The 288358-nt window shown below is 37.6% G+C and overlaps 2 long non-coding RNA genes across 2 annotated transcripts; one reads left to right on the forward strand and one right to left on the reverse strand.

Annotated features, from left to right (window-relative positions):
• Positions 1–493: 493 nt before the first annotated feature.
• LOC109549362 (uncharacterized) lies at positions 494–30781 on the forward strand. The gene is made up of 3 exons (XR_002175652.3): positions 494–1158; positions 3746–3864; positions 30336–30781. It is a non-coding gene; the product is annotated as an uncharacterized lncRNA (long non-coding RNA).
• Positions 30782–96180: 65399 nt separating this feature from the next.
• LOC141279071 (uncharacterized) lies at positions 96181–229220 on the reverse strand. The gene is made up of 3 exons (XR_012332823.1): positions 229112–229220; positions 166651–166731; positions 96181–96286 (listed from the first exon to the last, which is right to left on the reverse strand). It is a non-coding gene; the product is annotated as an uncharacterized lncRNA (long non-coding RNA).
• Positions 229221–288358: the final 59138 nt, after the last annotated feature.

A 288358-nucleotide genomic window follows, 5' to 3' on the forward strand; every position in this document is an offset into this window, starting at 1 on the left:
CAGCCCCATCCTATAAACCCTCTTCTTAAAACATTTCTCTTCAAGTGTTATGACCTCACTGTAGCCTCTAAGTCCTTTCATATGTCTCCCTCAAATTCCCCTTTCCAACTTCCCTATTCTGGTAAATGACAGAACTATTTTCCCTAGTGACCAGTATCAAAATCATAGTCATGTTTTACTTCTTCTTCTACTTTGCCCTTAATGTCCAAGCATCCCTCTTTATATTTTCCAAACACCTCCCACAGCTATACCTTTCTTTGCAGTCTTATAAAGTGTCACCTGTTGCCTCAATTTGTTCGGTCTTCAAAATTGTTTTTTCAACTTCCAGTTCTCCCCTCTTCTGGTTTATCCCACTCACAGCAGGAAAATTACTCTCGCTAAAACACAACTTCTGTCTGTCCCTCTGTTGCTTAAGAACATTCTGTGGCTTGCCACTGCCCTCGGAATAAACATAAAATTCGGAGCAAAACTATAACATCATCTATGATGCCGCTTCTCTTCACCTCGTCAATTATATACTTCACTCCCACTCTGTAAAATGCCTTCATGTCCTCAAAGGCAATTTCATTCATTCACTAAAAAATGCTTGCAATTCTGCTAGGTGCTGGGGATGCATCAATGAAAACGAAAGCCCCAGTCCTGGAGCACACATCACTGGAGTCTAGAGGGACATGCGCACAAGAAAACAAGTTTCACTCTGGGAAGTACAATATACTATTGGATAAGAGAGGCGCATAATATCCAGGCGTGGATTATCAAGAGAAGGCTTCTCAAAGGAAGTGACATTTACACTGTGGCTTGAAGGCAAAGCAGCAATTACCCAGGTAGAGAGTGGACAAGCAGTGCCCCAAGAAGAAGGCAAAGACTGTGTGAAGGTCCAGAGGTGAGACTGAGCATGGTCTGTTCAAGTAACTGAAAGAAACTCTGCTCTGTTGGAATTTAATATAGTGGTGCCTAAGAAAGAAGAGAACAAATTTGGAAAGCCAAGACAAAACATGTAGACTACATTCTAAGAAAAATGTGGAGCTACTGGACATTTTTAAAGAAGGAAAATATAATGAGAAGATTTATCCAAGAAATTACACTCTGGCTGAAGGTGCAGAATGGGCCAAGAAGGGATGCAGAGGACCAGGGAAAAAGCCACTTCTAGACCTAAATGTAAGTTTATGGTAGCCTAGACTTGAGTAGTGGGAGTGAGGATAGATGTAAACCACTGAAATTAGAAAGTGCTTGAGATAAAAATGATAGGGGTTCTCATTAGCTGTGAAAATGGTAAGTCAAGTTGAAAACCAGATTTCTTTTTTGGGCAATTGCAAGAATGACGGTCTCATTTACTAAAATAGGAAACATAAATGGAATGGATTTGAGATTAGAGAGGCTGGTTTAATTTTTGACAAGTTGATCTGGAGGTGTCTATGAGACTTCTAAGTGAAGCAGCACTATAGACAGACAAGGAAGTGGGCATGAAGCTCAGGAGAAAGGGCTGGGGCCAAAATATAGTCTTAGGAATTGTGAAGGTGGTGGTGAAAGCAACAGGAATAGATGAGGCCACCCAAGGGCACTGAGAGGAAAAGCAGCCTTTGAAGAGCCATAGCCCTGAAGAGCACCAGCATTTTAAAAAGGCATAGAAGGGCTTCCCTAGTGGCGCAGTGGTTGAGAGTCCGCCTGCCGATGCAGGGGACACGGGTTCGTGCCCCGGTCCGGGAAGATCCCACATGCCGCGGAGTGGCTGCGCCCGGGAGCCATGGCCGCTGAGCCTGCACGTCCCGAGCCTGTGCTCTGCAATGGGAGAGGCCACAACAGTGAGAGGCCCGCATACCGCAAAAAAAATAAATAAGTAAAAAAATAAAAATAAATAAAAAGGCATAGAAGGTGCAAAAGAAGTTGAGGAAGAAGACAAACAGATTGCAGTGGCATCAAAGGGCCACAAAAAGGAGAGCTTTCAGAAGAGGCCAACATTTTTCAGTGCCATTAAGAGCCTAAGATAAAGCTGCAAAGCTGCACAGTAGGTTTGGCACTGAGGTTGTGCTGGCTGTCACCTCTGTGTCCCCAGCCTTCTTCATCTTGCTCCATGCCCAGGAGTTTGCCCAGTGTGGATGGCCCCCGTTAACTCTATCCTATCTTCTGTTGGAGTTAGACCAATGGTGGGCACTGGTAGAAGATAAGAAGGAGGGAAGAAGGGAGGAGAGGATATTTTCCCCTCGGCTTCTTCTTTGTGGATTTGCTTCCTTGACCTAAGGTCACAGTTCCTGTCAGGTAGTTCTCTGCTCACCCCTCTTGGGGTAGGTTGGGAAAGAGCTTCCTGCATTTATTAGCTCTGGAGTATCAGGCTATCCCTTGAGGGTTCACTGTACTCTACCAATGGATTTTTATTGTCTTTTTAAAATAATTAATTAATTTATTTATTTATTTGTGGCTGTACTGGGTCTTCCTTGCTGCATGAAGGCTTTTCTCTAGTTGTGGCAAGAGGAGGCTACTCTTCGTTGCAGTGTGTGGGCTTCTCATCGCGGTGGCTTTTCTTGTCGTGGAGCATGGGCTCTAGGCCCGTGGGCTCAGTAGTTGTGGCTCGCAGGCTTCAGGAGCTGTGGCACGCGAGCTCTAGAGCGCAGGCTCAGTAGTTGTGGCGCACGGGCTTAGTTGCCCCACGGCATGTAGGATCTTCCCAGACCAGGGCTCGAACCCATGTCCCCTGCATTGGCAGGCGGATTCTTAACCACTGAGCCACCAGGGAAGTCTCTGTCTTTTTTTTTTTTAAATTACATTCTCTTCAAACTATCCCAGCTTGAATGTCCCACCTCTTTTCTTTCGGAAACTTGATTGACACAATGGTCATTTGAGACTTTGCTGGGAGGCCTTTCTGGGGTGTGGTGGAGGCAGAGGCCAAATTACAGATGGATCAGAGTGTAAGTGGGAGGCGAGGAAAAGGAAATGGTAAGGAGAGCAGTTTTTCTAAAAGATTGGCTATTAAAGGGTTCAGATAGAAGGGATAGGGACCATAGAGAAACATCCAGAGAGGTTTTATGGATTTTTTCTTGATGTGATCACCAAATTATTTGTGAGAATAAGTCAGTATAGGAAGAGACGTTGAGGATACAGTGAAAGAAAGAAGCACTGGAGCATGGTCCCCTAAGAAGTAATATGACCCCCACCAATAGAAGGGTGAATCTGAGGCAGAAGGGAGGGAGGCACATATGGCTGGCACACAGGGGAGTCTGTACTATGAATGGGAGACTGAGGCTATTCTACCTTGATGGCTTCTCTTTTCCTTGTGAAGTTGAAAGTAAGGTACCTGATGAAAGTGAGAGTGATGAGGTTGCAGACTTTAAAAGAAAAGAGAAGTTCTAAGTATTTTGAAAAAATAGGATTATCAGAACTCTTTGAGAAGTCAGTTGAGTCTGAAAATCATGCATTTAGGCTCGCACCAATGTGTAAGTTTGTTTGAAATTTCCCCGGAGGCACTGAGCAGTGTGGGTTCTTTCAGAAAAGGTGAAGAATTAGACTGGGCCAAGGCTGGGTTTTTCCACATACTTAAACTGAAGGACAATCGGAGAAGAGGGTAGAGGGATTAGGAAGCAAGCATTTGAAATAATGGAGCATAGAATTTAATTTGGATAGAGAAGGTAGTGAAAGAGAGAAGGGTCTAGTCAAGAGACTAGATGTCCCAGAGAGACTGAAGACAGACATGGTGGGGCTAATAGAGTGGGACTGGTGATCAGAGAGCTGATGCTTGAACTTAATATTTCAGTAGAGCCCTTCTGAATACGGACAAGGTCCTGGATAATGGCTGATGTGGAGAAAATATAAAGGTCCTTGGACATTAGCCTTGATGGGTGATCCATGGGATAGATGGTTGCCATTCCTCAGGTAATGTCTTCTTTGCATAACCTGACTTTCTTTTTCAAGCATATTATTTATAATTAATGCCTCATATGCCATTTATCAAATTGCTGTAAATCACAAATATACATAGTAATATTTAAATGTGAGAGGGTTATTCTTCACAATTCCAGTTTTGAGTCATTTAAATCCTTTACTTAAACATATTAACTTCAAAAATATCTTTTTAAAAAGAGAAAACAGGTGGGTTTCTTAAAACAGGCTGCCCAGAAAAGTTCCTCATTTGGTTTTCTAATTACAAAAGCACAGAAGGAAGGTTTGGTTTGAAGTTTTAATTTATCAGAGCTATGCCGGATTAGTTTTTCTACATGCAATCCAGTATTTGACAGTTGTTAAATATTTGCTTTAACCATGAATTTATTTTGAGTACAACACAATTGCACCTACTATCTCTGCATGACTCTTTTAGGAATTGCCATACACTCATAATATTTAACTAGAACAATGAATGATTTAAAAATAGAAAATGCACAAATTACTGTACTCCCTTGGAAACACATAAGCTCTGACAGAAAGTGGAATAAAGTGGTTGTACAAAGAGCTTCAACATAATTTTTTTCAAAAAACCTTTTCTTTTTGTTAGCTTGAAATATATTTAGCTCTTCAGTGGGATCTCTTTGGAATACACACTCAAAATCCAATACTGTGCATCAAGCCTATGATAGTGGGCCTTAACTTTTTTCCCTTTGAAATAGTAAGTTATTATATAATAATGATAATAAAGATTCACATCTTTGAAATTCATAGACATGTGCACATATTTATGTATATGGACCTGTGTATAAGTTTGTCTATATACATATGTGTGTGTCTATCTTTCAATTTAGCTTTAGATCTAGATATATATCTAGATATAGATATATACTTATTATATACTTATTCTGATCTTGGTATAAGAAGGTGACACTATTACATTGGATAAAAAGTTGTGATGGTCATTTTAAACTGGAAGCATCCTCTTACTCAGTTTATTATGTGACCAAAGAGTAACTTAGGTGATGGAATAAGGATACAGTGGGTTTCTGGCTGGAAATAAAGATACAGTGTGTCTTGGTGCCAAGAAAACAGATATGTTCAATTGAACAAACATGAACTTGGTCTCATTAACTTCATGATATAAATCACTGTGACAACCATTCAGTCATTCATGAAACATTTATTGGAGGTCCACTCTGTGTTAATCCCTGAAGATAAAGTAAGTAAGATATGGGATTTGCCTAATACGGATTGGGTTTGTAACTGATTGATTTTATTTAATGTCTTGTGTTTTATTTGTGGAAAAGATATATATTCATCCTGGAAATGTTTTTTATAAACCAATGTATGCCAAGAATTTTTTAAAATTTTAGTAGTTTTTAGTTATAAATTACACTGATTCTCATACATCACTCCTATTTACTTTATGAAAACTATGTCTTTCTATGTTGTCCTTTCTATGACCCACAGCATATTTTGTTGATTATTTATATTTTCTTCAAAGTCTTACAGATTATTATTGTATTTCATAGCATTTCTTTTGATCCTAGGAAAAAAATATTTGTAATTACCAACAAATACTAAGATTTAAATGTAAAAACTCTCCATGTCTATGTATATAAGCTGAATTTTAGAAGAATTAGAAGAAAAATGTGGATATTCCAACTATGGGGTTTTGCTTTGATTCATAAATTGTTTTCCCCTCAACCATTACAAACTACAGATGCTACAGATGTGACCAAACACTGAGCGTTAAGCAACTAAAACTGTTCAAGCATGATTCCTGCTTTGTTACCTTTCAAAACCTGTAACAATCCTCTACTCATCAATAATCTTCTGCAATGACAGATTTTCTGACCATTTCCAGGTGCATTTGAGGAGCCAGAATATAATATTTCTATATTAATGACAATGATTAAAGCACTAACTTAAATTATAATTTGTTTAGGAAATATTTGAAATATGTAAAGACTACCAATAATCTTATTTATTATGCTAGCTAGTTAAATACCTCATTTTTTAATTGCTAATCACATTGATTTTAAATACCAAAGATTTGGTCATTCATTTACATATTCATTAAAAACATTTTACAACATCCTCAAAAATTAAGTAATATCCCTACTACTTCAATGCTAGCCACTGAGTGTACAGTGGTAAGTAAATAGAGTCCAGACACTCACGGAGCTTCTAGTCTGAGGCTGTATTATTCAGCCTTGGGTGCTTGTTAGAAGTACAGATGTCTGGGCCTTTGTTCAGAAGATATGGGATTTGGACTAGGAAACTGCATTTTTTAAAAAATCATCCCAGGAGATTTTGAAGCACATTCTCAAGTCTCCTTTTGATGGCTAGTCTTTGAGAGTAGATCTTTTGAAATGTTTATCAGATCATCATTCTTCTACTTAAAACCATCCAACAGCTGCCTGTTGAGTTTAAAAATTTCCAAACTGCTTAGCACAGCCCCTGCCTTCTTCTTTAACCTCCTTTGGCCAAGCTTTTCCTAATTGGTGAAACCGATTTTACTGGCTTGCTCTGTTCCTGAAAGCCAGCAACCTCATACTGTGCTCAGGGCCTCTGCCTTTACTATTCCCTCTGCTTGGAATCCACTTCCTCTATATTTTCTCATCATTCAGACCTTGACTCAAACACCACCTCCTCATTGGCTTTTCTAGTCCACTCTTATCCTGGGATTCTCTACCAAATGCTTCCTGCAATTGCCTGATACGACACATCTGAGCAACGGGTAAAATAATGGATTTATAGGACTCACTCCACATGTCATCAATCTCCAAGCCTGGCAAGGCACGTAGGTGAGTCTTATTATCAGGCAAATCTGGAAAACTGCACTATCAAATGTTCTAATTATCATTTTCACAGACGCTATCACTGTCAGAAAGGAGCTTTGTCTGAGTGAGAGCAGGAACTTTAGGTTATTCCATTCTCTGCTCCCAGGACTTGTACATGGTCTGGGCACCTTGTAGAAATGGCTTAATAACTGTTTCTTGACTGAATGGATGAAACACAGGTCTAGGGGAATCTCCCCATCTGGTGTTTACATGGAAATAATCGGCACTATTTTTAGGGTTTAGCTATTGTTGTTAAAGATGGAGTTTAATTTTTAAAGGTTGATGTCAAGTGATTTCAACCTTCCTTGAGCCACAAAAGTATCTGTAGTTTGACACCAAAATAAAAATCTGAAATTTTTATTGTTCTTCCAATGGCTATGCTGATCCTCGAGTGACCTCCAAGGAAACTCAGTCTTAGATTTGATGGTTGTTCAAAACGAAGTGATCACTGACATCCAACTGAAGTGTCAGAATACCTAAGTAGTTATATTTTTAGGCTGAATTATAGAGGTTAAAAAAATGAGAAATATATGATAGCTAGAATACAGTTAGTTGCAAAGAAAAAGAAATCTACGCATACAGATACTGGTTTAGAAGATTTCCATAACAGGATGTTTTTGTCTACTATAGCCAAGTAACCCCTTTAAACCTTTCATCTGGTTGTTTATGACTCATACCCATAAGGCCCCAAAGACCAGCTCCTCTCAGACAAAGAAGATTATCAGTGGAACAGACAAGTTTTTCTCAGTGTGAACTTGCACTGCATATGCGCCCTTCATTGTTGTAACAACATGAGCACACCTGAGAGAGGGAGAGGGGAACAGGCAACTATTTGTGATAGTTGGTGCACCCGAACTACAGTGCAAAACACATGTTGTTTTGCTCGCTATCTTGGTCAAATATTTGATATCCTTAATGAACACTCAGAAGAATCTCTCAACTCCCAAAGGGACTATAACTTCTGAATTCCCTCTGGTTAATCATATTGAAGAAGTTCAATAATTATTTGTTAGTTAATGAAACAGTCTTAACTGATTGAACAAAGTGTTTTCTTTAAGTTAAGTAAAAAACATTTTTCTACTATCTTTACTCCCTAGCTTAATATTACTAATAAGCATAAGATGACACTTGATAATGCTTTCAAATCTCCTATAGAACCTGATTAAGGCAAAAGAAGTAAACAAACAAACAAAAGCAAAACTAAACACAAACACACACAAAGAATTCAAACAGCTCAGCTATTTTGTTAAAATTCATGATTTTCAGTTTGTTTTCTCTCTTTTCTCAGAAGAGATGTTGATGTTAGTTTGAAAGATATTACTTACTCATCAAAATTGTGGCCCAATATAACATCCCTATTAAGTTGAATCTTAAAGCCCTCCTAGACACTTCGGATCTAGCTTCTTTTTAGAAGTCTCTATAGCGATTTGAGGCTTATTTGTTAAATGTGAGAGAGGAAACAGTAACATAAATTAATAAACAGACACACAAAATATTAGTATATGATTTCAAAAGATTACACTGAAAATAATCTTGGCCCTACACAGATTTAGTAGCACCTATCGATTAGGGAGGAACACGGTGAATGACTAAAAGGTCTGAGAAGGTAGATTTTGGAGTCAGAAAGTTTTCTGTTTTATCACTCACTACTGATTTTCTGCCGTCATCTTGGGAAGAAGCTTAGTTTTCTTAAGCCTCAGTTTCCTAATCTGTAAAATGGGGATACGACTTAATTCCTGAGGATTTTCTGAAAATTTAATTAGATAGTGTTTATTAAACTGCTCAGGAGGGGCCTGGTATAGAAAAGGGCTCAGGAAATTGGTGCCATTATTTAAATTAGTTTAAAATTCTATGAATTCTCCACCTTCATTTTGGGAAGGCAGTATATATTCCATATCACGTAAGTTGAATATAAACACACATGCATACTAGCTTTATATATTACAGTTATAATGTATGTATACCTATATATGAAGTTTGTATAAAAATGAGTGTGTCTGTAGCCCTAGACAGCTCTGTATATGTGTGTATTTTGGAAAAGTAGATAGTTGCATCAAGTTCATTAAAATTGAAATTCATTTTAGGGCTAAGAATTAACATTTTATTTTCTCTCTAAAATGTCACACAACTTTGGATAATTTTCTACAATTACTTATAATGTGATAAAATGTTATTTACTGATATTATTATGCCTCAATTTACATTACATATATTAAAATTGAAATTCATTTTAGGGCTAAGAATTAACATTTTATTTTCTCTCGAAAATGTCACACCACTTTGGATAATTTTCTACAGTTACTTATAATGTGATAAAATGTTATTTATCTATATTATTATGCCTCAATTTACATTACATATATTATTTTGTATATATAAAAAACATTTTAAAATAAGAAGAATATAATAGACTAATAAAATAAGATTATTTAACTTGTATAAATACGTTGAAACTTACAGCATAGTACGACAAGGGTTAGATTGATAACAGAATATGATCTATCATGAGGTGCTCTGTTTAAAAAAGCAAAACCAAACAAAAAATAATTTAGGAGAAAGTGATGAAGTAGTTGTTAGATTTTTAATCAACTATTTTTTTTTAATCAGCCTTTGCTTCTGAGGCTTCTACTTGTTAATGATTATAGTTCCAACTATGTTAGCTTATGGACATTCACAGTACTAGAATCTGCATATCACTGTGGGAAGGGAGTGGAAGTTACATTTTCCTAGTCTTCACTATTTCAGTCAATCAATCAACATTTATTAAATATTCATCCACAAATATACCAACTATATGCCAAGTACTGCTCTAGCCAACCATGAAAAGATAGAAAAGGTCCTTACTCTTGTTAAATGTATATTCTAGTCAAAGGAGATGGGCACTGTAGAAGTAAGGAAATAAACTAGGTGAAAAATCCAATAGTGATGTTGAATGAATGAATGAATTCTGTTGCTCTACTCATAATGTGGGTGATCTATATTCCTCTAGGTGGCCACTTAAATGTTCTCTCTCAGTTACTAAGAATCTAGAAGCTCAACTCCTCTTAGGATCACTTTTCCCCTATGCATAGCCCTCTCTGGTAGGATTTAAAAGGGCTCTTGGCTGGGGCTTTCTCTTGTGCCCATCATCTGGTCAAGAGGTAGCACTCGTGTGTCCTTTGTCAGGGTAAATTCTGGGAGTCTAGGCTGTTTTCAACTCCGCGTCTTCTTCCTGCTTGTCTCAGAGCATCCAGTCTTCTTCCTTCAGACATTTCTGGGTGTGAGTCTGTATGCCACAGTTTAAGGGGACATAGGTCAAGATCACTGAGTAGTCTTACCAAAGTCTCTGCAGCAGGCACAAAAGAGGGGGATATATCCCCCTTTCCTCTTTACTGTAGAGATTTTTGGGGAGCAGCACACCAGCAATTCTCTCTGAAAAAATAATTTTTAATCTTCAATATCTCTTTTGCCTCTTCCAAACAATTTTATAGACTGTAAGTTGGTGGTTAACCAAGAGTTGCAAGACCAAGCTATCAACTCCCTTGAAAAGTCCTGTGTAGGAAGCCTAGCACCTCACTTCAGAATACTGAAGTATTCTTCACCTCTCCTTTTTGAACTCTGCTAAAACTTAGGTAAAGAGTCCCAGTTTAAGGTCTTGTAACTATAATGAGTGCACTGCACTACTTACAGTTAATAAAGTTAACTTTATTATTATTTTAGTTAAAATTTCAAATTATATTTATTATTATGTTAGTTAAAATAAAGTTATGTGACAGAATCAGTGGACAGCTCCTTCAGAGTGGATGGTTCAGGAAGGCTTCTGACAGAAAAGGATGAGCCATGAAAATATCAGGGAAGAGATAGCATTTTGAACAGAGAAAAGAGCTGGTGAGGAAGATCCTAAGGGAGGAAAAAATGGCTTGAGAATGATTACAGAACAGACAGCCGGCGAGCACGGGTGGAGCGTGTGGGTGAGGGGGAGAGATAAAGTCAGAGAAGTGGTCAGGGGCCAGGACTTTCGTGCTCCGTAAACCAGAGAAAGAAGGTTTTTTCGTTGATGGATTGGAAGGGGGAGGAAAAGAGGAATCAAAGCTAACTCCTCAATCACCAAGTGAGTCCAGGCTAGTCATAGAAACAAAGGAAAAGTAGAAAAGCGAGGTCCTGCCCTTTTATGAGAAGGAGTCATGTGGCTTGACATCAGGCCAAGACTTTTCAGTTCATGCTAGTAAACTTTTGCACAACATATGGCTACCGGATTATCAGGTTCAAATGTTCCCTTTTTTTTTTTAAACTCACCTCTTTTTTTTAAAATAGGAGATGGAGCAATCTGCTCTCTTTTTATTTTAATTAGTTTATTTATTTTTGGCTGCATTGGGTCTTCGTTGCTGCGTGTGGGCTTTCTCTAGTTGTGGCGAGCGGGGGCTACTCTTTGTTGCGGTGCGTGGACTTCTCATTGCGGTGGCTTCTCTTGTTGTGGAGCACCGGCTCTAGGCATGTGGGCTTCAGCAGTTGTGGCACATGGGCTTAGTTGCTCCGCGGCATGTGGGATCCTCCTGGACCAGGGCTCGAACCCGTGTCCCCTGCCTTGGCAGGCGGATTCCTAACCACTGTGCCACCAAGGAAGTCCCAAATGTTGACTTTTTGAAAATTAAACATATTATTCAGTCATTTAAAGGGTCTAAATTCATGCCATTTCCTGGGCTCCTTCCTTTGCCACCATAACAGCTGTTCTGGTTAAGAGTCTGCCTTATTACCTGCTTGAATTTCAGCCCTTGATTCAGAATGTAAGGGGTTACAGAGTCCTCTGTGCTTTAAAATGACCTAAAATTGTGTAACAGTCAACAAATGACTCAGAGGAAAGTAAGGAATTTCACTCTAGACTCTCAAGAGTTGGGAGCTCAGATGCGGGCTGTGAGCATTCTCGGAGGAGCTATGCTTTCTCCAAAGCTGCACCTCTTGACAAGAAATGTCAGTAAGAGGATTATGAATGTCTATCTATATTCAGTAATGTGAGCTGAAGGCAAGGTTATGGAGGAAAGCCATGGAGATAAAGGAATTGAGTTAAATTTGCACTAAGAAATGAAAGTGTGACGAGTAAAGAAGTCATAAGATTTCATGAGTTCAAGAGAGAATCTTTATTTTCTCCTAGTTTGCCAGAAAGTGGCCAAAGGAGGAATCTGGGAAGTTCATGGGACCTGGAGAAGAGATGGAAAGCAGAAATATTAGATGCTGAAACACTCTTTTGGGGCAGGGTGGTTAACAGCATGGGCTCTAGAGCTAAATCGCCTGGGTTAAGCCTATTTTCTCTCTGAGAAGTTGTGTGCCCAGCAAGTCATTCATCTCTCTGTGCCTCAATTTCTTAACCTATGAACGGGAATGATAATGCTCTGGATTTCCTAGCGTTGTAAGCATTCAATGAGTGCGTACGTATGGAGCATTTAGCACATGGCCCGCACTGCGGGAACAGGATTAAACACAGGTAATCAGGGACTCTTGGGATCATACCGAGGGGGTTTCCCCAAGTAAACCTGCAAAAACGAGACTAGTGGACAGGATCCAGTTCCGTTTTCTTTGACAGGTGTTATCAGTATAGGCAATCTATACAGGTGACCTGTGTAGGTGATCTATATAGAACTAGCGTTTCTGAGATGGAATGCAATCAGAAGCGAGGCTCACACATGGTAATGGATGATAAAATGAAAGGCTCAAATAGGATTATGTTAACCTAGGAGCACAGGGACACACAGAAAAGAGAAGGAACTGCAAAGCGAGATGGTCTTAGATAGCCTGGTGAAAGCAAGCAGGAGAGGAGCCACAGGCTGAAAGAAGAGTCAGATGGGCAGGTTCAGGGTAAGGAGAAGAGAAAGGGTGTGAAATCATTCAAAATGCAGATGCTAAGGCAGTGACCATACTAAATAAGTAAATAGATAAGTGGGTAGATGGCTAGATAAAAGATCTAATTCTTTTAGGAGCTGCTGCTAAGTGAAATGAATCAGTTTTGGCTACAGATGTAAACACGGGAGGAAAAGAGAAACGATGTGTTGAAACTGACAGATTGCTCACTTCAAAAAGATGAACTGTGTTATAGTGTCACCCACTGAGAGAGAAACCAGACCCTGGGGAAGTCAGTTCTATCTGTTCTCAAAGAATTCATTGGGATCTGAAGGGTTAATGTGGGAAAGGGTGTTATTAGTGACAGGAGGCTTCAGTACTCTTCCTAATAGCCGAGGCACAGACCAAACACGCTGCTCCAAGCATAAGGCTAAGATGGTAAATTTGAAAGAAATAGCTGAGTTGTGTCTGCCACATCTTTGTGGGCTCCGTTTAAACTGATTCAAGTGAGAAATCCTGGCTGATCAGCTTTCACAGCTGCTTTGCTATGGGGAGCAGCTGCTGTAAATGCCACGTGAAATACTCACATGGGATGCCAACAGGCAGAGTGTGATTCAGGGCAGGGTACAGACTCAGGGGGCAGAAACTGGTAAGCACAGTGGGAAATGGTATTTCATGCTTCTGAATGGATACCTTTCTTAATTTATTTTAATTTTGTTATTTTTTAAATTGAGGTAGAAGTGATATATATTAGTTTCAGGGGTACAACATGATGATTCGATATTTATAGATATTAAAATAAGTCTAGTTACCACTGTCACTATATAGCTACAGAATTGTTTTTCTTCTGATGAGAACTTTTTTTTTTTTTTTTTTTTTTGCGGTACGCAGGCCTCTCACTGTTGTGGCCTCTCCCGTTGCGGAGCACAGGCTCTGGACGCACAGGCTCAGCGGCCATGGCTCACGGGCCCAGCTGCTCCGCGGCATGTGGGATCTTCCCAGACCGGGGCACGAACCCGTATCCCCTGCATCGGCAGGTGGACTCTCAACCATTGCGCCACCAGGGAAGCCCTGATGAGAACTTTTAAGACCTACTCTCTTAGCACCTTTCAAATATGCACTACAGTATTATTACCTATAGTCACCATGCTGCACATTACATCATCAGGACATTGATTTTATACCTGGAAGTTTGTGCCTTTCGACTCCCTTCTCCCATTTTGACCACCTGTACCCACCCCCTACCTCTGGCAGCCACCTATCTGTTCTCACCTATCTATGAGCTTGGTTTTGTTTGTTTGTTGTTTGTTTGTTTTTAAGATTCCATATATAAGAGAGATCATACAGTATTTGTCTTTCTCTCTATGGCTTGTTTCACTTAGCATAATACCCTCAAGGTTGAATGGGTACCTTTTTTAAAAGTCAAGAGTAGAGAAGCAGAGGTGATGGAATTATTCTGTCAGGCACTTTGTCAACAAGTAACAAGACATATCAGGCTTGCCTGACTCTCTGCTTGCTTCCACTGGGCATGAGTTTTCAGGATTATTTAAGTTCTAGTATGTAGTCGGGTATAGGTAAAGCAATGTCATGAATACAACTACATTTAGCAAAATAGGATTCGCAATGCAACCAAGGACAAGAGAGAACTATAGGAAGGAGCCAGAGAAAGGTTGGCCACTGTTGAAATTATCACTGTGAGGCTCTCAGTTGTTATCAAGATGGCTGATAATTTCAAGATCTCTGGATTCCCCACCCAGGCACTTGAAGCCAGAACTGGGTTTAGGAGTGGAGAGGAATTTAAAAGAAAAGGGGGAACTGGGTGATAGTGGAACTGGAACTAACTACTGTGAGTCTAGGGAGGCGGAATATTCAATAAGGACAGGAAGAGAGATAAGGGAAGATCAAAACATCATATCTAAGCTGCAGGTGGAGAGAAAAATCTAGGATCAGAAGTGATGGATCTATCATTGGGAGGAAGAGCATAGGCAGCAGGATGGGAGAGCTGGTGAGGGATGGCCTGACGGATTAGGGAGCCTAGTAACGTCTTCAGGGCCAAGGGAAGGTGGAGAGAGGGTTCTGGAACAGCTGTAGCTAAACCCATGGCTGAAGAAAGTTCATTATGGGTATATCACGGTTTGGGATTTGTCTTGAGAAAAGTCAGACCAGAAAGACAGTCAGGAAAGAGCCATCAATAATTCCTAAGACAGCAAGATCAAGAGGCAAAGATAAGATGAAAAATCAACAAGCCAGCTCATTTTTAAAAGAATTATATCCTGGGATTTAAATTTATGCTTACTGAACTACAAAGAATTTAAAAAGTTAGCAAAGCTTTCAAAACTTCTAGTGGGTGTAATCTAGATTTTCTTTACCTCCCCATAAACAATTATATAAGGGGTAATTTAAAATACACATTCAGAGCAGACTTGAATATTAATGTATTATAGGAAACAATTTGGCGAGCGGGAAACAGACTTTCTCTTTATTGGAGCATCTTTAGCTTTATGAAACATTCTAATTTCTTTTTAAAAGACTCTGGAGGAAATACAGGCTACTTTGCAAACTGAGTCAAGATAATCTGAGTCTGAAAAGTATGAGGAAAGGGGTAGACATGGAGTGTGTACCCTAGAGGACCATAACCCCAGGCTTGTCCAGGTTTCCAAGTTCAGTTCAAACAGGTCCTGGGCAGCCTGAGGCCAGATCTGCCTGCCAGGGGAAGGAAAGAAAAGTGAAATGGAACATAGGAAAGTTAAAATTACATTATAAACGGATCAGAAAATCCTCCTGTTTTGCTTAGAATGTAATATCAAATCCTGATGCAATATCAAGGACTCTGTCTCCTAAGCATTAAGAACCATTTCTGAGGGCTTCCCTGGTGGCGCAGTGGTTGAGAGTCTGCCTGCCGATGCAGGGGACGCTGGTTCGTGCCCCGGTCCGGGAAGATCCCACATGCCGCGGAGCAGCTGGGCCCGTGAGCCACGGCCGCTGAGCCTGTGCGTCCGGAGCCTGTGCTCCGCAACGGGAGAGGCCACAACAGTGAGAGGCATGCGTACTGCAAAAAAAAAAAAGAACCATTTCTGAGCAATCCCATCCCATCAGGCATAGCACAAAACCTGACATGGAATTCAGTCCCTACCCTCTGATTTTGTGATCTACATAATAAATCCCTGAGTCCTCAAATCAAAATCTGTAACATGATTCATGAATACTAAATTTTAAGACACTGGCAAATATTACTTTCTACAGTATCAGAAATCTGTAGAACATTTTTAAGACCCCTGTGAAATGTATTATCTTGGTCATCTGGAAAAACAAGATGCTCCGACAATAAGAACCACATACTGTTTACTCAAAATATCATTCTGACCCAGGTTAAGAAGACTTTCCATAAAAATTCAGTGTCAAACTGGCAAAAAAACCAAAGGATAACCAAAGCTCAGTTGTATGTTAAAGACACTGAATTATTGACTTCCTGAAGGGATTTTTCATAGAGAAGACTTACAGATGACTGGAGAATTCTTGTTCACGTTAATTGAAAGGGTGCATAGATGTTTTCTTCAAGCAAGCACAACACCCAAACTCATTTAACAACAGGGGAGCATGTTATTTTCTCTAAAAGTGCCAGAATGTAAGCTTAGTTACTAGAGAGAGGAGACTGCATAAAGGATTGTTAAAGATGCAGAAAACATTTTGGGAAGACTGCTCAAAATGAACACTGTGAATCAGAACTGTTACATTTCAGATGCTTTCTTCTCACTATCATTCACTATATCGTTCCTTTATACCAACTTTTGTTGATAATTATATCAACTTTCACTGAGTTTTGTTGATACTAGTATTTCATAATGTCTACCGGTTTATTTTTATCGTTTTTCCCAACACTCCCATGTACACAATGTGGGTATCTTCCATTCTGGAAAGAATTACCTAAAACAGTGCTTCTCAAACTATCTACACTGAAGGACCAGCTTTTTTTTTTTCTTTTGCGGTACACGGGCCTCCCACTGCCGCGGCCCCTCCTGCTGCGGAGCACAGCCTCCGGACGCACAGGCTCAGAAGCCACGGCTCACAGGCCCAGCGCTCTGCGGCATGTGGGATCCTCCCGGACCGGGGCACGAACCCGTGTCCCCTGCATTGGCAGGCGGACTCCCAACCACTGCGCCACCAGGGAAGCCCATGGACCAGCTTTTTTGATGTTTTGTTTTCGTTCTCAATCTATTGTGAATCCTATCACACAACAACGGAAATGAATTACTGGCAAAATGAAATTAATACAACAAAAGTGTAGAGACATAAGTCACATTTTTATTATTAAATTACTTAGTTATATTGTTGTGTCAAGTTGCTTCAAAGGTTTTTAAATGCTGACTCCAAATGTTTCCATTTATCTCATTATACACCAGTAACAGTTCTTGGATTGGCAGTGGTCCATGGTTCACAACTTGAGTAGCACTGACCTGGAGGGTTCAGATTAACCAAAACTATCATGGTCACCCATAGTCCCGAGAGACATCGAATTATAGAGATCCTACTCTATATAGTATACAGAAATAAACAATGGCTTTTATTTATCGAGCATGCTTTTACTTCCCAAAGTGTTTACATGTTCACACTCCCATTTATCTTCAGGCAGACCACGTGACAGGTAGGTGAAAGTTCATTACTTTATCAGCAAGAGACGAACATATCTTCATCATGGAAATGCACACACTTAGGTGCACATGTTTTAGCCTACTATTTTCTAGTACTACACTATAAAAATCTGGATAGAACACACCCTACTCAAACCACACAGGTCCCTGCGTTACTTATCTTTTCACAAAACATTTACTGAGTGCTCAAATGCGCCATGCACTGTGCTTGGCCTCATGTGAGTAATCTGAGAGGCGAATAAGATGTTTCTTACACTCCAAGAGGGCAGATGATACAGTCAGTTTAGTGCAAGGCATAATGTGACAGAGGTAATATAAGTACTAAACCAAGTGCCCTAAGAGTGGAGAGGAAGGAGAGGTCAGTTTTGCCTGGAGAAAGTAGCATTGGGGTTTGGTCTTGATGTAGTTGTGGGAATTGCTGAAATGGATTTTTGACGAGGAGGTAGCATAACACGAACAAAGTGATAGAATTATGAAAAGACATGGAGAATCTAGAAGCCTGTTCTTCCTAGCTTCGACTTTGGTTATGTGAGGATGGCCTTTGGGGAATAAAGCTGGGAAAGAAGGTATATGCTAAATCATGGGAAAGTGAGTCTGGATCCCTTTTCCTTCCCACAAGTATGAGGGCACTGCTGAGTGGAGCCTCTCAGCTCTCAACCCTACTCACTTTGACTTAAGCCTTAATCACCGTCCCCAGAAGGCAAGCTTAACCATACAAAAGTTAGCAAAGGATAGATATTAGAGAAGATATGATGGGGAAATTTAAAAAGAGAATTACATCACACAATACACAACAAAACTTAACAGAAGTCCTGATTAAACATTTACATCCTTTTCAATGACTCACCAAGTTTCTTACTGGCTACCAAGACAGTTTATCTCTCTTTTAACTTCTCCTTCTCTCTCTCAGACCAATTAAAAGTCTCTCTTCTTATGTAATCTTGTATTACCATAGTCCTCATCCCATTCCATAAACGAGGGACTATCATTAATATCATCTCCCTTAGAATCTATACAGGGAAAATATAAATAACATTCAGATCTCTTTCTTTTTCTCTAACTTGATTGGAGACACACAGATATTTATTAGATGGTGGTTGGCACTGAAATCGTCATGTGGTATAAGGGCTGGGGGACCAGTGGCAAGAAGAGGAAGCTGCTTCAGAGTGAAGAAGCAGAGAGAAAAACAAGGATGACAGAAAACACAAGGTGCTTGAGACAGACAGAAAGAATAACCCCTGAACATGACCTTCAGATCCACTTTTAGCTCCAGATCTACTTGGACTCTTTTCCTTAGATACATATACAGTGGTCCTTTATAGCCTTACAGAACATCTCTTTTAATTGAATTTAGCTCAGTGAGTTTTTTATTATGAAGATGCACCACACTTCCTACTTGATTGTAAAGGAAGAGAAAAATAATTGCATCAATCACCTTTAAAAAATGTCCAAGTCACACATAGTATAAAAGAGACCGAGGGCTTCCCTGGTAGCGCACAGTGGTGGAGAGTCCGCCTGCCCATGCAGGGGACACGGGTTCGTGCCCCGGTCCGGGAAGATCCCACATGCCGCGGAGCGGCTGGGCCCGTGAGTCATGGCCGCTGAGCCTGCGCGTCTGGAGCCTGTGCTCGGCAACGGGAGAGGCCACAGCAGTGAGAGGCCCACGTACCGGGGGAAAAAAGAAAAGAAAAAAAGAGACCGGGTATTAACTGTGTTAAGCATACTCTAGGCTGATCTTTCTCTCCCTTGTTTTAATGAAGCAGAGGCTGGGCAAATACAGGTTTTTGTTTGTTTGTTTGTTTTTTGGCCACGCCATGCAGCATGCAGAATCTTAGTTCCCTGGACCAGGGATTGAACCCGCACCTCCTGCAGTGGAAGTGTGGAGTCTTAACCACCGGACCAACAGGGGAGTCCCACAAATATAGTTTTAAGTTGCAAATTTTAGAAGTTATATTTTCTAATAAGAGGAAACTGATGAAGGAAGAGGAAATACTCTGGGAATAATGGCATCGGCATGGTGGAGACACGTACTGCTTTCAAGCTCCCCACAATTCCCTCATTTTATGACACAGAATGGTGAAGAAAACCTAATTAAAAATGTAATAGTTATATTAATTCAGACGTGAATTTAGAACTAAAGTAAAAGGGATTATTTTCTTCTCAAATGAAGTAAAAATGTAAACCTGACAGGTATATGATAAAATCACAGAATCTCAACCCTGCAAATGGTCGTAGGCTTTTCAGGCTGAAGTATGGGAGATGCTCTGTGTACTCGGGATAGAGATTCTTCCCATCAGCCATACTATAACATCATCTGTATTGTCACCTTTGGCCATGAAGGACAGCAATAAATATAGTGCTCTCAGGAAAGCTTAGTCAGGGTTCATGGACATACCGTCAAGAGAAGAGGTAAAGTCACTAGCATGGGACAGAACAGGCTCTAGGTTTCATAACACTGTATTTTATGATAAAAAGGGTTGGTAGCTAATAAAATTCAGTGATTATGACATTATTTCCCCAACCATACTTAAGGTAATACCAAGGTTACCCAAAGCAGATATTTTAATGAATTCTTAAAGACCAGAAGGCATTTTTAGATTTCCCAGCTGTAAGAGTTCTAAAATATAACGGTTAACATTCAACTCAACAGAACAGTAAAGCAAAAACGTTTATTGCTGGTGACATTCCAGGGAACACTTAAAATTGCTTTATGGCCTTTGGTAATGAGAGTGGACAGCAGTGTAACAATACATAATACGGTGAGTTTAGTTTTATGTCCTGAGAACAATCTGCTTTACCCTTACTGTTCAATTCTTTAAACTGTTCCTGATTTAAGTAATTTCAAAAAATAGCTGGCCAAGTGACAGTTCTAACCACTGCAGCAAATGGACTACGTGGTAGTGTTGAAGTCTACCCCTGAGCACTATTATCTTAGACTTCTAGGGAATTTAGCGTAAGTGAAGGTGTCTAATGAAACAAAATAGGCTATTGTGGAAATGAAGGAGTGTAACTTGCAAGGCTAGGGCAAAAGTCATTAAGGCTTCACTTTAACCTTTGATTATTCATTCTGAGGGGAGTCAACTGCCATGCCATGAAAAGCAGCCCTGTGGAGAGTCCCCTGTGCTGAATAACTGAGGCCTCCTGCTAACAGCCAGCAAGGAACTGGGTCCTCTTGCCTACAGCCCAGTGAATGCCCCAACACCTTGACCATCACCTCATAAGGCACCTGGGGCCAGAACCACCTCATATAAGCCATTCTTGAATTGCTGACCCACAGAAACTGTGTGAGACAATACATGCTTATTGCTGTTTTAAGATGCTAAATTTGGGGGCACTTTGTTATGCAGCATTAGATAACTAACAAGATAAAGAATACCATGATCAAGCCATCCTTAATAGGGAATCCCATTTACCATTGCTCAGATATAGCTATGTTTTCTCTTCTCTTGTCTGAAACTTCTGTTACATGGAACTGAACTGAAATCTAACAAAACGTATACCTCTTGCTTCTGCTTTTTACTGAGCCCAACCATGGTACCTCCTATCTGACAAAGTGTTTACTATCACTTACTCCAGACAATGAAAGAGTTATAGGCTTTTAACAAAAGCAGACTCTGTAGCCAAGAGAAATAGTACCTTCCAACGGCAGGCTGGTATGAGAAGATGTGATGTGAAGTTCTGAATTCCATATGTTAAATGAACTACTGTTTCTCCTGTTCCCCTTCCGTTTCTAAAAGGGTCTCAAAGCAGCTGCCACCTCTAAGCTCTACCTTCATGTGAGATTTTATAGTTTTCCTGGGCCCCTAATTGAGTCCATGGTAAATTCATAGTTATTGTTATAGTTGTTATTTAATGCTTTTTTTAAAATAACAACTTCAAAAATACAGTTTAGGTATTCTTCTTTTTAATTAACTTTCTCCTCATGTCAGTAGAAGCAGGTTGCATTAAAAAGTGCCTTGAAACATTAATCCAGCTTCTTACCTTCACTCAGAGGATTTGTTGGGAAGATTTCCAAGACGCTGCTATTCTCTCAGATTAGGGCACAAAGGGCTAGTGGAAAGATCATGGAGATGGGAGGGAGAATTCAGTTCATTTTCTATATTTACTCACATATTCTCACTTTTTAATTTCTCAATTATTTTCTCATCACCCACGGAAGTTTCTTATTAGGTCTTGGGTACTCATGTTGAAAATTAATTTGGTTTCCACTGTGTTCTGCTATGTCAGCATTTCCATAATTACACCCCACCATTGGCTGTCTCCCAGATGATTGCTAAAATTATATGTCATGGGATTTAACCACAGACCAGATCACAGTGTTTTTTAATCTTCACTAGAATTCCTTCCAAATAACTAAAGAGCTAATCATCCTAACTCTTTAATTAATTTATTTATTTTTGGTCCCTAGTCTGGGCCTTTTTAAGTACTTCTCTTGAACACAAGTTCCTTTATCTTTTCAATTTTCAAGCTGCTTTTGGTTCATCATTTTGGGGAAAAGGAAGAGGGCTTGTGTTTCTCCATAACCCCAACAGAAGAGGATCCACGAGCCAGTTTCACTAATAATTTGCAGGATGTTCTGATGCACAGAGACATTATTTACCATATAATAAACTCATTGAATACCTACTTTTGTGCCTACCTAAATCTCACACTATCACTTCTTGATTCTAGCTCAGGAACCATGTTTTTTAGTACCCACATCACAAACAATCCAGATGAAAGCAAATACTGCTAGTGATATAAACTAAATTTACCAGGAAGGCTAACTTCTAGTTCTGGTTCTAAATTTCTAACCATGACATGGGTGAGTCTCATCACACTTCAGGTGCCAGCCATGCCATTTGTAAGACAGGAAGGTTGGAATAAATGACCAAAGGTCACTTCCAGTTCTACAGGCCTAGAGCCTCTGTAACACTGACGGCAGCTCAAGATGCCCACACTTAACTGTGGGCACATGTTCCCCCAGCCACTTGGTCTTGGTGTTCATGCTCTCTGGGCCAGCAGTTCTGCCTATACCTTTTCTTTGCTCTGTCCCTGCAAACCATATATATATATTTTTGGGGGGGTGGGGGTTGGTTTGGATTTGGTTTTGGATTCCCCATCTTTATTTCTCCCTCTAAAGTCTCAATGAGGGAAAGGCAACATGATAGAGATTTGCTGCCTCTTGATGTGAATTATGCTCTTCTAGATTCTTTAGCAAATAGACCTGAAAAAGGCCTTGTCACCCAGTTATTCTTTATGTGCATATCAGCTCTTTCTGGAATGTTCTCTTTTCATTATTTGGTTGTTTATTGATTTTAGGTCTCCCCCACCAGGATGTACTCTCCGTAAAAATAGCCATCCGTGTGCCCTATTCCCTGCTTCAGCCCCAGCACCTAGGCCATTGTCAGACAAAACAATAATTGTGGTTGTTTGTATCAACCTATATACTCAATATGCTAAATTAATCAATTGAACCAGAATCCCTTCCAAGGAAATCTGGCTTTTGAGGGAAGTATGCCCCCAAAGACATCAGAACTATTTAGAAATAGCAGTGGTTCAGAAAACACTTAATGTAGTCACGTTAAGTAGTCCCCAGTGTGATATGAGGCAGAAAATCGAAAAGAAAGAAAACATTCCTAGACAGAGGAGTGTCTAGTAAACCTTCTCTAAATAGTTTGCAGCTGTGTGGCATGTGGTTTGACTGGATAAACAAACTTAACAAGCACATTTGGGTTGGAGAATCCTGACTATAACTGTACTTTACATCTCTTTCTGTGGTCAGACACAAGGTAAAAATCGTAGGGGTGCTATTCTGCATAACTGTGTCATCTTAGGTTACGGAAATCCCGCATTAATTTGAGTTCTATAAATACAGAATTTACGAATCTAAAGCTGACTTCGTTTTTTAAGTAGGTGCTGTTTCTGAGAAGAAATATTAAATGAAAGGGAGGGCATATAAATGAAATTTTGAAAACTTAAAATTCATGACTTAAGGACTTGTTCTGCTTTGTCATTTGGTTTAAAAGAAAGAATGAACTCTTCCAAGTTCAGTAATAAATTGTGTATTTGCCTGGTGTTTTGAAACCTCACTGCTTATTTATTAATTAAAAAGTCCCTTGAGACCGTTATGCAAGGGGATACAAATGTAAAAGATTAAAAGGATTGATAAAAGCTCAATTATTTGTATTCCTTTTATATAAACCTAAAATTTAAAGATATGACTCACCGAAAAATTATGTCATAGAATTTTGTTTTTCCATAAAAAGAAAAATAATTATTCTGAAGTGTCTAATTTACAAAACTGCTATGTCAAAGTGAGGATGTTTTGAGGTTCGTTATCTCATAATAAGCAAATATAAGTCACAAATTATGACAATGCTATCAGTACAGTGGCACTATTAGTGTTTCTATTTCTGTAACTAAAATTTTAGTTCAGAAATTATTACAAGCAGAAGTTTAGGAATATATTTTAATGTTTCTTCTAGTACTTTATAAAAAAAAGTTTATAGATATTTGATTGAATGGATTTGGCAGTCAACATGCTTTTTTGATGAATGTGAGAGGAATTTGGAGTTGAATTAATGTGATCTGAAAATCTAAGTAATGTTAATGAAAGTCAGTGACAGAAAGTAACATTTAATTTCCACATAATACTTTAAATACATAAGATAACCTCAAATTCCTCTGTGACACAAGACATATTTCATTTACCACAAAAACTTAATTTTTTAACTTAGAGATTTTTCATACACTAGTGCATAAAATTGTAAAAGCAACAGAAAAAAGAGAAGGAAAAAGTAAGCCATAGTGAAACTATGAGGAGAGAATCACTGTTAATATTTTAGAGTATTTTATTTGTGCTGTTTCTTTATTTTTAAAAACAAAATTAAGATTCTATAGAATGCACATATTTTTATATGCTAGCTTTGAGAAGAAAACTTAAAATTTATTTTTTCCTAATTATAAAAGTCATATGTTTGTTGTAGTAAATTTTAAACATAAAAAAAATTAAAAGAAAAAATAAGAACTACCCAGAATCTCATTCCTTAGAGAACACTAGTCGGACCAAAATACACATTGGGATTTAATAATTGATACAAATGGCAATGCAATCAGTAGGTAAAAGAAGAACTACTTAATAAATAATGTTGAATAAACCAAAAGAAATATATGGGATTCATACCTCACCATGTACACCAAGATAAATTTCGGTTAAATGAAAGATATAAATGTAAAAAAAAGTCATAGAATAAAAATGGGAAAATTCCTTTAAAATCTTAGGGAAGGAAAGACTTAAACTATGACTCATAATCGAGCTATAAAATATGTATATTGCATATATATTAAAACACATGCATGTTAAAACCTAAATATCTAAAACTTAGGAAAAGTCAAAAGAAAAATGGCAAACCAGAAAACATTTGCAACTCATATCACAGACAAAAAACTAATCTCCCTAATATATACAGAGCTGCTAGAAATTAAAAATAGACAAAGGGGGGCTTCCCTGGTGGCCCAGTGGTTGAGAGTCCGCCTGCCGATGCAGGGAACACGGGTTCGTGGCCCGGTCCGGCAAGATCCCACATGCCGCGGAGCGGCTGGGCCCGTGAGCCATGGCCACTGAGCCTGCGCATCCGGAGCCTGTGCTCCGCAACGGGAGAGGGCACAACAGTGAGAGGCCCACATACCGAAAAAAAAAAAAATAGACAAAGGGTATGAACAATCAGTCCATGTAAAGGGAAAAAATGGTTCTTAACACACATGAAAAAGTACTCCAATTCACTTATAATAAGATAAATTCAAACTACACTGAGGTATCATTTTTTACCTAGAAAACTGATAAAAATCCAAATATGATAATACACTGCATTAATGATACTTTGGGGAAATGAATACTCCCATACATTAAAGATAGAAGTAAAAAATTGTACAAATACTATGTGGTACAATTTGATAGTGAATATCAAAACCACAAATGCATATACTTTTGGACCCAGTAATACCAAATCTGGAAATTTATCCTACAAATAGAGTTCTGTCATTCTTTGAAATAGAAAAATATTGAAAATAATATCAATGTCCATCAATGGCAGACTGGTTTAATAAGTTATGGTGTATCCATAAAATGGAATACTATGGAGCTATATATTAAAAAAAAAGCCATACAAAAGAATGAAAAATATCTCTGTGAAAAGAAATGAGTGAAAAATCATAATTAAAGATCTCTCAGGACAAATTTTAAGTAAAGAAAAGCAGACCATAGAAACTGAAGTTTGTGGTGAAACTTGGGTAGAAAGATTTGTAAGTGATTTTATATCCTATGCTTTTCATTCTTGAGCTATTAATTTTCAGCAATCTCTAGCTTGGTTGGAATACCATTTCTAGGATTTTTTTTTTTACAGGTATGTGGGCAATACATTCTGTAAAACTTTGATTAAGGTTCACACATCTGTGAATGTAGTTCTGTTGTCCTCATACATGAAAGACAATTTGGCTGTGTATAAATATTTGGGATTACAATTTCCTCCTCAAATCTGTAGATGTTTCATTTTCTCATTTTCTTCTGACATACACTGTAGAGGAGAAATCTGAGGACTGCTTCATTTTTAGTACATTGTAGGTCTCTTGTTTTTTAAATTTCTGGGCTTTCTTTTTACTTTTATGACTAAAATTTGTGTCACACTTAGTCCAGGTGTGAATCTCTTTTTTCAGTGATTTTGCCTAGAATGTGGTGACCCCTTTTGACCAGCACCGTCAGGTCATTTTTCTTTTTCCTCTAAAGTAAGTTTTTAAGTTACATCTTTAGATGTTCCTTTTCTAACATTTCATGTTTTCTCCTAAGGAACACATGATTCTATGGTTAAATCTTTATTTGTTTCATGTATATCTCACCTCCTTCCTCACATTTTTTGATCTCCACATCAGGAATTCAATTTTGAGAGTGTCATCAATCTTGCTCTTTACCACATTCTAATGTGGATGTAATTTTGCTATTATACCTTAAGATTTCTTGCAAGGTATGTGTGTACTACTCACTGTAAAATAATAATAATCTAATAATTAGGAATAGCAAGAACAATAGGAAGAGGAAGGTCGTAGAATACAAATAGATGTCATTTATAAGAAATTACTTAAGATGAGGTGAGCGAGTAATAAACCCTTTAAATATTATTTCATTTAGAACTCAACATGAACCCCTTGAGAAGATATGAAAGCCACAGTTCTACAGAAAAGGGCACTGGGACAACATAAATTTATTTGTTTAAGATCATATGACTAGCAGATGGAAGAGCTGGATTAAAAACAGATCTGATGACTCTAGAGCTGGGCCATTTCTTGCCCTAAGGAGTCTTCTGGGGTCACTTTTAGCAAATCCTTCCTATGTAATCGTCTAGCAATTCTCTCCTCATGTAAACCTTCCTGAGTGCCCGACACAGTGTTGGCATAGTGTGCATCAAACAGATGAGCAAAGAATCATTATGTTACTCAAAGCACATTCTGGCACAGGGTAGGTCAGGCAAGAAACCAATCTAGTAGGCATGGGTAGATACTACCTTGGGTTGTACATAATGACTCTAGGATATTGAAAGAGGAATCCAAATGAAAAAAAAAATACTGTCTGTGTGATGCAACAGACAGGAAACACTTACTGGTGGAGTCATACAGGAGCATATTTACATCTTCCCAGGTCTGGTTAAAGTCCCACCTTCTCAGTGAAGCCTTTCCTGCTAGACCAAATCATCATTTTCTTCTCTGCTTTCAATTATATTTACTTTCTGTTAATGTCTCTTTTTCACATCCTGTCATAACATAATCTTGTTAAAATTTTTCAAGTGTTTATAAATTGTCTGCTGAGTAAGCCAAGCTTCTTGAGGGACAGGCATTCTGTCTCATCTTTCTTTTTATCATCCTGCTATTGCTTGGTACTTGGCTTATGCAAAGTCACCCAAAAGAAGTTTAAGTTGGACTGAAGTGATATAAGAGTAGGAAGTGATCATAATAGCTTTGTAAGGATGATCACTGTAGGGTTCACAAGCTACACTTTCTCCTTTTGTGAATACGGCTGAAGAACCAAAGTTGGAACTTTCATCAATCAAGGTCCAGGGAGGAAACAGAAGGCTCTCTCAAAGAGATGATTAGAGAGATTTTAGTGAAGAGAGTATTTTCAGAAGTGTGGCAGGGTTAAGGACCAACAAAGAATGGTAAAGTACTCCAAGGGCAGCAACCTTGGAATGCCATTATCACCTCAAAGCCTGAAGGGGCCAAAGCATGGTGGTAATACTGAGTCTGATGAGAACTAAGTCGTGGGAAATGGACCAACTACAAGTAAAGGAACATGTTCACAACCAAAACACATTCTAGCTCTTTCCCTATGGCTCTCTCTTTGGCTTTCTATTTCCTTCCCCTCCTCCCTTCCCCTTCTCTTCTGCTCTCTGATACCTACCTGGTCCCTCCCATTGGATGAACCCAAGAGAAATTAAAAAGGTGAGGGAGTTAAGATGATGCAGTCGGTAGAAGTCAGCCTACTGGAGGCTAGATCACCATGGAAAAGAGCAGAGAATACACCTGAAGGACAAATGGAGGATAAACAGCACAAGACTCCTTCTTGTTTTCTGTAGATATTACTATTTATAAAACTTGTTGCTGTATATGACTATTTTTACTAAATAATAAAAGGATGGTCACCAGATGCAAAATTATTATCTATCACCAAATAATAATGTATACAATTCATTCATCATTTGTTTCATGTGTGTTTTTTTAATTTTCCTCAAAATCATCTTATATTGTTCCACTGATTTTATATTCTTATTAGAGTTGCTATATTTTAAATTATTCATCTAATGATAGTGAAAATGGAACTTACTCTTGTTTTAACGTATGATTTTCAATGTTAACCTTTACTTCCTATTGAAGTCTATAATTCTTCACTTGGTATGTTCTTCAGGATTATTTTGACCTTCACTTTTTCAAACTACATATTTACTTTAATTATTTAAAGCATATAAGAGGATACAAGTATTTAAAAAATATTCTTTATGAGAAATGCAGAAGTGTATTAGTACATTCCTTGCTTATGGGCAAACTTATTACCACTGTTTAGTCCTCAGAAACTAGCAAGAAACCACAATGGCCTGAAAGGCTGAAGACACCAACTCCCCTTCTATTAACACAAAAATAAACTCCTAACATACTCTGCAGGACCAAGGGTCCTTGACTCACCTTTTTAGCACCCCATGTTCACCTGCTAAATGAGGCACAAATTTTGACACTCCAGATTCAGTGTAGATTTAACTTGTCCCCCTAAAGTCACATTTCCTATTTTAATGGATATGTTAGAAGAATTCAACCATTTCTACGCTGATATAATGACTGACGATTGGCTACCACAACCCTAAATCTGCCTTTCACATTACCTGAGTAGCTGGTATAATGCTATTTATTGGGATGGAGAAGACCTGGAAGATCTACAGAGAAGAAGAAAATTTAAGGGTTTAGTTCTGACTTGTTGAAACAAAGGGGCCTGTTCAACTTCCTAGGGAGTAACTGGCTTTGGCATTCACAGAAGAGGCCTGGACTGGAGATATGAAAAGGGAAGCTGTCATCATAGAAAGTGCTTAAAGCCATGAGCCTGAATAGTATCACCAGGGAGGAAGCAGAGTTAGAGACCTAGTATTTTAACAGCTTTTCATGGATTACATTAGATAAAGGGAGCTTTCCAGATATTAAAATGTATTTTTTAAACTGTAATGATTAAAGCAACGTGATATTAAATTACAATAGAGATCAATAATAAAAAGTCCAGAGACTCAAGCATATATGGGAGTTAATACATGACAAATGTAACATTTCCATATGTAGAACAGGCACAGATTATTCAACAGAACATAATCAGCATTGGATTTCTTCTCTATTTTTCTTTGGATATTACTATTTTTAAAAATGTGTTGCTATTTTGATGATTTCAACAAACAAAAATGAATAGCTAAAAACCTGGAAAAATGTTAGATCCTGTCATTAATCTATATGGAATTTATTTTGTTGTAACTTACAAACAAATACAAGTAAAAAAGTTGTTTTTGTAATTCTGGGGTAAGGAAGGTATACCTAAGCATGGCATATAAGATAGAAATATATTTAAAAGTTTACAAAGAATGAATAATGCAATAAAGCAATAAAAAAAAATGACACACTAGAAAAAATGTTTTCAACGAAACTGACAAAGAATTATTTTCTCAATATAGTATATGAAGATTTTTTTTTCTTATTAGTCATCTATTTTATACACATCAGTGTATACATGTCAATCCGAATCTCCCAATTCATGAAGATGTTTTATAAGTCACTATTAAACAACTAAATACATCCATAGAAACATAAAGGTTATGTCAAACAACAACAAAAAAAAAATCATGAAAAATATGAATGGTAAATAACTTGTAAAACAATGTTTGGGATATTTAATCATAAAAACAAACTAAAATGATAGTGAAATACTATTTTTCATATTATTGGATAGGCAAAGATACTACTCAAAATATATATCAAAAGTCCTAATACTGGCTAGGGCAGATACTGTTTTCCAAAGAGAGCAGTAGCAATATATAATCTATGTCACGTTTTTCTTATAAATGCAACATCAACTCTCCTCCATTGAGCAGTGGGGTCTATGTCCCCTCCCCTTGAACCTCAGTGACCTTTTCTTTATTTTAAAATTAATTAATTTATTTTTGGCTGCATTGGGTCTTCGTTGCTGTGCAAGGGCTTTCTCTAGTTGTGGCGAGCAAGGGCTACTTTTCATTGTGGTGCACGGGCTTCTCATTGTGGTGGCTTCTCTTGCTGCAGAGCACCAGCTCTAGGCACATGGGCTTCAGTAGTTGCAGCACGCAGGCTCAGTAGCTGTGGCTTGCGGGCTCTAGAGCGCAGGCTCAGTAGTTGTGGCACACAGGCTTAGTTGCTCCACAGCATGTGGGATCTTCCCGGACCAGGGATCGACCCCACATCCCCTGCATTGGCAGGCAGATTCTTAACCACTGCACCACCAGGGAAGTCCCAATCTCAGTGACCTTTGTAACTGCTTCAACTAACAGAATGTGGTGAAGTGATACTGTGTGACTTCCAAGGCATAAAATACAATATGGTTTTACCTAGTGTTCTCTCTCTCTTTCTCTAGATGATTTCTCCTGAAACCCAGCCACCACCATGTGAAGAAGGTAGGCACTCAGCCAGTGCTTAACATCAACCACCAGACACATAGAAATATGAGTGAATGACCAAATCTTCATATGACCGTAGCCCCTACACTTCTAGTCTTCCAGCTGAGATCCAGATATCGCAAAGTACAGCCAAGCCAACCCTAGTGTGTCTGAATTTCTCACCAATGGAAACCATAGGTAATAATAAATGATTATTGTTATTCAAGCCACTAAGTTTGGGGGGTGAGTTTATAAATGCAATAAAGGTAAGTAATACACTGGCTTTCAGCACCATATGTCAAGTCTGAATACAGGGCATAACTGTTGACTAATTTATCTTGAGGAAGCACTCAGACAAGTGCACAAGTATTTACATACAGCAAAGTTGATTATAGCTTCCAATTTTTCACTCCTATAAGCAAGATAATGTCAAACAATTTGGAATTGCTTAAATAAATTGTAATATATCCATAAAATGGAATGCTATTCAACCATTCAAAATATGTGGTAAATCTGTATTTGACATAGGAGTTCTTCAATTGATATTATTAGGAAAAAATCAGATTTCAAAATATTGTACGTATAGAAACTCATTCTTTGGGGAATTTTTTCTCTTTATTTAGGTACAGAAAGTCTTTAAAGATATGCATCAAAATTATAATGGCAGGGCTTCCCTGGTGGCGCAGTGGTTGAGAGTCCACCTGCAGATGCAGGGGACACGGGTTTGTGCCCCGGTCTGGGAAGATTCCACATGCCGCGGAGCAGCTGGGCCCGTGAGCCATGGCCGCTGAGCCTGTGCGTCCGGAGCCTATGCTCTGCAACGGGAGAGGGCACAGCAGTGAGAGGCCCGCGTACAGCAAAAAAAAAAAAAAAATTATAATGGCAGATATCCTTTATATCAAGTAAAACAAGCTATTTCTATTTTAGAAATTATAAAGAGAAAACCTCAAAGCATTTAAGACATTTTTCTCAATTAATGCTCACAGGTGATGTGGGATAGGCGTTACTAGTGCTTTTTTTTAAAGACACGAGCTGCACATGTCATATTTTGAAAACCTGTAAAATGCTGTCCTTGTCCTTCCACTCCTCCTTCATCTCCTTTCCTATTCCTGATCAAACCGCCAAGTGCGTCTCTTGCTCTTAACGTCTAGCAAGATGGGAAAAATAATTTACTTGAGTGAATGTGCACAGATACTACCCTGCAAATAAATGTCATTGTTTTATGTTATTGTTTACACATTGGAAAGATCCTGGAAAGTATTATTATGTCTATTTCTATAAATGGGGAAAATGTCTCAGAAACTCTAACTGGCTTGTCCGTTATCAGTCAGAAATGATTTGAAAAGAAACTAGATATGCCAGCTCCAAATTTATGACCTTTGCACTGTACTAGGAAGCACTGCAAAGTGTTTCACATTTCTACTCTACTAATACTAGGTATCATGCAAAGAGAACCACACAGTCATATTGCCCTAGACATTATAGTCCATGTAAATTAATACTCATTTACTTTAAGCAGACCTATGAAGGTAAAAAATAAAATTACATGTTGAATTTCACAAATAGATTATTATTGAAATGATAGAGTAAAAAAAAAAAGAAGCTAAAAGTTAAAGTGTTAGTTTTAAATCTGTTTTAATTAGGTACCAAGTGAATTCATTTACTTCAAAGACTATACCTATACCGTTTATTGAATACATTCTACCTATTTTCCACAGTCTAAAAAATTCACCAGATGGAGATTATTCCAAACCTTAATAATGCAGGAAGGGTCCAAGGCATAATTGTGAATTCAGTAAAATTTATCTTCATAACTCATTCATATTTCCTTTATCCTTCAGATTTCATTATCTAGAAATAAGGACATGTGTCTGTTTTCCCCATGGGAAGCTCTGCCGTAAAACTACTGTTAAAGTATATTGTCTGGCAATTCTATATCACTGGCCCAGAAGTAAATAAAATTTTTTGACAATTTCAGTTTTAAATTAGTTATCCTGTCTTATAATGTTTGATTTTTAATCACATTGTTTCAGGATGCAGCATGCAAATAAGCCAGTGAGACTTTTATAAATATCCTGGTAATATTTTGCAAAATATTTTCTACCTTTAACATAACTTACATAGAAGTGTGCCATTGATTAGGGAAATGTCAAAGAAATTATCAGCTATAGCTCACATTCTATATTGAGGAGGAAATCGAAGCTCAGAATACCGTTACCCAAGGGTCAAAAGCTAAATAAAGAGTATTAGAGCCAGAATTAGAAATCCAGTTTCCTAGATCGTAGTCTACTTCCTTCTCTCCATGGCTCCATTTCTACTCTATGGCAACACCACACCTGCCTAGTTGTATCAAAGAAAACTAGTGACTACTTTAGTCTTCCGGGATAGGTTGTCTGTTGTCTGTGGGATATTCATAACACTGTGGTTGTTGCTGGATTCTGTCAAATTAACAAGACGGTTCTCAATGTGTGCTAAGGATGTGCCTCATGCTATAGGCTGCATCCAAAGCCATTGTTTAATTGAGTGGTCATGGCAACCTTCCTAAATCATGGCAACCTTCCTAAATCATGGCAACCTTCCTAAATCATGGCAAATTATTAAGCAGCATGTGGTACAAGTGGGACCAGGAAGGCTCAGGTGTAATAAATGACTGTCCTTTAGAGAGTCATTTCTTCATAATAGGGAAGTAATCCATTAGGGAAATAAAAGAAACTTTGTAGCAATGAAGCATATTGAAAAACCTTTTATTCATAAAATCCTTTGCTTCTTGTCTGAATTAAAGCAGGAACCAAAGATTCATTTCCCTGAAACTTATCAAAACCATGCAAATTCACTTAAAATAGAATTATTCTTTGTCTTATTATTTATATTGTGGCATAAAAATAGCAACTACTTTCCACAAAGAATTTTAACTTTCCATCTGAAGTGTATTTATTCAATTCAGATTTTTATGCTTAAATACAAAAAAAACCAAGCAAAGCTAAAAAACTCAAAGGAAAACTTAAAAAGTATGATATTATTAGTGTTTAGAGAAGTGTGATATAAAGCAAAATGTTGAAAACCCAGGTAATTCATAAAACAGAAGAATTTAAGCAATAAATGTGTTATCAGGAATAAGTCTATAGTTACTGCACCAAAGGTAATAAGCCAAGGACAAGAATATCAAGAATGTAAGTCTACCCTGCGCTATCATTTTTCTTAAAACCCACGTACATCTTGTCTGTCATCTATCATCAGTTTGCATATACCATTTTTAAGCATGTTTTTTTCTTTTTTGCTACATATTAATTTTTTTAAACTTTTGTGGGTAATTATAAATGGATATACCAAAATTCAAGCTGCATTTTTATTCTTCTATTATTTTAGCATTTTTAAATATTAGTGAATAAACTTCATACAAAAGCATTTCTGTCAACATTTGTTGGGTAAACAGTGGTTTGAGGATACAGCACAATTTAATGGGAATCTCAAAATGAATAATAATTTAAATCTCTAAAAGAAAAAGAAAGAAAAAAGTTTATATATTACATGCCCACATTAAAAAAAAAAAGTCTAACATCTGGGAGTCACGATTAGGCATTCAATTAAGGCAAATGAATGTCAAGAATTTCACATGGATTCCATTAATCAGATTTGCTATTACATCATTTGGAGTCCTTTATTTCTCCACTTCATAAATAATATCTCTTCAAGGACCTGCCTGTGGGTGAAAATAGGACATAGGATTTATATTACTCTGAAGAAACAGATGCAGAAGGGGTATATGCCTGCAAGGCTCTCTGCTCATCACTCATACTTAATGCATTGGGCTACGAGAAAGTAGGTTGATTTGAAATGTAAAAGGCTCATGTTTCTTCTTTAAATATGGACTTTTTCTTTAAAAAAATCTTTTGGAGTTAAAAAAAAATTATCGGCTTCCCTGGTGGCACAGTGGTTAAGAATCCGTCTGCCAATGCAGGGGACACAGGTTCGAGCCCTGGTCCAGGAAGATCCCACATGCTGCAGAGCAACTAAGCCCGTGAGCCACAACTACTGAGCCTGCGCTCTAGAGCCCATGCTCTGCAATAAGAGAAGCCACCGCAATGAGAAGCCCACGCACCGCAACGAAGAGTAGCCCCGGCTCACCGCAACTAGAGAAAGCCTGCACACAGCCACGAAGACCCGATGCAGCCAAAAATAAATAAATAAAATTAATAAATTTATTTTAAAAAATTTGATTATGCCACAAGTCTTGGAAAGATTTCTGAAAACCAGACAACTTAGATTAGTAACTTAATGTAAAACTGTGAAATATAAAAGGAAATAACATACTTCTTCTACAAGTGTAGAATAAGTGCGTGTACTTAACTCACTAATAAGGAAACCAGGAAGATGATAACACTGGTTCAAAGAGTATTTGAGGACATGAGTATCTATAGGAAATGAGGAAAGAAAACCAGAATAAGATTGCTGAGTCAGCTACAAAACAACGTAATATTCTATAGTCAGTAAAACCATAACATTTGTGGTTAACTCTTCTACGAGGAAGAATTCATTTGTATCTCTACCAAATAAAAATCTATAATTAACATGAAACACAGAGTCTGGGCCTTAATCAGCAGTTAATAGTCACATAAACAAAGCTCCATTCCCCTAGATGAACAGTGCTCCAGTATAACATTGAAAGAAGTTGTACTTTGTCTTATTCCTAAATTTTGGATAATTTTTCTTAACACAGTATTTAGAATGATGGTATTATGTCTGACAGATCATGTTTATCAAAGGAAGTAGACCTACAGTTCACTGCTTGAGTTATGAATAGTAACCACTGAGCCATTAATTTGTGTTTTAAGAAAAGAAAGCTATAAAACCACTCTAGGGCAAATCAACCAAAGACATCCTACTTTCCAGTTTGAAGTAAAACTATGTTTAAAGGTTCTGAATCATGAAAACTCTTAAATTATGTTCAGAAAACAGTGAGAGATTCAATGTGACTAGAGTTTAGAAAGTGCTTGTCTGATCCTAGGAAGTTGGGCTAGAACTGCAAAGGCCTTGCAGGTCAGAATAAGGAACGTAGACTCTTTTCTGAAGGTAATAGGGAGACTTTGGGTGTTTGCAAAGCAGGAGTGATATCATCAGACTAGTTTTAAGGAAGGTTCTGATAATTTCTTCTCACATACAACATATTTTATTGCCCTTTTAAAATGTATTTTCTTTCTAGCTTATCTGCAGTGTTAATAACATGGTTTTAGTTGTATACAATGTTGATGTGTGGAGGAGTGGGAGAGGGTAAAATAGGATCGCTGCTCATAGGCTAACTAGAGACTTGATATGGGTGAAGAGGAAGTTAAAAATGTTCCTTCCCTGTCAGTGTGAACGTGACAGTGTGAGTCATCCTTTACCGTTAACTTTGACTATAATCATTGGCAGTGGGGGGCAGGTGGTGAGAAATTTTTTTTTATTAATATCTAATTTACATATGATAGAATTTACCATTTTAAAATGTACCAGTTATATTTTTCAAATGTTAACAAGACTGTGTACCCACTGTCACTATCTAATCCCCAAATATTTTCATCAGTCCCCTAAGAAATTCCAAAGCCAACAGTAGTTCCCATTTTTCCCTCTAGCCCTTGGCAACTAATTAATTTTCTGTATCTAGAGATTTGTCTATTCTAAATATTTCATATAAATCAATTCATATAACATGTGGCCTTTTGTGTCTGGTTTCTTTCCCTTAGCACAATGCTTTCAAGGTTCATCCTTGTTGTAGCATGACTCAGTATGTCGTTCATTTTTATGGCTGAAAAATATTCCATTGTGTAGACATATCACATTTTGTTTATGAAATCATCAGTGATGAATATTTGGGTTATTTCTACTATCTTACTGTTATAAAATAAAGTTGCTATGAACGTTTGTGTACAGGTTTTTCTGTAGATATATATTTTCATTCTCTTGGGCATATCCCTAGGAATGGAAACGTTGGGTCAAATGGTAACCCTATGTTTAACTTAACTGCCTAACTGTTCTCCAAAGTGGCTGCATCATTTTACATTCGGACCAGCGATGTATGAGTGTTCTAATTGCTCCACATCCTTTTGTTCAATTTTTGATTACTGCCATGCTGTTCGGTGTTAAGGGTTATCTTATTTTAGTTTTGATTTAGATTTCCCTGATGCCAAATGACACTGGACATCTTTTCATGTGCTTCTTGGCCATGTATATCTTCTTTGGAGAAATGTCTGTAAAAATCCTTTCTCCTTTTTTTTTTTTTTTTTTGTGGTACGCGGGCCTCTCACTGTTGTGGCCTCTCCCGTTGCAGAGCACAGGCTCCGGATGCACAGGCTCAGCAGCCATGGCTCACGGGTCCAGCCGCTCCGCGGCATGTGGGATCCTCTCAGACCGGAGCACGAACCCGTGTCCCCTGCATCAGCAGGCGGACTCTCAACCACTGCGCCACCAGGGAAGCCCCCCTTTCTCCTTTGTTCGTTTTTAAAAAATATTTGAGTAGTAACAGTTTTATATTCTGAATTCTAGACTCTTATCAGATAGATGATTTGCAAATTTTCTCCCATTCTGTGTGTTGCCTTTTTAAAAGTCATATATATGACTTTTTAAAGAGGAGTTTTAAGTTCACAGCAAAACTGAAAGGAAGGTAGAGATTTTTCCCATATGCTCCCTGCCCTCACACATGCATAGACTCCCCCTACTATTAACATCCCCCACCAGAGTTACAAGTAATGAACCTCACTGACACATCATAATCACCCGAGGCCTATAGTTATGGTTATTATGGTTCACTCCTGGTGTTGTATATTCTATGGGTTTGGGGCAGGTATAATGCCATGCATCAACTATTATAACATCATGCAGAAATGTTTCACTGTCCTAAGAATCCTCTATGCTCTGCTTATCCCTCCCTCTCCCCAGTCCACTGCAACTGCTACTCTTTTTCCAGTCTCCATAGTTTTACCTTTTCCAGAATGTCATATAGTTGGACTCATACAATATGTATGATTAACTTCTTTTCAGTTTGACTTCTTGCACTTAGCAATACTCATTTGAGGTTCCTCCATGTCTTTTCATGGCTTGATGGTACATTTCTTTTTAGTGTTGAATAATATTCTATTGCCTGATGTACCACAGTTTATTTATCCATTCACCTACTGAAGGACATCTTGGTTGCTTCTAGGTTATGACAATCATGGATAAAGCTGATATAAACATTTGTAGGCAGCCTTTTGTGTGGGCATAAAGTTTACAACTCCTTTGGGTAAATACCAAGGAGCATAATTGCTGGATTATATGAGAGTATGTTTAGTTGTGTTTTTTAAATTTTTATTTTATATTGGAGCATACTTGATTAACAATGTTGTGTTAGTTTCAGGTGTACAGCAAAGTGATTCAGTTATAAATACACATGTATCTATTCCTTTTCAAATTCTTTCCCCATTTAAGTTATTACAGAATACTGAGCAGCATTCCCTGTGTTATATATAGGTCCTTGTTGGTTATCTTTTTTTTTTTTTTTTTTTTTTTTGGCGGTATGCGGGCCTCTCACTGTTGTGGCCTCTCCCGTTGCGGAGCACAGGCTCCGGACGCACAGGCTCAGCGACCATGGCTCACGGGCCCAGCCGCTCCGCGGCATGTGGGATCTTCCCGGACCGGGGCACGAACCCGCGTCCCCTGCATCGGCAGGCGGACTCTCAACCGCTGCGCCACCAGGAAAGCCCTCTCACTGTTGTTTTAATTTGCATTGCCCTGATGCTATATAATGTGGAGCATCTTTTCATATGCTTATTTGCTATCTTTATATCTTCTCTGGTGAGGTGTCTGTTAAGGTCTTGGTCTCATTTTTTAATTGGATTGCTTGTTTTCTTATTATTGAATCATAAGAGTTCCTTGTATATTTTGAATAACAGACATTTATCAAATATTTTACCTTTTGCAAATAGTTTCTCCCAGTCTGTGGTTTTGCCTTCTTATTCTCTTAACCCTGTCTTTCACAGACCAGAAAATTTTAACTTTAAGGAAGTTCAGCTTATCAATTATTTTTTCACAGTTTGTGCCTTTGGTGTTATATTTAAAAAGTCATTACCACATCCAGTGTCTGTGTTGTCTTTTCAATTTCTTGATAGTGTCCTTTGAAGTAGAAACATTTTCGATGTTGAATTTCAATTTATCTATGTATTCTGTAGTTGCTTATTGTTTAGGTGCCATATCTAAGAAAATATTAGCTTATCCAACATCATGAAGTATACACCTATGTTTTCTTTTAAGAGTCTGATAGTTCTGGCATTTATATTTAGGTTTATGACTTATTTTGACTTACTTTTTGTATATGATATGAAGAAGGAATCCAATTATTTTGCTACTGGATATCTAGTTGTTCAGCACACTTTGTTAAAAAGACTATTCTGCATTGAATTGTCGTGGTATCCTCCTCAAAAATTAACTGACCATAAATATATGCTTTATTTCTGGACTTTCAATTCTATCCCATTGACCTATATCTATACCTTTATCTATAAACTCATTCCAGTACCACACAGTGTAGATTAATTTCATTTTATACTAAATTTTAGAATGGGGAACATGTGAGCCTTCCCTTTTTGTTGTTCTTTTAAAAAATTGTTTCAACTATTCTCCATCCCTTGTACTTTGATATGAATTTTAGTACTAAATATCTTGCCAAGTTCTGCAAAAAAGACAGCTGGGATTCTAACAGGGTTTGCATTAAATCTGCAGCTCAATTTGGGGAGTATTCCAATCCATGAACATGTGAAATCTTTCCATTGAAAGTCTTCTTTAATTTCACTTAACGATGGTCTTGCACTTCTTTTTTTTTTTTTTTTTTTTTTTTTTTTTTTTTTGCAGTACACAGGCCTCTCACTGCTGTGGTCTCTCCTGTTGCGGAGCACAGGCTCCGGACGTGCAGGTTCAGCAGCCATGGCTCACGGGCTTAGCTGCACCGCGGCATGTGGGACCTTCCCAGACCGGGGCACGAACCCGTGTCCCCTGCATCATCAGGTGGACTCTCAACCACTGCGCCACCAGGGAAGCCCTGCACTTCTTCTTTAGTTACATTTATTTCTAAGTATTTTATTTTTGATGCTATTGTAAAGGAATTGTTTTTTTTCAATTTCATTTTCAGATTGTTTACTGTAAGCATAGAGACATATAATTAATTTTTATGTATTGATTTTGTATCCTGCAAGCTTGCTGAACTTGTTTATTAAGTTTAATAGTTTTTTTTTAGTGGACTTCTTGGTATTTTATATGTACAAGATCATATTATCTGAAATGAGAGAGTTTTGCTTTTTCCTTTCCAATCTGGATGGGTTTTATTTTTTTTTAAAAATATATTTGACCTCAGAGTGGGAGAATATATTTGCAAATGAATCAACGGACAAAGGATTAATCTCCAAAATATATAAACAGCTCATGCAGCTCAATATTAAAAAAACAAACAACCCATTCCAAAAATGGGCAGAAGACCTAAATAGACATTTCTCCAAAGAAGACATGCAGATTGCCAACAAACATATGAAAGGATGCTCAACATCACTAATTATTAGAGAAATGCAAATCAAAACTACAATGAGGTATCACCTCATATGCCCAGTCAGAATGGGCATCATCAGAAAATCTACAAACAACAAATGCTGGAGAGGGTGTGGAGTAAAGGGAACCCTCTTGCACTGTTGGTGGGAATGTAAATTGATACAGCCACTATGGAGGACAGTATGGAGGTTCCTTAAAAAACTAAAAATAGAATTACCATATGACCCAGCAATCCCACTACCGGGCATATACCCAGAGGAAACCATAATTTAAAAAGACACATGCACCCCAATGTTCATTGCAGCACTATTTACAATAGCCAGGACATGGAATCAACCTAAATGTCCATCGACAGTTGAATGGATAACGAAGATGTGGTACATATATACAATGGAATATTACTCAGCCATAAAAAGGAATGAAATTGAGTCATTCGTAGAGACGTGGATGGATCTAGAGACTGTCATACAGAGTGAAGTAAGTCAGAAAGAGAAAAACAAGTATCGTATATTAACACATATATGTGGAACCTAGAAAAATGGTACAGATGAAGCAGTTTGCGAGGCAGAAATAGAGACACAGATGTAGAGAACGAACATATGGATGCCAAGGGGGAAAGCGCAGGGTGGGGGGGGGAGGATGAAATGGGAGATTGGGATTGACATATATACACTAATATGTATAAAATGGATAACTAATAAGAACCTGCTGTATAAAAAAATAAAATATTCAAAATATATATATATATTTGATATCTTTTACTTGTTTGTATTAAGTTATTAAGTACAATATTACATTAGTTTTAGGTGTACGACATAGTGATTTAACATTACTATACATTATAAAATAATCACCACAATAAGTCCAGTTACCATCCATTGCCATACAAAGTTGTTACAATATTATTGACTATATTCTCTATGTATACATTATATCCCTATGACTTACTTATTTTATAGCTGGAAGCTTGTACCTCTTAATTCCCTTCATTTATTTAGTCTGTCCCCACACCGCCCTCCCCTCTGGCAACCATCAGTTTGTTCTCTATCTATAAGTCTATGTGTCTGTTTCTGTTTTGTTTTTTAGATTCCACATATGAATAAAATCATATGGTATTTGTCTTTCTCTGTCTGACTTATTTCACTTAGCATAAAGAATGTTTTTTATTTCTCATTCTTGCCTAATTGCCCTGGCTAGAACCTCCAGTACAATGTTGAAGAGAAGTGGTAAGAACATACATCCTTATCTTGTTTCTGATCTTAGTAGGAAAGTTTTCAGTCTTTCACCATTAAGTATGATGTTAGTTGTGGGTTTTTTTGTATACAGGATTCCCTGCTATCCAAAAGTAGAGCATTCCTATGAAACCTTTTGTAAGCTCAAATGGTGTAAAATAAAGAAGCAATTAGCAAAGGATACATCTTGCTAAGGGATGCACAAAGTAACCTGAGATAAAGCATGGATCTGGAAAAATCCTCTTCATATTTCTTTTGGTTAGTGAAAACAGTTACTAATGTAGGTCCTTAGTAAAAGTGAAGTGTTATAAAGCAAATTTTTGAAAAGTGGGGGACACCTGTGTGTGCTTTATCAGGCTGAAGAAGTCCTATGTTTAGTTTGTTTGGTATTTTTATCAGTAAAGGATACTGAATTTTGTCAATGACTTTTCTGTGTCTACTGAGATGATCACATGGTTTTGCCTTTTATTCTATTTATATGGTACATTACATTGATCGATTTTCATGTGTTAAACTGACCTTACATTCTGGGATAAATTCTACTTTGACATGATGTTTAATACTCTTTCTATGTTACTGGATTCAGTTTGATAGTATTTTGTTAATGATTTTTGGGATCTATATTTATAAAGAATATTGGCTTGTAGTTATTTTGTGTTATCTTTGTCTAATTTTGGTATAATAGCAGTTATTGGTCTCATACAATGAGTTTTGATGTATTCTTTCATCTTTATTTTTTTGGAAGAACTTGCAATGTATTGGTGTTAATTCTTCTTTAATAGTTTGGTAGCTTTCATCAGTGAGGTAATCTGGTCTTAGGCTTTTCTTTGTGAGATGTTTTTTATTACTAATTCAATATCTTCACTTGTTACAGATATATTTACACTTTCTATATCTTTTCCCTAAGTACAGTGGAGAATACCAATATAGAGATAGACATTATTTAAAAAGTATATATATATATATACACACACACACACACACGTGCACACACACACACACACACACACACACAGAGGCATCAAAACGCACAATAACTAAATGGAAAATTCACTAAAAGGGCTCAATAACAGGTTTGAGCAGGCAGAAGAATAAGTAAACTTGAAGATAGGTCAATTGAAATTAACCAGTCTGAAGAAAAGAAAAACAAATAAAAACGAACATAATCCCAAAGACCTGTAAAATATCATCAAGCATATTAAATAACATATGCCTAGACAAAGTTCCAGCAGAAGAGGAGAGAAAGAGGCAAAAAGAATATTTGAAGAGCTAATGATGGGAAATGTACCCAAATCTAATGAAAAACATTAATCTATACATCCCAGGAGCTCAACAAACCCCAAGTAGGATAAAATCAAGGACAACCACACCTCAACACATCACATTTTTGGAAAGACAAAAACAAATAGGGATTCTTTAAGACAGCAAGAGAGATGCAACTCCTCTCAGACAAGGAATCCTCAATATGATTAACAGCTGATTTCTATCAGAAAGCATGAAAGCCAGAAAGCTGAGGGATGACATATTCAAAATGCTGAAAGCAAAAGAATGCCAGCAAAGAATCCTCTATCCAGTAAAACTACCCTTCAAAACAAGACATCATTCCCATACCTTCCTTTTGTTCTTTAAACTTGGTTTATTTTTCTTCTTTGAATATATTTAAAATAGATGATTTGAAGTCTTTGTTTAATCTGTCCAATATCTGAGCTTCCTAAGGGACATTTTCTATTGATTGCTTTTTTTCATGTTATAGGCCAAATTTCTTATTTCTTTGCATGTTTAATAAATTCATGTTGAAAAATTGACATTTTTAAATAATGTAATGTGGGAACTATGGAAATCAGAATCTCCCCCTCCCCAGGGTTTGTTGCTACTGCTGTTTGTTGTTGTTTGGTGACTTTTCTGCACTAATTCCATAAAGTCTGTATTCTTTGTCATTTCTGGCCATTGAAATCTCTGCTCAGTTAGGTTTGTTGTCAGCTTATAATTAGGAAGAGATTTCCTCCAATGCCTAGAACCAATGAGTCTCCTTATCTTTGACAAAGGGCTCTGAGTGCATGTTAGGATATGCCTCCATCATTGTGCCAGGCAGTTAGTTGAGAACACTGCCTTAGCCTTCCCTTCCAGCTTGTGCAGAACCTCAACACCAGCCAAGGGTGAGAACCTAAGGCCTTTGGAGGGCTTTCCTGAGAAGACACACAGCCCTGGACAGCTTTCTAGATTACCAGGAATATCTCAGAGTTTACCAAAGCCCTTATGGACACCTTATTTCCCAAGTTTTCCTTTTAAGCTTTTTGATTAGTCTGTTGTTTGCTCCAAAAGCTATCCATGACTCAGGCAGCTACAATGTTAACAATTTTCTGTAATTGTTTTCTACAAAAGCCCCAAAGAAAAGACTTTTCACACTGAAGGAGCTCTGAGTACGGTCAAATAAAGACAACCTTGCAAGTAGAGTGTTCTAGAGAACCATTAGATAAGTCAAATAATGCCGGTTCTCTGGGAACAGAACTTTTAAGGAGTTCCAACTATATTCTGCTCCTTCCAATGGCTGCCAGACTGCTGGTTTTCACTATGATTATGTGCTGTTAGTTTTCAAGGCTACCACTGAGCTGGGAAGTGCAGATGAGAAGAGGGCAAGTTAAAATGCCACAAACCTTACTGTTCTTAGCATGGCTCAACTATCTTTCTCAACTGAACAGTTTCTGAATTGCTGAACTTCTTTGGTTAATTTTCAAAATTTCAAGAAATTGATTCTGACCATTTTTGCCAGTTTTCTCATTGCTTTTTATGAAGGAGAGAATTTTCAGAAGTTCTCACTCTGGCACTTTTGCTTATGTCACCTGATGAGAGCTTTTTAAGAGAAGAACAAAAAGAGAAAAGGGATAAAGAAGAGTACAGGAAAAGGAAAATATAAGGAAGACAAAACTGGAAACTTCCAAGCAGCTTGAAGTTGCATGAATGTCACTTCTCTGTACACAAAATTATAATTGCTTCTTAATACCAATCTTACTTGCAGAATTTCAAGGCCTGAATATTTCCGCCCTATGTAAAGCTTGCAACTTTTCCGTGCCCTGTTTCTCAAAGTGTAGCCACTGTTCCAGTTAGGCAACCCTCCTGTCCACATCTCTACCACCCTGATCCTTCCTCCTACTCACACCCACCCACGCTGCAGCTTACTGCGTCAGTCTCAGGCTCTGGCTGGAGACTGCTGTGCTGGGGCCATCTCTGCTCTCAAGCAGGAGGAAAATATGGGCCTAAGTCAGCAGTCCCCAACCTTTTTGGCACCAGGGACCAGTTTCATGGAAGACAATTTTTCCATGGACTGGGGCTGGGGGATGGTTCAGGCGGTAATGCGAGTGATGGGGAGCAATGGGGAGCGGCAGATGAAGCTTTGCTCGCCCACCACCCACTCACCTCCTGCTGTGCAGCCTGGTTCCTAACAGGCTGTGGACTGGTACTGGTCCACGGCCCGGGGATTGGGGACCCCTGACCTAAGGGATTATCTGTGAAAGAGCCAAAGCAGAGACAGATTACTGTCCTGCCCACATCTGGGTTGCTGATTTCCAGCCCAAAGATTTTTTTTTCCCTATAGGAAAAATCTGTTTTGTTCCCTATAGGGACAGAAAAAAAGTTTTTCCCAGTTCGTTCAGACTACATGGAGAACAGAGTGACCATTAGCATCAGTCAGAAAGAACAAGTAGACCAAAGCTAATCTAGCCCCGGTGTCATACTGCTCACTGAAGCCAGTGACAAGAGAAAGTTGTGACCAGTGATATCACTATGTGTTGGGTCCTCTCTCTAACGGAAAGATGCCTTGGCTGGAAGATTTTAGACCCTGTACATAGGAACAAGAAACAGATGAGAGCACATATTTAAGAAGTGAAAGAAAGTATAGGTTTGAAGAGAAAGGAGCAAAGTTAAATGTGGTTCAGTAGTTTTTGTATCATTGTTGAGTCTGAGCCTGGTGCCAAATGCAAACCAAAAGACCTCTCTTAGTTGTCTGGTTCATACGGTAATTAGTTATAGTTTTATTCAAATTGATAGTTTTGCAAAACAGGATACATTAACCCAAATCACTTGGGCTAATCTGGGTTGTTTCCAAAGTCCACAGTTAAAAAGAAATTATCCCCTTTATAATAAAACAGAGATACCAAAACCTAATGCCTTCAAATGATCAATGGCTACCATTTTGCTACCCAATCAACAATTTTCATTGCACTGGGCTTACCTGGGAACTGTCTATCCACATTCTATCAAATTGATCCTCAATCTTATTAATCATTTAGATATTAGAGAAACCACATTTAAATGGTCTTTGTAGCAGGGATTTTTCCTACTTCTTTTGAAAGGTGGATAAATATTCAACTGATATCTAATAGGAAGTTCTTCTGATTTCACTGCAGAAAAAAGACATTTATATGTGCACAATTTCAAATTATGGTAGAAAATGTTAATCACTCATTTAGTACTTTAACTCAAAGATTATATAAATAACGTTCTCTTTAAAAAAGACTAAAAATGATAGCTAGTGGGAAGCAGCCGCATAGCACAGGGAGATCAGCTCAGTGCTTTGTGACCACGTAGAGGGGTGGGATAGGGAAGGTGGGAGGGAGGGAGATGCAAGAGGGAAGAGATATGGGGACATATGTATATGTATAACCGATTCATTTTGTTATAAAGCAGAAACAACACACCATTGTAAAGCAATTATACTCCAATAAAGATGTTAAAAAAAAAACCCAAAATAAATGGAAACAAATTTCTGATTTTAAACTTTTATGGAAAATATACTTTTAAAGAAGTGTGAAAATTTGAATACTTCATTATCAATGAAAATGAACTACATTTTCATAAACTCATGATAAAATGTTTATTAAGGAGCTAAAATCTAGCAATTTCTAAAATAATAGGATAAAGATTTATCTGAAGAAGTCCATGTGTTTTGATGTGGTATTAGATCTTATTTTCCATATACTAGGCAAAATATTCATAAATGCATTTTTATCTTTTCACTTGAAAAATTAAAAATTGTTGGAGGCAATATGTTAATTTAATTGCATTTTTTCTTGTTTCTGACTAATCTTGCATATTCGAAAAGGAAAACAGTTGGGATTACTCTTTATGCTAAATTGATAATAACTTTAAATAAATCACTGGTATTATTTGAACACGGATTTCAATCTCTTGATTGAAAAAGACATTAAAACAGATCTTTGGTCATCTAATGACAGGAAACCAATTATCATAGTGGGTCAGAGTATGGTTTTCATTTAGAAAATACTCTGAACACAGTAAATTAGGAAACACTTTTGAGGAAGCATCTTGGAGGTATCAATAATTATTTTCAACTATCATAAATTGTAAGAGCCACTCCTGAATGCAAATCTGGCCACTTTCCATGAATTTGGTGCAGTTGTTCAAAATTTTTCCAGGACTGAAATAGTCAGTGTCTCTCTTGACTCCTGAAAAAATTCACAAACAGCTGGAAACTAGGTTGGAATGAGACACTAGCAATTAAACAATTAAGATTTTAAAACAAATGCTTTTGTGTAGAAAACATTATTTTTCTACATAATTAATAGCTCTAATGTTATCTGCTACATATTCAAAGTGAGCAGAAAGGCAAATGTTTCCTCAGAGAGCACCCAGCCCAAATACCAGTAGACTGACTGTATAACATCCTCAGAGGCAGTACCAAGCTGAGTGCACAAGTGCCCACAGAGCTCACCAAAAGGACAGATATTGCTACTAGAGTGTTCCAAGGCTTCGCATCTGGGTCTTGGCAAGCCCCAGAGATAGCCTTGGGTCTTGTGCCTATTGCTAAAATAAAACAGGAAAGAAAGTTCCACAGTACACAGTCTAAATGATGCTGAAAAGATATATAGGAATGAAAAGTAATTCAAAGTTTAACAGTAGCTTTTAGTAAATAATTGGCTTTTCTATACCAATTAAATATACTGGGAGAATGTCAAAATAGTTTCAAGCCTTGGGATAATTTTTCGTTGACTTTAAGCATGTTCTAAGTTAATTGTACCAATCAATTATATTATTTTCCAGTAACTGAGGGTACACATATATCTTTAGTGTGAATAATAAGAGAAGGAGGGCAGCCATAGTCTTATTCTCAGATTTCAGGTAGTTTTAGAGTGCTGTGAACTATTCTTCATCCCATTTCTATGAAATTTAAGGTTTGACATGTAGAAGTCATAATACAGCTGTTGGAATATAAAAACGAATTGTTTTAGGTATCTGATTCTGTAAAGGTACTGTTTTTCTTGGCGTTATAAATTGTAGATTTATAGATAGATTCTGAGAAGTAGCATGGTAATAATAAGAACTTTGAAAGCTCATAGCTTTAACTCAGTAATTCCACTTCTTAGAAATCTGTCCAAAGACACTAATTAGATATGGACAAAGATGTATTTGTAAGGATGTTCACTGTGAAGGTAAATAGCTAAATAATAATACAAATATCCAATCACTGGGGATGTTACACCCAATAGAGTATTCTGCAGCATTAAAATCATTTTTAAAACTGTTTAACTGGCATAGAAAAATGCTCATGATATATTAAAGGCAGAAGACAAAACTATATAAACAACAGAACCCCAACTTGAAAAAAAAATCAGGTGTATACTGACTCAGGACTAGAACAAATATATAAAAGTATTGGCGTTGTTATGTCTGGATAGTGAATTATGGGTATTTTACATTTCCTTCTTCATTAATCAGCATTGTTAATATATTTTTTTAAAGATCATACAATGAACATTTTAAAATAGGCAAATAGGAATTAAAAGAAAGTGCGTTATTACTGTATTAGCAAAATGTATATGGTTTGAAAAGGCTGAAAATCAACCAAAACTTCTTTAAACATGAAACACTGTAAGCTCTCTAGAGGCTCTTGGGAATGTCACCCAAGCGTTAGGATTTCTTTTTCTTTACTGGGGATATGGCAACAAATTCAAAAAGGAATCTTGATACTATTGCTCTGGTACAAAACTTCAAAACAGGAAACAATTTTATGGTGAAAAGTGACCTCATGATAAAATCAGTTTATTTCAATTTATTCCAAATGTTAAAACACTTGCAGTTTACTTTCCAAGATATATACCTTGACCCATTTCTCCTATACTTAACACTGAAAATTAGTCACAGCATTCTTATTGGGCATCTGTTTTTTAGCTAGAGATCTTCAGTAATCTTTATTTTGCATTAGCAATTTATTTACCTCTAGTGCCTCTTAAGAATATTTATCATTATATCAAAGAATTAGATTATATATATATTTCCAAACATATCTGAAATTTGAATACTCTAAGTATTTAATACCAATACCTACATGTTTTCATACAAATTTCATGTTTAATCACAAACATAAAGCTCTTCTGCTTCTAATACCCTCCTGGCAGCTGGCTTAGTATTTCACTTACTCGGGGTTTAATTTTCACTAAACAGATTTTTTTAAAATTCCAAACAAAATCATTGTAATCAGATGCTCATTTAGCAATGTGTCTGAGAGGTGGAGCTGACTTTCAACAATGGCATCAAGAGAACATTGCATTAAATCAGGTTCTCTCTCGTTCTGAGGATGGCAGTGCAAGCTCAGCTGGGCCCCATGGTCCTCAGCCCAGCCCTCGGCAGAAGCAGTGAATTCAGCCATAACTACAGCAGAGTCTGATCATTCTCCTGATGAAATTACACTGATCTAATTTGCACGCTGTGAAGACATTTGGCACTGGCTGGATCTGAGCCTTGACATCTTCATTGGAACTAAAAGTACGCTAAGAACTGACATTACATTTCACGTTCTCTTCTGCCAGGTTGCGGCATTTCGTCCTCTTTAAAGGCATTATTTCAAGAACATTTAATTTGGCTTTGACATGCCTGCCATTTTGCTGGGTGGAACATACTGCGCCAGAAAAGCTCAGCTGCAATAAAGTTTGGCACCAATAGCCCACCATATACCTGCACCATCCTGTGCAATTTAATTGGCATTCAGTGGGTTGATAAATGGATTGGCTTAATGAGACAATATACTTGACATATGCAGGACTCCCCTGAGGAATGGGATTCATTTTTTTCACCTCACACATCAACATGTTACAGATACCAACACAGTCACCTCTAGCAGTTGTGCTATAGCCAATGGATGACATTCACTGGGCTGACCAATAGCACTGTCATCTTTCAACCATCTCATTCCTTTCTCCCTCAGCACCAAGCAAAGTATGGCTTTTAAATTTTATTGCCTTTCCAAGAACATGGTATATCTCTCCATCTATCATCTTTAATTTCTTTCATCAGTGTCTTATAATTTTCTGCATACAGGTCTTTTATCTCCTTAGGTACGTTTATTCCTAGATATTTTATTCTTTTTGTTGCAATGGTAAATGGGAGTGTTTTCTTAATTTCACTTTCAGATTTTTCATCATTAGTGTATAAGAATGCCAGATATTTCTGTGCATTAATTTTGTATCCTGCTACTTTATCAAATTCATTGATTAGCTCTAGTAGTTTTCTGGTAGCATCTTTAGGATTCTCTATGTATAGTATCATGTCATCTGCAAACAGTGACAGCTTTACTTCTTCTTTTCCGATTTGGATTCCTTTTATTTCTTTTTCTTCTCTGATTGCTGTGGCTAAAACTTCCAAAACTATGTTGAATAAGAGTGGTGAGAGTGGGCAACCTTGTCTTCTTTCTGATCTTAGTGGAAATGGTTTCAGTTTTTCACCACTGAGGATGATGGTGGCTGTGGATTTGTCATATATGGACTTTATTATGTTGAGGAAAGTTCCCTCTATGCTTACTTCCTGCAGGTTTTTATCATAAATGGGTGTTGAATTTTGTCAAAAGCTTTATCTGCATCTATTGAGATGATCATATGGTTTTTATCCTGCAATTTGTTAATATGGTGTATCACATTGATTGATTTGCATATATTGAAGAATTCTTGCATTCCTGGAATAAACCCCACTTGATCATGTTGTATGATCCTTTTAATGTGCTGTTGGATTCTGTTTGCTAGTATTTTGTTGAGGATTTTTGCATCTATGTTCATCAGTGATATTGGATTGGAAGAATCAACATTGTGAAAATGACTCTACTACCCAAAGCAATCTACAGATTCAATGCAATCCCTATCAAACTACCACTGGCATTGTCCACAGAATTAGAACAAAAAATTTCACAATTTGTATGGAAACACAAAAGACCCCGAATAGCCAAAGCAATCTTGAGAAAGAAAAATGGAGCTGGAGGAATCAGGCTCCCTGACTTCAGACTATACTACAAAGCTACAGTAATCAAGACAGTATGGTACTGACACAAAAACAGAAATATAGATCAATGGAACAGGAGAGAAAGCCCAGAGATAAACCCACGCACATATGGTCATCTTATCTTTGATAAAGGAGGCAAGAATATACAGTGGAGAAAAGACAGCCTATTCAATAAGTAGTGCTGGGAAAACTGGACAGCTACATGTAAAAGTATGAAATTAGAACACTCGCTAACGCCATACACAAAAATAAACTCAAAATGGATTAAAGACCTAAATGTAAGGCCAGATACTATCAAATTCTTAGAGGAAAACATAGGCAGAACACTCAATGACATAAATCACAGCAAGATCCTTTTTGACCCACCTCCTAGAGAAATGGAAATAAAAACAAAAATAAACAAATGGGACCTAATGAAACTTAAAAGCTTTTGCAGAGCAAAGGAAACCATAAACAAGACCAAAAGACAACCCTCAGAATGGGAGAAAATATTTGCAAATGAATCAACAAAGGATTGATCTCCAGAATTTACAAGCAGCTCATGCAGCTCAATAACAAAAAACAAACAACCCAATCCAAAAATGGGCAGAAGACCTAAATAGACATTTCTCCAAAGAAGATATACAGACTGCCAACAAACACATAAAAGAATACTCAACATCATTAATCATTAGATAAATGCAAGTCAAAACTACAATGAGATATCATCTCACATGGGTCAGAACGACCATCATCAAAAAATCTAGAAACAATAAATGCTGGAGAGGGTGTGGAGAAAAGGGAACACTCTTGCACTGTTGGTGGGAATGTAAATTGATACAGCCATTATGGAGAACAGTATGGAGGTTCCTTAAAAAACTACAAATAGAACTACCATAAGACCCAGCATCCCACTACTGGGCATATACCCTGAGAAAACCATAATTCAAAAAGAGTCATGTACCAAAATGTTCATTGCAGCTCTACTGACAATAGCCAGGACATGGAAGCAACCTAAGTGTCCACCAACAGATGAATGGATAAAGAAGATGTGGCACATATATACAATGGAATATTACTCAGCCATAAAAAGAAACGAAATTGAGTTATTTGTAGTGAGGTGGATGGATCTAGAGACTGTCATACAGAATGAAGTAAGCCAGAAAGAGAAAAACAAATACCATATGCTAACACATATATCTGGAATCTAAGAAAAAAAAAAAAAGGTCATGAAGAACCTAGGGGTAAGACAGGAATAAAGACACAGACCTACTAGAGCATGGACTTGAGGATACGGGGAGGGGGAAGGGTAAGCTGTGACAAAGTGAGAGAGTGGCATGGACATATATACACTACCAAATGTAAAATAGATAGCTAGTGGGAAGCAGCCACATAGCACAGGGAGATCAGCTCGGTGGTTTGTGACCACCTAGAGGGGTGGGATAGGCAGGATGGGAGGGAGGGAGACGCAAGAGGGAAGAGATATGGGAACATATGTATATGTATAGCTGATTCACTTTGTTATAAAGCAGAAACTAACACACAATTGTATAGCAATTATACTCCAATAAAGATGTTAAAAAAATTTTTATTGCCTTTTGTATTGTCCCAGACACAAAGGAAGAAGACAGCCCCCATGCTTTATTTATATAAATCTCTATTTTCCAGGAGATCACGCAGCCTTGTGGTCTAAACAGGTTGGTTTTACCTGCTATAAAACCATGACAGTACTATAAAATACAAGTAATAATGAATTCTAGGTATAACTACTGACGTAGTCAACCATGTACAGGAGCAAGTAGGTGCCATGCTGTCTTCAGAAATGCTGGTTTCAAGAATGAATTAATTACAACAACAAAGAGACACCATTTTTCACTATTCAGATTAGCAAGGATTAAAAAGAACCATAATGCTGAGTGTTGGCAGGGGAGCAAGGAAACAAGGGCCTCATGCTCTGCTGGTGGGATTCTAAATTAATACAACTTTTCTGGAAGGCAAACGGCAATATGTATCAAAAGCCTTAAAAATGGGCATAGCCTCTGCTAAGCATGTCTACTTCTGAAGATGTATCCCAAGGAAATAAAGATATACCTAAGATGGATATTCAATAATGATCATCACAGTGATTATAATAAGAAATAATTTAAAACAATCCAGGTATCTAAAGAAAAGGAGATTGCCTAAATGAAATACGTGATGCCTATGTGCTACAACACTATATAGACATTAAAATGATGTAGTAGAAATATTTGTCCTGAAAAAATGTTCTTGGTGTCTTTTATGCCAGAAAAGTACTAGCTGCATAATTACTCATCTTTCTGTGAAAAATTTATATTAAAGATATGTATAGTCACACTCAAAAAAGCAAAGGATAAATAGCAAAATAGTAATAATGCTTGCCTCTGGAGGTGGGATCAATTAAAGTTTCTTTTTAATTTTTTCTTGATGCTTATCCTTATTTTTAAAGAACTGATTTAGTTAAAGGATTTAATTCAGATGGCATTCTAAACTTGTCAAGGAATTGCATTCTGACAACAATTTTTTTTTTTTTTTTGCGGTACGCGGGCCTCTCACTGTTGTGGCCTCTCCCATGGCACAGCACAGGCTCGGGACACGGGCCTCTCACTGTTGTGGCCTCTCTCATTGCAGAGCACAGGCTTGGGACGCGCAGGCTCAGTGGCCATGGCTCACGGGCCCAGCTGCTCCCCAGCATGTGGGATCTTCCCGGACCGGGGCACGAACCCGTGTCCCCTGCATCGGCAGGCGGACTCTCAACCACTGCGCCACCAGGGAAGCCCAACAATATGATTTTTAGAGATTCTTTTACTGTGTCATAAGTCAAACCATGCCCATGTAATTCAATTCTTCTTACGGTCCTAGGTCATTTAAGAAGTTAGTTGCATGGCTGTCCAGAAAGATAATTCATCTTAGACAAATGAAGTTTCTTTCTACCTCCAGCTTCCTGGAATTTCTCAGTTCACTAGTAACAGCTTAGTAGTAGAAAGCAGCAAATTTTTAGAACACAATTGACATTCAAAAGAGTTCTGGAGTTTACATCTAGTCACAGTCCTCATTAAATGAAAACTGCTAAGTCTATTCTGGTTTTGTATTTTTTTTTACAATGCCAAAGATTTGTAAAAAGATAGAAAATATAAGGATGCAGACATGAAAAGCTTATTTATTTAGATTTGCTAAAGACCCATGGGAACCATATTGTGCCTGGCAATAGGAAAGATAGGGTACCTGCCTTCAAGTCTGCCCAGGCAAATAGAAAAGGAAAGATAATTGGGATGAAATGAAAGTGCTGTAAAAAGGAGATCAGCTTAGGGGAGCAAAGTGTTCCATGAAGACCAATTAGAGGGCTCGGTCAGCATTCGACCCAGGCGGGATGAGGTGCCGTATGAAAGATGTCCAGGGCAGCTGCACCGCTCACAGCTTAGCTGTCCTCTGTGCCTTGACACTACCTGCCTCTGGCTTCCTTCCTGCCTTAGAGGTGGGGAGCCCACCCACGAGCCACTGCTCATTTCAGCTGGGGGCCAGTTTGCCAGTATGATGCTCTCCATTCTGCTCCAAAGGAAGTTCCAACATGCAAATAAGCCCAAGGAAATGAAAAAATGAAACGGTGTGTGACAGTTTCTAATTACTGCATAAAAACAACATATGGAAACTTCATTGTCTATTTCATCTCCCAACATGTACCGTCAAGTCAGACTTCCTTTACTCTATCACTCCCTCGAGCATTTGGACCTGATTTACTTCAATAAGAAGGTTAACAAAAAACACTTTCTGATGGGATAATACTGTTTTTTTTTTTTAATTTTAAACACCTTGATCATTGGGAGGTTTTCATAACCTTGCTCTATTTTCCATTAGAGTTTTCTCATTGTATTCTAGTTAGTTAATTCTCTTCCCTAGGGTTGTTCAAAACCTGGATTGAAGTTGTCCATTCTTCAGAAGTTTAAATTAACTATCCCTAAGTACCTTTTATCTACACTTGAATGGGTCCCTAATCACTTATTAGAGAAGACAGGAGGACGAATTCAGTACCTGCTGGAATATTCTAAAGGCATATGAATGGAGGTCAAAAAAGAAAAGTAAAGCAATGCTTGGTGACCTCAAAAGCAACAGGAAGGCAAATAAAAAATCAAAAGTTAGTGGGTTCAAGAGACCTGGAGTCTGGCCCCGGCTTTGCCACCACTATACCTGTGTGATCCTAAGCAAATTCTTCACTTCCCTTATCTCCTGCTTTAAAATAGGACTTAGGCTATAAGATTTCTCAGATTCCTTTCCTCCTTCCTGCATTCTCAGACTATACGGACTGATTTAAATACTATCTCTTTTCTATATGGGACAAGATACTGTTCACCAAAGGTTGCCTGCATTTCAGTGCTAACCTTAGGGTAAAGTTTAAAAGTTGAGGCAAGTCCTGGGCAGCAAGGCGTACATCAAGTGCCCATTTGCTGAAAGCAAAACCTTCCAGTTTCTCCTCTCATCCCCCCTGGCCACAGAAGCAGAGTCAGTTAATGAATCAGAAAAAAAGCTGGTTACCAGATGTCCTGGCTTATTAACACGCACATCACATTCTGTAATGGCATTCACGGAGCAAGCTGTGTGGAACCGAGAGATGGCAAAGGAAAAGTTCTCCTCTCGGATGAGCTTCAAAATGTGGGTGTGCTTTGGTGAATTTCAGGAATGGTGGCTGCACAAGTTCGTTTAAGCCCTTGTCAGGCATTCTATCTAGTGGGAGCTTGCCTGTGTTACAAAGAACCCTTTCTCCAAGGTCATAGGATATCATGCCCTTCTCAGTCCCTCCTCTTTCCTCTAATCTGTGCAGAATTGCTGACATGAACTCTTATATGCAGAAAAACAATAATAATAAACTTAGCAGCAATGCAAAGGAATAGCCAATTCTGTTTGATTGGTTTTCACCACAGCTAATTTTAAAGCCACCCATTATTCAGCTCTACAGTCTAATTTTATGTTAATATCCTGAAAGTTGTCAAATCTTGGCAAAACCTATGCATAAATTACACAGAAAGTAGCTCACAGGAGGGGGAAAAGTAATGACTGTCATGGTTAGCCAAACCCATTAATAGTCTGACAAGCAATAACCCAGGAGCTCTGGTCAACTGCTGCAGACATCTGTGAAACTTTTGCAATTAGTATCATTTTTTCCTTTTTTTTTTTTTTTTTTGCTGTTGTTGGAAGAGGTATCAGCTGCGAAATAGCATGCAACTGACTGATCATTATTAGGTCTGCCGGTAAGGATTGGGTTTATCATCTCTCTTGGTTGACCACTGCCCTGATTTTTATAAAAAGCAACTTCGTTTTTTAAAGTAATGCCATGTTTCTCAGCACTGAGATTAGTATTTAGAAGATGGATACCAATGGTGTGTGGCTACTCAAAAAATAAAAAAATAAGATGCTTCAATCTCTAATTCATTACTAATTTTTCTCCCTGTGAGGCTGGGAAGAAATACAGATGGAGAGACTAAAATCTCTCTTCAAAGCTGCACCTTGGGGCTTCCCCGGTGGCGCAGTGGTTGAGAGTCTGCCGGCCGATGCAGGGGACACGGGTTCATGCCCCGGTCTGGGAGGATCCCACGTGCCGCGGAGCGGCTGGGCCCGTGAGCCATGGCCGCGGAGCCTGTGCTCCGCAACGGGAGAGGCCACAACAGTGAGAGGCCCGCGTACCACAAAAAAAAAGAAAGAAAGGTGCACCTTGGGTCCTAGGCTTGCTGGTAGATCACCTTATTGTGCCTTCTCCTACCTTCTACCAGGCCGTGTGTGTGTGTGTGTGTGTGTGTGTGTGTGTGTGTGTGTGTGTGTGATATACACACATACATAATCTATTGCTCATTTTCCTAAAGAATAGTGCTGGGAGAATTAGCTGAGTTTCCCAGTATGCCTATAAAGGCTACTCAGTTTTTCCCCACAGCTGCTATAGCTGATGCATCTAGTATAGTGCCTGGCACTGAGTGGATACTCAAATATGTTTGTTGAATGAGTGGATGGGTGGATGGGTGGATGGACGAATGTTAGCAGGGTATGATCCCATTTAAGACCCTGCTATTGTAGCTCCATGTGATGATTTCATGCAGAACTTCCTTGCTGCTAAAATTCATTGCCCATGTATAGGGTTTTCTCAGAGAATGCTGACAGACAGCTTGCTCTTCTTAAAGCTTATAGCAGTCTGAAATGCCTGCCTTACAGAATCATTTGGTAAACAAACTTTCCAAGCTCCTACTTTGCACCAGCTCCTGTGCCTGGAAGTAGGGATCAGAAGATGAATAAAACACAGTTTTCGCCGTTATAGAGCTCTCAAAATACTCAGAGGCAGCCATGTAGAAAGGTGATTCCAACAAAACATGGCACATACTATAATGCAGGTTTCAACAGACTTCACGGACCAGCATGCTCTACCTGGTATTTCAGGGAAAAGCACAGTGGTAGAGACACCTGGACTGGGTGGTAGTAAAAAATGGCATGGCAGAGAAAATGAGGAAGGGCTTTCAAGGTTCAAGGTCTGCATGTGTGGAGATACAGAACAGTAAAAGGCACAGAATTTTAGAGAATAGTGAGATGGTCAGTGGCTAGAAGCAGAGGGCATGGGACGATGTGGCAGGGGATGAGGCTGGAAAGATGAGCTGAGGGAGGATAAGAAGTAGCATTGGTGCCTTACTAGTGACTGCGGAGTTCACCGTGCAGGCAACTGGGGACAAACGGAAGCCTTAACCAGAGAAACAACTCTGTAGGTATTGTCTACAGTGGCCAGAAGGAGTGGGGGAGGAAAGTGGGAGAGGAAGAAGAGAGGGAGTGCGGGGTAATTATAGAAAAGCATTTCAGGATATACTCAGGATATATGCCCAGGAGTGGGATTGCTGGATCATATATCCAGAGAAAACCATAATTCAAACGGATACATGCACACCAATGCATGCATGGACATATACACACTACTATTCATGGAATAGATAACTAATAAGAACCTAATGTATAGCACAGGGAACTCTACTCAGTATTCTGTAATGGCCTATATGGGAATAGAATCTAAAAAAGAGTGCATACATGTGTGTGTATAACTGACTCACTTTGCTGTACCGCAGAAACTAACACAACATTGTAAATCAACTATATGCCAATAAAAATTTTTTTAAAAAAGTCATTTCAGGAGCCTCATAAAGAGACAACCAGAAAGAAGAAGAAGCAGCAGATTTTAAGACATCTCTGCAGCAGAACTGTCAAGACTGGGTGACTGATTGCATGTGGGGTAAAACAGATATGATAGAGGATGACTCCCAGCTTTGTGTAAATGGTAAAGCCTTTAATTAAGACAGGGACACAGAAAACAGCTGGCTGGGGTAGGTGTAGGAGTGAAGGGATTGCAAGGACATAGGGAAAGACAACATGTAAATTTTCCAGAGACGAGTCTTTGGAAAATAACGAGTAGCTCTACGCCAAACCATTTCCAACTACCCCTGATAAAGCCAATGAATCAAAAGAGAACAAAACCCGAATCTAACAGATGTTTATCAAAGGCACACACAACTGGAAAGATCTTCCTTTTAAGAAACCATCAGGGTGAAAAACAACTAAAATATACAAATAATAAATGAGTGCTTTGAACTTAAAGAAAAAGAGCTCATTAACAGGAAATTATTTACAACCTATGCGTTCCGAGGTTTCTGAACTGATGGCTGGACAAAATGCTCAACCTGACCTATTTCTTCTTCCTTCTCTAAATACTATAGTAACATCTACCAAATGAAAATGATTTTCATAAAATACAAAACCTCCCAGACAGTCACAGGCTTCAATTTGGCAACACATGTGGATTTCTCTCCAGCCTTGTCAGACAGAACATATTCTGGACAAATCAAGAAAGAAGGACATCCCGGAGCAATCGCAGAAATGAACGCCAGTTGTCTGAAAAAGAAGTTTGCCGTCATCTTGGGACACATCATTTCTAGAAACAATGACCCATTTGGCAGCTTCACACATGTTCCCATCTCTGAAAGCTTTCCAACTTTCCAGGCCCTACTTTCGTTAGGTCTGGGATTTTCTTGAGTATAAATCTTTGGTGAAGCAAGTGCAGAATCTTAATTCCATTCAGTATTACTCATTCCATTCACCCTTTTTTTCTTCCTTGTGTTACCGACCCTTGTTTCACTGCTTCAGAGACCTTGTCTGGGCACCTCATATCAAATGACAGCACTGTGGAATGTCTAATTATGTCACTGTTGAATTTATACAGCTGTCCTAGATGGTCTGTTAAACAGTGCTGGTCCTGTGACTTTTGAAAACAGCCTTTGTTACAGGGAGGATATGCCTTTCCTTGTAAGAGAAAGTTTCATTTTGGACCAGTCAACATCTGAAAGGCCCTGAGTTAGTACTATTCAAAATAACAAGCTCTACTTGTTCAGTTTCCATTGAATTTCTATTGATTACTTAGATTATAAAGGGTACGGAGGTATGTGTCCCTGAAATCAGAAAATACTCCACCTGTCTTCAAGCATCTGACAATATCACACTTCACTGAATTTTCAGACTTTAAAGGGTTCTCTTACAATACAGTGGGGTTTTCCAGAATATGTGAACTCTAGGTCAAAAGAAATTTCCTGGATAATTTCTAACCTATAGACCTAGGTTAAGAGAGATTCTGGGGAGCTAAGTGTTTTCCCTTTTGAAAGGGAGGTCAGACTAAGTTTCAGGGAAAGGATGTAGGGTCACAGAAGGAAGAATGGTGATCCAGTCAAAGGAGAGCCCTTTGTTGGGGAAGCACAAGGTGGTGGAGCCTCTGGAAGCAAAGAGACCCTGTCTTCAGTGAAGGCCTTTGACTTCTGAACTCATGATCTCCTTTATGAGATTTTCTTCAATGTCAATTGCTCTTTTGTTCATGTTTGCTTCTTAACCTGATTTCCATTGCAGGGCGACAGTTTTTCCCCCTCCCCATCTTTTGGATCTTCAGATACAAATAGTCAAAGTAATTCCTTCAAGTTCTTTGTAGAAGTAGGCTGTTTTATTTTTTCATTTCATTCAGAGTCACAGTTTGAGTTCTAATTGTGTTGCTATGAAATGAATGCATTGTTTTCCAACATTATTATAACCAGAACTAAGAATGTGCACATTGTTCTTCATCTCATAAACCACTTTCACAACACATCTCATCTATTAATGAAGAATCCTTGAATAACTACTTTGACACCACCAGAAGTAACAAATTTTAAAAACTGAATCACCCTTTCTCAAAAGATAGTTTGTAGATATGTACATAGGACAAATAAAAATAATAAAATGTTAAAAGTCCTTCCTGATAATTAAATTTTAAAATTTACCCCTTTTTCCTGGTCCCAAACATCCTTCAGGAAAAGGGTAGAATTGAAGTCTGTTTTCAGATTATATGTTTGAATCTAAATGAAGCAACATTTTGGTTGTTTATTTAGCTAAGAAGAATTAAGCTAAATTTTCAGCACTTATGAGTATTTAGGAAAAAATGATTGTTGGTATTTTGCAACTACATCAGTTAATGTATATTCTTAACTCTGTGGATACTTTCAATAAGCTGATGACATAATTGTGTGAGTAAATATATTCTTTTTAAACATTATTGCATTTCAAATAAAAAGTACACAGAATGTACTACATTTGAGTGACTATCACTTTTTCTCTATAGGATGAATAGGCTAATTTATAACTTGCTAAGAGTCAATGAGGCCAAATGCTCTGGAAAAACACCCATCATGAAATGGCTGAAGAGTACAAAGGGGTCATTGATTTATAAAGTGTACAATCTTTCGGTTCTCTGCTTTATATTATGGTCATTCCTCTATAACACTTTTATCCCTAGATCAATTAAGTCAGTAAAAGTGGTGGCATGTAAAGAAAGCCTAGGCTCACATTTGGGCCTAGGATCAGTTCTTGAGTAGTTCAAGGTTATGCATTTATGATTAGATAGAACTTCTGACCCCTCCCACTGACCCTGAAGAAGGACTGGAGACTGTGAGATACCATCCAATATCCATTCTCTCCTTCCGGGAATACATTTTTACTTGGGGTAGAAATGCAAGCAACCTAAAGATGACACTTTTCTTCCTCCCTTGCAGTTAGGTGGCCAAATGACCATGAGATAAGAGAGAGTTCTGGGTAGTTGCTTAAAGGGAATTTAACATGGACGTTTAACTTTTTGTCCTTTCTTCCTGATGTCTGGACTGCAGATGTGACGAAAGGAGCTCTGGTTGCCATCTGGAATTACGAGGTAAACTTGAGGATGGAATGGGAGTCAAAAAATGAAAGGATCATGGATTCCTGACAACAGTGTTGCTGTTACACGGCCTGGGCTGCTTAACTCCAGACTTCTTTCTATATGAGAAAGAAATCAACTCTTGTCAAAGTATTACTGCAGGTTCTCTATTACATGGATTCAATCCAAGGTGATAGGAGGATAAGTATTATTTCAATTTTGCGATTACTGGGAAGGGCTGGATGACCTTCAGTTTCTCATTATATACAGAATTACATATGACAGGACATGATAATAATAATGACATTATTCCTATTTAATAAAATCTCTGTTCCAGTCACTGTTCAAAGTACTTTTTACAGTTCTTTTACAGATTATATATATATATATATATATAGAGAGAGAGAGAGAGAGAGAGAGAGAGAGAGAGAGAGAGAGAGAGAGAGAGAGTATAGGTACAAGATATCTTGTACCCCTGAAGAGTAGGTGTTATTATTATCTCTGCTTCATGAATAAGGAAACTGAAGAGGTTAGGGAGCCACTTTTAAATGGTACAGCTAGGAACTGAGCCCTGGACCGGTCTATGGTCTTAATCATGAAGTTATACTGCCTCCCAGTGAAGTAGCTAGCCATCTCCTGAGCATGTTTCTCTTCTGAAAACAGTATATTTTCATCTTTTCTTTCTTCACCATTGATACCCCTTTGATATGAGGTGGAAACTCCACACCATAGAGCATGTATGTAATGACTCCTAATCCTGTCTTAACAGACTTAGTCACAGAGCCCTAGAGGGCTACCAGCTTAGCAAAATGGCTCTGAGACTCAACACTGCCAGCCTTAGTTGGGGGGAAGGGGAGGGAGTAAAGGCCAAATGGGTAGTGCTTAGGGACATAAAGCATCCTATCACCGTGGAAAACCAACCAGTAACTAAGCATTTGTCTCCTAAAGTTCTATTTACAGTCTGCTTGAGTAAGGCGGTAATAGCACATCAGATACTAAAGCAACCCTGAAAGGCTGTACGAAGATCCTTGAAACATACAATCTCTTTTGAGCTATTATGTCTTCTAACTGTAAAGTATAAGAAGGTATGCTCTGATTCTTTTGTTTAAAATAAAAGAATTAATAATGCCATAGAAAACAATAGTTTCTCTTCTACTGTTGCTTTACGTTTTGTTATTGTTACTGCTATTCATTTGGCATGGAACATCATCAAAAAAGACACAGAATAACAGACCACTAAAACTGGATCCGTCCTTTGTATCAGTCAGAATATTGTAGGCTAGATACAGAAAAAAAGAAGAAGAAAAAGGAAAAGATTAGCAAATCTCAGAAGCCCCAGGTAGTTGGTGATAAGAACTGCTGATGAAAACAATCAGGCACTACACGTTAGTCAACAATTTTTAAAAATGAACTCGCACCTAGTAACAGTCAAGTCTAAACCTCCTTTGGCCTCATATGCCGATAGAGTTAAACCAGAGAAAATGCTTATGTTCCATGAAGCTCTCAGATAGCGACTTAAAAATGCCTGCTGACAGCAGCCTGGTTTAACTCCAAGAGACTAACCATCTCTGGCAACTGGATTTCAAAAGGGAGAAGGACATGAGAAGGAAGTCCTTCAGAATAGATTATGGCTGACATCCTTGCCCAGGAAAAGGAAGGCCACTGCCTCATTGTTTTTGGGCATGTGGAGAGCACAGCATCAACAACATCCCAAGTATGCGGGGACTGCTTTACAAGGATCTGAGAAACAAAAACAGAGAAAAAAGAATTCTAAAGCCTGACTAAAGCTTGAAAGGCAAAAGTAGACAAATACATGAGTCGTGAGCTGTTTCCTGCCACCTTCTACATATACTGTACTATAAATGGTACAAGAACAGTACTTTCCATCATAACACTTTGATCAACAATGCTTTCTTTTCTCTCTCTCAGTAATTCTTTGTATGATATCTTATCATAATGCGTAGTATCCAAATATTTCAAAATATCCAGGTGCCTGAAGGAAGATTTCATTCCATAATCTACCGTATATAAAGTCATATAATTCCTTCCAGGATCAAATATAAACAAACATAATTGCTACTTTAATGGCTATATCCAATGCAATTACTACACTGCCATAATTTTTTAAATTATTTTTGTTCTGGGCTTCCCTGGTGGCACAGTGGTTGAGAGTCCGCCTGCCGATGCAGGGGACACGGGTTCGTGCCCCGGTCCGGGAAGATCCCACGTGCCGCGGAGCGGCTGGGCCCGTGAGCCATGGCCGCTGAGCCTGCGCGTCCGGAGCCTGTGCTCCGCAACGGGAGAGGCCACAACAGTGAGAGGCCCATGTACCACAAAAAATATATATATATATATTTTTGTTCCTTTTATACTTTTAAATGTGGTGCATTTCAGAGACAGCTAGAAGTCATTTTTAGCTAGTTAGCTGTTCTGGGCAGATATAATGGCCCTGATGTTCAAGGTCTTGTAGCTGATATGAGTATATTTGTATTCAACATTAAGACCATTACTATCTGGCTGAGTTACTCATTCGTACTTTCAAGATGCCACAATACAGGCGTGCTTGTCTATTCCTCTTAAAGGCACAGGGGTAGAGCCAGGTTGGGATGATGGTATGAAGGTGGAGGGAGCAGACAGAGTTGAATTTTCTGTATCTCTGTAAACTTCTAAAAGGTTTTCAACCTCTGGGGCCAGTTACTAGGGATCAATGCCATTATTAGAAACTACCACGGACAGCATAGAGTTTTACCTGTAGTTCTTTGTTTATACTTCATTTGTTCAAAGTATCATTTTCCTAGGCTTGTTTTCTTATATCCTTTTAGAAGTTCTGATTATTTCCAACCCAAGAGAAAACTTATTCATGGAGTGGTGGTGAACAGTACCCTTTTGTGATTCCATATTGCTTCAGTTAGAGTTTTCACTAATGACAGCAACAAGGGAATTTTATGGAAGGATGTGGAGGAGCTCATGGAATTTGAGAGGTAACTAGTCAACCAGGTTTGAAACAAGCAGGTCCTGGTCCAGCTGCCACAAAAGGACATTTCTTCTGTGCCTGCAACACTGACCAAAATTCACAGTCCCAGGAGAGAGAGTTTTGTTTTTTGGGTTTTTTTTTTTTGTGGTACGTGGGCCTCTCACTGTTGTGGCCTCTCCCGTTGCGGAGCACAGCCTCCGGACGTGCAGGCTCAGCGGCCATGGCTCACGGGCCCAGCCGCTCCGCGGCATGTGGGATCTTCCCGGACCGGGGCACGAACCCGCGTCCCCTGCATTGGCAGGCGGACTCCCAACCACTGCACCACCAGGGAAGCCCGAGAGAGTTTAATTGACCAAATTCAGTTCGAGGCCTAATGGAATCAAGTGAAAGGAACAGAGGGGAAGGACTGCACTCAATGGGGAAATGACAATTCCCCGAAGGAAAGAATGATAAGAATAGAGAATGGACGCTCGCTGGCCAAGAAGCAATAAACGTCCACCTCCCTATTTTTGCTTTTGTGGGATAGATGACGAGACTTGCTGACTGTCAGCAGGAGTACACCACTGAAGAAAAAAAGATGTATTGAAAGACTGAAGCTGAAAAACGTGGGTATTCTCATGCTAAAAACAAATAAAAGAAAATAAACTATCAGTAAATAAAAACAAAACAAAACCAAAGCCTGCCTCTGAGGTGGAGTTAGGCTGTTCAATGGCAGTATCATGAACATTCTTTTCACCATTGTTTTTACCATGAGATTCTGGAACAAAACTTGGCAAGGGATGCCAGGTGGTTCTAAAGGTACTATCAGTCTGCTTGTCCAGTAGGGTTACTGTCTTTTGCCGTTTCATCCACTGTTACTTATTTACTTCTATCTCCAAGGCATGAGGATATAGTTTGGAAGCTTCGGTAGACTTCAGTTAAGCGAGAGATAGACAAGACTGCATTTGGAAGACCTCTTTTAGCTGCAGAAAGTTGGTGCAGTTGGGGCATGGAGTAATTCCTAAGGGATTCATGGTTTCAAACTGAGATGTGACCAGAGAAGGTAGAAGCACAAGTAAAGATCAAATAATTAGGGAAAACATATCATAGAATCATAAAATGTTATTGTCATCACAGACTCACACTGATTTGGAATGCCAAATACTTTGCTTATAAACTCACCTGATCTCACCCTATACTCAGGATACACATCACCCAACACTCAAGACACTCTGCTACTGGTCAGCTGCAGAGAAAATTACCTGTTGGCTTTGTCTCTTCCAAACCCATCTACTATAACAGTGTTCTCATTATCTTTCGAAAATTTCAAACTGGATCCCTAAGGCTCCTAACAGTCTTGCTCCAAAAACATTTAATCCCCAACCCATACTCTCTCCTTCAAGCCACAGTGACCTTCTTATCATTTTCTCAAGCACATAGCCATCTTTCACTATTTCATGACTTTATATATGTGGTTTCCCTTTTCTCAAATACACTGACCTTCTACCACACTGATGAACTTCCTTCTATCCTTCAAAACATTTCATCCCTTTTTTATCTTTGACACCTTCCTGAAATCCACCAAAATGAGTAATTCTTACCTTCTGTATTCCTGTAACACTTTGCATTTCTCTCTTTTGTAAGATAACTTTCATTGGCTTTTAGTGTTTATACGCCTAGGTCCCTCAGGCTTCATGCCACCTGAAGGTAGACATACATCTTATTCTTTTTTTGATTTGTCCTAACTTAAGAACAGTTTGGTCCATTGAAGATGCTCAACAAATGATTACTGATTGGCTAAATGAATGCCAGCTGAATTTCAGGGTCTCCTGCCATAATCCCTGAGAAAGGAGGGATCTTTTGACTCAATGTTATATTTTCCTTGCTACTAAAAGGTGTGTGTTTTGAGTTTTGTGTATATAATGTATGGCTTACCTTCACTTGAAATATTAAAATGAAATTTCTAGTTTTCCTTGTTTCACCTTGCTTTAGCCTGATTTGTGTATTGGTCTTTATAAATGTAAATTAAAGTCTTATGCTATTTAGGGAAGCTGAGATTAATCAAAACCCCTGTGCTTTAAAAAGAATATCCATATTTATTATTTGAATTATATATAATTCTGTTTATTTAACAACATTTTTCTGGATACAGTTTTGAATCTCATTGACTAGATGTCCATTTTCAACCCCGTCTCATCATATAGTATTCACAGGAGTGTTTTGTTTAAAAATGCACAAAGGTATCTTATTAAATAATGTCACAAACATGAAGTTCATTGTTATGCAAATGCCATCCTCGGAACAGATTTGTTAATTGCAACTCATTTGCATAATTAATGAACTCCCAAATGAATTATGCCTTTGCAGATTTGTGCAGCATTGTTTTAAAATAAATTATAAAATACATGTCAAAGGAAGAGTGCTTTCTGGGTTCCCATAGCATTGTTTGAAAATTAATTACCAAATGCTTGTCAAATTAAAATGAGTTTGTAGTTTTTACAATGTTATTTTAAAATTAATCACAAAATAAAATGTCACTGCATTAAAGTAAACAACTTATTATCTTCTCCAAAAAGAACTACAGAAAATAGCATTTTAACTTCAATTATATTGTTTGGTATAGTGATTCTAGTGTTTTATTCATTTCATCTTTACACTGTGACTTAAAGTTGGTAGTTGTTAGCATGTTAACGTTTTGGTAAATTGAGATTTTTTTAAATTTTATTATGTAGCTTATTTTATATGGTTGATGATTAATGCATTGTGTATGAACCCAGTATGGGTTTATTCATGATAAATTGGACTTAAAGAACATTTAAGGCCACTTAAATCTGTTTTATAAACAGTATTCTTAAGGTTTATTTTATGGGAATTTTGACAGCTGTCAGTAATAATGATTGAAAGCATATAGCTTGGATGTTTTCCTACCTATTCAACAAACAGGGTGGCATCATTCCTTTCCTTGGTGCAGTAAAGGCTTTGGGCTTCCCACACTACTTTCTTCACTCTATGGCAGTTCTCTGTTCTTGTACAGAGACCATAGCTACTCCCAGTCCTGGACTCTCCAGTCCACAGGCAACCTCCATCCACCAGGAAATTAGATGGGAAACACCAGTATATCTGAACAATGATTTGGCCAAAATGCCTTTTGAAACAATAGATTTGGTAAAGAGTTTTTAGGAATTAAGGTCACCAAACAAATAGATTTTCAAAACACTAAAATACAACTATAATAATCCTTGCCTAGAGGTATGAGAACATCTAACAATAAAACACTTACTTAAGTTTGTTTTAATAACAGTATCTCTTCTTTGCTCATCTCTCCTTCTCCCGATCCTCCAAACCAAACCTGTGGTTTATATTCCACTTTGTCATTTCTTGACCATAGAATGTAAATCCATGGGGAAAAGCCTTTGCTTGACATGACCGCAACTATGCAAATTGATACCAACGAGACAATAATTCTTAAGTGAAAAGATAAAACATTTTGCTTCTGGTTTTTATTCTTTATATAGCTGCCCTTCTAAACCCCATGAGCTACTCTATGTTGCCCTTTCTATAAACCGATAAACATAGCAACCCTTTTTAAGAGACAATATTCCTTCTACTTCATACCTGGTGTGTGAATAAGAACTCAAGCGGCTCATGCAGATATATGAATTTGACTTCTTGCCATTTCCTCTTCAATTCTGGCACAGACATTACTCAAACACTTAAAACATTTTTTTTCCAATCAAATCAAATGTAACTACTATTGTCTAAGCTATGATGCACATTTCTTTGTTTAAATACCTTGGGATACTTTAACTTGACATCCTTTTCTGAAATTCTTTATCACTATGCTCATAACTACAAGACAATAAAACGTCCAATGGAGACAAACTATCTCATGACTAAAATTTTTAGTGGGCTAATAACCACATGCTGAAATCATAAGTTAATTTGTATAGATGCAGTCTCTTTCATTACGATCATCCTTTACTGTGAGAGAGCTCCCACTGCATTAAAGCAGACGTGCTCTAAGGGAAAGAATTTTATCTACAGTTTTTTAATGAACTGTAGTCTGCGAAGCAGTTGCAGACATGCCAGTCTTTGGAAAAATTTTCATTTTGATGAGAACAAGAGGAAACAAAGACAATTTTTGTTGATTGAATGTCAACCCTTTGGGAAGCGTTGTAAGGATTACAGTCTACTCGTGATATAAACTTCATGGCTGCTCTTTTTTTAGACTGGATTCATTTTGTTATACAAATTTCAGAAACATGGGTAAGATTGCTATCCTATGACTTATCAGAATCCAAAGTTTCTTTATTAAAACTATGGCTTTTTAACTGAGGTTTGATGTCAATTTATACAGAATGTCATGTATATTAGAGAGGAAAATAGAGGGTATTTTTTTTTAAGTTCTCTCGGAGGCCCTTTCAGGTCCTTAAAAATGGGACTCTATTGTTTTTTTGGGAGGCTTTGCCAAGCTGCTTGTTGTCCGGATTCGTAGGTTTAGAAAGTACAATTCGTAAACCTTGATTCGTAGACTTACTGCATATTCAGGCATATAATTTGAGATCTTTCTTCTCTAGAGTTCAAGTTGAAATTCATTGTTGATCTATGTCGACTGTGGCATGATAGAACACTATTTTGCAGTTATTTTTAATTAGATTTAAAATACTAATCCATTTGAATTTCTGTATGGAAAGTACTCGGAGGAGGTGGGAACTTAGTGAGGCATACAGTAACAGCATTTTAATTAATTTTATAGAGAAGTCACTTTAACTTGAAGGGCAGAGAAGGTCTGTCTCTAACGTCCCCCTTTGTGATCTAGAGGAGAGAATTCACAAGGGCTACAACTCACAGAGAAAACGGAAATCCCTTTATGGTCTGGCTCCTCTTCCTAACCCCAAACGGATAAAGGGCTTGTTTTCTCCTGGGTTTGAAAAGCAAGTCAACTTGTGACTCTCCTTTGGATCACGGACTTCTGCTAGTAGGGCTACCACTCTGTACAGAGTTTTGGTGAAGAGAATGTAAAGCAGTTAAAGAAATATCGGTAGTTGGTCCCCTGTCATTCAATTTCAGGTTTCCTTCTGAAGAGAGGTCTCTTAAAGAATTTGTCAAGGCTTCTCTGCTAAGATTATTAGATGGCTAATATTAAGGAAAAAGAGTGACTTTTACCTCAATGGCATTTTAGAAATTGATTAGTTAGAATCCTATTTTGTCAATATTGTTGCCTTCTTAAATCACCAAGGAGCATCGAGAACTACCAATGTGACTGTGTATAAACTATGAAGATGGGACTTATGAATTTGGCAGTGAAGTTGATCCATATAATCTGAGTCTTAAAGGCTTTTTTAGCTTCTTCAATTTGGTTCTGTCAACTAAAATGGCAGGGAGTAGAAGAAGCAGATGCCAGATCATTTCTCCCTTAGAGAAACAGATGACTTGCCCCAAATCTACACACTTGTACTTGAACCTTTCTTGATTGGTGGTCTCACAATTTCAAAATGGTTCATTATCAAGTTGTGACTATCTGAGAGACAACCTAGATGGTTCTCTAGTCCCTTATACTTTATGAATCTTAATGCATTCCATTCAGTTCAACTGCAGTTCATCAACAGTGGAGCCCCTACTCTGGGCCAAGTACTGTGCCAAGCACTGAGGTACCCATATGAATAACACATAGTTGCTGTCCTCAAGGAGCCAACAGTCTGTGAGGGAGACAGACAACTGAAATGGGCAATTATCGTTTGATACAGAAAGTTCATTAGTGGCATTGTGTGGAAAGCCTGCTAGCACAGCCTGAAGAGAAGCGGATCAGAGAAGAGAATGCTTCCAATGGTTCCAGAATCATTGGCACTTCCCCTGCTTAATCTTTAGAAGTCATCTGACCCATCTGATCCTATATGAAAGGGTAATAGCAGAAAGCTGATGTAGAATTGGTGATTGCCCTGTGCAATAGCCCAGCACCTTGCATCACAGGTAAATACGGAACCAGAATTATAGACTGTTACACTGTTCATTAAAGACAAACTCAGCCAAAATTCTCCACTAATCAAACTCTTAGGTGATCCTACGTGCCCTATACTTAGAGAGCCTCAAATAATTCTGAATGGCAGTTTTATGGAGATTTCCTACAGATTACATCACTGACTTTTTACTGTTTGATCATCATTTCTACTGCTCCCCTCATTAAATGCCAAAATTTTTTCTCCTTTCACAAAATCAAGTCAGTGCAGAGTTATATATACTATTAGCTTTCAACTGAATGTCCATGAGCAGGAAAACATAAAAGCCATGTCATAAGGCAATGAAGAGCTAAAATCTTTCTCCTTTAGTTCTTAAGAGTAAATACTAAGTGCTTTACAAAATAACTCTGTTTGGTAATTATAAATATGCCCATTTTAGAGAGGAAGAATCTGGTCTCAGAAAGGTAAACCTTGACCAAAGTCATCAGCAGGTCATACAACAGTGCTCTAGTTCTTTATCGATGCTTTTAACGACTGTGCTAGGTAGGTTATACAAAATAGCCATACCAAACTTGTAAAACTACTATGTTGGTATATGCTTCCCAGAGTCCTTCTTAGCCTTATCATTTTTTAGGATTTAAATAATAGTAGAATGACATGTCAAAATACTAAAGAAACTGAAATCCCTATAGTAACACAGTGTGACCTGACATAGACCTCTGACAGAATTTCACCGAAGGTGCTAGCTATCAATTATCACTCACTTCTACCCTCAGTGTGGAACAATAGCAATAAAATTGAAATCTCCAGCATTGGCACACTTTCCAGTGATTGGGCAACATCTCTCCGTATGGTTTTCTTTGTGAGCCCAAGTCATGGCCCCAAAGGACAGCATGAGTGTTGATTCATTCATGTATTTAGCAAATACCAGGGTTGGCCAAAAAGTTCGTTTGGGTTTTTCCATAAGATGTTACAGAAAAACCCGAACGAACTTTTGCCAACCCAACACTCATTCAGGAACTACTGGGCATGTGATTGCACCAATGAACAGATGGTCTGCCTTCATGAGCCTACAGTCTAGTAGAGAAGACAGATATGAATAACAAGTATATAAACAACAGTGTTTCAATGGCAAAGTACATACAACTGTGGTTGGTCTGAGCTTCTCTGGAAAAGTAACATAAAAGTAGAGATTTCAGGAATGAGTGGGAGTTAGGTAGTTGAAGATGGGGATAGGAAAAGGTAGAAACTCTGTTGAGAAAACTGGACATTTGAAGACTCCAAGGAGAGAAAAATGATGATATAACTAGATGTAACTTAGTCTAGAATAAGTCTGGGATGGCTGGAACTAAGACATCCAACTAAGAAAGACTGGAGAGATAAAAAATAATAATGATAATAGCTGATATTCATCTGGAACTATTATGCATTATTTTTAGTATATTACAATGTACAATCTCATATAATATGCATAAAAACCCTAAGAGGGAGATATTATTATTATTATCCCAATTTTACAGATGCAATAACTTGGTCATGGTTAAACAGTAGGTAAGGGAGTAAGTGGTAGAACTTTGAACCTCAGGGTTTTGATTCCAGAGCTCACAGCCTTAACCAGTAATCTCTGCCACCTTTGGACTATGATGAACCTTTTAGGGCATAAGAATTTTGGTCTTTATCTTATAGGCCAGGATTCTCAATGTATGCTCCCTATCCCAGACCCAGCAATCTGTGGCTCCACAAGCCATCCAGGTGATTCTAATGATCAGTAAAGTTTGAGAACCTCTGATATGGGCAGTGAGAACTCCTGCAACATTTTTAAGCAGAGAAGTGACTTAGATGATGTTCCCTGAGAGTTGATCATTCTTATCCACATAACCAAAGGGGAAATCAAACGGTTGGGTCTAATAGTACTCTCTTCAGAGGGAAGGAAGACTCAAGCTTTCTCATTTTCCTCTCTGCACCTGCAAAGTTACATGTCTACTCCCCCTTACTCACAGAGAATGAAGTTAAAAACAAATGCTACTAAAAGTGGCAAGACTAATGGAGCCTTCTTTGAGGGAACCTTAACCTGACTGCTGAATTGAGAAAGATAAAAATATCCTTTGTGATCTTATTGCAAGAAAAATGTCACTCATCAGACAGATGTGACTTAGATAAATTTTAATCTATTAGAATTGCTTAGTTTTATGAGCAAAAGGAGTGCACATATAACAGTTATAGATATTTCTCATTCCCTTTGACCAAACACTTTTTTCACAAGTAATAGCTGCAATAATAATAATTATATATTTTTCCAAAATACATTTCATAGTATTATGAGTTACATAAAATTTTCATTCCTCTAGAAAGGGGTCAAATCATAATATGAATAAAAAATCCAATATACTAGCAGAGGGGGGAAGGAAGGAGGGACCTTGCAAGGGAAGGACTCCAACAACAAAAAGAGAAACACAGATCAATGTTCTAAGCTCTGCCTTCATGTGACTAAACACCACTGCATTTGGCTACAAGTACTCAAACCACTATAACTTAACCAATACCTTCATGTTTAGGTGAATTATCATATGATTACTAATGATAAGTGAACGGAGATAAATTTATCCACCTTAATTCAAGGAGACTATATTGGAAATTATCACATGATTAAGGAAAATTCCGAATGAGGAGGCAGGTTATGTATTCAGGACAACCAGAGAAAAATCACTTGGCTTTGGGGAAAGAGCACAATTGATCTCCATCATTAATGACAGCATCTCCAAGTAGAGGCCAGTCTGACCCGGCACATGCCTCCCAAGGAGGAAGCATGCCAAAGAAGAAGTGAAATGAGGATCACAGAGAACATGCCTACAGAAACAGTCCAGATAACCTGCCTGCTGCTGCACAGGCAGGCTGGAAGGGCACATGGCTTCCTCCTTCTCACAGCTAGGAAATCAACTGGTAGGATCTGCTGCCAAAAGACTCAACCTTTAACTCAAGAGTTATTAGAGGGCTTCCCTGGTGGCGCAGTGGTTGGGAGTCCACCTGCCGATGCAGGGGACGCGGGTTCGTGCCCCAGTCTGGGAAGATTCCACATGCCACGGAGCGGCTGGGCCCGTGAGCCATGGCCGCTGAGCCTGCGTGTCCGGAGCCTGTGCTCTGCAACGGGAGAGGCCACAACAGTGAGAGGCCCGCGTACACCCCCCCCCCCAAAAAAAAAGAGTTATTAGAAATAAACTTTCAACAAATATTTATTGAGTACCTACTATATGCCAAAGAATATTCTAGATGATTAGGATAACTCAGGAACAAAATAGAAGCAACAGATGGGAAGCACTGTTCTGGGCCTGACACTAACTACTACATATATTGATGGAATAAATATCAAATGACAATAAGTGCTAAAATGTGTAAAATGTGGATCCCTACTCCGGAGGAGTTTACCATCTTGAATGAGTGGGGGCTGATAAACATAAAAATGGTGACCTACCATGTGAGGTAGCACTCAACGTGTAACAGAATGCCTGACACAGTGATTCAAACATTTGGATGTTGAATACATGGGTTTGTGTCACAGAAGAGACCACTTTGAACTTGGGGTTCATGGAAAGTTTCATAAGGAGCTAAGTCTTCAGTGGGCATCACCACCAAGTTGAGAAAAGCAGAGAAGGGGATTTGGGAAAGAAAGGGAAGGATGGACGCTCTCTGTATAAAATCTTTTCTTGAAAATCATTTACTATCTACATTTATCAATCGAGCATCTGTTGTGTGCTGGGTGTTTTAATACACCCTATGGAGTGTACAAAGAGAAATTTCACCTCAAAAGTTTATGGACTAGTAGGAAAGTTTTAAAAACTTGCATTAGTCACTAAAATACAAAGTAGAACATTTTAAGAGTCATAAATAAGAGAGGTGCTGATAAAGCTCTAAAGGAGAGAGACATTCTTACAGCTGGTTATCAGAGGAGGCCTCACAGAACAGCTGACATTCAATGGGGCCTTCAAGACATGAATACATGAATGAAAAAGTAACTTAACAGCAGAATCAGAAAGAAGCCTGATGAACAAGTGGGAGGGTGCTTTCAAAGGTTACTGCAATAGTCAAGGTAGGGTAGTCTAGGTAAAGATCCCAATATTGATTGATTTTAAAATTATACTTGGCCACGTCTGCTTTCTTGTTCTTCTACCATCTCCTATAAATTATTTTGTTATCATGTTTGAATCACCAAATCATGATACAACATGAAATTTTCTTTATTATTTAACATTTAGCATTTATATCCTATTAGGAGTTTTCTTATTTTAATTTTTGAATCTTTTGATATATTTGAGTCTACCTTCTATCACCAGATTTGATTATTGGTTTCACTAGTGTTTAATATTACTTTTATTATTACAACATGATTTTTTTTTTTCTTTTGCGGTACGCGGGCCTCTCACTGCTGTGGCCTCTCCCGTTGCAGAGCACAGGCTCCAGACGCGCAGGCTCAGCGGCCATGGCTCACGGGCCCAGCCGCTCCACGGCATGTGGGATCTTCCCGGAACCGGGGCACGAACCCGTGTCCCCTGCATCGGCAGGCGGACTCTCAACCACTGCGCCACCAGGGAAGCCCTTACAACATGATTTTTAGTGTACATTTCCTTGGTGGTCAATGCTCATTTTTGTTTGTTTTCACCCTGTTTGCTAAAGTCCCCGCATCAACTGCCACTCTGCACCCCTTCCCAGCCTTAGTACATAACATATATATTTCTTTTTTTTTTTTTTCAGGTAAGAGGTGGATTTATTTAGAGAGAAACACACTTTTCTTGTCGACAAATGTGTAGCAGATAGAATAAGGTCTTATTTGACCTCTAATAAACTTCGGTACAACACAAGTATTATACTTGACATTGATGACTCTAACATGTCTATATTAATCAAACCAACAAGCTAAAGCCACCTTCTGCACCAGATACCAGTTTAGTACTGAATATTTTCCAGATGACATGAACCTGAAATTCATTCTGGCCAGATTGTTTTCTATTTCTGAGTATTTATATAAGCACTTTTTTTTTTTAAGCCAATTAAGTAGAGCTCTTTTACAAATTCATTTTTGGCAATACCATACACCTACAACACACATATAGATACATATGAACACACAAACAAACACTGAGGCCTCATAGTTCCCATTCCAGAATTTCAGCCCTGAGTCAGGTACAACATAAACGCCATCATTTACGAGGGGTTGGATTCAAATTGGGCTTCTAACAGATGGAACATATCAAGGTCACCTACCTAGCTGGCTAAACCCTTTTTACTACTGTTTACAGAAAAGACACTTAAGATTTATATTTATCCTTCACAAGTTCTAAATTTCTTTACCCTCTTTTTTAAAATTTGCATTTAAAAAGAGGGCAGAGATAAGGGTTCCTGAGAAGACCATATAGGACATTTGTAACCCAAAGTTACAAGCAAGTTCCTCCTAGGATGACTTTGTTTCCCCTTTGTTTAGTACTTACAAGCCTCTTAAGATAAATAGGGAAGGTTTTGGGGGTGATAAAAGGATTGGTGGGTTTTGGATTATTTTTGGAGTGACACCTCTGGTCCTGTAAAGACTACATTTGTAAAACAAGGACAGTTTTGTTTTCTTTTTCAAAGAATTGAGTGGTTACCTCAATGATACTGAAGGACTGACATACCCATTCATATGTTGGAAAGTCTTACTTTTCTTCTTTTAGCTTAGGGGAGAAGGCATCTTCCAAAATTTTTATCAGGCTCTGACTATCAGCTATGGTCAGTTTAGTCAGACCAGTGGCCTCCTGTTTTGGTAATCTACTTACAAACATTTTTGAGGATCTTCCCTAGGTTTAAGAAATTTGTACCTTATATTTAGACACTATATAACCCTTTTTACTTAACAATCACAGGCTGGATATCTTTGGCCAAGCCCGGAACCTCAATATTCCACATTCCAGGGTCTACTAAACTTCTATTTTAGCTTCAGTTTATCTTTTCCTTTTTGCTAGAACCATTTGGTGATGAGGGTGGTTCCCTTACCCCTCGAGAAACAGAGTGGTGCCTAACTTAGTTAACAAATCTCTTCCCAGTAAAAGGATGGGACAGTCAGGCAGAAAAAGAAAGGAATGTAAAAACAGCTGGCCACTGATCTTGCACAAAAGGGGTTCCAGGAAAGTGTGCCCTTGTCTCTTCCCTGACAACCGCATTACGTATTCCTTATGATTGTTAAGGTTTCCAATCTTTTGGGTTAAGACTGAGAAGACTGCACCAGTGTCTATAAGAAATTCTATCAAGTGGCCCGCCACATCAATGAACACCCGAGGCTCGACATTAGTTATGTAGATGGTATCTTTAGGTAGAACCACCTTTGGCCTTGGGCCCCTTCAGTCTTCTGATTGCAAAACCATCAATGGCCGAGGGGCCCCCATCATTCTCCAGCATCTGGGGCATGCGCCCTTTCAATGCCCTGGCTGTTTGCAAAGGGCACATCAATCACAATCCTCCCTCCAGTGCCCCTTTTGTCCACACAGGGCCTTGTATGGGTACCCGTGGGCCTTGTGGTCTGCCAGGGCCAGATTGGCCCAGAAAAGCTGGCTTCCCCTTTGGTGGTCTCTGAGCAGTCAAAGCCACTGCAATCATTTGAGTCTTTTGCATGTTTCTCTGGGTGTGTTCAGACTTTTTGGCCATATTCCTATTCCTGAAAACCAAATAAGCCAATTGGAACAAATCATTCCTTGGAGTCTGAGGACCGCTTTCTCAATTTTGTGCCTGTTGTCTGGGCAGACTGGGCTATGAAATCCATAGCCAGAAGAGCCTGTAACTCGGGGGAGGAGGGATCCACGTTCATTCGGGATCCGTGGCCCCGTAGGGTGGATCAGTTAAAATGTCCTCTGTGTCCTCCTAGAGTTATCCCTCCTAGCTACGCACGCCTTAAATTCCTTTTGGTTTCCATTGCCTAGATACAAGGCCATGAAAATTTGAACATGGGGTATTTCACCCCATTTTAAATTTCCTAACTCATATTGTGGACAAACCTGATTACATAACCTACTAAGTTTTTTCCTTTATATTCCTGTTGTCCAAATCTTTCCCAATCTTGGAGTACATGGCCGAGAGGGGTATTGCTTGGGATTGATGCAGCCTAATCCATTTCATACAAACCTGAGGTGACATCTCTAAATCCTGAGCTATCCAAAATTCCACTTTTAAGTCAAAATCCAACGCGCAATTTGGTCAAGATTTGCACTTACAATTTTAGATGTTATCCCTTCCAAGGTAGTCTCCCAACCAGGTGTTAGTGCCCCAAAAGTCACAAAGAAACAGAAGATATCCCTAATGGTGTTGATGATGAGTGGGAGTTGGTCTAGCTATAAGTTGGGAATAAAGGGTCAGCATTTGAAAGGGTCAGCATTTGTAAGGGTCAGAGGGAGGGGAGTAAAGCAATAAAAAGTACACCTTGGTGGTCACACAGGTTTTCTGGGGTTAACAGAAGAAAGAAAGAAATAGAGCAGGAATGAACAAGAATGCAAGAATGTAGGAGAAAAACCCCAGAATCAGTAAGAGTATAGAGATTAACAATTCTGTCCTGGACCTGCTGTTGGATGTGTGTAAGTATATGGGGTTGACCCACTGGTCAAAAAATGAGCAGACATCAGCAGTGTCCTCCCCAGTATGCCTGGCTCGTGGCGTGCCAGGGGCCTCTTTAGAACCAAGACCTAACTCTCAACATTTTCTTACCTTATCACTGTCCCTTCGTGGTTGCCAGCTGAAACCGTGCACCTCAGACTGGGACTTGAACCCACGTGTCAGGACTCGAACCCAGACAAAACCCAGATTGGGACTTCAACCCATGCAGCCAGGACTCAAACCCTGCCAAAACCCACAGTTTTCCAACTGAGATCACACACCTGGTTTCAGGACTTAATGAAGCTCAGGTTGTTGATGTCTCTTCACAGAAAGAATTCAGTAAGAGACAAAGTGATAGGTAAGAAGTGGATTTATTTAGAAAGAAACACACTCCACAGACAGAGTGTGGACCATCTCAGAAGGTGAGAAAGGCCTAACATATATATTTCTAATGATTTATTTTATAGCTGTACTGTATGTGGCAAATTACTGTGTTGATATCAGAATTGAAAAACACTGAAATATGAAACTCTGCTAGAACTGTATTTCAACCATCCCGTGTTCTGTCTCTGACAGCAAAAGTGAAGGCAAGTATATGAAGTGCCTGATTTCTCTCTCTGAGGTCAACTTTAGGAGGTTAAGGAAGTATCTGAAATAGTATAGTTTTTCACAATACATTTTCTCTATGAAGGAGTCTGAGTATGTGCTACATGAATAGTGGCGTGAGGCTGACCCCGGCCATGTGTGAAGGCAGCGATTATTTGGCAGTGCACTAAAACCTTCACTAGTGTGAGAATAAATGATGTCCCCATCTGTATATGTCCACAGTGGCAGGACGTCTGACACTCAGAGCCAAAGGGGGAGGGATTGAGTCTGGACTGAGCAGAGGTTTGGAGGAGGGGAGAGCAGCTTATTACCGGGGTCCCCTTCTGCCTCCTTATAGGGGCCCCACTATGCACAACAGCCCTAGGAAACCCAAGAGAAGAATGAGCGGAGGAAACAGGGTTCTCCACTCCTTTCTATCCATCTACTCTGTGCCAGGAACATAGTATAAGTTTAACTTCTGCCATGAACCTTGACTGCTTGAAGTTTATTATATAGTGGCAGTGACAAACATGAAATGAATCATTATATGATTTATTACATCACTGCCACTGTGACGAAAGCTACAAGGTGAGGGTGCAGAGTGCTTTCAGGGAGGATGACCAGAGCAATGTGCTGTAGCAACACCCATCACCAGAAAAGAAGAAAATAGAGCCAATTTTGTTTAAAGCATAACAATTGCTATCAGAATAAATCATAAAATTCTATTTTCTCAGAGCAACAGTGGTATAGGTGATATCACAACAATGGCAAGGAATTTAGAAAACTTTGGCTACATGATAAATCATACACTGAACTAGGCATAAAATTTTTTTATTGTAAAGATGACAAGGAATCCCTGGAATCTCCCCCCACTAACCACCATCTTTTAATAATATACATTATTCCTCACAAAAAGAAGGAAATCGCATTTGCGCTTGTATGCACCTGTGTGGCTAGTCAATTATTCACAAAGCATCATGGATCTGATACATAGTTTCTCTGCCTAATTCTGTTAGACAGTCAATTTGTAATGCTAAACAAAATGTGCACAGGAACCTTAAATATGGCATCACAGATATTCTCTGAGCATCCATTTATTTGTTTACTGAGGGATATTTAGAAAAATCAGATGTGGACACACATCCTCTTAGTACATGTTCATCTGTCATCTGGAATTGCCAATAAATATATTGTTTAAAGAGCAGTGGTTAAGAATAGAGACCCTGATAATGAAAGAATCTAGCAGTAGATCATGTAAATGATTACAGAGCTGTACAAAGATGACTACCAGACCAGCCACAAAAAGTATAACAGGAACAACTCTTGATTATTTGTTAATCCTTTAGGCAAGTGGTTCTCAAAATTTAGGGGGCATAAGAATTGCTGGATGAACCTATTAAAATACAGATCAGAGACTCTGATTAGAGATTCTAACCATGTAATACAGGGGGAAACTCCAGAATCTGCTTCTTTAACAAGCATCCCAGATAACCCAAATGCTACTCTTAGACAGTATTTTGACAAACAAAATTTTGAACACTCTTCAAGTTATCATCATCAAGGATCCTCCCCCTCTCTTGACTCCAGCTGTCCTGGACTACCTTTGGTTCCTAGAACAAACTCTGATCTGTCTCTCCCAGGACTTTTATATAAACAGTCCCCTTTCTAGGAATGATTTTCCCATACTTCTTGGGCCAACTCCAACTTCTTCTTCAAGTGTAAACTGCATCTCCCCAGGGGAATCCCCTGTCTCTGCAGACTAGGTTAGCAACTCTGGCCATACACTCCAATGTGCCCTTTACCTCTCCTTTTCAAACATGTACTACTCCTGTTCAGTGTCTGTCTCTTCCCACTTGCCCCCAACTCCAAATCATGAGCTCCATGGAAGAAGACATCATGTTTGCCTCGGTCACCATTACATACCCAACACTTCTTACAGTGCTGGGCAGAGTCGCCACTCAGCATGATTTAATAAATGAAAAAATGGATGAATGTTAGTATGCAAATCTCCTCATGAGAGGCAATACTACCTGCAATTCCTCATTTATCTGTCATTTAGATCCATTTTTAAGAATAGGGTTTAGGGCTTCCCTGGTGACGCAGTGGTTGAGAGTCCGCCTGCCGATGCAGGGGACACGGGTTCGTGCCCTGTCCGGGAAGATCCCACATGCCACGGAGTGGCTGGGCCCGTGAGCCATGGCCGCTGAGCCTGCACGTCCGGAGCCTGTGCTCTGCAACGGGAGAGGCCACAACAGTGAGAGGCCCGTGTACCGCAAAAAAAAAAAAAAAAAAAAAAAAAAAAAAAAAAAAAAGAATAGGGTTTAACAGGGAAGAAGATAAGGATATTTATTTGGGGGAAGAAACGGGAGAATGTGAGGTTAAAAATAGCCCATGCTTCAACTTGCTCTATAACTGGCTTGAGATAAAATGCTACAGCCCATGTTGACCTGGGGAATAAAAAATGCTTCATGCACTGCTCATTTATGATCTGCAGATCATACATTGACGGCTACTTATCCTTATCAGCACAAGTTCTTACTGTTAAGAGTTATTAAACACCAACCATGTCAAGGGATTGGGAGAGGCTCATGGAAATTATCCCTGAAGATCTTGGGAGAAAAAAATGTGATGGTTAATTACAGATTATTAGATTTTGATACATTCAATTATGGCATGATCTCTCAGAATAACAACAAAAAAAATTGAGAAAAATTATTTTCAATTGATCTTTATTCATGAAGTCAACCAATGTACATTAAATAAGCCCCTACTGAGTGCTAGACAAAATGAATAAAACAAAGGCCCTGTACCCAAAAGGTTTTTAATCTGGTTGGTGATTGTATCAGGTTTTTTCTAAAAACACCTGGGCAACAAACAATGACAGATCTCAATATTACACAACAATAAACATCTGTTCTGTATCTGCAAGGTTCAGTTTATCTACACTGGGTTCACTCATGCATCTGAATGTAACCTGGGGGTGAGCTAAACCAGGCTGGTTTTAGCTGGGTCAACTTGGTTCTGCTTCATATGGCTTTCACCCTCATTCTGGGACCAGCCACCTAGTCTGGGCCTGAGATTTCATGGTTCATAAACCTAGTCTTAAAAGTGCTTCTTCAAGTCTCTGCTTGCATCACATTTACTGATACCCTATTGGCCTAAGCTAGTCACATGCCTGAACTTAGAATCAAGAGGCAGTGAAAATACTTTACTTCTTGATAGGAAAACTTCAAAACCACATAGCATAGGGTGTGGATACAAGGAGGGGAGGAAGAATCAGGGTAAGTAATGCAATCTATTATAGTAATATAAAAAAGGAAACAGAAGATTAGGATCCAGTAACAAACTTTGAGGAGTGCCAGGATCGAGCAAATCAAATTTATTCCTTTGTTTTTGCACTCTGTTTTTAGTACAACTCTGGTGACTTATTTTAAAACCTCAGCAGCAAGTCAATATGTTTGCTTAAGCTTTTCTAGTTAGTCAAATTTAAGATTTATCTGAAGGATCAAGAGCTCTCCATAAGCCCTTGTATCTAAAGTTTGCCCAACATTAGAAAAACATCAAGTAGCAAGAGTTTTAATACCATGGTATAATTGCTACGGAATAAAAGTGCCTTAACGCTATTTGAAAGCTACTAGGTATTAGGATACCACAAGGAGGATGCTCTGAATTGTGTTTCCATTCTTTATTAAGATGCTTTGGGTAATTAGCAAACTTATTTTAAAACCTCAGCAGCAAGTCAATATGTTTGCTTAAGCTTTTCTAGTTAGTCAAATTTAAGATTTATCTGAAGGATCAAGAGCTCTCCATAAGCCCTTGTATCTAAAGTTTGCCCAACATTAGAAAAACATCAAGTAGCAAGAGTTTTAATACCATGGTATAATTGCTACGGAATAAAAGTGCCTTAACGCTATTTGAAAGCTACTAGGTATTAGGATACCACAAGGAGGATGCTCTGAATTGTGTTTCCATTCTTTATTAAGATGCTTTGGGTAATTTGGAATTCATCCTAATTAAAAGCCCAAATGAAAAAGCAGCATTAGTGGTGAGTAGAATATTAAAAGAGTCAAACTTCTCTAGGGTGGATATGTTTGTGCAAGTCAGTGCAATTTAAATCAAATCTATAGAATCCATGTGGAGTAAAGCAGAATAAATAGAGAGGAAATTTGTGGGAGGAGGAGCCAACAACACAAACAGACATCTAGCCAGAAGGGAAATTCATTTCCAGTTTTCCAAAAACTCTAAAAATCAAACTAAGTTCTGTATATATTATCATGAAATCTGCTTTGGCATCTTAAAAAATAAAAAAGCAAATACATGTTTTGAAAAAGTCATTATTCATTTTTTTGTTACTTAGTATCTTATACTTCTGATAAAGATGGATGCTACAAAGTGGAAAGTGTAACTTAATAAGATATTACAATACTAAAACTATGGATACCCCCTTCTATAGGGAAGGCTGTGAAAGCATATCTGATATAACTTACCATGAGTATTCAAGAGACGGGACCCCACCACATCACCTGGATCTAATTTGTTACTATGCTTCCAGCACCATTTGCTTCAGTGTCCACTGGTCATACAGCAATGATTTGGCATGCCCAAACAGAGTCACACTGAATCTAGATAATGATAACTGGTCTGGGACGTTCAAAATTAGTTACTTATAATGTCTATGAGAGAGTCAAACATGACAGTTCTGGTCTATGCCTACTATAGAAGCAAATAGTTGTTGGCTCGGGATAATAGAAGTGTAGATATTAAGACCTTATAAGCTCCTACAAAACAGGGAAGATTCTGGTGTAGTGGGAAGAGCTATGACCTGCAAAAAATGAACCTCTTAGGCAGAAATACTGATCTCTAGCATTACCTCATACCGTATGCAAAACACCTAAAATTATAAAACTTCTAGGAGAAAGTGCAAGAGAAAATCTTTGTGACCTCTGGTTAATCAAAGATTTCTTAGATAGGACAGTAATAAACTGGACTTCACCAAAATTAAAAACTACTCTTCAAAAGACACCATTAGGAAGACAAGCCAATGTCTGTTAGCAAAACACACACCTCTTAAAGTAAATGATTCAGCATATATAAAGAATTCTTACAACTCAATAAAAAGAGAAATACCACATTCTTTAAAAAAAATTACAAAAGATTTGAACAGATACTTTATAAAAGAAGAAATGCAGGTGGCAAAATAAGCACATGTAAAATTTCTCAACATCATTAGTTACTAGCTAAAAGCAGAATATACTTTTATGTTACTGTACATCTACTATATTAGCTAACATTTAAAAAAACTGAAAACGCCAAGTGTTGGCAAGGAGGCAGCACAACTAAAACACTCATACACTGCTAGTGGGACTGCAAGATGGTACAATAACTTTGGAAAACAGTTCAGCAGTTTCCTGTAGAAGTCAACATATACCTAACAAATGATGCAGAAATTTCACTTCTAGATGTTTACTCAAAAGAAAAAAAATCTGTCTATACAAAGACCTGTATAAGAATGCTACAGAATCTTTTTTTAATAATAGGCAAAAACTAGAAATAACCCACATGTCTATTAATTGGTAAAGAGATAAACAAATTGTGGTATATCTATAAAAGGTAATAATATTCAGCACCAACACAAACTACCTCTATCTGCACCAATACAAAAGACTAGATACTTTAGTATTTCATTTATATAAGAATCTTAAAAAGGCAAACTATAGAGAAAAAGAAGAGATCAGATATTGTCACTGATTGGGAGGGTTGAGGGGATTAACTACAAAGGGCCATGAGAAAACATTTTGGGAACATGGAAGTCTTCTGTATCTCGATTGTGGTGGTGTTTACACAACTATTTACATTTACCAAAACTTATCAAACTGTAGAACTAAACATGAGAATTTGACTCTACATAAATTATATCTCAATAAATCTGGCCTTTAAAAAAAGGAAGAAACAAACAAACAATAGTAGCTTAAACCAGGGTCATAAGAGAGGAAATGAAGAGGAGAGGAAGGGTGGATGGGAGGCTGACCGAAATGGTGATACAGGTAAAAGGATACAAACTCAATTATACAATGAAAAAGGCCTGAGGATCTAATGTGTACAACTTAAACGTTCACACCAAAAAGAGGAGGGTAAATATGTGAGGTGATAAATGTGGTTAATTAACTAAATGGGAGGAATCTTTTCACAATGTGTACGTATATCAAATCATCATGATGTACAGTTTAAATATCTTCCCATTTGCCAACTATACCCCAATAAAGCTGGGAAAAGAGTAACTGAAATTAAATAAGATAATATTTGTAAAGAATTTAACACAGTACCTGACAGACAGTATGGACTTAATAAATGTCAGCGCTCATCATTTTTAGCTTGCCTAGGTTAAAGTCTGTGTAGCAAACAAAGTCAAGTATGAATAATACCAAAGAACTATCTACAAATAGTGTTAGGGAAGCTTAGTTTTATCTCCAGACATTAGCATAGTTTTTGCTTTCTTTTTAACAAAGCTTTGTAGAAGAACATATAAAATGTCTATGGTTAATTAACTCCTCCAGTACATCTTCACTGAGTGCCAGACACCATGCTACACCATAATCTAATGGTAAATAAGATACCATTTCCACTCTCAACAATTAACTTGTAACATAGCAAGTAAGACTTATAAGTAAACACGCAATGACAATAAAGGGGAACCTGCTATAATACAACAACTGACCCCTCCCACTAGAGACTTACGAATAGAAGTCAAGAAAAAATTTATTATGGAAATTCTAAGTAAACTGAGGTAGGAAATTATGTAAACCTGGTAGGACTTATGAATACAGTGCAAAGGACAGGTAATAGTAGGTTGTGGGAAGATGGGAGGGAAGAACATTTTATGCAAAAGGCAGAGTTTGCTTGAAAACCCAGACACAAACGTTGCCACAGTGCATTCCCGGTATTACTACAGTTGAGGAAGGAAGATGTGTGCTGGAGCACACAGAACTGCAAGGTGAGGGTGGAGAGGAAAACAGGGTCCAGGTTAGGTTGGGCTCGGCAAAGCATCCTAAGGATTTTGAACTTTATCCTTAAGATTATGGGAAACCATTGAAGTATTTCAAACTAGGAATGATCCATTCTGATTTGTGCTTCAGAAAATTACACTGGCTTCAATTTGGAGGACTGAAGAAAGTGGGGATCAAAATAATGGAAAGACCTATTAGAGGCAGTGCAGTGGGAATGGAGAAAAGTGAAGGATTCAACAAACTCTTGTAAAAGTATAAAATTCGGCGACGGATTGGGCATCAAGGCTGAAAGAGTGGTAATAATCAAGAATGATGCCCACATTTCCTACTTAGGCAACTTGGAGGATGACGATGCCAATTATTAGAGCTAGGAAATACTGGAGAGGGAGCATGATGAAAGGGAAGATGAATATATATAATAATATATATGGTCATAATATAAAAATGCTAGTTGTATGATATATGCAGCTCTTTAAAAAAATAGTTATTAAATCCTGAACTGTAATTCTTATAACGTTAAAAACCTTTAAACTTTTTACTTTATGGATTATTTTCTTCCTAAGTCTATTGGCACATATTTATTGTCAGAAATGGACACTAAGAACACTGGCAGCAAAAACTGCTTATTGCAAAAATGATGGTTAATGACTCATAATTTTCCTTTTTCCTTTTTCCTTTTTGTGCTCAAGAAAGAAATCAGCCACATATCTGAGTATTAGGTGAAATTAAGTTTTACTTCTTGTAAATTGCCCTCTTTCTTCTTTACTCAGCTTTACCCATGACTTTTGTTTCCTTTCTACATAGCTATGCAATTATCTGTTTATATTCATATCGATTGTTTTCTGTCACCTAGTATCATGTCCTTCTACCTTGAGGATAGAGATGATGCTTAGTTATTTCAAAGGACCCAAGTGCCTTAGAAAATTTTATGAATTATTTGAGTATTTAATCAATATTTGCTAAATGACCAGGGTCCAAATCCTTCAGTCTGAGCGACTAAGGAATCCGAACTTGCTCATCTAATAATCTGACTTCAGAAGTCATTCCATTTTCTTTATACTTTGTTAAATCCTTTAGCACCAATCTATATTATTAGAACAGAGGATGAAGTCTTATTCTAAAAAATCAATCTTTATTTGATCTGTCTGCCCTCGTCCCCTTTATTTTCTTTCTAATTATTTAACCTTAGTCCTTTTAAAACTTTATGAGGAAAGATGATTTATCCTTCAAGATGCTTAGTCACGCAGACGTTAGAACACTTAAGCTATAGTTGTCCAGGGTGTAAATAAATGGGTGCCTTTTTTGAGTGATGAGACCACAACCTATCTTCCCACTTGCAAAAGCACCACCAAACACATAAACCATAAAAACCAAAATATATGACTTTCCTCAACCGTCACATCTCAGTTGTAAAAAGTTAATATGCTCAGGTGAAGCCACAATATGGTGTTACCAGAACAGTACAAGAATGCTGTAATCAGAACTTGAATTATTTTGGCTTTGGTGATAAATGTGACTTGTGGCATGGTTCAAACTGCTTCATTTTAAATTCACTACACCTGCACACTTTGCTGGTACCTAAAAGATTCTTGTTTTTTCTTTTTCTTTTCTTTTATTAAATTTATGCTGTCTGATTTAGAAAGTGGTGTTTTGTGATCGGGTTCAGTAAAAGATTTAGTCTATTCATACACACGCTATCTGAAAAAAAATCCATATCCTCTATCTTAGATGAAAGACATAAAAAGCAAAAGGAAGGACACTGAAACTGAGTGTTCGTTCACCTTGAGTCACTTCTGAATGTGGTCCAGCACAGGAAATGGCTGCAGAAGCATCAAGAACATCAGTGTTATCTGAGCAAGTCTTACCTGGCAGCATGGCAGAGTTCTTGACTCATGGAGGAATTCGGAGGAATTCATGGAGGAATTACGGAGTTTGGGGAAAAAAAGGAAATACATTCTAGAACTTCTACTTATCAGTATTTGTCTTAGAGCAGTAAGGTAGTCTAGTAATTAAGAACTAATGGGTAAAATATGTTCAAAAATGTCAATGAACACCTGCTTGTTTGGAAGCATCTCTTTTCAATATCATATACTTTTATAACTTATATGCCTCTGAATCAAAAACCATCAAGCATCACTTGACTATATTATAACAATTATGAACATGGTCAATTGGTATATGTGCTTCTCCCCTAGAGTATGTATGTGCATAAACAGGACCCGTCAGCAAAGTTTAGTTCATGCCTTGAATCTCAAATAATTCAAAACTTGGTCCTATTCCAAGGTCTACAGATCTTCTTTGGTAAAAACTGAGTTGCCTCCAAACATTTCATATATTGGACGTCTTTATAAAATGGGACGTGTCCATTAATACATTTTCTATATTTGAGAAATTGTATATTTTAAACATGTGATTTAAAAGAGCTGGCCAAAAACTGACTCAGAAATAAATTCCTTGCCTTTCAGATTTAACAGATGCAGGAGGCCTATGAAGTGGACCAAGGAGGGACAAAGAACTAGCTCATGGGTGGGAACTGCCTATGAGTAAGAAGGGCATGAGAGACATGTTCCTTTGTGAAATAAATTAGGTGTTTACCTACCTCTCATTTGGCTCTCTATGAAATAGAGAACCTGCATCAATTACTTTCCCATATCATCCATTATCCTCTGATAAAAATAATTCAGGTTTCTGAAAATATAAAGTTCTGAAATGGTTCCGTGCCCAGGAAAATGAACTCTTTAGTACTGAAGTGAGCATGGAATAGATAGAAACACTTCTTTCTTGATGATTATAGGGACTGTGGGCTGATTGACAGTGTACCATGTGGAATAAAAGAATTCTGTGATTGTGATATCTACATATGCTAAACAGCTAATGCAAAAAGAATGAACTTTTGGATAAGTTGTTATAAGAGTAAACAAGATGATGTGTGTGTGGAAAAAGAAAAGAGTAAACGATGAGAAAGAGCAAAAAGAAGGAGAAAATAAAAATCACAAATTAGAGCAGCTGTGCAATCTGAGGGACTCGGGAACTACTTTGGGTCAACACCAATTCAACATCTCTTTAAGGTACAAAGAGCCTCTACTGTGAATGTGACTATGTGCTGACACAGAAGCCTATCCGATAGCCTATGTATAAGTGATAGCGAAGACAAAACAATTAAGACAAACATTTCAGCACACAAAGGGTTATAAAGCACCAGATCTCATAAAGCTTAGCCACTTATTCTCAAGAATTCTGGATAGTCTGCATTTAACTGTATTCTTACTTGAACTGGGTTCAAACATTTTATATATTTGAAACTCTTTGTTCAATTAAAATCATATGCAAAACATAATACCTGAAACAAGTATAAATGAAACTTCTTAGTTTAGGGGTGAGAGGTAAGATTGGTGGCCTGAAGTCCTACCTACTAACAGCCTTTTACTCCTGCCTTGCCTGGGTGCTGGCTCCCCAGGGAAGTTCTGTGGAACCTCTATGGTTCTGAGGATCCACATGACTGAAACATTTAAAAAGAAAAGCATTTTGGTCATACAGATTGGAGATATTTTCTGTTCACATTAGACCTACTGTTTGTCAGCTCCCAGATCCCTGACAAAAAGACAAGATTTGACAAACATCAATATCTAGTTAACATGGCAGATTCAACAAATCTGTTTATCACTGCTCTGTGCCTTAACACTGCTAAAGTAATGGTAAATCAAAACAAATTGTAAGAAGATAGAAAGTTGAAATCTGTAGGCCCTACGAAAGTGAACTGATTTGTGCCACAAAACCCCAGAAAGACTAGAGAATTGGAGACACCAGGTTCTGAAGATGGGAGTCAAAAGAGGGGCTATAGACAAGAGGGTTATTTGAGCTAAGCAATTACCCCTCAATTATCTTTCCAGGAAATAAAAGGTTTAATCTCTAGTGAGGCCTCAGACTCAAAGATATCTTCTTGTAAAAGAAAGGCTCTTAGCCCTCTTTCTCTATTTAGCTACCAGAACACTGGAAATGGGTGACTCCACACAGGTCAGAGGCAACAGGAAATGCTAAGATGATGGCTCTGCACCGCTCCTGGAGGGCAGCCAGTCTAGAACAAAACAGAGAACAGAGGGCTACCAGAAAGGCTTCTCCAGGAAGGACACTTCCTTACTAGCTTTACAGTACCTTAAAGAATTGTGTATAAGTGTTAGTACGATAATAATAAACTGTATTAAAAATAAAGAATACTCAGTGCTTGATTACCATTCAACTGGAGAGCAACAAACATAACTTTGGAAAAATAGATCTCTAAAAATCATTTCTTCTTGTTCTGTGCAACAATAGTTACCTTCTCAATTGTGTCCTGTCTAGATTAATAAAAAATCATTCTGTGTTTTTAATGACTACTTTGGGAAGAGAGAAGTGATATGAAATCTTACAAGGAAAGTTAGGACTAGCAATAGACACCGCTATTGTTATGGATAATTCACCCACAGATAATGCAGATGGTCTTCACCATTCAAATAGAATTCCTCCTTTGATCATGTATTGTCCAAATCGAATTTCTGTACACATTACACCCTTTTAGAGTATAATGTAAAAAAAAAGGAAAAAGAAGAAAGACAAATCATTTTCCTTCATACCCTGTACAAATGGAATTTGCCCTCTTTAAAGTCTAGAGTGGTTACTTACTTTCCGGCAAAACCATCTGTAAAGATTTCCAACTGGAAATGTATTTTGCATGATAACAGGTTGAAGTCATGAATCACTTGGTAACTCATTAGAGTGACTAGCATCAAAGGATCCCTTAGGAGTTTGGGGGAAAGGTAGTTAAGCAATTAATGAAGTTATTTAAAATCCTGCTATGGTTGAGCCTGTTTTGAGGACTGCTGGGGATTAATATTTATTTAATAGATTGTCTGTTTCCATGCCAAAAAAAGAAATGTGACAGAAGTCACCCTAGTCTAAATGTAAAAAAGGTAGCCCATTTGAAGCATATTTTATGGTGGTAGTTGACACCATTATAGTCTGTACCATTATATCACCATACAAAAGTCATCATTCTCAAGCTGAAATTAACATTGCTGTTGTTTTCGATTAGAAGAATTGGCTCTAAATCCAGCAATTCTCTGCAGTGATTTATATTTTAGTAGCTGCCATTTTGCACCAGGAGGGAACATGTCAGAGTATAACCGCTCTCTGATGAGGCATAAGCTATTAAAATTGATATGAGATGGCAGAATGGGAGAATAGCAATGCAGGGGTAAAGTTTTCACGTGAGAACAGTCTGTTATGACTTCATTCCCGAGACTCTCCGCTAATCTTTATGTTTGATTCAGAACCTAGTTCTTTTCATGGAAATGTACAGGATGAGAACCATTTCTTGCATAAAGTACTGAAAATGTATTAGGTGCCAGAAAGATTGTAAGAATATATGATGGCTGAGTTGATTGACAGAATGAAAGCTCCCAAAGACATTTTAGGAATTTCCTTAATTGTATCAAGATTTACTTTCATACGTGATAGCCCCACTTTATCACTAATCTGTTTTAAAGAGTAGTTAGTGATTTCACCCTGAGGTCCAGGACTATGAACTCAGAAAAACTCATAATCTTTGACCATATTATTTAACTTTTAAACTACCTTTATCCCTGAAAACAATCAGAGGCCTCTGAAATCTCTATTTTGGATCTATTTTGCTCACCCTTGAAGCACTTCAAAATAGGGCCACCTTTAGGAGATGATATTGTATGAGTTTAAATTTTGGAGGGCAAGGGCTGCTTCCTCTTCATTTTCATATCCGTGGCACAATACCAGACACCTAAATTCATGAATAAAGTCCCATAAGTGTTAAAGTCTAAGGTAACATTATTAGTAGTATACACAAACATTAAATACCAATAAATAAAGCCTTTGGGGGTTGATTCCTATCTCTGGGTCTTGAAGAAAATGTCTTGTAGGGCTGGGACACTCCCCATACCCTACTTCCAGGATGCCTTTTTACTCCAAGTGTTCATGTTTGCTTTCAAGGACTGGTTATTCTCTTGTCTAGTCTCTAAGAGATGGAGTTGCTGCCAAAGGTTGGTAACTGTTTGTATTATACTACCTCCGGTCTGCACATCCCTTTGTCCCATGCAAAACAAATAAAAAATAAAATCAACATAAAATCATCACCTGCTAACTTTGCAGCAATGGCATGGTGGTAGCCATGGTGAGGTGGAATGGTAAGTTTGGAGATGGGAGAGTAGAGTGCTTGTCTCACCAAAGGCATTAGTCAAGTGATTGAGAAGGTAGTGAGACATAGAAACAAAACTTTTGGCAACAGCATCTAAGCATCAGGAAACCAGCTCCAATGCCTACATCATAATAAGGTCAGGATCTTGAAGTGCATAGTTAACCCCTGTGAAATGTCATACATAATAAGTAAGGCAAGTTAGAAAAATAAAGCATGTGAACAAGGGGTCTTAGTTATTATGACTTAATCACAAGAAAGCATTTCAGGCCATAGCATCAATTTACAGCTCGGCATCTAGGAATAATCCAATGCCCAAATGCCAAAATAATGTCACCTGTTAATAAGTTAGCAAACCTATTAGGTTCATCCCATGGCAATCATTTTTCTCACATGTAACATTAAAAACACTGTTTTTACCCCGTTCAAGTAAGAATACAGAAGATGTGGGTGAACCTGTGTATACTATCCCCTTTACCCTACTTCTCATCATCTCATTCCCAATCACCCATTTAAAAATAGATAAACCAAGAACCTCCTGTCATTGTCCTTGGAAGGTACAGTTATTTTGTGCCTGAGTAAAGGCCACTGTATAAAATAATAATAGTATTACTGTATCCAAGAGAGAAGTTCTGAGAGGGATTTTCCCATGCAACAATTCAGAGACCCTCTTCGTCTGTCTGGAGGCTTCGTACTTCTCATCGGTGACTCTACCAATCAAAATAGGACACATTTGGACCTTTCTCCCAGATATTTGAATGTCCAGGTCTCTCACAGGTACATTTTCCTCTTCTCTATGGTTATTCCTCCCCTGATCATAACAGCAACCAGCTATATAACTTAGTCTATTTTGAATACCACCTAGTATGCTTTCCCCATTCTCATTCTCCATATCTAGTCTCCCCGTACAATGCTAGTGTTTCTATAGAAACATCATTTAAGCTTGGAATTTTATCTTTTTGACTCCTTTCTCTTGTCTGACATTTCTAATCACAGTTTCTAAACTATTCACAAGCTTCCATTATCTCTTTCCTTCTGTGATTATAATACTCTTCTAAAGGGCATCCTGGATTCTAGTCCTTCTTCTGCTCCCAACCATCTGTATGTACTCTCAGTATAATCTTTTCAAAATTAATCTCCTGGTTATTTTCCTCTCTGCACACCACAGCAGACAAAACGCATGACGCTGCTTGTCACACCAGTCACACAGAAGGATTGCATTTCCAAGCCACTAGATTGGAACCACATGGCTGTATTCTGGCTCATAGAAACATGAATTGACACAATGCATCACATCTGGTGATGACACATGAGAGCCACTTTCACCTCTCCCACCTCTCTCTTTCCCTTCCTTGATGATCTGGGAAGCCATCAGAGGGCAGCAGCATCAGATTGAGGGAGCCTGGATACCCAGCTGATTGGAGAGAAGAAAGACATGACCACCCCACGGCAGACTTTTCACAAGCAAGAAATAAATGTTCTTATACTAAGTCACTGACTTTTCAGGATTTGCCCGTTGCACAACTTGAGTTATTTACTTAATATTCTCTGAAACCTTCATTTTATTTCCAGAAAACAACCTGTTACTTAGACAATCAAGGTTCTTCTTGATCTGCTTCTAACCAAGCCAAGTGTGGATGAGATGCCAGACCCTGAGTTTAACATTTTACATATAACCTCTCATTCACCTTTATAACAACCTAATGAGGGAAACTGAGGTTCCAAGAGGTTAAATAATTTACACCAGCTCACACAGCTAACAAAGTGGGTGGGACTAACACCAAAGCCCACGCTCTTTTGACTACACCTAATTTTTCTATCTCTTTGGCCAGTTGCTCTGCTGGAGATGTTTCAGAAACATGCTCTGTCGTCCAATACACTTGAGACTGCCTCACATCATACCTTCCTTTAGCTGTGGGTCTAGTTAGAAATAGGGCCTCGGTTGCCTGGGAGTGATTACAAGCACTGAAGAAGTTCTTTCCGATTAGAGGGGCAGCTATTGAGCTGCGCTCATTAAAGAACTGTAGTGCACCACGTAAAGGGAGCCAGGTTTCGTGCCACAGTTTCTGGGGTCACAGCAGGTCTATCAGCAACAAATCTTACTGCTCTGTGAAAGGACGTTATAAACCAAGACACGTGAAGGAGCCTTGAGAAGTTACGCAGCCCTGTGCAAATGTGCAGTGGGTTGTAGATTTACTTTCTCCCTAAGTCTGGGAGTGACATCACCTGGCCACCGAGGCAACAAACATTAGGAGCCTTCCATCCTGACTATCAAACTCATCTCATAATGTTTCCATTAATAGCTGGCAAAGCTCCGCTGAGAGCTGTAATAATCCCAGGGAGCTGTGTGAGCCGTTCTGAAGAACAAGTGTTGGTACAGAAACAAAGCAGAATTGAGAGCTCATCAACAGTCGTGGGCAGACCTAGCTTCTAGGGCAGAAGTGGGCTTCAAGTGCAAAGACTTATATCAGGTTAAAACATCCTATTTTATTTAAACAGAAAGTCTCTGTTGGTAGCCACACAACTTGGACCAGATAGAAGACTTTCTGTGTGTTACTCAGCGTAAGGACATGCAAAAGTTTCCCAATACGATATTCTTATAACTTGGAAAAATTAGCAACTCCTACCATGCAACCCTTGGATCATGTGCTAATGAAGAAGATGCTCTAATAATTAGGCTTAAAGCCCACTGAATGTAACACCTTCCAATTAGCACTCCCCAGCATGAATACTGCCATTATCATTAAACAACAAAGACAAAAATGGGTATCAATCCACATAATATAAAATAATTGATGAAGTTGGAGGGCGTGATTATTTGTGATTACTTTACAGTCATGCACAGAAAGTAGGAGAACCACAGCTAGTGGTTAATCTCTGGCTACCTCTTTGAAGATAATGAAATTGGCTTCCTACTGATGATTATTCATTAACAATTAATTCTTTCTCAGTGATCTGCCTCATTTTCAGCTTCTCACTACAAACATGCAATGGAATAATTACAAGTGGAAATGAAAAAGCAATTAGTGGCAGATAATGCCAACATCTGATTAAAAAACAGTAGAACAGATTAGCAGTTCTATAACTGCAAGTCTGCTGCCTTCAGTAGGGAGGTGTACGTCACCCAGCTATACTGCACTTCAAGCTGTGCTTTCTCTTTTATTGCTTCCCCTCCATCATGGTCTGCCACATTACACGCTCCCTTTTATTCTAGGGGGCATTGGCTTGTTGTAAATACTTTCTACAGACTAAGTAGTATTTGAGATGATTTGTGATCCTCCATGCTGAAATTCTAAAAGGCACTGTCTCATAATATGATGCTAAAACCTGTATTTATATACCTTTCTTTGGGGATCACAGAAAATACCACCATACATTTCTTTACTTTTGTTTCAGCTTAACCCCTGTTTAGTTAAGTGTCTTCAGAAGAAGAGTATCACTAAATCAAAAACAAGCACCTTCTTTAAGCAGTTTGGCTCTTTTCCTACCTGCATCCATGGTTGCCTTGGTCTTATAGGTTGGTTTCTCGCCTTGCAATAATGTGGGACACAAACTGACAGTGGATTTTTACTTAACATTTACTAAGGGTTAAGATCTGGCTGCTGTATAAATAATCCTTCAATAAAAGGCTTATAATTTCACTGTTCTCAGCGTTCCAGCTGGTGTGTCAGCACTTCATATGATGCAGAACTACGCAGGGAGTGTCAAAACCATCAATTCAGGAGGCAAATAAAAGCAATTCTCTTTTAAATAACTTGGCATATGTGTTAATATGAAGGTCTGGTAAGATCTTGTCATTGAATCTGACATGGTAGGAGTGTAGACCAGAGCTGCTTTAGGAAATCAGCTTTTGGAAAAAACTACGTACTTAACTATAAAATTATTCGGTTTTTATTATTTTACCAGATCCACAAAGATCAAAATAATAAAGAAAGAAGGCATAAAATGGAAATAAAGCAAATTCTGATGAGCTGATATTTAGCTGATATGTACCAGTAATGGTGTTCCTTAGGACCAGTTAAATATCTGTTAAGACTGGTCATTTCTTGTTCAGTATGGCTATGGAAGATTTTGGATATCACCCTATAATATAATAAAATGTTATTAAGCATCTTTTATGTACCTTGAACTGTGTAGGTACATTGATATTAGACATAGTATCCTAGCCTTCCACCAGCTCAAAATCTAGTGGGAGAGAAAGACATGTAAATAAGTGGAATAAAATGTGATGATTGCTACATCTGGGGCATTTACAGGGTATGAAAGGGAGTCTGACAAGGTACAAGCAGGAGCAATAGTGACTAGAAAGACTTTGGAAGCAGATAACGCTTGAATTGAATCTTGGAAGGTGTTGTTCTTGCAGGGAACAACAGAGCAAAGGGCATTACAGGAAGTGGGGAATATATGAATCAAGGCACAGAGGTAGGACACAGGCTGGCATGTTTGCAGAATGCTGGTGATTAAGTACAGCCAGCCAGCAGGGGGTCAGGATGGGACCTGCAAAGAGAGAAGCTGGAAAGATAGGTAGCCCCCTCACGGAAGGCTTATATGCTGTGCTAATGATTTCAACTTTAGGAATGGAAAACCCCTCTGTTTCCTCAGGCAGGTATTTATTAAGATAAAATTTTTATGTCTCTACAGAATTCAAAAGTCACACACATACGTGATGGAAAGTTCTCTATAAAGCCTGAGTATCTTGACTTGAAACATGGTTGTGTATTTCTTAGAGTAGTAACATAAGTTGATTCATAAAGACAATGCACCTTGGAGCTATCTCTTTAGTATCTTTATTCTGGAAAACTAAAATTCTGTCATATCAATGGGAAACTCTCTGAAAAGTAGGAATAGAACTATTATGCCTTTTATAAATTAATCACATACCTTGATTTTGTAAAATGCAAAGTCTAACAAGGTCTCACTAGCTATGTGATCTTAGTGAAAATTATTTAATGTCTGCATGCCTCAGTTTTCTCACAAGTGGGTTGTATCTATTAAGGAGCTTAACTAGAGAACAGGATTGATTAATAAACCAGAAACCTTCATCTGCTTATGAAGTCTCTCCAAGATTCATATGCCACAAACCTTCCATTAGGAAGCGTGGTTAAATATAGCAAAGATAGAACCAAATAAAATGAAACATCAGTGATCTTCTTAAGAGAAGATGGATTGCAGGTGAAAGGAAAGAAATACATTTTTGTAAACTCTACTAGGTGCTCACTTACATACCTTGACTTGGAGGGGTGAGAGATGAGGTGAGGGCAGGCCATGGGAGAGACAGGGACCAACAACCTTGAAGAACTTTTCTCTCTGATGTGGATCAACAGCACTGTTAAACTCCCCATCGGAGCTGGAAGAAGAGAAACGCATAACCTTATCAAACTCCAAGTCGGGGGTGTCACGATTTTTCCGGACGTAGATTCTCAGTACTGGGAAGGGTCCAGTTGATATTAGGAACCTCCTTATGAATCGTAAAGTAGCCCCTTATCTGGAGTAGTAAGGCGGGCTCTGAAAGAAATGTTGACCAAACCCTACTTAAAGGTATGCATTCTTTGTCACAAACCAATACTAATCAGAGGTGGTGCGCGTGCACGCGCACACGCGCACACACACACACACACACACACACAAAAGAAGCCCAATTCTTTTAAAATCAATTTTCTTTGCTCAGTGCTTGCACCTCTTCTCATCTTTAATTTACACTGATCCCTCAAGTGGTTTTAAAGCTCATCTCTATGCTGATTTCCAAATTTATAACTACAGTTCTGACCAAATGTGAACTTGATTTGTGGATGCCCCTGACCACTCAAGCAGCTTTATGTGATGACTAATGAGCATCTCAGAGCATTAGGTTTTAAACTTGACTCGATTCCAGTTCCTCCTCACATCTGTCCTTCTCCCTAAGTTTTCTTCATCAGAGAATGACAACGAAAACCCAGGGCTTGTCCTGGACTCTTCTCTTTATCTTATACTCTAAATCTAATCCATCAACAAATATTGTTTACTTTACCTTGAAAGAGCATAAGAATCTGACGACATCTAATCTCTTCCATTGCTACCACCACTTACAGGCCTCTGGCTATCATCCAAACCTCTGCAATAGGCTTCTACCTGGTCTTCCTGTTCCACTCTTGCCTACCCTCTCCATTGGCAAAGGAATCCTTTAAAACACAAATCTTAATACTTCCCTATTCAAAATCTCACAAGGCTTTGCATCTCAACGTAAAATCCAAATGTCATGACCACCAAGCCTAGTTGTGATTGGGCCCCAGGCTACGTTTCCAGTCTCATTCCCTACCACTCTTCCCATCACTCATTCTCTTGGCTCTCTCAGGGCTCTCTTTGTTGAGGGGATGAGAGACTAAGTTGGTTCAGGGAAGACAATCAAGAATTCCGTTGCAGACACATTGATTTTAATGTACTTGTGACATGTCCTAGGGACGTCAAGAAGGCAGTTTCAATGTGGATCTGGAGTCCCAGCAGGAAGGTCTGAGACTAGAGATATATATATTTGCAAGTCATCTGCACATAGCGTCATTTGAAACTCTTGGCATGGATGTCCCAGAGAGAGGAGATAAGGGATCTAGAACCACAGTATATCAAAGTCTGGTAAAGAAATATGACATTATAAAAGAGAATGATAAGCAGCCTCCAAGAGGGAAGGGGAAAATTGGGAGAGTGATTTGGTAGAAGCCCAGGAGGTGAGAAATGCCGTCAGCTGGTATCAACAATTCTCTTTCAGAAAGTTAAGATAGCGAGGAGGAGATGACGCAGTTGCGGGAGAGAGATGTGGGGTCATGGAAAAAATGTTATTTTTATGGGTGAGATTTGAACATACTTAGAAGTTGATAAGAATTATACATTTGAAGGGAAAGTGATAATAAGTAAACATTTTTTTAAAGAGGGAGGGAAATAAATAACATCATTAGTTTGAGAAGGTGGGATGCCTTGGAATCAGAAACACAGCTGACAGCTTAGAAAATAAACATTTAAGGAGTTTTTCAAAAAATATTTGATGGTGGATGTCTAAATACAAATATTATACCTTAAAATTACAAGAGAAAAAATAAACGAAAGAAATCTCAGGTAATACAGTTAAAGGAAAATAAAACAAACAAAAAACACTGAGAAGCAAATAAAATTAAAAGACAAAAGTACAGAGAGAGAGATAAGGAGTAGGAGAGAGGGTCATTCTAAAAAAAAGACAATAAAAATTATATATAAAATAGATAACTAATAAGGACCTACTGTATAGCACAGGGAACTCTACTCAGTACTCTATAATGGCATGTATGGGAAAAGAATCTAAAAAAGAGTGGATATATGTATTTGTATAACAGATTCACTTTGCTATATACCTGAAACTAACACAACATTGTAAGTCAATTATACTCCAATAAAAATTTTAAAATAAAATAAAACAAAACAAACCACTACCACACACACAAAAAAGAATAGGATAAATCCATTACTGAAACAGATTTCCAAATATTTGGTCAAAAAATGAAAATCTATATGCTACATACAAAAGATCTATAAGTGACACACATAATAAAACAAAAGAAAGAGTGAATGAAAGGAAAATGTTGGAACATATTTATTATTTATTTATTCATTTAGCAGTTTAACTTGTTTTAAAGATGGCTACAGTCTAAGATGAAAGTATAATTGTTATAACCTTAAATGCTGAATAATTTAGTATCAAAGTATTTTTGAAGCAAAACTAAAAAAGAGAAAAAACAGAAAAGTGATGAGAAACTTTAGCTCTCATTTTTAAAGAAGAGCAGATAAAACTGAATAAGGATGTAAAGGACATGAATAATACCATTACTGAAGTTTATTTAACAGTTATACCATGAGTTCTATACCCTATAAAAAGGGATTCACCATTTCTCAAGTGTCTGGAAAATTTACCACAAAATGGTCATATGTAATAACCCCCTAAAAACCAATACAAATATCCTAAAATAGACATAATATAAGCCATTTTCATAGATCACAGTACAATAAAATTCCATAAGTAACTTTAACTCAACAAACTTTTGGAAGGAGCCATTTGCAGAATGTGTTTTAATAGAATATGTCAAGGATAATGAAAACTGTGGTGCTTACCCACTCACCAGTCATTCTCCCTGGACAAGTATTTATGGAGGTATTTATCAAGCAAATATTAATAATTTTCAGAATATTTTCAGTGACTACTTTCAATGACTTTTTTACAAGGTTATTCAGACTAATATAATAATCTAGCTTACTCCAATCAGGGTATTTGTCCCACAGATTCAAATCTGCAAATATCACATTCATTTTTGATTTCATGTGGAATAATAATAGAAGTTTGTTTACCTTGAAAGAATAAATTTAGTCTATTTAAAGGAGAGAAGACATATCACTGACATGCTGATTTGCAAAGCCAATCTAAATTATGTATATGTTCCTACTCATTGTGTAGATATTATCACCAAAGACATGAAGTTTTTCTCCAAATTACCACAGAAAACAGCAATTGTTTGTAATCAATGCTGATACTTTCTCAAAGCTGAGAAAAAGTAGAGCATTCCATTTGCCTGTCCTTAATGTAACTGACAATCATTATAGCTTCATGAGGTCCTCTCCCTTAAATTTTTAAAAACACCTCTGGAGAGCTTCTAGGATGCACGACGTAGTGAGTAGATCTTATTTCCAGAACAACAGCTTGAACACATGGAACAAGTTGTTCTTTTTGGATACTACTGCCTTAGCACGATCTGTGCATAACCCAATACATCAGTTGCATGTTATTGTTTACCTTGAAGTTATCAATAATTTTAAAGTTTCTTCCGAGTTGTAAGAGTTAATAAAGATTGGCCAAACAACATTTCTCCTTGGGGTCCTTTATCCAAATCATATCTCAAAAACACCAGAAGATCAGCTGACCGGCTAATATCAGGGAATTCATCTTAGAGTCTCCAGGGAGTATTATGGACGTTTTTGTAATCAGGATAATAAATGCAGCCCCATATTTGGACTGTTATCTGTCGTTGTTTGATATATTATTATATTTGACAGAGTTGCTCCACCAGATTTTTTTTCCCTTGCCTTGTCCCAGAGAGCATCACTTGCACTGTTTGGAAGCCAAACAGTAACGGATGTCTCATCAATAACTTGGGCAACTCTAACTCTGGCAACTCAACCTAACATTGTAAACAAGACTTCCGCAACTTCTGCAATTTCATCTCCTACCACCCTGTGCTGATGTTCCTGTTACTCGTATGTCTTCAACACTTCCCACAGTAGTCCCTGTACATTTCAAAACTGACGTTTGAGACAGAATGCTTTCTTGCCAGAACTTTGAATGTCCCCAAACATGCTATATCTAATGGAAGAATTTACATTCATTTTCAGTCCACTAAAATCCAAATATCAAATAATTTTCACTATATTTGCATGATATATTTTGTTTTCTTTACAGCTAGTGTTTTTTACAACAGTAACAGGTGGTTTCAGGTGGTTTATCAATTTGACCTTCCTACTATTCTGAAAGCATATGACTGATGTCACTGCAAACACCACCGCACCTCTATTTCCATCAGCATCTTCAAGCAATATGCTTTAAAAGACGTATTTATAAAGCCCTGGATCGTGATAGGTTCAAGAAAAAGGAAATCAAAGAGTGCACAGTCCCAAATGCAGTTTATAATTGATATTTTACAATTCAAAACGATATGTAGGTGCATCAAATGAAAGAACACCATAATTACACAAAAATTCAGTATATGAGAATCCATTTTAGTGACCAAACAAGTTGTATCATGCTAACATCCTAGTAGTTTAACCTCAAAGGGTCTTATTAGGTATGCCTGAGCACCATCACAAGATTCATGTGGCCTATGTAGGTTGCCCCCTGTGCTAACTACGTTAGCCTCACCCCATGTAAAAATACATGCAATCACTGATTTGATTAAAAGTTAAAATTTTAGAATACACATTTAAATAACTACATAAACCATCTTAAATCCCATGGTATGCATATCATACATTTTGAAATACTGTATGTTTAAAAGTATAGATGCTAAAGTCTGATCTTCTGTGATTAAATTTCAGCTCTAACTAGTATGTCATACTAGTAAACTGCAGGAGGACTTCGTGGAGGCACAGTGGTTAAGAATCCGCCTTCCAGTGCAGGGGACACGGGTTCAACCCCTGGTCCAGGAAGATCCCACATGCCGCGGAGCAACTAAGCCCGTGCACCACAACTACTGAGCCTGCGCTCTGGAGCCAGCGAGCCACAACTACTGAGCCCACACGACATAACTACTGAAGCCCGTGTGCCTAGAGCCTGCACTCTGCAACAAGAGAAGCCACCGCAATGAGAAGCCCATGCACTGCAACGAAGAGCAGCCCCCGCTCGCCACAACTAGAGAAAGCCCACACACAGCAACGAAGACTCAATGCAGCCAAAAAAATAAAATAAAATAAAAATAAGTAAACTGCAGGACTTGGAGCAAGCTATTGATACATAACTTTTCTAATCTTCAGTTCTTTGACCAATAAAAGGAACAATAATAGTATCCTTTTATCATTGAGTTATTGTGAAGGTTAAATGAAATTATCCATGTGTAGTGTCTGGAAGATACTAAATTTTTAATAAATCTTGACTACACGATGATACAAGAACTAGGTTCGTATAGGCTTTTTTGTTGTTGTTGTTAACTAAGAATATTAGGATTTGTATTTGTATATATTTGTATATATTAACTGTAGTCCCTAGGTGATTAAGCAGCAATCACTGCAGAGAACAAAAAACAAGTTAGCCCAGCTGTACTAAAGCGACTTTCAGCTGGAAGAGTTAATGACTAAAGCTGGACTTTCTATGTATTGTCAAAGGTTGTGCACAGTTGCATTTGCATAAATAGTTACACAATTTCTCATGGTCATGCAACCAATAATATTGACAGTTAATATTAAATTGAATACTGGATATACGAGCTGTTTTATAGCTATCACCTAAATGATTTCTTACAACGTCTCTGGGACACCGTGTATCATTACTTTTCTTACTTCAAAAACGAGGAATCTGAGGTGCTGAGAAGTTATATAATTTGCCCATAACCATAGAGCTAGTAACTGGCAGAACCATGATTCAGATAGAGTTCATTCATAATCCCAGGAAATGAGTTTGTGACTTTTGTATTTTGTTGCCACTTAACAGAAACTAAGTCCAGAATTCAGTTGCATAACAATATTTCCTAGGGATAATCTAGTAGACTCACATTTCCAGAATATTGGGAACTTTTGAAAAATTAAATAGCCCACAATTAATAGAGATGAATTTTAGAATAATTGCTTTAAAGTTAATAAATGTATGAATTTTTCTCTGTTGGAAGTTTTATTCACTTTTAAGCACAGCTGTTAAATATATTAATGACATATGAGAGAGAGGCTAGAATAATTCTCAGCAATCATTAGGATCATTTTGCTAAGCATTTTGTACTCTGGGTAGAAGTTCTCTCTGCTACAATTACAAGGTTTCTGAAATAGTAAGAGTGCAAAATTCAGAGTGATTAAATCACAACTTTACTCCACCATTAAGAAATTTTATCATAATGGGGTTATACTGTACCTTGAAATATTCCATCATAAATTTTTGATTTTTCTTTCATTTAAAAATGCATGTGGGACTTCCCTGGTGGTCCAGTGGTAAAGAATCTGCCTTCCAATGTAGGGGACACAGGTTCGATCCCTGGTCGGGGACCTGAGATCCCACATACCACAGGGCAACTAAGCTTGCGCGCCACAACTACTGAGCTCGTGCACCTCAACTAGAGAGCCTGCGTGCTGCAAACTACAGAACCCATGTGCTCTGGAACCCACGCACCACAACTACAGAGCCCACGCACCCTGGAGCCTGTGCCACAACTACAGAGAAGCCTGCGTGCCGCAATGAAGAGCCCACGCGCTGCAACAAAAGATCCCGCATGCCTCAACAAAGATCCCATGTACCTCAAGTAAGACCCGATGCAGCCAAAAATAAATTTTTAAAAATAAATAAATAATAAATAAATCTTTAAAAAAATGCATGTGTTAGTTATTTACTGGACACTGGGGAGATGCAGTGAACAAGGTAGATAGACAGATGCCTGCTCTCAAGAAACTTATATTCTAGCTGTCAATACAGTCATCTGATAAAAGAATTTCAGTAATTTGGAAAAAAGTAATCATACTGAAGGTAACTTTCTAACAGCTTAAATGTTAATAAAATTTTGAGTCTTATGGTTCAGTTTCTAGTATCTTACAAACAGAAAACAATTATGTAGCTAATACCAAAGAGGTCAGAAAAAAAAATCCAAGATCTTAAGAGTAATTACTTTCTCCCTGAAAATAGGTAGATAATTTTATAAGTCACAATTTAATTTTCCTTCAATTTCCTTTCTCAATCATCAGTGTTTTATCACTACCGCCCAACAGGCAATGGAAGTCAAAATATGGAGCAGAATATTGTGGCAGAAAAGGCAATCAACTAATTATGAAAATTATATAAAAATTGAGAGACTGAATGGAATACAATGATGTATGATAAGAATCATCTTTTAGTGGTGCTTTATAAAACTAGGGCTTATCCAGAAGGGTACAAAAAATTCTATTAGTAAGTTTACCACAGCCTGTTTATATGACACTGGGAATATCTGGGGCCAGGAAAATCTATTTTGTATTTTGTAAAGACGTAATTGTTGAGCCAGTACTGTTGGCCACATTTAGTTTTCATGGTCATAATACAAAAAGATTTGCAACTTTTATTTGCCCTATTACTGTTTGGAGGACAAACAGTAATATGGATAAGCCCTCTTTATTCTACCAATGATTAAACAAATTTAACTAAGCAAGACTCAAAAAATTTTCTAAATATTTCTTTAACGGAAAATTTCCTGTGCCTTCTTATTTGACATTGTTCAAAAAAATAAAAATCCCTACCTAGTTAAGAAAACGCAAAGGTTACCTTCTAAAACATTATTGGAAAAAAATTAAGTTCCTTGTATACCTATTAGGCGCCGAGGGTTAAAGCCATCATTCCCACCTTGGATTCGTATTAGAATGCAAAGCTTAAAAAAAAAAAAAAAAAAAAAAGGGATACTGGCACCCCAGCCCAGAACAAATAATACAGAGCCTCTTAGTAGGGCCCAGGTGTATTTTAAAGTTTCTCAGGTGATTCTAATGTACATCAAGTGTTGATAACCACCATGCTAGAGAAATAATCCTGAAGGGGAAGGAAGTAAAGTACAATGAAACTTGAACGTATTGTATTAGATCTTTGGTATATAATAGAGATATAATTTGAATAATTTAAAATTTTCTAATAGCTACATTATAAAAAGTTTTAAAAAATGGTGAAATTTAACAATATATTTTATTTAACCCAAATATTATTAATATATTATTTATCAAAATATTATTTCATCATGTAATCAATAAAGTTATTAATAAGATAGCTTACATTCCTTTTTGTACTAAATCTTCAAAATCTGCTGAGTATTTTATATTTACAGTATATTTCAATTTGGAATAGCCATATATTAGGTGCTCAAGAGCTACAAGTGGCTAAGGGCTACCATACTGAGTAATGCAGCTCACACATTGCAGTGTATGATGTATAAAACCCTCACTGTCATTGAAAATATTTACTTTTAATATATTATATATTATTATGTACATTAACAAACAATATAATACTTATCAAAGCATATTTTTAAAGAATTATTTTCTTTAGATAAATTAGGGATGTAGATTCCCTCCCTCTCTCCCTTCTTTCCTTCCTTTCCTTCTTTCTAAATACATATTTCTCTTACAAATGAGTGCACACTGTATATACTTTTATAATTGTTTATATAGTGTAACAGTATAAGATTGGCTGGATTTGTATACTAGTCTCACTACATTCTATCTTGGTCACTAAAGGAAACCTTTCTATATCCCAGTTTGGTTTTTTCAATCTGTAAAATGAGATTAGTAATAGTATATATGTCATAAGGAGAGTAAAAAGATTAAATGAATTCATTCAGTTAATTCTTCAATAAATGATGCGTTGTTATTACTTTAATGGCTTCATAATTTTATTATTATTGCTTTATGTATTATTTTAATACTTCTATGTTATTCCACACTATGGATGTAGCAAAACTTAGCTACCAGTTTTAAAGACACTCGAGTTTTGTTTTGTTTTTTTTTTTCAGTACGCGGACCTCTCACTGTTGTGGCCTCTCCCGTTGCAGAGCACAGGCTCTGGACACGCAGGCTCAGCGGCAATGGCTCACGGGCCCAGCCGCTCTGCGGCATGTGGGATCTTCCCGGACCGGGGCACGAACCCATGTCCCCAGCATCGGCAGGCGGACTCTCAACCACTGCACCACCAGGGAAGCCCGACACTCGGGTTTTTAATCATCAGTATTATAAAAATGCTCCAGTGTACATAACATTGTACATGTAGCATTTTAGCCATGAACCTGTACCTGTAGAGGATAAATAGCTAGAAATGGAATTTGTAGAGCAAATTTTACATGCTTTTAACATTCTCATGTATGTTGCCAAATTGCCCCTCACAGAGGCTCTACCAATTTACTACCTAATAACAATATGCAACAACGTCCATTTTTCCTCTCATAGGATGTTAAGAATTTAAGGTATTTTTTAAATGACATCTGAAATGCATTCTGATTTAAGATATATTTCTGTGCTTGACTGAAGAAAGCATATTTAACTGATTTGAATGAAAGGAGGTCACCAAATAGTTTATTTTAGAAATTTTAAAATGTAGATCTTAGAACTCTTAAAGAATTAAGAAGAGATGTAATATAGGAGAAAAATAAGAAAAGATATCATCACTTAATTTCTCCCATATTTCTTCTATCTGGAGAGTACTAATATTTCAATGTCTCACAATAATTAACAAGTTAATCTCACAAATTTATCACTTTTAAAAGTTTAATTATGTCTATAGATCATTTTGGATCACTTTACATTCAATTAGGAAATAAAGTGGTGGATGTGTGGTATTATAATTTAATTTATACATTATGGTTTTATAACTAACTCATATTATTAAAATAACTTGTCTCAAGATTGGACTTTCTGATTACTGATCTGCAAATTTTTACAGACTATGATTATAGAGGACTAATGAGGAAGCTCCTGGGAACCCCTTTTTCCTTATTCTGGTTAGATCTGTAACCCCTGGGTCCTGCAGGGCATGAGTTGTGCCAAAGGAGTGTGCTGTTTAGGGCTCCCCTCTTATTAGCAAAAACAAGAGAAAATAGGATGTCCCAGAAATTTTCTGGCAAGGCCATAGCATACAGTTAAGCAAACTGAATAAATCTGACAATATTATACCTAGGAAGGCAAATTAAAAAAAAATTATGCTCTAGATAGATTGGAAATATATATATTTTTAAATTTTCCCCACTTGTGGCCACTGAAGCTTTGAACACTTGCTTCCTCTCCTGGCTCTGTTACTCTCAGTAAAGAAAGAGGTTCCTGCTGAAGACAGTGAGAGGTTAAGTGCCCAGAAATATTGCACCAAATCACACTACTGTAAAGGGAGAGAGTCATCTGCAACAACATGGACGAACTTTGAGGGCATTATGCTAAGTGAAATAAGTCAGACAAAGACAAATACTGTATGGTCTCTCCTACATGTGGAATTAAACACAACAACAACAACAACAACAAAAAACCTCACAGAAACAGAGTTTGGCCTTGTGGTTACCAGAGGCATAGGGTGGGGCAAAGGGGAACTGGAGGAAGGTGGTCAAAAGGCACAAACTCCCAGGTACAAGATAAAGAAGTCCTAGGGATGTAAGGTACAACACGATGACTGTGGCTCACCCTGCTGTCTGACATACAGGAAAGTTGTTAAGAGAGTAATCCTGAGAGTTCTCATCATAAGGAGAATTTTTTTCCCCTTTTCTTCTTTCTTTTCTTTTTATTTTATCTATATGGAAAAATGGATGTTAGCTGAACCTATTGTGGTAATTATTTTTACAATGTATGTATTGAATACATCAAACCATCATGCTGTATGCCTTAAACTTATATAGTGATGTATATCAATTATTTCTCAATAAAACTGGGCAGAGGAGGGAGAAAATCAACTATAAAATAGCTTCACTTAGGAAGCAACTGTTCAGAAGAGATTTCCTCCTGGATGTTTTCCAAATACTGTCTTTAATGGAAAAATAAAGAGGCAAAAAGTTCAACACTGTGACTGAAAGCCTTCTTTCAGAATCCTCCTTTATTTATGATTAATATTAGCCATATGAGTTCTTATGAGTTCTTCCTGAATAAGAGTATTAGGTACATAAAGAGGTAGATATCCATTTTTAAATACATATAAATATGGAACAGGTATGTGGGGAAGGGAGAGAGTGCTTAAAAATAAAAGAGATACTATAGGGAAACAATACCTGAAGGGAAGGAAGAGAGAACAGATGACCCTGAAAAACGAAGCATGTTGTTGGTAACAGCTACAAGTCTATAGAGTCTCTAATAATGGATAACGACAAACTACCCACGTCATACGGCTTCCAGGGAGGCATAATCTGTGTGTTCATCTCCACAGTGATATCACTGAACAATATTCTCACTTTTCCTTAATCTCCTCCTCATTGCTTAAGTTGAAGTAAAATGGGGAAAATCTCAATAGACAAACTGTAAAAGGGATACATGTGACAGAGAAGATGTATCACGACAAACTCCATTCAAAAGAATTAAATATCTATTAGACTAGGTATTTTTATATTTTACATTTTAGTCTTAATTGTATCCATATTCTCTAATCCTATATTCATTTCTATAAGTAAAGAATGGGAAAATATACTCTTGCTATGTTCCAAAATTTGATAAAATATTAGTTATGCATTCTTTTCTTTGTCATATTATATACACAGTATGTAAACTTTATTGCCTCTTATAACAAAAGAAAAATCATTATTCTTTAATTTGCCTTTACTCTTAGGTTCTGTGATAGCGGAGTACCACACCTAAAATGACTTTCCACTAGGTAAAATTGTAGCTAAGCTCAAAAATTCTATATGAGAAAATTAACCTGGCACAAAAAAGTTTTGTATCTGTCTACCTATGTGAAACTAAATACCTAAATCAGGAAACACGGAGAATGTGTTTTATAGTTGGTGTAAATCAAAAGCATGCTCAACGCTGAACAAAACAAATCCCCGAACTGTGCTATTTTAGGAAATTTTTCTATAAGCAAATACCTCATCTATGCATTGATATTGCATTTCTACACTGTGCTGTCAAATACCAATTCTCATAACTGACATCACTAAAGTGTTCTGTCTCTCATGTGTAAGTTCACTGGTCCTTTATCACAATCAGACATCTCTATGCTGTCTTATAATCAGCAAAAGAAAAGTCAATGAAGCCAAAGAGAGTTTTTTTTTTTAAGTGAAAGTTGCTTCTGTGCATTAAAATTCAGGAGATTCCAAAGCACATTAGAAAGGAGAAAAGTATAGAAGAATCTGAACACTGATAGCAAAGAACTTGCCCTCCTACTAGACAAAATAATGTTGAGGTAGTTATTTTGTATTTAATTTGACTGTAATCGTCAGTTCAAATAGAGAAACTTAACCACTCTGGTAATACTTTCAATAAGGTAAAGAAAAAACAAATATTGAAAATCACAGTGTGAGAAAGAACCCAAAACATGCATTCGTGTGTTTGCATCTCTGAATTTTCAGCAGTTAAGTACCGATTTCAAAGGTTGTGGCACAGAGCATGGAGCAGGTGTAATGCTGATGACATCTGCCATCTCCTTTTTCAGAGCCTGCTGGTGGTATCACTTTTGTCTTCGCATATTCCATACTCAATTTCCTCATTTATAAAGAGAGGGTATTTGATTGGGTAGTTTCTAGAATCTTCTCCAGCTCTCATGTTCTTAACTCTACACAACAACCTTTTGGAGGCAGCGTCAGTGTGGGAGGAGAGTTCAGTAGAGGGAAGTACACCTCTGCTGACCATTTACTTACATTAGCTCATTCTATCCCCCAAACCACACTTCCACAATACAATCCTTCTCTTTCTGCCAGATAAAGAGTTGGTGCTGAGAAGCTGAGCAGCTGTCATCACACAGCTAAAGGGAACAGGAAAGTTGAAAGTCAAATCAGTGATCTACGGCCCTAAGCCCTAGCTCTTTCCACATCAGCATGCTGCTTAACATTTTATTTGACTTTGCCCCAAACTGTCTGGGAAGACCTGATTTGAACAATCTTTAGATTAACAGAAACTCCTTTTCAAAATTCTAATGTTCTCCTTCTGTTGCTGTTGAGCCTTCCATCTGATGTTTTGCTCTTCTGAGACCAGTGTTTATGTAAACCATTGACTGTGTACGTTTTCTCAAAGACAAAGTGCTCTGTGAGAAGAGCTGAAAATATTACTTTAAGAAAGCTATAGTTTTCTTAAAGCAGGTGAATAAATATGTTTATACCTGCTTTTGTTTTTTATTCACTATTACATAAAAACCATACTCTGAGGTTCCTGCAAATTAGAGTGAATTTTGCAAGCCTGTATGATTAAGGTTAAGCTAGCTTCTGTCTAGCAAAGAGAAAAGACACAGCAAGAAGCACCTATTATAGCTGCAGTTCTCCTCCCTGACTGTGCACTGTGATGGAGCTGAACATCGCGGTGCACCCAGCTCTCCTGCCAAGTATTTGTCATAGAATTAATATAGATTGGAAAAATAAAAACCAGTCAGCCCTCAGGCACCATGTTAGACGCTAGTGTAAACTAAACAGACGTGAAGCTGTCTTCAAAGAGCTTAGACTATAAAGCTTGATCATTCAGTAGAGTTTCCACTAGCCTCATGTGGCCATTTAATTATAAATTAATTAAAAGTAAACAGAATTTTAAAATAAGCCCCATGGTTGCACTAGCCATATTTCAAGGGTCCAGTAGCCACCTTATTGGACAGTCCAGATTTTAGACCATTTCTACCAATACCGAAAGATATGCTGAACAGTCCTAGTGTAGAGTGAAATCGACATCTAGGAGCATGGAATGGAATCAAGGTACATCTGCCAGGACAGCAACTCCAAGCAGTGCCGTAGAAATGGCAGATTTTCAGGTTGGGCAGGAGACTTGGAAATAGATGTAAATATACAGATATGCACATACACGCTGAAGTTCTATTTGTACCTGGGTCTTTTTCTATAATATAGAAATATTTCTACAATATCCAGTCATTCCACTGGCCCATCTCTTTATTATATGCCAGTACCACACTTTTCAATTACAGACAACTTATAGTAAGTTTTAACATCTGTTAGAGCTAGTCCCCATTTATATTTTTCTCTTTGTCTATTTCTTTGTCTTTGTGCTTATTTCTTTATTTCTTTTTTTAATTGAAATTTGATTGACATAAAACATTGTATTAGTTTTAGGTGTATAACATAATGATTTGACATATGTATACACTGCAAAACAATTACCGCAATAAGTTTAGTTAACATCCATCACCACACTCAGTTACATATTTTTTCTTGTGATGAGAACTTTCAAGATCTACTCTCTTAGCAACTTTCAAATATGCAGTACAGTATTAGTTAGCACAGTTAACAACTATAGTCACAATGTTGTACATTACATTGCCAGGATTTATTTACCTTATAAATGGAAGTTTGTACCTTTTGATCCCCTTCACCCATTTCACCCACTTCTGGCAATCACCAATCTGTTCTCTGGATCTATGAGTTCAGTGTTTTTCAGATTCCATATACAAGTGAGATCATATGGTATTTGTCACTCTCTGTTTGACTTATTTCACACAGCATAATGCTCTCAAGGTCCATCTATGTTTTATATATATAACATATATATAGATATACATACATACACTTTATCCATTCATCTGTTTATGACACTGGTTGTTTCCATGTCTTGGCTGTTGTAAATAATATTGCAGCGAACCTGGGGATGTAGACATCTTTTTAAGATGGTGATTTTGTTTCTTTGGGATAAATGCTCAGAAGTGGGAAAGCTGGATCATATGGTAGTTCTATTTTTAATTTTTTGAGGAACTTCCATACTGTTTTCGTAGTGGCTACACCAATTTACATTCCCACCAACAGTTCACAAGGGTCCCTTTTTCTCCACACCCTCATCATCACTTATTTCTTTTCTTTTTGATAATAGCCATTCTGACAGGTGTGAAGTGATAGCTCATTATGGTTTTAATTTGCATTTCATCTAATGACTAATGATATTGAGCACCTTTTTGTGTTCCTGTTGGCCATTTGTATGTCTTCTTTGGGAAAATGTCTATCCAGATCTGCCCATTTTTTAAACAGATTGTTTGTTTTTTGCTATGTTAATGAGTTCTTTATATATTTCGAGTTAATGAAGTTCTTTATATATTTTGGATATTAACCCCTTATCAGAAACATGATTTGCAAATATTTTTTCCCACTCAGTATGTTGCCTTTTCATTCTGTTGATCGTTTCCTTTGGTATGCAGAAGGCTTTTAGTTTGATGTAGTCCCACTTGTTTATTTTTGCTTTTGTTGCCTTTTGGTGTCAAATCCAAAAAATCATTGCCAAGACTCATGTAAGGAGCTTACCCACTATGTTTTCTTCTAGGAGTTTTACGGTTTCAGGTCTTATGTTCAAATTTTTAATCGAGTTGGAGTTGATTTTTGTGTATGGTGTAAGAAAATAGTCCATTTCATTTTTTTGCATATGGCTGTCCATATAGCTTTTCTCCTTACTGTTTTCTTTGCTATTCCTGTACATTTATTTTCATGCATGAACTTCAATAACTACTTACCTAGCTTTATAAAAATGTTTGTTGATACTTTTATCATACCTTTCATATTTATGTATTTTAAAAATATTTTCCATATTTTAACCTAAATTCTCTTTCAGAGTATCTTCAGTTATAATAACACAGGTTGTATTTTATTTAAAAAGTATAATTTTTGTAATAAATAACAAATCAATAAAACCTACTCATATTATTATGAAATAGTTATTTCAACTTCAAAATTATATAAATAGCATGTAATAAGCCTACTGTGTGTTAAGAACATTACATGCATTCTTACTTGATAAGATTCTCACACATATAAAATACAAATTATTACCTAGTTTACAGATGAGAAGTCTGAGGCATATAGAGATTATGCAACTTTTCCAGGATTTTAAACTAGGTCTACTTAAAATCAAAGCCTGCACTGAAAATATGAAATATTGTTTCCTTTAAAAACTAACATTTAGTTAGTCATAGTTTAACATTTAAACTAACTCTAACATTTGTCAGAGTCTAAGTCATATGTAATTCCAAAAAGTGAATGCATTTGGTTTCACTAGTGTTATATCAAGCTGACTAGAGATACAGGGATGATTTTTCTGAAAGTGATTTTAAAAGGTCAGTAACCACTGGAATGAATATGATAGTCCAAAGTAAGATAATATCACACATAAACTCAAGAGAGTTGGGTTCCAGCCTGGTCACTGTTATTGCTTAACCAGGCACATTTTCTTGAGACAGCCCCTTTTTGTAACTCTCCTTCTTCTACTGGACAATGGGATACCATATTCATCTCTCAGAGTCCTTGTGGCAATAAAATGAGCAAACATGAAAATAATACTTGGAAATAATAGAAATTTTTAGGCCAATGATATCTAGAAGCCATTTCAAAAGTTGATGTGGAAAACTAATACAATAGCTTCAGATAAAAAGACAATTTAACCATAGGTCAACTCCTCTCTCCAGAGGACTCTGCCTCATGTAATACATTTTGTTCTTTTTATACCAAAGGGGTGCCTAGATGATCATTTAATATGTTTCTAAGCAATCACATTTCTTTAATTTAGAAATAGCAATACTACTATGTACTTCCACGTAGACATTATTCATCAGAAAGTATAACAATTTTAATTACTTTTACGTAGAAAAAGTCTACTAAAAGAATATAGAAGGTCAAATTCTTGCAAAATGTACGTGGCTTTCATTTTCAATATTTCAATACTTCCTATTTTCATTTAGCTTTTTCTCACGAGACTTATGTACTTCTGCTTCTAATATGAACATTTGAAACACTAAGTAAACTTTCAAGAGGATCATTTCTTATTTTGCCCAAACTGCCATATACAGCTCTAGTTTCATTTCTGAGTTGATATAATCAGCTCTGAGGGGGAATTCATACTGAGTAGCTGGGGGAAGGATATTTACTTTCTTCCATAAAATAGAGGTTTTCTGATCCACCATTTATTTTATTTGGAGATTCTCTGAATGATTAATTTCTCTAGATATGCAGCCTTACAAACTCAAGAAGCATGTGACTTGCTTTTGTTCCCTTTCGGCCCCTTCCATCTTCCTGCCCGGCCATGACATTGCCATTTTCCCAGTACCTTAATTCACTTGATTCAGGTCTTCCTTTCACTATGTCCTTTCCATCTCCGTGGTCCTTATGAGAGAATAACATCCATTTTATAGATGAGAAATAGAAGGCATATAGAGTCTATGCAACCTGCCCAGGAGATTTAAGTTGGGTCTAAAGTCAAAGCCCATGGATATGAGAAAGCCACATATCTGTCACTTCCATCTCATCCAGGTCACCCCAGTTTAGGATGTCACTACCTTAAAATTAACCTAGTCTAGCCTCAGTGTAGCTCACTTCTGAGCCACTGCTCATCTTTTCATGGCCCTATACACAAATGCCCTCATGCTATCATTCCTCTCCCCTCAGGCCTGACTAAAATATTTTTCTTTGTCTCTCCGACCATTTATACCAGGGATTCCCACCTTGACTGAATATTAGAATCACCTCAGTAGCTTTTTTTTTAACAAATGTATTTATTTTATTTATTTATTTTTGGCTGCATTGGGTCTTTGTTGCTGTGCGTGTGCTTTCTCTAGTTGCGGCGAGTGAAGGCTACTCTTCGTTGCAGTGTGAGGGCTTCACAGGCTTCTCTTGTTGCGGAGCACGGGTTCTAGGCGTGCAGGCTTCATTAGTTGTGGCATGCGGGCTCTAGAGCTCAGGCTCAGTAGTTGCGGTGCATGGGCTTAGTTGCTCCACGGTACGTGGGATCTTCCCGGACCAGGGCTTGAATCCGTGTCCCCTGCATTGGCAGGCGGATTCTTAGCCACTGCGCCACCAGGGAAACCCTGTCCTCAGTAGCTTTTAAACCACATATATGTCCGGGCTTTACTTCATACCAGTCAAATAAGATTTTCTTGGGGTGGATACGGGCATTCACTATTTCAGTGTGCAACTAGGGTTGAAAAGAATGTGTGCAAGCTTAAAACTACATATTCTTTAAATACCAGCCTGAGTCCTACTTCCTGAACTATACCAACCCATTAGGCTCTTATGAGTGCCTGAATACCTACTCATAGTTCCTTATATTTCGATTATCATTTAGAATTATTTCAGATTTGAGTGAGTTCTTGAGTACTTACCGAGTGCCTATTACTTGCAAAACCTTATCTTAGGTCTGTCTGTCATACCTGCGATATTCTCTCTTCAACTAACTGAAACAACCTTGAAGACATAAGTTGTATCATATTTTTCCTCTAACCAAAGCAGATCTAATACAGTTATAAATGTGTATTAGATCTCAATAAATACTTCTGATGAATACCTCCAGTTTTATATTTTATTCTCTTAACCACCCAGCTTTTCAGTACATATTTCTTAAACTACTAAATACGTGGAAGATACTTTGATAGATTTTTTTAGTTTTAAAGAATAATCTTCACCTTGACTGACTGACTGACTTCTTTTGTGGCTTTCTGTCTTAATGTTTTGAAGTGATTTTTTCTCTTTTCTATATTGGACAATGCACCCTGATACCTTAAATTTATTAGACACTTCTTATACGTCAGACATTCTTCTGAGTTATTTGCACTTATTAATTATTCAATATCCCAGCCTCATGAGATAGCACCTTCACAAGGAGTACCTTCTGAGTGGAGAAATGACTTTGCCAAGGTTACCTAGACCGTAAGAGACAGAGCTGGGACTCTAGCTCAGACAGCCTGGCCTCAGAGCCCACGACTGTGCCCTTAGCAAAGAGACAGTTTTCCAAGAGAGAGTTTTCAAGTAGATGTCTCTTCAGTTCAGGGAACATAGCCACAGTTTCCTTAGATTTATTGGATTATGTGTGCTTACTGACTTACGGGAAGAATTCTAAAATAATTATAAAGCAAAAACTGCCATTACTGGTACTCAAATTGATTCTCACTCAAACGTCATCTATATCATTATAACATTTTGCAGAAAAAAAGTTCTAAGAAGTTCAACAGCCAATAGGAATAGCTTAATTGTTTTAAAGTCTTGTCACATTATATAATTAAATAATATCTTGAATCTCTACAACTGCCCCCAGATGAAGTTTGCATTTTTTAGTGACTGGGAACAAACTTCACATTTCATGATTTTGCTGAAGAGGAAAGAAGCAAAGGTTTCAGTTACTAAATAAACAATCTATTAATGTACATCCTGTCTAAAGAAGCAGAGAATATGAAACCAGAGGATTCTCAAGACTGAAGAAAGGGCAGAAGACTCACAGCTACTTAGAAGAACGTTTGTTCTTCTAGACATTTTTCTATCACCTCCTCTGTATCATTTTTCTCCCTCCCATTTCCCCCTCTTTTCCTTAATTCAGTACCTTTTCTAGTTCTTTCTTCTATGTTTCATTTCTGAATCTCTTTGTAGCTATGAACAAAATTCTCTTAAACATGTACCTTAAGTAAAGACATTACAGAAATTCCTCAAAATAATAAATGTTCTTTTCCTTTCCTCATTTATCTGCCTTTCTTTATCCATCGCATTCTGCCCACCTACTCTCTGTTGTCCATCTTTGCTCCTTGGTAAAGTCTCCATATCTCACTTTCCACGTATATGAAATCACAAAGCAACTCCTTGCAATGAAAAACAATTCTTTATTAGAAACACCTAACTTAGGAGTTAGGAATTAGGTGCGTCTTCCTTGGTGAGAGGTTAATCCTCTTGAAAGCCCAGTATTTTTTACTTAATAAGTTCATTATCAAGCTTCTCACCATATTTAAGCACAAATTAAGAGGAGGTAGTTTTTAAAGTCTGATATTTAGGCAGAATTGAGAATTGAATCAACAGTGAAAGGGAAGAAGACAAGTAATATGAAAACTCTCAGACATGCTTATAAACTATGCATCAAACAGACAGGAACATTTTGACTGAACTGTCTGTAAGGGACTAGGCGTGTCTTCTGGGTCTAATCAATCCTACCCAGAAAATACTAAAGAACTTAATATTGGCAAAGAAAAGTCAGAGTAGCTTCTTCTTGGACCCTATGAACTGCGTGTTTAGGACAACCCTTCCTAAATGTAGCTCGCTTATGGAAACTCATCCTATCCAGAAACCCTGCCAACAGTTTGTTCACCAGGCTTAAGAAAATAGATAGTAAACATCCATGGTAAATAACAAATTAGACATTTCCTACTCTTGCGGTCAAAAGCAGAAGATGTTGATTACTAAGTCACAGGCAAAACAAGTATTCTTACCGTCCTAAATATGTAAGAACTTCCTGGTTAGTGCCTCTGTGTGTGTGTGTGTGTGTGTGTGTGTGTGTGTGTGTGTGTGTTTGGTATAACGAATAGTATGGTTATTTTGTCTGAAGTACTCAAGCAGCTTCAAAAGATAAGCCTAAAACTGTCAGAGAGAAATATTTCTACTTCACACATAAAAATGGAAATGCAACTAAAAAGTGAGAACTCTCAGCAAGAACTATATTCATGTATATTTACTTCACAAATATGTATTAGGCACTTAACATGTGATTTGCAAGACACTGTTAGGATCTAAAATCAAGTTATCTTGAGTTCCCCTATTCAGTACTATGAATGGTTAATTAATAAGATTAATAAGTCTTTTGCAACATTAGCTTAATAATCTCTTTTCAGGGTAAAATTATATTCGTATTTTATTTGTTCAGGGAAGTAATAAACTTGCTGTAATATAATGGAAATTTGGAACAGCCTTGCTCACAGCTGTCAAGAGATAGAGAAAAACAGAAATAAATCCATAATTGATCATCTTTTTACTGATAGATTCACATCTCAAACGGGCACTAACACCGTCCTTTAACTACGCTCACGCTGCCAACTGAACACAAACTATGAAACGAGGAAATATCGAGACCTGCTCTTTCCTTACAGACCCCATTTGGTCAACATATCTCAACTGTTTTAACACATGCTCCTCAAGATAAGAAAGCACACCGCGTTACAGAGATATATATACTTCGAATTGTTACAACAGCTTCCAACTGTCACTGTGCTCTCCAAACCACAAACAGTGCCTTCACTCTGCAGGGAGAGCAACGGACCTGTTTTAAGCAATCTTCTCGAGCAATGGTTTCTTTTCTGTTGCCAGTTCCTCTGAGCCTCTGCCTCACACTGAAGGTCAAGGACACCATTAGTGGGCACCTTTGAGGCTTCCCACCCGCTAATTCCCCTGGAATCCCTCTAAGTCATCCATAAGAGGACACTGAGGGGCACACAACTATCCTTTGTGCATTGGGTCCACAAGGAATCTTGTTTCAAAAGAGGTATTTAACTAAGCACGCTAGTACTTGTCAGTTGAAGCCATGGCACTTGCCAAGGTAAATCATACTTAATATTCAGCACGATTTCCATACCTCCAATGAAAGGAGTAAATGGCTCTCTCTCTAGAAATGCACTCCTTCTTTAATGTGCACTGTTGATACTGATGACTAATTTAAAGGTGAAAATAACTAAGATTTTTTAAAATTCCCAAAGTGCACGGTATCGTAACGGACAGAGCACAATCTCTGAGGTCAGGATAACTCCAGTTGGTATTCCATGGAGGAGCTGTGTGACCTTAGACAATTCACCTAATATCTCTGAGACTCAATTTCTTCAGTAAAATGGGGAGAAAAAATACCTATCTCATGCATTTGGTGTGGGGTTTAAGTGAGGTCAAATGTCTGTCATACTGTGAATGGAATGTTAGCTCCTTTCCCTCATGTGAAAAAAAAACACTAAGTTCACAAGCTGTATCTTTGAACAACTTTTCTATTATTCTTCAGGGAAATTACCAAATTTAAATTATAATACAAGGAAATAAAATTTCTGAGGCAATCTTTAGGGCTTTTCACTTTCTGAACTAACACATATGATGATTTCAGTGTGTTTGAACAGCAGTTCAAGACACAGGAATAATTTAACTCCAAACAACCACTTAAGTTCTATCATTCAAGGTTCAGTGGTAAAATGAAAAAAAAAAAGTTACATATTAAGTACAGTTATTGTCCCTTAAAACCCTATTTCCTCTTATAGCATAATGAGCCTGCACTTCAAGTCAGAAAAATGTTTTCCCCAAGCTTGTGAAAAAGAACCTAAAACTCATCATCACTACCCAAACAGAAACTATATATTTTTAATTTAAATTCTAGAAGACAGTGAAAAACATCCTGTAGTAATAAAAAGCGGTCCCCAATAGCTTGTCAAAGAAGCTGAAACTGCAATTTGTAAAGAAATTTATATCATTAACGGGGGAACTGATATGACACTCAAATCTCTAGTTCTAGCAGAGACTTCAAAGGATTACAAAAGTCAAACTGACTACAAAACCCAGTTTGTAACCATGGCTAACTGAATACCATGGCAGCTGTGGAATCAGTCAAAGATAACAAAGGGGTCATTTCTGTGTTCCCTAAACAGAAGGGCTGCTGTCTGATGCCAGCTTTCCCTTTACTGCCTGCTGTCAGGGCGCTCTGTAGACACGGCCGAGGAAGGGAGGGCAGGTAAGATGTGGTTCTAACTCTTGGATCTCACACAGAGTGACACTGCGAAGCTGAGGCTCCGGGTCCCTGAGTGTCTTCCCACCAACCTACCAAGGGCTGGGTAACGTTTCCTGTGCCCTTGATGTCTAATTAATATTTGAGCAAATAATGCTCGGACATGACTGCCAGTCCCTTACAAACTGGCAAGTGGACTCTGGAGTAATTTTTTTGCTGTTTTTTTTTTTTTTTTTTTTTTTTTTTCTGGTATGCGGGCCTCTCACTGTCGTGGCCTCTCCCGTTGCAGAGCACAGGCTCTGGACGTGCAGGCTCAGCGGCCATGGCTCACGGGCCCAGCCGCTTCGCGGCATGTGGGATCTTCCTGGACCGGGGCACGAGCCCGTGTCCCCTGCATCGGCAGGCGGACTCTCAACCACTGCGCCACCAGGGAAGCCCTGTTTGTTTGTTTTAATTTTTATTGGAGTATAGTTGATTTATAATGTTGTGTTAGTTTCAGGTGTGCAACCAAATGAACTAGTTATACATATATATATCTCCACTCTTTTTTAGACTCTATTCCCGTATAGGTCATTACAGAGTATTGGAAAGAGTTCCCAGTGCTATACAGTAGGTTCTTATTAATCATTTATTTTATATATAGTAGTGTGTATATGTCAATCCCGATCTCCCAGTTTAACCCTCCCCCCCAATCCCCTGGTAACCATAAGTTTGTTGTCTACATCTGTGACTCTACTTCTGTTTTGTAACTAAGTTCATTTGTACCCTTTCTTTAGATTCCACATAGAAGCAATATCATAAGGGCTCTGAAGTAATTTTATATTTTTTAATTAATTAATTAATTTATTTATTTTTGGCTGCGTTGGGTCTTTGTTGCTGCACGCGGGCTTTCTCTGGTTGCAGCAAGTGGGGGCTACTCTTCACTGTGGTGCATGTGCTTCTCACTGTGGTGGCTTCTCTTGTGGCCGAGCACAGGCTCTAGAGCACAGGCTCAGTAGTTGTGGCACACGGCCTCAGTAGTTGCGGCACACAGGCTCAGTAGTTGTGGCTCGTGGGCTCTAGAACACAGTCTCAGTAGTTGTGGCGCATGGGCTTAGTTGATCCATGGCATGTGGGATCTCTCTGGACCAGGGCTCGAACCGTGTCCCCTGCATTGGCAGGCAGCTTCTTAACCACTGCACCTCCAGGGAAGCCCTGTTTTGGAGTAATTTTAAATCCTGATTCTGCCAATTAGCTGTCTGGCCTAGAATAATCTACTTAATTTCCTCATCTGCAAACTGGGCACTATAGTAGCTTCTGCTGCATAGGGTTGTCAGAATGGTTACCTGAATTAATATCTGGCTGCTACATAGGAGGTTCTCTCATAGAGTTTCTTAAATAAACACCAAGCACCAAGATATTCTGAAAAATAATATCAGATTCATGCCAAAATCTTAAGTTCAACTAGGCAAGAAGTCAGAAAGATTTTAATGACTGAAATATTATTTCACTTATATTAATAAAAGTATTAATTAAATATCTACATGTATATATAAGTAGTATATATTTAAATATGTAACTATATAAATCACATATTCTATACACTGTTTATTATCTATTTATTTAACATGCTAATGTACAGGGTTCTGCTTTTAAATGTGATCAATTTCAAGATCAGATTAAAGAAGTATTTACTGTGGGTGTATGTGTACACTATATAAATAGAATGTTTTTGTATAGTTCATAACATTTTTATCCTACAATTAATCAATTAAGATTATGATTGACTCTTGTCGACTTGCCATCTGTACTGTATTATATTCAAGTGGTAAAACAGATCTTAGAAAGTTTGCTATGCAAAGTAGAGTCACTGATTAAATAACCTCTATATACAGAAACAAAATTATGATGTGGTCATAACTTGAAATAATCATATTTGTCATCTTCAACTTTTCTCTTTTACATTTTGTTTGTATGACAAGATATAGTTCCTTCATTCATTAAAAATATTGTAAGAGGATGATTTATAATGAAACATAGGACATAAGAGACTCTCATAATTTACATTAGAACTTGCAGTGTGTCTTGCGCATGTTAACTTCAAAGTTCTTCACTCTTGCCTGCAATCAGGAGGAGTACAGAGCTGACAAGTGGCTCTACTCTTTCTTCTCTGTGAATGAGCATCATGTTTCTGTTGATGGACCTATGCTGCTGGCTATTGGAACATATATATGTAAAGCATCATGGGGTATTTTTTATTTTTGCTTTTTAATACTATAGTTACAATTAGACTATGCTTAGAAAAAGTAAAATACATAGTCATAACCTAATAACCAACTGAACAAAAATAATATAAAATCAATGATTATTTTACTCAAAACTATACCAAATAACCAGTTTAAACGATTATTCATGTTTTACTCACTGAATTTATTAAATAGTTGAGCAAACAGGCCAAACCATCATCAGACTTCTGCAATATATAAAGCTATGCCTCAAAAGCAATAGCTTTTCCTATGGCTAAGGGTCAGATTTATAGAAGTTGAAAGCACTAAAGAACTATGTTCTCAATATTGGTACTGAATGAAATCAAGCATCAGTGGTCTGATATCATTCCTTTGCATTAGAAGGAGCATACTGCTAACTTATTTATTTTTAATCAATTTTTAGTTTGTTTCCTCCAGAGAGGGAGCCATGTCTGATTCATCTTTCTATCTTCCCAGAGTGTTTATCAAACATTATGTATAAGTAAAAGTACATTAACTCAAATGGGTCAAGCTGAGAGGCCCCACTGCAGCTCACTATAGAAGTACTGAACAACACAGATGTGTTTAAGTTATGATCACATTATTTGAGATATAGGTGCATGGTACTGAACATGTTTTTTTACGTCCTGGAAAGTAACAATCACATTTAGAAAAGTAATATTTTCTGACTGGGGGATACAAATTCTACTCTCAAAAAATTTATAGTGCTATTTTTCTATCTTCTCCAATAAGAAGTAGTTCTTGGAAATTATTATGACCCTCAACTTGAATAGACACATTATTCCTTAAAACACACACACATAATGTGTTTCCTACCTAATTCCCTCTTGGTCTGGCATTCCTAGCATAAGCTGAAAATGGTTCTCCAGCTATCAAAGCAGTCTAATACTGGGTTAGAACTGAAGTTAAAATCAAAGCTCTCAAATGGCCTATTTGGGGAACCATCAATAAGCTGACCTCACAGTTCAGATGGGGGAATCACTGAAGGGTAATATGTACACATTACACATATACAGGTTTAGACATATGTAGGGATGAGATTTTTATGCCTAAATTAGTCATTCACACTAAAGACCAATGCCGAACTTTTGTTAATAACCAAGGCATAGGATACAGTCTGCTTGAGTGTAATACACAGTATAATAATACCTGCTTCATTATAAGGACATCCTGAAAAAATTGTACAGAGGTGGTATTTTCAATAATTAGAAAACTGTTAGTAATCCAGGAGAAATTAGTAATCCAGGAGAAACTGGATGAGGGCCTGAACTGCTATAATAGTACTGAGATTGGAGAGAAGTGGACAGTTTTTAGACACAGGTCATAGAATTGACAGGTCTTGGTGGTCCACTGGATGTAGGAAAAAGAGAGGAATCAGGATAATGATGAGGTTTCATGTGTGACAGTATGTGTGGATAATGGTACTATTTACTGAGATTAGGAGCACAGAGGCTGAAAAGATAAGTGTACTTTGGGATGTGTTTGAGGTATGCACGGGGCATCCAACTGAGGATATCCAGTAAGCAGGATGTCCTTGATATGATAAAGAACTAGACTGGGAGTATAAATTGGGAAGTATTAAAACACAGGCAATCACTGAAGTCATGAGTGTGTATAAGATCACTCCAGAGGATAATAGAGAGTAAGAAGAGGGAAAAGCATAGGAAAGCAGATCTCTATATCACTGAACTGGTTGCCAAGAGATGTTGCCTTACTGAAACACTGAAATACTGAAAATGCATGCTTTCATAGCATTAAGTGATGGTGTTTAATAGCAATGTAAAACTGCCAAGGCTATAAATTAATTTTGCTTTCTAACGTTTTCAACATCCTTTTGTTTCACAGTGTGGTTTCCTCAAGTTACCACATACATAACTCCCTGGGCTGTTCAAGCCAGTCAGTTTCACTTCATGCTACACAAACAAGCATGAGACATGAGGTTAAATCCTAACCACGCATCTTGTTATTTACTTGTGTTTATACAAAACAGACTTGCACAATCAAGTAATTCAACCGGAATTATAAAAATCTTCTAATTTTTCACAGATAAAATTACCTGTGGAGACGATTGTGATATTTGTTTCATAACTGCCCATTTTTCAACTCACCCGTTTTCCCACATCAGCCAATAATAAAAGAAATAGCTGATATGATTTTTTTGCTTTGTTTCTAACCTTGGACAAGAACATTAGGGACATTCAAGACCTCACTAATCACAGCATCTTTATCTCTGCTCTTTGTGTGGTCCTGTCAGTTACAAAGGACATTCTGCAATCTTTAAACTGTACATTGAGCTTTACCAAAGAAATACGATCCCACGCATGTCTTGCTAATTAAATGTTAAACCAAACAAGTGTGCCACAAACAAAATAATCCCAGGCCATACATATTATCATACACAATTCTTAAACTATTTTCTGAGACCATTAGCATGGTCATAGTTGGTATATAACATTATGAAATTGGTCTACTTAATTTGGTAAAATCTTCTAATAGTTCAAGAAATATGAGTTGCTTCTTATTGTCTAGTTTATCAACCATTCCTATCCCTTGTCATTGAAGCCAGGGTTCCAAGTTAACTTTTTAAATTACCTTTTAAACCTGGTGGCCTTATGAAAATATCTAACCCCCTGTCAGTTTCACACACAGAGAATTAATCTTCATTTATGTTTTCATATATTTTAAAGTTCCCTGTAGGAAAGCCATTGAATCCTCTTCCTCAGACAAAATACCACTTAGTTCTATGATGTAAAATATGTCCATTATAAAGTCAGATTGTTTCTGAAGAAAGTCTATGAGGCCATAATATTCATTATGATGGTATGGATATAACACACTTCGTGATGTTTGGTGTCTTAAGGTATTTTTGACTTCCCCTGGATGTAAAAAGGGACGAAAATGACATGCTCTCTCAGAGTATGTTAGGCGGGAATTGACTCTGAAAGTCTTAGGTTACTGCAGAGTTAAGAAACCATGTTAAAGATGGATCCTTTGAAATTGATTCCTGGCTGTGTTTCCAATAAAGGGTAAAGCTAGTGGAAAATCTTCAGGAATTGTCATTTTTTTAATAGAGTAATATTCAGACTCAGAAAAACGATAGGGAAACTAATACCTTGGTTTGATCTTTAAAAAAAAAATAGTCAAATTGCTCCTACCTGGGTAAGTGAAGCATTTTGCCTAGAATGAAAACAAGAGAAAAGCACATTACCTATCCCCGATAGACCCCAACTGGTTTGACTTGCCTTCATTAGTATCACCTTTCTGTACTGGAATGAGATATGACTAGATGAACAATGATGATGAGTATGATCAAGTCTGACGGGCCAGTGTTTCCATTCAGGTCTGGTGATTTAGTACTTCCTCACATTCTGTTCAGTCCAAATTAAAGAAAACGTTTTCCCTGTTTTATGTGTAAAATAATAAAAATTATTTTAATATATTTACTTTCTATTTATTTCAACCTTGAACACTGATGGGCTAATGTGTCATAAATATCCAGCCTCTAGGTTACCGTAGGACTGTGTGTACAGCATTTGCTATAATGTAATTGAACAGTTTATTTGTCTACCTCCCTTTGACTAGGAGCTCCTAGAGGATAAGAATGCATGCAGACACCATGTCTTATTCATCTGTATAAACTCAACATCTAGGAAAGTACCTCACCCATAAAAGGCAATAATGATAAGTGCTTCCAGATAAATGTACTAGATATTCAAACGAAATGGATAATGATGGTATTAATTTAGAAAGGGAATAGAGAAGCAGTATGTAGGATTATTAGAATACAGTTTCTGGCACAATCAACTATAGGTTTAGCTTTCAAACCCGTCACTTACTAGCTGTGTGAATTGGGCAAATTATCTGGCTTTCTTAAACTTCAATTTCCTTTCTCAAACAGGGAAATGGCCATGGCTGCCTTTGAGGATCAGGTAAAGATTAAATAAGAGAATGTATATAAAAGCACTTATCACTGATTGGGGTTCACAGTAAAGCTCTCAATAAATGACAACAAAACCAAAATAAACTTAAATAAACCAATATTTCTGAAAGGAGTATGTTTTTTCCCTACCCCCTGTTGTTAAAAAGGAACTGGAAAATAGTCAACTAAACACGCATGTTTATCTCTCTCTCTCCTATGATCCCATTTCAATGACAGTGAAGACTGACAAAAAGAATAAATCTGTGACAATACTAAAAACAAAACCTTGAGAGAATGAGAAAAGCCACAGACTGGGAGAAAAATATTTGCAAAGGACACATCTGATAAAGAACTGTTACCCAAAATATACAAAGAACTCTTAAAACTCAACAAGAATAAAATAAAGAATCTGATTAAAAAATGGATATGACCTGAACAGACACCTTACCAAAGAAGATACTATACAGCTGGCAACTAAACATATGAAGAGATGTTCAACAGCATATGTTATTAGGGAATTTCAAATTGAAACAAGAGCAAATTAATTTCAAATTAAAACAAGAAAATTAATTTCAAATTAAAACAAGCAGTACAAACTCTTATTCTTTGCTGGTGAGAATGCAAAGTGATACAGTCACTTTGGAAGACAGTTTGGCTGTTTCTTACAAAATCAAACATACTATTAATATACTATCTAGCAATCATGTACATTGGTATATATCCATATGAATTGAAAAATCATGTCCACACAAAAACCTACACAAGGATATTTACAGCAGCTTTATTCATAATTGCCAAACCTGGAAGCAACCAAGAGGTCTCTCAGTAGGTAAGTGGATAAATAAACTGGTATATCCATAAAATGAAATATTATTCATTGCTAAAACAAAACAAAACAAACCAACTAAAAATACAAGAGCAATCGAGTCATGAAAAGACACAGAGGAAACTTAAATGCATATTATTAACTGAAATAAGTCAATCTGAAAAGGCTCATACTGTGTGATTCCAACTATATGATAATCTGGAAAAGGTAAAACTATGGAGACAGTAGAAGATTGGTAGTTTCCAGGAGTTTGGGGGAGGGAGGGATGAATAGGCAGAGCATAGAGGATTTTTAGGGCAGTGAAACAATTCTGCATGATATTACAATGGTGGATACATGTCATTATACATTTGTCAAAACCCACAGAATGTACAACACTGAGGGTGAGCCCTAATGTAAACTCTGGACTTTGGGTGATAAATGATGTGCAAATGTAGGTTCATCAATTATAACAAACATACAACCATGGTGAGGAAAGTTGATAGTGAGGGAGGTTGTGCATGTATAGAGAGGGAATACATGGGAACTCTCTGTACTTTCCACTCAACTTTGCTGTGAAGCTCAAAATTGCTCTAGAAAATAAATTCTATTAATTAAAAAAGAAAAAAACCAATATTTTCTAGTAATTAATTAAAATAGAAATGCCTCTAACTGCAACTGTGCTATTTTCTTCAAAAATGAAACAAACAAAAAATCCTGGTTATTCACAAATAACATTATTTGCTATTTTAACTCCGTTAAACAATCAACCTGTTGTCATACAATAATATTCAGGGTATTACTTCCAAATACCTGACATTCAATGATTTCTGGTTTCTTAATGAACATCTTTGATTTCTAAATATTTTACAACATCCCCTTTTCTCTTAAGGTTAAGTATTTCTAGGTTCCCTTTTGTATTTCTGAGGTAGTACACCTTCAAATATACATAGCTAAGTAGAATATTCCTTTATAGCTTATAAAATGTACTAGAGATTAAATTTTTATCAGTCCGTATTCCCTGAAATATACAAACAGGAGCCTTATAAATCAATCTATATAAGTTAATGGTTTTCTTCTATAAACTGCTACTTGCCTTAGGTTATGTTATTGCTTAGTATAAGAAAACACCTCAGAAATGTTAGAAATATCAATATATCACCGCAGATCGATAAAAATCAATTTACTGATTAACATTCATCATTTTTATTTCCATTGAGAAGCAATTAATCATAATAGTAACCTAGCTTGAATCTTAGTCTTTAGATCATTTGTTCTCTTCATTGCTATGGTCTGACCCAAGATGGAAATAGAAATATTGATCTAATTTTTACCTCTTATTCTAAGTCTCTGGACACATATATACAACCCCCAAATAATACTGGATTTGAATTCTATAATTAAAATGTAGCCTCAAGAAAATTTCCAGAGCAGTGTCATATAACAAATATAAGATATACACACACAAAAAGAGAGAGAGTGAAATCTAATTTGAGGACAAAATAAAGAAATGTGAAAATCTTCTTTTACCACTGTTTCCACAAGTAAAAAAAAAAAAAACATAAAGCAAAAATTAATATTAAACAAAATAGAGATAAAAATGGAGAAATATACATTAGCTAAAATAATCTGGCATGAAACTTGGTGAAGATGGTGATTTGCTGTGACATGCTGCATTTCTTTATTCTAGTTTGCTAATTTTTGATTAGTGGAGGCAGAAGTGATGATTATCAAGGTGGAGAGAGGAGGGGATATGGCTGGCATAAACATGCATAGATGGGGATGAGCCAGTATTTTAGACTAATCATGGTTTAGAAAAAGAAAGAAAACTTTGGTATAAAATTCTTCACTTTCCTTTTGATACCATAGTATTCACATTTGTGTTGTATTATGGTTTGAAATATGCAGAAAGTTTATGTGAATAAAATGTTTATAACCTATCTAGATCTACTGTCTATGACGAGACTATCTACAATGCCATATAGTTCAACTAATTAACTCAATATCTGAACAAAACTGTCTAGAAAAATGTAGTAGGGCTTCCCTGGTGGCGCAGTGGTTGAGAGTCCACCTGCCGATGCAGGGGACAAGGGTTTGTGCCCCGGTCCGGGAAGATCCCACATGCCGCGGAGCGGCTGGACCCGTGAGCCATGGCCACTAAGCCTGCGCGTCCTGAGCCTGTGCTCCGCAACAGGAGAGGCCACAACAGTGAGAGGCCTGCGTACTGTGCAAAAGAAAAAAAACAAAAAAAACTATAGTAGCTGTTCTCTGGTTTTTTAAGAACTTGACTCTGTTTATCTAGCATTTTTTCTTTTAGGCCAATCCACAGCATTTCTGCTTAGTCATGTGAGTTGAATTTGGTATACTGCTAACCTATATACCCTCCCCTTTCCTGGCCTCATTGGAAGTTCCTCACTGGTAGCCTCACTGGGCCTACCTTCAGCCATGATGATTTGATAAGAAGTGAGGGATGTGACCAAAGCCAATTCTTCCCAAGAATTTTGGAAAGAATATCTGCAAAGATATTGTAAGGCTTCAGAAATATGCAGGGATCATACAAAGAATCTGTAAGCTCTGTGAATGAGATAAAGGAAGACAAATATATGAAAAGGCACACCATATTTCTGTTATGGATAGAAAGACTCAAAATTGATAAAATATTCTTTCTAAATTAATCCATACATATTATTCATTTTTGGCCAAAATAAATTTAAAAATATGTAAAACCAGAATGTTCAGTTTATCTGAAAGGATAAGTGCATGATAGCAGTTCAGATGGAACAGATGGATTAGATTTAAGTGTAAAAAGATGTAAAAGTGATAGGAAAACTTTAAGTGCAAGTATTATCTAAATCTTGAAGTGGAAAGCTTTTCTTGTTTGACATCACAAGATCATAAAGCATAAAAAATAGAGAGTTGACTACATATTTGTACAGAAGGTTATACAAAGTCAAAAGACAAATGGATAACTGAAGAAAAATATTTGCAACCTATGTGAGAGACACAGAGATAATATTCATGATATGTAAAGAAATAGCACACTCCAGAAACATAAAAGTAACTCCACAGAAGAAACGGTTGCATAATATGAAAAAGTAATCCCAAAGAAAATCACTGACTAATAATAATGGAAAGATAACCAACAAAAATGCCAACTAATGTGATATCATCTTTCATCCATCAGAGTAGCAAAGACATAAAAATACTGGTAATTCCAAGTTTTGATCTGAGTGTAAGGAAATAAGTTTTCTCATATATTTTTGGTGATAGTATAAATGAGTTCAATATTTTTGGAGTAAAGTATTTCTTTTAACATTGTTATCACTGCAAAAATATTCTTAAACCATTAAAATGTCCAACAAGAAGGACTTGGGGGCTTCCCTGGTGGTGCAGTGGTTGAGAGTCTGCCTGCCAATGCAGGGGACACAGGTTCGTGCCCTGGTCCGGGAAGATCCCACACGCCGTAGAGCGGCTGGGCCCGTGAGCCATGGCCCCTGAGCCTGCGCGTCCGGAGCCTGTGCTCCGCAATGGGAGAGGCCACAACAGTGAGAGGTCCACGTACCGCAAAAAAAAATAGAAGGACTTGGTTAATAAATTAAGATATAACAATAAAATGAATGCTAAACATACATTAAAACACATAAAAGACATCTATATGACTTTACGTGAAAAGAAATTCCTGCCATATTATAGGGAAAAGACATAAACTACCAATAAAAGTTATAAAAACATCTTGACAAAGCCATGACCAGCTACTTCTCACTTTAAAGGTGGAACAGGATCATTAGCCAATGAATGTGTGCAGCCTCTAGAAGCTCTAAAAGGACCATAATCCTCAGTTACAACACTAATCTTAAGGGGGAAAGTGATCTGTGTTACCAGATCCCTAACTGGTGTGATTTCCAGGAATGCATTCTCAACATAAACAAGGACTACCTGTACTATTCCAGGAAGTGGAAATGATAAAAATCAGCATTTGAGTGAACACTGAAATGCATCCTGTAACCAACCACTGAATCAGGGTACAAGACAAACAATGATTCTAACAGAACTTGGGAAAGAGTACTGAATAAAATTTAGTATCTTGCTCCCTAACTTATCTTTGTATATGCCTCTGTAGGGAGCGAACTCTTTTCCTCAACTCTGTGACAAAAAGAACTAGGGAAGACAGGATAACCAAGAAGAATTTGGCTCTCAATGAATTCTCAGTAAATAATTTTGAACTGCCAAAAATAAAATAAAATAAACAAAATTGACACACCTTTAGTTAGACTCAACAAGAAAAAAACAGAGGACTCAAATAAATACAATCAGAAATGAAACAGGAAACGTTAAATCTTATACCACAGAAATACAAAAAAATCATGAAAGACTACTACAAACAACTACAAACCAACAAATTGGACATAGAATAAATAAATTCCTAGAAATATACACTCTCTCAAGATGGAATCATGAAGAAATAGAAAATCTGAAAAGACACATTACTAGTAAGGAGATTGAATCAGTAATCAAAATCCTCCCAACAAACAGAAGTCCAGGACCAGAAGGCTTCACTGGTGAATTCTACCAAACAATCAAAGGAGAATTAATATCAATCCTTATCAAACTCTTCCCAAAAATAGAAGAGAAGGGAATACTTCCAAGCTCATTTTACAAAGTCAGGATAATCCTGATATTAAAACCAGACAAGAACACTACAAGAAAGGAAAATGTAGAGGCCAATATCCCTGATGAACATACACGCACAAATCCGCAACAAAATATTAGCAAATCAAATTCAACAACACATTAAAAGGATCATACACCATGACCAAGTGAGATTTATTCCAGGGATTCAAGAATTGTTCAACATCTGCAAATCAATGTGATACACCATATTTACAAAATGAAGGAAAAAAACAAATGATCAACTCAATCGATGCAAAAAAGCACTTGACAAAATTCAACATCCACTTATGATAACAATTCTCAACAAAGTGGGTAGAGAGGGAACATACCCCAACATGATAAAAGCCATATAAGACAAACCCACAGCTAACTTCATACTCAATGGTGAAAACCTAAAAGCTTTTCCTCTAAGATCAGAAACAAGACAAGGATGCCCAATTTCACCACTTTTATTCAACATATTGATAGTATTCAAAGTGCTAGTCACAGCAATTAGGCATAATAAGGAAATAAAAGACAACCAAATTGGAAAGAAAAAAGTAAAACTGTCACTATTTGCAGATGACATTATATTATATATGGAAAAACCTAAAGACTACACACACACACACACACACACACACACACAAAAAGAACTATGAAAACTAATAAACAAATTTAGTAAAATTGCAGGTTACAAAATCAATATACAGAAATCTGTTGAGATTGGATCAAGATGGCAGAGTAGAAGGAAGTGTGCTCACTCCGTCTTGCAAGAGCACTGGAATCACAACAAACTGCTGAACAATCATCAACAGGAATACACGGAAATCACCAAAAAAGATACACCACATCCAAAGACAAAGGAAAAGTCGCAGTGAGACAGTACAAAGGGCACAATGACAATAAAATCAAATCCCATAACTGCTGGGTGGTTGACTCACAAACTGGAGAACACAGAAGTCCACCCACTGGAGTGAAGGCTCTGAGTCCCACATCAGGCTTCCCAACCTGGGGGTCTGGCAACGGGAGGAGGAATTCCTAGAGAATCACTTTGAAGCCTAGTGGAATTTGACTGCAGGACTTCAACAGGACTGGGGGAAAACAGAGACTTCACTCTTAGAGGGCACACACAAAGCAGTGTGCACATCAGGACCCAGGGTAAGGAGCAGTGAGCCCATAGGAGACTGAACCAGAGCTACCTACTGGTGTTGGAGATTCTCCTGCAGAGGCAGGGGGTGGCGGAGGCTCACCGTGGGGACAAGGACACTGGCAGCAGAAATTCTGGGAAGTACTCCTGGGGTGAACCCTCCCAGAGTCCGCCATTAGCCCCACCAAAGAGCCAGGTAGGCTCCAGTGCTGGGCTGCCTCAGGCCAAAACACCAACAGGGAACCTAGCCCCATCCATCAGCAGACAAGTGGATTAAAGTTTTACTGAGCTCTGCCCACCAGAGCAACAGCCAGCTCTACCCACCACCAGTCTCTCCCATGAGGAAGCTTGAACAAGCCTCTTAGAGAGCCTCATCCACCAGAGGGCAGACAGCAGAAGCAAGAAGAACTACAATTCTGCAGCCTGTGGAAAAAAAAACATATTCATGAAGAAACAGACAAAATGAAAAGGCAGAGGACTATATACAGAAGAAGGAAGAAGATAATAGCCCAGAAAAACAACTAAATGAAGTGGAGATAGGCAACCTTCCAGAAAAAGAATTCAGAATAATGACAGTGAACATGGTCCAGGACCTTGGAAAAGAATGGGGGCAAGATCGAGAAGATGCAAAAAATGTTTAACAAAGACCTAGAAGAATTAAAGAACAAACAAACAGAGATTAACAATATCATAACTGAAATGAAAAATACACTAGAAGGAATCAATGGCAGAATAACTGAGGCAGAAGAATGGATAAGTGAACTGGAAGACAGAATGGTGGAATTCACTGCCATGGAAAAGAATAGAGAAAAAAGAATGAAAAGAAATGAAGACAGCCTAAGAGACCTCCGAGACAACATTAAACACAACAACATTTGCATTATAGGGGTTCCAAAAGGAGAAGAGAGAGAGAAAGGACCAGAGAAAATATTTGAAGAGATTATAGTTGAAAACTTCCCTAACATGGGAAAGGAAATAGCCATGCAAGTCCAGGAAGCGCAGAGAGTCCCAAGCAGGATAAACCCAAGGAGAAACATGCCAAGACACATAGTAATCAAACTGACAAAAATTAAAGACAAAGAAAAAATATTGAAAGCAACAAGGGGAAAATGGCAAATAACATACAAGGGAACTCCCATAAGGTTAACAGCTTATTTCTCAGCAGACACTCTACAAGCCAGAAGGGAGTGGCATGATATACTTAAAGTGATGAAAGGGAAAACCCTACAACCAAGATTACTCTACCTGGCAAGGATCTCATTCAGATTTGATGGAGAAATCGAAAGCTTCACAGACAAGCAAAAGCTAAGAGAATTCAGCACCGCCAAACCAGCTCTACAACAAATGCTAAAGGAACTTCTCTAAGTGGAAAACACAAGAGAAGAAAAGGACCTACAAAAACAAACCCAAAACAATTAAGAAAATGGTAATAGGAAAGTACATATCAATAATTACCTTAAATGTGAATGGATTAAATGCTCCAACCAAAAGACACAGGCTTGCTGAATGGATATAAAAACAAGACCCATCTATATGCTGTCTACAAGAGACCCACTTCAGACCTAGGGACACATACAGACTGAGAGTGAGGGAATGGAAAAAGATATTCCATGCCAATGGAAATCAAAAGAAGGCTGGAGTGGCAGTACTCATATCAGATAAAATAAACTTTAAAATAAAGAATGTTACAAGAGAAAAAGAAGGACACTGCATAATGATCAAGGGATCAATCCAAGAAGAAGATATAACAGTTATAAATATATATGTACCCAACATAGGACCACCACAATACATAAGGCAACTGCTAACACCTCTAAAAGAGGAAATCGACAGTAACACAGTAATAGTGGGGGACTTTAACACCGCACTTACAACAATGGACAGATCATCCAAAATGAAAATTAATAAGGAAACAAAAGCTTGAAATGACACAACAGACCAGATAGACTTAATTGATATTTATAGGACATTCCATCCAAAACCAGCAGTTTACACCTTCTTCTCAAGTGCACACAGAACATTCTTCAGGATAGATCACATCTTGGGTCACAAGTCAAGCCTCAGTAAATTTAAGAAAATTAAAATCATATAAGCATCTTTTCCAACCACAACACTATGAGATTAAAAATCAATTACAGAGAAAAAAATGTAAAAAATAAAAATACATGGAGTCTAAGCAATACGTTACTAAATAACCAAGAGCTCACTGAAGAAATCAAAGAGGAAGTCAAAAACTACCTAGAGGGGCTTCCCTGGTGGCACAGTGGTTGAGAGTCCGCCTGCCGACGCAGGGGACATGGGTTTGTGCCCCGGTCTGGGAAGATCCCACATGTCACAGAGCAGCTGGGCCCGTGAGCCATGGCAGCTGAGCCTGCGTGTCCGGAGCCTGTGCTCTGCAACGGGAGAAGCCACAACAGTGAGAGGCCTGCATACTGCAAAAAAAAAAAAAAAAAAAAAAAAAAAAACCCTAGAAACAAACGACAGTGAAAAGACAATGATCCCAAACCTATGGGATGCAGCAAAAGCAGGTCTAAGAGGGAAGTTTATAGCAGTACAACCCTACCTCAAAACAAGAAACATCTCAAATAAACAATCTAAACTTACACCTAAAGGAACTAGAGAATAAGAACAAACAAAACCCGAAGTTAATAGAAGGAAAGAAATCATAAAGATCAGAGCAGAAATAAATGAAATAGAAACAAAGACAACAGTAGCAAAGATCAATAAAACTAAAAGGTGGTTCTTTGAGAAGATAAAAAAAATTGATAAATGTTTAGCCAGATTCATCAAGAAAAAGAGGGAGAGGACTCAAAGAGATAAAATTAGAAATGAAAAAGGAGAAGTTACAATGGACACCACAGAAATACAAAGCATCATAAGAGACTACTACAAGCAACTCTAGGCCAATAAAACGGACAACCTGGAAGAAATGGACAAATTCTTAGAAAGGTATTACCTTCCAAGACTCAACCAGGAAGAAATAGAAAATACGAACAGACCAATCTCAAGTAATGGAATTGAAACTGTGATTAAAAATCTTCCAACAGGGCTTCCCTGGTTGCGCAGTGGTTGAGAGTCTGCCTGCCGATGCAGGGGACACAGGTTCGTGCCCCGGTTCGGGAAGATCCCACATGCAGTGGAGCGGCTAGGCCCGTGAGCCATGGCCGCTGAGCCTGCGCGTCCGGAGCCTGTGTTGCGCAACGGGAGAGGCCACAGCAGTGAGAGGTCCGCATACCCACCCCCCGAAAATAAAATCTTCCAACAAACAAAAGTCCAGGACCAGATGGCTTCACAAGTGGTTTCTATCAAACATTTAGAGAAGAGCTAACACTCATCCTCCTCAAACTCTTCCAAAGAATTGCAGAGGAAGTAACACTCCCAAACTCATTCTATGAGGCCACCATCACCCTGATACCAAAACCTGACAGGATAGAGATACTACAAAAAAGAAAATTACAGACCGATATCACTGATGAATATAGATGCCAAAATCATCAACAAAATACTAGGAAACGTAATCCAACAACACATTAAAAGGATCATACACCAGGATCAAGAGGGATTTATCCCAGGGATGCAAGGATTCTTCAATATATGCAAATCAATCAATGTGATACACCATATTAACAAACTGAAGAATAAAAACCATACGATCATCTCAGTAGATGCAGAAAAAGTTTCTGACAAAATTCAACACCCATTTATGATAAAGACTCTCCAGAAGGTGGGCATAAAGGGAACCTACCTCAACATAATAAAGACCATATACAACAAACCCACAGCAAACATCATTCTCAATGGTGAAAAACTGAAAGCATTTCCTCTAAGATCAGGAACAAGACAAGGATGTCCACTCTGGCCACTATTATTCAACACTGTTTTACAAGTACTAGCCATGGCAATCAGAGAAGAAAAAGAAATAAAAGGAATACAAATCGGAAAAGAAGAAGGAAAACTGTCACTGTTTGCAGATGACATGATACTATACATAGAGAATCCTAAAGATACCACCAGAAAACTATTAGAGTTCATCAATGAATTTGGTAAAGTTGCAGGGTACAAAATTAATGCACAGAAACCTCTTGCATTCCTATACACTAACAACGAAAGATCAGAAAGAGAAATTAAGGAAACAATCCCATTCATCATTGAAACAAAAAGAATAAAATACCTAGGTATAAACGTACCTAAGGAGGTAAAATTCCTGTACTCAGAAAACTATACGACACTGATGAAAAAATCAAAGATGACACAAACAGATGGAGAGATATACCATGTTCTTGGATTGGAAGAATCAATATTGTGAAAATGACTATACTACCCAAAGCAATCTACAGATTCAATGCAATCCCTATCAAATTACCAGTGGCATTTTTTACAGAACTAGAACAAAAAATCTTAAAATTTGTATGGAGACACAAAAGACCCCAAATAGCCAAAGCAGTCTTGAAGGAAGAAAACAGAGCTGGAGGAATCAGACTCCCTGACTTCAGACTATACTACAAAGCTACAGTAATCAAGACAATATGGTACTGGCACAAAAACAGAAATATAGACCAATGGAACAGGATAGAACGCCCAGAGATAAATCCATGCACCTATGGTCAACTAATCCATGACAAAGGAGGCAAGGATATACAATGCAGAAAAGAACAGCCTCTTCAATAAGTGGTGCTGGGAAAACTGGACAGCTACATGTAAAAGAATGAAATTAGAACACTCCCTAACACCATACACAAAAATAAACTCAAAATGGATTAGAGACCTAAATGTAAGACCAGACACCATAAAACTCTTAGAGGAAAACATAGGAAGAACACTCTTTGACATAAATCACAGCAGGATCTTTTTTGATCCACCTCCTAGAGAAATGGAAATAAAAACATAAATAATCAAATGAACCTAATGAAACTTAAAAGCTTTTGCACAGCAAAGGAAACTACAAACGAGATGAAAAAACAACCCTCAGAATGGGAGAAAATATTTGCAAATGAAGCAACTGACAAAGGATTAATCTCCAAAATATATAAACAGCTCATGCAGCTCAATATTAAGAAAAACAACCCAATCAAAAAACGGGCACAAGACCTAAATAGACATTTCTCCAAAGAAGACATACAGATGGCCAAGAAGCACATGAAAAGCTCCTCAGCATCACTAATTATTAGAGAAATGCAACTCAAAACTACAATGAGGTATCAACTCACACCAGTTAGAATGGGCATCATCAGGCAATCTACAAACAACAAATGCTGGAGAGGATGTGACGAAAAGGGAACCCTCTTGCACCGCTGGTGGGAATGTCAACTGATACAGCCAGTATGGAGAACAATATGGAGGTTTCTTAAAAAACTACAAATAGAACTACCATATGACCCAGCAATCCCACTACTGGGCATATACTCAGAGAAAACCGTAACTCAAAAACACACATGCAACTCAATGTTCACTGCAGCACTATTTACAATAGCCAGGTCATGGAAACAACCTAAATGCCCATCAACAGACGAATGGATAAAGAAGTAGTGGTACATATATACAATGGAATATTACTCAGCCATATAAAGGTATAAAATTGGGTCATTTGTAGAGATGTGGGTGGACCTAGGGACTGTCATAAATAGTGAAGTAAGTCAGAAAGAGAAAAACAAATATCATATACTAATGCATACGTATGGAATCTAGAAAAATGGTACAGATGAAACAGTTTGCAATGCAGAAATTGAGACACAGATGTAGAGAACAAATGTATGGACACCAAGGGGGGAAAGGAGAGGTGGGGGGCTGGTGGTGGGATGAATTGGAATATTTGGATAGACATATATACACTAATATGTATAAAATAGATAACTAATAAGAACCTGCTGTATAAAAAAACAAATAAAATTCAAAAAAAAGAAATCTGTTGCATTTCTATACACTAAGAACAAATTATCAGAGAAATTAAGAAAATAATTCTATTTATAATTGTATCAAAAAGAATAAAATACCTAGGAATAGGTATTTTTTATTATTCATTGAAATACACTGAAAAGCATAAGACATTGATAAAAGAAACTGAAGATACTAATCTATAGAAAGATATTCTATATTCATGGATTGTATTAACTAATATTGTTAAAATGTCCAGACTACCCAAATCAATCTATACATTCAATGCAATTCCTGTCAAAATCCATATTCAGCCATAAAACAGAAGTAAATCTTGCTATTTGCAACAACATGGACAGACCTTGAGGGCATTATGCTAAGTGAAATAGGCTAGACTGAGTAAGATGAATATTAAATGGTACCACTTATATGTGGAATCTAGAAAACAAACAAAAACCAATACAAGCTCATAGATACAGAGAACAGATTAGTGGGTGCCAGAGATGGAGTGTAGGGATGGGTGAAATGGGTGAAGGTGGTCAAAAGGTACAAACTTACGGTTATAAGTGAGTCATCGGGATGTAATGTACAGCATGGCAACTATAGTTAATAATACTATACTGCATATTTGAAAGTTGCTAAGAAATCAGATCTTAAAAAAGTCATCATTACAAGAAAAAAAAATTCTGTAATTATGTATGGTGACAGATGTTAAGTAGACTTATTATGGTGATCACTTTGCAACATATGCAAATATCAATTCATTATATTGTATACATGAATTAATATAATGTTGTCTGTCAGTTATACCTCAATAAAAAAGGGACTTGGTTAACAAATTAATATGTAACAATAAGATGAATGCTAAATATCCATTAAAACATATGAGAGAGTCTTGTCTGGTGGCACAGTGGTTAAGAATCCGCCGGCCAATGTAGGGGACATGGGTTCCAGCCCTGGTTCAGGAAGGTCCCACATGCTGCAGAGCAACTAAGCCCATTTGCCTCAACTATTGAGCCTGGGCTCTAGAGCCTGCAAGCCACAACTACTGAGCCTGCGTGCCAAAACTATTGAAGCCCGTGAGCCTAGAGTCCATGCTGCGCAACAAGAGAAGTCACCACAATGAGAAGCCCGCACACGGCAACAAAGAGTAGCCCCCGCTCGCCACAACTAGAGAAAGCCCGTGCGCAGCAATGAAGACCCAACCAGCCATAAATAAATAAATTTATTTTAAAAAATGAGAGATCTATGATGATATAAACTATATAATATGAAAAGAAATTCCTGCTATATTATAGGGTAAAAGACATAAACCACAAACAAAAGTTATAAAACCAAATACACAATTACAACTTAGCTCACATCTATTGTGTGCTTACCACATGTCAGGGACTATGGTACACACCAAGTGCTACATGTGCAAGTACACACTTAAGCAGGCACATACTCACAAATACTGTGTACACATGCATCAATCTTTCATTACCCTTGTGGAGTTGGAGTACTAGAGCAGAGGACAGGATGGAAAGAGAAGGTTGACAGGTGGGGCTGTTCAAGGAGGATGAGGTTCTCTTACTACTACACAAAACAGTATTTGCTTGAATTGTTTTTACTATGCACGTTTTTTGCTTTATTATCAGGGGAAAATCAAAGGTAGTTTCATCTTGAGAGAAAAAGAAATAGAAAAATATGATATTTTGTTAATTCTCAGAAAATTATTCATTTATTTTCAAAAAGATTATAGTTTTATGTGTGCTACTTTCCCAAATATAGTGTCTTTTTCATCTTTGTATCCCATATAGTTTCTTCATGTGAACAGTATTAGTAAATGGTGGCTTCACTGAATGACAAGTTACTCTCATTAGAAAGTCTTGGGAATGATAATGTTTTGTAGAGTGGCTCTAATTCTCACCACATTAAGATATTATTGCTATAAAATATGCAGTTTTTAAAATAAGTATTGCTACTTCTCCATAATATACTTACTTCAAATAATAAAAGTACAGTTTTAGTTCTTGTGAATAAAGTATCTCTTTGGACATTTAATATTTTCAAAGATAAACATAGCTCCTTTTGGTGAAGAAAAGTTAAAGTAAATTTATAAACTACATAATATAAACAAACATATGTATGCATACACATAATTTGGAAATCTTTAACATATATATTCAACATATATATTCTGAAACTGATAAATTCTAGGAGCATATAAGAAACATCATTTGTTTTACAAGAATGCCTGCAGCAAATGGTAAGTTATGCCATTCCTCCCATTATTCTGTTTTAGGATATACTTGGGCTCACAAACACATCATTAAAATGCTTGACAAATAATAAAACACCTTGACTCTAGGGGCAGACTTATTCACCAAGATTGAAAATATAGAAAATGACCAAAAGGGGTCTTCAATTCAATTTTAAAATTCACAAAGAGTCACTGCCACAACAAACATTTATAACCGAAGGCTTGACTTTCTGCTTGTCTGTATTGCTACCCTTTGCACCAGTTATGTTATGAAATATGACCACATCAACTCTGAGGTAGAAGATCATCCCATTCAATCAAACAAAATCAAATAACTTGAAGAGTTCTCACCCCTGTGGGGTGGAGAATTGTCCTTCAACTGTCAGGTGGCCATGTGTCAAGGATCCTCTTGATTAAGACCTCCACTATCTTTTGAAAAGAAATCTCAAAAGCCAAATAGTATTACACTGCAGTCACACACAGAAATATGTGGATTTGAAAATCACAAATAAAGCAGATCGAAGGATTCATTATTTGACACCACGTCAGACCACAAGAAGGCTACATAATTGAACTGTATGGATTTTATTCTTCATGGAGTTGGCTTCATTGAGTTATATATTAATGATAAGACTTTGGCTTTTGTCAAAGGATCAAACATGAAACAATACATTACTATTTTCACTTCAGGAATACATTTTTGAAAATGTGACCCATCCTTATCATGAAATGCCCTCTATATAAATCCTCACACAAGAAATCCCTTGAACAAATTATTATTAAGGAAAACTTGGCCTGACCTGAATAGTTGCTATTTGTTTTTTCCATATATAGATAATCAAAAAGTACGAATTGGACATATGCCTCTTTCTAATTGGCAGTCATGAATCTGATGAATTTGAAGCTCAAATCTGAAAGCTCAAATGAAGTAATGATGTTAGTCCTAATGATATACAAAGACATACCCTCCCCATATGAACCCACACAGATACACACACATCCACACACATACTGACGACTTTGGCTTTCCTTTGTTTTTTATTTTATATGCTAAAAATAACTCCTGATTTTTCTCTTCTACTTATCATTTTTTAAGTTTTAAAAATAATTCATCTTTTGTAGGACAAAGAATGATATTCTACTTCTATCCTACAACTAGTAGTACTTCTACTACTTTCGGTACTATTATTAACCAACAATGATTTACTGATCATTTACTTTGAGTTCAATTATCGGGTGAGCTAGCTATGGTCATTTGTGTATTACAAATGAAGCAAAGGGAGTTTAGAGGGGTTAAATAACTGATCCACAGTGTCACCACTAGCAAGTGTCATACGCAGTTTTTAAACCTTGGTCCTAAATCTAATTTAATCCCATACACAAACCACTGTGGTAGATTGTAAATCTCAAACACTGTGATGTTAAAGAAACTAGTAAATTCTATCAGTGTTGACAGTGTGATTATTGATATCATAAACAAACACTTGTGATATATCAATCCTTACTCTCCATTTTCAGTGACATTTGTACCTTACAAACACAGATTAATACTCATTGCAGTGATTAGAGGCCATGCCCTCTTCTATCTTTTTACTTTATACCATAACAATTCAGGAGTTCAGTTCACAGTTGTGAGAAAGGAAATTGCTAATGTCAACCTGAAAAAGACTACAAATTAAACAAAAACAAATTAATATTACTTACCTATTCTAGGCTGAAACACTATACTCCTAGTCTCCTTATTAACGAACTCATACTGCTTTAGACTCCAAAGTCAAATGGCTGAGAGAGATGTTAGAAGGTTATAGTAAGTCTACCCTATGTGATTCCCCTCAGATCCTAACACCTAATTCTAAACTGCCATGTATAAGGAGTGCACGCTATTACATTTGCCTTAACGTAAAGTTAGTTTCTTTGCAGTACTGTACTTTGAAAAATGGAACTGTGAATGGCAAGTAGAAGGTGGCCGTCCACATTTCCTGCTAAGCATAAATTAGGCTGTGGATTCCTGGAATACTGCCATGGAGACAGGTGGTCCTCTACATTTTTATTCAGGGCTCATATTTCTAAGTGCTGAGAAACCACAATGATAGATGACATAAAATGCATGGCTGGATATTCAAGGAATTAGTTTAAGTCAAGTATTCATCAATTCTATCTTCTAACACTTGCTCTCTGGAGTTAGAAACAGAATTTCAGATGTCGTGGTCTATCAAGTCACGTCATGTTAGATCTCAAGGCTTTGTGTGGAATTTTCTTTAAGGTCTGCCCCTCATTTCCATAGGGAAATGAAGGCTGTTCTCATAAACATGAACCATAAAACTGGCAATTTAGACCTGTTTTCTCAGACTATTTATTAGCAAAATGAAACAACAGAAACCAGCTTTTAACCTTGCTTGCGCTACACACAGTGTGAAAATGTACTTTATTGCTTTACATGTATACCTTGATAATGTCAACAGTTTTCTTTAATAGTTACTTTTAGTGTTATAAAAATGAAGGGGTTATGAAAGTTCCATATATGCTCAATTTGTACAAGCCCAAAATCACTATCAATCACTCCATCATTCTGTCAATCACCATCGAGTCATGCTTTTTTCTTAGTTTCCATATCGAATCAATCATACATGCTACTGATTTAACTTCCTAACAGTACTTCAAACCCATCCTTTTTCATCACCACTCTCATGGCCATTGTTCTGGTTGCCAATACCTCCAGTCTGATTAATTACCATGGTCTCCTAACTGGGTCTAGGTCTGTCCTCTTTCCATCCATCCTGTATACTACCGTCACAGTGTTATTTCTAAGAGCCAGGCCTTAGGAATGCCCCCTTGCCTTTATTAGAATCCTTTAATAGCACCTAACAGGCTAAAAGGGATATTTATATCCTAACTGCTTAGTAGGTCATGAAAGCCCCTTTAAAATCTAGCATCTGGGACTTCCCTGGTAGCGCAGTGGTTGAGAGTCCGCCTGCCGATGCAGGGGACGCGGGTTCATGCCCCGGTCCGGGAAGATCCCACATGCCGCGGAGCAGCTGGGCCCGTGGGCCATGGCCGCTGGGCCTGCGCGTCCGGACCCTGTGCTCTGCGGCGGGAGAGACCACAGCGGTGAGAGGCCCGCGTACCGCAAAAAAAAAAAAAAAAAAAAAAATCTAGCATCTGCGTACCCTTCTAGCCTTACCCTCATCACTCACTCCACTCCTCCATAAAATGCTTTATGCTTAATAGATAAGTATTAATAATGGAATTGTTTAAAGACACTCATACACAGAAAAGTTAAGTGACTTGTTCACTATCAGTATGAGCTTCTGTGGCTACCAAACATTTTTTTACTACTTTCTACATTGATCAAATCATAAAAGAGGTATTCAATCGCATTGCTCTTTACATAATCCATCCATTAGCTCACACTTTGAGGGGACAAATGTCTGTAGTCTTGAGTAAAATTTCTTCCTCCCTTCAATAAGATAGATCATAAAAAGTGAATGGAAATGGAGCCAGGTTCTGAATCAGGTTAGGAAGTTGCTCCTGTGTTCACACTGTCGATTAAAAACTTCCTCAATTTGGCATTTCACAATATAGGCACATCTATTCAAACCATGTGCTGTGAGCTGCCTTGCATACGCTTCCCCTACGGGCTATTTCAGGAAAATTACCAGCTTTCAAGTGAGGTCTTGGAGTAATATGTGGGCTCCAAGCAACTGTGTGCTACTTTACCATGATCCCTTATGTCTTTGACAATTTGCAATTCTATAAATCACAACATAAACATAATTTTAAAATAATTTTATTCACATGTTCCAACTCTCATAGGAAATTTCACTGTGCTTAATGCATTTAATAAATCATTAAATAAACCAAATGAAAGCAGAATGTGACATAAATAGACATGAATGGCTTTCCCTGGATGAAATTTAAGTTTACAAATGAGCCAGGAGACTTGACCAATGGGAAGGCAGCCAGAATGTCTCTGGGGGGAGAAAAGGCAATATACAAACAATTGCATATGGTTCAATGTTAAAATATCTCCTGCCTATTTCCCCTGACATACTGATATAACTATTTAGCCTAATAAATGTATGTTTCATTTATTCTGAATCTTAGAAAGTTTTAATGTTACCCTTTGACAGGGATCATCATAGAGTAATAAGATTTCAGGCTCATGTAAGTTCAAAATAGTGAATTATGATTCTTCCTGCCTGAGTACTTTAAAGCTCTCATTGCTTTCCCTCTGTTCTTACCAGCATCCCCAATATTTCAGGCATGCACAGTAAATTAAATATGATTCCTGCCCTTGGTATCTAGTGAAAACATGTGTTGAAAATTAAAGCTTGTCTTCAATCTTCTCTTCAACCTTGAAATTGCTAATTCTGGTTTTGATAAAGTTAAACATATAGCTAATTCTGTCAATAGGTGTTATGAGTATCCTTAAGAATATCACTTTGAATTAATTTTATCAAAAAACACACTAGGCAGCACTTTATGGTAAAAATAAAGTCACTGTGAACAAAAGATAGAATAATTTTCTCTGATTATATGAACAGAGAAGATTCAACCAATTTTCCTCTTTTATATCTTTAAATGATGTAGTCATACCTATAAATTACTGAGTGGACAATAATGCTTAATGAAGAGAAAGGGAATATGGAGAAAAGTTTTCATTTTCCTGATACACTTTTTAAGTCAAGATTTTGCTATTTTGGTTGTATTGGGATTGCGAGGCTCAGTCCTGGTTTAAATACAAACTAGTTCTCAGAGAGCTACCTAATCTCCACTAATCTTTGATTCCTTAATCTGGAAATTAAAAGAGTTGGATTGGACCATTTAATCTCTAAATGTTGCCTAAAGCCCCTTCTGCAGGGGCTTTAGCATTCTGCAATTTCATTATCCTTCTCGGACAGTATAATTTCTCAATTACATTGTGCTAATTTTATACCTGTCAGAAATGTCTTATTTATTTTATTTACGGTTCGATGTTAAAAGGAACATTTTCTTTGCATGAACGCTGAGGGAATGTAACATTTTCCTGTTATTCAGGAGAAAGAAGCAAAACCCCAGAGAGACAAGATGCATTATTAAAACTCTTACAATTATTTTCACATATTTATTATGACCATACTTTGAGAATGGGGTATCTGAATACCCTATTTCTGATTGATAAGGAGACCAGTTACCTAAAGATTTTTTAAAATTGTCTTTTCAAGGCAATAAAAAAAAATTTAAAGACTTAAAATGGCCAAATATTTATGCAGTAGTTATTACCAAAAGATTCAGTGCTTTCAAAAACATGGCCTAAATAATCTTCACATCTGGAGTAGGAATAGGTTCCTTGTATGTAGCAATATGATGGCACTAAAGCAACACCACTAAAGTAAAGAGAGCTACTGATTCTATGCTTAAGAACAGCAGTTGAGTCCCACTACTTTCTACTGGATAATGAAGGAAATACTGTATAGTAGAAACTATCTCAGGATGTCTGCCCAGCCCATATCTTCTTCTTTGAGAAAACCCTCCACTATCACTTAGCAGCCATTTTTGTACTTTGCTCCCTGCCCACAGCTGACTGGACCAAGACTGGAAACCCTGCCATAGCATAGTAAACCCACTGGCTGAGCTGTTACAGTCAATACTCCCAATAACTGGGCCAAAAGACACTAGCTATTTGGTCAGCGACATTCGAGCTGAAAGGACATGTAACCTAGGAATGACTGCCATGTGCACCCTAATGTATCAACAGATGAAGGAGGGAAGGAGTACTGTATTTCTACCCTTAGGTTTTGTTAAAATAAATAAATAAATAAACCTACATCCCCAATAAATTCTCTTTAACTCAAATTTGAGTTGATCGTTATTCCTTCCAACAAATCCTTCCCTAGGACCCAATGACTCTCAACTCATTCCATGATTCTTTCCTTAAACTCTCTTTTACTGGTGTCTAGTAACTTATACCAACATTTGCAAAAGCAGATAAGGGTATAAAACAATCATCTAGTCCCATAAATATAACTCTGACCAATTACATTTAATAAGATGTAATTTTTTTCTGAAAAAAATCGATGTCCTTCCTAGTCAACTTTGTGAAATAAAGTGTCCAGAGAGTGACTCTATGCAGATCCTAGATTTTCCCTTTCTCCACTTTCTCTGCAGAAAGTAAGCTCTGGCTCTACTAGTTTTTTTTGTTTGTTTGTTTTGTTTTTTTTAACATCGTTATTGGGGTATAATTGCTTTACAATGGTGTGTTAGTTTCTGCATTATAACAAAATGAATCAGTTAAACATATACATATGTTCCCATATCTCTTCCCTCTTGTGTCTCCCTCCCTCCTACCCTCCCTATCCCACCCCTCCAGGCAGTCACAAAGCACCGAGCTGATCTCCCTGTGCTATGCGGCTGCTTCCCACTAGCTATCTACCTTACGTTTGGTAGTGTATGTATGTCCATGCCTCTCTCTCGCCCTGTCACAGCTCACCCTTCCCCCTCCCCATATCCTCAAGTCCGTTCTCTAGTAGGTCTGTGTCTTTATTCCTGTCTTACCCCTAGGTTCTTCATGACATTTTTTTTCTTAAATTCCATATATATGTGTTAGCATACGGTATTTGTCTTTCTCTTTCTGACTTACTTCACTCTGTATGACAGACTCTAGGTCTATCCACCTCATTACAAATAGCTCAATTTTGTTTCTTTTCATGGCTGAGTAATATTCCATTGTATATATGTGCCTCGTCTTCTTTATCCATTCATCTGATGATGGGCACTTAGGTTGTTTCCATCTCCGGGCTATTGTAAATAGTGGCTCTACTAGTTTTTATTAGAAAGTATCCATCATGAAAAAGTGATGGAAACTAAAACTGATTCATAAGAGTTTTTGTTATTTCTAATTATTTCCTAAGGCCAGGAAAGCACAGAACTACTTTAAAATGCTTTTTGCGTTATAAATTTTAATAAATTAGCAAAAGAAATGGTTTAGCTTGCATCAGTTTTGAAAAAGGACAAGAATATTACTTCTGGCTTCAACAATCGATTCCCTACTTTAAATCTTTTTTTCTGTGTATATCCCTCTGGTTATATGGGGACATATGGATATATGATATCAACCAGAAAAGCAGAGCCAATATGAATGACATAGAAAAGGGATTTATAATGGTGGTTTGACCTTACACAACTATGAGAGCAAGTTAAACAATCCTTGCAAGAATGTTGCTTCTACATCTGGTGTTGGGCCTGAAGTCGGCAGGACAGGCAGTAAGGAAGGAAAGATGGACCTGTATTAGGGAGGACTGACTGGAACCAAAGTCAGTCAGTCTCCCAGAGCCTCCAACTTTGACGATGTCAATGGCCAGCAGGAGAAGCTAGTCCTCTTCATCACAGAGGTCAACATGCACCTGGCCAGGGAGTCAAAGCAGCTGAAGATCTGGCAAGAGCTAAAGAAGCTGCAGACCCACCATAGTCCCAGGCCAACAAGGTGCACCAGCAAAGGAACGGCAACATTTGAGGGCTGCCAGCAGAGCACAGTGCCCTGAGCTGACCTTCCAAGTGTAAAATAATACGCCCTTTGCCTCACTTCTAACTACCAAATCTCACGCACAATGTATCCTGCATCCCACATTAACCTGGAAGTAGGTAGGCAGGGAATTCTGGGAAATTCATTCCCAGCTTAGCTAAACTGACATAATACAAATCCACCACCTCATCTCGGTTGTTACTTGCTAACATCCTCTTATCAATGAGGAGAAAGAAACAAAGCCCAAATCTTAACTTCTTCATTTATTTGACAACTTATTCTTATCTTGAAACAAAAAAAATTATAATATGGCCAAGTTTCAAGTTTCCAATTTTTTTCATCAAAAAACATTAACCTATGTCAATAGGTTAATAATTGATTAATGTTAATTATTAGTATTACTGAATCAAATTAAATTTGATTTAATTAGCTGCTTTGCAAAGCACAACCAGGCACTTGACCTGAATCTTTCTTTTTATCCGTATCAGTGTCCCTTGACCATAAGGTTGAGTCTTACTTCTCATTTCCTTTTTCTTCCCAGCTCTCTCTTGAGTAATTGCCAATAATGCACAACACAGTGCAAACTATGGGTACTTCCCATGATTCTTTAAATTGTCCAAATTGTAAAGAGAGGGTGTCTGATGACAAATAGCTTGGACTTCTAAAATACATATCCAGATGGAAACTATGTTACCAGAGTTGTTGTACTGCACTCCTTTGAAGGCATAAACATCGCACTTACTTTGTTTTATACTTCGGCTATTTGCAAAGCTTTTGTGGGTTATACAGTTCATTTTTTATGTAAGATAAACTTGTCTCCCACTATTAGTAGAGCTCTGTTTTCTCAAACAGTTTCATGGGCCCTCATGAGAATGTATGAAAGCTTTCCTCTCTCTCCTCGTAAAAATACGGACAAATATACACTGTATACAATTTTAGCAGAGTCAGGGAGGACCCTCTGTAGCCCATCTACAGATCCTCTGAAATACTCACAGACCCCAAGTTAAGAAATTCTATCCTTGCTTCATGATGATAGTTATGAAAAGGAATGCTTGAAATCTCTAGGATATTAATTCAAATGTATCATATTACATTGAAACACCCTTGCGGGGGGGATGCTTATATCAGGTTTTTTAAAAGCCTTCAAGCATATACTAGGCAATGATCATAACTCTGAAATTTGTTTTGGAGTTTAAAGTCTGTCCACCTCCATCCAAACTGTATCTTTTATATTTTCATTACCGTTTGACCACCCACCTGGTGTTCTAACAAAAGTGCTTTGCACTTAACAGATGCCCAGTTCATGCATTTTAATACATTTTAAATTACCAGATAGTACATGGATATTTTATTCTTCTTTATGAAAATGTTCTCAAATTTTCTAATCATATTTTTCCATTTGACGCATAAGCCTCAAAGTTACTTTTATTCCCATGTGGTACTGATCTAATATCAAAGTTTGGACACTGTAGACAATCTCCAAACAAGGAAGAGATTTCTGTTTTAGTAATTAAGCCTGGTTGCATTTGGAAAGTAGGTGCCCACAATTTAAAAAATGTCCAGTTTCACATGGAGAATTTTTTTCAGCCTAAACATATACCTATAGATTGTCTATCATCTAAATCACAAAGCAAGTTTCTGATTTTTTAATTTGTTCTGGCATGAAATTGAGTGTAACATCTGTTTTGCACATGTTTCACCTTTTTACCCCTTTTGCTCATTACCACAGTTTTTCTACCCAAAGGTTTCCAACTGCAAATGTTTTGAAATTTTGATCCCTCTTCTTCAAGATAAGGAATTTTTAAAAATCAGTTTACTATGCTTAAAACTCACTAAGAATGTTATAGTATCAAGGTGAGGAAACCCACGGATTAGAAAGAAGAATTTACATGGCTCTTTGTCTAAAACTGGCTTCTCTTTAGCGAGGTAGGGAGGAAAGATATAAACTATTACTAAAGTATTACTATGCCCTCCTGAGAGCTGTGGTCCTGCCACCTGGCATTTGTACAGATCAGGTGATGTGGGCACCCTGACTTCCTACATGGGAACAGCTTTGGGGATCAGCCAGAGCTCTGTCTGCTTGAACTCCATCCAAATGACTCCCAGAAGAGTAGAAATAGGGAGAATGGGTTGAGGGACTGGTACTGAGAGGCTGCATCCAGAAGGTGAAGATCTCACAATATGATGCTACGGTGGGTACAGAGGATAGCAGTACAGGCTACATAATTTACTGAATCTTTTTTTCCCCCTTTTTTCTGCCCTCATATTTAAAGCCGGCAAACAGCTTTTTTTTTTTAACATCTTTATTGGAGTATAATTGCTTTACAATGTTGTGTTAGTTTCTGCTTTATAACAAAGTGAATCAGCTATACATATACATGTATCCCCATATCTCCTCCCTCTTATGTCTCCCTCCCACCCTCCCTATCCCATCCCTCTAGGTGGTCACAAAGCACCAAGCTGATCTCCCTGTGCTATGTGGCTGCTTCCCACTAGCTATCTGTTTTACATTTGATAGTATATATAAGTCCATGTTACTCTCTCACTTCGTTCCAGCTTACCCTTCCCCCTCCCCATGTCCTCAAGTCCATTCTCTATGTCTGTGTCTTTATTGTGTCCTGCCCCTAGGTTCTTCATAAACTTTTTTTTTTTTTAGATTCCATATATATGTGTTAGCATATGGTATTTGTTTTTCTCTTTCTGACTTACTTCACTCTGTATGACAGACTCTAGGTCCATCCACCTCACTACAAATAACTCAATTTCGTTTCTTTTTATGGCTGAGTAATATTCCACTGTATATATGTGCTACATCTTCTTTATCCATTCAGCAGAATGCCTAAATAGACATTTCTTCAAAGAAGATATACAGATTGTCAACACACACAGAAAGGATGCGCAACATCACTAATCATTAGAGAAATGCAAATCAAAACTACAATGAGGTATCACCTCACACTGGTTAGAATGGGCATCATCAAAAAATCTACAAACAATAAATGCTGGAGAGGGTGTGGAGAAAAGGGAACCCTCTTGCACTGTTGGTGGGAATGTCAACTAATACAGCCACTATGGAGAACAGTATGGAGGTTCCTTAAAAAACTAAAAATAGAACTACCATATGACCCAGCAATCCCACTACTGGGCATATACCCTGAGAAAACCATAATTCAAAAAGAGTCATGTACCACAATGTTCATTGCAGCTCTTTTTACAATAGCCAGGACATGGAAGCAAACAGCTTTTTAAAATTCCTGTCTCAAAGATTCTTGAAACCATTTCCTGCACTCCCTGAAGAAATTCTGCTGAATGACTGGGAGGGGAGGAAAGAAGATGACGGTGACTATGAGAAAACCAAAGAGGGAAGGAGAGATTCCTGGGATTGGACACTGGATGGAAAGAAGTGCTTGGGTGCCTTGGGAGTGTGTGTGTTGGTGGGAGGTGGCTTGCTCTTCTTCTACTGGCCTGTATTATTGAGATTTTTATAAGAATTGCTTTCTTTTTCAAAAAAAAAAACATATTCACAATGCAAAGATGATAACCTCTTTTAGTTCTGTTTTTCACAATGAGGATGATTAGAAGAGGACCAGTTGGAGCCACATAATTTAGGTGCCTCAAGCTGTCTCCCTCCTAATTACTGCAAGATTTCATTTCAGCACCATTCTATGGTAACTTTAAATATACCCACACATGCTAAAGCATTTCTTGAAGTGCAATCTTCTATGTAAAATAATGCTATAGATGCCACAATAAAAGAAACCAGACGTGTTAAAATACAAGGTGAAAATTAATAAGAAAGGATTCTCAGAGTAACTTTTTAACATATTCAATATGGTGTAAATTTATCAAACTTCTGGTTTCTCTCTGCAAATATAACTGGAAAGCTCTCATTTGGCAGATGTCACCTTAAACAATTTTTTAAATTGTCAATTCTTTGAGAAATTTCCATAACTGAAGATATTAATTATATATATGATGGATGAGGAAATCACTCGTGAAGAAAAACAACCTGAAATCCACTATAAAGCAATGCTGTAAATTGGCTGAACTATTCCTTGCTAAGCTACTTTCAGAATTAACATTGAAGAGGGGTAAATTGTTATGATAATACTCCTTTTGCAAAACAGTAAGTAACCATAGAAAACACAAAGCTTTCTAAATCTGCCTAATTATATCTTCACTTATACGCATTGGTAATGAAGAACTCAAAGTAATTGCTAACTCTGGAATAGTGGTGTATATAAACCAATATATTTTTGTTTATAAAACACACAACTATCCCTATGAGAGCATTCAGGAGGTGAAGTTATAGGACTCAACAATGCAGGAATTTCCCAGCATTTATGGCTTACACACATAATTGTCTTCACCACTGGTTCTTTACGTTTAGTAGTGAATGGCTAAATTTGGAAAGGCTGTGTCTTGTTAGTGAAAAATAACACTACACTGTAGTGTAAAGACTTCTTTCATATTCAGCAAATTTCTGAAACCCAGAGTGTAAACATGGGTGTAAAACAATTCCACGACAGCCAAAAATTGCATCTTTTAAGTAGTTCAAAAAAACAAACTTTCAGAGACATGGCAGATATCTTTGTTTGGCAGCTTAGACCTACAGTACTTTCATCAATATCAGGAGGTTTTACTTTGAATTATGTCCTGGCAAGTTATCAAGATACGTGAGAGTATGACTATAAATAATGAGACAGATTTTCTATACCACAAATGGGAATGTTGACATTCTACCCATTATCTTGCATGGCAATTAATAATATTTTCACCGGATAATTTGGGGTGGTAAGCAAGGACGTGGAGCAAAGGGCAGACGGCATCTGGCGGACAGGAGGATGGTATACCTGCAGCCCTTGCTGTTCCCGTAGGCAACTTACTCACTCTGAGCTTCAGTAGTACAATTATACTAATTACCATAAATCTGACATCAAGATTGAATAATATTATGTCTAGAAAGTACAGAGTCCAGTATCCCACACATGAGTCCTTGATAACATTGACATTACTGTGATCATTGCTAAGAGGCTGATGACCATTGTGGCACATGGCTGTGCTCTGCACAACTCCCTCAGATCCCTTTTTTTTTTTTTTTTGCGGTACGTGGGACTCTCACTGTTGTGTCCTCTCCCGCTGTGGAGCAAAGGCTCCGGACGCGCAGGCTCAGCAGCCATGGCTCACGGGGCCAGCTGCTCCGTGGCATGCGGGATCCTCCCGGACCGGGGCACGAACCCGTGTCCCCTGCATCGGCAGGCGGACTCTCAACCACTGCGCCACCAGGGAAACCTCCCCCAGATCCCTTCTGATTTACCTGGATACAATGCTTTCACTTCCAAAACCCACACCTGCAACACTTCATAGAGGGCTACCCTTGGACTGCCAGAGCCTACTTTTCTTGCCTGGACAGAGAGTGGTAAGTACCTGGAGATTTATGGCCTCCAGGTGGAGGCTGTGACCACTGACTAACCTTGTGTGGTTATAAATACCCCAGTTCCCAAGACCGGGGCCAGGGTGATCAGAGGTGCAGCCCATGTGCTTCCAGAGCTTTTCGACAGGATTGAAGCAAAGTTAACCTCCCTGGAACTTTGCTTAATACTGGCCTATCACTTGACCTCCTCCTCTTCCCAGTCCCTCTGTCTGTCCCTCTTCCGTTTTTCTCTGAGGGCATCTCTTAGTAAACCATTTTTCCATAAACCCTCATCTGAGGGTCTGTTTCTGGAGAACCCCAACCTAAGGTTGTGATGAAGGAGGAGAGAGAGGAGGAGAGGAGAAATGTAGAAGTGATGGTTAATTTTATGTGTCGACTGGGCCAAAAGTGCCCAGGTACTTGGTTAAATTATGTCTGTGTGTGTCTGTGAGGGTGTTTCTGGATGAGGTTAACATTTGAATCAGTAGATTGAGTAAAGCAGATTGCTCTCCCCAATGTGGGTGGGCCTTATCCAATCTGTTGAGGTCTGAAAAGAATAAAGCACTGAGCAAGAAAGAATTCACTGTCTCTACTTGCTGGTCTTCAAGCTAGGACATTAGTCTTTTCCTGCCTTTAGACTTGGACTGGAACTTATACCACTGGCTCTCCTAGTTCTTAGGCCTTCAGACTGCAGACTCTGGGACTTCTCAGCCTCCATAATGGTATGAGCCAATTCTTTATAATAAATCACATATACTTATGTATATATACACACAAACATATATATCTCAGTATTGATCTCCCTCTTTCCCTCTCTCTCCCTCTCTCTCTCTCTTTCTACACACACACACACACACACACATATATATCTGCTATTGGTTCTGCTTCTCTAGAGAACCCTGACTAGTACAGAAGAGGATTCATAAGTAAAGAAGTTCCTAAGTCTTCACTTCCCTTAAAATAGAATAAGAATGGGGACTAGGAGGTAACAAGATTGAACAGAGAGAGTATTTCTGTGGTAGCTGATAGAGCCAGGACTAGCCCTCCTCTCTCTCTTCCAAAGGAATACATGGGGGCACAAAAAGTATGGAATAGATGACACATTCCTTCCCCATTGGAATTCTAATGTGTATAGTTAATGTCTAGTTTGCAGCATTTCTTTGTACTAGTCTAGAATCCTGCTCCTGTGAGCTATTTACAGTCAAGGACCATGTGGTCAGGGACCACCTGTGAATCTCCAAAGCTGACTGAATATGTGATGCATAAATTAGTGGCTGAGTAAATCAACAGAATGAACTTCACAGAACATCTCCTCAATGCCATACTGTTTTTTTGGATATAACTTTCTTTATGTCTCTCAACACCAATATAAATTAATTTTGAAATTATTAGCTTAACTTTATTAACAGACCAATGGCATATACTACAAAAACAATCATTTCAATGTTAATGATTATTGTGATCAATGTAAAACACTTGGCAAGCACATATGTCAAAAGAAAATAAAATTACAGATTACCCCGTGAGTCCATAATCTAAAAATATTTACAAATAAAATTTGGGTTAATTTCTCTCCAGATTAAAAAAACTTTCCCCATACTTTTATTATTCTGTGGTATAATCACAACAATGAACATGTAGAACTACTTTTACCGTTTAAAAATATAAAGCAAATTTTAAAAATAAGTATTTTTCACATAAATTTATAGATTCAAATTCTGTGTTATAATACTGCACAGCCTTAATATGTTATGTAGGAACATGTTATGAATATGCTATACTTGCTATAGATTTCATCTGCAAATGAATATTCAAGAATTTCTGAAGTTTTACTATTCTAGATTTATTTTCATATGATGACTGCATCTGTATGTGCATTTTAAATAAATATGTGATTACTTTTAGAAATTTCAACATTTATTCATCCATTTAAATTATAATAGTTAATTTTTTTAACATCTTTATTGGAGTATAATTGCTTTACAATGGTGTGTTAGTTTCTGCTGTATAACAAAATGAATCAGCTATACATATAAATATATCCCCATATGTCCTCCCTCTTGTGTCTCCCTACCACCCTCCCTATCTCACCCCTCTAGGTGGTCACAAAGCACCAAGCTGATCTCCATGTGCTATGTGGCTGCTTCCCATTAGCTATCTATCTATTTTACATTTGGTAGTGTATATATGTCCACGCCACTCACTCACTTTGCCCCAGCTTACCCTTCACACTCCCTGGGTCCTCAAGTCCATTCTCTACATCTGTGTCTTTATTCCTGTCCTGCCCCTAGGTTCTTCAGAACCATTTTTTTTTAGATTCCATATATATGTGGTAGCATACGGTATTTGTTTTTCTCTTTCTGACTTACTTCACTCTGTATGACAGACTCTAGGTCCATCTACCTCACTACAAATAACTCAATTTCATTTCTTTTTATGGCTGAGTAACATTCCATCGTATATATGTGTCACATCCTTGGACACTTAGGTTGCTTCCATGTACTGGCTATTGTAAAAAGAGCTGCAATGAACATTGTGGTACATGACTCTTTTTGAATTATGGTTTTCTCAGGGTATATGCCCAGTAGTGGGATAGCTGGGTCGTATGGTAGTTCTATTTTTAGTTTTTTGAGGAACCTCCATACTGTTCTCCATAGTGGCTGTATCAATTTACATTCCCACCAACAGTGCATGAGGGTTCCCTTTTATCCACACCCTCTCCAGCATTTATTGTTTGTAGATTTTTTGATGATGACTATTCTGACAGGTGTGAGGTGATACCTCATTGTAGTTTTGATTTGCATTTCTCTAATGATTACTGATGTTGAGCATTCTTTCATGTGTTTGTTGCCAATCTGTGTATCTTCTTTGGAGAAATGTCTATTTAGGTCTTCTGCCCATTAATGGATTGGGTTGTTTGTTTTTTTGATATTGAGCTGCATGAGCTGCTTGTAAATTTTGCAGATTAATCCTTTGTCAGTTGATTCATTTGCAAATATTTTCACCCATTCTGAGGGTTGTCTTTTCATCTTGTTTGTAGTTTCCTTTGCTGTGCAAAAGCTTTTAAGTTTCATTAGGTCCCATTTGTTTATTTTTGTTTTGATTTCCATTTTTCTAGGAGGTGGGCCAAAAAGGATCTTGCTGTGACTTATGTCATAGAGTGTTCTGCCTATGTTTTCCTCTAAGAGTTTTAGAGTGTCTGGCCTTACATTTAGGTCTTTAATCCATTTTGAGTTTATTTTTGTGTATGGTGTTAGGAAGTGTTCTAATTTCATTCTTTTATATGTATCTGACCAGTTTTCACAGCACCACTTATTGAAGAGACTGTCTTTTCTCGATTGTATATTCTTGCCTCGTTTACCAAAAACAAGGTGACCATAGGTGCGTGGGTTTATCTCTGAGCTTTCTATCCTGTTCCATTGATCTATATCTCTGTTTTTGTGCCAGTACCATACTGTTTTGATTACTGTAGCTTTGTAGTATAGTCTGAAGTCTGGGAGCCTGATTCTTCAGGCTTCGTTTTTCTTTCTCAAGATTGCTTTGGCTATTCGCAGTCTTTTGTGTTTCCATACAAATTGTGAAATTTTTTGTTCTAGTTCTGTGAAAAATGCCAGTGGTAGTTAGTTTGATAGGGATTGCACTGAATCTGTAGATTGCTTTGGGTAGTATAGTCATTTTCACAATGTTGATTCCTCCAATCCAAGAACATGATATACCTCTCCATCTGTTTGTATCATCTTTAATTTCCTTCATCAGTGTCTTATAGTTTCCTGCATACAGGTCTTTTGTCTCCTTAGGTGGGTTTATTACTAGGTATTTTATTCTTTTCATTGCAATAGTAAATGGGAGTGTTTCCTTAACTTCTCTTTCAGATTTTACATCATTAGTGTATAGAAATGCAAGAGATTTCTGTGCGTTAATTTTGTATCCTGTAACTATACCAAATTCATTGATGAGCTCTAGTAGTTTTCTGGTGGTATCTTTAGGATTCTCTATGTATAGTATCATGTCATCTCTAAACAGTGACAGTTTTACTTCTGCTTTTCCAATTTGTATTTTTTTTATTTCTTTTCCTTGTCTGATTGCCATGGCTAGGACTGCCAAAACTATGTTGAATAACAGTGGTGAGAATGGACAACCTTGTCTTCTTCCTGATCTTAGAGGAAATGGTTCCAGTTTTTCACCATTGAGAACAACGTTGGCTGTGGGTTTGTTGTATGTGGCCTTTATTACGTTGAGGTAACTTCCCTCTATGCCTACTTTCTGGAGGCTTTTTATCATAAATGGGTGTTGAATTTGGTCAAAAGCTTTTTCTGCATCTATTGAGATGATCATGTTTCTTCTCCTTCAATTTGTGAATATGGTTTGTCACATTGATTGATTTGTGTAAATTGAAGAACCCTTGCATTCCTGGGATAAATCCCACTTGATCATGGTTTATGATCTTTATAATGTGCTGTTAGATTCTGTTTGCTAGTATTGTGTTGAGGATTTTTGCATCTATGTTCATCAGTGATATTGGCCTGTAGTTTTCTTTTTTTGTGACATCTTTGTCTGGTTTTGGTATCAATGTGATGGTGGCCTCATAGAATGAGTTTGGGAGTGTTCCTCCCTCTGCTATATTCTGGAAGAGTTTGAGAAGGATAGGTGTTAACTCTTCTCTAACTGTTTGATAGAATTCGCCTGTGAAGCCATCTGGTCCTGGGTTTTTGTTTATTGGAAGAATTTTAATCACAGTTTCAATGTCAGTGCTTGTGATTGGTCTATTCATATTTTCTATTTCTTCCTCGTTTAGTCTTGGCAGGTTGTGCATTTCTAAGAATTTGTCCATTTCTTCCAGGTTGACCATTTTATTGGCATATAGTTGCTTGTAGTAATCTCTCATGATCCTTTGTATTTCTGTAGTGTCAGCTGTTACTTCTCCTTTTTCATTTCTAATTCTATTGATTTGAGTCTTCTCCCTTTTTTTCTTGATGAGTGTGGCTAATGGTTTGTCAATTTCCTTTATCTTCACAAAGAACCACCTTTTAGTTTTATTGATCTTTGCTATTATTTCCTTCATTTCTTTTTCATTTATTTCTGACCTGATTGTTATGATTTCTTTCCTTCGGCTAACTTTGGGGTTTTTTTGTTCTTCTCTCTCTAATCGCTTTAGGTGTAACGTTAGGTTGTTTATTTGAGATGTTTCTTGTTTTGAGGTAGGACTGTATTGCTATAAACTTCCCTCTTAGAACTGCTTTTGCTGCATCCCATAGGTTTTGGGTCATCGTCTTTTCATTGTCGTTTGTTTCTAGGTATTTTTTGATTTCCTCTTTGATTTCTTCAATGATCTCTTGGTTATTTAGTAGTGTATTGTTTAGCCTCCATGTGTTTGAATTTTTTACAGATATTTTCCTGTAATTGATATCTAGTCTCATAGCGTTGTGCTCAGAAAAGATACTTGATATGATTTCTATTTTCTTAAATTTGCCAAGGCTTGATTTGTGACCCAAGATATGATGTATCCTGGAGAATGTTCCATGAGCACTTAAGAAGAAAGTGTATTCTGTTGTTTTTGGATGGAATGTCCTATAAATATCAATTAAGTCCATCGTGTTTAATGTATCATTTAAAACTTGTGTTTCCTTATTTATTTTCATTTTGGATGATCTGTCCATTGGTGAAAGAGGGGTGTCAAAGTCCCTCACTATGAGTGTGTTACTGTTGATTTCCCCTTTTATGTTAGCATTTGCCTTCTGTATTGAGGTGCTCCTATGTTGGGTACATAAATATTTACAATTGTTGTATCTTCCTCTTGGATTGATCCCTTGATCATTATGTAGTGTCCTTCTTTGTCTCTTGTAATAGTTTTTATTTTAAAGTCTATTTTGTCTGATATGAGAATTGCTATTCCAGCTTTCTTTTGCTTTCCATTTGCATGGAATATCTTTTTCCATCCCCTCACTTTCAGTCTATATGTGTCCCTAGGTCTGAAGTGGGTCTCTTATAGACAGCATATATACGGGTCTTGTTTTTGTATCCACTCAGCCACTCTATGTCTTTTGGTTGGAGCATTTAATCCATTTACATTAAGGTAGTTATCGATATGTGTGTTCCTATTACCATTTTCTTAATTGTTTTGGGTTTGTTATTGTGGGTCTTTTCCTTCTCTTATGTTTCCTGCCTAGAGAAGTTCCTTTAGCATTTGTTGTAAAGCTGGTTTTGTGGTGCTGAATTCTCTTAGCTTTTGCTTAACTGTAAAGGTTTTAATTTCTCCATCGAATCTGAATGAGATCCTTGCTGGGTAGAGTAATCTTGGTTGTAATTTTTTCCCTTTCATCACTTTAAATATGTCCTGCCACTCCCTTCTGGCTTGCAGAGTTTCTGCTGAAAGATCAGCTGTTAACCTTATGGGGATTCCCTTGTGTGTTACTTTTCCCTTGCTGTTTTTAATATTTTTTCTTTGGATTTAGTTTTTGATAGTTTGATTAATATGTGTCTTGGCATGTTTCTCCTTGGATTTATCCTGTATGGGACTCTCTGTGCTTCCTGGACTTACTATTTCCTTTCCCATATTAGGGAAGTTTTCAACTATAATCTCTTCAAATATTTTCTCAGTCCCTTCTTTTTCTCTTCTTCTTCTGGGACCCCTATAATTCGAATGTTGGTGCATTTAATGTCCCAGATGTCTCTGAGACTGTCCTCAATTCTTTTCATTCTTTTTTCTTTATTCTGCTCTGTGGTAGTTATTTCCACTATTTTATCTTCCAGTTCACTTATCTGTTCTTCTGCCTCAGTTATTCTGCTATTGATTCCTTCTAGAGAATTTTTAATTTCATTTATTGTGTTGTTCATCATTGTTTCTTTGCTCTTTAGTTCTTCTAGGTCCTTGTTAAACGTTTCTTGTGTTTCCTCCATTCTGTTTCCAAGATTTTGGATCATCTTGACTATCATTACTCTGAATTCCTTTTCAGGTAGACTGCCTATTTCCTCTTCATTTGTTTGTCTGGTGGGTTTTTATCTTGCTTCTTCATCTGCTGTGTGTTTCTCTGTCTTCTCATTTTGCTTATCTTACTGTGTTTGGGATCTCCTTTTCGCAGGCTGCAGGTTCGTAGTTCCTGTTGTTTTTGGCATCTGCCCCCAGTGGCTAAGGTTGGTTCAGTGGGTTATGTAGGCTTCCTGGTGGAGGGTACTGGTGCCTCTGTTCTGGTGGATGAGGCTGGATCTTGCGTTTCTGGTGGACAATGTCATATCTTTAGCATTATATTTTATAACATGTTTCTTTAACTAATGAGCAGCAACACAGCATGAGGAGAAGAAGAGGGGCCAAGAGTCTGGAGACCTGAATCTTAACCATTGTGTTGTCACTACATACATATCTGAGTTGGGACAAGTTGCCATCTTTCTGGGCTTCAATATCCTCACCAACATATTAAAATGTCTGAATATCTAATATTCCATCAGTTTTAACACTGCAGTTTGCTACCAGAAAAATCAGGTTGAGAAGAATAGAAAACACAATTTTTCTATTTGAACACTGTAAAATTCAGAGTGATGCTGAATTCAGACCAATCCTAGGACCTGCAGCATATAGATTTTACAGCCCTCTTTAAGATTATATACAAATTATAAATTCAAAACTAAGTACAAAAACTAGGTGTATTATTTTAAATGAGAAAAAAGTGACAACAAAGTTCAAAAGTTAACAAATAGTGCACATATGAAAAATCCAAAAATAATATATTTTATTAATTAACTACTGGACACAACTCTATACTCCTGAAGTTTTTGGCTGCATACTCTTTGTTCCTCCATACGATAATAATTTTGCAATGTCCAGAGAGAATAAAAGATAATTTAGTCTTGCTTTTGCATGATTGAAAAATCATTTTTATTGATATCTTAGAAAAATTTTTATTGATTTTGAAATCAAAGCTTTTATATTTCATTATGATACGCTAAGGGGGGGTTGACATTTTGAAGCTTCTGACAGTCTCCTGTCTTTCACTTTTTTTTTTTTTTGGCTTCCACCAACATACATCATTGTAGTTATATCTGAACGTTGATCTGATTAACAATTATAAAAAATATACAAAATTACACTGAAATTAAGTCACACGATACGTCAAACCAAAATCCATTTTTAAATTGATGCTCCACAGTATTGAGCCGTATAATCAAATTCCTCTTCTATCACACTCATCCATTTCCTGATAGGTTTCTGCCAACTTCCTTTCCTGTAAACTGAGTGGATTTTATAGGGTGATTTTTTTTCTTTTCATTATGAAAACTTTCAAATACCTAATGAGAGTACAATAATCATGCATGTGCCCACCTCCTGAATTTGACAATTGTTAACATTTTGCCATATTTACTTCATTTGTGTATTATGTTTGTCCTTTCACAGTACTGGTCACAATTTTGCATCATATTAAATCTGACTCTGCCAGACTTCCTTAGGCAAAGATGAATGAGATTCTCTAAGGTATGAGATGACACGTTTAGATGCATAAAACATGCAACTTCTCACCCAGAAGTATTCACAGTGTAACACAACAACAGGTTTTCTGATAAATTCTATTTTGTGCAATTCCAATATATAGTGCATATATTGCATATTTAACTCTTATTCCTGACAAGAGAGAACTTGCATTTTGATGATATTCAAATCCTCAGCTTCCTGATTTACACATATTCTGATGGGATGCCTTTTCCCAGATTAATTGTGACTCCATTCATTGTGTCCCATATTTGTCCTCCTTTCCTCATATACTTACTGTAGTTCATGTTACTTCTACCTATGAATAGTAACAGTATTCCTAGAATTCATTCATATCTCTGGAGAGCTGGCAGTGACTTCACTTTGCACAGCAGTGATTGCAAGCAAGATTAATTATCCAGGTTTTAAAGTGGGATCCCCAAAATGTTCACAGCCATTCCAATCCTACCTGATATGAAAGAGAGAGAGAGAGAGAGAGAAAGAATGTGTGTGTGCGTTTAGGGAGAAGGGGAAGAGATTGTAAGAGAAGAGAAGCCAGATTGAAAATAAATAATGGGCTTAAGCAATTACAGCTAAAATAGTTTTCCTTGGCAAATTTAATATAAATGGTTTTAAAAGGAGCCTGTACAAGTGAGAAAACCCGAAGTTGTAGCTGCATGCGCTTCATGGTATATCTGTCTCTGTTCCTATCTGTTCTTTCATGTATCTCTGGTGGAAACCTAGTCCAAGGCTCCCAGGGCTTGGGACTCTGGAACTCAGAGTCATTCTATGATTGGTTTATAATTATGGAGGAATATGTCCTTAATTTCTGAATATACAAGCTGAAATATTTAAGCATGAAATGTCCTGACATCTACAATTCACTTTAAAATGACTCAGCAAAAGTATAGATAGATATACATGCAATCATGAGGCAATATGGCAAAATGTTAGCAGTTGCTGAATCCAGATGGTATGTATATGGATGTCCACTGCACCATTTTTTTTCTATTTTTCTGTGCGTTTGAAAATTTTCATAATAAAAGTCTAAAAATAAGGCACCATATGAGACTCACTTACTCAATGGAAGAGAAAACTGAGGCCCAGAGGAACCAAAGGACTTGCCCAAGGTCACAACACAAGCTGTTCCTCATTCTCTGTGGCTGCTTCTCCTGATGAGAGGAACCAGGATTCTCACTTAGGGGACTTTCCTGCAGTAAAGGTCAGTTTGCATTTGACTTCTCATTTTGCAGTACCTCCTTTTCAACACAACAGAAACGCACAGGGATTGTGATGACAAAATGCTAGAGTATGATGTTCCCACCGGCCATTTGTGAGTAAGGGCTAGGCAGTAGAAGTGGTCAGGTCATGACTGACAAGCCCGGGAGCCGATGCAGAGCACTTCACTCCATCTGCCTAGCTGATCTCCTACAGGGGGTGTCTTGGTTTCGTGCTAATTCTGGTGTCTCATTTGTAAATGTTTAGCATTTTTCTTTGATAGGCACATGACATGGTATTCTCCCAGAGAAAGCAGATCACTTGCGGAAATCCAAAGGAGGCCTCCTCCTACAGGAAGAGGTTTTGCAACCATATGAAAATGTACAAAGGACAAAGGAAAGGAAAGACGGGTTTATCCAGCCTCAGCGGCAATCTCTACAGCACTCTGTGATTCCCTTTTAAAGAAACCTCCTTGCACACTGGTCAGTTCACAAATATGTAATGAGTATGTTTTCTGGGTCCATATCTATCCTCGTGCAAGGCTGTCACAAGGTGGATAGTGACTGAAGGAAAGATGCCAAGAGCAAAAGGTACAGGCAAAGAACACAAGAATTCATCTCTGAAGGAGCAGCTCCCCAGAGCTGGGGACAGAGTAGGAGACTTCCAGTGCAGCAACAAGCTTCAGAGCCCCAGAGGATGCACAGATACCATCTGATAGGGATGAGAAGCCTGTCAGATACTTAGAAATGGTCACTTTTGCTGTTCTCAACTTTTTATATTCTCAACTTTTTGTATAAACTCCCTGCCCGCAGGACTGCTCTAGAGAGGCTGGTTCTGTGCCTGCTTGCTCACCAGGTCAAATAACCAACCTTCTAGACAAGTCAGAAAAGATATCTCCTTTAATGAGGGAATGAGCAAAGAAGATGCTGCAGATTCTATACCATCCTGAGAGAAAAGGGACTCTATTCATCCTCCTTTAAAAATACTTAATTTGCATGTGTTTTACAAGTATGATTGCAATATTTCTTCTATTGTTATAGTTCAATTGTAAATTTTCCTATATTAAATTACGGTTATGTTTCCTAACCTGCATTATGGCAAGTACTTTGTATGATAATATTTTTAGAGAACAGACAGTTATCTAGAGACTATGGTTCCCTGAACACGAGGAACACATTTGATTCTGAGGAGTCTGAAATAACACAATCAACATTTCCCTCTTGGAGCTATTATTTGAAGTTAGATTTACAGAAGGCCTTAGGTGGTTTGTTTCATTGCTGTTTTCAGCAAATCATCTTCTAAAAGAGAGTATATTATGAGAGTGTTGTTATTGTTTTTAAAAGAAGATAGAACCCTCCTTGCCTTTTGATTATAAAGTGATGTATTTTTCCTCCATATTAAAAGCTAAAATAATTGACTCCAGATATATAAAATACGAGCAGAAGCTTCTCTTTCAGGGCATTCCCCTCATATATCATTAATCTCCTAACCATGAAATTATGCAAATTTGCAGCAAGGCCATTCTCTTTTCACTCTAATACCTAACGTATGCTTCTCAATGACTCCCAAAGATAATTCTTTGACAAGATCTATCAAAATGATTAACTTCTAGTTAGACTGTTATGAAAAAAAAAGACATAAATTACCAATACTAGGAATACGAGAAGGAGCATCTCTGTAGATTCTAGGTTATTAAAAGGATTATGTGGATAATGAAAATTTTAAGTCAATAAAATTGAGGATCTAAATGAATCAGATAAATCCCTTTACCACAAAACAATTAAAAATCACTGAAGAAGAAATGCTAACCTAATTAGCTATATGTATGTATATATATATATATATATATATATATATATATTAAATGAAATGAACTCGTAGTTTAAAAATCTCACCACAAAGAAAACTTTAGCATTAGATGACTTCACTGTTGAATTCCAACAAAAAATTTTAAAGAGACTACGCCAATTCCACACAAATTCTTCCGGAAAATTGAAACTCATTCTATGAAGTTAACATCCCCCTGACATCCCAAGTGAAAACAACATTACAAGAAAACTACAGGTAACTTTCTTTTATAAATGTAGACACAAAAACTTCAAAAATAATAGCAAATCTAATCCAACAATATATAAAGGAGATAAACTATATCATGACCAAGTGAAGCATTATCTCAAAAATGCAAGACTGGTTCAAAAATCAATCAACAAGGAACTTACCTGGTGGCGCAGTGGTTAAGAATCTGCCTCCCAGTGCAGGGGACATGGGTTTGAGCCCTGGTCCGGGAAGATCTCACATGCCGTGGAGCAACTAAGCCCGGGCACCAAAACTACTAAGCCTGCACTCTAGAGCCCACGAGCCACAACTACTGAGCCCACATGCCACAACTACTGAAGCTCTAGGCATGCGCCTAGAGCTCGTGCTCCACAACAAGAGAAGCCATCACAAGGAGAAGCCCACTCGCCGCAAAGAAGAGTAGCCCCTGTTCGCCACAAGTAGAGAAAGCCTGCACATAGCAACAAAGACCCAATGCACCCAAAATTAAATAAATAAATGAAATAAAGTTTTAAAACATCAATTAACAAAATTCACCATATCTATACACGAAAGATGAAAATCATATAATCATCTCAATAGATGTAGAAAATGTCTTTCAAAAATTCAACATTTGTTCATGATATAAACTCCCCACAAATAGGAACGGAAAGAAACATCATCAATGTGATAAAAATATCTAGAAAAAAATGTATAACCAACATTATACTTAGTGAGAGAATGAGCGTTTTCCCCCTAAGACACAGAACAAAAGCAAAGATATACACTTTCACAACTTTTATTCAAAATTGTACTGGAAGTCTTAGCCAGTGCAATAAGAAAAGTAAGAAAAGGCATCCATAATTGAAAGGAAGAAAGAAAAGTCTCTTTTTTCAGATGACATGATTGTCTACATAAAAAATCCTAAGAATCTATTAAAAAGCTACTATAATGGCTAAGTTGAGTTAGCAAAGTTGCAGGATATAGGCAAAATAGCCAAAAATCAATCACAAGTTTATATACTAGCAATAATTAGAAATTGAAATAAAAATACAATTTACAATAGATCCAAAAACACAAAATACTTTTTTATATAAATCTTACAAATATACATAAGATCTGTCCATTGAAAACTACAAAACACTGATGGAAGAAATCAAAGAAGACATAAATAAATGGAAAGAGTTACCATTTTAATGGATTAGAAAGCTCAATATTAAGACATCAATTCCCTCAAAACTCATCTATACATATTTACACACATATGCAAATTAAACAACATAGTACAAAATAACAAGGAGATCAAAGAATAAATGATAAGGACAATTAGAAAATACTTTGAGATGAATGTAAATGAACACATAGCATACAAAAACTCATGAGGTTTAACCTAAGAGGTGCTCAGAGGGAAATCTGTAGTGCAAATTGTTGATCTCAAATCAACAATGTAATTTTCCATGTTAAGATAGGGGGAAAAGAAGAACTTTGAATCAAGAGCAGAAGAAAGGAAATGATAAGAATTAGAGTGGAAATTAATGAAGTAGAAAATGTAAAAACAATGGAGAAAATCAATAAACCCCAAACTTAGTTCTCTGAAAAGATCAATAAAATTGAGAAAATTCTAGCTAGACAGATTAGAAAAAAAAAGAAAGAAAACTCAAATTATTAAAATTGAGAACTAAAAAAGGAACATTACTACTGATTTTACAGAAATAAAGTTTTATAAGGGAATACTAAAGGCAACTATATGACAACAAATTAAATAATTTACATGAAATGGGAAAAACTTCTTAAAAGATAAAAATTATAAAAAGTGACTCAAGAAGAAATAGAAAATCTGAATAGATTTATAATAAGAGATTGAATCAGTAATTTTAAAACTATATACAAAGAAAACTCCAGGCCCAAATACCTTCACCAATGAATTCTACTAAACATTTAAAGAACTTCACCAGTTCTTCACAAACTTCCCAAAAAAACAGAAAAGAGAACACTTCATAACTCATTTAATGTGGTCAGCATTATCTTGATAACAAAACCAGACAAAGACGTCACAAGAAATGAAAATTACAGACCAATATCTCTTATGAATATAGACAAAAAAACTCTCAACAAAATACTGGCAAATAAAAATAAAGCAATACATATAATGAAATTTATCTAGGAGATGAAAGGCTGTTTCTATATCCAAAAATGAATTAATGTAATATTCTATATGAATAGAATAAAGGACAAAAACCCACACTTATCTCAATAGATGCAAAATTGCACTTGACAAAATTCAACACCCTTTCATGATAAAAACACTAAACAACATAAGAATAGGAGGAAATTTCCTCAACTTCAGAAAGAGCAGCTACAAAGAAAAAAACACCCACAGCTAATATCATATTTAATAGCAAAAGACTGAATTCTTACCCTGAACATCAGGAACAAGACAAGGATGGCTGACGTCACAACTTCTATTCAATATTATGCTTGAGGTGCTTGCCAGGGCAACTAGGCAAGAAAAAGAAAAGTCATCCAAATTGGAAAGAAAGAAGTGAAACTATCTCTACTTGCAGATAATATAATCTTGTAGATAGAGAATCCTAATGAACACACACACACACAGAGACAACTATTAGAGCTAATAAACAGGCTCAATAAAATTGCAGAATACAAGACCTATATACAAAAATTAATTGCATTTCTACATACTGTCAGTGAACATCCTGAACATTCCTGAAGCTAAGAAAACAATTCAATCACACACACATCAATTACACACATCAAAGAGAATAAAATATTTTAAAATAAATTTAACAAAAGGAGTGAAAATTATACTCTGAAAAGTACAAAACATGGTTGAAGGAAATTAAAGAAGACTTAAATAAATGAAAAGATATTCTATTATCATGGATCAGAAGACAATATTTTTAAGACGGCAATACTCCCCCAAACAGTCTACATATTCAATGCAATCCTTATAAAAATACCAACTTACTTTTTTGCAGAAATTGACAAGTTAATTCTAAAATCCCTATGGTCTAAAACTGAAGGGACCAGAATAGTCAAAACAACTGTGAAAAAGTTCAAAATTGGAGGATGCATACTTCCCAATATTAAAACATACTACAAAGCTAAAGTAATCAAGACTGTGTGGTACTAGCATAAGGACTGACTTACTGATAAATGGAATAAAATTGAGAGTCGAGAAATAAACCTTTATACTTATGATCATCTGATTTTCAGCAAGTGTTTCAAAGCAATTTAATGGAGAAAAAAATACTCTTTTCAATAAATGGTGCTGGGACAACTGTATATCCCCTCAAAAAATGAAGTTTGATCCGAACATCATACCATATACACATATTTACTCAAAATGTATCAAAAACCTAAATGTAAGATCTGAAACTATGAAACTTATAATAACACAGGTGTGCATGTTTGTGACCTTGGATTATGCAACTCTTTCTTAGATATGAAACAAAAAGGACAAGCAACAACAATAACAGAAAGATAAATTGGACATCATCAAATTTTTTTTAAATTTGCATTTTAAAAAACAACATGAATAAAATGAAAAGACAACCCAAAGAATGGGAGAAAATTATTTCAAATCATTTATGTAATAAGGGGCTTGTATCTGGAATATATAAAGAACTATTATAACTAAACAACCAAAAGAAAAATAGACCAATTAAAAAATGGGTTAAAGGATCTGAACAGACATTTCTCCAAAGAAAATACTCAAAAGGTCAATAAACACATGAAAAGGTGTTCAACATCATTAGCCATCAAGTAAATGCAAATCAAAACCACAATGAGATATAATTTCACAACCACTAGAATAGCTATAACCAAAAAATGGAAAAAAACAAGTGTTGATGAAGATGTGGAAAAACTGGAACCCTCAAACACTGACAGGACTGTAAAATGAAGCACTTGCTTTGGAAAAGAATTTGGTGGTTCCTCAAAAGGTTAAACATAGAGTTATCAAATGACCCAGCAATGACACTCTTAGGTATATACCCAAGAGAAATAAAAATATACGTCCACAAAAAACTCATACATGATGTTCACAGCAGTGTTATTCATAACAACTAAAAAGTGAAAGCAACCCAATGTCTACCAACTGATGAATGAATAAAGTGTTGTGTATCCTTAAAGCCAAATCTTTTAGCAATAAAAAAAAGAAGTACTGATACATTCTACAACACAGATGAACCTTGAAAATATGCTAAGCCAAAGAAACCGATAATAAAGGACCATCTATTACATTATTCCATTTATATGAAATGTCCAGAATAGGAAAATTTATAGACGAGAGATAAGTGGTTACACAGAGTTGGGGATTGGGAGGTTGGGAGTGCTGACTAAAGGGTGTCAAGTTTCTTTGTGGGGTGTTGAAAAGTTCTAAAATGTATTATGGTGATGGTAGTTTAACTCTGAACATACAGAATTGACACTTCAAGTGGGCAAATGGTATGATACGTACAACATATCTCAATAAAACTATTTTAAAAACTGACCTATAGATTCAGAGCAATTCCAATCAACATCCCAGCCAAAATATAGAATATATGGAGATGTCTAGTATTTTCAAGATTAAAATATTCTCATTTTCAACTTTACAGTTTTTTTACTTTATTTTTGTAAACCAAAATATATATGACTTTAATGAGGAAAAATAAAATTTTTATATATAATCACTAAACTTTATTTTATTATTATATCATTATCTGTTTACTATTTTCATCTGATCATACCATACAACAGAATTTCTTTTTTATTTTTAGCAATAGAATTTCAAAAATGGAGACAGCTTAGCTTAATAACCTTTGCCCTCTATACAGGAGGAATCAGAGGTTCAGAGAAAACAAGCAAGTTGGCAAAGATTTTGCAAATAGTGCCAGAATTGGGACTGAAATTCAAGTCACCAGATTCTTCAAGAGTTTCAAATTATATTTTAAAAATTAATACTAGGGGGCTTCCCTGGTGGCGCAGTGGTTGAGAGTCTGCCTGCTGATGCAGGGGACATGGGTTCATGCCCCGGTCCGGGAAGCTCCCACATGCCGCGGAGTGGCTGGGCCTGTGAGCCATGGCCGCTGAGCCTGCACGTCCGGAGCCTTTGCTCCACAGCGGGAGAGGACACAACAGTGAGAGGCCCACGTACCGCAAAAAGAAAAAAAAAAAAAAAAAATTAATACTAGGTATCCTTAAAGAAGAAAAGGAAATGGTTAGGATGGGAAAATTTACAATATCTTTATTATTAAACTTACATGTTATTTAAGCAGATGATTTATGGCCACGTTTATATGAACAATAAACATAAATTGAATGCAGTAATATATAAGGGATAAGAAAACTAACTAAGGAAATATAAGATATAGTTTATGTTATCTAAATTAGTGAACATTTTCCTGAACATTTCATTTTCCTTTTTCAGTTTTAATACAGTGGTTTAAAATACCTAAGATTCATTATAGAACTTTGTGTCCAATTTTGAATTTTGCATAATCATTAGTATAGCTACCTTCAACTCAAGCACACTAATGTCCTTCTAGAAAGGGTCCTTGGAAACTCAATAATAAAGCAATGTACATAAGGTAGATAGCTAGTGGGAAGCAGCCGCATGGCACAGGGATATCGGCTGGGTGCTTTGTGACCGCCTGGAGGGGTGGGATAGGGAGGGTGGGAGGGAGGGAGACACAAGAGGGAAGAGATATGGGAACATATGTATATGTATAACTGATTCACTTTGTTATAAAGCAGAAACTAACACACCATTGTAAAGCAATTATACCCCAATAAAGATGTTAAAGAGGAAAAATAATAATAATAAAGCAATGTAATTGAGTTTATTTCTTAATGATTCATGTAATTAAAGTTTAACATAACTGGACATGAATTGTTTTTAGACTTTCATTTCTGTATTGTGGAATACACATGGTGGGAAACTTGTAGTCATAAAACATCTCTCTCTCAAGAATGTAAATGCCTTTGACATTGCTGGATGATTCTGTCACTGAGGGAACGGGCACCATCTGTCCCTGCTTAGTTGTGTTGAGAATGTTGACCTGACAGCACACGGCGAAACTAGGGAAGCCTGAAGGAATACCTCCATTCCTTTTTAACTTAGCAGTAAGTTATCTGAAGTGTTGCAAAGCCATATGAGTTTGTGTCTGGGAAATGAAGACAGTAGAATTATTGTCAGACTGCAAAAGATTAATTATGGGACTTCAGAAAGAGAAAGACACAGAAGTTATCTGGGTTCAGAACCAATCATCTTTTCCAGCTGTCACACAGGGGTAAAGGGGAGAGACAGAGATTCTCTATTTGCTGAGGATCTAATTGAGACTGCTGAGTTAGAGAGCCAGGTGAGGGAAAACATATTAGTGGGAAAAGAGGCTACGCTGATGAGGGTATTGTATGATTAGATTAGAACAATATTGTACTTAATTCACAGTAAACTTGGGAGGATAGGTTTGTAATCATAATTCACCTTTCATTTTAGTCTATTATAGTCAAAAACCAGAAAAGCAGCAGACACAAATGTCAGGCAATTGCAAAGGTTTTATTTCCTCCGACCCACATATCTAATTTTATAAGTAGTCTATTATCTCTACTTGCATTGCAAAGGTGTAGCTAATTAACTCATCATATTCTCCCTGAAACATTCTCTTCCCCCTCCTTCTGTGCTCTCAGTTTCCATTAATGGAACTAGCATCACTTCAGTTCTGAAGCTTGGAATCATTTTAGCCCCCTCTTCCCCCACCATTAGTTACTTGGTAATTGATTCCACTTCCAGAATGTATCTCTAATTTGTTTCCTTCTCTTTGTTTTCAACAATGCAATCACAGTTCAAGCCCTCCCTCTTACCACGTGTTTATTCTCTAAATATTCACTAGCTGGATTCCCTATCCCCAATCTTCCCTCTGCAGCCAGATTTATGATTCATTTTCCTAGAGAACAATTCTAGTCCTATTTCTATGATGTAAAATCTTTACTTACCCCAAACTACCTATTGAATAAAGCCCAAATGCAAGTAGGCCATCCTGATTTCCCATTCAATGAATATATTTACTCTATCCACCTGCATGTTCCCTGCCCTGAGTTTCTTTGCCTCTGTACCTTATTTATGAGGTTTCCTCTGTCTGGAATGCCCACTTACTTTCTATTTATCCTTTAAGACCTAGATAAAATTTCTCGTCTACACAGAATTTTCTTGGGTCACACGGCTATGGATAAATTTTTGCCACCTGAATGTTCACAGAATGGGGCTGAAAGGCATCCACCTAAGAACAGTGTGAGGACTAGATATTGGAACTGTAGAATCATTGGACAACATACGTATCTTTGCGGTTTGGACCACCATGTCAGAAGAAAATGATAAATGGCCAGCATAACTCCCAACCCTAAGATACTTTCCAAGGAAAACTCTGGAAAATAAAAATTGGTGAGTCTTCTCCCCATATCTGAAAGTCTAGTTGAATCCATAATAAAAAGAAGCACTATTGAACATTTAAGCACAAACACACACACAAAAATATGAAAAGTGGGAACATATTTTTAAGGAAAAAAAATGCTTGAATAATTCACTGGATTTCTCTGAAAGGATAGATAAGCCTAAAGGCAATGTGGGACACAATGGATATGATTGTTAGACTTCCATGGTAAAGGGATGCCTGTTTCCTCTCACTCCATCCCCCATATGGTATAACAATTACACAGTGTTTTCACAATTCTCTCAGTAAGCCACGCTCTTTCCTATCTCCATGCCTGTTCATCCTCTTTTTGGTTCTTTGGGATATATTACATGTTACCTCTGTTTTGAAACTTTCCCCCAAAACAGAGAAATAAATTCACTTTTGCTTTCAATTTCCTGGCATTTTGGTCCTATCTCAATTATGATATCCCTCATAGCGGTGCACTAATTACTTTTTTACAACATACCTCTACTTATGGATGAGTCCCTGGATTATAGGTCCTGAGATATTATTCACTCTTTAAATCACTAGAATCTACTGAAGGGCCTAACATGTAGTAAATGTTCAATAAATATTGGATAATGAAAGAAAAAACGAATCAAGATATGGTAGGGATTACTAACTTGAAGTTTCAAAACAAAATGAGGCTCAGAATTTGAATTCCTCGCTCTTAGTCAGCCAACTTATCCGTGGCAAAGCTAAGATTCAAACCCAAGTTTTCTTACTCCAAGACCAATACTGATTTCCTAAATTGACTCACATGAACTTGTTTGCCAAATCTTGAATATTCAAATCAGATGACACTCGTGGCGCTTTAACTAGCTAGGTTTTTAAAAACCAAGAGGCATACCTCTTTACAAAGAGGCATAACCGTAATGAACCTTAAATACACATAGCTACGTAAAAACAATCACGTTTAGGTACATGGCACATTCACAAAAGATTATTAAGGTAAAGCAAGATCTATTAAAACAATTCTTAGCTTTGCAAAAGCCATGCTCTTCTTCACAAATCTGCTCTTCGTGTGACTGTCAAAGACAGGTAATTGGACTGATGAATCTGGGCCTGAACGAATATTTGATTCAAGCAGGTTTCAGCATGAGAAAAGGATATGGAGTGCCCCTCGAGGTTTACGGTACTAAGAGGATATGAACTGATTAACGCAGCCTGCTAACTATCCCAATTTATTATTTTAGTCAGGCAAAAGAACTGTGTGACTAGGTTTCAAAACAAATCAATTATTTCAGGTTGCTCGAGATTGTTTTCAGTGCTTGTAAGCAGGACAACAGCAGTCAAATCTCATGTCCGTATTGTAAACTGATTAGCCATGTATCCCATTTCACGACTGGTTCCAGCTGTGTCTGCAGGCTTGGCCACTGAGCATTTCCAAGAAACATTTCCACCTATCAACACTACCCTTCTCAATGGCAGGACAACTGGCAGAGATAAGAAAAACTGGGTATTCTGCTTATACCAGTATTGAGATAAAATATTCTAAGTTTGACAAAGATAGAAGAGAACACATCTAAAGGGACCATTCTGCCCCATTTGTAAAGACGTAATTTCCTTTGTTACTATGTTCTTTTCTACCAAAACATATGACACTGACCCCTTTGGGAATGAGAGTTCAGACTATGCGGATCTCTGGTATGATGCATTGTAGCCACATGTGTGTTCCTGTCTTGCCTTCTTTAAGCACTCTTTTTCTGTACAAATTTTTAAGGAAACATTATGCAATTTGCTGTCAATTTATGCAGAACTGTCGAAGTGTGATGTCATTTTGGTCAAAATTAGATTGCATAAATTCAGAAATCCTAACCTGAGATCATTCAATTTCCCCAATTACTAGCTTTACATATTAATAACTCCTAGGGTATTTTTCTTTTCACTAGCTCTAATTGCACCCAGAATTTATGTCTTGGGATCTTTTAAAATCCAACTGCAAAGGCCAAGTGCTTAAAGCCTGGAGCCTTGCCACACTGTCACAGAGACCCTCTGCAGACACAAATCTAAAAGGTTGGGGCTTTGCATTTCCTTCTGTTTCCCCCCTCGGGATGGTTCTCACCACACTATTTAATATATACTCACACACTCTCATCAAACCCTATTGCCAAATGACAATGGCAAGAGAGTATTTATGGACCATTGATTCAAAACGTGTTCACTTTTCTATCACATTTATCTTTATCAGAATGTACACATAAAAATTCAAGAAATTCGATTTTTTTTTCCTTGAATTCATCTTGCCAATTTCCATAGTATCTGTGAATTGGAAAAGAAATTAAAAGGTGAAATCTGGTTTGTGTGTGTGTGTTCTGAGCTAAGAGTTTTGGGTGTCCCACCTCCTTTGAGGTAACAGGATCTCCCACAGAGGGAAGGAGTTAGTAAAGATTTTGATTCATTCAAAACATGCTTATTCCCCTGGTGGCTGGGAGAAGCTAGCATTGTTTGGTGGTATTTTCTCAACTCACTAAAGAGAGCTTTATATTTGCATGCACATACTTAATGGTCCATTAAACAGCCATTCCAAAGGCTATGGTAGGTTGGGTGTAAATTCAGAACTCTCCTGCCCTTATTTAACAGCAAAACTGAATAGCGGTATGTATCTCATTGAAGATCTCTTTTCAGTGAAGGCCTCTGCAATGCATAGTTTACTTGGGCAGTGACCAATCTGCCCAGGGAAAATAGCCTCCAGCTAGAATTCAGCAGAGCGGAGGAGCTGGGCCAGAGACTGAGAGGACTGAAGTGGAAACTGTATTCCTCAAGAAGAGAGATGTGCACTCCCATGTTCACTGCAGTATTATCACAATAGCCAAGATATGGAAACAACCTAAGTTTCCATCAGCAGATGAATGGATAAAGAAGATACAGTGTATTATGTATCAATGTATATACACACACACAATGGATTTGGGGGATGAATCAGTGGTTAATTAGGGTTTGTCCTACTAATAGAGGAAGGGGATAATCTGGATTCCAAATTGATCCTCTCCTCTACTGTACAATAACAATAATAGTAATAATTATAACAACTCTGCATTGAGTTGACAAGGGCTTTCCTTATATTATTTCACTTATTTCTTACAACTGCCCTGTGAGGTGGATACACATTACTATTTTATAGATGAAGTAACTAACACCCCAAATCTAGGCAAAATACCTAAGAAGCCAGGTCAAACTGACCAGCCTCCATACACCTGACCACTACTCCCTCCTGCCTCCTATTTGGGCACCAGAAATCTTCTTCCCCCACTGTTGGTAGCTGTTCGAGCACATGTGCCCAAACAATTAGAAGGGCCTCACTTACGCACCTCCTCCCAATACCAGCACCGCTGCTCTGATGCAGCTGTGGGTGTGTTACTAGCCCTCTAGGCCTCCGCGTCTGAGACGACCTGAGATGGGTACGGCGTGGGCTCTGGGGACAAGCTGCAAGGCTCAAATGCTGTCTCTGCCACGTACCAAGTATGTGACTGTGGACAAATTCCCCTCTACTCCTTAGTTTACTTCACCTGTAAAACAGCATTATAAGAATACCACCCTCATAGGTTTGTTTCAAGGATTAAATGAGGTAACACGTGTGAAGAATTTACAATTTTATCTGGCAAATAGCAAGTACTCAATACATGTTAATTATTATTATTTTCCACCAAACACAAGACTCAGTCCCATGGTGCTACAAAAAGGGGCAAGTTACATAGGGAACACTGATTCCTTTATTGGGGGCAACATGGTGCTCCTGTGTGTATCCCCCTTTCTCTGCCTTTGGCTTCTGCTCCTTATTTCTGTGAAAGTTTGCACAGTTCCTGATAGAATAAATGACTTTCCAAGAGACCCATAGAAAGTCAAAGCAAAGCATCTAAAACTATGAACATTTTTCAGTCCTCTAGCCAGGAGATCATAAACTGTTTGCAAAATACAAAATAAAGTTCAGTCGTAATTACAAAAGAGGGGGAGCAGTTTTCAAAAGCGCTCTTGTGTCCTGGAGAACTTTCATCTGTTCTTTTTAAAATGGCAGAGCTACTGTCGTTTTGCAGATGCCCAGCTTTGTGATAAATAGATAAGAAGTACATGGTGATAACAACAAGGTAAAGAAATGGAGGGGAGGGGAGAGGGAAGGCTAGTCTGGCCGCTGAGCACCATATTAGATGACCATTAAATTCTCTAATTTTCAATATCATTTGCAATATTGTTGGGGATATAGCTACAGAGGGAAAAAAAATCAACATTTTCATCTACATTTATGTTCCAAAAGTTTCTTGGGAGACAGCCCTCAAAACTTTAAAATACTCTATATTTGCATAAGGTAAGATGAGCTGGCTGTTTGTGCCTCTTTCTGTTCAGATCCGCTCCAGTCCTGCCCTTCCTCTCCTCTGTGTTCCAGGAAATCACATCTCCCAGGCTCCTTTGCCCTCTAGCCTGCAGGTCGGCTTGGCCAACAGGAAGCAATGATGGGGGGCTGGATGACAGGCTAAGGAGTGAGGCCAGCGTGTTCATCCCCCTGTCTCTGCCACCAGTGACACTGTCATCAGCACTGACCACTCTCTGCCCTGATTCCAGCTCCCAGCAGGCAGCCCCTCGCTCTGTGGTTCCAGCTTCCACTGCACAGTCCCAGCTTCTTAGCTCTCGTACCACCACCTCCTCTAAGTCCTTCCAGCCCTAGGGGTCTGGTGGTTTCCTGCTGTGGTTAATCTCTGGGTTTGCTCACCATTTCCTGCTGGTCTCCTTGCCCCTTACATCACCTGTGTAAACTGTGTCCAGTATTAAATTCCCTCTGTTTGAAATAGTCACACTGGCTTCTGCGTTCCCTGACTCTGACTGATAACCCTGTATAACCCTTTAATTCAGATGCTACTGGTCAGGGTTTCTCTTGCCACGAGGGTGAAGCATGTACTCTGCTTCCCAGTATGTCCTCCCTTTCATTCTGCATCCACATCCTAACTTAGTGCCTCCTTTCAGGGTCCCAGTCACTCCAGAGTGTCATCACATGAGGATTTGTCCTTTTCCTTACTTTTCTAGCCTGTGCCTTCTCAGAGTGACACACTGGCAAGTAATGAGAAAGTTACCCCACTGTCTTGATATCTGACACCTTTCTGTGGAACACTTCCCAGGGTTATTTGCTTAAAGCCACCACCTGTGCCCACAGCCAAAACCCTTCCAGCTAGAGCCTATAATTTTCAGTAACATTTTTGCTATCTTAATTTCCCTTACTCAAAATGTCATGGTAGAGCTCACATCCACTCTCATCCTTGTTCTTATAAGCAATTACTTGCCACCCCTACTGAATCTTCATAATGATCCCTGGGTTTCTCTCTCTCTTTCAGGCACACATCACCTTCACCTGGATGATTCTGTGAGATTCACCTGCACTTGTCTGTCTGCCTCTAAGTGGTGCCGGCACTCAATCCCACGTAAACTTTAATCCACTTTTATACCATCTTCGCACTTAGTTCTTAATCCTAATCTTCAATTGATCTCCTTATATTGCTTATAAGACAGTTCAAGCAATTCATGACTCTCATGATCAGTCAAACTATACATTCCCAAAAGTGTTCTTACTCTTCCCTTCTTCAATACGTGAAACCTCTCCTCTGAATATCTCAAGTTAGACTTTATGATTTGCTTTTCTGGAAGGTGATCCTCAGGGTAGACATGATAGTCAGTAAACAGTGTATTTGATTTCTGAGTGCTCACACCCCCATTCACAGAGTGTTTACAAGTGCTAAAATTAGTTGTAGTGTTCTGTAACTCCCAGCAGATTTAGAATCTAGCCTTGCCCTGTCTTGAATCTTTTGGGTTCCTGAGAGAACGAGTCAGGTCTGATGAAGAAGGAGGCATGCATACCAGGGACTGGATTTGGATTAAAAGAATCCATGGTAAACATAATCGTACTTTCTAAATACCCTCTCAATTATTCACCTTCTACATATTCCCTGACCTTTTTTAACATCTTTATTGGAGTATATTTGCTTTACAGTGTTGTGTTAGTTTCTGCTGTATAACAAAGTGAATCAGCTATATGCATAAGGTTATCCCTACATCCCCTCCCTCTTGCGTCTCCCTCCCATCCTCCTTATCACACCCCTCTAGGTGGTCGCAAAGCAGCGAGCTGATCTCCCTGTGCCAGGCAGCTGCTTCCCACTAGCTAGCTATTTTACATCTAGTAGTATATATATAAGTCCATGCCACTCTCTCATTTCGTCCCAGCTTACCCTTCCTCTTCCCCGTGTCCTCAAGTCCACTCTCTACATCTCTGTCTTTATTCCTGTCCTGCCCCTAGAACCCCTTTTTGGGGGAAAACTGGACAGCTACATGTAAAAGAATGAAATTAGAACACTCCCTAACACCATACACAAAAATAAACTCAAAATGGATTAAAGACCTAAATGTAAGGCCAGACACTATAAAACTCTTAGAGGAAAACAGGCAGAACACTCTATGACATAAATCACAGCAAGATCCTTTTTGACCCACCTCCTAGAGGAATGGAAATCAAAACAAAAATAAACAAATGGGACTTTATTTAAAACTTATTCCCTGACTTCTATATATGAATTAAGCTCTGAGAGGCTCCCTGGGCTAGGAGATAGATATCCCATAACAAATTAGATCCCTTGGGAAATACCAGTCTAGTCTATACAGATCCCATAAGCTACTTCAAAACCAAGAGGACCTTGGAGATGAGGTGAGGCTCATCAAATGGGTTGGAGTTTGTGTTTGCTCAGAACACCATCTGGCCAGTCAACTGCTCTGACATTTAGAAGCATGAAAATTTTGGGCTTTGGTGTTACTGATACCCATAAGAACTTCCCAAAGAACAAGCAAGCCAGCCATTGATATTTATGAGACCTCTATAAAATGATCAAGAAAGAAAATATGTACTTGAACAATTTAATATCATCTGTAAATATCCTGCTAATTTATCTCAACTAATGAGAACTTCCAAAACAGTTTCTAAATCTTTTGCTGAACATGTGTTAAATGTGGGTGGTTATGATAATACGAGATAAATGCAGCTTTTGCTAATTTACTGCCATGAGTTAAAATTTACAACACAATTCTTTCATTAAAAATAACTTAGGGTGCTAAAATCACAGAACATAACCTTATATGAAGAAATACTTAATTTTTTTGTAAAATTCAATATTCTGAGGATTAGTGTAAAAATATTTTAGACGAAAACAGTCATAGAAGTTCTTATAGATGCATGAAACCGTATAATCGTTTGCCTGCAACCGATAGCACCTAAAGGTGGCACAGCCAATTCTGGCTCTCTTCAGGTGAAGGTATTCTTTGGCATTCAGCATTTTCTCTCCCTTCCAGTTTGGGTTGGTCTGTTCCTTCATTTCCCAATACTAAGCCAGGAGAAATGTCTAGAGCAGTGAAAGTGTATAAGTATCAAACAGCTGGATCCTTTACTTTGCTTGTGAGCTCAAAGCTGAATGGTTATAAACTTACATGGTTCTTACAGATGAGTTTACAACACACCTCCCAAATCATCTGCCCCTCCACTGTCTCTTTGAATTCACTCAACTCTGTGTATCTGGAGAGCACACAGGATGAGAATGGCAAAGTAACCAGTGTGATGACCTGGGCTCTTCATGGTACACAAAGTCACTGGAGGAGACTCTGCAAAACCCAAGACACCAAGGTCCCTCCAGTAACCACGATATTCAATTTTCATTGTCAAGTTACAAGCATAGATAGTTCTTGAGAGAAAAGATTAGGTTCAAAAGAAATCTATTAATCTATCTATCCATACATCCTCACTGGAGAAGAAGAATCTATTGATTACTGGAGTCATTTTTATAAATTTAGGCTTGACAGGATAATAAATATTATTAACAAAACTCTACAATTTAGAGGTAACATAAAGACATTTTGATATAACCAAAACATAAGAAATGAGGAAGAAACATAACACAAAAATCCCTACAATTTAAAGGCTACACAAAGAAAGTTTGATATAATTAAAACATAAAATAAATGAAAAAGGAGAAGCGCGGATGAAACTCCACACTATAAGTATTTGTTCAGTCATTGAAATGGCTAAAAAAGTTGGATTAAAGTCTTGGGATTTGATAATTATAATAACAGAAAATCGCTAACCCTTTCTGAAATCAGAAGAAAGGGAATCCCAGGATTCATACATATACACATAAAAATGTACATTACTTATCTAGACAATATAAAGCAAAACAACTTTTTTTGTACAATTGCCACTTATTTAAGTCATGTTTTCCTGGCTTTTGTTATTGAGTTAAGCTTTGACACTTCATTCTACTTTGCAATTTTTAATTGCACTTTGGTTTTAATAGGATGATGGGGAGGGTGAAGACAGAGGTAATTATTCCCATGCCCTAAATTAATGAGTGTTAACAAGCTCTGTGGAAGAAACAGATTTTGCATTGGGGGATTTTTAAAAAGGTTATTGATTATAATCTTAAATTTTAATGCATTGCAAAGAGAATGGCAATGAATTTGGAGAGAATAAAAATTATTCTAGAAATCACCTGAATGAAACTCATGAAAAGGTCCAAGAAATGCTGAAAAATAAGAGCAATGAGGGAAATAGCCTAAAGAGCTACTAAAATATCGCAAACTAGCTTTTAAAATATATTGTTGAACTAGTAAAGGTATATGCAGGTATATCAATGGAACAGAGTAGAAAGTACAAAAACAAACAAATAAGAATTTAACATATGATGTGGTAACACTTCAGATCAGTGAGGGAAAAAAGGATTGTTCAATAAAATATGTTGAGCTCAGGACTTGGTTAAGTACATGTGTGTGCGTACGTATATACTTAGATTGCTATACTATACTTTATATCAAATGCCTCCAGGTAAAAAAAATTTAAGCCATAAAAATTTTTGAAGGAATAGATGTGAATATAATCTTCCTTGACGATGAAACAGACTTCTTTTTTGATGTTTTAAATCACTTAATATGTTCTTTTTTCAATTTTATTGAGAAATAATTGACATATAAATCACTGTAGAATTTTAAGGTACACAGCATGATGGCTTGATTTACACAAATTGTGAAATGACTACCACTTAGGTTCAAGCAAACATCCATGTTCTCCTATAAACACAGTAAATGAAAAGAAAGGAAAACAGGAAAATATCTTCTCCTTGTGATGAGAACTCAGGATTTACTGTCTTACCTTTCCTATATAACATACAGCAGTGTCAACTATAATCATGTTGTACATTATACCCCTAATACTTATTTATCTTATAACGAGAAGTTTGTACCTTTTGACCACGTTCCTCCAATTCTTCTCCCCATATCCTCTGCATCTGGTAACCACAAGTCTGATCTCTTTTTCTATGAGTTTGGGGGGTTTTGTTTGTTTGCTTGCTTTTCTTTAAGAATCCACATATAAGTGATATCATACAGTATTTTTCTTTCTCTGAGTTATTTCACTTAGCATAATGCCTTCAAGGTCCATCCATGTTGTCACAAATGGTAGAATTTCCTTGTTTTTTATGGCTGAATAATATTCCATCGTATTTATATACCACTTCTTTATCCAATCATCTGCTGATAGACACTTAGGTTGCTTCCATGTCTTGGCTATTGTAAATAGTGTTGCTATGGACGTAGGGTGAAGATAGCTTATCAAGTTAGTGTTTTGGTTACCTTTGGATACGTTCCCAAAAGTTGAATTGCTGGATCATATGGTAGTTCTAGTTTCAATTTTTTGAGGAAACACCATACTGTTTCTATGGTGGCTGTACTAATTTACAATCTCACCAACAGTGCATAAGGGTTCCCCTTTCTCCACATCCACACAAGCAATTGTTATCTTTTTTTTTTTTCCTGATAGGTGTGAGATGATATCTCACTGGGGTTTTAATTTTAATTTCCCTAATAATTAGCAATGTTGAACATCTTTTCAAGTACCTGTTAGCCATCTGTATTTCTTCTTTGGAAAATATCTTCTGCCCATTTTTTTAATCAGGTGTTTTTCTTTTGCTATTGAGTTGTATGAGTTCTTTATATATTTTGGATATTAACTCTTTATCAGATATACAATTTGCAAATATCTTCTCCCATTCAGAAAGTTCTCTTTTCATTTTGCTGATGGCTTCCTTTGCTGTGCAAAAGATTTTTAGTTTGATGTAGTCCCATTTGTTTATTTTTGTTTTTGTTTCCCTTGCCTAAGGAGACATATCTAAAAAGATATGTCTAAGACCAATATCAAAGAGCATACTGCCTAGGTTTTCTTCTGGAAACTTCATGGTTTCAGGCCTTATATTTATGTTTTTAATCCATTTTGGTGAACAGTGTAAGATATGGGTCCAGTTTCATTCTTTTACATGTGAATATTCAATTATCCCACTGCTATTTATTGAAGAGACTGTCTTTTCTCCGTTGAGTATTTTTGGCTCCCTTGTCAAATATTAGCTGGCCATATATGCTTGGGCTTATTTCTGAGTTCTTGATTTTGTTCCATTGATCTATTTGTCTGTTTTTATGCTAGTACTATACTGTTTTGATGACTATAGCTTTAGAATATAGCTTGAAATCATGAAGTGTGATGTCTCCTGCTTTGTTCTTTCTCAGGATTTCTTTGGCTATTCAGGATCTTTTGTGAATCCATATACATTTTAGGAGTGTTTTTCTACCTCTGTAAATAATGCCGGTATAATCTTGATAGGGGATGCATTGAATCTATAGATGGCTTTTACTATATTGACATTTTTATAATATAAATTTTTCTAACCTATGAACACAGGATACCTTCCCATTTACTTCTTTTTCAATTTCTTTCATCGATGTCTTATAGTTTTCTGCATAGAGATCTTTCACCTCCTTAGTTAAATTTATTCCTAAGTATTTTATTGTTTTTGATGCTATTGCAAATGGGATCAATTTTCTTATCCCTTTTTCTGAAAATCTGTTGTTAATATATAGAAATGCTACTAACTATTGTATGCTAATCTTGTATCCCACAAGTTTACTGAATTCATTGATTAGCTCTAACAGTTTTATAGTTGAGTTTATAGGATTTTCTATCAATATATATAAAATTATGTCGTCTGCAAATAGAGACAATTTTACTCCTTCCTTTCCAATTCTGATACTTTTATTTCTTTTTCTTTCCTGAATGCTCTTGCTAGGACTTCTAGTACTATGTTGAGCAGGAGTGATGACAGTGGATACCCTGTCTTGTTCCTAATCTTAGAAGAAAAGCAGAAATGACTTTTTAAGCTTTACAAAATATGGAAACAAACAAAAAAATGTAGATTTGACTACATGAAAATGTAGAACTTCTCTACTACAAGGACCATTATAATTTTCTTTTAAAAAAAGGAAAAATGGGGGCATAAACATTTGCAATATATATGACAGACCTCAATTCTGTCTGAATCTATATGTACATATATATTTATGAAACAAGTAACATCTAGGGAATAGCAAGACAATGCATTTTGCCCTGTGTAATCTCTGATTTGTAGGTGCCCGTTCTAATTGCCATGACCAGTAGATTCAGCCTAAGGGTTTTTTCCATGCTTGAAACTCACTGTTCCCAGGAACAGAATGTGGCTCAAGGGAGAGTTCCAGCTAGACAGGAAGAGAAAGAAGAAAACAGACCAATTCTACCCTAGTAGATATGGAAAAGAGAAAAGCAGGAGAAGTAAAGAATCGGATAAAAGTATCCTAGCCCGGGCTTCCCTGGTGGCGCAGTGGTTGAGAGTCCGCCTGCCGATGCAGGGGACATGGGTTCGTGCTCCGGTCCGGGAAGATCCCACATGCCGCGGAGCGGCTGGGCCCGTGAGCCATGGCCGCTGAGCCTGCGTGTCCGGAGCCTGTGCTCCGCAACGGGAGAGGCCACAACAGTGAGAGGCCCGCGTACCGCAAAAACAAACAAGCAAAAAAACAAAAACTATCCTAGCCCTTCCCTCCTGAACCAAAACCAACATAGGAAAGGGGATTTAGGAAGATGAAGAGAAAAAGCTGTAAGCAGGAGAGACTTGTGCCCCACTTCCAATTTGAAACTCTGAAAAAGAAAGTAAAATGGCCACCTGAAGTAGAAAGAGAAAGGGCCTGAGTTAACACTTTCAGCCTCCCTTGGCTCCTTCTGAGTATGAAACGTTTCTAAGGCTGAAGCATGCGGAAGCTAAGCCAGAGCTAGCTGGACGGTGACAAGGCTCTAGCTGAGAAGCCAAGGGAATCACCAGGCCCTGACTAGGCCAAGAGAGCAGCTCCAGCCTCAGTAGAAGATGCCACCAGAGAGCTAAATAACCAGACAGAGAGTAAACTTCACAGAGAACTACTCAAACACCTCTGTACCCTTTATCAAAGGACCCCCACCCTGCAAGGGATCACATAAGTGCCCATCCTCACCAAAACACAAACATAATTAGATATTACCTTGTTGAAGGAGACAGAAGGAAAGTACGTCTTCAAGTCTTTATATTTACTTGAGAGTGAGCTGTCTAAAGAATAAGTTCTGTTTCAAGAAGAACTACCTAAGATTCATTCAGGGACAATTTTAAGTTCTTCCTCTCCACCACTTCCACCATCACCCTCCCCCAGGATTGGGGCTCACGAAAAGGATTGCACTAGTTATAGAAAATTAATAAACTAAATTTCTTTTCTTTCTGGATAGCACTAAGGAAGTCTGTGACTCTCCTACATCTATAAAAGGCTCTTTTAAAGCAATAAGAAGAAAAATCAGCTGAGAACATAGCTAAGTCACTCACAAAAGAAGAAATTAAAAGCCTAACATGACAGCAAGAGTAAACTCTAGTGTAAACTATGGACCCTGGGCGATGATGATGTGTCACTGTAGGTTTGTCAATTGTAACAAATGTACCACTCTAGTCGTAGATGTTGATAGTGAGTGAGGTTACACATGCGTGGGGACAGGGATATGTGGGAAATCTCTTCCTCTCAATCGCACTGTGAACCTAAAACTGCTCTTAAGAAATTAAGTCTATATATTAAAAACCCTACCCTAATAAAATATTCACCCTCACTAATAATTTTAAAAGGAATATACATTAAAGCAACATGCCGTTTGTATCTATCAAACGTTACATCTAGTTTTTTAAATGCTCTCTGTTGGCGAAGGTGCAGGGTCGCTCACTCTGGTATAAACTGGAGACAACTTAACAGTATATTTAAAAAGCTTTAAAATTCCTTTTCTGGTGTTTGTCCCCTCAAAACAATTAAGGAGCCATGTGAGCACCTGTTCATGAGACCTTCTTTCACCATCCTTTATAGCAATGAAAACATGGAAACAAGAAGTAGATGGAAAAATACAGATCACTAAATAGGATAATAAAGATTAAATATCATGGAAGTACAGCTATTGGCAAGAAGAGTTTCACAATATATTGTCATGGGGAGTAAGTTACAGAAAAGTATGGACTTAAGGAAAAAAACATTTAAAGCCAGATAGATGGATGGATGGATGGATGGATGTAAGGCAAAACAGGATATCAATGGATTAAGACTTTTTTATATAATGGAAGAAGTGATATTTTAAAATTATTAGCAATTTTTAATTTTTAGTGATGATATTTTTCCTTTGATCGTTCTGGAGGGAACCACTTTGGGAAGCTCTCTTAATCATGAGAATCACTGAAACAGTAATGGCTAACATTGGGTACTCACTAGGTATCAGGAACGATGTTAAGCAGGTATTCATGAGTTTAGTCCTCATGACTACATATGAGAAAGGTACAATTATTATCAGCCTTGTATTACTGATGGGGACACCAAGGCATAGAGCTCTTGGGTAAATTTCACAAGGTCATCAGCCAGAAAATAATGGGACAGCGGTTCAAATGTAAGTTATCTAGATACAGTGGCTGTTTATTTAACCATTATGCACAGACCTTCCCTAGCAGAAGGGTCACTGCAAGACCAGTACCTATCAATGTTCAAAGGAAAGAATGATAATTAGTTATATTTGACATGGCAAGGCCCATCTTTTAGGTGCTGTTGATGGGTGAGCCCCTTCCCCCTCCCCAGATACTCCCCCCCCCCAAATACATCTCAAAATTTACATAGGAGTCAAGATGACTTCTAGAAGAAAAAGTATAAAGATCGATTTTTTCTGAGCCTCAAATATCAGCTCTTCTGAGCCAGGGGATCCCTGGCTGAGGCCTGACTAGAGGAAAAAAAAAAATTGGAATCGGGGAAAAAAAGACCTAAGTAGCCACAGCCAGCGAGTCTGGACTGGCGGTCCTCTGTCGGCATTCAACTTAGGCCAGCAGAAGAGAGTTGGTTTTGAGAGCAATGTAAAGTGAATGCCTGATCCAGTCACCTGAGTATACCTGGGAGTGTACCTTGAGAAAAAATAATAACCATGTGTGAGTCAAAATCTGATTACTGAGAGCTCTAATTCTGGACCTTAAATTAACAGTTTGGGAGAGGTGTGTCCATGACTGAACTTAACACCTAGGAAAGGCATCTCCTCTCCTGCATGGCGAAGGATTTGCTCTGGGGAGTAGAAACAGTGAGGCAAATGGGGCATGCTGGAAGTGGTCCAGGACTGCATTAAGGTGAGGTACACCAGAGGAATCCTCTGGCTTGAGTTAGAAAGCTTGGAATTCTTGGCCACATCATTTAAAATACTAAGGGGAAAGTAAAGACCAGTGTTCCATAATTTGGGGCATATGGGGGATTGGAAGTGTTATAAATTTAATATTGGAGAAAACAGGGCCTCACTTTGATGTCACAGACTTGTCAGTTTTGAAGACATCTGGTTTACGTATCTATCTGTGTTTGTGAGTTGGGTGACAGGTTGCGGGGAAGGGGAGGTTGTCTCTTGGTGTGTGCAAAACCCTATATGAAAGAAGAAATACCAATGCATTGGACTTCCCTGGTGGCGCAGTGGTTAAGAATCCACCTGCCAACGCAGGGGACACAGGTTCGAGCCCTGGGCCGGAAAGATCCCACGTGCCGCAGAGCATAAGCCCGTGCGCCTAGAGCCCATGCTCTGCAACAAGAGAAGCCACCACAAATAAGAATTCCACGCACTGCAGCAAAGAGCAGCCCCCGCTCGCCACAACTAGAAAAAGCCCTGCACGCAGCAACGAAGACCCAACGCAGTCAAAAAAAAAAAAAAAGTCACTTAAGAAAAAAAAACAAAAAGAAATACCAATGCATTAAGCATAGCTGTTTTGGGGTAGGGGGTATTCTTATCTCAAATGTTCTTCTTTGTCTATATTTTCTGGCATCAAATACTGAGTTTTCAACAATCAAAAAAAGCAACTTTATTTTAGGAAAAATAATCTTAACTGAAATTCCAGTTAATGTTGATCTCGCTGATATTTAATTTTTTCCCACGATATTTAATAAAAGCAAGCACTTGGTGACTCATGCCTTACCCAAAATGAACACATTTTAATTTATACTTTGACAAGATTCATAATTGCAATGATCTTTTATTCTTTAGCTCAGATGAATATCTCCATTCGATGAATATGGCAGAGAAAATTCACAGAATTTTCTGTAAAAGAAACATGTTTGGAGATGAAACATGAAATACTGTTCAGGTCATTAAAGTTTTATGATTTGGAGCTTGTGCTATACCCCAGGTGACAGGTGACAAAACAGAAAGATTAAATCAGATACGTGAGATAACACTATTAAATGCTGGGCTGCAAAATAACCTATAGCTTTCTCAAGACATTAAGCTGTTGGCAAACAACCAAGTTCCTATATGCGCAAAGCAACGAAAGTAAATGAGAAATTTTATTCATGACACAATTTAGTGATAAGGACTTCTTTTCTTTATTCTCAAAGGAAAATGTGAAAAAGATTTTAATCATTTATCAACTGTAAATATAGTGAACTTCTGTTGTCTCCAAGTTTTATTTGCAGTGCCTACCAGTGTCAACACCTTTGACACTCAATGGCTGCATTCTTTTATTTCCCCTTTAACCATATAGCTATCAGGACCTGATGTATCCTATATATCACTGTCTTGGGAGCTGCTTAGTGGAATCCATAGGATACGTTCCAAATAACCATGCTGGAAGGGTTTCCAGAAGGAATTCCAGAATTATGAGATTTCACAACTAAAGGGACTTGAAAGATGAACTAACCCACATCTGTCATTTTACAGTTGAAGAAACAACTGGGGACCTGGACAGTTCAAGGGTCACAAAGCTAATGAAAGGCAATGCCAAGACTAGAATGCAGACCTTGTCTCCTGAACTAGTACATCTTTTTAAAACCTTCAAGTTTAAAAAGGTGCAAGGAAGATTGCACCTTCTTGGATTCAAAGGTATTAAGAACCATTCTTCTTTCCCTCAAGATTTCACTACTAAACTATTTTTTTGAAACAAACTTCCTGGTATATATTTCTATTCATTGAATCACTCAATAATATTGGTTCTTCTCATGGGCCAGGTATTATTTTGATTTTATGTTTAAGCAATGGGTCAGGGTTCTTCAGAGAAACAGAACCAACAGGATGTGTGTATATAGAGAGAGATTTATTTTAAGGAATTTGTTCATACAGCTGTAGAGGCCTGACAAGCCCCAAATGTGATGGAGTAGGAGACTCATGGAAGAGTTGCAGTTCGAATCCACAGGCAGCCTGCTGGCAGAATTCCCTCTTGTTCAGGGAGGTCACTCTTTTAAGGCCTTCAGGTGATTGGAGGAGACCCATCCACATTATGGAGAGTAATTTACTTTACTAAAAGTCCACAGATTTAGACGTTAATCTTATCTAAAAAAAACACCTTCATAGAAACATTCAGAATAACATTTGATCAAATGTCTGGGAACCATGGTCCCATCAAGTTGACACATAAAATTAACCGCTGCAAACAAGGTCACCAATTAGGTGACGAGTTATCTTTAAAATGAAGTCAGGTTTGGCTTTAAATCCGAAGAACAAGTTTCTAGTTCCTTTATCACTGAAGATGCCTGACTGGACAACTAATTGGTAGGCTCGTTCTCTTGGGCCCACCAACACCTAAAAGGATTAATTAAATTAATTAATTAATTAAAAGGATTAGTCACTTTCATGTACACAGAAGAGTCCTAAAGAGCTGTAAATTTCCTTTAATCTGTCTTGCCACAAACTTCAGGAAAATCCAGAGAACCATGGAAATTGGATGTGGAGTGTCAACACTCAGGTATCCCATCTTAAGCAGCAGGGGTAAATTATAATCCAGCAGACCTAGTATAAAGCACCTTCTCAATGAGAGAGAAAGTGATTTGGTGACTCCTCACTCCCAAACCAGAGTTAATCCTTGCATGGAAATTAGACATCCACAATGCCTGAGAGCACGGCTGCTTAGTGTCTTCCAAAAGGTGAAAGTTTGAGATGAAATACCCAGTAGTACTCAAGAACTTGATGAGAAAGTAGGGGGAAGGAGGAGAGGCCAGGGATGAAGGTCTCCTTTGAGCAGCCTTGGTTTGTTTGACATATAGGGAAGTATGGTCATTATTGCAGTCCATCTGAGGCCGGAAGGCAGCATGCTTCAGATAATGGACAACCACTACGGAAGAGAGTGAAAAAGATGTGTGTTTCTCTCCTTCTGCCTCCATCCACACATAAAGAAAAGACTGAGATTCTAACCTCAAACCCAAATATTATATTATACCAGGTCAATTACATAGTTCTTTTAGAAGGGGTATGTTTGTGCAAAATATGAATTGCTCATCTCTCTAACCTACTGAAGTGAAAATTTGAGTTTAATTCCTAAGTAATAAATCATATTCATCTTCAGAATATGACCTTTACTAAATATAAACCACATATTAAATGACATTATATTTCAAGATGTTTCTAGACTTTTGGAAATGCTAACTGAACACAGATCAATTTTTGGTTTCATACCCAGGTAAGAATAATCTTTCCCCCTGGCTTTGAAGAGCACAGCAGGTCATCCTGTTCAATATAGCCCTTAAGCAACATAAAAGGGTCATTATTCCCACTACATTCCTTTGGTTTTTTTCAAGTTTATCAGAACCAAGATAGCTTAATTGTCATATCATCACTTAGAGAATTAGCAGTATAATAAAACAATTAGTTCTTCAAAATGACTTGTTGAAATAGCTTATCTTTCTTGATGATGTCTATTCATTCATGAAAAAAGACTAGGATAACTAGATGTTTTTATTGCAAAAGATGTCAAGATGAATAACAAACTGAGTTGGCAGAAAGTATTAACACTCAGAAAAACTTCCTAAATTCTTTTGAAAGTTTGAATGTCTCAAACATCAGCTGGTGATTCTTGGAAAAAATATGTATTTCTAGTAGACAATATTTTTTACTTTTCAAATCAAAAGATAGACATTAAAATGATTTAGTTTTGAAGTCTTTCAGTCTTGTCAGAAGCAAGTTCATAGACTCAATTCTCATGCATTCAATAGGCATAATGTTTTTGTCACAATTCATTTTCATTGGCATAAACATGTACTTCAAAATTTCCTCTTATTTTTTCTTGGAATATTATGGCACAACGTCTCAGAAATATTCTAATTTTATCACTTTATTCTTAGAAATGTAATCAGGACCATCTAGAATTAATATTTCTTATTTCAAACTTGAATGAAGAAGATAATAGATTTCTAAGAGTATTTACGCTTTGTTCATATATATCCATTAGTAGAATAAAGCCTATTTGCATTGAAGTCTTCCTTTAAAAGTTTGGACAGTAACTGAACACATCACCGACAAAAATATCAATTATTATAATTGGGGCTCAGTGGTTAAGACTGTAATAAACATTATAAAGGATTCTCCCTGTTTAAGGAACAATGTACATAAACACAAAGGAAAGTTTGTCTATGTAGATAACAAAAGATGCATCTATTTTAAATAATTTTGGGATTCCGATCTCAAAAACAGTGATTGCAATAATGTTTTTTAGTTTCTTTTCATTTGAGATGTATATAAATTGAGCTAGGCTAAAACTTCACTTGAGCCCATGTCAATAAACTGAATAACAAAAATTGCCATAAATTCTTTCTCCTTTTAATGTTTTGAATTTAAAAAAATTACTTGAGGGCTTCCCTGGTGGCACAGTGGTTGGGAGTCTGCCTGCTAATGCAGGGGACACGGGTTCGAGCCCCGGTCTGGGAGGATCCCACATGCTGCGGAGCGACTAGGCCCATGAGCCACAACTACTGAGCCTGCATGTCTGGAGCCTGTGCTCCGCAACGAGAGGCTGTGATAGTGAGAGGCCCACGCACCGCGATGAAGACTGGCCCCCGCTTGCCACAACTAGAGAAAGCCCTCGCACAGAAACAAAAACCCAACACAGCAAAAATAAATTAATTAATAAACTCCTACCCCCAACATCTAAAAAAAAAAAAAAAATTACTTGAGGAAGAATCTGAGATAAAACTAGAAATTCTGGTGTGCAAGATTTGGCGTTCATATAACTTGAGCAATTGTATAACAAGAGTTAAAGTTTTCCTCTGTGCCTCAGGAGTGGCACTGAAGAATCATCCCCAAAATTAAAATACCACATGCTTGATGTCTTATCATGCTCTAATCCCTTTCCAATCGAGATTGCACATTAAGTAGTCCTTCAAAAAGTATTTGAAAGTACACTTATATGTGTTTAAACCTTCATTCTTCTTTTTTTTTAATTTACGTATTTAATTTATTTATTTTTGGCTGCGTTGGGTCTTCGTTGCTGCTCACGGGCTTTCTCTAGTTGCAGTGAGCGGGGTCCACCTTGCGGTGCACGGGCCTCTCATTGTGGCGACTTCTCTTGTTGCACAGCATGGGCTTCAGTAGTTGTGGCTCGCGGGCTCTAGAGCACAGGCTCAGTAGCTGTGGCGCACGGGTTTAGTTGCTCCGAGGCATGTGGGATCTTCCCAGACCAGGGCTCAAACCCGTGTCCCCTGCATTGGCAGGCAGATTCTTAACCACTGTGCCACCAGGGAAGCCCAAGCCTTTATTCTTAAAATACACACACACACACACACACACACACACATGCACACGCACACACAACCTCACAGTCCCATAACCTGACAATCCTCTTCAGTTATTGCCCTTTCTAGCCAGAATTAGAGTTGTCAGTATCTGAACATTTTCTCTTCATCACAATGCAATCTGATTTCTGCCCCACATTTTAATCATAATTCTCACCAATTTTTACCAAGTTCTTTGTTTCTAACTCCAAGAAAACATTTTAGTGCTTATTTGACTTGATTTCAATGTTTCGCACCACTGACCACTTCCTCCTGCTAGGGCACTTGACCTCCAAGACCACATATTCTACTGGATTATTCCACCTATCCAGCCATTTACCAGTCTTGTTGATATACTTCTGTGTCTCATGTCTGCATATGAAATCCTGAAGTACTTCATTATTTTTTCCTTCTCATGTTATACTGTTAGTCATAGTTTTTATCATATGCTGATCATTCCCAAATTAACATGTTCTGCTCTCCAAATGTGTCCAATTGCCTACTCTAAAATTCCAATTAAAGTCTCACAGACACCTCATATACATTCCCAAAATATCATCTCCCTACAAATAATTCTGTTCCTCCTCTTATACTGCCCATCTCAAGGCAATAGAAAAGCACAAGCTCAAAACCCAGATGCCATCTTTTACTTTCACTCCCCACCAACCCCACACACACTTAGCTTTTTCTGGCCCCCTACTTAAAATCCCACCCTCTTAATATGACCTATCTTGTTTCTGTTCTTACGTTTTCTCCATAGCATTTTGCAGCGTCTAACATACCAAATATTTACCGATTCATCTTGTCCATTATCTGTTTTCTTTCTCTAAAGTATAAATAAGTTCTGTGAGTTCAGAGATTTTTTTCTTGGTCTCGTTTATAGCTGAAATAGTATCTATGCATAGTAAACTCTAAAAACATGAAGTTCTTATCAGCACTATTTCTAGGTTTGCATTTGATTATCAGGTGCTTTTCCTACTTAGTTGAATGTGTAGTAATTTTTTACTGAATGCTGAACATTGTGGGGAATATACTGTAGGGACCCTGCATGATGTTGTCTTCTAAAAAATGGTTGAGTTTTGTTATGGAAGGTAGTTAAGTTACTACAGATTTACCGTATCTTGTTGAGGCCTGGTTTTGTTCTTTGTTAGGTTTTTATTTACTCCTAAGACATGATACTTACTCCAACAGTGTGGCCTTTCTGTGATCTGATTAAATGCCTAGGAGTTTCCCTCTGGCTGGGCTTGCACTCTAACATCTCCACTGCTGTGGAATATCTGCTTAGCTCACAGCTTTCTGGAAGAGGCTCTCTTCCAGACCTCCTGTTGTTTCATCCTACATTTGTGTAGTCCAGGGGTTGAGCGAAGACCTAAGAAAAATTTCCACCCAGATGCCTTGGCTTTCTTCTCTGCAGGTCCTCCGTTTTTGGTGTCCTGAACCTAAACGTCGGCCAACTTAGCAGCCACAAACTCATCCTTCATTTGGCAAAACTGATGCTCTCTACTTGGGTTCTCTCTCCTTACACAATAGTCTGGAAACTGTTCTTTGAGAGACAGCCTGTGTGAATCTGGGGCTTCCTGCATTTGTTTCCCCTTTCCCAAGGGCTGTAGCCCAGCAGTGAGCTGTTATCCAATGCCGCAAATAATATTTTATATTATTTTTCCATGTTTCATAGTTATTTACAGTGGGAAGATATATCTAATACCAGTTACTCCATGATGTGCAGATACAAAAATCCAACAAATATTTTTTGAATGAATCAATCTTCAAATCTATTGATTCTATCTCCTTAACATTCCTTGAATCCACCTTTTCTTTTACCCTATTGCCTCTCCCTTAGTTTCAGCCACCATCAGCTCTAGCCTAGTTTATTGTTACAGTGCTCTGACTGATCTCTTTGTCTACAGTTCTGCCCCACTCGAAACATCTGCCACACTCCAGTTGTTTTGTTTTATTTATCTTTTTTTTAACGTTAATATTACACGTTACTCCTCTGTGGAAAACCCTCCAACGCGTCTTCATTGTCCTAGGGATCAAACCCAAACTCCCTGGGCTCTTTCATAGACTCATATCTCCCTGCTGCCATCCCCCCACCCCTCCACCCCAAAATATTGTAAGTTACCTTCAGTTCCTGTACATTCACGGTTCTTTCTCACCTCCAGGTTCTTGCACATGCTGCTTTATCCTGCCTGGCACAGTCCCATATTCTGACTAATTCCAGTAATCCACTCACATGCCACGTCTTCTGGGAAGTCTGCAACAATTTCCCTGAACGGGATTAAGTGTCCCGCGTGTGCTCATTCTGCACACCGCACTTTTCCCAATCATCATCTGTATTGCACAGTTTTATGGTTATCTATTTACTTTTTTGTACTCCCATTAGACTTCTTGAGGCAAACCCTATGTGTTACTCACTGTTCTATTCCTACTTACTAGATTACTGAACAAATATTTCTTGGATTAATGCACAGTAATTTTTAGCAATTTGCTTCACAAGAATATATTCCTCTCAGTCAATTATATGTCCCCATTCTGTGCAATAAACAATACATGAATACACCTAATAGCTCCAAGAGTCAGAAAACAGGAGGAGTCAAGGGACACATGTTCATAAGAGTATGACACTAAAATTTTACAAAACAAAAGGAAAAGCCTTGGTTATATCTACGTCAGATACCTGAACATATGAAAACCTCTATATTTTGGTTTTGTGTTGTTTCGACAAAGTAAACACAAGTTTAAGGAATTATCCATTCAAGCTGTAATGCAACTGCTAAAGTCTCTACAGTTATGCTAATTCCTAGGATCTTAAGATCACTGCATGTTAGTTAGAAAGGAGACTTTAGAACTATCTCATCCTTTTCATTTCATAGAGCTGAGTTTGAAGGAAATAAAGTGACTTGTCTGAGTTCCCACAGTTAGTCAAAGGTAGTACTATAAACCAAGTCTTCTGTATCCCCTCAATTGTCTTCAAATTTATTATGTTCTGTATGAAAGAAACATTGACCATCACCAACATTTACTAAAGTCCTGGTATGTGTCAAGGGAAACAACTCTCTCCTCACCCCACATTCATCTCTTATCTTAGGACCCAGTTAGTTAACTATGAAAAAAGTCACCACAAACACAGTAGAGGAACTGAAGATGGGGTGGGGTCAGAAAGAAGGGCCTCTCATGAGGTGTCAAGGACTATGATAACATGACCACTTGCTGTCAACTTATAGTTAGTTCATAATCTAATAATAAATAATTTGGAATTTAATCCCAAGCTCTCCAACAAGTGACTTTTCCTTAAGACAGAGTTTCTTACTCGGTTTCAATTGGATTTTAATGAATAACACGCGCGGCAGTCAAAGATATGTGTTTAAATGAAACTGGGAAGAAAAATATCATTGACTTTTTTCCATCAAGTAGTGATACTGAAAGCCACAAGACGATAAACATTAGTAACTCCTATGCTCTGAACATAGTCAACAAGTGCTTTTCAGTGGCCTTAAGTCCATTTTGGAACTAGGTGGGGCAACTTAGAAATAAAAAAGCAAATGAGTTTTTGTTCTGTTTTTAATAAATGACTGGCCAAAATAAAATACCTGAGTGGACACAATCTGGGAATTAGTTATATTTCAATAATGTTTCTTATTACTGTGATTCAGAGATCTAGATGCTTTAAAAAATCATTATTAGAAGATGTCTCATATCATGGCATTTATGTTACTTTTGGAAAAAATTTGACTGATAAATTGAGTTATACATATTTTCTGGTCCTGCTGTATACTCTCCCTGTGGAGCTGCTCCTGTTTTTCTCTCCCAACATACCTATAAGCAGCACTGAATTAACCTATACTTTATAAACATGGACAGTTAGGTATTTGGGGGTTCACACTCTTCACCTAGCATGGCAAAAGCATTTAGTACCAGCCTCAGAACAGAAGTAGAATCTTAGATCAGGCTCATAGAATCAACCCATCTGAAAACAGATATCCACTTGAAATTAACAGGACTGCCAGCATGGGGGTCTGCCCAATGGACAGCAGCCGTTATTAAGCGCTTTTGATGTGCAGAAACTAATCACTTTATAAGCATTAACTCAATCAATTTGTCATTATCCCCATCTTACAGATGAGGAAACTAAGGCATACAGAGTTTAGCAGCTTGTCTGAGATTTAAAGTAAGCAAGTAGTAGAGCTAAGACTTAAAGCCAGGAAGTCTGGCTCCAGAATCCTTACTCTTAATCACTATCCTGATATACTTGTCCACAGACCCTACCTTTCTATTTCACCCCACAAATGTTACCTTAATGAGAGAACAAGTTCTTTCCCAATTTCCATTTGATCTTTGCCCTCTTTACCAAGGACCATGAAAACAGCTGAAAAATTTTACTTATATTAAAATGAGTTCACTTAGGGTAGCAAGGACTCTAAAACTCAAGGCTAGCAATTATGCAAGCGGGGGACCTTACAGGAAATGTTTATTTGTCCCAAGGGAGTCATTACAGACTCCTAGCCTTAGAAAGTGATACAGTATATGCTTTTGAGGGTTCAACATAACCCACGTGTCAGATGCCCTAGCCAATATTCACCAGAGAATTCCATGTTTCTAAGGCCATGTACTCATGTTTTAAAATGCACTGAAAGATATTAACAGCATGATAATGCCAAAAATCAAGTTCCAAATACTTAGCCCAAACACATGGCTTTCATCAGCTCCACAAAGCTCAAGAGATACTTTATCAGCCACTGATCAAAGGAAGCAGAAGGAACTGATACAAACACAAGTCAGGACACGTGCAGTGTCCTCCAATCAAGCACACCCCAGGGCCTCGTCTCCAGGGATAGAGACAGCAGCACATCAGCATTCTGTTGTAGTAGACCAATGAATGGAAGTCTCTTTAAAGGCAAAGCCCAGAATACATCAAGCTGAAAACCAGATCCTGATTTAGCATGACGATGCCCTCACTTGGGTATGTATGGCTGTAAGGGATATCTTACTCATATGAAGGTCCTGTCAATTTGCTTTCAAACGTGAGCGGACTAAAGCACAAGTGCATGACTTCTCAAGTGTGCTTAGCTCTGCACAGATAAAACTGCTTTATTTGGAATCACAGCGAAGGAAGGGGAAACGGCATCTGCAAACCATGAAGCTTATTAAACAAATTTGTTTCCCAAGTACTTGAGGTACTCTCAGTCCTAATTAATGTCTCCTGCAAATGCACCCTCATAGCTAACGTTCACTTTCCTAATCTAAGCCATATGTTCCTTCCATCGTTTTAATGATATAAATGGAAATTGGTGTTTTTCACTGAATATTTCTATTACAAAAACGTTCTTTCCAGGCTGATGCTCTGTGCTGAAATCCGTGGATAAGAATCCCTCTCTGGAAACAGTTTCCCTTTTTTTTTTTCTCTTCTTATTACCCATAGGCAGAGATGAAGTCGTACACGTGATTTTTAAATGTTGCATGAAGTATTTTGCCTGTACTAGAAACAAGCTTGTATGAGGGCAGAACCTGTCACATAAAAAAAAAAAAACAGGTAAATTGAAATTGAAAAGGGGATAGCTGAGTCCAATATATAGCCTGTACAGTTGAAGTATAGTCATCACACCTTTCATAAGAAGAGAAGTTTACAGTTTACAGTGAGGTTCAGAAAATGACTTGCTTTTTTTCAGAAGCTAATGGCTTAAGTCAAATTCCTTGACCTTCTCCAGCTACTACTCTATATCTGTTTTCATTTTAAGAAGCACTCTTTACGTACGTGACTGCAGGAAAGAGAGATGTATAGATGTATGAGATCTCAGAGTTGGAAGAGACCCTAGCCATCACCCCATCAAGTGACTGGTGAGCCTCACTGTGTATCCCAAACCCCTGGTGAGCTTGGAGACTGGTTCTGCCCCAGAGAGATTATAATTCAGTTGACCCGAGGTGGACCTGATAGAGCCAGATACACTATTTTTCCACAGCACTCCCGGTGATTCTAATGGCCACCTTGAAGCAGTGATCTTGTCCACCCACCTCTTTGGGAGCCAGTGGTATTAAACGTTTTATTCAATGTCCATATACAGTTGTCTGTGGCAGAGAACAAACTATAAGCTCAAGCTCTAGACCTCCACACCTGTACATTTTCCTCTACCTTGTATTATAGACCTCTTATTCTGTGCTTTGAAAAAATTAAAATCAATTTGATGACAGAAATACCTTTAAAGACAAAACAAAACCTGATCTACTCTCCCACTCTCCCCTTTTCAAGGGCTTTTTCCCTATCTTCTATTTTTCTGTTATTGCACTCTCTCCTGAACGCCAGCTATAAATTGGTGTCACTATATAACTCCAGATTTAAAACGAAACTATTAGTAGGCCATTCCAGAACCACCCAAAAAAGTACTACTTTTAACAGTGCAAAACACAAAGAAATAACTCCTACTTGTTCCAGTATTAAAATCATAACAAGAGCAGCCAAGTAAGTGTGCCAGGCCCTGTCCTTCGAGCGTCTGGCCTGGATCATCTCACTGCATCCTCATAACAACTTTCTGGGGTCAGTAGATTATTATTCCCACTCTACAAATAAGAAAACTGAGCCACGGAAGTTCAAGTAATTTCCCCAGGTAAATTTCCCCAATTTAAGTAATTCTGCATGGCTACGAACTGGTAGTCACTCAGTTTAATCTCAAAACTCACAGTGTGAAACTGTCCTTCAAAAGTTGCTTTCTAATCACGATCACCTAATATTTATAAAGCGTTTTTAAAAGAATACTTTACTCGTCTCTCATACAATCTCATTTAAATTTTACAAGATTGACTGGTATCGCCATTTGGTTGAAGAGAAACCAAGGCTTGGAAAATACCCAATGTCCTCACAGGCAGAAGGTGGCCAAACCCAAATCTGAGCCTTCATGACATGTGCAGTGCTGCACTCAACCCACCACACACTGCTTTACATCTAAACATTGTTTCGTGGCTCTGATGAGCATTTCGTATGACAGCCCTGCTAGGAAAATAGTATACAACTGACTATAAAAGGCCAAAAGATGAACGCCTCGCTGTTCAGATTAAATTGATTGTACCGAAATTCACTGGTACATAGGAAACAAAATAAATTGCAGCAAACCTCCCCGAAGATTTTTGTTGTGCATCCTTTTATTTTTATTCACATAATCTGTGTTTACTGAGCTGGGGGAAAGGATGCGTGGGCTATTTTTATTCGGAGAAAGGCGACAACACCAGCCAAGCAGAAGGACCCATCCATGACCAGAATGCAATGGCCTTCATTAACCTCCAACTCCTCCTAAATGACTCACAGAGAGCTGGCAGATGGTGTTTTCTCTCACCCCTTGCCTTGCACTTATTTAATTATTTTAACTTAGTTTTTGTTCTGCTACCATGATGCCTAATAGGCAGCCATATTTGGGGAGTTGGTTTCTTCTTCTAATATTGACCAGGGCTTTTGGAAAATTTCTCAGGCTCTAAATTCTGGATCAAGTGAGGGTAGAGAATAAAGATGACAAAAACTTACTGTTAACAAGTAACACTTACTGGGCGCATACAATTTGCCAGATACAGTGAGCCAATGAATTTGCATGCACTCCTCATTTAATCATCCAAACACCCACAAATGGGGAAGCTGGTGTTTAGAGAGATTAAGAAACTCCTACAGCTAGTTAAGTGGACACAGAGAACCTGAACCAAGCCCCTACTGTTTAAGTTATTTTTTTATTGAAGTAACATTGGTTTATAAAATGTTTCAAGTGTACAACATAACATACTTCTACTTATGTGTACACTACAACGTGCTCATCACCAAAATTTTAGTTTCATCCATCACCATACAACTGACCCTCTTCAGGTCCTTCCCCTCTGGTAACCACTACTCTGTTCTCTGTATCTACGTGTGTGTGTTTCTTTGTTTGGTTTAGTCTGTTCATTTATTTATTATGTTCCACATATGAGTAAAATATTTTAGTATTTGTCTCTCTCTCACTTATTTTATCAGAATAATACCCTCAAGGTTCATCCGTGTTGTTGCAAATGGCAAGATTTCATCTTTTTATATGGCTGAGTAATATTCCATTGTGTATATATGTAATATACCATATATCTTCTTTATCCATTCGTGTGTTGATGGCCACTTAGGTCGTTTCTGTATCTTGGCTACTGTAAATAATACTGCAGTGAACATAGTGGTGCATGTATTTTTTGAAGTAATGTTTTTGTATTCTTTGGATAAATACCCAGAAGTGGGACAGCTGGATCATATGGTAGATCTATTCTTGATTTTTCTGAGGAATCAACATACTGTTTTCCACAGTAGCTGCAGCAATTTGCATTCCTACCAATAGTGTACAAATGTTCTCTTTTCCCCACATTCTTGCAAACACTTGTTATTTCTTGCCTATTTGACAACAGCCGTTTTAACAGCATAGAGGTAATATTCCATTGTAGCTTTGATTTGCATTTCCCTAATAATTAGTGATGTTGAACATCTTTTCACATGCCTGTTTGCAATCTGTATGTCTTCTTTGGAAAAATGCCTATTCAGCTCCTCTGTCCATTTTTTTAATTGGGTAGCTTGTTTTTTGTCACTGTTGAGTTGTATGAGTTCTTTATATATATATATATTTTTTTTTTAATTCTTTAGACTTATTTATTTTTATTTATTTTTGGCCATGTTGGGTCTTCTTTTCTGCTCGTGGGCTTTCTCTAGTTGCAGCAAGTAGCTGCAGAGTAGCTCTAGGGGCTACTCTTCGTTGCGGTGCACGGGCTTCTCATTGTGGTGGCTTCTCTTGTTGCGGAGCATGGGCTCCAGGCACATGGGCTCAGTAGTTGTGGCTCGTGGGCTCTAGAGCGCAGGCTCAGTAGTTGTGGTGCGTGGCTTAGTTGCTCCATGGCATGTGGGATCTTCCTGGACCAGGGATCGAACCCGTGTCCCCTGAAATGGCAGGCCCATTCTTAACCACTGTACCACCAGGTAAGTCCCTATATATTTTTTACATTAATACCTTATTGGATATATGATTTGCAAATATCTTTTCCTGTTTGGAAGGTTGTCTTTTCATTGTGTTGGTGGTTTCCTTTCTTGTGCAGAAGGCTTTTGGTTTGATTTAGTCCCATTTGTTTATTTTTTTCTTTTGTTTTCCTTGCCTGAGGAAACATACCTGGGAAGATATTGCTAAGACCAATGTCAAAGAGTGTGCTGTCTATGTTTTCTTCTATGAGTTTTATGGTTCCAGGTCTTACATCCAAGTTCTTAATCCATTTTGAGTTGATTCTTGTGTATTCTGTAAGACAGTGGCCTAGTTTCATTTTTTGCATGTGGTTGTCCAGTTTTCCCAACACCATTTATTGACCAGACTCTCCTTTCTCCATTGTATGTTCTTTGCTCCTTTGTTGTAAATTAATTGTCCATATATGTGTGCATTTCTGGGCTCTCAATTCTGTTCCACTGATCTATGTATCTGTTTTTCTGCTGATACCATGCTGTTTTGATTACTATAGCCTTGTAATATAGTTTGAAATCAGAGCGTGTGATACCTCCAGCTTTGTTCTTTTTTTCTCAGGATTGCTTGACTATTTGGGGACTTTTGTGGTTCCATATAAATTTTAGAATTTTTTGTTCTATTTCTGTGAAAAATGTCCTTTGGATTTTGATAGGGATTGCACTGAATCTGTAGATTGCTTTAGGTAATATGGACATTTTAACAATGTTAATTCTTCCAATCCATGAGCACAGAATATCTATTTATTTGTGTCTTCTTTATAATTTCTTTCAACAATGTCTTTAGTTTTCAGTAAACAGGTCTTTCAACTCCTTAAATTTATTCCTCGGTATTTTAATCTTCTTGTTGTGATTGTAAGTGGGATTTTCTTAATTTCTCTTTCTGCTAGCTCACTGTTAGTATTTAGAAACACAACGCATTTGTATGTTGATTTTGTACCCTGCAACTTAATAAAATTTTATGTATTATTTACAAAAGGTTTTTGGTGGAGTCTTTAGGGTTTTCTATATATAAAATCATGTCATCTACAAATAGTGACAGTTTTACTTCTTCCTTTCCAATTTGGATGACTTTTATTTCCTTTTCTTGCCTAATTACTCTGACTAGGACTTCCAATACTATGTTGAGTAAGAGTGCCAAGCCCCTACTCCTAATCTTTATGTGACACTCCAATGGTTGCAGTTATAAGCTCTAACACTTTGGGGAAATAAATCGATCTAGTAAATGATAAAGAAAACCACAAAGTTAATACTCAACCATCTGGAGAGATATCAGGTAGTGAATAGGCATCATGAAATTGAAGGCTTGTGCTGTTGGTTCTTTCAGGATCAGCTTTAATTGTAGAGAGCACCCTGCACACCTTGCACCTGGCACCTGGGCCAGCCTGCACCCTCCAACTAAGCCAGGTAGGGGCACAAAAGCCCAAACACTTTGGCCCAAGACCCTGACAGACAATACTCTCTCCAGAGGTGCTGGCCAGATTGGCCAAAGCTTTGTTAGTTCTCCTTCACAGTTTGACTTCCTCCTTTACCCGATTTTAGTTTCACCCTTCCCTCCCACAGGTGTTAATCCTTAATAAACCTCTTGCATCTCAAACTCTGAGGAATGTAGCTGTAACAATACTTTAAGGGCTTTCATAAAAACATGCATACGTATACATATTTTTAATTGCTAGGAACTTTTTGAATCTCAAGAGTCCAGACATGTAAACGTACCAAATAATATATTTTGAATAGTAGTACTGGGACACAGACACTGCCCCCCGCCCCCCACCCCCACCCGTCAGGGTGGAGAGTCAGTGCGGGTTGGGGGAGCTGTGAAGGTAGGAAGAGGCAGGTATCTGCTTAATCCTTCTTCAGACTGAACTGATCATATAATTCAGAACCACATCTGGTTCTGGCAAAAGGGCAGGACAACAACAGTCAACAGGCTCATGAAACTCCCCAACTGGCGGCCTCTAGAAACCATATCCTCATGGGTCTACAGTGTCCCTACTTGGTGGGCCCGTATTATTATATTAGACAGCATGACCTATGTACCTATGACATCAGGTCCATGTCAGAAGATTTCTATAAAATCATTTCTAGGACATTGTCAAATATAAAGGGGTTCTCTTCAATATTCCTCAACAGTTAAACACTATGTTATAGATGAAATCAGTATTCTGCATGGAAAGTACTGACTGACATACAATGCAGAATTATCTGAATCAGTTTCCATTCCTCACCACCTTTCTAACACTTTGGGTGCCCTCTCATCCATTATGCCTGTTCTAAGTGCCATTTTACTCCTTGTTACTGTCAACTCTGTCCTATTAAAGAGGTAATGATAACTAAGCCATCTCAAGAGAATTTGCATCTTTAAAAAAGGGACCCTTGGAACCCAAGAAAACTTTCTAGACTCCATAGAATGGAACAACATAATGGAATTAAAAGGCATATGACTCATATTTGGGGGCAGAGGACTTTCTGTTACTCTCAGTTGAGAAGGCAGCTCCTGGCCCTGTAGCCAGGCTTGCAGAGGGAGTGTGTTAAAGGAGGAGTGAGGAGCAGACTTGTCTCTCTTTTCTAGTGGTCTTGTGCCTCCATGCACTTGATAACGGTTTCAGATGAAAAACTGTGGGCTTCATTTCTTATTAATGAAAACCACTTGCCTCTTTTTCAGAATTTTACTGCAATAAGGAAAGTACCTTTATTTTAAAAAGAAAGGAAGAAAAGAAGAGAGGGAAGGAGGAAGAAAGAGTTTAATCTTGATTAACTCTTAGAAAATTTGTACATACAGGATCCCGGAGATATAGACATCAAATTGGATATCAAAAAGTAAGGAGAGAGCAAAAATATTTGGTTGTAATCTTACAACAAATCACTCGCTTTTTAAATTGTACATTTTTTTTAAGTCATAAAACTTAAGCAAAGCAAAAGAAATACATATTTGGAACTGATATGATCTGTTCCTCTTAAACATAAAAAGCTCACAAGTTATTTCAAAGTCATTGCAATTTTCTTTCAGTTTCCAAATACTGAACTGGTTTTAGCATTGTCACTCTATTATCAACTAATTTACGTTAAAACTACTCTAGAAATCTACAATTTAAGCAACCTCTAGATAAAATGGGTCACTTTAAAGGTACACGTTTTAGTGAAATATCCTATGTTGCCTGACTGAAAACGATACTTTTGTTCAAAGAAAATGTCAACAAAATCCTGTTTGGGATCTAGGTGCCTCTATTAAAGGACAGAAGCTGTTTAGAGGGCTTCTGCAGCATGAAATGGGACCCTCCTACGAATTAGTGGAGCATTAATGCATATTACAAATGCAAAACATAACCTTTTAAACACCAAGGTAATGAGAAAGTTTGGAAAAAATACTGAAGAGGTCATATGAAAGAAATCTTATCTGAAACTTTCTTACGTGATGAAAGTAAAGCCTCCCCAAAAATAGAGCTGCCTTGAGCCCCCCTTCTGGGGCAGCTTCCAGCCTCTTTCCAAGGAGACTGCCCAACAGAACCTTCTATATTTTCACAGTGAAGACCTAACAGCTCCCACCCCAACCTCCCCTCACCCCTGTTTTGGTTAAACTGATATATAAACCCTTAACCTCTGGCTATTCTGCTAATTACTCACTACTGAGTACTGCCACATGCATACTAAACTTTTCTCCTCTACTCTGTCTATTGTCAATTAATCTGTGGGCCCTACCACTGGAACTTAAGTTGGAATCTTTCACTCCGGGACATGAGATGAGGGAAGAAATTCCCTGCCTTCACTCTACAGGCAAAGAGACCTGAAAGCTAAATTTTAAAAAGTAATTTTTTTAATTTATATTAATTTGTCTTGATGTCTTTCTCAGAATTTATGCAGTTTGGTAAATTTTGTTATAGGGTTGGATGCTACTCCTCTATTTCAGGACCAAATCAGCATGACTTTCTACTATATCTTGTTAACTTTTGCAAGATGTTAAAATCAAATAGAATTTTTATATGATACAAATGTTTATGGTTAACACAAACACAGTTTTTTTGGTAAATGTGCCTAAATTAAAATTTAAAATGCACTGAACAAGTAAAAACTGTTTTATAGGATGATAACATCTCAGTTAAAGTACAGAATGTCTAGAAACAAAGCATCAAGATTATTACAAGGGTGATGTGTGATCTTGGTTTCATGTACTCAAGTTTGAAGAATCATACATAAATTGCGGTGGTCACCACACCCAAAACAGTAATGTTTCCATAGTAACTGGTCTACTTATAAAGAAACGGGTAATATGGAAGGAGAACAAAGAAACTAAAGTGAAAAATAGAAGTAACTGGCCCTGAATATATAATGAAAAGAAAAACACTAAGACAGGATATGTCAAGATGGTGTTTTATCTCAGGAAAATATTAGGAACTTGGAAGATTCTGGAGGACGAAGAGTCATCTTCTGTTCCTTTTGAATCTTTTCATAGTCTGAAACAAAGCCACGTACATAATAGGCACTCAAATACTTATTTGGGGGAGGGGAGAAGGGAGAGAGAGAAAGGAGGAGGAGCAGCAGGAGGAGGGGAAGAGGGGAAGGGGGGAGGGGGAGGAGGGGAGGAGGGGAGGAGGGGGAGGAGGGAGAGGAGGGGGAGAAGGGGAGGACGGGGAAGAGGGGAGGAGGGGAGGAGGGGAAGGAGGGGAGGAGGGGGAGGAGGGGAGGAGGGGAGGAGGGGGAGGGGGAGGGGCAGGGGGAGGAGGGGAGGGGGAGGAGGGGAGGAGGGGAAGGAGGGGAGGAGGGGAAGGAGGGGAGGAGGGGAGGAGGGGAGGAGGGGAGGAGGGGAGGAGGGGAGGTGGAGAGGAGGGGAGGTGGGGAGGAGGGGGGAGAATGTGCAGATGAAAGGAGAAAAAAAGTGAGAATATCCAAGAGAACAATTCTGTACCATCAGATCAATAGGCATCCAAATAATAGAGCAAATATCAGTCATTACTCTTGCCACCAATTCTCAGACAGAATGACCAACTGTGAATGCTAAAGAAGAAAACGTCCTTATGAAAACCTATGATTACAGGTGCCCATAAATGCCAATCATGTCACTCAAACTGTGGTTGTCACTGTGATGAGAAAGGTGCAGCCTTAAGGTAAACTATTTTCCTAAGTTTGAGTTTCTTAATTCATTCAGCCTGTTTTGAATTTTGAGAAGAGGAAAACATATGTTTCCTTTCCCAGTGGCATTTTTACCCTCAAGTAAGTCAAAAGTAACTATCCTGTCAAAAACTCAAGTAATAAAAAAATGCATGATTTTGAAGAGTCATATATTTAAACACACGTGGATATTTTATAGCATGTTTGTAGGTATTTTGGTTTTTCAAATGTGACCTTTGGGCTTTGATTTCATTTTATGTTCTGTGTTCTAAGCTTATCTATCTTTAAGCTTACAAGAGCAATTAAAAATTAAATTGGCCATATTGGAGAGATTAATTTACTTGTGCTGCAGATTGAAACAGAAATAATTCAGACTATATTTACAAAGCAGTTTGACTCTGTAAACCTCAATGCTTTATAAAAACATCATCTAGTGATATGTTTGAAATCACTGTGTTGATTGCATAGAAACAAACTATGCGCTTCTGTGACTTGAATGTGCACACAAATCCCCTGGGATCTTATTAATATGCTGATTCTGATTTTGAAGGTCTGGAATAAGGCCAAGGGTTCATCACTTCAGACATCAGGTGACACTAAAGCTGCTGGGCAGCAGGTCACATTTTGAATAGCAAGGTTTTAGAGAACTAGAATTTTTCATTAAATATTTCCCTTTTTTTCTTCCCAGTTTTTGACTGATTCATTTAGAATTTTAACCTTTATAATAGCTAAGTGTTCCCTTTGCATTCTTTAGTACATAAAAAGGATTGCACACTTGGAATTTCCCTTAGAAACCTATAAGAATTGCTCACCCCAAAAGGTTGATTTTGTTTGTCTCTCTGTTTTTTAGAGACAGAGAGCCCTTATTATTTTAAGTCCAACTCTTGCAACAAATTTTGCAGTATTTATGAAATGTGCTGTTGTGAAAATCTAAAAAATAGTCATAGATTCAGAAGATATCTCCAGACCTGACCAACAGTAACATTTTTGGCAACACACGGAGGAACAGGAAGCTGTAATGAGTTTCTTTCAGCCCAAAAAGCAGCCACAAACTATATTTCATCTGTTATTGGAACAATAGAATCAATGTCCTCCATATGAGCCAGCAAAAAAGACACCATTAAAATGCTACTGGAACCCATGGATTGAAAAATGGTACAGACTAAGAGTGTAATGATACAAGCAGGACACAAAGGGGAAGCCAGGAAATCTTAAGGGAGATCTTCCATGGTCTTGACTCTATTGAAAAAGGACACACATACACATGGAAACAGTTTCTCATGATTTTGTATTTCTAGTTTTAAATTTATTCTAGTAAAGAGCAGGAAAACCCACCTCAAGAGATTCTGACACTATATAGTTGGGCTCATGCATTACAACCTTGATTCACAAAAAAATGGTAAAACCTAGGATAAGTTTGCCCCTGTGAATAAACTCAAAGATTATTGGTATCTGGTTCTTCCCCTTAAAAGAGACAGAAAAATGTAAGTTAAAACTTATAGCTTCTTGCTGTTGCTGTTCTCTATTTGTCCACATACTTTTAGTACAATCTTGAGTAGGTAATCAGGTAATTCCATCTGCTACCTACTTAAGACTGTACTATTTAATTCCTCTTACTCACCTGGTTAATGTGTTATAATTCTAATGAACTATATAGATGGTCAATGAGCAGGATAGTTTATAAGGAAAGAGAGTAGACTATATGTGTACTTATTTAATCTCAAAATAAAATAGAATTTCGGGAGCTAAAGTTAACATATAGATTTGACAGCAACAACTTTTTTACAATTTTTTTCCATAGTTGGATGTTTAGCTTCTTACACTAGAGCTGTACTAAATTACCTGATTTTAGGTTTGTTAAAAGCCAGTGTGAACACTAAAATACTGTTATTAACCACTATTACCTTTCTGTTCATTTGTCTCGTACCCGTGTCTCTTAAGATGGAGGGGAAAATGGTACATGATTAACTACACACATTAATGTGAGTCAAAAAGCAATAGTCTGTTGTTCCAATAACAGACTAAATTATTATAAATTAAGAATGTAATTTGATTGAAAGGTCAAAAATGTTTCAAAATATAGTCAAGAATACTGTATTTGTACCGTATATGAGTATCTGACTCATATTACATTGGCAAATATATTCACCCAAGCATTGATTAAGCAACTCTCCAAAGCCCAGAACTTCGATAGGCATCACCACCCCCTTTTGATGTCAAAAGGTAGATTAATCTTTCTCAGTTGCTATGTGATCAAAGGTAAAAACAAAAATCCCTAATCCATAAAGTTGTACACCTCCATTTTAAAGCACAGACTACCCGGAAAGTAAGAGAGATGAATTTCTTTCACATTTATTCCCAATATCTTAAATAGTCACACACTTATGAGAAAATCATAACCCACTCACTAAGACATTTCCCTAGACTCAGAATGGAACTGAAATAACAGCTGACAGCATTTCTTAGATAAACATTTTCAATGGCATATATTTTTTATTTTATTTATTTATTTTTTTTTTTTGCGGTACGCCGGCCTCTCACTGTCGTGGCCTCTCCCTTTGCGGAGCACAGGCTCCGGACGCACAGGCTCAGCGGCCGTAGCTCACGGGCCCAGCCGCTCCGCGGCATGTGGGATCTTCCCGGACCAGGGCACGAACCCGCGTCCCCTGCATCGGCAGGCGGACTCTCAACCACTGCGCCACCAGGGAAGCCCTCAATGGCATATAATGCATTCGTACTGACAGGTGTAGAAACTGACCTGTAATACATGTTGCTAAGTATATTCCCAAGCTTCTAAGAGATACTCCCATGGTTTACTTATAATGTAAATAAGAAGAAAAATGTTTGTTGAACTTCATGCCTTTTTACACACATAATGAATTGATTTTTCAGAGACGATGTGGCTATCCTGAGCCATAATAAGGTCTTAATCTTAACAGTAAGGGATCACAGTTATTAAACAACAACAACAACTGCCCTGTCAGTTACATCATGCATCACTGGCTCCTTGGCAGGTCACAGGACCACTCTTTCTCTACCCAGAAATTACACCCAAAAGGACACGGGCCACCTTCAGCTTCGTAACACGTGTGGCCTGGACAGTGTGATTCGGTTTGGTTTGGTTTTTGCAATTTGGCACTTTGAAGGCTTTTAGATGGAGCCTGGCTTGCCGCCTCACCCCCCTTTTCGCTCTTCCTCACTGTTTAACACTGTCAAATCCACTCATTTTTGTTACCTGTCTGATCTCTGTTCTAAGCCCTGAACCGTAAGCCAATGTCAATGGGAAACCCCACAATACAAAAGCATCCACTGCAATATCTTCACCTGGAGGGAAAATGCTCCTTCTCTTTTCCCTTACACCATGATGAATAAGTATCCTTTTATTTTATACAACAGCAAGCCAGTGTTTGAAATGCTAGGGAATACTCAGCACAAACCAGTTTTGGCAGCATTTCAGCCACTCTTGTGACCCTGAGCATCCTGCAAAACTGTCTGCTGATCTGTACGCGGCTCAGCTTGGTCTCTCAGTCTGCTCTGCCACATTTCCTTGCACCACTGAATGAAAACCTGAGGTCTTTCGTCTTCCCTATCCGCCTATCCTCTCAACCCCCAGACAACGGAATTTTCCATTAGAAAGAGACAGTGTAGCACTCGGAGGGGAAAAATCAGTTTTTTGTTCTCCTTCTTCTGTCCACTATAATACAAAGCTTTGCTCTTCCTCCCGGGAAAATGTTAAGGCTGGCTGGCAGTCAGTTTGACAGAAGGAAAGCAGTGCAGCGGAAAATTGGATAACAGGATAAAAATCTATGGGGCCACAGGAATCCCATCAAAACTGGCTCCTGTCAAAACCCAGACAAGTGACAAGGACAAATATAGAATGTTATTTATATTTAAGTATTTCTAATGATATCATAATTATACTTCTGCCTCTGCTAGACAGCCATTTTCCTGTGAGCCACACTCTGCAAACTAAGTGTTGTATGTTGGAGAAAATCTACATAACGATCAGACAGCCTCAATCAGACGCCCAGGAAAAGTCCTATAAACTCCTCAGATAGCTATGGCTAAAGCTCAGAAAGTAAAACTTTATTTTTTTCCAACACATTTTCCTTAGAGTATGATAGTCAAGTTCAGTAAAAACAAATTATTCCTAGCCCTTTGGGCCTGGGAAAACCAAGCTATCTAGCAGGTAGCTAATAGATTAACTTCACGTAAAATTAAGTCTGATGTTTTGGAAAACGTCTTATTTTCTTTTTTCATGTGTCATTCTATTGACATATTCTATTGAGTCATTCTATAGATCCAGTTACTCACTGATGGCCTTAATTTATTAAACGGCACAATAAGTTCAATCAACTGAAATTCAAATTGCCAAAAGATGTAGATTTCCTTATTTTAAACTTGGGAAAAAGTTTTGATATATTCTAAATTAATATGTATTATAATTAATTCTATTATTAAAACCTGACATTTTAGAGTCCTTCCTTAAGAGAATACACTGTAACTGATACCAAATAATTTAGCACCACAACACAGAGCATTCATAAATATATGCTGTATGTAGAATACAAATCATGTTTTACTTCCATAGAACTTTAATTCTAAGACTTCTAAGCACTTATTGATCATCTTTAATGTGTATATACGCTTCCTCTTTTATGGAAGGACAGCCACACACATACACACATCAAAGCTGTGCAAGAAAAAGCAGAGTGAAGTACCATCAGCATGCAAACCATTAATTTACATAAAAACAATATACTTATTGCCCATAATATACAAGACAACACACCAAGCGCTGGAAGAAAAAGCAAATATAAAGGGATATTTAGTCACAGTAACATGCCACCTACAACTTAGGTTTGGAGCGCTTCAGATCCTGTTTGGACAAACTGAGGATCCTCCAGCCTCCATGTCATTTGTAGTCTAGACACCTCTGCCATGCCATCCAGGCTCCCAACCATATGAACCCATTTTACTGAACAAATTTTCCCCTGCTGCCGACTTCTCCCATTTTGCTTAAAGGACTCACTCCCTCACTCTTGCTCATACGTCCTGTTCTCATTCTTGCCTTCTCTTGCCCTTGATCCCTCCCTCTCTCTCCCAAAGACTAACCCTTTAAGGTCTAGCTAAATTATCACTTCACCTCAAAACCTTTTTTTTTTTTTTTTGCGGTACGCGGGCCTCTCACTGCTGTGGCCTCTCCCGTTGCGGAGCACAGGCTCCGGACGTGCAGGCTCAGCGGCCATGGCTCAGGGGCCCAGCTGCTCCGCGGCATGTGGGATCTTCCCGGACCAGGACACGAACCCGTGTCCCCTGCATCGGCAGGCGGACTCTCAACCACTGCGCCACCAGGGAAGCCCTCGAAACCTTTTCTGACTAATCCAAATGATGGTTTACCTTGTGTAAAGTGTTTAACGTTTACGACATTACTTGTCACAACTCCACAGGGAGGTAGTACTCCATTTTAGAGAGGCATAAAGCTCAGAGCAGTTAAGTAACTTGCCTCAAGATACACAGAAAAAAAAGTAGCAGAGTCGATATTCATACCCCATCTGTCTGACTCAAAGGCCTACTACTCAGAGTAGTTAGGGAACTTCTCTGTTACTTTGGCCCCTAATACTTTTTTCTCTGAACTCATGTTCTAGGTGGTATCACGTGATTCACCATTTAATAGTTCTCGTGTTCATATGTACTACTCTGGGTTCTGTATTTAGACTATAAATGAGTAGAAGTTTATTAATCTCCCCCTCCAGCCTAATACCAGGCATTTAACTTGTTGATGGATTGAATCCAGCAAATCTAAGGCATTTTAATACATTAGAGAAAAAGCTAGGCTTCTCTGACCTTTACTATTTTACCTGTGGTTTGGGTTACTCATAGTTCTATTAGCCCTGGGAGACTATTCTTCTTCTAGGGCACTATAATATGTGAAGTCACAAAAGAACATCTTAATTTTAACTCAGCAGGTCTTTACTGCATGACAATTATGTGACAGCATTTTTCCAGGTACACAGGGGAAAACACTGAAGAGGTTTAAGACAATCTCTGCTCTTTAGAACCTTACCATCTTTGTAGAGAGAGATTTTATCTATATACATTATATATATAATGCATATTAAATGTTACATGTATTTATATTACATGTATTATATATGATATGTATAAGTTAATACACAAAACATGAGTTTATACATGAAATATGCTTTAGTACCATGCCTAGTATACAGTAAGAGCTTAATAACGTATCTGTACAGTGCCTAGTATACAGTAAGAGCTTAATAACGTATCTGTACAGTGCCTAGTATACAGTAAGAGCTTAATAATGTGTCCATACAATAAGAGCAAATGGAGGATAGTGAGTAAAATTTATTCTGCCCCTATTCATAATAAATGGTTATCATTTATTGCCACAGATATCATTCAACAAATATTTAGTGTGTTTCTATTCTGCGCCTTTCCAGAACTTACAGTCTGGCAAAGTCAATGCTGAGACGGTGTGGAAAACATAACAAATTGAACTTTTTCTTACAGGGCTCTCTCCTGAAAAATGCCTTACCAAGTCCTTAGTATGAGCTCACTTTTTCCAGCGTCGTATTTTTTTTCTCCTTAAAAGTGGAATGCAGCAAAACAGGATAATGTTTTTGTACATCTAGTTTATATGAAGTCTGCCTATGATTTTATTTTAGTATTAACACAGACATATGCTCTCTCTTGTGATTGTTATTACATGAATTTGGATACATTAGCCTAGAGTTAGGTAGATTAAATGGAAAAATGTCATTGATAGCTCTAGAATCAAAAACAATATGTGCTTCTTTGATTCTGTGATTTATTTAATGGATTACAATGATGCATCAGCTAAAGGGTGGTAATTTAAATTATAAGCGGAGGGTTCAAAGCTGTGGCTAATTCATTACTGACACATCTCTAGTTGAGGTAGTAATTTAAAGTCATGTGTGTCACATTAATTGTAATCTTGTTTCCAAATGACAAGATAAATATCTCAAGGAACGTAATATAGTACGGTTATAGGTCAAACCAAATGAATGTCTAAAATAGATTAGCACTAAGTGCATGCAATATGTCATGTTTATCAAATTTAAAAAGGATAAATCGTATTAACATTTAGCAGATTGCTCATTACACATTATCAATGTCTAGCTTTTAGGTGCATTAATACTCTACTTAGTTATAGCATTCTCTGAGATGCTACAAAAATACCTGACTGAAAATCTAATACTTGAGAAAAAATAGAACAAGCTAATTTGTACCCTTCCCTACCAAGATTTGATTGCTTTGTTTCACATACATGTGAAATAGATATACCTTGGCCCTGAAGGGATTCACATAAGGGCAATGTTACAATTAGCATAAAAGAAAAATGCCAAAATGCCAGGTCCCTACCGATCTGCATCCATATCTCTGCTTTTAATTTAAGCCTCTGCAGCAGGTGGTACTGGGTCAGAACCCAGAGCAGAAAACCTATTCTGTCTGGAATAGAAAACCAAACCGTCTCCCCAATATCACACGGCAAAATAAGTGCAGAATAAGGATGTAGGCTGTTATTGTAATTATAAACTAGACAGTTGGTTTTGAGATTTGGGCTGAGATTTCTCTCTTTTGATTTCAGTATGGATTCATCCATTTTCCTACCTACAAGCCCTGAGATGACTGGTGAAGTGTCTGTCCAACTCTCTTTCTCACCATGCCTCCAAGTCACTATACACTGCTATTTCCTGAGCCTAGAATGCCTGCTGTGGAAGAGCTTTGCATTACTTGAATATTTTGAAAAGTCATTTAGGGTAGCTTGAGGAACAATGAAGAAAGGACAGCAAATCAACTAAACCCAGCCCACAGAAATATTTTGTCTAGCTAGCACAGGTGTTCTTTGCGTTTTGTTTGTTTTTCATTGAATCTGAGTGTCTTTAAAGCAAGGCACGCTGCCTCAGAGTTCAGCGGTTTGCTCTACTCCCCCTTTCCTTACACAAAGCCCCAGCCTACCTCAGTGTTACCTATATAGGCAGTAGAGTCTATAATAGATAGTCGTTGCACTGGAGAGAGGGCATTTGTTTTGCCAAGTGGAGTTTGCACAGAACTAAAATAATCAAGACAGCAGAGTGGACTTTTAGGGACTGTGTAAGGGAAGGGGAAAAAATGACAGTTGAGGCTAACAGCAAGAAGAGAAATTTTGAGAATGAAAACCAAATGATCTGCTAGAGATTCATATTAAGGGTCTGTTAGGCTGTGTGTAATGGAAATCCTACCCTCTGTACGGAAGAGTTTTAGTAAAATATTAATTTCTCATGAGTGTGTTATGAAATTGGATGTGTTCTAAGGAACCAATCAAGCGCTGAGAGTCTCAGTACAAGGCAAGGGCTGAGGATATCTTGGACCACATCCGGATTATGACAACACAGAAGGGTAAATCCTTGTATCGGGGACGTTTTCTCTAAGTTATTATGTGAGAGTTTCCTGCCATACAGCTAACGAAGTTAACTGCATTTAACTGGTAGATAGGAGATGGGCTCAGCCAATTAGATGCTTCTGCTTCTCAGAGAGTGAAAGAGGACAGACACAGTGACAGAGACTACTTACAGTTCAGTGCATCCCAGGCAAACATTTAAAGTGAAATGATTCAAATAGTTTAGGAAATTCAGAATGGATGCTTTAGTTAATTGGTTCCACTGGAGGCTAAAATCGTTTTAAAACTTCTTATTAAACCCATTTAGAAGCTATGTCAACAATCTCAATTTAAAAATATGTACAGGGCTTCCCCGGTGGCGCAGTGGTTGAGAGACCACCTGCCGATGCAGGGGACACGGGTTTGTGCCCTGGTCCGGGAAGATCCCACATGCCATGGAGCGGCTGGGCCCGTGAGCCATGGCCGCTGAGCCTGCGCGTCCAGAGCCTGTGCTCCGCAAGGGGAGAAGCCACAACAGTGAGAGGCCCGCGTAACGCAAAAAATAAATAAATAAATAAAAATATACAGAATATAAAGTTCTCGAGGAACTATAACTGTGTTTATTAAGATGTAGCATAGCGGATTCATTTAGAATTCAAATCCCAATTTACCACTTACCAGCTGCATGACCCTGAACAAGTTACTTAACGTCTCTGTGCCTCAGTTTCTTTATCTATAGCCTCAACCACCAAAGGCAAGGTGGGGGTGATTACCATAATGGACAGCAGCGTGAGAGCAGAAATCAGAATAGTGTGCCTCACACAGACCCATGGTGCTGTCTAGTAGTAGTCAGCTAGGACTGCCGTAACAAAACACCGCAGACCGGGTGGCCTACACAACAGAAAGCTATTTCCCCACATCCTGTAGCTTGGAAGTCCACAGTCAAGGTGCTGGCAGGTATGGTTTCTCCTGAGGCCTCTCTCCTTTTCTGGCAGATGACCTTCTCCCCGTGCCTTCACATGCCTGGCATCTCTTCCTCTTCTCATAAGGACATCAGTCACACTGGATTAGGGTCATGATTTCATTTAACCTTAATTACCTCGTGAAAGGCCCCATTTCCAAATACAGTCACATTGGGGGCTAGGGCTTCAACATACTGATTTTGGAGGACCAAAATGCAGTCCAAAACTGGAACTAACAGTGCCTGCCTCATAAGGCTGCTAGGAGGATTACGTGAGTTAAAATTTGTGAAGTATTTACAACAGTGGCTGGTACAAAGGAGAGCCATGCAAATGTTTATTAAGTGATATGGGAAAAAAATTAAAGACTTAAAATCTGAGTTAATTTCCTCATCTGTAAAATGGTAGGACCTCTCTCTTTTTGGCAGATAGGAATCGGGCATGTGTATTAGTTACCTATTTCTGTGTAACAAATTACCCTAATGTTTAGCAACTTAAAACAAAAACAAACATTTGCTATCTCATACAGTTTCTGTGGAACAGGGATTCAGGAGCAGCTCAGCTGGGTCATTCTGGCTCAGCCTCTCATGAGGTTGTCATGGAGACATTATCTGAAGGATCCGCTCCCAAGGTGGTTCACTCACATGACTGACAAGCTGGTGCCAGTTGCTGGCAGGAGGCTTCCATTCCTCACCATGTAGACTTCTCCAAAAGGCTGATGACGTGCCCTCACAACACGGCAGCTGGCTTCCTCAAAAGCAAGTGGTCCAAGGAAGAGCAAGTAAGAAGTGATAATGTCTTTTGTGATCTGGCCTCAGAAGTTACATTCCATCACTTCTGCTATATTCTATTGGTCACAAAGATCAACCCTAATACGAGGGGACTACCCAGGCCATGAATACCAAGCAGAATCATGAATAGGAGTCACCTCAGAGAATGGCCACCACACTTGGTCAGTCAGATGCTACTGCCAAGACTTTGAAAAGTGAAAGTGAAACAAGGACACAGTGACAGTTGAAGATCACTTACAGCTCAGCACAAATACCAAGTGGAGATAGCACCAGTTACAGCATCCCAAGCACACAACTATCCCGGTGTGTTCTGAGCTGTATTTTCCATTGTGCTAGATTTTTTTGGGTTCTGTCTCACTCTCTAAACCTATTTCCCAGTCTCCCACTTAATTCTGTGATATGCCCAATAGTTTTTCAATAATTTTTTTAATCTGCTAGTCAGTCAGCTTCTATTATTTGTAACCAAGAACCTTGACTAATACAATCTAGAAAATTTCCCCTTTGTCCTCTGCTGCTATACATCTTCCTCTTTCCTCAGACCTCATATCCCAGGTCATATGTTATTTCCTTAAGAAAGCCTTCCCTAGCTCCTCAAACTAGGACAGGCACCTCACTCCATGTTTGAAAAGCACTTTTTATTTCTCATTCTCACCTCTGCTACTAAAAGTTATAATTAACTACTCTTATATAATCAATTTTCTTCCATTAGAATTTTTCTCCATGGGGGCAGAAAACATAACTATCTTGTTCATTGCTATATCCTCAGAATCTTCACATAGTAGGTCTCTCAAAAAGGAAGACTAAAAGTCAAACACAAACTTTTTGCTGGGCTTATTGTCTTTAGGAGAGAGCTGACATGCTCAACCATCCATTTTAGTGTGACTTGAGAATGATGCTGTCATTTATTTTTACATTTTCCAATGTATTTTTTCTATTAATTTTGAAATTGGTGTTTTCAAAGCTGTTTGATGTTGCCATCCTCTATCACCAAAGATTCCAGTTTAATTTATACTTTATTCAGTCAATTCTTTCTCTATGGAGAGGCCAAAATATAAGAAGTTTGCTTCATGAACATGGAATTTGAAAGTGGAGTTAATTATTTGATTTGCTTGTTCAATGGCATCTGGCTAAGGAAACTTGACTGAGAACTGAGATATTCCTGCCAAGATGTCTGACAGGTCCCTGAGCCAGCGCTCCCTCTGCAGGGATGGGAAGTGCCAGTGCTCAACTCGCTGGCCCTTGTTTTCTCTGTTGACCCCTCTCCTCTTCCAAGTGTCTCATTATTTCTTTAGATATGCTATTCCCATCCAAGTCCCCATTTGATGGTGAGGAACAGTTTATTTTAAAGATCAGGTTTGCCTGATCAGGTTTGGAAGATAGAAAGCAGGAGGAGGAAAAGCAAAATTCTTAAGAATGATTCTTTTTTAAAATTAATCCAGTAAAATCAACATGACCTGCATCATCAGCTTGAGGTATAATTAAGATAATAAGTCTTTTTCATATTCAAATTAATCATTCAATCCCCCACAGGACCAACTTAAAAGGAAGTCCAGTGGCTCCCTCTTGAAACCTCTCCCCTTAACCAAGCTGTCAAGAACCATGGACACTTACACAGTCCAAAGGGGTCATCTCTGTTTCTCAGTTACTCATCTTTAGCAGAAGAACAGAAGGAGGCAGGGGGGGAGAGACAGAGGGAAAGAAAGAGAAAAACTAGAGGAGGAGGAAGAGAAGGCACTCAAGCTGTCTGACCAGTTTCAGACTAGCCCCAATATTCAATTGTCATTCCTGTCGTCACTGCCATGCAAATTCACTGCACTTAGCTGATCTGGTCCAGTGCATTCATTTGAGCCTTTTTACCCTCCCAATGATGCAACAGGAGCTGCAGAGGTGTACCAAAGTTACAGATCTCCTCTTATCTTTTCAGTCTAAGCCACTGTTCCCACAATATCCCCTTGTGACAGGGAGGTCTTCCAGGCACACACTGTTATGGAATGAATCTTCATGATTTCCTACAATTCACTTGTCAAATATCTGCCTTCCCTTGGGACAAATGCTCCTTTGGGGACACAGGTGAACTTATTTGAAAACATCTCAACCTATCCAATGTTAGCTAGGATAAGGTGGTCTCAAACAAAATGGGGACATTCTATTTCCTCCTAGAAGTCCTTAACCATGCAAATTTACTCCACTTTTCCCCAAGCTTACACAGCAAAAGATACACGGAGAAAACTTTTAAGGAGTCACAAAATATTCTTATATATACTTTTCCTGAATCAATGGGTTCTTACTTCTTCCATTTGAATAATAAGTGACCTTAAAGAAATTCTCAGAATTAAGAAAATCTGTTCCAAATTGATCCCTTGTAGTCACCTAGCAGAAAAGTGGCTTGCACCTTCTTTCACCAACCAAGAAACAAAAAACTGTTCTATCCTGCCAGTATCCCTCATATTTCTATACAAAAATAAAATAAAATAAAAATATAGCCCATAATCATTAAAGATATTATAAGAAAACGTGGAACTGACTTGAAAGGTATAATATAGTAGATAAATGGACCATTTAGCACAGAGTTACCCTTGGTAACAGTACCCTAAATTTTGTCCAAGTATTTATCCTTCCTAGATGCAGCCTTTGTGTTTGGAACACATAGTCCCCAGTCCCACGTCCATAGAGGTAGACTTGTACTGCAGGTCTAAACTAATTCTGTTTCCCTGGACACACTGATTGCTTCAGGGATGGGTCCATAGCTCAATATCAACTTAGGAGAGCCAAGTTTTTGCTCTACTCTTGAAGGACAGAAGTTCTCTTTCCTATTACATAAGTAACCACCACTAAAAAGCCTGCCTTAAAATGGAGCCAAACCAGAGTAAGCAGAACCAATAATAAATCCTAGTCACAACAGATATAGAGTGCTCAATTAATGAAACAATAAGCTTCCTTTTCGGTTATTTCAGTTTGGGATTTCTGTTGCTTTCTATGAAAAGAATCTCATCTGATACACATGAACCAATTAGCACATTAGAAGGTTAAAACAGGAGATGTACTAGGTAGGTAGAAGGGAAAGAGTGGGGAAGTCCACTTTCTTTTTCTCTTTAAATTTGTGCCTCTTATAGCCACTATAACAACAGGAAGTATAGTTTAATTGGAAATAGGCTAACACAGTTCTAAGAATAATCATCTAAGACTAACTGTGGGTAGTTTTGATTTCAGCTAAATTTGCTCTTCTGTTATAAAGTGTACCTCTCCTGATTAGTACTTGATTAAACACCACCAACAAAGATAACCTCTTAGAACTGAAATATCAACAGCTTTCTGGATTCCATTTTTTCTTAGCAAGAGAATAAGCATAGCACATTGTTTAGATGCTTTTAATTGGATGAATATCAGATATACAGTGTTTTTCTATCATTGATGCCTTGTGTGCTAAGAATTTCATTACGTCCTAGTATTACCACATAAAAATTTCCTTGTGTTTGTCACAAACATATTCCTACACATAAAGATAATAGCTACAACTTCACTACCTATACACTGAATTTTTCTTTAAGAGTATCCACTTGACGTCATGGAGCACCTAATCCAGTTGAAATATTCTGCTTTTGACCATGATTTGTTCTTTTCAAAACAGACTTTTTTAAAAAAAGAGGAAAATTTGAGTAGATTTTTATTTCACCATTGGGTCCTAAGCAGTTACTGATTATCCATTCCATGTAGTTTTGTAAGAAAAGAAAAGGAAACTCAGATGTGGCCCTTGCCCTCCAGGAGTTTATAAGCTGCTTCTAGTTACAAAATGGGCAGGGTGAAAAATTTTTAGTACCATTTACACAGTAAAATACACACGAATATAATACAGCATCATTAAGTGATGTGAAAATATTTGGTAACGGGGCTCTTAGTAAATATCTGTGGTCTCATCAGAAGGAAACAGGTTAGTCAGGAGAGGCTGTTTTAACATTTACCAATACCTGAGGAGTCACATAATGTCCTGAAATGAATGATTTTTATCATTCATCTATTCAAGAAATGATTACACGCATTCTACGTGTCAGATGCTGTATTAGGTGATCATCTTGATGCTTCTTGTTTTCCTTAGTCTTTTATCTTGGATGAACACCAGTTGTGCAGAATCATTACCCTTGGTTCACGACACTATCATTGACTTATTCAGGTACCACAGTGGGCTTTCTCCAGTGTGTGGCTATTGTAGATACAGGCTCATGTTTCCTGATACACATGACTGTATATACATAAGGGAGTGGAACTGCTGAGTCAAATGGTATACAAATGCTCTAATTCACAATACCAAAGTATTCTCCAAAGTAGTGGAACCCATTTATATTCCTACCAGCAACGAATAAGAAATCCAGTTGATCTACACCTGCACAAACACTTGGTATTACTAGACTGCTTAATTTTTTCCCGTCTGTTGTGTGTAAAATGGTATCTCACTGTGGTCTTGTGTTCCTAATTACTTTTAGGTTGCGCATCTCTTCACATATTTTGAGGTAATACATACGTTCCTTCTTCCTCTATTTTTGACTCTGTTAGTATTCTTAACATTATAGGTACAGATATAGACATAGATAATAGAATAGCAAATACAAGGTTCTAGCAAGTCAACAAAATATGAAGGATCACTTAAGAGGTCAAAGTCTCTCGTATTCTTTGCTTCTTGGGACTGTGTGAGAGAAAATGTGTACTTTGGCCTAGTAAGTAAAGGAAATACTAACTCCCAACTATTATTCACCTTTCATAACGTTAGGCAAGTTTGCATCAGAAATCCTCAACTTCTCAGCCTTTCCCATACGTCATCTCACTCCCACAGAATTCTAGTCAAATCAAAAGAAGAGAATGTGGACAGGAAAGGTCCCTTTTACAAAGAATGCTTCTGAGTGACCCAAGACCAAGACCTTTTCAAACTGTAAACCTCATGGGTCTGGTCATGGTCTGGAGACTAGTAAACTGACCAGCAGCACAGAACCCTAAGGTCACCTGGAGCCACCCCTGATGACCACACCTGGATGACCTGTACTGTGAGACCACAGAAAATCATTTCAAACAAAAGTCAAACTGGAATATACACTAGATTCAGAGGGGCAAGAGATATTTGATTTGGGCACATGGCAGAATACCAACTAAAGTGGTACTCTCACTTCTTCTATTCCCAAATGTGAAAGATAAATAATGATCACACAAAAATGTTTGCTTCACCAGGTGCCTGACACTTACTGAAAAGCACAATGAAATACTGGAGACATTATATAGCTATAAAGACAAACCGAAAATAATTTAATAAATTAAGACAAAATTTTTTTTAAGTTTTTAAAAGGGGGAAAGAAAATTTTACATATTCAAGGCATATTCAGAAGTTCTAAACTTTTTAAGATCGTGTTTTTTTCCCTCAAATGAAAGCAATACATTACAAAACTTCAGAAGCCAGAGTTTCTAAGCAAACATAAGAGGTGGGGGAAGACTCAACTGTAATGATCTTCATTTGCATTCATATACTGTTCTTTTTTTTATTATTATTTTTAAATTTTATTTATTTATTTTTGGCTGCATTGGGTCTTCGTTGCTGTGCGCAGGCTTTCTCTAGTTGCAGCGAGTGGGGGCTACTCTTCCTTGCAGTGCGCAGGCTTCTCATTGCGGTGGCTTCTCTTGTTGCAGAGCACAGGCTCTAGGCACGCGGGCTCAGTAGTTGTGGCACATGGGCTCAGCAGTTGTGGCTCGTGGGCCCTAGAGCACAGGCTCAGTGGTTGTGGCTTGCGGGCTTAGTTGCTTCGCGGCATGTGGGAACTTCCCGGACCAGGGCTCGAACCCATGTCCCCTGCATTGGCAGGCGGATTCTTAACCCTGTGCACCAGGGAAGCCCCATATATACCGTTCTCTTAATCCGTTCAGGCTGCTATAACAAAATGTGATGGACTGAGTAACTTAGAAACCAGAAAAATGTATTTCTTACAGTTCCGGAGGCTAGGAAGTCCAAGATCTAGGTGCCAAAATGGTTTTGTTCATAGTGAAGGCCTGCTTCCTGGTTCATAGCCTGTATCCTCACATAGTGGAAGAGTTAGGGATCTCTCTGGGGTCACTTTTATAAGTCACTGATCCCATTCATGAGGGCTCCACCCTCATGGCTTAAGTACCTCTCAAAGGCCCTACCTATTAATACCATCGCATTGGGCATTAGGATCTCAACATAGAAATATAGAGAGGGACACAAATATTCAGTCTATAGCAGCTATATGCCTAGTATATTTTCTTCCTCAACGTTCCAGTATATTCAGAATAGGCAGGTATTTAAATTTGCATTTTAACCAGTGGACAAATTGAGTCAAAGAGAAATGAGGCAACTTTCTGAAAGCCACAAGGGGATTAGCCTCACCAACAGACGTAGAAGTCACATCTCCTAAAATCCTACCATGGCCTGTAATTGGGCAAAACCACTTTCTGCTCTTCTCATGATAAATAGGTTTAAAAATAGTACAATCCCAATATCGCATCAATTGAAAGAGTTTTTTTTTTTATAAAAGGTACAAGCATGCCATGTGATGAGCTATTTTAATTCTGTGTGTAGATAAGGAATCTGCGAAAAGCTTACGAAACCAGTTATCAGCCACCCCAACTCTTTTGTGCTTCCTTATAAAAATTCCCGGATGTCATAACTGTCACACCTACTTGTTAAATTGGAGAAATTCTTGAACCACAGTAAACAGATGCTAGAACAGATGGAAAGTTTCTTTTTGGGCTGAGAAAAAGAAATTTCCAATTAAGAAATGCCTGGACACTATTTTATCTCCCTTCTAGTTGACTGAACTATGAGATTTCCTTATGTCACAGTTTAGAATTTAAAAAGTTTCTATTTCCCTCGATATTCTTTATTTCTTCAGGTACCCATAAACATTAGCTTAAAATATACTCATTTTTATGTCCCCTTTATAAAACTGCTATGGTGCTTTAAAAAATGGAAAATTAATGATATATTTTCATGTAACGTTTATATTTAACACCTTTATTCTTACCCATCGTGTGTTAAGTTTGCCTCTTACATTTTCTCGCCATTCACTTACAACTTTAAATAGTATCTATCATGCGTCGAACACTTATTTCTTCACTATTTTATCCCCTACCTACCCCAAAAGAAGCATTACAGAATGCAAAATAAAATCCCTCCTTTGTGCAGGTATGAAAGCAGATGTCGGCTTTTCTACCAACTATCCTCTCAGCCCCCCAAGTGCAACCTCCACCCAACAGTTACCTTCCTTAGTATCTTTCTAGGGAAAAGATGAACTGGTTCACTCCTGAACGGTTTACCTAGCAGCTGCTTCTCTGACAGGTACTCTCTCCAGGCCCTGATGTCCTTGTGAGCTTTTTCCATGCTTCACTGATGCCACCATTCCAAGTTCTTTACTCCCCCAAATTACGACTAGCTCAAGGACACCCAGAACTGCCTTCATAGAAGGTCTGTGGCCGTAAAGGGAGATGTGCAGCAGCTCACAGCTGCTTGAGGTACCTGGAGATAAAATATCAGTGCTAGTCTTTAAAGGTCCTCAGCCATTTAAGTGCACTTAATTTTTTAGTGCAGTTTTAATTTCACAGCAAAATTGAGCAGAAAGTACAGAGTTCCCGTATGCCCCCTGCTCCCACATATGCACAATCTCTCCCACTATCAACATCTGACACCACAGGGGGATACTGTATTTGTTAAAATCGATGAACCTACATGGACACATCATTATCTACCCAACATCCATAGTTTTCATTAGTGTTCACTCTTGGTGTTGTATATTTTATAAATTTTGACAAATATTTAATGACACGTATCCACCACTGTAGTCACACAGAATAACTTCACTGCCCTAAAACTCCTCTGTACTCTGCCTGAACATCCTTCCCTCCCCCTAACCCCTGGCAACCACTGATCTCTGTCTCCATAGTTTTGCCTTTTCCAGAACGTCATATAGTTGGAATTGCACAGTGTAGCCTTTTCAGTTTCTTTCACTTAGTAATATTAATTTAAGGTCCCTCCGTGTCTTTTCATAACTTGATAGCTCATTTCTTTTTAGTTACTGAGTGATATTTCATTGTCTGGAGATACCATAGTTTATCCATTCACCTACTGAAGGACATCTTCGTTGTTTCCAGGTTGGAGGCATTATGAATAAAGATGCTATAAACATCCTCGTACAGGCTTCTATGTGGACATAAGTTTTCCATTCATTAAGGTAAATTCCAAGGAGCACAACTGCTGGCTCATATGGTAAGAGTGTTTAGTTTTGTAAAAAAATGTCAAACCATCTTCCAAAGTGGCTGTACTATTTTGTATCCCACCAGCAATGAGAGTTCTTGATGCTCTATACCCTCCCCAGGATTTGGTGGTGTCAGTGTTTGGCATCTTGGCCATTCTAACAGGTGTGTAAGTGGTATCTCATTGTTGTTTAATTTTCAATTTCCTAATGACATATGATATGGAACACCTTTTCATGTGCTTTTTACCATATGTATATCTTTTTTGGTTAAGTGTCTATTCAGGTCTCATGCCCATTTTTTTTTTTGGCGGGGGGATGGCTTATAAACAACAGAAATTTATTTCTCATGGTTCTGGAGACCAGTAGGTCCAAGAAGAAGGCACTGGCAGATTCAGTGCCTGGTGAGGGCCTGCTTCCTGGTTCATATACGTCCATCTTCTTGCTGTAACTTCATATGGTGGATGAGCTCTATTGCCCATTTTTCAATCAGCCTATTTTCCTATTGCTGAGTTTTAAGAGTTCTTTGTATATTTTGGATAATATCCTTTACCAGATAGGTCTTTTGCAAATATTTTCTCCCAGTTTGTGGCTTGTCTCTCTTTCTCCTGACATTGTCCTTCACAGAGCAGATTTTTAGTTTTTTGTTTGTTTGTTTGCGGTACGCGGGCCTCTCACTTGTTGTGGCCTCTCCCGTTGCGGAGCACAGGCTCCGGACACACAGGCTCAGTGGCCATGGCTCACGGGCCCAGCCACTCCACGGCATGTGGGATCTTCCCGGACTGGGGCACGAACTCGTGTCCCCTGCATCGGCAGGCAGACTCTCAACCACTGAGCCACCGCAGAAGCCCCAGATTTTTAGTTTTAAGGAAGACTAGTTTATCAATTATTTTTTTCATGGATGGTACCTTGGTGTTATATCTAAAGTCACTGCCATACCCAAGGTCATTTAGATTTTTTTTTCCCTATGTTATTTTCTAGAGTTTTACAGTTTTACATTTAGGTCAAAGATCCATTCTGAGTTAGTTTTAGTGAAGTGTGTAAGGAAGGCCTGTGTCTAGATTCACCTTTTTGCCCGTGGATGTCCAACTGTTCTAGCACCCTCAGTCATTTTTTCAATAATTGAATTCTCAGCCTCCCTGAGCTCCCAAAATTCCAGTTTATTTTTTATTGTGAAATAATGTTCCTATTCTTCATCTTCTCAGTTTTTCCACAGGGCCTATTTTTTTTTTTTTTTTTTGCGGTATGCGGGCCTCTCACTGTTGTGGCCTCTCCCGTTGCAGAGCACAGGCTCCGGACACACAGGCTCAGCGGCCATGGCTCACGGGCCCAGCCACTCCACGGCATGTCCCGGACCGGGGCACGAACCCGTGTCCCCTGCATCGGCAGGCGGACTCTCAACCAGTGCACCACCAGGGAAGCCCTCAGGGCCTAATTTTTATAAACAAACTCACTGATTAAGGTACTAAATAAGCAAGATGCTTCTTTCCTGTATGTCCTCTGTTAGAACATGTTAGGGAACATCTGGGTGGGAGGGGGGTGGGTGCTCATTGACTTTGCCATAATTTTATTCCAAATGCAGATAAAACAGACCCAGTATTATCATATAAAAAAAGTAATCAATCATTGTGCTGGACATCTTTCTAATTTTTATCTTGTGCTTTTTCTTTCTTATCTTTCTCTTCTTTCTCAATGTTTTGTGAAATAAAACCACAAATAGCCTTGTGATAATGAAATCCTGGTTGAAGTATTTAAGAAACAAAATTATTTACTGTGTTATATATATGGTCTCTATATGTTACACTTAAGTACTCGATTGCCAATATTTAATAAACCCTCCAAATTTCAAATGCTCACTCTCTTCTATCCTCATTCTGGCAATAGTTAGCATTCTGTTTTCTAAGATGTATCTTAAATAAGTCAACACATTGTAGAAAACAGTTTAATAAGTGAATGAAGCCCTTTCTTTCCATCTGCTTTCCAACTTCAAGGGAGCATTTTAAATAATTATTACATTTCTTACAGTATGTAAGAAAAGACTTAAGGGGCTAACGACTGAGATTGGTTTGCAAGGTATAATAGAAAAGTTTCTTACAAAAACATGTCTTCGTGATGAAGACAAGAAACGTACGAGGAAAGACAAAGCAGTAAGAGATATTAGTAAATGACTGCCACAATATATGCGAACCTTCAGAAATGTGAGGAGAGCATTAAAACAAAGTAGGTGTGCAATTAGAGAAGTGTGGATCATATAATGATACCCTTTTTTGTAGAATTCCAACTGCATCAGGGCCCATTAATTTTGGGTGAATGAAGTTCTGCTAATGTTCCTTAGAGTCTTTAGCTTTGAGCTGCTATAAAAACAGGCTTTAACTGATTCTGGAGATTTAGGAATGTTTCACAGACTCTGACACCTAATGAAATAGGAATAACCATTTATCATGCATTTTTGTTTCAACATCCATTGTACAGGCCTTAGAACTACTGGAAAAGTATTTATAAATATTTATAAAGACATTCCTCATATCCTGGAGTTAATTTGGTGTTTTCTTGCCTTCTATGAAAACAGGTAAACAGAAACATAGAGAAATTAAATGAATTTTTAAAAGAGAAGCCTAAATATATGAAGGCAATCATTCTAAACTCTTTTCCCCAGAAACTGTCTCCTTTCTACCAATCTTCTTAAAACAAAATAATTTTCCAATAAAAAAGGCAAATGTCTAAAAATCAACAAGGGTAACATATAAACATCAACACATTATTTTCCTCTGACAATGTAAGCGATCAATTGTCAACGCTCTGTAAGACTGGTTCTAAATTAAGATTTAGTCCCAAAATAAAAGAAGAAAAAAGTAAAACTTTAATCTCTTTACAGAATTAGGCTTTATATATTTACCTCTTTTTCCCCTTAAATTCTATTTAATTTTACATATAGTTTGTAGATTTTCTGCTCTTTTCCAATAATGCCCCTCTTTGTTTTCCCAAAGAAAGGATGTAATGATCCCACTAATTCTTTCTACATTAAAGTTTTACAGTAAAACATTACCTCTTTACGTTCATTGCTTTTCTTCAGCAAACAAGTTCTAAAGTTAAATCCGTCCATTACAAGCCAACAAAATAAGATCACTCTGAAACTTGTGCCCAAGGCTGCATTCGGGGCCCCTTTTGCAAATGTGTGTTTATATTTCCATGCAATTGAAACAATAACAATTTCTCCTCCAAGTCACTTAGCATCCCCACAACCAAGTGTACTTTAGTGTGTAAAAAAACAGAAGTTTACAGAGGTTTGAGGAGACAGTCCTATTCAGAACCTTCGCTGCGTTCATTCAACAGGAGCACCTCTTCGTTTTTTACCCACTGCAAACAAAGAGCTCCTGGCTTTTTAATAGCAACAATGAGAAAGAAAGACTGGTGAGTAGCTTTTCAAGTCATCAGCCCAGCTGAGGAACTGGCCATTGACAGCTGGACTGACGGAATATTATGAGTCGTCAAAGGAAGCCCGCAAGAACCATATGGAGTGACATTCCAACACTTTTAATATATGCCCCTCAGAAACTCCCATAGCTGATGGCGTTCACACAGCTGTAGGTTATTAGGAAGGAGCCTTAAGTGAACGAGGGAGCCCTCTTTAGGGTCATTCACTACCATAATAATGTTAACTAAAACCTGCTGGTGGTGAAGCAACTGAGTGGAGAAGAACAATATATCACTGTTTCCCCACGGCTACCATAAACTAGGCAGTTCTATCTTTTGTGTGTTGTGAGAAATTAATTTTAGGTCTGAGTTTTATAGTGATCTCCTGGGGCTAATAAATGTGGCTTTTTATCTGACTTGTAGTTCTTGAAATTCCAAAATAGACCTTCATGAAATAAATAGAATTTCATTTGAATTACATGCAAAACATTACCAAAAAATTCAGAAAGAGAATCTCTAAATAATCTCTGGAATACCTCAAGTGAATAATCAATTTATAACTTACAACCAACATGAAGGTTCTCGAATACCATCCTGAATAGCCAAGGCTCCATGTGAAATGAAGATACAGGGGTAGGTGTCCTTCTCCCCAAATTATTTCTTTACCATTATTGATAACATATTAAAAGTATATTACTTATTAATAAAACTCAACCATTAAGTAAAAAGTAGCTTTTAGATAAATTTGAGCTATAATTTTCATTCTACAATGGAGAAGCCAGTTTCTTTTCCCCTTTGAATTTCAAGCATGCCAATATTCAGAAAAACATGATATAATAAGGATCACATCAGAGTCTAAAAATAATAGGTGACTCCCTCCATTGTTCCTTCCACATTTAGTAATCACCTGTTATATGATTAATAGCTGTGGCTCAGTTTAAGCCTTCTGTTTCTGGACATGGCTAAGAGAAATGAAGTCAAATGTCAAGCCAAATGTACTGGCTTCTGTATGAAGGCAATAAGGGAATGCCAAAGAATCACTCACAGCTCATTACAAGATAATGATCAGATTTTTCTCATCTGTGTAGATGCTTGATTCAACAAGGTTAACATTGTTGAGTCAATAAAAGCACCTCATCAAAAAACACAACCAAGAAACCTATTAAATAAAGAAAACGTTTTTAAGTTTTCAATTGTAGTGCTTCTTTATAAATGAATAGCACCTGAATCAGGACCAGCCCTGACAAAGAAGCGCTGCTTTGATGCAGTACCATGCTTTGTCTTTACTGTACACAGCTGTCCCTCCTCATCCACAGACAACAGCATGAGGCATTCATGCAGTCAAGGAGTTGGAAGTTAGGTGCAGGTGGAGCTGCGGACAGTCTGATGAACAAACATCTCAGAAGAACATTCTGCTGCTGCTTTTTGAAGAGTGATTCCCAGAGCACTTTGTTGATTTCCCTCTTTCCCTTGATTTTTAAGTTCTGTTTTCAAATTTCTAGTCTGTTCTGTGTTGTTTTATGAGGTGGTCGGTCAGGGGTGGCCACAAGAAGAGACAGAGAGACTCAGAAAGACAAAGTTAATTACACTCACATGTCCTAGAGAGACGGTGCATGCAGGGCTGCATGGAAAATCACCCGGGTGGTCACAGGCAGAAGACAGGAGTTCAAGGAAAGCTTAGGCCTCCACCTTTACTGGGGTTTCTGTGGGAAAAGCAAGACAGGGCAGGTAAATGGTTAGGATTGGCTACTGTCAATAATTCCAAAGGGCCTTGGACTATAGGGATGGTCCTCTAGTTGCCTGGTTCCTGGCCTTGGGATAATTAAAGCAGAGGAATATTGCTCCTGGGGTGTATGGACCAGATAGAGGAGGTGTTGCTTTGACTGGTGAGTTTGCATATCAAAGGCATGCCTGCACTGGGATCTTTGCCATCTCTAGGAATTAGCTCACCCCAGAAAAGGGCCAGTTCTCCCAGCCAGAAAGTTTTCTTTTTAAGATGTCAAATCATAATATATAGAAAATTTTAAAGTATGTACAACACCTGGCCTTAAAATGAACCCAGTTACGTTAGACAAAGAAAGAGAAACCTTAATTTATTTTTACACAAAAATAGTAGTAAATGATGGTCACTTACACACTATGTTTTTCAGGGCGCTTTAAGAAGACCAATGTTGATTTGTTCCCCGTCACAGATTTTTTTAAAAATCAGCAATATTTATGATGATAAATCAGCAGATAAGGACTTGAAAGTCCTATGGTCTCAGCTTCACTGCTCTCTCACTTTTGAGCTATATTTCAAAAACCCAATTTTTCTCTCCTTCCTCTTACACTGCATGAAGGCTTAGATATGTCATCTTTACTTCTGTCTATAATAAAAGAGATCACAGTGCGAGGACCAATCGTTAAGACACACACAGGTTTAGCACGGAGGCATCTCTGGCTGAGAAGACATGGAGAAGACAGAGCAAGGAATTTGTAAGGCCCACTTTGGCGAGACTCCAGATGCTGAGTCTGCCTCTATGTTGATGCCTTAATGTGTGAGTGACTACTCAAAGCTAAAAGGAAAAGGACTAGCTATCAATTTTCACATATCAAACAATGCAAAGACCCACAAGAAACAGATTATGTTCTTTGTTTCCAAAGGGATAAAAATCCTTGGAAGATGTTGCATGGCTAGGTGGCCACACATCTTGGTTGGCCAGACTCCCTGCCTGGTTACACCTACTGTCCCAAGGTGTTCTGAACAGCAGTCCCTTTTGTTTTCAAAAGTGTCCTGACAGCCTGAGTTCAGATTCTAGCTCCACTATTTTCCAGGACAACTGGGGCAAGTGGCTTGACCTCTGTCACAGTTTTATCATGTGTAAGTGGGAATAGTGGTGCTTACCTCATAGGGTGGCTGTGAGAACTATACAGATTAATGCCTATGAGATGCTTAGAATAGTGCCTGGTACTTGGCAAGTACTCACTCAGTAAGAGCTAAGATTTTATGTCCTGGCATTTATGCTATGACTCAAAAGGTATTATGTAGTGATTTCTTACATTTTGGATTCATCATTAGTTATCTGCCTATAAATATATGTTAAATATGTATATGTATAGCTGATTCACTTTGTTATAAAGCGGAAACTAACACACCATTGTAAAGCAATTACACTCCAATAAAGATGTTTAAAAAAATATGCCAAATAATTACCAGAAGATATTATGTCTAGAAAGAATACACATTCTCACTGTGTATAAGGTGTAATTCTTTTGGCCTGAGATAAATAGAAAAGTATCAGTAGAATCTTTAAAATTGGAGTTCTGCGTGTAATAAATGTAGAACACACTATTTATTCAGTACTAAGATGCACTGTTTCTTTAAACAGATCTCTATTCAGAAAATCACTTGCAATCAATGTTGTATAAATGCTTTGGTATCCCCCATCCCACAAATAATTTGTTTTTCAAATCATGAGATCTGGAATCATAAAAATAATGATATTTAGAAATGTATATATATACACAATCATATGCATACGTTAAATACCAGGTTTTAATATGTGGGTGCATGTTTGTGTGTAAAATGGCTTAATTCATAAAGAAAAATATTGATACAGTTAACCATATTAAAATAGGACACTCAAAGAAAATGGCAGGACTTCCCTGGTGGTCCAGTGATTAAGAATCCACCTTGCAATGCAGGGGACGCAGGTTCGATCCCTGGTTGGGGAGTGAAGATCTCACATGCCATGGGGCAACTAAGCCCATGAGCCACAACTACTGAGCCCACATGCCTCAACTAGAGAGCCTGCATGCTGCAAACTACAGAGCCCACACGCTCTGGAGCCCACACACCACAACTACAGAGCCCACATGCTCTGGGGCCAGCACACTGCAACTACTGAGCCTGCACACCACAGCCAGAGAGCAGCCTGTGTGCCACAGTGAAGATCCCGCATGCCGCAACTAAGACCCAACACAGCCAAAAAAGTAAATAAATAAAAATAAAATATAACATGTATTTAAGAAAAAAAGAAAATGGCAAGACTAGCCACAAAATGGGAGAAGACACTTGAAACACATATAACTGAACGTGATAGTACCAAGAATATACAAAGTCATACAAATCTATAAGGAGAAAAGAAAAATGGGAGAAAGGAATACGTTTTATACAAAAAAACACATTTGGCCATTAATCAGATGAAGTTGATCAATCTCATCAAAAAACTTGACAATGCATATCAGATCACAATGCAGTATCATTTTTCAAAATTTGTGCCAAAAATTAGGTAGTCTGACAATACCAAGTGTTAGAAAGTGAAACTGTCTTCCTGGTTGTACGAAAACAACTTGTAAAGTTGTAAATTGTGTAGATTTGAAAACGAGTATACCCTATTGCCAGCAAGTGCCTTCCAAAGCATACATGCAAGATAAATATTTGCATGTGTGCACCAGGGACCCAGATAAGAGAGATCATATATCACAATTCAGAATAGCAACAGCTTTGAAAATTCCCAATGCCCATCCACAGGAAAATGGATAAATCAACTGTGGTACATGTTCAGCATATATTATAAAACAGTAAAAAAGGAATGAATTACAGATACAAGGACATGGACAAACCTTAGCAACAATGTTGCATGAAAGGAAGCAAAACTAAATCCAACTAAACAATGTATTGTTTAGATATATGCATCTCTGTTTATGTGTATGAAATAAAACTATTTTTAAAAGGAATAATACAAAATTTGGGATATTGCTTACCCCTGAGCGGAGACAGGAGGGTCAGAAAAGAAGTACAGATAAATTTAAGATAAATATACTAATCCAGTTCTTGGGTTAGGTGGTAAGCTCTTTATATGGACATTTTTATGTTATTAAAACAAATAAATAAAAGAGGGTCACGCTAAGTCAAATGATGACAGCGTGTCCTGGACCAAGAATTATGATTAATCCAATACCAGGCATCTGGGGTCCGGAAAAGATGGCCGCTCCCATTAAAAGACTAGTGATGAGTGGGTTATTTGCTTTCACATCGTTCCCTTGTTGTATTTTGTATATTATGGGAGTCACTCTACATCATTACTACTTCTTTTGTAGGAAATGTCAAAAGACAAAATTTTACAGAATAGAAGAATGTTTCCTTTCACATTTTACAAAATCTACCATAGTGATCACTGCTTAGTAGACGACAGACACTATTGCTGATGCCTTCAAAGATTCACCAAGTGACTGGGGAACTTGATGAGACAACAGAAATAACAGATTTATTTTAAAAAAAAAAAAAAAAAACTAGAGAAGGCTACTTGCTTTTCTTTATTTTCTTGCCAATCACCTTTATTTTGTAGGTCCCTAACTGCCGACCATGCCATGTGCCCCATGTTGCTGGAGATAAGGAGTAATCAGATAAAGTCCATTGTCAAATTTTAAAATATAAATGTATATTTCCATTGTAGAAATAATCAGAAAATTTACACACAAAATGGTTTTTAAAAAGACTCAAGAAACTTTTGAAGTTCATTAATCTTCTAATTATTACTACTTACCTTGAGATTAAAGAGTTATAGAAAAGTGCAACTTCAGACACATTATGCTCTGTACTTGGTAATTTTAAGTTTAAAATTAAAAATTGCTACTGTGACCCACCAAATTCCTGACAATTGAATAAAGAATATTTAGAGGTGGGCTTCCCTGGTGGCGCAGTGGCTGAGAGTCCGCCTGCCGATGCAGGGGACACGGGTTCGTGCCCCGGTCCGGGAAGATCCCACATGCCATGGAGCAGCTGGGCGCGTGAGCCATGGCCGCTGGGCCTGCGCATCCGGAGCCTGTGCTCCGCAACGGGAGAGGCCACAACAGTGAGAGGCCAGCATACCACAAAAAAAAAAAAAAAAAAAAAGCATATTTAGAGGTATAGTAAAAGTCAGTGAAATATCATGGGCAGACTAATATACAGAATATAAAAACATGGAGCTATAAATTTGAACCAACCTAACAAAAACCATTCACAAACCTGTAGCTAATTATTCACTCTACATAGTATGGTGCTAATTCCAGAAATGAAAAGGCAGAAACGTTCTCCCCCCCCAGAACTTTTAGAAGACCATGACAACAGACTTGGCATTTGATCGTAATCTCCAAATTGGTGATGTCAAGAAGTTCAGCTGAGGAGCATATGTGTGTCTGTTTCCTCACATGGTTGCTCTTGTAGCCATACTTCATGACTCATCTGTTTTTAGCCAGACAGCTTTCTAGTTTGAGAGGAGCTGGGAGTGTTGTATAATAAGGAGGAAAGAGGGCAAAGACCTATATTCCTTCATTTACGCAACAAATATTTACTCTCTATCCTCTACGTGCCACGTACTGTGTTGGATGCTGGAAAATAATGTGGAGTGAAATGGAGAACTGGATTACAGAGTGGTGTGTGTTGTGATAACTGAATAGGCTGGAAGGGAACAAGTCAGGATGCAGGAAAACCAGTTAGGAATCTACTGTAGTAATCCAGGAAGGAGATACTGGTCTGAACTAGGGTCATAGGGAGAAGAATGATATTCAAGGGCCTTTATAATGTAGAGTCAATTGGATTAGGTACCTGAAAAACAAAATAAAGGTTTAGTCTAAACATGGAAGTGATATTTTCATTTTTACTCAGAGTAGCTTCTACTTAGGGGGAAGAGCGGAAAAGGGTGCCCTGCCCAAGGCACTAATGTGGCATATGGTAAAGAATAGAAAGATATTCAGATACTTCTCCATCCAATGCATATGTACATACATTCATACATCCAATTATATGGTAATTTGTGTTGGAACAAGACTGCATTTTGCAGACAGTTATCGGTTAAAAGATTGTAGGGGGGCTTTCCTGGTGGTGCAGTGGTTGAGAGTCCGCCTGCCGATGCAGGGGATACGGGTTCGTGTCCTGGTCCGGGAAGATCCCGCATGCCGCAGAGCGGCTGGGCCCGTGAGCCATGGCCGCTGAGCCTGTGTGTCCGGAGCCTGTGCTCCGCAATGGGAGAGGCCACAACAGTAAGAGGCCCGCAAACCGCAAAAAAAAAAAAAAAAAAAAAAAAAGATTGTAAGGAAAATTTTTACAGTCATGTTTGCCTTTGGTATTGGAGCACGATTACTTGTAAGCTTTAATTTAAAAATGTATTTGGATTTTTGTAGTTCAAAATTAGTCATCAGGAGTAGGTGGTCTTCCTGTTTAAAAAGGCACAGAAATTAACTATGTTATTTAGGTATTGACAGAACACTGGAAATGTTCTAGAACAGTGATTCCCCAACTTGTCTGCAAATTAGAATCACCCGGGATCTTTTAGAAATTGCAGGGACTTCCCTGACAGTCTAGTGGTTAAGACTGCACACTCCCAATGCAGTGGGCACAGGTTCCATCCCTGGTCAGGGAACTAAGATCCCACAAGCCACACGGCACGGCCTAAAAACACAAAAAAAAACCCAAACAAACCAAAAATTGCAAAGCACAGGCCCCACCCCAGATCAACTGAAATGACAATCACTGGGGATGGGACACAGGAGTTTGCAGTTTTTTAAGCTCCCCAGGTGGAACCAATGTGTAGACAAGTTTGGGAACCACTGGTCCAAAACAGGAAGATAAAAAAGGGGAACTAAAACTGCTCTCTGCATAAAGAACCTGGTATAATTTTCAGGCTACAAACTCAGATCTATTTTTAAAAGTCTTTACTTTTCTATAAATGACTCGGATTTCTCTTTTAGGCTCCCAATACCACAGAGTAGCTGAAGTTTGCTCTCAGTCCCAGGGTTTCTCTCCCTTCTTCCCTCTGGTGCTCCTTCACTGGGGCTGGGGTAGGGGGCTCTGAAGTACCAAGGCGGAGGAGCTAGAGGGGTGAGCATCCTTCTAATCCTCAGCTGATATCCCTCCATGCCTGCTCCGCTGAGTCCCCTCAACACAAGGCTTCTCTAGTGTAGTTTCTGAGGTCTCTAGTGCAGCTGCCTCCTCCCGTCCAAGGAGCTCTGAGACCCCCAGGCTCACAGCCTCACAGCTCCTGGCCACAAAGGCAGACATTCTGTGCTGCCGCCCAGCACACTGAAGCAGAGGGGGCAAGGGTAGCCTTTAAAAAGAGTGTCGAGGGCTTCCCTGGTGGCTCAGTGGTTGAGAGTCCGCCTGCCAATGCAGGGGACATGGGTTCGTGCCCCGGTCCGGGAAGATCCCACGTGCCGCGGAGCGGCTGGGCCCGTGAGCCATGGCCGCTGAGCCTGCGCGTCCGGAGCCTGTGCTCCGCAATGGGAGAGGCCAGTGAGAGGCCCGCGTACCGCCAAAAAAAAAAAAAAAAAAAAAAACAGTGTCAAAAGGAATTACAGGTATTGAGAATGAAAAACACTGTTTAATAATATATCAGAATAAATCATATGTATTTCTCCTTGTCATCCACTAATTATGCAAAAGAATTTTTATGTTTGTTAAATTTTTCTTGGCTTGTTATTATTAGTACTAACTTCAACCCTCTACTTCCTTCCTGAAATCTTCTTAAGCTACTTGTCCATTATGTGAGTTAATTTTTTTAATTAAAAAATATAATCCAGGGCTTCCCTGGTGGTGCAGTGGTTGAAAATCTGCCTGCCGATGCAGGGGACACGGGTTCGAGCCCTGGTCCGGGAAGATCCCACATGCCGCGGAGCAACTAAGCCCATGCGCCACAACTACTGAGCTTGCGCTCGAGAGCCTGTGAGCCACAACTACTGAAGCCCACATGCCTAGAGCCCGTGCTCCGTAACAAGAGAAGCCACCACAGTGAGAAGCCTGTGCACCGCAACGAAGAGTAGCCCCTGCTCGCCACAACTAGAGAAAAGCCTGTGTGCAGCAACGAAGACCCAATGCAGCCAAAGATAAATAAATACATTTATTAAAAAATATATATAATCCATAAACCTACTTAACTGAGTACACAAGACTGCAATACCGTTTAATATATTGAAAGTTAACAAGTGAGGGAGATGGCCCTGTCAGCCTCTCCACTTCAGAGAATTCCTAGTATTCCCTCAGGAAATACCTCCTGGACCATGTGTGACTCAGGACTGGCTGATAAGGTATCAGTGTCAATTCTCTAAGAGTCAAAATTTTTCATAAATACAAGTTAAACCCACTTAACGATGAATACTGGCCAGCATCTGTCTTGCAATACTTCTTTAGTTTCTATATGAATCTCTATTGTGCATACTCATCACAGGACTGTGTTTCTAGCATCAGCAAAAAATAAACGAAGTGAGAGGCTGTGCTATGGTTGGTGAGATTGTTACTTTACAATTTGTTTTCTTAATCTCTCAAGGAAATAAATGCCTCAAGACATACGCATGCAGGTCCCTTTATATCTCTAGATCACTTTCCATTAAAAGATGCAACAACATACTGGGATATATGAGAATCACTTTTGTTAGGTTAGGAAATATTTAACATAAAACAAAATTTTAGTTCAGAATGTGTGCTTACCACACATAAAGTATGCTTAACATTAGGTAAAAGGTATTTGCAGATTTGAAGAAATAATGAAAGGAAACAAGAAATCAAATGAATGATTACATGTTAGATGGCTGGGAAATGGGTAGTTTTCTTTTAGATTTTCTTGAATATCATAACACTGAATATTTTTAATAGTCTTTCGATGTGTATTATGCTAGATACAAACAGAACTACAACTCTGCTCACTAGAAATATAGTTTAGGGCATGTCCTGGCTTGAGTAAAGTTTCTTAAACTATAACTAAAACCCCCAACCTGCTTACAGCACAAGAATTAGGATACGCTGAAGCATCAGCATTGTAAAGAACTACTGCTTTCTGTAACGGCTTTTCTACAACTGAAAGTTGAGGGTCTAACTGCTGTGGTAGGTTTCTTTGTAAACTGCAGTATGGTGGTATAGGTAGGTGAAAGCACTTACCATTCATCAATAAAAACGTGCTCAGGCTGAGTGCTTTTAAATATGCATGACTAAGTTCTCGATGTACTCTGTGGTCATTCACTGGCTATGTGGTAGCCCGCCAGATTGCCTGTTATCTGATCGGTAGAAGCAGTTCAGAACTTGATGTAGTATAGCAGAGAAAGTTCAGATTCAGAATACTGACTCTGAAGATTGAGTGATACTATATGGTGTCTGAAAGAGGAATTAAAAGGGCTCTAAATGAGAACAAGAATGAGCAAATCTGAATGAAGCCTTATTATTGAGAAAGGAATGGGCTAGGAGCCTATTATTGAGAAAGGATCCTGGCTAGGATCAACCTTCCATATACCAGAAGATCTTCCTGCACAATGATGCTTTTTCTCCTTAAAGTAAGCAGATTCCATGTCACATACTGTGCCACAAAGGTGAGTTTTCACAGACACGGTGTAATGGTATCTGGGCTATGGAAGGAAGAAGAGGATTGGATGAACCCACCTTCTTTAGATAAGAACCAGATGAGCTGCAATTTCTAAATTGAAACAAAAATACTCAAATACAGAGACTCTTCCTCCCATCCTTGGCAAGTTCAATATAAGATTTATTGAACTTCAGCTGTATGTATAGGCTATTGACAAAGACTGTGAGGTTCCAGAGATGGTCTTAACCTCATGCATCTTCCAGTCAAGCAGGAGCAGGTAAGTATCAACAGCCCATGTGCAAGGCAGAGTGAGGAAATGGGCCTCGTAAGAGATGACTCAAAGTTTGTAAGAAAGTAAGATGCCTGGCTGAGAGCATCAGGAGGAACTTTGTGGAGGATATAGAATTTAAGGTAGGCTGCAATGATAGGTGAGGTTTCAATAGATTGGAGGTAAAGAAGGCTTTCCTTGGGATAAGAACTACAAGAACAAAGGCAGAGAGACAAGACCACAGAAGTCATGATGGGAGAAAGGTGGGGCATGGAACATAAAGTCTACATAGGGGAGCAAGAGAAACATACTACATACAATGGGAGCACACTTTCAGACCATGAGCTGAATTTAGCTACCTGATGACTTGTTTGGCCTGGTCAGTATTTAGTGTTATTTTCTAACTGCAGAAATAGAAAGAAAGACAGGGAGCTAGTTGTATTTGAATTAGCTACCAGTATTTAAACAATGGGAGAATTACACATAAAAATCTAAGTGTTTGGCTTCTCTTGAAAAATCTAAAGTTCTGGCAGCAATTCTGGGCCTGCCTTCCAACAGGTCAGTAATCAGTGGAGACGAGCAGAAGTGGACCCCTGGACAGGGCAGAAACTCTATTGATGGCTACAGGTCCTCGTATCTCCTGTTGCCTCTGCAAGCGTCAGCTGCCATTTATTATCAAGTCTAGGCTGGCTTGTTGTTGTTTGAAGTAAAGACAAAAAGCTTTTCTTAAACCTTGCGTCATATAAGTCTGATGGGTCTAGATACTTGAGGTTTGTTTGTTTTTTAACCTTTACTATAAAGGAAGACATTGAACATCAACTAGAAGCATCTGTTCTTCATTTAGTAGCCAGAGATGAAGCTTTGAAATATTTTGAGGATGTAAGTGGGTAATTTGAGGTGTGCTTTAAGAAGCTTAACCTAGAAAAGGCAAACAAAATTAATTGCAGAGGAAAAAGAGACATGGAAAAAAACAATTAGAGGCCAATTTAGCATTCAAGTAAGAGGTAAAGATGATTGGGGTTTGGGGGCATGAGTGGCTATGGAAAGAAAAAGATACCTGTCAGAGATACTGCAGAGAAAGGACCAGACAGCTTACTGAATTGGAAGAAGAGATAGAGAAAGAGCAAGCAATTAAAAATGACACTGAGGTCTCAGGCCAGACTAGGATGGTGGTTCCACTAACAGAAATAGAGGTGAGAAAAGTCTGGAGTTATTGCTGATTTTCCCAAGGGAGATTATCCCTTGCTTTGGAGCATGGTGAGTTTGTGTTGTCTGCTGAACAACCTGGTGGAGAAATTCATCAAGAGGTACAGCTGTTTCTAAAAGTCAGTAGAGCAGAGCAGTTCAAAGCATGGGCTTTGGAATCAGGACTCAGATTAATCATCTAAAAAATGAGGGTAATATTAGATCCTACTTTCCTTGAGAGGCCTAACTAAGGAAATGTATAATGCAGTGACTAAGAAAAAAACTGGTATGTATTTGAGAATTAGCTACATTAGCTCATGGAAACTGTGAGAATGAAAGAAATAACTAAAGAGACAACTGTAGAAAGAGAACGTGTGATGTGGATGCTGCTAAAAAAACAACTAGAATGCAGTGATGACTAAGTCAACCTTTTGATGATGATGGATGGATGGAAGGATAGACAGGGAGATGGTGTATTGTATAGTACTTCCTGAAATTAAAAATATTTTTGTCAAAATATTTTACACTAGGTTAATTTAGAAACACAGTACACTCCTGGTATTAATAAATTTAACATTTGTATTTTCAACTTCTCACAAAATTCAGTGATACTCAGACAAAAGAGAAAATTGGCTAGTGAGTAGGCCTGGCTAAGTGTCAGCATTTTATGTCAACATGCCTCTCGTAAAAAAAAAATATATATATATATACACATATACATACACACATTATATAATATATATATATCTCCATTTCCTCAAGATATTCAACCCTAGATTTGGAAACAGAAGAAGCCAATGAAAGCACTAATTGTAAGATTAGAATGTTCAACTCAGCAGTGACTTAGTGTCTTAGAATATGAACATTTTACATAGAAGTAAAAGCAAGTGACAGTTTTCATCTACACTCCAGTCAGAGTAAAACTTGGTCCCTTAGAAAGAAAATTTTATTGAAAGTTGAAAAGATTATTAAAATGGGGTAAGTTGCACAAACACTTCCCTTGTTAATTTAGGAATTCACAAGATGTCATGTGTCAAGGGTGTGCAATACTGGTTGGTTATGGGAATGTCTTTTTTTTTTTTTTTTCCGGTACGCGGGCCTCTCACTGTCGTGGCCTCTCCTGTTGCGGAGCACAGGCTCCGGACACACAGGCTCAGCGGCCATGGCTCACAGGCCCAGCCGCTCCGCGGCATGTGGGATCTTCCCAGTGTCCTCTGCATCGGCAGGTGGACTCTCAACCACTGAGCCACCAGGGAAGCCCGGGAATGTCTTTAATAGGTCTATTATAAAGAAATACCTTCCAGAAGGACAACTGATCATTAGGCAGGGAAATGGAAATTTGTCTTGCCAGGTAGCCACTTACTGCTGCACCCTGCCACATAAACAAGCCTTGGCAATTATGTCTTTGAATCAGCCCAGCCCTCAAAGGCATAAGAAAAGGAGGTGAGTGGATTAGACTAAAGGATTTCTAGGTTTGAGAAATTTCCAGGTCTGACAAGTTACGACACTCTATAGAAATGGATTCTGCAATATATATTGTGTTAGTGTTCCACTCTTTTTTTACACTCCTCTAAATTGTATGTTTGAGATGAATAAGAGAGTCTTGTCTGCCTTCACAGAAGAGCTTGATTTTTCTTAATTTCCCCCAGTACTAGGTTCCAGAAAGACTGATAAAATGAGCCACCAGGTGAAGGCCATTTTCCAAGGCATCTCATTAGGGTATGCCTAGAGATTGCTTCCTAAGAACAAGATATGACTTTGAAGAATTTCTAACTAACCAAGAGAATCACCAGGATCCTCTTTTAAGAGCTGCTCCTTGAACAGAGTCCAGTTTAGGCCTATAGCCTCCCACCTGTTCCTCAAGAGAGACCAGCATCTAAGTGGATTTTGCTGTGCTTGTCAAATTCCCTTATGCAAACAAGAGGCAGTGATACAAAGTTTCTGCAAAACAAAACTCAAAAGTGCCTCAAATTAGGATAACCTGTTTTTGCACTCAGTTATAGTTCTTGACCAAACTTCATTAGAGGAAGGACACACAGATTATGGGGCTCAGCTCTAGCTTCCCCACACATACCTGCATTCAGCTGGAACAGGTCTACATAAAACAAAAAGAAATCATCAGAACTGTTTTTCCTCAAAAGATACATTGATTGTTCTTCTTCAACTGAATTCTGCTCATCTTGATATACTGAAAAGTGGTTTGTAGTTAAGAAAAAAATTTTTCAACAATATTTTTATAACTTTTATAATTTTAAAGTTGAGGAACTGAAAACATACTTCAAGATATCTGACCTAAATTTTTTAAGTTTTGACTGATTTTAGGATATACACTTATAGGGCAAATCTCCCTTCTTTGCAGCTTTCACTACAAAAATATTCCCAATCTGCAAAGGTCTGAAATAAAACCATTCAATATCAGACTCAGAAATCTGCTCTACTGGCTGGATCTGACTGCTAAAGCAGAAATATGTTCAAAAGACAAAACATTTTATTGACTTGGAGAGATTACAAAGCACGCCAAATAGATTTCAGGCAATTAAGATCACAAGAAGAAGTACGTCCATAATATCAAGAATTTACAAGACAGAGAGGCATACTATTTCTGATGACTTCATGGCATGTACTTTTCACAAGTTCTAATATTTCTTCCTTGAATAAAATGTTCACAATGAAACTGGACAATCAGAATTACTCTTTACCTGGGTCCCACAGTACTTCTCAGAATTTTTAGAAGAGCATCTGAGAATGGTGATGTTACTAAATACTCCAAGATGAGAGCCCTCTAATTTCAATACTTATCAAACTAAACCATTTGGAAGCACTCTGATTTCTCTTGCTTCTGAAGCTTATTATATTCATTACCTCACTTCAATCAGGTTCTGGATGACTTGTTTCTATTCTAGTTAGAGCCTTTGTAAGAATGGTTTAATCATACTAATAAGTATTGGCCTGATTCTACCATCCCTATGCCCATGTAACTTCCATAAAGTCAAAACCCCTTTCAAAGTGCCTTAACCTTGAGAATTCATATGGTGTCCGTATGGGAATATTTGTACATCTTGAAGATGATTGTTTCTTTGTTGCTATTATTATCTTCTTCTCAAAACAAATAGAACAAACAGTGCATGTCATGCCCATCATTTTCAGAGAAGAAATCTCCAGAAAGTACTTAATGGCCAATTGGAAAATGTTCTAACAATACAGTCTTTCCTGGTTTTTCAATTTACTACAGGTGGATAATCTTTGAAAAACCCCAAACAGAACAGATTGAATCACTTTTAACAACTTGAACTTTGAATGAATTCCAAAGTGCTTAGAGTGAAGCTGTTTTGCCTTTAACTAATACCTCAAATAAAGATTAAATAATTTTTCGTTGAAAATTGACCAAATGTACTGGAAAATTGTGTGCTTAGAAAACCGCATTCATTATAGATGAGCATTTGGGCATTATAATTACACTGGTATTTTAATTGGCATTGTCATAAATTTGGGGGCAGGGACTGTCAAAATCTTTCTTTGGTATGCTAAAGTTCTCTAAAAGAGACACAATTCTAATAAATTGAAAAATTGAAACATAGCTGGAATATAATGGAGCTTTGAAAAGACAAGTTGCAGACTTTCAACACTGATACAGTATTTTCCAGTCTTATAATGGGGTCCCAGAATTCTAGTTTGGTAAAAAGTCCATCACCAGCATGATATGACTATTCTAAATTTAATATTAACTACCCTTTTAGGCTGAATTTGCCATCAGCTAAAACAAAGGCCAGGAAAGTAAAAGTATGCACATGGCTTAAAAAGATGGTGTGTATTCTATTAAATTATAATGCATATAATAAAATAAATCAAAATATAAAGCTCTTCAACTAAATGAAATCTCTAATAGAGATTTGGTTTCAATATACCAGAAAACGATCTCTCTTTTTAAAATATGTACATTTAGGTGTTTTCAAAATTTACTTTGGATTTCCACGGTTGAGCACAGCCAAAACTGCCTCTTACTTCCTTGATTTAAATACGGTAAATGCTAAGAAAAAAGACAGATTACTGATTCTGGACATAAAGGAAATAGCACTAGCAATAATGCCCAATAGATCAATCAGAGTATATGAAGAAAATGTACTTTTTATAGTTATCCTGTGTCAGGGAAAACCTTTTAATCGAGCCATCTCATTCCACCATGTGCACAGGAAACTTTTACCATCATAATCACAAGGGTCAATGAAAACTGTAGAAACCACTCAAATGAGCCCAGACTTTGCTGTCACTTTGGGGCTGATAGATTCTGGCCAAACTTACACTGATGAAGAATATGAGCTATTGGAGAGGTGGCATAAAGATAATTTATCCTAGCAGTTGCTTTGGAATTTGAAGATTAAGGGAAAAAAGATCAAAATTGGCACCTGTATTGTATAAAATGCATAGCTACATAAGAAAATCTCATCTTTCTTGTAAAAACTTCTGTTTCCCCAGTTGCACTGCTTGAAAGTGAATCTGTGTACCAGAAGGTTGTTCAGGATTATGAAACTTAATGCATTTTACCACAAGCAAATATAAACATTTTCAAGAAAAGCACAAGGCAAGAGACATGAAAGACCATATGTTTTCAGTGCTCTCCATGTCAAAACAATACCAAGTCTCCAAAAAATAACTGCTAGTCATATTGAATTATTTTGCCAGATATCTTCCAAAAGTTACTTGGAAGAAATTACAGTGCACTCTATGTACCATGTAATGAATAAAAATAGATTTCCCCAGACCAAACATATTACATTCATGAATTATCTTGTTGGCTATAATACTTAAAGAGATTTCTGAGTTTACTGCTCAGGGATTAGTGGCAAAGGTAAAAATGAGATAAAACAGAAGCTTAATTTTCTAGAAAATGTTTCTCAGCAAGCTGTGTAAATTCCTTTAGTTAAGCTAACATGTAATACGCAAAAACAGAGCATTTTTCCCTCCCTGAGGTTTTTCTCCTTCTGCTGAGAGCCTTAAACCTTTCACAGGTTCATGCTGCTCTTGCCATGTTCTACTTGGAAGTTCAAACGCGCACACACACACACAAACCCCTACCCGGGAAAAGAGACGCTGGGGTAAAGGCACTTTAAGCGGAGCGGCTGGGCCTGTGAGCCATGGCCGCTGAGCCTGCGCGTCCGGAGCATGTGCTCTGCAACGGGAGAGGCCACAGCAGTGAGAGGCCCGCGTACTGGAAAAAAAAACACCACAAAACAAACAAACAAAAGACACTGCTCAGCTGACCAGATGGATGGGGCACCGCAAAGGATTTGCTCAACCTAGCGTCCTTTCTCTGACTGCTCTTGCATTGCCAAATCACTTTCTAAATAATAATAATAATATCAAAAACTTGGTGAATGAACCCTCAAAAAGAAATCGCTAATATCAAAGGAACAAACCACGCCCTAGAATTAGCCACGGATACTGAGGGGGGGGAAAGAAAAGCAAAAGCAAAATGGAAGGATCCTTTACTCATGATTCTGGCAAGATAAGCTGTCCCTTCCAGAATTTCTCTCCTAATCTTTTTATACTTTGAAGGCCCAGCGTTTCCTTCCTAATCCCTTTGTTTATCAGAACCCACCAGTTACCAGACGCTTTGCTAGACGTTTCCTATACCTTACCTCACCTAATCTCTTCAGCAACCTAATGCACATCTTGACACACCCAATGGTCTAAATAATTTGCAGGACCCAGTGCAAAATGAAAATATGGGGCCCCTGGTTCCAAAAGCTGGTAAAACGTGTCATTACAGATACTAAAATATAAAACCTTTACCTTTCTTTCGCGGTCTCTCTCTCAGGGCGTTTTTCCCTTTAAGCTCCCTGGAGCGCAGGAGTAAATGCGCAGACGCTCGCCCGAGCCCCTGCCTCGGCTAGCACGTGTCACGTGGCCCATGCGCACCTGCACGCAGAAGCCCATAGCTGCCAGGTGTGCCCTCTTGACAGCCTCCCAACCCACACGCCGGGCCTCGGTTGGGGGCAGGGGTGTTGAGCCAGGCATTTTACCCTCCTACAAGCCGAAGGCCCCAACCCAAGTCAGCGGGGATGCACTAGTTACCTGGATACCGAGTGGGTAAAAGGCTTGCCCCACCTCCACCCGTGCACTGCCCTATGACCCCGCTCTTCGATACCTGGGGCAGGAGAGACTCCTCCCGCGCCTGCGCCCAGGCCCCTGCTGACAGAAGAGGTCCCAGCTGTCACTGATGGATCAGAATGGGGAGGCCAGTCAGGGCCCAGGAAGCCAGGGGTAGGGGAGGCCGGCAAACAAGAAGCCATGTCAGAGAGGCAGGGCGGCAGAGGAGAGGCCCCAAGCATTTCTCCGTCGTCATATCCGATTTCACTTACAGATCACAAAAGCAAAGATAACGTTATTAAGAAGTTTAGAATGGTGGCCATAGTAACTTAAACCAAGCATAGAACCCTACCAAACGCGAAGCCCTGTACGACTGCACTGGTCACATGTCCATGAAGCCCAGCACTACTGCCACCGAGAAGACATCCAATAAATATCAGTTCCTTTCTCTCCCTCAACCATTCCCTCACTCTAAGAACCCTGACCGCACCCTCCCACCCACCCAAAGGAAGGTTTCTTAGACAAAAATATAGCAGATATATTTCCACCAAGGGAAGAGAAGAGCCTTATTTTTTCTCTTATGTCTTTTTTTTTTTTTTTTCAAATGAGGAAACTGACACAGAGCTTAACTGACATGCTAAGAGATAATCCACCTGGTATGTGTGTCTGTGGACCTGGGTCTAAAGCCAGGGCCCTTGACCTTTCCATTATGTGCAGCTGTCAGGTAGCTACAGTGGAAAATGCATGATAAACACTTCTTAATAAAATATGTTGATATCTGACAATGTTACAACCCTATTTTACCATTGACTTAGGGGGAAAAAATAACCAAAACACCTTGGCTCTTTTAGCAGATGTTTGGTAAATGTCCTTTTGTGTGTTATGGATTTGATGTGAATGTGGTGCTTACTTAGGATAAGAGTCTCCTCGAAGCTGGTCATCATTAACTTGTTAGTTACTCATGTATGGTAAAATATATAAATATGATTTACGTTTTAGAAGACATACTTAATTGAAGCTTATTCTTGTAATAGTCTTGAAATGCATTGTAAACCTAATCCTGTAATAGTCTTGAAATGTACGAGCATGTCATTATATAAGCCAATGTATTTTAGATAACTTTTTGTTTTATTCTTTAAATGAATTAATATTTATCAAAACATTAAAAAATCACATTATAGAAGATTTCAGCTCTGAGGAAAAGAAAATAGATCACCCATAATCTCTCCAGTCTCACACAATCACTGTATTAATTTTGGTGTATTTTCCTTCCAGTATTGTTATATAAGAAACAATATGCAAACATACTCTAGTGTTTGTTTAAATAAAAGGCAAATCTAAAACCAAAGATAAGAAAAGTCTCTACACATGATTTTATTATTTTGTCTAAAGACAGAAACACAGACTAGATACTTTTTAAAGATCCTTTCTGTATTGGAACTGAAATCATAACCCTTTAATTTGTAAAATACTAAAAAGAAAACTAAAAACCTTTCAATGCTGACCCAAGAAGTAAAATTTTCCCCCCATTTCATCTAATTCCCTCTCCTAGACTTAATTACTTTTATAGTTTGGTGTATATCTTGCTTAAAATTTCCCAAATCTACATTGGCATATATAGAAATACATGAATATACACATGAATTATTATAAAATTGGAAGCATACTGTACATATAGGTCTGTAACTTTATTTGTATACTCAATAGTTTATAACCTACAGCTGGTACTAAAATGTTAAATCGCAGTGTTGACCAGCTTATGTTTATTACTGTCTATCTAAATAAGTAAAGCCTAAAGGGTAAGATGTGTTCAGGTCATAAAATTAACATTTCTCAATATCTTGTGATAACCTATAATGGAAAAGAATCTGAAAAAAAATAGATATAGATATATGTACAACTGAATGACTTTGCTGTACACCTAAAACATTGTAAACAAGCTATACTTCAACAAATAAATAAATAAAAGCTGTTGTTATATCAAATAGTAAAAAAAGGAAAAGAAAGAAAATAACATTTCTCACACTGACATATCTAGAAGTCTTTTAAACATGAAGATACTGTTATTGGCCCATCATCAACGGGGCATCCTTCCAAGGCAAAAGTACTTTTGCCCACCTCCTATTCTTCGTTTATAACTTCCTGGTGGGACAGGCAGTCTCTGTGTTACAGATAAATACTTAAGTGAAATCTTCTTAACTAAACTACAAGATATTAAAGAAAGAATAAATCTAGTGTATCTTGCTCTTCCTGTAGTTCTTAGAATAGTGTCTTGTATAAAATATGCCCTTAATGTTTGTTGCTTAAACAAGGGCATGAATGACTGAGCCATTGTTTCACTAACAAAAGTATTAGATTTGCACTAATCAATCCAGGCCTTTCTTGGTGACCAATATGTCACATGACAGATCACATTCAGTATGTGAGCAGTGCCAGAACAACTGATGGGTCCATATAATGGCTAAACCCAAAGCTTTGTTTTCTATCCTGATAATTAGCAGGGAAATTCGTTAAGCATTGTAGCCTTTTAAAATATCCCCTCACATTTATTTAACCATTTTAAACCTATTTGAATAGATCAGGACAGTGATAAATGTCTAAAAACTTGACCCTTTTTAGTCTCTAGGAATAAGAATTTTTCAAGTAAATACTTTTGTAAGATTCTAAACTTCTATCAAATTACACACATATGCCTTAATTTATTAGTAGCTACATGCATGCATATGTGTGTCCATTTCAGTTTCTCTGTTCTTATACACACTTAACCTTGTAAATAGTATTTTCTCTTGTTTTGATTCCCCATTTCTTTTAGACTGATTGTGCAAAATTTCAAATGTACACAAAAAGAGAATAGTATAATAAACTCATCCCCAAACTTCAACAAATTACTTAGCAAATGTTTACAATCCTAAAAGTGACATAACTTGTTTCTAGAGCATTGTACAACAGTTCTTGTCAGGCTCCTTTTCAAACACTAGACAAGGGTTTATGCAAAGGTAAACAGGACACCTGTTGCCTCAAAACAAACGATTCTTAGGAAGTGAAAACCAGAACCACACGTGCACCCTTAACTGCAGCTTTCCATGCAGGACAGGCCTTATACTTAAGGATCTTGTTTGCAAAAATAAAGCAGAGGAATGCAGAGTTAAAAGCAGAAAAGGTTGCACGACATGTCCAGAGTTCTACCGTGTACCCAGAAATTGCTGGACCCTGTAGAACGCACAGGGTAAGTATGAGGCACAATCCTTGCCATCAAAGAACACACAGATTTGTAGGGGATGATAAGCTACATAATTACCAGAAAAAAAATGTATACATTTAATTGGATAAGCCAGAAATAAATCATTACAGTGGTGTTGAATCATTTATTTATATCCTACATACTTTTTTTCCAATCCAAGTAATAATTTCCTTTGTTTTCAAGCTATTAAGAGACATATTAATGATAATAAACTTGCAGGTTGGTGGAAAATTCCAACTTTCCTACCTTTATCAACAAAAGCACATGAAGCTTAAAAAAAAAAAAAACTCACGTAGTACATATGTTACCAATGGTCTTGTTATTTCTGTCGTAGCCCATGAGCTATCTTGGCAAATCAGTGTGTGAAGGAACGTGTAACATCTTTTCAGTTGATTTAGAGGCGGCAAAGTTTTCTAGAAACTATCCTTAAGCTTATCCTCTTAGCATCACAATTCACTCTGACCTGCCTCCATTAAAAGGTAGGTCAACTGATGGAGAGAAGGGGGATAAAGAAAAATGAAGTGGAATCATGAACTGTACTACAGTTCCTCATCCACATTTCAAAGTGTGGCGCAAGAACCAGAAGCACAGGCACTCCCTGAAAACTTGTTAGAAATGCAGAATCAAAGGCTTCACCCAGCTCTACTGAAGCAGAATTTGTATTTTAATAAGATCTTCAACTGCTTCCTTTGCCTATTAAAGTTTGAGACACACTGGCTTAAGCTTTCTTCCATCTCTGCACAGACCCTACACAATTGTATTATTTTGCCACATCTCTGATAACATGGTCCCTTTTGATTAGAGAATCAGATTTCACATAACCGTTTTTGAATGATATATATGCTCATTGATACATTTGATTTAGCAATCTTTTGTATATACATCTTGGGTTTAAAGACTAGTCATATTAGCTGCTCTCCTTTAAAATTAAAGTTAGTTTATTTGGAGGTCTTAACCAAAGAGTTGAAGTTGGAGTTAGAACATTTGATTTCTGGAAATCAATTAGAAATCTCAGCTAGAAAAGAAAGTCATTTCATATTTTCATGATAATCAACCGATTCATCCATGTCTCTATGTCTCAGAAAGAAAGAGTAAAGAAAGAATAAATATTAAAACAAAAGATTAGAAATAAATGGAAATATTGCCATTAGCATACTCCAACCCAGGGAGTATGTGCTTAAAAACACTTAAGCACACAATTTCATAGCATCTTCCATAGCCATTTGTACAGAGGAAATATGGATTTAATCTTTCAAAACTTTTGTTTTTTGAATACCTGCAAACTAATTTTAGTCGAAGAAATATGAGAAGGCTAAAGTGCTTTTCATTCTATTACAGTGGCCCCTTTGCATTTTAGTGGACTATACTATGGCTTTTTAAATTATTTAAAATGTTAATAATTTTTGGTTAACTATTTGTTTTTACATACATTTTGAATTTAGCAATGATGAATATACATATAGTCTCTTGTATCTGGGTTTGAATACATGTCATGAATGTCTTTATGAATCCACAAAATATTCAACAAATCTGCCCAAATTCACCACTTTTATTAAAAGGACACATCTGAACTCAAAAAACTAAGTTCCTTCTGAAAACTGTAATTTGGTGGGGTAGAAAGGAAATGAACTGATGAACCAGAGGAGAGTTGGGCTTTGGTCGTGGGTACAGGGACAGATACAGATATTGGACATGGTGAGTTCTAGGGTGGGGCATAGAGATAAAGAAAGTGAGACAACTCTTCCTCCTCTCCCTCCACCAACATCATCAGCTCCTAAACTTTTTTTTTCACAGATCGAAGAACTTCTGTCCTCACCAGCTACAGAAGGTCAAGAAACATCTTCAGAAGACTGTTCCCATAATTCGCCACAGACAGCCCATTAGGGGCTGTCACTAAAGACAGAAACATCTGGTAGTCTCGATTTTAAATTAATCATATTCATGTTTTTAACACAGAACATAAAATCACAGGTATGATCTTAGTAGTTAAGGACCGCCCCTGAAGTTTTTACTAGGATACATGTCTGTCCAATATGTTGAAACTGTAAACATAAGAGTGATTTGGCATCAGGCTTGCCAAGACCTAAGTTGCCTGAGAAAGGGAAGATGCTGGAATAAGGCAGACCTAGGGCTAAGAAATGAACTTAACTTCATTGGGGTTCAAGAGGATGTGGGCAGAAGGCTAAATTAGGCCCTCCAAAAAGGGCATGGAGAGGCCAGTTCATCCCTGGCCCATTTTCAGCCTCCATAAGCAATGGAATCCAAACCTGTGTGGGCAGCATCAGGAGTCACAAGCAGGGAAAATCCTTGAGGCCAGCCAGGTGGCAATATTCATCTGAAATCTCTCTCTTCCTTTAATAAATGATTGTATTTTGGAAATTGGCACATAGATAACTGAAGCTTCGATAATAGCTTCCGATCACTTTTCCTCCTAAGAAATACTTGGCACCATTCCTCCTTTTGCTTTTCTTATGCCCAAACTCTCCAATTTTAGTTTAAGTTATCTTCTCAAATCTGAGATTATCTTGACAGACTCATGCTATGTTTCCTCTTCTTGTCAGACCCATGTGTTTTTCATCATAAGTGATGGTATAAAAAAATTTTGTTCTTCAACATTCTTTGTGAAGTTAATGTTTCACTTCCCTTATTCTTCTTTCTATTCCAAACTCTTGACTTTCAAATACAGGAAGAGTTTTGTTTTGTTTTGTTTCAATTCTAGCTGTTAACCCAAACCATTCATTTTCTACATTAGAATTAAAATTTACAAGAAATACATTCTAGATACTTCTCGCATTGATATATTTTTCTTCTTGTTGTATTAGCAGAAGTGCGTAGAAGTTGGTGGGTTATGAGAATCTTAATACACCTTGAGATTTGCCATGGAAACTACACCACAGCAAGTAGCCTCCCAACACCACCATGATTTTTCCTCTAACGCTGATGCCAAAGATCACTATTGTTCCACAGAACGTGGGAAGGTTCTGCTTCAAAGGTCAGAATTTTGAGAGATGAGCCTTATACTTTACTAGATGAGCCTTATCTAACTCCAGGAGCAGTTTCTTGAACTTTTTCCCTGTGATATAACATGTGTATTCACTCACCACAATTTTAACCATAATATTTGTTTTTCTACACCTCCTCAAGCTATTTTATTTTGTTTCTGTTTTACGTGTCTTAACATTTCATCTAGAAGCTCTTCATCCTCCTAAACAAACTGGAACAAAACCAGAAACTCCTTAAGAGTTTTTCAAAGTTTTGTTGTGTTTTCCTCTACCATGTAACAGTAACATTTTTTTACATACTTCTATTGTGTTATATTTTTAAGCTTTCCATATATCCTTAAACTTTCCATCTCTCCCAAAAGATTATATTCTCCTCAGAAGATATTATTGATTTTTAACTAACACCACAACCGCCATCACCACCACTGAGCCTAACACATCTGTGATGTCAAACAGGGATCCAGTAAGTCTTTGTTGAACTACCAAATGAACGAAAACCATTCCTTTTGTGGCTGTACTTCTTTTAGCTCCAAATGGATTATAATGCAGTGTAGTAGAACGCTACTGAAAATTCTTGAGTAATAGGAGATCTCTTTGAACTCTGAATGTCTACCTCTTAGGTCCAAAATCTACTAATCTTCTGAGCATTAGAAATTACCTCTGATGTGTACCATCCGATGAGCCCAAACTGCTTCAGTAACCACAATAGCACCCTCACAGTCTCACCAACAATGTAACAAAATATTTCATTCACCTCTTCCTGCCATTATCGCTATCTCCTATTGCTTCTTGCTTTGGGGATATAAGATTTTTAGGGACCCTGTTTTAAAGACTTACTTGGCTACTTCACAATCCCTTGATCCTTCCTATTAGAAATTTTCCATTTCTTATTTAAGAATAAATTAGTTTCCAAAGAATAAGTATATTTATGCTTTATATTTATGTTTTTATTCTTTCATAATCAGAGTGAAACAGAAAATAAAATTATAATCCCTGTGTAATATTTTGGTAATTTTACCTTTGTTTTCAAATACCTTTAAAAGTCTTTCTATAGTTGCATAACAACAACAGGGGAAAAAAGATTAACAGATTCTTAAATGGAAACAGAGAACTAGAGAGTGAACTGTTGCAGTAGAATTGGAAATCAAACTCCAAGGAACTCATAATTCAATAAATGCTAAACATCAGCATCATACTGTTCTTTGAAAGCTACTTGTTATTCTATAAATCTTTACATAAATCATTCATCATTGAACCTTAAGGACCTCAATGGTTCGTGGTGTCTTCCATATGATAAGTTTAGCTAAACTATACACAGTAACCAACGAGGTACCAAGGAGAGTTAAAACAGAAATAGATAACATTTATTCTTTAAAAATTTGCAGTTTAACAAAGCTGCAATATATTGCAAATGTAACGTAACTATTTGAGCATATATATTAATGATACTGGATACAAAATTAAATTCGTTTCTTTATTGAAAAACTTCCTGGAGCCCTTAAAATATTTAGGGACACCAAAAAAGATGGATATAGTGAGCAGAATTACCCAAATTTAGTTGACCACAAATTTCTTTTCCTACCCCTTCAAAAGAATACTTATTAATATATTTCAAGAAAGCAGTGCTCCATTTAAAAAAAAAAAAACTTTCAGAAAGTGAGAACTAATATGATGGCAGCTAAAACAAAACATGATTAATCAAGAAAAGTTTCAAAGACAGGAGTCCTGAATTGAGTTTTGAAGGAGGGTGACGTGTTTGGAGAAGATGGGAAAAGGCATAACAAGGCAAGACTAACAAATGTTTTTTAACTCTCATTTAGAAGAAACGTAAAGAACCGAATACACATTAGCTTAACTGTAGTGGTATCAATAAACTAAAGATGACAAGAAAGGAGCATTTAGGTAAAATTTACTAGAATAGACGAAGAACAGTTCCAAGTTTTAAAACAATGGTTTCATAGAGATTGTGCTGTAGGTATATTTATATTGATATGATTATGGGTACACCTTCAAACTATAAAAATAAATGCAGTTTGTTACCTACACTGAGTAATATTAATCTAACAACATATCCCGCTAGTCCAAAAGTGGGCTCCCTCGTCCGTTTGAGAACCTGAAGGTCATCTTCCAAATTGAGTGCCCATTTGGATGAGATGAGATACATTTGAGCTTTTGTACTTTTTTACTGAAAGAAGGAAATAGGAGGTATATGGGAGATGGAGATTGGAAGAACCTAGGGAAAATAAGAGAAAAATGGTAAATAATAGGATGTCCTGATGTCATTCTGCTAAACAGTTCTAAGGATGGGTTTTGTAACACATAAAGAAGAAAAATTAGATTCAGAGCTAAAGATGCTATTTTCCAGTAAAACTCTGAGACGATAGGCTCTGGCACCTAAAGAGAAGTTTGAAGCTAATATGGAAATAGGAACATCTCCACCTCAGGACCAGAAGAGGGTTGTAACATCTGGTGGGGTCTGCAGAGCAGTGGTCAAGCAGTAGTAGCCACCTTTGAGGCCAGTTGAGTGGCAGGTAAGATGGTTTCTCCAAGAAGGATCAACTACAGTGGTTGTGGTGTGACAGCTCCCTCAAAAGTCTTGTTGGCAGCATGGTGAAAAGCATGAGTGATTTTTTTTTTCTCTTGCATGTGAGACATCACTGGAGATTTGCAGAAATAGGTGGTGCTGAAGTCCAATAGTCATATATGTAAATAACCATAATCATTTGGCATTAATGTTAATGAGACTACTTGAACTGATAGGTGGGTCAGACCTAGTGATATTTGTAATGTAGAGATATAGTGTTTCTATATGGTGCTTGAAGACATACTTCTAGGTCAAGAATTGCAAACAGTAATGTCTATGGCGGGGTGGGGGTACAATACATATAAATACATGTAGAGCACCAGGTATAACACAGTAGATACAGTTTGTACCCCAACCCAGCATCACTCTTGCCATGAGGTAATACAGTTTAAAACACTATCTAGGTGTAATCAAAAGGCAGTAAGAAGCTCTACTATTTCCCCTTTGCTCTCAGTGCTTCCTTCTCTTGATCCTCACTTGTTGCCCATTGTCTTACAAATAAAATCCTATCTCATTGCCATGTCACCTGAGGGTCCATTGTAATTTAGATTATCACTCTGTCTTCATCTCTTATTGTCCCTCATTGATACTCTGGAATCCAGCTGAAAATTCATTAGGTAGGAATAAATAATAAGTACATTTCTTTTCCAAAACACTGCTGAAAGCAAGGCTGTGACAAATATTAAAATCGCATAAATTTTCATCAAGAATTTGATTCCATATTTCTCCATGAAATGGGCATAGATTATAGAACAAGAACATAACCTAATTAATGCTACAAGGAAAAGTAAGAATGGTTCTAATTTATTGATATTTGCAGTGTGCCACCCTTTGGCTAAGCGACTTCTGTATACCAAACCTCCCTCTTCCAACTGCTCACAAAGCCGCAAAATCTTCCAGGTACTAAAATGACTCTGCCTTCCTCTTTAGTCCCCAGAGCTGGAGAGGCTGATCTTATCCATAGACTAGGTTTGTGAATACACCCAATAATGTCTTTATCATTTCAGCGTCATTCAGATCCAGTGCACAAAACGTCTCTCTGTAGGCCCTCTCCATTCTATACAAATAGATGGATACCGAGGGCAGTCACCATCCCCAAATGGCCAATTTCAGTGCAGGCTTTAGTGAGATCACACTGCTACACATCTACAGAAATAAGGGCTGTCCATTTTTCTCTAGTTTCCCTAAATTAATAATGTTAATAATTTCTAACCCGTGTGCCTCTGACTACTCTATAATTGTCACTGAAATACAATCCATGAACTGTAAAGAAAAAGATATAGCTTTGAACACATCTGTCTTCATGAGCGATACCACTACAGTTAAATGGACTAGTAGCCTCCACACTTTCTCTCATCAAGATGCTGTAAATAAATTACTCCACTGAAATCTAGCAAATTTATTGGGTCTAGATCACCAAGACTCACATATTTCCACAGTAGAAATAGCTTTTCTTGTTCCCAGACTAAGACAAGTTCAAAGCAGGACTTTGAAACATCATTTTTGATCACTCTGATTTCTCTCACAATAATACAGACTGAAATATAGTATTTTCCTTAAAAAACACTTGTTCTTAAAATTACTTTGAGTCCATGTTTATGCTCCAAGAAAACCAACACTGACAAAAGCATAGCTATTTACCAACTGAGCCAGAAAGCTAAAATGATGTTAAATGTAACTTCTTTAGGTTACAAAGTAGCCTTCAACAGGAAACCGTGGGGACAACAACTTGGTCAGACTGGTCGTCTGTCTGTCTGTCTCATGCTGATGAAACTCAGCTCTAGTGCCCTTCTAGTTCTCTGGTGCAGATGTGCCCCTTGATAAAGCAATCTTGCTTCTCTGTAACTGCCTTGGCAGACATGCAGGCTCCACACGGATAGCGTGTGGATGAGGTTTCGGATTCTTGAGTCTTTAGAAGCATTATAGTCTGCAGGATCTGGAAAGGTTATACCACAGCAACCCCTCTGATATGGAATAGTTGATTCACCTCCCATTTAAAAGGTCATTTCAAATCCTTCATATTTTTATGTTCCGTATCCAACATCCATTTTCCAAGCCAAGTGCACTAAATCTAAGAACTTCAAAGAATCACAGACTCCAGAAGGACTTTGAGAATTCATTGAATACAACTTCTTGCTTACAAGCAATGTTACACTTAAGCCGTCACAGAAAACTATCCTGGTTTTAAAGCCATCATAGATTTTCCCAGTCTGCCTCAATATCCTATTACAAACCCCTAGCAGACTTCCTTCACAAAAAAATTCTTCCTCACACACTATCTAAATCCTTCACAGCCTAGTTTAAGTGTGTTGTTTTCTACTCCAATCCTTTGCTAACTCACCATCTTTCCTACCAACTTCCATTGCTTATTTCAGTTGATGGCAATATTCTCTTAATTATCAGTGGTCTCAGTTATAGATATGTCTTTTAGGACTTCCAAGCCATCACTTGACTGCTCACTGATTAAATATTCCTCCACAGACTTTCATGAATCCATTTGTTTTCTCTGCATTCCCAGAGTCTCCAACTGAGTTCACTGTGCTGCCTAGTAAGTAGGGTATAGTGGAAAGAATGCTGAATAGAATTCTGGAAACTTATCTCCAGCATCTGCCCAAAACAGATTAATGATTAACAGCTTTGGATAAGTCACTGCATCTTCCTGAACATCAAATTCCTCCTCAGTAAGTTGAAAGAATTAAAATAAATTTCTCAGACTAGTTTACCCTTCATTTTTCTACAAGTTTATGATTTTTTAAAACTTGTTAATTGGTTCTCAGTTTTTATATTTCACTCACCCTGTACACTGTGATTAAATTAAAATTCTCAAGTTGCCATGACCTGTTTATGAGGAAACTGAGGCTTTGAGGGAGTAACTTACATTTCCAAGGTCACGTGCTTCATAATTGATAGAACCAGTTGGAAAGCTGGGAAGGATCGAGAGGAGAAGCCCAAATCTTTGGCCCCTTAATTATGCTTGCGTGGGGCAGCTACAGGTAGCCTAGCTAAAACTAAAATAACTGAAGTTAAATTTGAGCTGCTGCCCACTGAATGAGAGAAAGAATTTATAACTTGAGTTCTACCAAGGTAACTGTCTGCTGAAAAATTTTACAAAACTCAGTATTCTTTAGATAAATAACATAAACCAGAGTCTCTACACTATATCATTCACAATGATGATAAAACGTAAAATGATTTGACATACAAAGAAACAGGAAAATATGAACCATTCTCAAGAGAAAAGACATTCATTTGAGACCAACCCTGAGATGACACAGAAGTTGAAATTAACAAATAAGGATTTTTAATCAGCCATTAAAGTTATTCTTAAGGACATAAAAGAAAATATGTGTTCAATGAATAAAAAGATATAAAATCTCACCAGAGAAACAGAAGCCAAAAAAGAATCAAATGGAAATTCTAGACCTGAAAATGCAATACTTGAAATTTAAAAAGTTTACTGGATGAGCTTAAGAGCAGAACTTAAATGACAGAAAAGTCAGTGAACTTGAAGATAGATCAATATAAATAATCCAATCTGAACAACAGAGAGAAAATGATTGAAAAAAATAGAGTCTCAGAGATTTGAGGGATATTTTCAAAAGTTATAAATGGGTGTCACTGGAGTCCCAGGAAGATAGAAGAGAGAATACAACAGAAAAAATATTAGAAGAAATAATAGCCAAATTTTTCCCAAACTTAGTTTAAAAAGGGACATAAATGTATAGATTCAAGCTCAGCAAACCACAAACAGAATAAATATCTCCCAAAATCCACATACACATAGATCCATCATAATAAACTATTAAAAACAGGATAGAAAGAGACAAATGTTGACAGAAGTCAAATAAAAATGATTATTTCATATAGGGGCACAACAATTCAAATGACTGCTGATATCTCCTCAGAAACAATGGGGGCTTGAACATTGAGAAACATCCTTAATGGGGTGAAAGGAAAAAAAACTGTCAACCCAAAATTCTATATGTTGTGAAAATCTCTTTCAAGAATGGAGGCAAAATATATACTGGTAGACAGGTGCCAGTAAATTTAGAATTATTTGCTGTTTTACTCCTGCTTCTTTTATTTCCTCAGAAAATTTGATTCCTAAGCTGCCTCAAAAACGCAAGATTTACCATTCATATAAAGCATCTTCCACCTTCCACACAGTACAGCAAGGTTTACCTCCTGATTTACCCATTATATCAACATGTTTTTAAACTTCATAGGGATTAGGGATTTACCCTCTGTGTCTTTATATCTCCTATGGTTATGCCATTGCGTTTACAAATGTGAGACATGCCATTAGAACTTCAGCTGTGTTCTAATTTCCCATCAACAAGAAAGCTGATAATACTTCCTTTATAGGATAGGGCAAGTAAGGGCTTGGGTTACTTCAATATTTTGAGAGCCTTACACAAAAAGATATCAGAATGTTGTTTATAGCAATGTTAAAAAATCAAACTGTTTGGCACTCAGATGTAAACTTAGAGGTTTAAATTTATATAAAGTGTTTTGAATTCCTTGGACAAAATAATCATGTAAATACAGCATATTTAGATAGTATGATATCCTAATCAAATATCCTAGAGAACTTTAATATGATGATAAAATTAATAAATATGAACATTTGCTATATCCATTTTTTCTTTCTCTTTTCTAAATCTACCAAAATAAAATCTTATTTTGAGAAATTTAACACAGAGAAATTTTTCTTTCTATTTGTTTTCTCTTTGCATGCTTATTAATACTTAATAAAATTAAAATACTAAGTGCTGTTTTTTTGTTGTTTTTTTTTTTTGCGGTACACGAGCCCCTGACTGTTGTGGCCTCTCCCGTTGTGGAGCACAGGCTCCGGATGCGCAGGCTCAGCGGCCATGGCTCACAGGCCCAGCCGCTCCGCGGCATGTGGGATCTTCCCGGACCGGGGCACGAACCCATGTCCCCTGCATCGGCAGGTGGACTCTCAACCACTGCGCCACCAGGGAAGCCCCTAAGTGCTGTTTATGCTTGGAGTATTCACTAAGATTCCTGAAGACTGTTTTCCTTCCTTAAACATCTGGTTGTGAAACCAGAAATGCTAACTGACTTCCAAGTTTGAGAAGCAAAGTAAGCAGAAAAATTTTCACAGTGATTCTTGTTTCAGAGATTCTCCATTAGCATTTCTGGTGGGAGTCCTGACTGCAGAACTGAGGTAAGCCACATTGAGAATTCTATTGTTAACTGAGAGGGTCTCAGCCAAACAATGTTTGGGGAGCTTTGACTTTGTGGCTTGGTTTTACACATTAACATTCTCATGTTACATACACTAGTTTTAACCCTGATATGAACTCTTTAAAATTGAAGAGTAATTTTCCCACCACACAAAGTATTCTGTAAGAATTCTGTAATCACAAACCACATACTAAAAGTGATGTGTTCGCAAATCTTCCCTCAAATTGGTCATTTTCATTCTCATAAGTCTCACCACCCTGAGTCATTCAAGAAATAAACAACCCACTACTCATTTGAGAACATCATATTATTTTTCCTTGTTTTAGAAGTTTTAAATCCATGCTTTGTTTTTGAAATTCACATTATATATTATAAAGTAGTTCAATACTACCACTAGAATTGGGACAATGTAAGCGAATACATTAACACTTATAAAACTTCTTGCTGCTGTGAATTGCCCCCCACCCCTTGTTTTCTCTACTACCTACCATTTATTTTATGTTTTCCAGTTGTCAGCTACCACAGTATGTATTTTGCATACATTCCCTTATTTCATTCTCACAAAAATTCTTAGAGGATGATATTTTTTCCCACTTAAAGTTGAAAAAACTAAGACTCAATAGAACTTAAGTACCCTAAGTTGTGTAGTTAGTAAGGGACAGACATAAGGTCTAAAACATGTGGAGTTGAATCCATTATCAACTGCTTCCCTATTGTATATCTTCCTCTCCCATTGCAGAGCACAGGCTCCGGATGTGCAGGCTCAGTGGCTATGGCTCACGGGCCCAGCTGCTCTGCAGCATGTGGGATCTTCCCGGACCGGGGCACGAACCCGCGTCCCCTGCATCGGCAGGCGGACTCTCAACCACTGCGCCACCAGGGAAGCCCTGTATATCTTTTAATAGAATGAGGTAATATATAATATTCAATCAAATTATATATATGTTATAAAATGATATAATTATATATGTTTATATAATTATAATATTATAACGTACTTATATATGTATATAATATAATGCTGTATATTTATATATAAATCATAGTGTAAATTATATAAATTTATAAGAAAATTATACAAACATATTCAAATACTACATACATTATATATCTAATAAATATGTAACTATGGTATCTGGGTTCGAAACAATTTGTATATTTGTAATAATCTGAAAGTAGAAAGTCTAGAGAATCAAAACGTTCTGTGGTATAGTTATAACTGAACATTATGAGCCAGTATATTTTAGTCATATTTTACACTTTGAAAACATCCTTGTACCAGATCTACATAGCACCCGAAATTATGATTGCTTCTCCCCACAAGTCAGTCTGACTAATAATGGCTTTGTTAATTATGCCACTCTAGAAGAATTACAACTAATTATTTTAGCAATAGTAGATGTATCATAATTTTTGTGAAAGCAACTTGTATTGATTACAATGAAAAACTAGAATAAAATTTTATTTATAAAATTAGTTTGTTTTACTGAAAATAATGTTAAACCATGGTTTGATAACATGGAAATACAATAAACTGCTAGAAAATGTATTGCTACTTCTTGATGTTGACAGTGGTCTAACTGTATGCACCCAAACAGTATACAGCAAAATAATTTGTGTCTGTTATGATTAGTAGCTTTCTGTCCTATGTTGCTTGTTAAGTATTTTAATTGTAACCCTAGTTGCAAAAATACATGAAGCTTGAACTTTCCTGTGCTTGTGTGGTAAAGATAAAGCTTTAATAAATAGCCCTAACAGTCATATTTTAGGCATTTGGTTCAGAAGTAGCAGCATATATTTTCTTTGCAATTCCTTTAACTCATTTTCAAAATACATAAATTTAATTGAATATTTTGACTGGATAAACTTGTTTCTGCCAAATAAACGTACACAGTCTAAAGAAACAGAGTATTAAAATAAAGGAGACTGAAGGAACCAACTTTTTAAATTCAAGAACAAAATTTCAAAGGACTAAGATCAGCTTGAAAAAATTATTTGATTTTTAATAGGCATGCACCAACTTGGACATGCACATATAGGGGTTTGATAAGGAGGCCTCCATGTTCTGTGATAGACAACAAAGATTTAAAATGTAGATTTGACAATTTGAAACTTTTATTGGATAAAGTGATACTTGGATTTCTTTTTTAAGCTAAGATCTTAACTTGCCAGAAATTAGCTCCTTTTTCTTATCTTTACCATTCCTTAATAGTATGGTATTTTTTAATAGATCTTTATTGGAGTATAATTGCTTCATGATACTGTGTTAGTTTCTGTTGCACAACAAAGCGAATCAGCCATATGCATACACTGTCCCCATATCCCCTCCCTCCCATCCTCCCTATCCCACCCCTCTAGGTCATCGCAAAGCACTGAGCCGATCTCCCTGTGCTATGCTGCTGCTTCCCACCAGCCAACTATTTTACATTCGGTAGTGTATATATGTCAATGCTACTCTCACTTCGTCCCAGCTTCACCCTCCCACCCCGTGTCCTCAAGTCCATTTTCTATGTCTACCTCTTTATTCCTGCCCTGCAACTAGGTTCATCAGTACCTTTTTTTTTTTAAGATTCCATATATAGGCATTAGCATATGGTATTTGTTTTTCTCTTTCTGACTTACTTCACTCTGAATGACAATCTCTAGGTCATCCATGTCACTACAAATAACTCAATTTTGTTTCTTTTTATGGCTGAGTAATATTCCATTATATATATGTGCCACATCTTCTTTATCCATTCATCTGTTGATGGACATTTTGGTTGGTTCCAGGTCCTAGCCAGGAACCAGTGCTGCAATAAGCATTGTGGTGCATGTCTCTTTTTGAATTATGGTTTTCTCAGGGTATATGCCCAGCAGTGGGATTGCTAGGTCATATGGTAGTTCTATTTCTAGTTTTTGAAGGAATCTCCATACTGTTTTCCATAGTGGTTGTATCAATTTATATTCCCACCAACAGTGTAGGAGGGTTCCCTTTTCCACACACTTTCCAGCATTTATTGTTTCTAGCTTTTTTGATGATGGCCATTCTGACCAGCGTGAGGTGATATCTCATTGTAGTTTTGATTTGCATTTCTCTAATAATTAATGAGGTTGAGCATCTTTTCATGTGTCTCTTGGCCATCTGTATGTCTTCCTTGGTGAAATGTTTATTTAGGCCTTCTGCCCATTTTTTAACTGGATTGTTTGTTTTTTTGATATTGAGCTCCATGAGCTGTTTGTATATTTTGGAGATTAATCTTTTGTCTGTTGTTTCATTTGCAAATATTTTCTCCCTTTCTGAGGGCTGTCTTTTCATCTTGTTTATGGTTTCCTTTGCTGTGCAAAAGTTTAAGTTTAATTAAGTCCCATTTGTTTATTTTTGTTTTTATTTCTGTTACTCTAGGAGGTGGGTCAAAAAAGATCTTGCTGTGGTTTATGTCAAAGAGTGTTTTTCCTATGTTTTCCTCTAAAAGTTTTATGGTGTCTGGTCTTATATTTAAGTCTTTAATCCATCTGGAGTTTATTTTCGTGTATGGTGTAAGGGAGTGTTCTAATTTCATTCTTTTACATGTAGCTGTCCAGTTTTCCCAGCACCACTTACTGAAGAGACTGTCTTTTCTCCATTGTATGTTCTTGCCTCCTCTGTCGTAAATTAGGTGCCCATATGCACGTGGGTTTATCTCTGGACATTCTATCCTGTACCATTAATCTATATTTCTGTTTTTGTGCCAGTACCATACTGTCTTGATTACTGTAGCTTTGTGGTACAGTTTGAAGTTGGGGAACCTGATTCCTCCAACTCTGTTTTTCTTTCTCAAGATTGCTTATGCTATTCAGGGTCCTTTGTGTTCCCATACAAATTGTAAGATTTTTTGTTCTAATTCTGTGAAGAATGCCATTGGTAGTTTGATAGGGATTGCATTGGGTATTATTGGGTATTATAGTCATTTTCACTATGTTGATTCTTCCAATCCAAGAACATGTTATATTTCTCCATCTGTTTATGTCATCTTTGATTTCTTTCATCAGTGTTTTAGAGTTTTCTGAGTACAAGTCTTTTGCCTCCTTAGGCAGGTTTATTCCTAGGTATTTTATTCTTTTTGTTGCAATGGTAAATGGGAGTGATTCCTTAATTTCTCTTTCAGATTTTTCATCATTAATGTACAGGAATGCAAGAGATTTCTGTGCATTAATTTTGTATCCTGCAACCTTACCAAATTCATTGATTAGCTCTAGTAGTTTTCTGTGGCATCTTTAGGATTCTCTATGTATAGTATCATGTCATCTGCAAACAGTGACAGTTTTACTTCTTCTTTTCCAATCTGTATTCCTTTTATTTCTTTTTCTTCTCTGATTGCCGAGGCTAGGACTTCCAAAACTATGTTGAATAATAGCAGTGAGAGTGGACATCCTTGTCTTGTTCCTGATCCTAGTGGAAATGCTTTCAGTTTTTCACCATTGAGTATGATGTTGCTGTAGTTTTTGGTATATGGCTTTTATTATGTTGAGGTAGGTTCCCTCCGTACCCATTTTCTGGAGAGTTTTTATCATAAATGGGTGTTGAATTTTGTCAAAAGCTTTTTCTGCATCTATTGAGATGATCATATTGTTTTTATTCCTTAATTTGTTAATAGTATGGTATTTTTAGCAACGATTTCAAATAGAAATATTGTTTTCTGCATTGTTTTTTGGCAAAGCAGGCTATTTCACCAAGCATAAGCGGAGAGTGATACAGGCCAAGTAGAAAGGAAGTGAAACTAATGAGCTCTAGTATAAAAGTGTGAAGCCAAGTTAGAAGTGGGTGAGAAAAATGTACACAAAAAAATACAAGGGCAAGCATGAAAAGATATGCAGTCATTAGCTTACTAATAGGTGTGAATATAACTTAAAATGCTTGTGGGGAAAAAAGTGAAAAACAGGGTGTAAAATTAATTAAGTCCATGTTTACAACTGTGATTCCTAAAAGAACTCTCACCAACCAGACTAAGTAAGGGTCCTGGGGCCTTAAAAATACTGTCTACCCAGAAACAAACTAATTTCCATAGTGGTACAGAATAATAGTAATCCTTAAAAGGTTATACAATACATGTCTATACTGGGTTACTTGTTAAGGGCAGTTTATAAAGTTTCCACCTAGGCAGTTTTGGTATTGTAGAACTCTGCTGTTTGTTTGACTTACAGTTGAACCACAAAGAATCACACAAAGAGTAACACGACACACTTTATTCCCAAGAGATAGAAATTATGTCTAAGTGGGAAGACATAATCTATAATCTGGAAGGAATGTGGGGCACAGAATTTAAGATGATAGATAAATATTTGAAATTTTTGAGGATTTTATTTTCTTTAGTATGGATTTACCTTGTAATCTTTTAAGTAAGCCACAATTAGATATATTTCCATATATATTTTAGGTGCTTGCCTTTGAAGTTCTTTTGTGCTATGTTAATTGAAACATTTCTGATGTATTTTATTGGGAAAATAATGATCATGGGATTTGGAATTAGAAAAAGTAGGTTTATTTCTAGCTGAATCTGAACAAATTGTTTATCTGAGTCTTAGTTTCCTGGAGCTAATAATACCTCTAAAGTGTCAGATAAGTCAGTCAAATGATATTCACTGTCAGAAAAGAAAAAAGAGTAGCTACTAAGACGGATGCTTTGCTCATTGTAATTATTTAATCCTCAAGGAAAGGATTCTTTATTTCACTTTTCAGTTGAAAAATGAAGGCATAAAGAGGTAACTAACTGGCCTCGGCTGACGTACGTTGCAAGTGTGGGAGTCTCGGGTTAAATCCAAGCCTGTCTTATCGCAAAGACCCTGCTCTTTTCACTATGCCGCCCTACCTACTTAAGGGATATGACTGTATTTTGCAAACTGAAAAATTTATTAAATGTTATTATTGAAAGCAAGGATTAATCATTAGAATGACTGATTATCTAATATAGTTGATTAACCCTTTGTTTCATATTCTGAGTATAGTGTGATACACTAGGAATTTCTTATTTCCACTTTCTATTCTGGTTGACATGTAGATGAAAGCTCAGGAAGAGATCTGTGACAGATATTTCCTTTTCTTTCTGGTCCCACAGCTAGACAACAATTCCAGACCTCCAATGCAGTTAGAGTGGGCCATGTATTTAAGTTCCAGATGATGAACTGTGGGCAGATTAATATACAGAGCTTGCAGGGCTGGCCCATAAACCTTTCCAATTTTCTTTCTTCCCTCATCAGCTGGTCCAGTGCCAAGGATCGAGGGAGGGACTCAAATCCCTTGGGCATAGTGGAGCCACTAGACAAAGGGAATCATGTCCTTAAGTAACTACACGAACTAGAGTTCCCGCTCCCACCCAGACCCTGCCAATCCACACGGGACTGTAACTTGAGCAGTAAACGTTTTGCTGTATTAAGCCACTGAGATTTCAGAGTAAGTCATAACAGCAGTTAGTCTACCCTGACTCATACAAGATTGTACCTAAGAAATGGTTTGTAAAATCAGACCTGTGTCCCCTTTAGCTCAGACACCTGTCACAATCAGTTGCACAGGTGTACGTTACCTAAGAATAACGTAATAATAATAATGGCATAATAACCATCCTACAAAGTACTTCCTATGTGCTAAGGACTGGGTTAAATTCAACTCACCAATGTCAGCTTGACACGTATTACTTTATTAAATCTTCACTCTTTGAGGTAGGTGCTATTTAATATTTTCATTTACAAAAAGGAGATTCTAACTCAAGTAACTTGCCCAAACAATTCATTCTGACTCCCAAGCTCATGCCTACGTCCATTGTACAGGAAGGTTTTGCTGTCCTGGATTCCTTGAAGAATCTAACCAGAATCTATCATTATAAGTTTATCTAAACATTTTGACAACATGTATAGTTTCAGTTTGGACCACCTCAGCCTCAAATATTTACTGACTTTTTATATGTTTTCACGCTTCCTGCTTGGAGCTATAAGTGACCCCTCATTCTCTGCAATTCATTGGCTTTCTTGATGCAAAACATCCAAAGTAATAGCTAGTAATATAGGTTTTAAAATTCTGTTTTTAAAACGGCTTTCTTGTAATACTTTGGTTGGTTTCAAAGGGCATTTATGATAATTTCCATGATTTGGCCATGAAAGAATATCAAGCTGACATTGACAAAAAAATCATCTACAAGATGTCCATTAGTTCATAAAGTTCTAATTATTTTCCATAAAGACTGTCTTACACTTGTCTGTATCAAAGTTACTGTCTATTTTCTGCTCACTTGCAGAGCCTGCAGTTTCTTCTTCTCTCTGAGATTTCACTGGCCAGAAAAGGCTGTATCATAAGGAAATTTGACATTTCACTCTGGCTTCTTTACTCCAATACTAATTAAAATAGTCAATAAGGGCTTCCCTGGTGGCGCAGTGGTTGAGAGTCCGCCTGCCGATGCAGGGGACACGGGTTCGTGCCCCGGTCCGGGAGGATCCCACATGCCGCGGAGCGGCTGGGCCCGTGAGCCATGGCCGCTGAGCCTGCGTGTCCGGAGCCTGTGCTCCGCAACGGGAGAGGCCACAGCAGTGAGAGGCCCGCATACCGCAAAAAAAAAAAAAAAAAAAAAGTCAAGAAAACAATGTCACCACTAACCCACAATGGACACTAGTGTAGAGCTGTATGTGGTAAATAATTGTTTATCCCTAATTATTCCCTTCTTTTCTAAAGCCAATCCCAACCACTTGTAAACCACCTTCTCCAACATACGTGGAGGCTTTTTGTGCCAGCATAAAACCAGAGGAGTGTGGGGGGAGAGAATGAGACTTAGAGAATATTTTGAGACTGCCACTGAAATGGGTAATGAGAAAGCTGCAGTACTGTAAAAGATATTTCATCTGATTTAGGGCTCTCTATACATTGGTTTGTTCATAACGAAAAACATTGTACATTATTAACAAAATTCATACTTGCTCTTATGCAATTACTTAATTTGGGGGGCTATAATCTTTTTTTAAGCTTATAATCCTTTATGGTCAGTGAAAAAATTGTTTATTATCTTAGACTCTTCTATCTTAATTTTACTACTCCATACATTTATCCTTTCTAGTTCTTCAATATAGATATTGGAAATATAAATGAAATCTGATAAAAAGTAAAAACTGGGTTGCCAAATTGATTAAACTAGAGACTTCTAAATAAGTTCCCCAAATCAAAACTTTGCTTCTAAGAAAGCCATTCTCCAGTGATAATTGTTAAACAGTTTTCACCTATATGGTCTCCAAGGAGCACAGCTTCCATTTTCCCGATTGCAGTAGAGGCTAGTAGGAAAATCTCATTGTTTTTCTTCCCCAGTAATCCATCTATGCCCTGTGCTTTCCCTCCATAGGCTTCTCTGTCCACAGAGAAGAGCAAAATTGTCACACAAAAACCACAGAGTTATTTTTAGTCTTTTTTGTTAATTTTCTGAAGATCTTCTATGAAGCAGTTCTAAAATGTCATAGAACATAAATGTTCTCTCTGCTTTATGCGTCTGTCATTTCCCTCAACTCATCCTCCACAGAGAAAGCAGGATAACCTATCTAAAGTGTAAGTTGAAGGTTAAAAAATCTCAAATGATTCCCCCTTCCACTTCAGAGTAAAGCCCAAGCGTCTTCATACAGCCACCATGCTCGTTCATGATCTAGCCCTTGCCTAGCTATCCAGTCTGCCAGCCTCACTGATTATGCACTGACAGCACAGAACTAGCACACCAGGCACTTTGTCACTTCCAGGGCTTGGTTTATATGTCTTCTACCCTCTACCATGCGTAACTCCTCATAGACATACAATTTAATGTCACCTCCCCCTTCCCTGAAACTGTACTCCCCTACCCAATCAGGAGAGGTTACACGTTCTTTCTCCTAGATGTTATAATAACGGGGGCCTAACACCATCACTGCTTTTGCCATGTGGCATTTTTAATTATCTGTGTATATATCTGTCTTCACCATTACACTGTGATCTGGAGGACAGAGACTTTATCAATTCTTTTAATCTTAAACCCCAATGTCTTAGCAGATGGTCTAGCACATAGTAGACACTCAGTAAATATTTCCTGGATGGGAACGATTAAACATATGTATTGAAAGTAAGCTCAGCTGAACCATCCAAATTTAAGGTCTGATTCAACTTTGCCAGCGTGCATGTCCATGGATGCTGTTTGCCTCAACTCTACTCTCATAGCTGTCCTTTTACCTGAGCATCTCTTTTAATCTGTGAGGGGTTTTTTTTTAAATTGTATTTGTTTTGCACCTTTACTCATTGTCTGTTTTCTATTTTTCCTTTTCTCTAAGTTCTCCAATCATATTATATGCTTAGTTAATAATGAGTAAAGTGGTTGGCAAAAATGACACGACTTATGTTTTAAAAAAAATTGTCCTTAAATAACTGTAAATGCTATGATGTTTTAATAAACTATGATTTAACTAACTTAAGATTATTTCAGTGTATGTATATTTACACCTATTTTGATCATCTGCAGATTGAAAATCACTATCAAGCTATAACTTAGCTTTACTGACTATTGGGTTCTGATTATGTTAGTCCATGGAGGGGGGATTCAAATTTCTGATTCTTAAAGCTGGGGGTTTTGTCAAGTTCCTGCCCTCAACTTTAAATTTTCATAACTTTTTTTTCCTTCCAACTTTGCTACAATAAGGTATAAAGACAAATATACCTAAGAGTAGAACATTTTGATTGTTTATAATGCAGCTGAGTAAAAGGTACCTGATTTCGAGACAGAATTAAAGATAAAGATGGCTGTTCTTATGATAATTTTTAGCATCTAAGAGTAAACCTCTACAACATATCCAAAAGTACAAAATAAAGGCTATGCATATATCACACTGCAAGGCAAACAAAACACACAAATCAAGAAGGAAAAAACTGTATTGTACATATATATGCATGTGTATATAATATATAAAGAGAAGTTGACAATAGTGACTTAAAGAATAATGGCTTCGAATTACATTTCAATGTTGGTATGCTATCAATATACAAAAATTATCATACTAAGTGAAGTAAGTCAGACAGAGAAAGACAAATATCATATGATATCACAGACATAGAAAACAAACTTACAGTTACCAAAGGGGAAAGTTTGGGGGGAAGGGATAAATTAGGAATTTGGGAGTAACATATACCCACTACTATATATAAAACAGATAAACAACAAGGACTTACTGTATAGCACAGGGAACCATAATCATATACTCAATATTTTATAGTAAACTATATGGGAAAAGAATCTGAAAAAATATATATAAATATATATATAAATATATATATATATATATATATACCTGAATCACTTAAACTAACACAAGATTGTAAATCAACTACACTTCAATAAAAAATTTTTTTTAATTAAAGTAAGACATGATCAATACCAAATTATATTTCCACAGTATAACTTAAATAATATAATGTATGGAAAATAAACAGAACTATATCAAAATGTTAACAATATTTGAGTGGAAGAAATATAAATTTTTTTCTTCTTTCTGCTTTTCTGTATTTTTCAGTTTTCCAAACTAAAGATCTATTCAAATAGAAAAAAATAACATAACTTCTATTCAAACAAAGATAGAAATAAGGACACAATCTTTGCCTTTCTATAGCTCACACTTCAAGCTATACTCTCTAATAATTTGAAGCTTTTAAAGTATTTTCACATTTAACATGTCATTTGAGCCTCACAAGAAAACAGATTCCTACAAATGAGAAAAATTAGGCTCAGAAATTAAAGAAACTTCTTAAGATTGCTCAGCTATTAAGTGGCAGAGACACTTTTTTTTTTTTTTTTAAGAAGATGTTGGGGGTAGGAGGTTTTTTTTTTAATTAATTAATTTATTTACTTTTGCTGTGTTGGGTCTTAGTTTCTCTGCAAGGGCTTTCTCTAGTTGTGGCAAGCGGGGGCCACTCTTCATCGCAGTGCGCGGGCCTCTCACTATCGCGGCCTCTCTTGTTGTGGAGCACAGGCTCCAGACGCGCAGGATCAGTAGTTGTGGCTCACGGGCCTAGTTGCTCCGCGGCATGTGGGATCCTCCCAGACCAGGGCTCGAACCTGTGTCCCCTGCATTAGCAGGCAGATTCTCAACTACGGCGCCACCAGGGAAGCCCAGAGACACTTTTTAAACACAGTGTTTAAAAAGTTATGTTTTAAATACCAACTATTTTTATGAAAGGGGATATCATAGACTCGTGAAGGTGTAGGAGGAAGAGGGAAAGCCACAGATAGAGGGAACAGGAGGGATTACTGGGACATAAGCCAAAAACTAACATTTAAAGAGTGTGGACCACATGCCCCACTGACTTCTAAGCACTTTGCACACAAAATGGCCTTTAATCTTCTATGAAGTACTTCATTTCTCCATCTCCATTTTACAGATAGGGAAATTGAAGTACAGATAGGGAAATTGAAGTACAGAGAAGCTAAGTAAGTTGACCAAAGTCACAGAGAGTTAAGTGGCAGAGCTAGAATTTGAAGCCACACATTGTGACCCATTAGCCCAGACTCTGAAGCCTACTCCACACTACTCCCTGTCTGAGTCATAGAAGTCACCAACCAACAGACCTCCCTCAAGTTCCAGGTTTTCTTGACAGACCCGAATAATCAGAAATGCATCAATTTTCACTTATTTCAGCAAACTTGTAGCAGGGAAGAACCTTTGTATTCTATTAAAAGGTAATCACTAAAGGGATGTTGCCTTTAAGCTTAAATTATACATAATGCCCATCTCTGGGAACCCTGCCTCCCAGGTAATGAGCATTAAGGTAAAATACCTTTGTTTAGCCCACAGGAAATATCCTGACTAGGTCCACCTGTGTGGAAGAGGAAGACAATAACACATCCCCTCTGGAGGCTGACTGGAACTAGGAAATGTTTGACTTTACTCCTTCCCCTTTTAATATAAAAGATGCCTGAATTCTAATTTGGGCAAGATGGTTCTTTGGGACAAAAGTCCACCATCTTCTTGGTCTGCAGACTTTCCAAATAAAGTCATCATTCCTTGCCCCAACAAGTTGTCTCTTGATTTATTGGCCTGTCGTGTGATGAGCTTGGACTCAGTAACAAAGTAACATCTTGAAAAACTCATCATTTTCTTAGAATGTTCGTTTTAGTTTCTTTTTAATAGGTGGAAGTAAATCAAATGATTAAATAGCAAAGTTTAGCAGTGATTTAACAACCTATTATTTTTAAAATCACTACTTTATTGGAGGAAAAAAATGCTTTTATTGCATGAAAATACAAATTATCTGGATATATTAATCATGAGCTAGGTTCAATAGCAGATTAAACAATAACTGAGTAAACAAGTACTTAATCTTGAGGCCACAAGATAGGAACACCTTCAACCCTTCCCATTTATCTATAAATCTACATCCTGGTTTTGGTTTCCCTCCTGCTCAGAGCTTGTGGGTGTAACCATTTAAATGGGGGAGGGGAGAAATATGTATATAACAAATATATATTGACAGAAAGAGAGAGGATTTTAGGAGTTTTGTCTTCTCACACTAAACCCAGAGATGGAGCAGTTTTACCTTGGACTTTACTAGACTTTGTTGAAAATAAATAGATTTTCTGACTTATGATACCCACTGAGTCAAAAAAAATTCTTTTTAATCTTTGAAAACTATAAAACTAGATTTATCATTCCAGATAATACGCCTGTTTCCTACTGGCTCAAGACCAAGTGAATTTAAACTATTATCTCTTGCAATCACATTTGAACTTGGAATACTCAATAATAACAAGCGCAAGAACTGTGAAACTAGACCCTCGGGCAAGTAGTGAGTCTCAAGTTTATTCCCTTTCAGCTTTCTACATGGAATTTAGTGAATCAATTATTAAATATTAGTGCCACTCATTGAGTTGGATAATCTACCAGCTTTACTGTTCTACTCTTACCTATTCACTTCCTTTGTCTGGAATGATTTTCAGAGATAGAGACACAAGATAAATTGCCTGGCTAGATTTTAAACACTTTACCTTTAGGCATTTTCTTTGCTGTTCCTTTTTTTGTTTTGTTTTAAATCCTTGCAAATTTAGACACCATAGAAAACTGTTATTTGCTTCATAATGGCCTCTTCAGTGTGTTTCACAGTCTTTTGTGGAGAATAATGACATAATGATAGTGTTCTCAGACCCATATTTTCTACTTGATAAGCTAGCAATTATATGATTAAAGCACTTTTTAGAAACTCACATTAAGTATATGATACTCTAGAAACCAGTCCATCATGTAATTACACAGTCAGGAGAGAAATAATTTACATAACTAAAAACCATCTGAAACAGTATTCATGATCGGTATGTGATTTTTTAATGGATAAATATTTAAGAAATATTAAATAATTCTATAAATAATATACTTTTACTGAGGATTATAAATTCTGAATTTTATCAATTGTGTTTAAACTTTTATTTTTTGCCTCTACTGAAAGAACACTATGCTGAACTTTGCTGAAAACATGTGCTGGATATGTTAGGACCAACGAAGAAAAACCTTATGACCTTTCTCCAAAAAACATATAAATACAGAGAACAGAGAAAGGCAGGCGATGCCTAGGTATTTAAGCTCTATGATGAACACCAATTTGCCCAGGATTTTTCTTGGGCAAATTGGTGTTTGGCAAAGATCTAACCAGATCTTTGTGATATTCTTTAAATGTCAGGTCATTACACCAACATCTTGTTGAGTTGGAGGAGATACAAATATATTCATACACATTATTTTCTTTAGAAAACAAGGAGGACATTTAACAGGATGCCCACAAGCTTCAAACAGCATGTACTGGAAGGACCCATCCTCAAAACATAAACATAATAACATCTCTTTTCACTTTTTTGCTCAACTTCTGGAAGAACAGGTTACCTTGCTTTTTCCCCAGTTCACTGAGAAAAACTACAAACAGCTACAGAAGTATATCCTGAGAACCAACCTCTCAAAGGGATAATTTTATACATACAATTACATGGGCGAGTACTGCCTAAAAAGAATGCTTAAGTTATTAAGTAAAAATAATCAAGGTGTAAAACCATGTATGTTACTCTAAGACACTCGCTTGTTTTTTAAGAAAGACAAATAATGTATATTTATATTGGGTTACAGCTATTTAAAAAATATCTCTGTAAATAAACACAAGAAATCTATAGCAGGGTTACTTTGTTTATGGTTGTGGTAGAGAAGGATGTATGCAAATTAGACGTGGGCAGGGAAGCAAGGAAGACTCTTCCTGTATATTTGTACACTTTCTGTTTTTTTGAGTCATTTGAATGTATTATCTACTCAATAATTAGGGCAAGTTATAAAAAGAAAGGAGTCTTGATCCCTGTGTGGAGCAGATAAGGGAGTGTGAGCTAGACCAAGTGTATTCTTAGCCGTGAAGCCAAGTGAGCTTTAAGAGAAAAAGGGCGCAAAAATTAGATGCCTCTTGTTACTGGTTTATTCCACCACCGTTACCATGCACAGTGATACTGGCTTCTCCACGCACAGTGATACTGGCTTCTAATTTAAAAGAAGTTGAGGGCTTCCCTGGTGGTGCAGTGGTTGGGAGTCCGCCTGCCGATGCAGGGGACACGGGTTCGTGTCCCGGTCCGGGAAGATCCCACACACTGCAGAACGGCTAGGCCCGTGAGCCATGGCCGCTGAGCCTGCGCGTCCGGAGCCTGTGCTCCACAACAGGAGAGGCCACAACAGTGAGAGGCCCGCGTAAGTTGAAAAACACACCTTATTTTATGTTATAATGATAGCAACATGGCAGAATCAAACCACCACAGGGCATTTGGGTATCCATGCCATTATCAGCACAATCATAAACACTCTTGACAGTTCCTAAAGGAGATAATGAGGAAACTACCCATGGCCAAAAACCAATTGCCACCATCCTATATAAAGCTTAACCTTGACCCTCGGTAATATAATTGGGATACCCATTCTCAAAAGCCCTGCCATTTAAAGCACTATGAAGGGCGGAGAATAAAAACAAAGACAGCTAATGAAGTACACAAATACCATCACAACCTTGCTGATCTGACCTGCTTCTCTGCAGTTATCTGGTTCTTCCAGACCTACACTTCCTGAGCCATTCACTTTGTGACCGGGATATCATTGACTCTGGTATTAGGAAAGAAGATAAAAGAATTGTTAATTCGTCAGTCCTTGTGTAAAGGATAAAAATGATGGAGATACCACTTGGCATAAAGCTTCACAGAATCATCACTTGCAGAACCTTGGGGGCCCATCATGACTCTGGGAAGTAGGTAGGGCAGTGGTCATTAGCTATACTTTCCTGTCACTTAGTGGGTGAGGAACCTGCTTCAAGGCTAGTAGGTGGCAGGACCAGGACTCTACCAAGGTCTTTCTGAGTTCATGTTCACTGCTGTTACGTACCCTGTGCCTTCTCAGTGTCTGGGTTTTCTCCTTCCCCAAAGAGCAAAGGTTTTACACAATTGTGGAAAGTGAGAGGTATAAATACTTAATAAAGTTTACTGGTATGCTGAGGGAGAAATCCAGCAACATGCTGTTTTCTAGGTCTCTGCTGAAATTCTCTAAAAAGGTCAAAACCTTTAAAAAGGAACTGCTGTATTTTGCAAAACGAAGCTAACACTGATTGCAACATTTGAGCTTTTGATTCAGAACTTCAGAACACTGTGTTCTGTAATTTTGACTTTAGATAACCAAATGTAACTACTGATACAACCCCTGGCTGACCTTATTGGTTTATATCTAGGAATGCTTTAATGAAAAAACAGTGAGTTGTTTCTTTATCCTACTTCTGCCCACCCATATGATTCCCTTCTTCCTAGCCACAATGGGAGGCAATGTGGTAGCATGTCGATATAACCCACTACAGAAGAGAGTCAAAACTTGATGGGGAATCTAAATCATACTCTACTTTGGACTATTCAAATAAGAAAAAAAAAATCTTGAAGAGACGTTTTCTGTTTTTATTTCCACTGTGCTCTGGTAAATGCTGGTAGAATTTCAATGTACACTTGCTCTCAGGCCTTCAAAGTAAAAACAGTGGCAGTCTGGAGGTCAGGCAGGCTACCCTGTTGTCACTCATTTCCTGTGCTAATTTTACACTGAAAAAAGTTTTAATGGTTTGGTGTAAACAGAGCAAGATTGAAAAGAAAGCTTTTAGAAAATAGATCTTCAGAAAATAAAAAAGGCAATAATTATTGCATTAAAAACTCCATCATTTGTGCCTTAATATTATAACCTATCATAAAAATGCCACTTTAATTGTTTTTACATCTCTTTAAGTGTTTAGTACTTATTGTTATTCCCAGCAGCTAACAATAAGAAAATAGCAGCATTAAGCTCAGTTTGAGACCATTTTTACTAGAAATCAGGATACTAATGAGCTGTGAAGAAAATGTTGTTAATCATACTTCTTTTGCAGTCTTATAAAATATTACTAACACATATATAAGGTATACATGAAGTAAATATAGGTGTGTGTATATAGCTTGACAGATATACTTCTTTAATCAGAAAAAGAAAACCAAAGCTTTAGATTCTCTTTTCCATACAACAAACCACATTTAATGAATTTCACTTAAAATTCACAGTAGAGATTAAACAAAAGAGAACACATGGTGACAAAATATTTCAGCATACGTTGAAGAGCGCTCAGAGCCTGTCTATGGAGATATGTACCCCAGAAGCAGATTATCCTGTGATGCTGGGGTAATTGAGAGGCCCTCTGATAACAAAGCCCATGTAGCTGGTCTTGGGGACAGAAGATCTGGAGTCTAGCCCTGATCTAGCCATCCACTGTATGTTTGAGAACTCTATCTCCCACCTTCATATCTTTAAAATGGAGATCTTAATTCCTGTCTTATGGGATATTTGAGAGATTTAAATTCAGCACGTAAACAAAAGTACCTAATAAACTGTAAAATGATATACAAATGGAAGGTATCATGTTATCATAACTAACACCTGAACCTGGTCATAAACAGCATTAAAATTCCAGTGTACAGATTCAAACGATCCCTCGAAGTTTTTGAGCAGAAAAAGGAAAATAGGTTATCATTTTAATTTTTATTTATGTTTTGAAAATATAATACAGATGATACTTATACTGGAGGGAAAGCAGAAAATCTGCACTTATTCTTAAAGATAAGTGTTCATCTACTCTTACTTATCTGGCAAAACACAGAATGTTCATCTCCTACTTGATAGACAAAACACCAAGATGTTAATAATGTTATTTTAAATAAGGCAGTAGAAGAGCTGGGTTCTAGAATCCTACAAACCTCTCAGGTCCACCTACTAAATCTGCGACCTCGGGTCAGTTACTTAACGTATTTCAGTTTCTTCACTTACAAAAAGCAAGACAGTGGAAGTACCAATGCCTCAGAAAACTTGTGGATAGAAATGAGTTATCACAGGTTTAGAGCTTAGCTCACTGTCTGACACGTAGTAGGAGCTCAATACGTGTTTGTTGTTACAGTATTATATATTTCCTCATATGGGCATTTCAGACATGTGAAATCTAAGTGATCCTTGCTTTCAAATGCAGCTGGTTAACTTGATAACCAAAATCATCTCACCAAAAAAAGGAGCTCTAATACACTTTAACAGCTTAAAGGACATATTTTCTAGTCTTAAACAATCACAACAAACGCAGTAAAGGTTTATTCCAAATTCTTGCTGTGTGGCTTCATTTCTTCATTCATTCATTAAAAAAGAAAGAAAAAAGTATTTATGGAAACCCTATCATATACCAGGCACTGTATTTGGTGGTGGGATACAAGGTCAAGCAAAAAAGAGCTACAATCTCTGCCTTCATGTTTTAAGGAAGATAAATATTAATCAAAATTATTACACACAAGGAATGTAAAATTGCAATGTAAAAAGTGCCAAAAAGGAGGAAAAGCCAGTGCTTATGGGAGTATAATATTAAAAAGAAATGAACAAATTGTGTTGGTGAGGGAAAGCTTCCCTGAGGAAGTGATAATTGAGTTGCTATCAGAAGACTGAGTGGAGTTAACAGGATAAAAAGCATGAGCTAGTGTGTCCTAGTACAAGGATCTACGTGTGGGTGGTAGGGAACCTGGCCCCTTTGAGGGCCTGAAGGAAGGCAAATGAGATGGGAGCTCAGAGAAAGAGAAGCAGGGAGTAAATGAGGTGAGGCTGGAGAGTCAGCCAAGCCCTGTACGCCACGATAAGAGTTTGTTTTCTTATTCTAAGAACAAAGGAAAACCATTGAAGAATTTTAAGCCTGGGTATGCCGTTGGTTTTGAGGAGAGGAAGGGGTTGATATGATCCAATGTGAATTCTGTGTGTAAAGAAGAGTTTAGAGGGGGTCAGAGTACTTGTGGAGAAACTAGTTAGGAGACTGTTGCCAGGGTTCCAGAAAGATAATGTGGAAGCATAGATTAGGGCAGTTGAGCTAGAAATGTTTGCGAGTGATAGAGGAAGAGCTTGGTTTTCCATAAAACATACATTCTTTTCTTTCACTGCCCAGGCACATTTTTCATGTAAAAATGTTTTCCTTTTGGAATGTTCTAGAGAATCCAAGTAACAGTTAATGGTAAGTAAAGGGTTTCCACACACATTTGAATTCAGTGAGGGATCAAAATGCCAATTTCTAAATAATCAGTATCGTCTTCCTCTAGGTGAAAGCCTTTGTCTAGTTTTACTATAAAACATGCAACACCAAAAATGAAGCAAAAGAAATAATTTCCACTGAAACACATTTTTATTACGAAAATGTCATAAGTAAACAATCACTTATTAAAAATTAGGTCAAAGAGCAGCAACACTTTCCAATTCAAGTTGCAAAAAGGCAAACACATCCAAGAAAGGAAGAAAGTCATGGGCAATAGATCCGATAGTAATTCTAAAATAACCAACGGTATTAACTTTGGAATCTGCCAGAATAGCTGCTACCTTAGGAAGAGTACTTCTCATATTTTGGCCACTAAGCAACCATGCTTTGTATGTAAAAGTGATATGTACAATGGCCAAGGCACCTTCCTAGTACCTCATAGCAACTGAATGAATGCAGAAACACACACACATACGACCACTTACAAACACACTGAAATGTATTAAGCTCACACATCTTGAAGGATTAAGCAGGAAAACAAAAAGGACAGCACGACACACATCTTCATTTTGCAAAAAAGACATGCAGAGACATCCATTACAATTTTCTCTAAGATAAATTGTATCCCTCAACTAAAAGAAAAAAAAAATGAAATCATTGGCAGCCTAGTTCTCCCTGAGTAGAAGTGAGACATTAATTTAGATCACTGTGCACGTTGAAAAGCTATTGCACTGCAGGGATTTCCAATTACATAATACAGAATCAGAACTCTGTTTGGGTGTCACTTGGCTGCCAGCAACCATGGGTGAGCTGTATAACACTCCTCTGTCATGTAGCTCATGTGAGAAAAGAATTCTGCTGTTCCAAGAAATGGCACTCAGCTTGGAGACCTTCCCAGTTACACAAAAGAGCATAATTTCCACATTATCCCCAGGCATACTGTCTAGGACGATAAGTCTATGATAGCTTTATGTGTAAATTATATACATAGTTCTACTAATGAAAGGCATGCAGACTGCTTTTTGGTGATGGCAGTGCAGAAAAACAAAATCAATTTGCTTTTCAATTTTAAAACGACGCCCGAGCTATCTATAATAATCAAAAAGAGACCGTGAGGGTTAGATGGCAGATAACGTAATTGCACTATATTGTCTAACAGGTCAGAACTAGTTTTGTCAAGCAATGTCTAGAGTGCAGACATACCAATCACCTCATAACTGGCTTGTTTCAGGACTTTGGTTTTAAGTCCTTGATACTCTTAATATCATACTTATCTCAGTTTTTCATCAGGGACTGCACTCTCGATTCTGGTTTAATTTTTTTCAACCTATGAAAGCACACTTACAGAAGAGAGACAAGAAGTAAAGGAAGGATGAATATTTTCACGTTTATTGTCTATTTGGTGACAAAATTCCATATGTAGTGCATAGTGTGCACCAGATACAGGTGATAAAGTGGAGAACAAGACAGTGTTCTTTCCTTCTAGAAGCTCACAACTCTCTTACTAAGATGTCCAAAACATGAAAACTTTTGTATACTAGTTATCAATATTATTTTGAATTTTTCTTTTATTTCATTAAATTCAATCATTTTTTTACCAAATAAAGAACAGAGACTAGAAAATTGGGGTAGGCATAATAATACCTAATATTTGTTGCATTAACTATATATACAAGTTTTGCACATATCAAAACCTAATGACAACCTAGGCATTAAGTTATGAAAATCTTCATTTTAAAAATGAAAAAGGTGAGGTTTACACAAGTTATACCACAAGATCACAAATCTAATGTGTAGCTTGAATTTAAACCAATGTAATCCGACTCCATGGTATTGTCTCTTATTCATTTCTCTGCACCACTCCAGTTTAACATTTACTATAACCTGAATATTTGGGCATCTCAATTTTTGTTTGTTTAATTTTATTGCTTGACTTGGAAACCTTTTTCATCCATTCTCCTTTTATATTATCTTGACGATCTCAGTGGGAAAAGTTAACCAAGTCTTTTTCTGGGTTATTCCATTATAGTTGAATACATAATCATGTTGCTCTCTCAAACTATTCACCTATTGCTTTCATGCTAAAATTTATTTACTGAGCATCTGTAATATGCCAAGCACTGTGTTAGGTGCTTTATGAGTAAAGATGTGATCCTTGCCATATACAGAGATGCAAATCAGAATTAAGTAATAAATAAAATAAAGGTCTAATAGAAGATTTGGTAGGAAGGGTGCAGGGTGCTAAAAAAGTGACTGCCAGCAGGGGGCACAGGTGAGGCTTCCTGTATGAGGTAGTGTTTGAACTGTTAACTGAAACTTGAGTACCTGGACTAGACTTTTTATTTTTCCCATCTTGACCTCACCTCCCAGAATTTAGTTTTGAATTTGCAGTCCCACTGGCCTCCAACTATTACCTAATTTCCAACTGCAACAAGTCACCATATGACTGTCTACACTGTCACCAACTGCAAGTTTTTGAGGGTCTCTCTTCCTTTGATATCCCTGCTTCTACACTAATCTGGTTTTCTCCCTCCATTCGTGACTACCTGCCTTTACTTCGCTTTTTCTTCTGACCTTTCTCTACACTTACTCAGAAACTGTCCTCAGGTCCATTCTTCTCTGGTTTCTTCAAGTTTCTCTTAAACTCTCTCCCTTTTTTATTTTTATATTTCTTTATTTTTTAAAAAAATTTTTATTGGAGTATAGTTGCTTTACAATGTTGTGTTAGTTTCTGCTGACAGCAAAGTGAATCAGATATATATATATATGCCCGCTTTCATGGATTACCTTCCCATTTAGGTCACCACAGAGCACTGAGTAGAGTTCCCTGTGCTATACAGTAGGTTCTCATTAGTTACCTATTTTATACATAGTAGTGTATATGTGTCAATCCCAATCTCCCAGTTCTTCCCACCCCCCCTCTTAGTATCTATAAGTTTGTTTTCTACATGTGTATCTCTATTTCTGCTTTGCAAATAAGTCCATCTGTACCATTTTTCTAGATTCCACATATAAGCGATATTTTTCTCTTTCTGACTTACTTCACTCTGTATGACATCTCCCCCTTTTTTAAACGCATGATTTAAACTATTTTCTCACCTTTTTTTTATGTTGACTTTCTATCAAGTAGCATAGATGATATTCATATATATTTGTACATAAAACATATAATGTATATTACATATACTATATATAATGACAAAAATAAAATTATAAATGTAATTAAAATGCTTAAAATTATATATTTATTTTTTAAAAATTTCTCTAGTAAGTTATATGAGTAAATTTTGTATTATGTGTGGAATTAATGTATGCTAAAATGGAAAATAAAAGTAAACAGATGACCTATGCTTGGAGAAAACAAGAAAAAGGAAATTGTAAAGAATAAATGTGTTCATATCCAAAATGCCGCTGATCTTTAGATCTTCCTTTTGACTTATCAAGGGACGGAGACATTAGTCTTCTTTGACTGGATTTGGCGGGGGGGGGGACAGTGGCACTTTTTCCACAATTACTGAAATTGAGGGAAATGTTACCGTCTCCTCAGATAATACACTTCTTCTAGAAACTCACATGGCTTTCCAACAGCCCAGCAACTCAAAGGTATCAGAAAACAATGAATGAAATCCTAGACTGAATAGGATAGAGTAAAAAACAAAAGGAAAGATGATAACACAAGTATTTTATGAAGTTAGTTGAAAAAAGACTTTGAAGCTGGGAATGAATAAATGTATCTGTATTAGATCATATCTACTGAATTTACTATGAAAAAGGTATTAATATGATTTAACATGAGTTAAGGAACTTCCCTGGTGGTCCAGTGTTTAAGACTCCATGCTTCCACTGCAGGGGGCACGGGTTTGTTCCCTGATCGGGGAACTAAGATCCCGCCTGCCGCGTGACCAAACAAACAAAAAAACATGAGTTAGGATTGCATATGCTTCCTAAATTTGCCATCCTTATAAATTAAAGGAGAACACTGAGAATTACGGATAACGGTTCATTAAAAGCTCGTGGAACATATTCTACATATAAAGAAAATATACTTTTCTTTCCTTGCCGCCCTCCTTTCTTCCTAATGAGGTAGAGATAGATGAGGGTGTGGCAGAGGCCCAGCTTGATGTACTGTGGTGTTAGAGCCCAAAGGGGGTTAAGAGGTTGACTCTGTGAAGGGAGAGACAGTGACAGCCAGCCTGGAGCACGGTTGAAGCCTGTGCAAGATAAGGAAGGTATTTGCTTAGGGGGCAGCTAGGCATGGAGTTGGGAGTTTTTACATGTGGAAGCAATCACATTAGCACATATACCTAGAATAATGAGAGCCAGGTTTCTCACTATTCATAGGATTGCCATATAAAAATGGAGAACACTAGAATAAACTTCACAGTGTTGGATTAGAACTGGAATATTGGTGTAAACTCAAGGTTTTCAATATTCATCGATAGATATAAAAATACAAACAGGTGTAAGCATATGTGTGTATATGTTCCCTAGCACTGTCCACTGGGAGAAACTGGGAGTATTGACACTCCAGTAGCAATAAACACATCTAACTTAGATCTTGGTTTCTAAATACCATCCTCCATAAAAGGAAGCAGAGATGCTTGGAGAAAAAATTAATTCCAGGACTGGGGCAGAGAAAATACAAGATAAGCCTTCTTGTGCCAGAAAGTAAGAAAGTGCTAAGTGAATATAAGGGACATGCTAAAAATACACAGAAACCAGCACGAACAAGTTCCCATTGGCCAAATCTGGGCTAAAATGAGTATTAAAATAAGTAATGATATTAGCAAATTATAACTCATTTAATAAAATGGGAATCCAGGAATCCATACTGAGAAAAATAAATAAATGAATAAATAAATGGGGAGAAGAGAAAGCTTTTCTTACAGTGGACTACAACTAATAAATGCAGCATGAATAATGGAATTAGAAAATCACATTTATCAACCATCGTTGTAGTAATCCAGTCAAGAAACATCCATTGATTCTAAAACTAGGGAGAGAAAAAGTCTGGTAAGGAATGAGATATTTACACAATTTCAAGTTATCGCTACACAGATAGTGATTAAATTACAAAGGGAAAATGAGTAACTTTACATGCGAGAAACCTGACAAACACAACGTTAACCAAGTGATCAGTTACATCACCAGTAATGAGATAAAGTGAAGTAGTAGGACATACAATATAATACGGTACAGAAAACGTAGCTTCTCTTCTGTGATGTGATGCCAAATATTGCATAATCTCAATCTAATATTGAGGAAATATCAAACATACTCAAATTGAGGAACAGTCTACAAAATAGCTGGCCAGTGTCTAGGTCACAAAAATCAAGGAAATGCTAAGGAACTGTTCCAGATGGAAAGTTTCAAGAGTCATGGCATCTAAATGCATCACATGATCCTAGATTGGATCCTTTTATTTTAAAGGACTTTTTCGAGACAATTGGTGAAACTTGGATAGGCTCTGTGGATTAAACAGTAGCAATGTATCAGTGTTAATTTCCTGACTTTGATGTTTATACTGTGGTAATGTAGGAGAACTTCCTTGTTTATAGGAATTACACACTAAAAATATTTGCACGTGCTGTGGCAACATGGTGTCACCTTACTCCCAGGAAAGAAAAGTTATTTGCATTGGGCTTGTCATTTTTCCCTAAGTTTGATATTATTTTAAAATAAACAAACTTAGACACACACACACAAATATGTGTATATATGTGTATAAATACACACACACACAAATTTGACATTCAGTTTTCAACCAGTCTTTTTTTTCCTCTCACAAACTTTTTCATACACACGTGAAAAATGTGTAACTTTCTCCCTTGCCCATAAACTTGTGAACACACACATGCACCAAATTTTCTCTCTTTAGTGGTAAATTTTTGGTATTCATTGCTGTCATTTGCTAAGGACATTTTCCGTTCTGAAGAGAAGTTCTATCCACAAAAGAAGGCTAGACGAATAATGTTAATGTAGAAATATATGGATATTCTAATTCCTTTATTTGGCATATGTTTTTCTATAAAGCGTAAACAGGCATTTCTTCTGCCTGAGCAAGAAAGGATGGCTACTGAAAACTGAAAGTAAACTCTGCAGTTTGGGGAAAGTAGGAATTTTTCCAAGAACAAAATTGCTAATCAGCACTGGAGGTCATACCTAATGATCAGATAGAAAGAGAGCCCAAAGAGTGTTTAAAGTCATGGGTAGAGCAAAATACTGTAGAGAAGAGCTCTCTGCATCGACTTTTATGGTTCATAGTCTGGAATAAGAACCTTCTGAATGATACTAATGGTTGAAATGAAAGGGCCCATATTCATATTCTTGCAATTTTCTCTTAAACTGACTCCGCTCTGGCTGAGGTCCCAACTATTACACCAAAACTATTTCCAAGACCACCAAGGACCTCCAAATTGACGTGTGCACTGGTGAACGTTCAGTTTTATCTCATTTATTCTGTTAGCAGAATTTTACGAAGGTGATCACTCCCTCCTCCTTTCCTCACTTTGCTTTCATGTCCACATTAATTTTCTTCCTAACTCACTGGGTACGCCCCCTGTGACATCTTACTACTGGGATACCTCAGAGCTCAGACCTTAGACACTTCCTCTTCTCTACCCATAATTGTGTCTTTTAGTGACCTCATTCAGTCTCACAGTTCTCAATAACATCTATTCAACTGGCCCCTCCCTTGATCTCAAATTCAGATTAAAAACTACCAACTTGATACCTAGTAAACACCCAAGTAGAGATATCTCCACGTTAAATGTCCAGAATCCTGAACTTCCCCTACAAAAGCAGCTCTTCTGTCTTCCTATGTTTGTTAATGACAAATCCACTTTTCTAGTTGATCAGAACAAAAGATCTCAGAGTCATTCTTCACTTTGCTCTTTCTCTCATACCGATATCCAATCTGATCCAAATCTTGTCAACAACTCCACCTTCAAAATGCATCCAGAATTTCACTACTTCTCACTACCTTCACTGTCACTTTCCTGGCTCAAGCCACCTGCAACCAGCTAGGATTACTAAAATAGCCTCTTAATTGGCCTCACTGCTTTAACCTTTGCCTCTACAGTCTATTTTTAACACAGAAGCCAAAATGATCCTTTAAAATTTGTCAGATCATATCACTAAGCTGGTGAAAGTTTTCCAAGGGACTCATTTCAAAGAGTAAAAGCCAAAGTATTTACAGTGCTGTATAAAGTCCTATGCAATCTGTTATTCTGTACCTTTTTTTTTTTTTTTTTACTTAACCTTATGGTACGTTCCTCTTGCTCACTCCACTCTACCCTCTCTGACCTCCTAGTTGCATCTAGAGTACTCCTGGCATACTCCCACCACAGAGCACTTACTGTTCTAACTAGAAAGCTCTTGCCCCAAAAACCTACATAGATCCCACGCTTACCTCCTTCATGTCTTAGCCCAGGTCATCTTTTCAGCAAGGCCTTCTCTGGTTACCCTATTTACAATCTCAGCTCTTCCCATCCCAAACCACTCCCGGAGCTCTAATTCCCCTTTCCTTCTGTAGTTTTCTTCAAAGTGCATAACATTGTCTAACGAACTATATAATTTATTAAGTTGTTTTATTTAATGTTTAACTTCCTGCTAGAATATAAACTCCACAAGCACATATTTTCATCTTTTAGTTTACTACTAAATTTCTAGCACTAAATTAGTGCCTGGAGCATGGTATTCACTTCATAAATATTTATGAATGAATGAAACCTAATGGGAAAGCAATAAACTAAAGTAGGTCAACCAGCAGCCAGAATTTGATGGACAAGGTGGTAGGGAAGAGGAGACAGAAAGTGGAAATCATACCCTTCTGTTGTATAGATACCAATCTCAATTTGGCAGTGAGATCAGCCTGCCCTGCTACAGCTGGTCAAAAACTCCCTTGGACAACAAGGTATCCCAGTGTGAATAAAGATTAAACACTAGTTACCTCTGATCTAGTCAGTGTAATCCGATATTTACTGAAAGGAGGAAAGGGCCAAGAACTTAGATCATAAACTTGGACAAACCAGTGTCTACATAGAATTTCAGATATTGAAAGAATACCATATTTTTAATAGTTTTAGAGGGTTAATCTCTAAATTTACATTCCAACAGACAGGTACCCACACAGCAGCAAACAAACAAAAATACAGCACAAAGGCTGATGTCAGTTTAATAACTGTGCTTTTAGAAATTTTAAATATCACAGGAAGTGGATCAGTCATCCAACAGCTAATATTAGCTAATTAAGATTTGGCAAATCACAGAATCTTGACAATTTTTATACATGAGGACACTATTCTTAATGTGAGAGCCTCTTGGGGAAATGAGAACTGTGCTTTTGAACATACAGGATACAATCTGATCCCCCAGAGATATCCCTGGTCCTTAATAGTCCCTGTATATTCCTGAATATTCCTTGTGGATATTTAAAAAACATTTCAAGAACTCCAAGTTGTCTGGCAGTATGACTGCACAGTTAAAAGCTGTTAACTACACTACAGCCAATGGACCATACAGTCGATACAGATATAGATACAGAAATAATATAAAGATTAGGATTCACCTAGCACAGGTAAGTATGACATGGGTAGTGTTTGTATTGTATGTCCCAGAACACTTGTTGCTTCTTCCTTCCACTGTTTCATTTTTTCTCCCCTCAACGTCCTTCGCATGTGACCAGAATTTAGATATTCACTCTACCCACTGATTTTTTTATCCTCAGGAAATGACCTCATATATTAAAGTCTAAAAAGTCTAATTTTTCTTGAAAGTAATAGGTCTTAGACCAAAGAGATTACCCTCTAATTGTGGAATTCAGCAATCAATAAAAAAGTAGCAATGATAGTTTTTCTAGCATCAGGAAAGCATACCAATATGATTTCTACTAAGTCATTTTCTTCATTCAATCAACAAAGCATTGAATATCTGCTTTGTGATAGGTAGTATTAAGTGCTGAGTATAGAGCAGTGAACAAAAAGATATGTTTCAGAGCCTCCAAAGTTTACAATCTAGTAAAGACAAACAGATATAAAGTATGTAAATAAATAGCTATATAATTACAGAATATAACTGTAAGATGATCAAGTTTCATGAAGATAAGAGGCAGGGTACTATGACAGCAAACAACAGAGTACTTAAACGGGAAAATTAGCGAAAGCTTGTCTGCAGAGGTACTACTTAGGTCAAGATCTGAAGGATGAGAGAGCACAGTCATACCACAAAACTAGAAGAAGAACATTCTATGTGGTGGCAAGGCTCTAAGGTAGGAAAGAGTTTGGAATTTTCTAGAAAGAATAAGTACCAGTCTAACTGGAACATAGTTAAGGAGGGTGGGAATAGTTCGAGATAATGTTGGTCAATTTTTTTGTATCTTATAGGACATTGTAAGGAGTTTGGACTTTTATGTGCGATGAGTTAAGTATTTTAAAGGATTTTTAAGAGCTTAATTTGACTTGGTTTATAGTTTTAAAAGCTCAGTAACACTGCTATGTGATGAATGGTTATGGTGGGCTGGAGGAGGAAGTAAAGAAGGAAATGGAGAGATCAATTAGAAGACTATTATGATAATCCCAGTGAAAGATGCTGTGCCCTCAACTAGGGTGGTGGAAGAGATGGTGAAAAATAACTGGGTTGAAGGCATGCTTTGGAGGTATAATCTATGACTCACTGAAGGATTGGGTATGGTTATGAAGGAGAAGAAGTCAAGTATGGTTTCCAAGTCCCAAGTTTGAGCAACTATGTGGTGGTGGTATCAGATATTGAGATGGTTTAAAAAGTGGTGGGGGTGCGGGGAGAGAGTTTTCAGAGGGCAAATTAGAGTTCTGCTCTAGATATGTTAAGTTTAAGACAACTGTGAGTCATTCAAGTGGAGAGAGATGTCAAGAAGCTAGCTAGAGGAGACTTCTACTTCCAACCAAAATAAAGTTGGAATCACCAAAATAAACTAACAAAATGTATAAAAGAATTGTTTTCAAGACACTTGATATACAGCAACAAAGGAGAGTGACCCCCTGAGGTACAGGGAACAAATGAGGTGAGCCTTAAGATGATCTTATTTAAATCCCTGAGAGAGTTCCCACAAGGTGGCACAGGGAACAGAAACCTGGTAAAAGCCCCAAGTTGAGGAGATGGAGCTGAGAGTGTAGGGGGATCAAGAAGGTTTGAGTTCACAGGACAAGAAAACTGGAGAGGAGAGATTACTGCATTGAGAAAAAAAAAGTCTGGAGTTCTGCAGAGAACCTCACTCAAGTATTTAGTAGAGCACTGGTCATGATAATGATTTGAGTAAACTACCTGAGGGACTGAGAAAGAACCATCTGAAAGGATGAGCGGGGGGAAAACAACTTGGAGCTTACATGGGCTGGAATAATCCCATTCACCCTAGGAA

This window comes from Tursiops truncatus, chromosome 7, assembly GCF_011762595.2.
Source record: "Tursiops truncatus isolate mTurTru1 chromosome 7, mTurTru1.mat.Y, whole genome shotgun sequence".
Classification (NCBI taxonomy): Eukaryota; Metazoa; Chordata; class Mammalia; order Artiodactyla; family Delphinidae; genus Tursiops; species Tursiops truncatus.